The sequence below is a fragment of the Corvus kubaryi genome, unplaced genomic scaffold, assembly GCF_017639235.1.
Source record: "Corvus kubaryi isolate FWS band 111438036 unplaced genomic scaffold, C.kubaryi_AGA036_p1.0 37392, whole genome shotgun sequence".
Lineage (NCBI taxonomy): Eukaryota > Metazoa > Chordata > Aves > Passeriformes > Corvidae > Corvus > Corvus kubaryi.
The window spans coordinates 7,765,729-8,028,440 of NW_024581131.1; the positions used below are offsets into that span (position 1 = coordinate 7,765,729).

At 42.5% G+C, this 262,712-nt stretch overlaps 3 protein-coding genes and 1 long non-coding RNA gene across 17 annotated transcripts in view; all 4 read left to right on the forward strand.

Annotated features, from left to right (window-relative positions):
• The first annotated feature begins 37,697 nt into the window (after positions 1 to 37,697).
• CUNH11orf24 (chromosome unknown C11orf24 homolog) lies at positions 37,698 to 61,811 on the forward strand. Of its 4 annotated transcripts, none has more exons than XM_042038569.1 (6): positions 37,698 to 37,805; positions 38,997 to 39,119; positions 42,495 to 42,591; positions 55,794 to 56,032; positions 58,736 to 58,852; positions 60,003 to 61,811. In XM_042038569.1, the coding sequence occupies exons 4-6, from the start codon at positions 55,876 to 55,878 to the stop codon at positions 61,154 to 61,156; spliced, it is 1,428 nt and encodes a 475-aa protein (XP_041894503.1). In that variant the 5' UTR covers positions 37,698 to 37,805; positions 38,997 to 39,119; positions 42,495 to 42,591; positions 55,794 to 55,875; the 3' UTR covers positions 61,157 to 61,811. The 4 variants fall into 4 exon arrangements, with proteins under 4 accessions (XP_041894503.1, XP_041894502.1, XP_041894501.1 ...); XM_042038568.1 differs by lacking the exon at positions 37,698 to 37,805 and adding an exon at positions 38,048 to 38,199; XM_042038567.1 differs by lacking the exon at positions 37,698 to 37,805 and adding an exon at positions 38,233 to 38,419.
• A 968-nt stretch (positions 61,812 to 62,779) lies between these two features.
• LOC121669514 lies at positions 62,780 to 93,865 on the forward strand. Its single transcript, XR_006017788.1, has 3 exons — positions 62,780 to 63,144; positions 81,084 to 81,330; positions 81,692 to 93,865. It is a non-coding gene; the product is annotated as an uncharacterized LOC121669514 (long non-coding RNA).
• A 7,837-nt stretch (positions 93,866 to 101,702) lies between these two features.
• Positions 101,703 to 243,580, forward strand: LRP5 (LDL receptor related protein 5). Of its 3 annotated transcripts, XM_042038298.1 has the most exons (23): positions 101,703 to 101,964; positions 133,936 to 134,332; positions 149,073 to 149,270; positions 152,840 to 153,036; positions 154,729 to 154,860; positions 170,418 to 170,814; positions 171,284 to 171,455; positions 207,875 to 208,091; positions 209,646 to 209,935; positions 211,942 to 212,168; positions 212,505 to 212,689; positions 214,916 to 215,239; positions 216,112 to 216,314; positions 216,612 to 216,823; positions 218,700 to 218,890; positions 222,286 to 222,495; positions 224,827 to 224,952; positions 227,956 to 228,192; positions 228,756 to 228,866; positions 231,517 to 231,753; positions 233,018 to 233,157; positions 236,069 to 236,166; positions 236,668 to 243,580. In XM_042038298.1, exons 1-23 carry the CDS (start codon positions 101,871 to 101,873, stop codon positions 236,927 to 236,929), a joined length of 4,857 nt encoding a protein of 1,618 aa, XP_041894232.1. In that variant the 5' UTR covers positions 101,703 to 101,870; the 3' UTR covers positions 236,930 to 243,580. The 3 variants fall into 3 exon arrangements, with proteins under 3 accessions (XP_041894232.1, XP_041894233.1, XP_041894234.1); XM_042038299.1 differs by lacking the exon at positions 101,703 to 101,964 and having other exon boundaries at positions 133,944 to 134,087; XM_042038300.1 differs by lacking the exons at positions 101,703 to 101,964; positions 133,936 to 134,332; positions 149,073 to 149,270; ... (2 more) ...; positions 170,418 to 170,814; positions 171,284 to 171,455 and adding an exon at positions 187,910 to 187,987.
• An 18,870-nt stretch (positions 243,581 to 262,450) lies between these two features.
• Positions 262,451 to 262,712, forward strand: part of PPP6R3 (protein phosphatase 6 regulatory subunit 3) — a 51,012-nt gene continuing 50,750 nt past the window's right edge. For 8 of the 9 annotated variants that reach the window (XR_006017822.1, XM_042038791.1, XM_042038792.1 and 5 more), the window contains exon 1: positions 262,452 to 262,575. The gene's annotated coding sequence lies outside the window, so the exon portion shown is untranslated. Of the gene's footprint in view, positions 262,576 to 262,712 lie in introns of all 9 variants that reach the window. The other variant, XM_042038798.1, reaches the window with a different exon arrangement.

Genomic DNA, 262,712 nt, shown 5'->3' on the forward strand with positions numbered 1-262,712 from the left:
AATGAGAGGATATGGACCTTGTGTTCATGTATGTGCATATACATCACAGAATCACAGAATATATCAAGTTGGAAGGGAACCACAAGGATCATCAAGTCCAACTCCTGGCCCTGCACAGAACACGTGAAGAGTCCCACCATGTGACCGAGAGCATTGTCCAAATGCTTCTTGAGCTCTGTCACGCTTGGTGCTGTGATCACTTCCCTGGGGAGCCTGTTCCAGTGCCCAGCCACCCTCTGGGTGAAGAACCTTTCTCTAATATCCAACCTTAACTTCCCCTGACACAGCTTCAGGCCATTCCCTCAGGTCCTGTCACTGTCACCAGAGTGAAGAGATCAGTGTCTGTCCCTCCTCTTCCCCTCACAAGGAAGCTGTAACTGCAATGAGGTCTCCCCTCGGTCTCCTCTTCTCCAGGCTGAACAGACCAAGTGCCCTCAGCCCCTCCTCACGTGGCTTCCCCTCAAGGCCCTTCACCATCCTCATGGCCTTCCTTTGGACACTCTCTAACTCCTTTATATCATTTTTATATTGTGGCACCCAAAACTGCCCCAGCACTCGAGGTGAGGCCGCCCCAGTGCAGAGCAGAGCAGGACAATCCCCTCCCTTGCCCGGCTGGCCATGCTGTGCCTGATGTACCCCGGGGCACGGGTGGCCCTCCTGGCTGCCAGGGCACTGCTGACTCAGATTCAACTTGCCAGTGAGCAGGACCCCCAGGTCCCTTTCTACAGTGCTGCTTTCCAGCATCTCATTCCCCAGTCTGTCTGTGCATCCAGGATTGCTCATATATATATGTGTGTGTATATATAAGAAGCGTTAAATTTAGATCTTATTTGCCACAGACTGATCTAGAAGCATTTTGGAAATTGGAAGTGCTCCACCCCGCCTTCCTCCTACACACATATTTACATATGCCCTGGCAATGGTGTTCTTTGGACCCTCAGTGTTACACACAGGTTTGTAAATGGGGAATTGAAGATGCCAAAGCAGGAGAGACAGTAGGAAATAGAAGCCAGCCTCTAGAGGGGGACTGATCACAACCCAGGGACAATCCTCTCCACTTCTAAGGGTGGCATGAGATCTCCAGTAACCCCACAGTTCATCCAGTTCAGCATGACTAAAAGATTGGCCTCATTATTGTTTAACTTGGTGTCATTTGGGTTGAAGCCACATGGAGAGTGAAGTTCACAGGGTATGGAAACATAGGCTGAGCCCAAAAAATAACCTGTTGCCACAAAACCCGTCTGGCCCCTCAGCAGTTAAGTTTTGTGTAAGTTAGCACCCCTGCTACCCCTCCTAAGGACACAGGATTCTGTGTGACCAGAGCACTGCCAGCAGTAGCACGGCTGCAGGCCAGGAGTGAGGGGAGGAAGGCTAGTTCTTCAGCTCTGAGCTTGGTTGACACAGGCTTGTATTTTACCAAGACTGGTGTTCGGACACTAACAGGCTAAAGGAGAGGCAGGGCTGGTTTGACAGATCCACACTTGTGTTACAATGAAATTCCTGGAGCAGTGAAAATTTTCAGCCATGCGGAAATCTTTTGATGTTGCAAACTGTGTTCAGAATGGCAGCGCTTCTTCCTGGAGCACTTCATCATGAATATGTGGATATTGACTTTAAGCAGAGACAGGATGGCACTGGGTGAAGGTTTTATGCATGGAACACTCTGACACACAGACCTATTTGATACAACAAAGGTAGGGAAAAGTCTCAAAGCTGGAAGATTTTTTTCTTCTCTCTTGTGTATAAGGGGTGCATAGTCAATGGATGTGTCACTGAGTGAAGTCAGATTCATATCAAAGAGATGAACTAGCTGAGCACAATATTGCAAGGGCCAGTCCCAATAGCCAATCTGAAAAGGTAGAATTGCTGTCATTTAATAATAACTGTTTCTTCAAGTGTGAACTATCAGTTCAGAATTTCATTATCAAGTACTGCTGAAAAATGCATATGTTTTTATTTGGTTATACAGCAATCTGGAGCTACATGAGGAGAGCAGAATTACAGTGGCATATACATTATGAAGCTACAAGTGTTATTCCATTACTGGAAATCTCTAATGTCACACAAGTTTGGATTACTGTACTTAATCTTAAATCCTGTAAGATTCAGATTGGAATTGAGCTTTTGGGGTCAAATTGGGGTGAATCCAAGCAAAACTTTCAAATTTTTCATTACTTACACCTGAAGTTACCACTCCAGTCAAGCCAAAAGCTTCTGAAAGTGAGCAGGTTTCAGATAATCCAGTGAAACAGTGTTTGCACTGAAACCTGAAACTTAATGAGATGCACATGTTTGATGACAAGTTCTGCAGAGATCCAGCTGTGGTATATGAGTAGGCTTCAAGTGTGTCTCTCAGCACACCAGGCTGCTAAATGTCAAACAAAAGAGCACAGGGACAGAGCATGGTGACAGCCCATATCAAGGGAAGAGCAGATTAAAAAAAAAGTCTTATTCCACGCATTATTTTCATTTGTCATGAAGGATTTATTGTGAAACCTGTCTTGCTCATCAAGAAAACAGCAAGACAAAATGTGAGAGACCTGGAAAGAGAGGTAATATTGAAAGGTGCTCTTGAGCTTGAGCAGCCTAGAGAATCATGGGACACACAAAAGATGTGTGGTTGTGTCAAATGGAAACTAAAAATTTCTGGGAGAATGATCTGGAGGATCATTGAGCAGAAAGACTGCTCAACAGTGCAGACCCAGGTGTGTGACATGAGACCATCATGCTGTGTGGAGTGTGGGAGTAAGGCAGGACATTTTGTGAAAAGTCTGGAAGGGCTAAAGTATTCTTGCCAAAAGGAAAAAAACAAAGTCATTTACTGTGGAAGAGCTGAAGGTGACAGCAAAGGGAAAACAATACAGAGTTGTTCAGGACTTAGAGGTTATTTCTATCATTAAGGGATATTAAAAAGTTTACTGACCAGATAGATGCTAGATGCTCTGTCTTTCCTAAAAGTGTTGAAATAGCTCATAGCTGTCTTTATTAGAAAAAAGTTAACAGAATGAAACTTGATGGAGGGCAGAAATGTGAGAAGCAGAAAACAGTATCAGTGGTGTGGCAATCAGCGCAAATGATGCAAGAAATATGTGGAACTTGTAACAGACCCAGGTCACTGTTAAAACATTTACAAAATGCAGGAAAGCTGTACATAGAGAGCAAGGAAAGAGATTCCTATGTAATGAAAGATGATTTTAGGATTGTAACACGGTGCATCAAACTGGAAAAGGGTTTTTCAATTAAGAGTCGCAAACGCTCCATCACTGGCAATATCACGGTCAATGTGAGGTGTATGTCCAAATGGAAAGGTTAAAAACACAGCTGCAATGAACTGCTGTTTGGAAGAACAGTGCCTGAGCTGGCAGAGCATGCCCTGACAAAGGGAAAAGGTTAGAAAGTTAAGATGTAAGTCATCTAGTGTGGTGATGTAAGTCACCTAACTATGCATGACAGTACATGCTCCATCTGTCAATACACAATCCTGTTGTCTGGATCAGACATTTCACATCCATGATAAGGCCACTGTATCTCTGTTCCTCTGGCCATATGGGTCTGGAGTGTGAATCAGGTAGAAAAAAATGGCTGCAGGCTTGCTCCAGGTTAAGGAAGGACACAAAGCTTTACTCCTTAATCTTTCATTTTTCTACTGTAAAAATGAGGTCTCACTGAGAGGCTTTTGACAGGTGCACAAACCCTCAAGGAAGGCCAAGGGGCACTGATCCTGCTTTCCCCATTCATGTTCAGAGACTGTTCCTCTGCCTAATTGCTGAGATCGAGCACAACACTAAACTGGCAGCCAAAATATCCTGTGATAGCCCTGATTGCTCTGGTCATGTGATGAGAAATTTCTGGACTGAACAGCAGAAGAGCAGTGACTACATCCAGAAGGAAGAACAGAGAAGTTCTGTTTTAGACATAGATCAATGAAGGCACAACACAAATGCAAGAAAAGGAGTCAAGCATGGACTAGCCCAGAGGAGCAGAGATGGTCAGGAAAAAGGACTGAGATTGCTCAGTGAACAATTTTCAATTTCAGGGAGAAAGATAGAATTCAAATATTTTGTGAGGATGTGACCAAGCTGTGGCTGTATCTTGTGAAAGGCCGTGGGATGGGACTGGAGTGGATGACACTTGACTGATGGAGGAGATGTAGGAGATGTTGAGACGGCTATCACCAGGTCAGCCAGGAGTAGGTGTGTCAGAACCTATCTTCCTGAGACAACCTATGTGCCCGGCCTATCCCTAGCAGTCACATCCAATACTGGAAATGATAGATACTGTCAACAGACATATGGATATCAGCTGGCTGATGTGGCTCCTTGCATCTTGCTCAGTCATAAAAAAGGTGAATACATGAACTCTACACAATATGAGTGCATGCCCAGGACAAGGAAATTGAGATCAGAATCAGAAGTTGGAAATTATTCACAGAATTATTTTGTTGTTAGTTCCAAAGCTGAACAATCTGTTGCTAGTATGGATTTATCTAAAAAAAGTTACATAACAGCAGATTAGTAAGACTGACTGAAATTCCAGAAAGTGCCATCCTTACCATGATTTTCAAGCAACCTGAAGGCTTATGGTATTTTGTCTGTTACAGGTTGCTATCTTTACAGGTTTTTAAGTAAGAAAGGAAATTTGAAATGGGTTCTAAAAAGTGGTATGGTTTGATACAGAACAGTAGTTCTTAATCTGTTGTCTATGAGACATCAGGAGGTAGGCTGCAAAGCATTATCAGCTTATTTTCTTTGAAACCCACGCACACATTCCCACTTATTCGGACTGGGAAAACCACCTAGAATTTAGAAACATCCTACAATATAGCTCAAGGACTCATTTATTTTAGAAGAAAGCACTGTGCCTATAATAGCCCATTCAACTATTTTTGTAACAATTACACCCACTGTACTTAAAATTACTTTGTTTTCATATGACCTGGCACAATGACAAAAACCGATGACACAGGAGCACAATGGCAAGTGCTTGTCCCAAGAACCTCAAGTATTGTGTTATACACCTCAAGGGTAGGTGGGGAATCTGATTTGAGGGAGGAGGTTTTGCATACTGACAGGACAGCGTGGGATTGAAAATCTGGTAAAACCTGGTTGCTGGCAAGGGAAGACTGGGAAGGTACAGAACACATTTCAAGTTTTAAGTACAAAATTGGTGGAAGTTTTTGTTAGTTTATTTTGTACGCAATTTCCATTTTTAGTTAAAGGTTCATCTGAGATCAGTCTTGTCTATCAAGCAAACACCACTTGTGACATTTCAGTGTCACAATGTTGGGGTCTGTGCACCATGAAATACAGTGCTAATGACATTAAAAGAGCCTGGCAGGACTCACTTGGCTCTCTGTGGTGAAATTCTCTGCATTTTCATGTTCTCTGCTTGGTACACTGGCCCACTGAGCAGTTGAATGATGTCAGATTTCCTGTGTAGGACTTTACCTTTGTAAAGTTTTGTGTTGTTATGGCTGTAACATACCAAGCTGCAGAAAAACAATGCTTCTCATCCAAAGAGCTGAATTAAGGGTCCTTGAACTCATGACTCTTGAGCAGCTGAATGATTTTTGGTTATATCTTTATACCTTGTGAACAGCAGAGTGGAAGTTAACAGGATGAAGTTAACTTGCTTTCTGGTTCTCAGGGGAGCCAGGGTGTGAGACACACTTCACTGCTACTGGTAAAACTTGCACAGATTTTTTTCATAAAAAGAATTGCAGAAGCAATAGCAACATGGCCATTACACACATATTTTGCATTGTTCAGAAAAAACAGGGGGCTTCTGTACTAAATAAGAGAACCTAATTATGAAGTACCAATAGTAAATATTAAAAGATAAAGACTTGATCATGTAAATAGGGTATGTGTGTGTGTGTTTGAATTTCTGTGAAGATTGCTGGAAGAAAATTATTATACATCCCTAAATCAGGATCCTTTAGGCCTATCTCATCTCAGATCAGTGAGCCATAAGCCTGCTGAACAGTGTGTCTTCCTCTGTCTGCTCTGTGCATCCCTGTATGCTTCTGAAACAAAAAAGTGTGCCTCTTTTTGGCCAAAGCTTGGAGTTAGCAGCACCAGATGTGGGTCATTTCTCTGTCTAAGGGCAGGAGGAGCTACAAGGGGGGGTTGAGACAGATTCAGGGGGCAGGAATCCACACTAGACACAAGAAGCATCTTGTTTAGTGCTTTGTTACAGAAAAAACTCTGGCATGAGAGATGCATGGGTGGAGTTGCAAGCCCTTCCTCTGCTGGAAACAGCATCTGGTCATATCTCTAACACACCCTTCCTCCTGCCCTCGGTGCCCGGCAGTGTGGGGACACAAGGGGGCTGCCGCTGCAGGAGAGAGCAGTCTCTTAATGGTGTTTCTGCAGGGAGTTTTCCCTCAAAGGGGAGCCCGTGCTTGTCTTTGCTGGGTGTTTTAGGGATTTCTTTGCGTAGACTTAACAAACATGAGCGTGTGATTTGGTTCTGCCAGGGTGGGCAAAGTTGCCCAGGACTGTGTCAGGAAAATGAATTGTGTGCTAACAGTGGGCAGGGTGTCCTGCAGCTTTCCCTGGAGCCTCTGGGCCTGGCCTTGGTGGTGAGGAGACTCTGGCCAGCCAGATATGGGGTAGGGGAGGTGCTACAGACTTGGCTGAGTTGCTCTTGAGTTGACAGTTCCTACTGCTCCTGTTTAAACAGGCATGCTTTAGAAATTGCAGTGCTGTTACCTGGCTTGTGAATCTCCTAAAAGGGAAACAAGCTTGATAGCAAATGGGACCAAGAAATAAATGGACTTGTACTGTGTGATTTCATGTGGTGACCAGTGACAGGACCAAAGGGAATGGCATGAAGTGTCAGGGGAGGGTTAGGTTGGATATTAGAGAAAAGTTCTTCACCCAGAGGGTGTTTGGGCACTGGAACAGGCTCCCCAGGGAAGTGGTCACAGCACCAGCCTGATAGAGTTCAAGAAGTGTTTGGACAATGCTCTCGGGCACAAGGTGTGACTCTCGGGGATGGGGCTGTGCAGGGATGGGAGTTGGACTTGATGATCCTTGTGGGTCCCTTCTGACTCAGAATATTCTGTGATTCTGTAATTCATAAGTCAACAAGACAGGGAAAGGAGAGAAGGTGGAGGAGAAAAAACCACAGCAACTCACAGCTTCATTTCAGACATATTTCTCTCTCTGCTTCAGTGATACAGGTTCCTACTTAAATCAGGGCACTCCCATTTTTCATTCTGAATGAATCACTGCAATTCTAAACCAGAAACAATAAAGTAAGGTCTGTCTATGCCACCCAAATCATTATGACAGCACTGCTGTGGCTAATGATTGCCAGCAGCATTTGCCTTTTGCCCAACCAGGAATCTTTATCTGCCTCTGTAGGAAGTGGCGTGACTCGCTTTTTTTCTTCAGACAGAAACATTCCAGTCCTCAGCATAAGAGGATTCTTGATCCCTGGGCAGTTATTTCTAAGGATGCAGGATGCAAAGAGCTATACACAGTTCTGTGAAGGCACACCCCCCACACTCTACTCCCCCTTCCAAGAAGGATTAATTCAGGCTGTAATGAGTATTCACAAGAAAAGGTTACTGAGATGATCAAGGAGTGAAGATGCTATCTTAAGTGCAGAAATCAGAAAGGCTGTGGCTGTTCAGCCAGGTAATCAGGAGTGGAGGAGGAGAGATGATTCCTGTCTGTAAATCCTGCATCTGTGTACACATTAGCTGAGAAGAGAGAAAGTAATGACACATGTTGGCACAAAATCTAACACATTTATTTGGGATATATAGGAGTATGTCTAAATTTAAGCAAGAAGTTAGAAGGCTTTTAGCTGTTTCAAGGACGTCTCAGCTGCTGGGCAGCTTTAGAATAAATGCCTTTGCTTTTCTTCCCAAAGTCTACAACAAAGGCATTATTTGTCTTTCCCTGAGAAGGGAGAGCACATGTCCTAAAACATTTCCAGCAAAGACATGCACTGGAGCAATTTGTGTTCTCTGACTTCTATTTCTACAAAGTTTCATCTTAGACTGATGGAACAATTTCATAAATGAAGAAACTTGGTTTTAATCTAGTTTGTTTTCTTCTTGCCTTTTTTCCCCCCAGACTTTCCATTTCTATACAAGTGCTACAGGTCTCTCTTGAGCTTGCAGGGGTGGAGAGTAATTTCTGCCCTTGCTAAATTGCTGTGGCATCAAACAAAGCAGAGGAAAGGAGACCAGAGGAGCTTTTCTGCAGCATCCCTATCATAACTGCTCGGTCATATCACAGGCAATGTGGTTTTATGGACTACAGAGTGAGTGTAGCATTTCTCCCTGCTTTTGTGTAGTTTAAATGAAGCCTAATGGGAGCATGGATGGGTGTGATGGATTTGCCTGGGAAACTGGGGACAGTGCTTGCAAGCCCAAGCAGTGTCTTCTGTTCTTATGTCCCTTTTCATTCAATGCTGAACAAACTGGTGTCTGAAGAAAGTGCTGTCCTGCTTTTTGGATGGGATGCAGAATGTGAGTAAGGACTCTGTGGTTGCTGAAGTGGTAGAGCTGTGCTGGGAGGGGAAGGGGCACCCATTACTACTGGCTGATATCAGTAGCCTGGGGGTGTTTTAACAGAGGATGAAAATGCTGCTGGCATTAGGCTTTGTGGAGGCACATCTTCCATTCATTTTCTGGAATAGGGATAAAGATAGCAGCCCAAATGAAGCCACACGTGGGTAAAGGTGCATTTGCCCAGGAGTAGAAGCTCCTCTGAAAACTGTTTTACCCTGAAAGCCACAATCATGACATAGATTTCAAAAACATCAAGAATCATCTGTGAAGCCTGGGTTGACACACTGTACAGCCCACCTGCCCTGCTAGAGCAGTGCCCACCAGAGACCTCCTGCGTGCTCCCAGCTGTCGTCCATGTGGCAGTGTGGCAGACAGCGAGCAGACTCCTGGGCACAGAAACGTCTTTGGTGGACCTGTCCATTCTGCCTATGATGTGACTCAGTGTCCCAACAAACTTGGTGAGCAGCTGGTTTGTGGTGAAGCCCTTTTCTCATAGGGACAATGCTTCTGTACCCATCTCCTTCAGAGAGATGACAACAATGCCAGATAAATTTTGCTCAGGTTATCATTCCTCATTTTTCAACAGCTGAGAGGCAGATAAGCTCAGCTATTGTTTTTTAAAAAATTTTGGTTAGAAAAAGGAGGGTTGAAAAGGGAAATATTTCTTTTTTTTAACCAGGTCTAAAAGAATTAATGATGCTGATGATGACCTGCTGACATCTCAGCTGTAAATAACAGCTATAGTATTTGTTAGCAAAGTCAAATCTTATGAGGAGCATCTGAGGGAGCTGAGGTTCTTTGGCCTGGAGAAAAGGAGGCTGGGGGGGAACTCATCACTCTCTACAGCTGCCTGAAAGGAGGGTGTAGCTGGGTGAGGGTCAGTCTCTTCTTCCTGGTAACAAGTGATAACACAAGAGTAAATCCAGCCTCGAGTTGTGCCAGGGGTGGTTTAGATTGGATATTAGGAAAAAATACTTCACTGGAAGGCTTATCAAGCATTGGAACAGGCTGCCCAGGGAAGTTGTGGAGTCACCATTCCTGGAGGTATTTGAAAGACATGTACTTGTGGCACTTAGGGACATGGTTTAGTGGTGGACTTGGCAGCATCAGCTTTGAACTTGGTGATCCTAAGGGTCTTTTCCAACCTACACGATTCTATGATTCTGTGTTTACTGAGATTTAAAATTAACTAGGAGACATCTCTCACAAGGTTGTTAAAGCCTGTGACAACTTTCTGGGAACAGAGAAGTTCCATTTCTAGCATTTCCTCTTTCTAAAATTTATTTTCTTTTTTTGGGGAGCTTTATTCTTTACTGCCAGGGTGGTACTGGTTTAACTACTCTACTTTCCCCCTGGTCCTAACTTTGCCCCCTCCCTCCCCACCTCAGCATCATGGCACTCTGTTGTATTGTGATGTCCCCTTATCCACTTCTGCTGTCCCATTCTGTCACATGAATGGGCTGTTGTGCCACTGCCAAAAGTAAATGCTGTGCTGGCTTTTCCTAAATATGTACGGACTCAGCTGGGTCTCCAAGACTTTTTATAGCCCTCCAGCGCTGTCCTATCTTTGGTAGCATCAGCATTTCCATAGCAACTAACTGTGATGTCAAAGCAACTTGGGTTTTTTTGGTGAGAACAAGCAGGAAGCAATGAACCCTTGATAAGCAAAGATCCAATTTTAATTCAAGCGTCTCTCATAGTGTCTGCCACCACCGCTGTTTATGGTTCTAATCCTAATTATCTCCCTGTTACCTTGCTGTCCCCCATCTGTCACACCCACCTGCTGCATGTTCTTTGGTTAGGTCCTGCAGTGTGCCCTTCCTTGCAGCAGTGTGTGTGTATTGTTGAGGAGGAAGGTGTGCTCCATGCAAAGCAAGGAGAAGCACTGACAGGAATGGGAGAGATACAGCAGCAGCATTTATATACCAGCATTTTCTTTTTTCTAAACCAAAACTTAACGTCATTGGTCAACACCAGCCTTCTCCAGCCTTTTCCAGTGGTGGACATATTTCCAATGAAATGGGTAGGTTGTAGTGATGTGAACTGAGAATTCTGACTACACTTTCCAGGACCTCTTACAGTCAGTATCCAGGGGGAAGAATCATGCATTGATGCATTACACTGACAGCTTATAAGGGAACAAAGGGAACAAATGAGCTTCTGAGTCCCAAAGACTGCTTGCTAACCCTATCTTAAAAGAACCCTCAAGACCACCGATTCTGCCTCAGCCTTGTCCACTTGCAGTACTGCCACTTTGCATGTCCTCTACCCAGAGCACAACAGTGAACGGTGGGGGATTTAACTTTTAATAGGATCTCTCTGTCTTTATCTGCAGTACTGCATATTCCTTGGACCAAAGATTCACGTGATGGTGACTGCCTTGTGGTATTAAGGATTAAGCCTGGAAGAATTTTGATTTGTAGGGCAGACTTCCCCCCCTGCTGAGGGTGGGAGAAACAACACCTTGTGACTTAATGCTGCCAAGAGTAGAATTTATCTACTCAGAGCTTTCCTAGATGTCATCTGTTTTGTGGGACTGATTGTGTTTTTACAGTTTAAGTGAAGATATAAGAGTGATTTTTCTATCCACAGGAGTGAATGTGGTTTACCCAATTCTGCTTTGGGCAAGGAAGAGTCAGTGTACTCCTCCCTGCCCAACCTGAATCAACAAATAAATGAGTTTACCTCCTCTTTAATTACAGGTAAGTCACTGGCTCATTGGCAGCAGAAAATACACTGTGGTTTCTCCTGCTTTTAATTCTAGAACATTATTAAACAAATACATACATATAAAACAGAGCTGAGGGAGAAAAATGAACTGCTGAGTCCCTGGCCCTGCAGAGGAGACAAGTTCACACAAAACCTCGTCTGCCTTTACTACATGGGAAGACATAGGCAGGGCTCTTACTCATCTACAAATTACCTTGCAGACTTGCTTCTCCCCCCTCTCACAGGCACTGGCTGGTGCCCTGCATCCTCTGGGATCATGTTGTGACCATGGGAGCGCTGGGCCTGGGGCTCCTTGGCCCAGGTGAGGCACAGCGCAGCTCTGTGCAGAAAAGGGACATCTCATCACTCGGTGTCCCGAGGGCAGAAGTGCCTCCTACCCTCTGTACCCATCACAGGGTGACAAGAACATCTGCAGCTCCCACCTCATCCCTGTCTGCTGTGCAGATGAGCTGTTTGCTGTGCTGAGCTGGCTGCTGGCTCCTGGCAAGGCACTGCTGCACACAGCACTGTCCCACCTCACGCCCCCAACCTCCACTCGTTCACCTTGGTGCAGCCATTAATCCTGAAACCTAATGATGGCCACAAACCTGGCAGGTATTCAACTAATCATTTAAAAATAATTGCATATAAACTCAGTACCATGATAGTTCCTCCCATAATATAGCCATCCCTGGTTGCAAAATGCTACGGCTACAGTTGCTCATTCCAGACATACTGCAATTTACTTCAGTTTTGTCACCATTTTTCAAACATTCCATCTGTGGCAAAGCTTTTCAACCAGTATGATGACAATAATAATTATTTTAGGGAAAATCAAGCAAGTCAAAACAACAAATACATACTGATACATGTTTTATGACAAAAAATCCTAGCAATATATACATAATACATCGTGGCTTTAAAAGTTTTGCTGATGGGGTCTTGTCTCGAGACCTTGCTGCCCACCCACTTCCATGCCAACAGAGCTGAATAAGCATTTGCTATTTCTCAAAATAACACCCAAATGCATTCATCAGAGGACATGTATTTTGCTTTTCTTTTTTTCCTTCTTGTCTGTAATGCTTCCCAGAATCTGAACTGCAAAGGTCAATCAGCTCAGATAGCAGTGTCTCCTCAGGGAAGATAGCCAGGTAGCTCTTCAGTGGGATTTAGAAGAGAAAACACCTGTTGGCACTCAAGCAGCTTTTATTAAACTCCAGCCTGATCTCACCCACTGTGCTGATCTTCTTCACCTGCAACACTACCAACAAGATGAGGTAAATCAATGCCCGAGAAACCTTTATTTCTTCCTGTCTCTAGGTTTGGCATTTCAATGCCAGTAAGAATATTGTTAGAAAGTTGGGGTTTCTTTCTATCATCACAGTGTGATTTCGTGCACTCACCAGCACACTCAGGTTTATGAACTTTGTGCAGAACCTGGTCTTTAGCAGCCCCTCCACATTTTGCTCTTTCAGTTAAAAACTTTGAATTAAATATTGACAGTCTTAAGCAATGAGGAAGAGTTAAAAGCTACAGAAATAACCAAGACCTAAGCAAAATCACCTGCTCCTGCTTTTTTGGTTGCACTGTGGTTTTTGCAACTGCTCTGCATTTCATTTTCTGCATGGAGTTTTCTTAGCAGCAGTGTTAACAATTGGCCCAGGTCTAGATTAACTCATGTTTTGGTTCATATGCAGTGCCAAAAAAGGGGGGAAAATAATCTGCTTATTGGTAAACCAAGATAAAAGAATGCTGAGATTTAATATGCCTAAACTTTACAGTTCTTCCTCTACAAGGATCAGCTGAACCTGACCAATGCTACCAAGTGAACAACCTCCTATTTGTATCATGCTAGGAGTATAATATGGCATTGTTGCATGACCTGCATCTGGCTGATGAGTAGCTGGTTGTTTTGTGACTGGCTACAAATAATCCTGTCCCCTATATTTGTAGAGATACTGGAATTTAATTATTTACTCAGCAAAATTTTAGTCACTTGTTCAGTTAGCAAAACTGATTACAGTTATAAGATTTGATGGCTGTACTGGGTAAAGGCTCCAAGCTTCAGTCCTGAATGTTTGGAAACCTGGAGAGAAAAAGGGGAAAAACATCAATTTGGAAAATGATCCTACCTCTGAGGCCATCTCCATGTAAAAGGGAAGGCCACATTTACTTCTAGTGGCAGCAGAAAGGCAAGTTACAAAGGTAATATAGGTAAAAGAAGAGAGCTGGTGGTGCCCTGGAGGCTACTAGCAAGAGAGGTATCTATGGCTGCTGCACTTGTTACAGGAAGCTGACTGGGAGAAGGAGGGAGTTAGAACGAATATCTCTAACATCTTCAAGTATGTGCCATTTGATGTTACTGCTATCACCCCTTTTCTCAGCTTGTGCCTAAATGTCTGTACAACACAGAACCCAGACACCATTTTTCTATCCTTTCCCTTGGAAATGCTCAGTGCTGCACAGACAGTTGTTCCAAAGAAGCAGTGTAACAAGCACATCTCCCTCTGCATACCCTGCACCTGGAGGGAAACCAAGCCAGACTCTGTGCAGGATGTGTCTGGCACCTGGTTCCTGTGTCCACATTTCCCCTCTGTGGGCTTACAGACACTAACACAAGATGTCTGGGTGTACAAGCGTAGTCGTGCTTCTGTGTCTTGCCTGAGCTGGGGGAAACAAAGGCAGTGAGTTGGCAGTAGCCTTGCTCTTTGTCACTCAGTTTGTTCTTCCTGAGGTGGCAGGGACCCTCTTAGACCCTGCTGAGGTGAGGGACAGGGAAGTAAACAGAGCATGTGGAAGAGCTGAGTTTCCACATGTAAGGTGAAGGTGGAAGGTGTGTCTCTCCTCTCGTTTGTAATCCATGAGGGTCCTGTCTTGATAGCACTGCCTTTTTTGGAGGAGGTGAGGCCCTTTATGAAACCTCTTCTGAGAAACTGCTCTCCCCATCTGTGAGGGGACAGTGTCAGCCTTGCAGTGAGGAACAAGGTACCTCAGTCACAGAGAGCTGATGTGTGACACCAGAGTGTTTATATGCTGCTCATGAAGCGAGAAGGTTCATCTGCTTTTGGAGCTGCTTTGTTGCTTTGTTTATTTTAGGGAAACTCAACTTTTTAGTTATAAGAAGCAGCAGGGGAGGACATACTGTCCTCTGCTTACAACCCTTTTCCAGATGCCAGGATGCCCCAAGGGGCTGAGACACCCAGGAGAACAGGTTCTTCCAGCAAGCTGGGAGAAAAGCATCTTCCTGGTGATTCCAAATGTTAGCATTCAGAAACTGGTCCTGATCTCCCTGCAAGCTCTTTGTGCATGTGCTGTGGGGAGGACTTTCCCTGCTGCCTTCCAGCTTTATAATCCCCTGCCCCTGTTAATAAAAATAAGCCACAAGACAGGCAGTTGTTGTACTGAAACACAGCAAAAAAGTTCCCCAAAAGACAATATTTATCCAAGGCAATAAGGAGGAGCTTCCTTATTTTGCAGAGCTATCAGTTTTGCACCTCTCCATCTTTTACATTTATTTCCAGGCAGGCTGCACAAGCCAGTGTGACCTGTCATTGTTTGCTTAGAGGGATTGTTTTGCCTTCCAGCAAAAATACCAGTTATTGCTAATTCTCTTTTACTGCTAAAGAGAGAGCTCTGCTTGAGGGAAGCCTGATATTGAAAGCTGTGAGGCTCTCCCATCTCTCTGAGGAGCTTCCTCCACACAGCTGTATAGATACACCATCCTCCTCTTTCCCTGGCTTCCTTTTCTCTGACCCAGAGACTGTTTTATATCCCAAAGAACAGTGGGATGTCACCCATAGATAGGATGTTACCCTACAGATGGGATGTCCTTATAAACCCCCTCCAGACCAGTCTTAGCCCAGGTTTTCCTGCTAAGGTGACCACGGCCTTTGCCCTGGCCTCTCTGCATGAGTAGCACTGTGGTTGACAGGTTTTGGGGTGAGTTTTTCCACCACCCCTGAAATAACCCAGTGATCACGTGCTGGAGAATGACAGCGGAATGGCAGTGATGGCAAGACTGATCATGCTGGGTTGGATACAAACACAAGCTGACAGTCCAGCCACAGGATCAGGGCAGGAAGACATGATGGCTGTGGATTTGAGCACTTTGAGGTGTGTGAAAGGCATGAAAGAAAATGGTTACTGACTAGCAATGAGCTAGAAGCTCTGAGTGAGGCCTCCATCTATGTATTACCTACTTTTATTATGGAAGTGCCTGCAGAATTCAACATTTTTTTGTGGGAGTGGAACCAAATAAGGAATCCCACTGTTCCTTCTGGAGCAGTTCAGAGGTCTTTCCTCAGCAATCCATCCTTGGCCATTCATGAAACCTAGGACGAGCCTGTCTTTCATCTTATTTATGCCAGGGTTCCCTTAGGATAAAGACAGTTACTGCATTTTCTCACCTTCTAAAGGCATTTCTGTGTATGGGAGAACAAGGGAGGAATCTGCCAGTCTGCATCCACAAGGCTGGGCAAAGGGAGGTACAAGACCTTTTCTTGTTGTCCACTGACTGGGAAGGAAAACCCCAGGGAAATCTCTTCCAGCTGCTTTTGCTCACTCGTGGCTTCTAAGCAAGATATTTTGTTGCTCAGGGCACAAGGGAGGTTGGGTATATTCTCCTTGGAGCCCAACCCCACATCAAGCACAAGGAAGGTATTTCCCGATACCGTCTTCCTCTTCACGGCTGAATTCAAGGGCAGATCCAGGGCTTTTCTTCAGCCACTGAGGATGTGGCAGGCTGCCTGCTTAGTAAGCCACAAGGTCTCAGGCTGGCTGTCCCTGCTCCAAGCTCTATGGAGCTGCTGACATCCCTGCCTTTCAGATTTTGGAATTAACAGCTCCAATCCACAGATTGTGAATGACTCAATTGCTCTTCATCAGCAGTTGTTGAATCTTTCTCTTTTACTTCCCAGGAAGGGGGGAGAGACTGATTTATTCACTTTGCTGGGGTGGCAGAGGACAGAAACAAACTGTAAAAAGGAACAGCATATTCCAACATTATTCAAATCCTGAGGTTTACTGCATGCAATCTGCCCTTCCAGGATTTCAGCCCTCTCATGAGTGGTATCTTAATTTGCATCCAATTACAAATAAAGTGTGCACCATTTAACTTTCTAAGGGAACTCTGACAAACTGACATGTGAGCTGCTCCTCACAGCTTAACCTGGTTGCAGAAAGCTACTGCAACTGTGTGTGCGTGTGTGGTTGCATCATTGCTTTTCAGAGAGCTCAGACTGCTCATCTTTGTCACATGTTCCACGCTGCAAACTTCTCAGGGAGATTTTTGTTTTGTTGGAGAGAGAAAAAAGGGGAAAGGAGAGAGCGAGAAGTCCATTTTTTTAAAGGAATGTCATGCAAACCCCCCTCACTGTGGTGCTGAAGTCCTGAGCAAAGGATTAGTTTTTAGTTTCCTTTTACTACGATGATGATTAGAGGTATCAACGATTTTACTGGGCATGGTGCAAACATTATAAATCGCCTCTCCCAGCCTCTCAAATTACCAATAATCTAACAGTCTGATGTCAGCAAATCTGAAACCATCAAGTGGCTGGGAATTTATTACCCCAGAGAGAAAGACACAGACCACTAATCACCTCCCCCCACATGCTCAAGCCTTTCACTCAGTCCCCTATGCAGTGTCTTCTTTTTCCTTTAAGAAAACAGAGCAAACCAAAGGTTTATGCCATGACCCAGGATTCTCTAGGTTCTGAGACTCCAGGGATTGCTGGTAGGGAGCTGAGCCTGGTCTGTGGAAGACTTGCAGCAAGTGGTATTTTGCATCCAGGCAGCCTTCATTTCTGGGTGGGTGCATCTGTCCAGAGCTGTGTATCCTGCCAGCCCAGCCTTTTTAAAGCCTTTACTAAACAAATTCCAAAGGGATGCTGCCAGGACACCACAATCAGCACTGCTAAGATTTTTTAAAAATCACTCCACTTCCATTGTTTGAAGGGTATTTTCTATTTCTGCTATTCTTTTTGCTGAGAGGTGGTGACAGCCATGGAGAGATGCATTTGTAAACATGTATAATTCACCCCTGGCTAAGGCCAAGACAATACCCTTTCCTTATCTCAAACAGCAGTTGAATTAATGGTGATGTCAGTCAATGGACTCTCGACTTTGTTGATTCCTCTCCAGCTCAGTCACCAGCCACCAAGGAGGATATGGGCTTCAAGCTGGTCATGTGGCCAATAGTTTGTACAAAATTTTAGTGAGTCATGCTGATATGATTGGCTTTTGCAAACAGCCAATTTCCCAGTCCTCCAGTAAAAACCCACACAAGTCTCAGTTCTTTCCCTGCCTTAGATAATCCAAATTTTAGCCTCTGGGGAGCTGGTAGGCCCAAATTCTGGAGTGAATGCTAATTATAACAGCTGTGTTTCAGCCACACAGGACTGGCAACAAAAGGCAACAGCTGTATGAAAATTTTTCCCCCTTCAGTGCTGGTGAGCTGAGCAAAACTTATTGCATCCCCTGTTCTTTCCCTCGTGCAGGTAGTTTGCACCATGTGGGCCTTGGGTTTTGACCATGTTGGAGCACAACAAGTGAGGGGGACTGAACCTACCCTTCTGCCAAACAAGAAAAGGTGCATCCTCCTCAAACAGCTCTATCCCCCTCCTGAGAGGTCAGCTCCCCCTGGAAAAAGGGGATGTGCTCTTTTGGGTGATGGGGAAGGCTTAAATCAGTTGAGAAAAGGGGGCCTGAAATCTTGTCCTTTTTGGGGGGGAATGAGAAATTAAGTATTCTCAGCTTGGTCTTTTTTCATTACCAATAAAGCCAAGTACCACCTGGCTTTTCCTCTGAAGTTATGCAGAAATGAGTGAGTTAATACCATTGTAACATCACAGATGCCAAGAGAATTCATTTGAAGGGGACTGATGAGAAAAAAACCCCACTTAAAGTATTTTCTTTTGTCAACACTTAATTCATATTTTTGACAAAGAGCTGGGAGAATAGACTCTGAAAAGAGGTCACAAGCCATCCAGAACCATGGGGGATCTCCCACCACTCTTGCTGTGCCTGTAAGATCCATGTGCCTTGCTTACTTTGTCATTTTATCTGGCTGTTGCAGCTGGAGCATCTCAGAGAGGTCTGAGGCTGTCACCCTCAAGGATGCCCTAGTGAAGCTAGAGGAGTCAGTTCAAACACCCGCTGGCATTTCTAGCAGCCTATTTGAGTGCAGCAGATACTTTTAGCAAGATTAGAGGCTCTGAGGTCAGTCTAAGACATGCAGGGACCTTCTAACAAAACAGCATCTGTAGATGCAGCTGACACCTCAACTCAAAACAAAAAAGCAGTTTTCAGCTTCTGGTAAACACCATCCCTATAGGAGAAAGGCAATTTCATCCTCCTGCCTGGCTGAATGACCTAAGTAAAGCAATCCAGCTCTTGTGAAGTGTCCCTTACCAATACAGAAGTGCCCAGTCCTTCTCCCATAGCGTCCCATTTCTGACTGACAGACAAATCTTGCTGTAGTTTCAGCTGCAGGGCTCTCCTCCCCCCCAGGGGCCTGTTGCCCTCATAAACTACCCTGGCTTTGCTCTTGTGTCCTGGGCTTTCTGGCGTGAGATGAAAACATAAATGGGGCTCCTGGATCCATGGGCAGAGGTTGTGTGGGGGGGTTGGTTGGATCAATTAATGGATGTCACTCTCTACAGCTACCTGAAAGGAGGTTGTAGGGAGCTGGGGGTCAGTCTCTTCTCCCTGGTAACCAGCAACAGGATGAGAGGAAATGGCCTCGAGTTGTGCAGGGGAGGTTTAAATTAGGTATTAGGAAAAATTTCTTCACTGAAAGGGTGGTCAGGTGTTGAAAGAGACTGCCCAGGGAAGACTTGGAATCATCATCCCTGGAAGTGTTCAAAAGGCACGTGGATGTGGCAACTGGGGATATGTGGTGATTAGTGGAGAACATGGCAGGTGCTGGGTGAATGGCTGGACTTTACAGTCTTAGATGTCTTCTCCACCCTTACTGCTTCTGTGTCCTCCAGGCCCTGACACAGCTGCAAATTGAGTCTTGGGAGTCTTGGGTACAGTGAGAGCCTCCAAGTCATCTGTGTCTGGCAATGGGCAATTGCAGACACATAAAGAAGAGCCTAAGAACAGATCAAGCCCAGAGTGTGAGGGTTTTCACAGCCTCCACCAGTGTATGGTTTCTGTATTTTATGGTGGCTTTGTCTGCCCTGAATCTGTCCAGCATCCAACACATCCTGCTGTGGGCAGTTCTGCAGTGTCACTACACATCATGGGAAAAGCTCCTGTTCCCCCTGAACATTATGAATTGCTGTCTCTTGCCTTCATTGGAGTTCTCTGAGTTTTTTTAATCAGAGGAGGCAGAAGTTAGTTATCTTTGCTAATTTCTTCCATGCCATCTGAACTAATGATTTCATGTCAATGGGCACAGAATGGCTGAAGGCTGCAAACTCTGTGTGTTCTAACATGTCAGCAAACATGCAGTGGATTGGTAGCAGACTCTGTGTCTTCTCTCTGCCTTTGAACAAGCTGATTTTAGCAACTTGATGGCATAGAGGGAAAGGGATGGAGGTACCCAGGCAGGTGCTTCTCCCTAGTCTTGCAACTACTAGACTCTTTCAAGACCTAACAGTACTGTGAAACCATGGCCTCTCTTGCCTTATCCCAGTCTGGCTGGTTGCCAGGCCAGCTAGGCAGATGAAATTTCATTGCCTCTCATTGCTTGCTGTGACCTGATGCTGAAAAATGCACTTTTCCTGTCCATGTTCTTGTGTGCCACCCATCTCCTGAGCCACCCTATGGAAATTCAGTTTGAGACAGGGAGTGACATTCAGCTGTGCTAATATCTTCTCCACAAAACCAAGTATTTCTTTACATGTTTTCTTTTTTTAAAAGTCAGGACCTCGTAAAACAATCTGTCCTGTCCCAAAAATACTGGGATATACAAACACTGAGACCTTGGCCTCAGTGTTAAAGGTCACTGGAATAAGCTGCACCTCTCTGCTCTCTCTCCAACTGCTTATTCTTTCAATTCTACCCTTCAACTCTGAATGTGTCCCTGGATATTATTCCTTCAGACAGCCAGTCCCCAGCAGCTTAGAGCATACTCCTGCCTGCACAAGAGCAGCTGGATCTCCTCTGCATGCCTGCAAGGCTAAAACCCGCTGATTATTTCATGGGAGAAGATGGGAGGGAGAGACCCGAATAGCCAGAGCAGAATAGCTTAACTCCTACACTGCTGGATCTCCTACCCACTGTTGTGCTGGTGGTCTGGCAGAGTGTGTGCAGGTTGGACACACCCAGGTGCTGCCTGGATGCCCTCACTTTTGAAAGAATGGTTGGCAGGAGGAAAGAAGGTGAGGTGGTACAAAGCAGCAGGGAGAGAAATTCAGTGTCAAAATAACACAGCACCTGCAGGTTTCCAGGAGAGACAGCAGAGAGGAGCAGGGAGATGCTGCTGCATTTCTTGATGAGGGGAAGCAACACCAGGGCTGGGTATCCTTTCTGAAACAGTCATGTTGTAGTCACGCCAGGCTTTTTCTCACCTGGAATAATCTTCTACTTTCAGAGGCAGCAACATCATTGCTCTTAAAGGGTCAGGCTGGTATTGAGAGTGAGCCAAAGAAGCCCTCCTTTGAGGAGGGCCCCTGGGTGCCCTGCAGATGGTGAGTACAACCAGTAGCCTGCAGTGAGTGAGGAGAAGTGGGCAGGTGGTGGCACAGTTCCTTAGAAGAAAAGCCCCTCTGTTCTCTCCCTCAAAGCCTCTTCCAGTAGCTGGAACCTTCAGTCCTCTCCAGAGCTCTGCCTGATCCAGAGGCCTTTGCCGGGCCTGCCTTGCTTTGGTGAGCAGGAAAATCCCTCGGGGAGAATTTGCTCTTTTACTCCTTCAGCTTGGCTGTCTGCTGGGCTTTGTTCCATCTTCAGCCCCAGCCACTATGCAGCTCCAAGTTGGACCCCATTCCTTCCTTCCCCACCCCTTGCAGCACTACCCTCCAGCTGTGCCTTTGCCAGAGTGAGAATGTAGGCTCTCAAAAATGGCCCTGATGCTTTGCAAGGAGACTCAGGGATTATTTGCAGTGCCCTCCCTGTCCAGATCACTCTGGTTCTTGCTCCCAAATACTCCCATTTGCTGCTGTTCACCACCACTTGAGAGCAGCTAGTGCGTGGTGAGGCATGTGAGCTCTTTAGTGTACCCCAAGTAAGGAAAAGAGTCCTACACCCTGTTTGCAAATGGGGACCCCTGTGCTTCTGTCCCTCCCCAGGGACAGCCCTACTGCTCCTCCCATATGCCGAGGGAAAGCTGCCTTGCTGGGCACAGCCACGACGCTGCAGGACAGGGGAGGATGAGCTGCAGATCCCTCAGCAGCGTTCCCTCCTCCTTCCCTGCCTGTAGTGCTGGGGAGCAGCATCAGCCTGACGGAGCTTTGAGCCGAGCTGTCACAATGTGAGTGGGAAGTGGCAGCACAAAGGGACTCTCAGTCCGTATGGATCTGCCCACCCTTCTGCCTCCTCGCTCCCTTCATGCCCGGGCTGTGGCTTGCTTCCTGCAGCCATTGGCAGGAGGAAGGTGGAGAGAGAGGGATGCAGAGGGCGCAGTGCCCCACAGCGTGTGTTGGGTGACCCCCACACCCCAAGAGCCTCAGAGCCCCAGCTCCTCCGTGCTGCATGGACTACGAGCATGTTTTATGTGATGGCTCTGGATTGAAGCCAGCTTGGTATTGGGGTGTGCATGAGGAGAAAGATGTCCTTGGGATAACACCCCACAACGGATGTTACAACGCCACTTGCCCCTCCTAGAAGAGAAGTTTCAGCATGTCTCACTCAGATCTCTCTGCCGTCCACTTCATCCCGAGTTCGCTGCACTTGGTGGAAGCAGTTCAGTCAGCTTTGCATTGGATCTGTGTCAGCAGGGAACAGCAAAGCCTGCCAGCTGAAGTGGGAGATGCCAGCAAACCAGTGGCGCCCTCTCCTGCCTTATCCTTCCTTTTCTGTTTGTAGCCAAGTCCTTCCTGTCTTTCCAGGGTTCTGTGGGATAAAATACCGCTGTTTCTCCCCTGCTCCGGGAAAGCAAAACTTAGCGCATCCTCCTAGAGACTTCTTTCACAGCAGTTTGCAAGCCACCACTCTTACGTACGGTTTGGCATCTTTCCCCCTTCTGCCTCTCATTTCCATCTAACAGTCTTTAAAATCGTGCAGACTCATTTATTTCCTTTGTCGTGTGTTCCTGACGAGAGATTTCCTGGCTCCTAGTTTGGATTGAGGTCTGAGCAGATCCTGCGCTCACCTATCCTGCCCCAGCAGTCCTGATGGTGGCAGCTGGGCTCTTTCTACCTGCAGCACACCCTGGGCTTTGTTTGCAGCTGCTACCTGGAGCTGTACAAATCCACACTGGTGTGCAGTGGAAAGGGAGAGGTCTAATTCCTTTGGTACCGGGCTTGCAATTCCACCAGTGGGGTCCTGCAGCAATGAATCAGCCTCAGACTGACACAAATGGACCCTGCCCTGCAAAGTCAGGTGTAAGAAGTGAGTTTTCAAGGTGATTTTTAATCTATATAAACACCATTTAAGACTGTATTAATTATTTCACAGCAAGTTATTACATTTAAAGGGGAGAGAAGACATTTTGTCATTGACTGTAGTAGTTATAAAATGAGAATATGATGCAGGTTGGGAGGCTGAGGTTGTTTTATAGGGGCTGGGGAGCTACCTTTCCATCCAGATCTCATGTATGAATACAGAATGCTCTGCAGTGAAAAAACATGCACGTTACTCTGCATATGATTCCCCTGTAAGGTGCCTCTCTGTTTAGGCAGAGTTTTCAGTTGTCAGTTGTCCTTCATAACCTGAGCAGTCAGTTGTCCTTCATAACCTGAGAAGCTAATGCTGCAACCCAAGATGCCCAGAAAGTTGTCTCCTATTGTGGCTATTTGCCATTAATGAAAACTTCCAGCTTAAGAGGGGGTGTCAGTATCTGTAACATGGTACTAAAGGCAGTGGTTCCAGTAGCAAATGATGAAGCCTAAGAAAACTCTGCAGGCTTGAGATCATGGGAAATACAGGAATCTCTGACCTTGTATAGTCTGCACACTTTTTGACAGTGCTGTTGGAGACCTTCAAGCCGTTCTGTTTTCCTTTGACAGCCACTGCAGTCCAGCCCTGAGGGAGGACCTTGCTAGCTGATTTGGAATGTGGTTTTATTGCATTGATGCTGACTCAGATGGTTTACAAGGGTAAATTCTGAACCTCATCTACCTGCTACTGTTTCCTTAGATGTCTGGGGAGTCAGAGCATGGAAACAGACCATCTGTCATCCCCAAATCAAAAGAAATATCTGAAAACTTCACTGGAAATAGAAATGTTCATAGGCTAGGGGTCAAATGTGGGACTCTCTTACACTTGAATAACCCCATATGGAATGGTATTGGCAGGAGCCAGCACCCTCTAGGGCATACAGACATGCTGCATTGCACATCTGAAATGCATGGCTGTGCATGAAGACTGCCAGAGTCAGGAAGAAACAGCTGCAAAAGAAGCACCAGATTTTGATGTAATATGTACTGCCTTCCATTGGATCAGAAACAAAACCCGTGGGGAAGAGGGAGAGCTGTCCATTCAGGCAACCTAGCTTTCTGTGGTAAAATGGTCACTCCTCCTGCCGGTCTTCAGCAAGGGATTAGATATCCTCAGCTAGATGACAACCCCACAACCTGCACCCCAGGGGCACCCACCCAGGACACAAGCTGCAAGGACATAGGATAATTTGGAAATCCCTGTTGGATTTGGGGCTTTTAGCCCTGCTATGTCACTGTGAGCTCAGGCATTGCCAAAGAGTGCCAATATTTTCTAATATAAGTTGTGGATGACCAAGAGGGGGTTAATTACATATCAATTCACTCTGTTCTGCTCGACCATTGAAAGTTGTTGGATACAGAAAGAGCAATAAAAGGCTGAGCTCAGCTGTCACTCAGTGGTGAAGAAGGGCTGGTGCCCTTTGGCAATGGTAGTGGAACAAATAGGTTGGGAGGAGATGTTCTATTTGCCCAGTGAGAATCTGGCTGGAGATTCAAGAAGTGGCTTTAAGGTTCAGATTCCTCAAGGGAGAGTAAGGCTGGGGGATGGAGAGAGTGACCATAAGCATAATATACGCTAGTTCAACGTTAAACATCTTGAAATACTATGGGTTTGTTTTTTCCTAAAAACAGCACTCTGCTGGTTACTGTAGGCTACAAGGTGTGCTTGTTCTGAGGCTTTTTCTTTGATCCTAAGAATTATAAATCTGTATTATTGCTAGTGGATGAAAGCTCAGGTATCTAAATCATTATTATGAAACTGGAAATACACAACCTGAAAGCCCTATTTCATGACTGCAAAATAGCCAGAGTTGGCAATGCTGCAGATAACTCAGGTCCAAAGCATCTGAGTTAATTTCCAAAGGTTCCTCTCCTGTATTTCCTCCTCCTAAAGGCTCCTGACTGCTCTGATGAGGGTGATCTTGATTAATAATGCAGAGGTGTGTGAGAAGGCAAAAGCAGCATCAATCCCTAGAGGCAGTTCAATAAAGCAACAAATGATTTTCTTGTGAGGCGTGTATTTATCCTGATAGTGCTGTGATGAGACAGATGGAAAGCTAGGTAGGAAGGCTGGTTCTGGTGACTCCTGGAGCAACAGGCATCTTGTATGGCTCCCTTCTGCCTCATGACAGATTATAGGCTTTGTGTCTCCTCTTCCTCAGCAGAAGTACTGATGATATCCTGGCTCCTTACAGTCTCAGCTCCTCAGAACTCAGCAACAGAGCACACAAGCTTTCTGTCCCATGGGCCCCAGCTATTCCTCAGAGTACAACTTTAAACTTCACTTCAAGGGGGAGCCAGAGCAGCAAATATGTAGTTGAGCATTAAAAAGACGTGCTTGGAATGGGAACCTCTTCTGCGTCAGTTCTGTGGTTGCTTTACCAGAGTGGCACAATGTGCATGGAGAGGCCTGGGCTTAGCAGACACGGTCTAAATGCTCTTGCTATGGTAATTTATATAAGATGCACAATATCCTATGGGATTAAATGATGCCCTGATTAGCTCACTCCCCTGTTTTCTCTTCACATTGCTCAGATGTGTTTCAGTGCTGGTAGAGGCAGTGGTGCTGTAATACAGGTTCTCAGTATGGATGAAATGGCAGTGCTCCATTCCCTTCAGAAAATCAGCCCATCTTCACACACAGGTCTAGACTAGGATTCTCCTATTCTCTCCTGTCCTGAACAAACCCTTGAACCACTGCCAATGTAACTCTGCTCTGTCTTCCTGCCTCTTACTGGCAGGAGCTGGTCCAAATAGCCACCATTCAACACCCTCCTGACACACTTGTACAGACAGTGCTGCTGCTCTTGGCTCCTCAAAACCATGCCAGGAGCTCATTATTCCAAGGCCTTTTTGACTCTGGGCTCTACCACCAGCTTTAAGATTGCAGCCCACCGCCAGGGCTGGGAATAAATGTTTGTCAGTACTGGGTATGTGGCCTGCAGCAATGCACACAAGCAAAATGGAAATATGTGAGAAGCAACATTAGCAGAACATCCAGAGGGACAGACTCTGATGGCATACCTGCACCTCCACACCCAGACAAGTACCCTCATGCATGCAATGACAACTAGCTCAAATGAAACTTAATGTGAACCAAAAGGAAAAAAGCAGCTCGACAACTCAAACCGGTGGCAAAATGAAACCAATGTGAAAGCATATCTTCAAAAAATATGGCAAATTAACAACCTTACTCATTAACAAATTCTCTTGTGATGAGTAATGTCTGCTGGCACCTAGCAAGCAGTCAACTTCAAGCTAGCAGAAGTCAGGAAGGATGTTGAATAATCCTGTTTTTTGCAGAGGCATCATCAGGTGATCATTCTGGAGGCACGTGTCTACCCTGGCTCTTTTAGAGACTCTAGCCTTTTCAAAGGGAAGGCTGCAAGCTGTGGTTGCAACCCATGGATATGATCCCTGAAATGTAGTTATTTCTTTCAAGTGTGCTGGCCCTCTTTTGCAGGAACTCCAGTTTTCACTTCCCCTTCTGCTCTCTAACCTATTAAACCAGAGACAGTATGTTGCTGTAGGTAAGTTAAGAAACGACTAAAAGTGGTTTGTGATCTGCTAAAAACTTAGGAAGTTTTTTCTTAGGAAGCCTTTTGGGTAACTGTGAACTGCCCAAAGTATTGCCTAGCTTGCTTGGGCTGCTGAAGGTTTGATGTGGCTTTGGTGATGTAGGGAAAAACAATGGCTGCGTGCAGCCATTAACGAATGGAGGGCCACAGACCTCACTCATTCACCTCGGGGGCCAGCAATGGCAGATTTTTTCACTGTGTTATGTTGTTGCTCAATGAGTTGTGCAACCACTCAGGGTTTAGAAGGACTGCACCCATTACCTTATTAATTCAAATAGCATGCTTCCAGCCTCAGATAAAGGGGAACTAACAACCTCCTGCAGTGTCAGGGGTTTGTTTGCATTGTTTTCTATGCCAACAACTGTGAACATTTTCCCTGGAGTGAAGAAACTTCCTCTAGTTGGGTTCTTTCTGATGACCATACAAGTGGAGGAGTGGCATGTGGCCATATTGCTTCATACTGATAGACAAAAAAAGGCCTCTAAGGGCTTTTCTTTTCTGATGTAATTATGCTTTTTTTCCCCTATGCTTTTGCAATATCAGGGATGTTGAGTCCTCTCTTTCTCACTTTTGATGGAATACTTGTAAACTACAGAAGAGGTGCCTAGCACAGAGATATGACTCATGACTTTGCATCTGATTGCCAGTTGCCAGCCCTGAATAATTCCCAGGTTCCTTTTCCTGTGCTCCTCCTATAAACAGCTCTCCAGGGTACACAGATCTTTGATATGAGCTCCCGAGCCACCTGCTCTCTCCTCACCTGCTGTTCTTTTTCTCTTGGCATGAAATGTCTGGCTAAGGTTTCTGTCCCAAAGGACCTAACAGCTGCTGAACTGGGTTATTATCCACAGAGAAAGGAGCTAGGGAAGCAAAGAGACAAATAACTTAGCTCCAATTTTTTCCTCTCCAAGCGAGGAACATTTGTGAGAGTAAAAGGCAAGAAAAGAAGCTTTGTTTGAATTGTCAGCTTTGTGTTGTGTCTCCCCTTCCCTGAAGAGTGATCAATCTACATGGCTTCTGCCAGCCCAAAACTAATTCTTAGTGCCCAACAAAACAGAGTTTTCCCCCTGCGCCAACAGAGTCAACTCACCCCGAAAGTGTATTAGCTAGTTGCACTAAGTCTTTTGCAAGGCACCATATATCTGTATTCAGCCTGTGAATATTCACCATGTCCCTATCCAAGATGCAGTCTGTGCTTTTCTCTCCTCTACAACACCTCTTGTCAGCTTGGGATGAAACTCTTACTTCTTGGAGTTTGTCATGGTTTAGCATAGTTTGGGTTTTTAGTTAAAGAGGGCTCCATCAGCCACAGAAGTGATTCTTTGCAAAGAGGTGCTTATGGCTTCTTCTAGACCTGACAGAACCAATCAACTGGCTAGTTTGAATATTGGCAACTTTTTAAAGCCACTTAAGAAGCTTGACACATCTCTGTGATCCACAGTTAAGAATGAACAAACCCCGGGAAAGCTCTCTCACTTCTGGCTTTCGGACAGGTAACTGGGGGCCCGTGGCGCAGCCCAGCGGGGCTGGGCCGGGCCCTGCTCGGCGCGGCCCGGCCGGGTCGGCCTTGGCGCGGCTTGGCTGAGATCTCAGCCGCTTCTGCTCGCTGGACACCCGGCACAGCCCCTCAGTGCCGGCTGGCCGGGACACAGCCACCCTGGAGCCGCTTGGCCCTGTTCCATCCACGGCCCTGCTCCGTGCAGGCGGCCCCGTGGCTCGGCCAGCCCCTCCCAGTGCGGCTGCTGACATAAAATGCTGCACCGAAATGAGCTCCGGCCGCCACCCGGCAGAAATTAGGTGACCAACAGCAAAAGGCAAATTCCAGCTGCAAGGCCTGGGTCAGATTAAACCTCTTAGTGCTGTAAGATTCCCCAGAACAGATGAAGCCTGCAGACATCAATCCTCTCCCAAGTCGGAGGAAAAGGAAAGGTGAAGGCACGTGAACAAAACACCGTAAAGACACCAAAGTCAGTGAAGAAGGAAGAGCTGAAACCCCGAGAGAGGAGAAAGAGGAGATGCCTCAAACCTAGAAGCTGAAATTCTGTTGTAAAGCTATGGTGGTGATGGACTATGATATATCAGAGTACCCGTTGTAATTTCATACATGCAATGGGGGGTGGAGTGTTCAAACTGCAACTGTGAGCAAAAGTACCTGTGCTGAAACAAGCAAATGTTGAAGTAGCTGTGATCTGGTGAGAAGCTTGAACAGAGAGAGATGAAAGTGATGAAGACCTTTGCTCCCAGGGAAGAAGACCTCTGTTCCTAGGGATGAAAATGCTCCCAGAGATAAGAGAACCTTTGCTTCTGAACAGCTCATCATTAAAATGGTACCCCATTAGCTAAAAATCGAACCCTCGAAAGCAGTTGTGGGGAAAGCTGTAAGATGAGGGAAGGGACTTTCACATTTGAGCAGAGAACCATCCTGGGCAGCTGTCTTGCTGTGACATTGAAGCCACGAGAGAACTGTTTCTTGTGGCAATGTCTCCATAGCATGAGCAAGAGAGACTCTTCTCCCTAACTGAACTGAACAAGGTTATTATAGAGGTGGTAAACTGACTGAAAATCTCAAGGGTTGTCTTTTTACGTTGTCAGTGGGAGAAGGGAGAAAGGTGGGGGGAAGTGTTCTGAAAGTTTAGTCTGACTTTTTTTCCTTTCTTTTAGGTCTTTTAATAAACTTCTTTATATTCTTTTAAGTTTCGTGCCTGCTTTGCTTTCTCCTAGTTCTTATCTCACAAAAAGAAAATAAGTAAGTAATAGGTATTTCGAACCAAACCACTACACCTTCCACGTTCTTGTACTAAAAAGTACTCGGACTGAATAGGCCTATGGCCAAGTGATCCAGCCCATGCCATATGACTGATGGTGGTAGATACTCCTCTGGAGCCTGTAAGGAGTTGTGCAGAGTTAAACCACCTGGAAGTATTGTGCTGCCCTTAGGCACAGCTGTCAGTGTGATTTTTTCGGTTATTGGTATCCTTTTCTTCCCTCTCTATCCTCTTTCTTCTTACAAGAACACCAGATTTAGTCTGACTGCCACAATGCACCCATTGCAATGAGACCTGGTGGAATTTGGTGTAAGGCTATTTCTCAGGGAGCCATTCAAGAGCTCCTGCTTAAACTCTCTTTTTCCCTCCCCTTCCATAATAGAACACCCTTACTTCTCCTTGTAGTGGCTTCCCTCTCTCATCTAGCAAATACCCTTTCAGCCAATTTGCATCGCTGGAGAGCAAGCCTGAACCACATGAGTTTCCACACTTCTGATTTGGGAAATAGAGATTACAAAAGGGGTCAGCCCAGAGCAACAAGCAGGAAAGTTCAGCTGTTGACTAGATCAGTGGCCTCCCAAGTGGGGTGCATGCACTCCATGGGGTGCACAAGACTATTCAAAACTGTTTTTACCGATAGTGGTATGCAAAATCAAAAAAATCTGGAGTTCATGGATCTACATTTACCACAACACACCTCCCCTTCCATGCTGTTCTGTCTGGAGGGTCTTAGCTCTACATTTATGCCCAAGGAGCCTATAGGATCAGCCTTTGCAAGGGCACTTTAAACTTGGCTATGAACAGAAAGACCTCAGAGACAGGACAGCCACATGAAAAAGAGATGACCAGGGAGAGATCTCTGGTGACTGGGTTTCTACATACACACAAGACAGAGGCAGTTATCTGCCCTGTGGGCAAGCAGATCTCCAAGGGCTGGCATGAGTCAGTGTTTGCCAAGTGGTTGTTTTCTGTTTTCAAGGTGACTCTCTGAAGACCTGAACATGAATGCTGACAGATGGTGATCTCTGGTAGAGTGAATGTGAGTGTTTTTCAGTATAGGAACACACATTTTAGTATCATTTAGTAAGCAATGCTTATGCTTATAAAGGGCAACAGACATTTTGCCCCATTAATATGGACATTTGCATATTTGTGGTTTGCTGTTGTGTTAGGCAGTACCACATTCTGCATTCACATCAAGTCTGTCATCTTAATGAAAGTAAAAGATGTGAAGCCAGAGAAGACATGTATCTGTCCACTGATTATTTAGGGACATGGGTGTGTACTTTAGTGTGTATATTTTTTGGAAACATTTCTATTTTTTCTACCATTATCAGGTGTGTGCTTTCAGGGTAAGAAAATAGTAGTATCTTTTCAGATTTGAGCAGCTGGGTGCCACCTCTAAACAACAGACATTTTGAAATGATTATCACTAGGTTTCAGAGTTAAATGACCAAGTTGTAAGGATGGAGGCAGTGCATACCTCCTGTCAGTTTGAGAGAAGCAGAAGAGACACTGCTATGACCAGAGATTGTAGTGCAGCTGCAAGATCAAGCACTTGGAAGTCCATTGAAAAGCACTTTGCTAGTTCTGAAGGCATCACTATGGAGCAAAGGGGCAGAAGGACACACCAAGCTGAAGGAAAGGCAACAGAAGCAGTAGCTGGTGACAGTGTCTTGTTCTGCACTGTTTGTATGAAGTGGTTTTGGGAGTGTAGGTATGAATGGAGGCCCATTTTCTGCTGTCTCCAGCAGCCTGGGGAACCTCGCAAGCAGCACAGGTTGAAATCTGAAACACAGCTTGTTTCAGAACAGTTGCAGAGTGGTGGTGGGACAGGCACAAAACATCCCATTTTGCCTCAGAAATGTGCAACAGTTGGTGGGGCACTGAGCAAGGCTCCCCTGCCAGCCTGCTCCCACATTACCCTGCCCCCTTGGACAGCCTCCAAGTATTTATTAGCAACCGCTCTGCTGAGATGTGCAGGAGATCTGGTGCAGCAGGAGGAGATGGTCTGTTACCAAAGTGGCATGAGGGTGGGCTTCTATCAAAGACATTTATTTTGGCTGACAGGATGGCAATAGGTTAATCAAGCAGAAAAAGCAGTGAGCAGAAGATGCTTTAACCCTTTTCTGCTTCCTTGCAGGCTCTGGAAAGGGGAATCAGTCCTTAAGCTACCCTCGGATGTGTGCATGCACCTCCTTGTCTAGCCTGCTTTCCAGGCTTTTAGTCCAGTGCCCCACTAGTGTTCAGGCTATCTCTGCTATCTCCTTCCACCACCCTACTCCTTCTTTGAGACTTCTTGGTAGTTCTGGGTCATGGCTGGGAAAGCCACAGTGTCCTGGGCAGGCCAGGGAGGAAACCCTCATAGGGCACCATTAGTGGTCAGCTCTCAGCCCACCAAAGAGATGATTATTTAGGAAACTAAGCACCAGAAAGTATGCTAATGCTTAACTGCCCTCTCTTGCCCTGTCTGTACCTAATCTCAGGAGGAGACTGGCACCATGCATTGCTGTCCTCCAGCCCCTGTGGACACTACATGGACGCCTGTTTAAAAAGGTGTGGGTGTTCATGCACGTGCTGTATCATTAGAGCAGCTCCCCTGTTCTTGCATCAGAGTTTCTACTATTCTGACTGTTATGTGGTTTGTTTGGGGTGATTTTTCTTTTTTTAATAAAATCTACAGGCACAGACTGTGATGGCTGGGTAATAATACAGTGCCTCTTTCTATGGAGGGATGCCTCAGAATTTGTCTGAATCCAGTCAAAAGGCTTTATCTTTAAATAACTGGCTTTTTTCTTTTGTAGCACAACAAACCAAAGCCACATCTGCTCCACACTGAGTTCCTTTGTGCAGGCTCCTGATCACCTCACATTTTAATATTGCAGCTATAAACCCTGGAGTGGAAAGGTGGTGCCATCAGACATAAGACTGACTGCAACACTGTGAGGCATTGCTTTAATGATCTTTGTTTCTTTGAGTTATTCAAATAGCTACAGCCTCTTCCTTCTGTGCCTGTCTAAGGCCAGAAGGCTGGTGGCTCAATGGAGGCTGCTGTTAAAGTGGTGAGTAGAGAGAAGATGATGGAAAATTCATTGGCAAATCCATTGCTTGCACACACACAAGCTGAAAATAAAGCAAAAAAACATCAACAGCAACATTTGCCAAGCATTCAGCCAGTTCTGGCTTCACCTGTACATAATCTTCAGAGGTACTTGGCATCGGATCAAGATCCTGGTTTGCGGTGTGAGGAGGGAGGGAGGGAGGGAGGAGGGAGAAGACTGAAGCAGCAGCTCCTGTGTTTGACTTAAATACATTGCACTCAGAATCAGGTGTGGTGCAGTTTGCCATCTATTTGATTGGGAAAGTAGCATTTGAGCTTGACTCTTTCTTATTGATGATCTTTTCAAGCAAGAAAACCCCTGCTTTCAGCATAAAGGATATAGGCTCAACTTCCAGGTTATTATTTTTATGCACTCCTAATCCTTCAAGTTAAAAATCCTCCTGGCATAGCTCTAGGCAAAGATGGGATTTGATAACTACTGTCTTTTTTTTTTTTTCTTCTCAGAATGGTGGTTCCCTGTTCTCTGCCATCCCACCCAAACCCCCACTTTTCCCACTGTGTGTATTCTTGCTTATGTTGCTTTTCCAGCATTATTGTCTGAAGGGGTCACTTCTTGTTTCCAGATACATTCTTTGCACCAGCTTGGGCTGTTCTGCGAAAAAGGAAGCAGCCAGTGCAGAGCATTCTAGCATGAGTCAGAAATCCTTATGGATGAGCTAAAGAGAGTGGAGCAGAAACCAGGTCAACAGCAGCTCTCATGGGAATTTAGCTATATCCCTGGAGTGGCCATTCTGATCTGTCCTCCCAGCCCTTCTACTTTCCTGTACAGTCACACCTATGCCAGGAGGGGCGTGCATAAAATCTTTGTGTGGACAAGGCAGGCTGTACTGACCGGCCACAGCATATTTCACTTTTCCTTAGGAAAAATCCATCAGTTAACTTACTGGAAGTGGTTTCCACCCCCATTAGGGAAGACAAAGCCTGTCTGCTTTCCTTCAGAATGGTGTTTTGCATGTGAGGACCAGCTCTAGCGTGTGTGTCTGTACAATAAGCACCAGACAAGTCCCACATCTCTCTCAACGCGAACATTACAAACCAGAAGCAGAACACACCACATTCTCCCCCTTGTGGTGATGCTGGAGTCTCTGCGTCACAAGAAATCCAAATGCTAGGACAGCCAACAAGCCTGGATTCGGATGCTTGGGAATTGGAATTAATTCATCTGGCAAGATCCAGTTCTGGCTTTTTATATAACTCTACAGGATTAGTGTGGGTAAAGGAAGGCAGCACTGCCTGCCGAAGTGTGTACTAGGCCACATAGATGGAGCACAGCTGCCAACTGCAGCCCAGAGGTGAGCTACAACAGCACTCCCATCCAGACTTTGCAACATCTTCCACGGATGAAGCACGCATTTGTGCTTGGCTAAGAGATTTTCCTGGCTGCACTGTGTTGGCAGGGCAAAACGGTAGGGCTAGAAACTTCTCAAGAGCTGCTTTCTGCCTTGTGCCATGACCCCAAAGCAATTTTAACAGTTTTCTGACACCCCCTTTCTGCCCTACCTCTTGCGCAGTTTGCAGCTCTCTGTGGTCCCAGGTTCCCTCCATTTTCAGCCAGACTTAGTTAAAGGATGGAAGGGACAGAAAGAGAGCTAAGTAAAGATAGCGAATGCAGGATGTTGCAACACATTGCCCCACGATGTCAGGTACAACACACATCTGACAACACACTGCTAGAAATATCTTTCAGGCTGCTTCTGTGAAGAGGTAATGTATATTTAACCCATGCTTCAGAGATTCCCATGGCTTCCGAGAGGAAGGATTTCTGGCAGAGTGTGATATGCATTTTTCATGGCAAAGTTGCAGTAACATGATGCCAGTGGCACAGCTCTAGGAGTTTGAACATAAACAGGAGCATCCTGATGGGTCCCAAGTAATGTTATATCTGTGGTTGTAATGCTCTGTGGATGCACAGAGAAGATCATTTGTAGCTGTTTGCATGCATTTAGTGCTTTACAGTAATTAAAAATCCAGTCAATTTGATGGTCTCCCCTTGTGACTTTACTGTGGTGTATATTGTTAAAATTAAATTACATGAGAACCTTGGCTTTAAAATAAGTTTTAAAAGAGCATTTGGGATTTAATTATGAAATTTAACTTTTAAGTGACTACTATCGGTGGATGGGAGCCCCTTCTCTGCTCAAATATGAGGAGCTAATCTCAGTGAAATTTAGGTAAGTTTATCCACATTATCACTTTTAAGGGCACTTATTTCACACTTCCATCTGTTTTCTCACATACTCCAAAGCTGATTTAAAATGATAGTCAAGATTTGTAAGCAGTATCTTGCTTGAGGAAGCTAGAATGCTCTGAAAACACTCAGAAATTACAAGATCTGGCCAGACTCATGATTTGGTGGGACTGAATTCAGGGCTGGGAAAGATGCAGGATCAGAAAGAAATCCAAATCCCTTTAAGATTGTCATACCAAAGCAAGCCATTGTACATTTGGCTGCTGGAGAACAAGGCCTCTCTTTCCCCAACTAAAATGTCTCTTCTGACAGCCAGCGCTCCTGCTGTCTCTGCTGCCTCAGTTGCACAGAGCAATAGTGCCTATTCCAGCATTGATATCTTGCAGAGAATGTAATTCCCAAGGAATGTATTTCCGTATCACACCACTGTCTTAAAAAATAAAAGCTCCAAAGAATCATCATGGAATTTTTTTTTCACAATGTGATTTTCATTAGTAATTTATTCAGTCTAGCAGATGCCAGCATGCAAACTATGCAAAGAGCAAATCTCTTCCTCCAAGTGTAAATATTTATAGATCATATTAAATGGTATTTAGTACTGTGCAAACATATTGTCAACAGTTCTAGCCAGATTCTTCCCTAATCACAGCCTGAGAGTTGGCACAGGCATGTCCTCCATGAGAAGATGGTTATCAGAAAAAGTAATAGCAGGCTACATAGATTCTTGGCTTAATTAAGACTGGAGTTTATACCAGAGGTGAATCTGGCCCACACCAAGTTAAAACTCTGTTATAGCAGCTTGGATGTACCACACACAGAGCTGGAAAGATGATGCTTCCCTGGGGGGACAGCTTTCCAAGCAGGCTGGGAACCTCTCTTGGCACTGGACAAAATGGGCTATTACAATGCAGGGCAGGGAGTTTCAACCTTTTACATGTTTTAATGTAGTTCCACATTTTCTCAGACATAATAGATGTATGACTATTCTTTAATTTGTATCAACTAGCTACATTTATTTGAATAGTCCAGAAGAGCAAATACTCCCCATTCGAGTCACCATCTGTTCTTAAAACAGAAATGTGTTTTTCCTTAAACACAGATCTGCCTTTTGGTCTCCAACTCAGCCAGTGCAAAGTCCCTGAATGGGTTAATGTCTGGGACATAGCTTGACTATACTGAAGCCATTCATGTTTAAACTAATATCCTAAAATCTCCTTTCCTGCACCTCCAGCCCAAAACCCTTTGACAGCATTTTGTTATATCCCATAATCTCTACTCTCCTGACAATCTGGAATAAATGCAAACCAACTGAAAGCTCATTTATATTCTCCGAAAACCTGTTATTGCAAGCATGTCTTAGCACCCTGGCTTTTCACATGAGACATGTAAAGTTGCAAAGATCTCGAAACATTTCAAGATTGTCCTCTGGGTGTCTCAAATGAAACAGCCCCACTGACTTTCTCCATGCATCGTAGGGAAACAGGCGAGCGAGGGCACAGTCATGACATCCCATTCTCTTTGACTGCATGATCACAGATTTTTTTCAGTGCCTGTACTTTCCCACTGCACATCTGGACTTCTCTATGGGCTTTTTTTTTTTTTTTTTCTCCTGGGACTGTTCTTCCCAGAAACGTGCTTGTTTTCCACTACACCAACCCTAAGGGCCACATGCCCTCCTGCTTTGCTCAAGAGCTTCACAATATTTCCTTCACCATTGTGCTTGGTCCTGACAGATAATCTGTTCTACCGCAGACAGTCCCCCTCCCCCCTTCAACTGTCTCTTCTAATTCTCTTACATTGCAGAGCTTCCTTCTCCCTTCCTCCTCCTCTGGAAAGGAGGGGAGGGAATATTTCAGTAAATGCTGGTATCCTACATGAATGATGGACTGATATATCTATACTATGTATACAGACAGACATGCTTTAAATGGAGTACTTAATGTAGAGTGCTGGCCAGCTTTGCATTTTGTCTATTTTTAATTAACTGATGGACCATGGTTTCAGCTCCTCCGCCTCCTCCTCCTCACTGCTCATTTTGAAAAGCAAATTTTTGTGTTCTAAAATTACATTGAGATATGTGAATGATTTTGGCATCACTTTCATCTACAGCCAGATTAGCAGTAGCAGACAAATCCATACATGATTTGAGGGAACAAGGATTCCTTCCTCACCTCTTTAATGGTACAGTTACTATGTGAAGCACCTCACAGTCTGGACTGTGTCTGTGTGTGCACAAGGCTGGTTTCTGCACCTTTTTTTTGATAGCTCTTTTTTCATAGCATCACAGAATGGTTTCAGTTGGAAGCGATCTTAAAGAACATCCAGTTCTAATCCCCCTGCCATGGACATGGACACCTTCCACTAGACCAGGCTGCTCAGGGCTCCATCCAGCCTGGCCTTGAACACTTCCAGGGATGAGATATCCACAGCTTCTCTGGGAGAACTGATTCAGTGCCTCACCACCCTCACAGTAAAGAATTTCTTCCAGTGTCTAATGTCTCTCTTCTTTGGGCGATCTGGAAATAACCCAAAGGAGCTGAATTCAGGAGACAAGTGTGCTTGCTCAGAAATGGGCACGTATGGTTTCTTGGAAGTCCTGCACCTGATGCCATTTCATGGAACCAGCTCCATGCTTCAGAGTGCAGCTCAGATATTTATATCATGTATGTGTCTGTACATACAAGAGCAATACATGGTACATAAAAGATTCAAAGCTCCGTTGCTGGTAGGGTTTGCCCCAAGCGGCTGGGGGTTGCTGCTGTGCAAACTTTTGCCATAGACAGCAGCACTAGAAACAGCAAAACAATTGTCAAAGAGCTGATTTCTGGTCTTTGATTTAGAATTTACTTCAGCAGCATTCTCTGTTTAAACAATACTGTGGCTAGTGGACTGGCATGTCCAGTAAAGCAGAGACTTACACAATGGAGGGGTTATATGAGAAGAGTTATGTCTGGATTATGGTGGAATGTGTGTTTCCCACAGTCCAGGATAGCAAGACGCTGTTAGCCAATACATTTTTCTATTTTGTTTCCTGCTGGAAAGTGATTATGTACCATAGAATGGTTTGGGTTGGAAGGGGCTTTAAAGCTCACGCAGTTCCAGGCCCCTGCCATGGACAGGGACACCTCCCACAGACCAGGCTGCTCAGAGCCGCGTCCAGCCCGGCGCTGGAAACACGCGCAAAACGGGCCGGCATCAACGGGAGCTTTGCAAAGCCGCTCCTGCTGCTGTGCCACAACCCGCAGGCGGAGACGCCGGAGTTCACGGCGCGGAAAACCCGGGAGGAGAAGGAAAACAGCCTCGCGTGAGCACAGCTTCTCGCTGCTGTGCCCTAGACAGAACTCCAAAGACACCCCACCAATGTTAAGCGGCGGGTAACTCGCACACACCACTCCCGCGCCCCGGGAGCCGCGGTCCCCGTCACTTCCGCGGGCAGCGCCCGCCCTCTGCCCCCGGCGCCTTCCCGGCGCCTTCCCGGGGCCTTTCCGGGGCCTTTCCGGGGCGACCGCCGAGGGGCGGGGCGGGGGCGGGGGCGGGGCCGGTGCGGGCGGGGCCGGGCCGCGGGCGGGCGGGCCAATGGGGCGTGGAGGGGGCGCGGGCGGGGCGGGGCCTGGCCGCGGCATGTGGCGGGGCCGCGGGGCTCTGGCTTTCTTCCCTTCCCTTCGCTGGGCTCTTCCCTGCCTTTCCCTGCCCGCGGGGGCCGCGCCAGCGCCGGCCAAGTGCCTCTCCCGCCCCGGGGCCGCGTCCTCCGCCGGGCTCTGCCACGTCGTGAGTTGCGGGCGGGCGGTGACTCGTCCTGGGCCTGAGGGAGCGCGGGCGGGAGGGACGCGGTGGCCGTGCCGGGGTCTCCGGGGGCGCGGAGCCCGCGCGGGTTCGGCGGACGAGGAGCCGCGGCCCGCGAGGGGAGAGCGGCGGCTCGGCAGCCGTTCCCGTGAACTGCCCCAGAAGTTGAGCACATATGTGGCACGAGTTGCGAATAAATTCTGCAGTAAGTTGCAGCCCTCTCCCCGTAGCAGCGGAGGGAGCGGTGGTTCTGTTCCCCTGCAGTCTGTGAACGCTTGTAGATGGTTTTGGTAGTGGGGAGGCGGGAGCGAGGAGAACTGGGTTTCATTGCGGGGAAGAGGTGATTGACTCAGCAAGTAACTCACAGCCGGAGTGTAACATTTTTAGGCCCTATGGACCACCTCAAAGATCCGGTGTCTATAGGAGTCGCCACCCTTAGGCACGGCATCACCGATATGTAAATATATCGTGTGTCCGAATAAATAATGTTGAGTGTGTGCAATTAAGGTTACGGTTGGCAGTGCGGTCCTGTGGTATCGCACTGAAATCTTTTTCAATTTATCCTACCTTAAGTAAAGGTTTTCAGAAGGTTTAACTGTACCCTGGGCAATGTTAGCAAGGTGTCAGCTGGAGTTCAGGAAATGGCAGGAAGAATAAACACTGTTCTTTGACAGCTCTCAAATATGGCATTCTGTGGGGATATCCTATTGCAGTGAATCTTCTTCTGGTGGATTCAGCAAATCCTTTAACTTTCCCCTCTGTCCCCAAACTTTGTTTTCTAGGATTGGCAAAGAAAACTCCTGTCGCAGGATCGTGTTGAGTAATGTGCCTTGATGTCCTACATGTTTGTTGACTGAATCCCTGCCAGACTTGGTCATGCAACACCGCTGCTGTTTCCTGATAAAGTGAGTTATCTGACTGCTTACTGGAAGGACAATAAATCCTCCCCACCTTAAGATGGATTGCAATGCAGTTTTGATGAACAATTTAAACTTGCTGATAGTGAACATTTGGTGCCCTTTAGTCCTCAGAGGGTTTGTGACTGAACAGTAACTTTGAAAACTATTCTATAGGATGCAGGTTGATGCAGTGTTTCTGTCTCAAAAGTGCATGTATTTTTATATTAATCGAATCTATCTACCATAACCACTATTATGTATGTTAATGCAGTCCATTATGTGGCAATGGATAGTTTAGAAGGAATCCATCCATTTTTATTAGCTTTCATGTCTGTAGTGGATTTGTGTGTGTGCTGTGCATGTCTGCTGCTTGGTTCTGGCTTTTATGTATACATAATTCAGGCATACGCACGTATTGTTTTAGCACTTTTTTGGGAGAAATTCCAGGCTGCATGCCTCTTAACATGTCGGTGAGGACATCTTTATTTTTTGTTTTAATTGCAAATTCCCTGCTGGATTTGTAAACCCACCTGCTAGAAAACAGACTTTGCATCTGTTTATCTGTTTTTGAAATTCTTATTGGCACACCCATACAACCTGAAGCCTCTGCCTTCTAAGGGAACTGTCCTGGCACAGGCTTTTCGAAGGCTATGGGAGTAATTTGCAAGCAAAATGTCAAGCTTTGGTGATGAAAAACTTCAATGCTGAAGACCTGGTGGTGTATTTAAAATGTCTGGATGCATATCCTGGATTACAGGAAATGTACTAGCAGACTTTTCGCTTGTATGTTACTGGCTAAATTTTCAAGGGAAAATGTTGCAGGGACATGAAGGAATGGAGATGTTTGTGCACGGGAAAGCTGGAGGAAAAGGCAATCACTTCATCAGGACTTGCAGGTAGTTCCTTAGCTGCTGTGCCTTGGTAGAACTCCCTTGCAGGGCAATGACAATCCACACCAGCTGGCTATTTGTCCTTTTAGATGTTTCAATTGGGATGGGATGCTTTTCTGAAGGAGGTGTTCTCTACCTATGTACTCAGCTGGTTCAAAGTTCATTTGTGAGGTACATGAGATACCCTTCCCACCCCTGTCCAACACAGTAATTGTTGGATGAAACTCCATGGGTTGTGCTGAAACAGCAGCCAGACAAGACGGTCTTTGTGACTTCTTTTTTCCTCTGGCCCTTAAAAGGACTGGGAGGGCAATATCCCTGCCTTGTGTGCTGTTGCTGGATGCCATCTGACGCTGTGTGCTCTGGCTCAGCAAGGTTGGTTCCCTTCCCAGCTTCCAGCCTGTTCTGCAGGTGTAATCCTTTGTCATACCCCACATATCAGTGATACCCAGCCTGTCTGGGTGTGGAAAGGGCTCCCCGAGGGCTGTTGACTTTGTTGATAGCAAAGCCAAGAAGTCCTGTGAAATAAACTGCCATTGAACTTTTTCTTGCTTGATGGTAGCAAGCATGTGATGTGTTCAGTCCTCCAATCATTTCTGTTTCCCTTCCTGTAGCTTAGACTGGGAGGAGTTGTGAGTTGGCAGCTGGGGTCTAAGGATGCTTCTGGCACTGCAGGGACAGTGACAGTGCTGAAAATAAGTGCGGGGAGGTTGTGCATTTTGGGTTCACAGCTCCTCCAGCTTTTGACTGCTTGCAATCCAAGAGAGTCAACTTGCAGGTAAGGTGCCCAGGGTGCTTATGGTGCAGCAATTAATTTGGGAAAGGACAGCTTATCTCTGCCATGGTATGGAGACCCCCTTCTTGAAGGAATGTCTGCATGGACATTTCTGCATGTTCCTGTGAACAACTTATCCGATGCAAGTAAGTAGCAAGATCTGTAGAAGTGGACTCTAATGCTCAGTGGAACCACATGATTGTCTTGCTGGTGTGTAAAGTAGCACTTGGCTGCTTGCTGTTTTGCTGTCTGGATTGCTCATTGCTGTAGTTCTGTAGGGTTTAGCTGAGGGCTCTGCTTTGCTGTTACTGTGATTTCACTGGAATGAGGTTTCCTCATGGCAGTTTTGAGTGTCCATCACCATAGGTGCCAAAACGTCTGACAGTCTTCCATTTCCTTTGCTGGCTTTATTTCTCTTTGTTGTTCTGGGCATGGCCTCCTCAAGGCTCAGATCTGGTGCTGACAGGTGGGTGTCCTGCTGCACTGGCACCAAGGTGGTGTTGTGCAGTGCCATCAGGATGGGACTGAAACCCTGTCCCCAGTGGCGGCATTGCCGTGGTAGGAAGGCTGGTCTTTAAACATCCTTTGCAGAGTGTGAGGTCTCTGGAATGAGTGTGTGGGTCTGGGTTCTCCATGATGTCCTTTCCTCCTGTTTCACATGATAACTTGTCAACCATTTGGAAAGCACACTGGGTGCTTGTTTGGTTGGTTGTTTTCTTGCAGGACAATGTGCTGTGAAGAAAGGAATAGTGGGCACAGAGCCAGGGATATGGGTGCTTGTTTATTTGCAGCCAGCTGGACTGTCCCCCAGGGTGGCAGGACCCACAGTCTGTTTGTGCATCTTGCACCTGCTTGAGGGACCAGCTGGTCCCCCATCCAAGCAGGAAGTTCAGCCTGTGCTGGCAGTGCGGGTTGCAGGGGTGCGCCTGGATTGTCTCTGTACATCACCACAGCTCCTGGCACCTTTGCTATGGGAGTCTCAGTTGGGCTGTGTCCCCTAAAGGACAATTAAGTTGTGTTCTGCAAATATGGTTGTGGGGTGTACAAGCCCCCATAGCTACCTCTGTTATTCCCTAAGTACACAGAGAGGGAAGGAGAGGTGGTCTGTGTACAAGAGCCTTTTTATTAACTTATTGAAAAATTCAGCAAGTCCCCTTCACTGCTTCTGCTAACAATGACTGCCCAGGAGGGCATTGGGATTGCCTTCCCTGGCTCCACCTGACTCTGACTTGGTGCCAAGCCCAGAGAGCTACTTATGCAATAGTCCAGCAAAACATGTCAGCATGTATTTCTCATGTGTCCCAGTTTCAGATTTATTTAAAAAAAAAGAAAAAAAAAAAAAAGGGGTGAAGCAGAGTGGCTGATAAAATTTGTCTTGAATTTTACATGTATGTTTGTGTTGGATTTATATTTGTTTGGCTTGGGGAGACTTTGCAGCACTTTAACTAAATCTGGTTTTAAATCCACTTAAGTTAAACTCCTACTACAACTAGTGTGTGGAGACCAGGATGAAATCTCATTAATTTTAATAGGATTAAGCATGTTCTTTTGCTGAGTCTTCTTCTCTTTTTTTTTTTTTTGACTTCTCTGTATAAAAAGCAGGATAAACCTTTTCACTCTTCCACCTCTTTGTGAAAATGCTTTGCCAGTCTCACGGAAATGTCTCTCTGGTTGCATACAATAACATTTTACACATTTTTTTCCCTATGCTTTCAGCTGTAGTCCTACTGTATCCGGGCTTTTATTGGCTTTTGCTTTCCCTAAAGGCGCAATAATTCCTGACAGCAAGAAAACAGTTGCAAGTGTTTGCATGGTAAGTTTCTACACTCAAAATCATTGTTTTTGCTTTTGGTCTCTCTGGATAGATTTGCAACTGCTGTAAAATAAGTCAATTAGTAGAGAGAAACTCTGTAGAAGTCAGCAGGAACTGAACATGTGCAGATGGGTGTGGGCAAAATTAATCCCTGTTCATGAACCAGGAAGAAACTGAAGAACAGGAAATAAAGGTAGAAGTGATCTGAATGCAAACTGGTTGAAGGGAAGTATTTGGGGTCTGTCTAAGATTAAGCAAACCATTAACTGGAGAGGAGGCTGCTTCATGCATTTGTGCTACCTCTTTACTACTCCACGTTTCTTGATGTACATCATGCCCTGAATATCAGTATTGATACAGGAATTTGATTTGTATGTGATTTATGTTATGGGAACACTCCTCTTCCCTCTTTCCATCTAAAAAGAGAAATCCCACAGCAGGTATTTCTGGATGTTCCTGAGGTGCTCCTAATGACACACTGACTACGTATATGCTTTCATAGGAGAAGCTGTCTGTCTTGTAGCTGTGTACTGAGCTGGATTTCAAGAGACTTGATTTTCATTTTCAGTTCCAGCTCTGACCAGTTCCTCCTATAGCTATACACAAATGACTCAGTCTTTTCACACCCCTTTTCCCATCCTGTGAGATAAGGGAGGGTTGGTCTACCTTGCCTCTGCTCTGCCCTTTTGAACTGATGCCCTGTTGTGCTGTGGACTAACCCATGCTGCAAAGGTTGGGCTGGTGTTTGTGTCAGCAAAACTCCTCTATACCATCAATCCTTTTGAGGAAACTTTACATCATCAGTGTGTTGTGTTGCTGGCAGTAGCATCTAGATTTAAACTCCTCTAATTAAAAAAGGAGAACATGATGGGAAAAAAAGCTTTCTGGGTTTTTTTTCCATAAGATAAACAGAGATTGGCTTATTAAGGGGGTTAAGGATGGGGAATTCTGACAGGTGAGAGATGCCCAGTGATATCTTGAAATTCTCCATGTGCAAGCCAAGAGCATTTATTCCCATCATAAAAGGGTTAGGCTTGGAAGGTACCTTAAATATCATCTGGTTCCAAACCCCCCTGCCATGGGCAGAGATGATCAGGTTGCTCAGGGCTCCTTCCAACCTGACCTTGAACAATTTCAGGGAAGGGGTATCTACACCTTCTCTGAGCAACCTGTGCCAGTGCCTCACCGCCCTCACAGTGAAGAACTTATTCCTAGCATCTAATCTAAATCTCTCCTTGTCCTGTCACTGTCTTCCCTGTCACTCTCCCTCTTTCTTATATGCTCCCTTTAAGTACTGAAAGACCACAGTGAGGTCTCCCCTGAGTCTTCTCCAGGCTGAACAACCCTGACTGTCTCAGCCTGTTGTCATAGGAGAGGTGCTGGATGCACCTCTCCAGATGGGGTCTCACCAGAGCAGAGAGGCAGAATTCACTCCCTTGACCTGCTGTCCATGCTGCTTTTGATGCAGCCCGGGCTTTCTGGATTGCAGGCATGCATTGCTAAGACATAAATTATATCTTCATCTATGATGATGTTTTTTAAAGTGATTGCCAGCAGTTTATATTTGCATTGTGGAAGAGGCAGGACCCATGTGTTCTGGCTGTAATGGCCATCTCTGAGGTGGCTGGAGTAGGTATGTGCTGTGGCTGAAATGCGTCACTGACAATGTCTGGGGTATACCTGACTCCAATGGGCACATTTTGGGTGGTGAAGCCAGCAAGGGAACGCAATGTCATGAGCCTGGCAGTGGCTACATGACTCAGTTTTATGCAGGTCCTGGGTTCCACAGGTTCTGTTAGATTTATTCTCACCTGTAAAGTTAAATACGGGCTTTGTGTGTTTGAAGAATTACTGCCTCAGACAGATATGCTGATGTGGAAACAGCTGATAGCATTCTTCAGGGACACTTGCTTGAGTTTGAGAAGCATGTGGCCTGGACTGAGCTCTGATGCAAATGCCTTTGTTACCAGCTGACTTGGTAAGTGAAAGCAGGAGTTGTGTTTGTTTGCTATTTAGCAAATACCTTTTGACTGAATCCCATGTATTCATAGATTCCTGTTTGTTGCTTTTCTGTCCATTGCAAAGGGAGCAAGAATTTCTAGAGTTTGAAAATCTTGTAAGGTATAGAAGCTGGATATATGTTGATGCAGTGAAATATATTAGTGAATTAACAGCTGTAGCAGAAGTGGGTTTCCAGTGCTGATGATCCATCCTCTTAAGGAATATCTGAAAGAGCCTAAAAATAAAATATAAACAGAATATTCTGGTGAGTTGGGGGGTTTTGGTTGCCTTTTTTTTTTTTCTGCAGATTTTGGCAATATTAGTAAGCAGTTCTTTCTGGGTGGTATGTTCTGCACTTGGTCTTTGACCCCTCTGAAAGTGGAAACAGATGTAATGCAAACTATTGAGTAGGCAACCTGTCCCCTGGGAGCTGACTGAAAACAAACCCCTCTACTGAATGAGCTCTTAAGTTATTGCATGTCTTGGGACAAATTTGTTTGCAGTAAATCAGTAAGATAACACCTGCAGAGGTCCCTTCTGGAGTTAAAATACTTGCTCCAAAATTATGATACACAGCTGACTCAGGCATTCACATTTAAAGTTGCTTCTGAGCAAGATGCAGTGAATGCCATCCAGTGAACATAGGGCTGTGATGCAGTATTTCATACAGAGGTTCATCTTCATAAAAGATATGGGGAGTAAGAAGAGAATTTGTAATAAAATACATGGACAAATTTATTTCAGTATTTTTCTCTCGTCTCCAGTAATGTTACTGCTGGAGGGAAGTGCTTTAAAAAGCAAAGACTGAAATGGTGGGCATGCAGTTTAAATGGTTAGAGATTGTTTGATTTCGTAGGTGTTAATGTGCATCCACATAGGTAGAGAGTTTTCTGTCTTGGCCTATAGGTGCTAGAGGGTTTGCTAAGCAAGATCCTCTTCAGATGGCTGTCAGGAAAAAAAGGCAAACAAATAAACCCAAAACTAACCCCAAAAACTCAGCACATGATCCTCACTGCAGTACAATTTTTCTGCTCCACTGTCTGCTTGGCCAGATTTACCTCATGATACAATTCCAGGCAACTGAAGTGAAAGTGCCCTTCTCCATCACATCCTGAGAAGATCCTGGTTCTAAACTGCCCAAAATAGAGAGGGAACCTGAAGAGAAGACTTTTGGTCCTCTGACCCATTGCTATCACTTAAACTTAAACTGGAGTTTTCTCTGATCTCTTTTGGAAACTTACAGATTTCTGGATGATTTTAAGAAGCAAACACACTTCTCAGTAGTTGACAGTTGTGATGCCAAACATGTGGTGTGTCACTCTGAGATTCCTGTCATTCTGTGGGGACAACTCTGCTGCTTATGGGGCAGTTCTTGGTTTACTGCCAACTGCAGCTTTTGAGGAAAGCAGCACTGGTGCCGCTTTACCTTGTGTTCTGAGGCAGTTTACTGGTGGGATTTAAGCCCTCTGCTTCGGTACAGTTGAACAGGAGCAAGAGCAGCTGAGAGGGCAGGGTTTAAGGTCCCTACAACCAGCTGATGGGACTCTTCAGCCTTCAGGTTGGATTTGTGAGTCTGGTGTCTAGTTCTGAGGATCCTAAACTTTGTTTAAGGGATGAGGCTGAAGAAGTGTTGTACCTCAGTGCTGGCTGCCTGGGTTCTCACTCTTCTACATTTCTAGCCATTTCTCATTCCAGTCTTGCAGAGTCACTAGCAGCAAACAATTTGAAACAAAAGCTGTTGTTTGATAGGCAGAAGTGCATTTTAATTCAAGTGTGAATTATTTAGTTCTTGGCATGTCTCTTGTTTTGTATCTGATTTCATTCAGTCACAGTCTGTTCCACCTGTTGTTTCCTGACCTGTTGCAGTGTTCTGCTATCTGATGATACTGGACAGGTTTGTACTGGAGTACACTGGAGCTGAAGTCTTCGGAACACTAGTCAAAAGCAAGCAGTAAGAGTTACTGTTTGTGGTGTGGTTTTTCACATGCTTGTCCTTTCCCCTATTTTTGTTGTTTGAGCTTGGACAACCTTTCCCAGGCAGAGACCTGGATAATTAGTGTATGGTGAGCTCCTCTTTGAATGAGGGTGGATTGATCTTGTTAGTAGTTTGGCTTTTCTAGTTCACTGTTCCCCTCATTACAGGATCGGAGCATCTTCGGCATAAAATCAGTAGCCAGAAGTTTCTAATAGGTTCAGTCTTCCTGCTTCTTTTAGGTCACAGCTTCTGGAGGAGTAAGAATAACCTCTTGGTTTTGTTACAAGTTCAGGTGTCACAATTTGTGAGAGAGGTTTCAGCTTTGGAGTTTTTTCTGTGTTTGTTGCTGTACTGCTGAGCAAAAATTAAAGAGTGAGATAAACATGGAGGCATCTGAGACGGCTTCCGAAAAGATCTGTGTTTGTGACCCCATCTGTCCAGTCAAATACAGAACGCTTTTCACATTCGTGTCTTTGGTACAAGTTAAACTGATGTTTGTGGTAGTTGTAATCTCTCTTGGTGAGAGATTACAGGTGCTCTGCTGACTTTCTGTAGATGCCCATGACATTCAGGTGATCCTCTGAAATAGCTTTGGAGTTCTTGTTAGCCACATCAGCAGCAGACAGACAGATAGACAGACCTTCTGTGTCAAGCTCAGAAAGATTCCTAAGAACCTGCTGCTGCCTGTACAGTCCCTCCTCCATGAATGAGGGGCTCTTTGCTACTGGGAGAGCTTTGAGGAGCTCAAACCAAGCTTATTTTACTTTGATTTAATAATCATTTTTTGAGTATCAAGACTCAAAACTGTAATGAGTTCCTCTGAAATGGAAAAGAGGGAACCTAGAACGAGGTAGGAGAGCACAGCTGCTGCCCTGTTGGTGTGTAGGAGATGAGACCCAAGAGCTGGGCTGAAGCACTTCTGCAGATGCTGCCTTGGCAGCCCTGGACATCCATGGGAGTAAGGAGAGGGAAGGATGTTTTTCCTTGAGGTTCTGATAATGGATGGGTTTAAATTCAGGTTGGTGCATGACCTGAAGACTTGCTGGCTGTGAGGAACCTGCCACAGGGAAGACCAGCAAGGATGAGGAGAGCTGCTACTGCATTTGATTCTTTCTTTCTTTGGATAAAAATAGATTTGGCTAAGATTTCCCACCCACCCTGCCCTGTGATTTCCACACCTTTCAAGCTGTCAAAATCACAAAGCAGGGAGGCATGTGCCAACAAGCTTTATTTGGTATTGCTATAAATGTATTCCTGGCTTGGAGACTTTAGGAAGAATCTCTTCTTCGTGCTAACATATATATGGTGGAAACCTCCCCAGTGTCATATTGCATTGAGATAAGCTGGAGTGTCTTTTTGCTGCATCTCACCTGGGAGATCTTCCATATGAAACTACCTTTGTTTTTTAACCTGAGTCATTTGCTTAAATAGAGGAAACCTCTTATAACCTAGGAGCTTTCATGTTGTTTGTGAGGATAAGTGGAGGTGGAGGAACATATCTTTGGAATTTTTTTAAAAATTTGTGTTTATTCTTCCTATTTCAGGATATGCACAAAGATCTTACTTCCTTGAAGAAAGGAGAAATAGCCAAAAATGTTTTCCTCTTTTCCAGTTGTTTTAGGGCTGAGCAGACGTTCCCTTTCAGTCATTGCACTGGGATTGTGTTTTGGCTGTTTCTAGGCTCTCTGAACTTTTTCTGAGTTTCTGAGCTCCCACAGTATTGCCTGATGCTTTTGTAACATAAGGTGCCATTTCTGTGGTGTGTAACCCTGCTGAAAACCACGCACAGGCTTAATTCCTGAGCAAAGTTGCAGAACCTTGTGTTCCTGATAGAGATATGTCCTGTGTTTCCATGGGCCTAAAATCAGTATTTCAGCTACATGAACCTATAGAGGAGCATAATGATTTCTCAGAAATATCTGGAGTGGAAGGTAGCATTTCAGTGAAACTTAACTTGATCTGAATTGCCAGGAATTTGCTGACTGTGGTAAAATTCTTTAGGGCAGGAGGTGGGTGGGTGACCAGACTTGAACACACTGGCACTTGGCTCCAGAAGTAACACTTGGTTATTTGTACCTTCAGGCTGAAGTCGCTGCTTGTTAAGTCTCTGTTAGCTCCACACTTGTCAGTTTTGAATTCAAAAGCACCTCAGGCACAGTTTATTCCTGTGCATGTGGAACGTGCTGGTTCTGGCTTCTAATGGCATCCCTCAGCAAGCATGAAGCACCTGTACTGCAGAGTACCTGCTTCTACAGGCACTTAGAGAAACCAAAATCAGGAGTTGGCCTTTTACCCTTCTTGATGAACTTTGTTTTGTGTTAGTTCAAGGGCTGCAGAGTTCTTGTGGGAGCCCACTGGGATGGTTCCTTTGAGGGTCTTGTTGAAATCTGGTTAATTTGAAACACATGGTGTGAAATGCCCTGCATATGATCTCCAGTTCCCACGAGACAACAACATGTCTGAAAAGTTCTATCTGCTTCGGGTGCAGACCAGACTAGGGAAGGTTGCATCTCAGCCATAGTACACATTTTTACTGCTTAGAGGTATTTTTGTTGACAGATTTATTGTTCAGTCACAGCTTTATGCAGTTAGCCCTTGGCAGCTCGCTTTTCTGTATATTGAAATTAGATTGTTTCAGATATTTCAAAACAAAGCACATTTTCATAAATCAAATAGCTGTATGATCATTTTTCACAGGAAAAATGTTTTGCTGAGTAGTACTTCTCAGCATCAGAACTGCAGCACATGATACTAATATGGGTGAGAAAGGATGATGGATGGGTGGTGCTGGTTTGGGAGTTTTAGGCATTAACATTTGTTTCTTCAGAGGCAAAGTGTGATGGCCATGAAGCCTCAACAGTGACAGTGTGGACTGTTCTCAACTGTATAAGATGTCTGCCTTGTGCCCTGAGAGAGAAACCAAGGAACAGAGAGATGGAGATGGGTAAAGCTGGTAATATTTGAAACAAAACTAACCAAAAAAAAAAAAAAAAAAAAAAAAAAAAAAAAACCCCAAAAAAACCAAACCCACCAATAAACCCCACTGCAGCTAAATGTGCCTGTTGTGGTTTAACCTGAGCTGGCAACTCAGCCCCGCAGAGCTGCTCACTCAGTCCCACCTGGTGGAATGGGAGAGATAAAGTGAAAAAACTTTTGGGTTGAGATAGAGTTTAGCAGGAAAAACAAAAGTCACATGTTTAAGGAGAGCAAACCGAGGAATTCCTTCAGCACTTCTCATGGGCAGGCAGGTGTTCAGCCATTCCCAAGAAAGCAGGGCTGTGTCACATGTAACGGTGACTTGGGCAGACAGAGGCCATCACTCCAAACATCCTGCCCTTCCTTCCTTCTTCCCCCAGCTTTATATGCTGAGCACAATGCCATATGGGAAGGAATATCCCTTGGGGTCAACTGGCCTGGCTTCGTGTGCACCCCCAGCCTCATTGCTGGTGGGGTGGGGTGAGAAGTGGGAATTTTTAAAATCTTTTTTTGTGGCCATGTACTGGCAGAAACATCAGGAAAGGCAGCAGCAGACCAAACCTGTGACCATCCAATACCCTGTTCTGCCTGCTGCAGTGAGGAGTGTGCTGCTAATGTGGAGCAATGTGCCAGCTCTTCTCTGCCATGTGGCCATCTGTGTTACACTCTGAAGAACTGTGTGGCAGGAGAAGGAATATAAGTGATGTACTTCTGGATCTGAGCTGGCAGTATTTTTTCTCTGAATTGCATTTCAGAGCATATGTAACTTGCATCCTACTGTTGCAGCAGATCAGCCTCTAGTGCTCTGCTGCCCTCATGTCAGCCCAAGCTGTTTATCAGATTCAGCTGGTTGGTCAATCCAGCCTGGCTGATGTATCCATGAGATGAGACTCTTGATTTCTAGGCACATTTTCCTTCAAAACTCCTTCTGAAAGTATGGAACTGTGCAGGTTTCACCTCAGTCATTTTACTACAAGGAGCAGTTTCTTAGTGGTGGAAATGGTAGGTGCACAGAGACCCAGTACTGGGGCAACAAATGGACCTTTGATTATTGTATCCTGGTTTTCTGAGGCAGTGGGAATGCTTCATACTGTGTGGACATCTTGGGAATCAAGGAGCTGTGTCCAGACCAGGGACCTAATAATATATTTCCTCCTCTGTAATCTGTAGTGCTTTTCTGCTTTACAATCTGTTCATTCTTCGTTGTTGATAGCATCTCACATGTTGTAGAAGCAGCTTTGCAGCTTGTCAGAACTTTCTTGGGAAGCCAAAGGAATTAATGGCTCTAAAGCTGCTGTTCAGAGAATCATATAACTTCATCTGGTCATACTCAGCTAACATTGGGCCAGCCTCATGTGCCTTGGTGTTGCCCCTTCTGTCTCCAAACTGATCTACATGTGCGTCTTCAGTCTTGGAGAGAAGCTTGGGAAGTAAAATGCATCTGAGAATTGCAGAGCAGATTCCCTGTCTCCTGTATTCTTGCCTCGATTTACAAAATGAGATGTGCTTGTCTTGCCTTAGCAAAATCTGGTTTAATTCTCTTTTTCTAAAGAGAGAAATGTTGCACTTGTTTAGAGAGCTGACAACACATCAAATGTTTATCAGCAAATGCAAGTGGGAAACAGGCCTTATGCCTTCTCAGTTTGATGGGAGAGTAGCATTGTTGTCTGCAAAAGGTATTCCACCCTTGTTTTCCCTGATTTGTTATTATACTGAAGATAAAACATTTCTTTGCAACTCTGACCTTATTTCATACCTAGTCCACGCACACTTGTGAGTATGAATTTTGAGGCAGTGTCTACTGGCTCTTCAATGACAGCTCAAAGGAGCATGTGCTGTCCTAAATTATTTGCTTTGCACTCTTTGTACCTGTGATGTCTTAACACCCACATTTCCTCTTTTTTGGTCTAGTTCTGTATCTTTCTTTTCACCCTGGTGCAGTCACTGCATGCACCTTGCAGCTGCTTAAGCAGGAACAACTGAGGCTGATGTGGCGGGACATAGAGGCAAGGGGTTTATATTCCAAGGGCCTCCCTCTGCTCTTGCAACATCATCCCAATCATTGTTCTTTGAAATAATGAATTTTTTTTATTTGTATAAATTCCTTGGCTTAAGCACTGTGAGATCAGCAAGAAGCAAGGAACTCTTCTGAAACCCAGCAGGCATTGCCCTCTGGATATGTGTGTACATTGCAAAGTCATCAGTCATTCAGTTGTTGACTCAAAGTTATTCTGGTTTGCCAGCATGCTTGTTCCCTGCTGAGTTACAGCCACAGATAACAAAAGCGAACTTTGTATTTTTCAGAGTGTAGTCTTTTCCGAGATTTTATTTGTGGCTGTCTTTTGTGGTTTGATTTGGCTTTGAATTTCCTTGGGGATGCTCTATAGGTGGAGACAGTAGTGCTTGAAGAGTGAATTTTGCCCCAATTTCTCAAGATTACTTCTGATGGGAACAGTAGAATTCATCTCTTCCATTGTGTTGTCCAGACAGGAATCAACATGGATTGGAGAAGAAGGTTTAGTTAGTGCTGTTCTGGGATGTAGGTGAGGGGGGTGGGTGGTCAGAGGGGTCTCTGAGTACAAATGGAGCCGTGTGGGACGGGCTAGAAGTGTGGCAGGAAGTCAGAAATGCAGCTTATTGCTTGTGGTTACAAACGGCAGTTGTTAAGTTGGGAAAAGTGATCTCCAAGTAATTGTAACTCCTGTTCTGGGTAAATGGGATTGGCTAAGGTAGGAGAGGCCAAAAACCACACCTCTGTCTAGAGTTTCTGATATTTGATACAGCATCCCAAGCCCCATCTGTACTGCATTAAGATATGACTGCAACTGGTTATCCTCTCACTGGTCTTGGAAAGGAGCGGTTTGCTTGTCTGATAGACTCGTAGTCTGTGCATTGTGTTTGCCTGCTTCACACACTCACTCTGCAGTCTGCAAAGGGATTTTCATGATTGGCCAAAGAACCTTGAAAAGTGTTTTGAGATTGTAATTTTGTATTGAGTGCCTTAGGGGATGTATGGTCAGTTGGGGCCTGAGGAGACCATGTTTAGTGAGAGGGTAAGGGGGGGACAAATCTCTTGTGCATGAGCTTGGCATGTCGCCCTAAACCAGTGCTGGCCTAATTCAGAAAGGCTGCCAGGCACTTTGGAAGAGGTGAGAGTTATTTTCTGGGGTTTTATTTTCCTCTGCAGTTGTTGCAGTCAAGTGGAACCAGAGTCAGCAGTGATGGGAAGGACTTCTAGTGAGTTGATGTGGTTGGGGATACAAAACATCTCTTTGCAAAGGGGATGCATGTTAATGCAACAGCTTCTAGGTACTGGTGTGATCATTTGACCTTGCAAATTTATGTAGTTGTTGCGCTGGTTGAGGTTAATATTAATATTTTATTTGTCCTAAAACACTGAGATTTTAACTATAATAATAATGAAAGTATTTCTTTTTAGCTATAATGCTGTTATATCCTCAATTTCAAAATGCAATGGAGGATTCTTAGAGAGTGGTTATTGTAATTGCAAAATTGATACTAAAGGTAGGAAAAAAGCTTCTATAATAAATGTTTAGTGTTTGTATTCGTTGCTGTTATTCCTTACTAGTTTATTTAAAACAGTATATGCATACACTATTGCGTGGGTAATTCATTCTCAGGGTCACTTCTTAGGCTGTAAAATAATGCTTCTTATAAACCCTGGACCTTGAAAAGGGACAGCAGACATAAGCTGCACTCTTTAAAATGTGAAATACATTAATGATGGTTTTTTCCCCTTTCCTTTTGTGGGTTAAGTAATGCTTTCTGAATCTCTGCCTCTGACCTGTGAACTTCACAAAAAATGCACTTTGGCACCATGTGGTGGGAGTGCAGGTTGCCAAACAGTGCTCTGAGGTGAGGTACCTGTAGTGTCTTTGAGGGAACCCAATTTGCTTGCTTTAAGTTGAAGGATGTGGGGTTTAAAGGAAGTCCTTGCTGTCTGCTCTAGGAAAGTCTCTTGTGGGCAGAGTATTTAATGTTTTCCCTTGCTTTCCGCCTTGCTCTCAGTCTTACCAACTGCAGCTTTCAGTGCTTTATCTACAGCATATGTGAAGAGTGATGTTAAGAGTGTGATAAAGGCTGAGACAAATTTGTAGAAGTGCCTTGAAATTTGGGACAGTGGGAAAAGCATTGGTAGTTGCCTTGGCTGAACAACACAAATTAATATTGCCAATTCCCTGAGGGGAATGTGGGGCTGCTTTCCTGAGCAGCCAGTGCTGTTGTAGCCTCTTGCAAAGGCTGTGCTGGTACAGCACAGGTCGTCTCCTCTCCTGTCCTGATTCTTTCAAGTTTGCTTGGAAGAAGACAAAGTGATAAGGAAAGAGCAAAGTCAGTCTGTGCTGTGCATGCATAGTGTGAAATGGGAGAGAGGCCCCGGCAGAGCTGGTGCTGGCTGGACACTGGGCGTAGTCACTGGTACATAGGACTAGATGGGGCTGCTGAGCTGGCCTTCCCTGCCAAGACTTCTGTTGTCAGGCCAGATTTAGAAGTATTTCCAGCCGCCAGGTGAGATGACACAGGCTTGAACTTCTGGCTGCACTGAGAAACTTGCTCACACAAAATGAGCGTGATGCTGGGCACGCTTGCTCCAGGGAGAAAGCTGCAGGGGGTGCATGAGCTGAGGTCAGCAGTGCAAGGGCCCTACAGTCATTTCAGGCTTCCTATCTCTCTGGGAGAGCAAAAGATGCTCCATCCATTTTTAACAGGTAAAATAACTCTTTTTACTAGAATAAATAGGTAGGAAGGAGACCCTGAGTTCCTCAGGGAACTTGAAGGTTGACTAGGAAGACTGAATTTGAGGCACTGCATTTTAGTATCAAGTTTTGTTGCCATCTTTGGCTCTTTGACAGTACAGTGTGGACCTTTATATTGTGTGTCCTCTGAGAAGCTTGGGGTAGCTGTTTATATATCACCCTTTTTCAGATAGGATGTTTTTGAAGCTAAAACTCCATTGCCCTGTTTGGGGCTTTAGGATATAGCAGAAGGAAAAATTGGAAACAAAAATTTAATGGTACAAAGCATCAAAATGCTGCAATCTGAGTCAAAGCTAACAAACATTATTTGGGGCTTTCTTGCAGGAGAAACAGCTCTTAGATTCTTAAATTCCACAAGCATGGTTGAAACTGGAGTCAAGAGCTCAGGCTGAGACTTCTTGCATGCATGGCTAAATCAGGGTCTTATGCACATTACTGAGGACTGCTAGATGTTCTTCACTGTGGTATTTATACCATTCACACATGCTGCTCATTCTGTGTTGTGAACTGCCTTTGCAGTTATCACATCCATCTTGGAGATGTCACACAAAGCTGAATCTCAACACTCTTTGATGGCTGTCACATTTCTCTTCATAACTTCAGGATGGTGACTAAGGCTTGCTTCAGTGATGAGGAAGAGGGCTGCCCTTCAAAATTACTTAGGGAAGAGGCTTACAGTAGGTCTGGTTCAGACTGAACTGTTTGGAAGCTCATACAAAGCTCTAAAAGCCTCAGAACCAAGAGGGTAAATCCAGATAGAAGCTACTAATCTGCTCTGATGTCAGTGAGAGCTGTTTCAGTGTCTTCAGTGATGAAAGCTGCTCCATTGGGTCAGAGTCACGTGTGCATTAGTAAGGAAGGAAAGACATTATCTATCATTTTATGTGGGAAAATGAAGGCTTACTGTGCGTATGAATCTTCTTCACTAACAGCTGTGTCTGTGTAATGTCTTGGAAGCCCTGAAATAGTGGTTTTTGCTTGTTTTTAATCAAAGTTTCTTTTAGCTTTTTGTAATGAGCAGGAAAATCAAAGCAGAAATCAACCTTGGTTACTTGGTTTTGACTGACTCGGTGTAAAGGCAGGGCCAGGACTATAGTTCCCCTTATTATCAGTGTGCTCAAACTGGTGAAAACCCTTCTGCTGAGCCTGGGAACAATATTAGGGGTCCCAGAAGGAGTCCAAAGGCATCATATCTGTGCTGCCACGTGCTTCTGGGCTTTGAGATTGACTTTGTACACATGGCTTTTGACTTAAGATGTTCTCCATTGGGACCTGAGGGAAGGAGAGTGAAGTACCTTTTCCAAAGAAAGGGCCTCTCTGGGAAGTTGGGAATGGTCTTTACTCCTCCTGCCTCTGAGCTCTTGCTTGTGATGTGTAATGATGCTTGCCTGCTTTGTACAGTTTTTTTTTCCCCATTCCTGCTCATTGGGATATAAATTGTTCTTTTTCTTTTCTTTTTTTTTTTTTTTTAATAGGTATATTGCAGTGGATCTGAAGTTGATATAAGAGAGAATTTCTTCTGGGAAGAGAAGCTTCCCTGTGAGGCCAACCCTGAAGATGTGGACTGCCATTGTGTTCTTCCTGCTGATTTCCATCTGTATATGTGAACACCAGTTTTCTGTCCTGAAAGGGGGAGGAGTCCATGTAGTGCAAATAAACAGGCTTACAAGTGAAGAGCAATGCAGGCAGGCTTGTCAGAGCCCAGGTGCTTCAGGTGAGGTTCTTGTCCCTTGGATGGAATTCCAGCTACCTTTTCTGTCCCCTGAAGGTCTCTGCTGCTCCTTTGATGACTTTCTTTTTTAATTCCAGTTGTTTACAGGCATTTACAGTTATGGCTTCTCTGTGCAGTGCTGTGGTGCTAAGTAACTTCTGATAGCTTTGGTTAAATTGAATGCAGGACAACTGTTTCCCAGGGCTCTTCTAGCTTACATAAGAGACAGCATGTGCTGTTGGTGTGCACTGATAGCGTGCAAACAGTGTTAGGTCACTTGAATTGAAGAATGATTATTCCCTGCTGCCAGATGTTTGCAAGTGAGCAGTGCTGCTGTAGACAGCTGCATTAGAATGAGTAATCTTTGCTCCCTGGAATGTGTGTGTTTTCTGCCTTAGAAGAAACCACTTTGTCCTGCAACCAAGCACAGGGTTAAATCTGTTGAGATGAAAGCCTCCTCACTACCTCTGAGATGTCTTTATAAAGCATAAAACTTCTAGAAGAGTCTTTGAGTTGTCCTTATGGAGGTTCCAATCCTGTCTAGCCAGATGAGAAAGCTTGTAGCACCTACAAGAAGTTGGTGATGCTGTGGTGAAGATGAGACCTTGACTCAGGTGGATGAGTATCTGACATTCAGATGGTTAGGAACATAATAAAGATGCTGGTTTTAATGGCCAGTGGTTTCAAACCTTTAGTTTAAACATGACATATTTCTTCATAGTGGGGAAAAAAGTACCTTTATAAATTTTTTTATTTAGGAGGTAAAATAAGAGTGAGCCTGTCTTGCAGGCACCAGAGCAGTGAAAACTTCAAGGTGGTAAACTCCAGAAGCTGACATGTTCACACTGACTGTGCTGACACTTAGGGTCTGTAGCATGTCATGCTTGTCTGTCCCACCTGAGAATCTCTAAACACTGTGCACATGTCATCTTAGCCTTCTTGCATCTCAGTAAGGGTAGAAAAGGTGTCATCAGCTGCCTTTTCCACAAGAGAAACATAAAGAATTTAGTTAGTCTGCGATCAGGGCTAGAACATGATTAGGCTGCATGGCTGCCCCTGTTGCTGACTTTAACCACTTTTTTTATGCCCTTCACTTTGTTCTCTCCTGACATGTTTGTACAAAACAAGTCCAGTTGAGTGTTAGCTTTCTTGAGCAAAGGGGGTTGAACCTCTAGAATTAGATGACCCATTCCATCTTCAGAAAACCACGCAAAACTAAACCCAAAAGCATAAACTTTTCCAGGTTTTAAATTCTGTACTAAACCTACTGAAGCAATTTCATCTCTGTTTGTTACTTGATGGCCAGTCTGTTGCACTACGTGATGTTAAGGGAGGTGGAAAAGATAGAAACTCTTGACATAAATATATAGCCATGTGCAGAGAGATCATCTGGGAGGAAGGACCTGAAAAGTCTTTTTTTATTATTAGCTTTAGGTTTTAAGATCAGCTTTACTGATTTCATTCTCCATTCCCATCTTTCCCAACAGTATATCTTTTTGTGCTTTCAGTCATTGCAGACATAAGGCCTGAGGCTTAGATGTCAGAATTGTAACACATATGTAACTGTCAATAAAGAAGCTGTGGTTGTTATTTTTTAAGGTATTATAGTGTGAAATTGCAGGCCAAGGTTGCAGAGGGAGATGTCTTCATAGCTACATTACTTGGAGAAGCAGAAAAATACTATTTCTAGCTGGTAAGGTACTTTTCTGTAGATGTAGTTTGCACCTTTGCTGACACGACATCAGTTACTTAGAGAAGTAATGCAGCTGCCACCGGAAGGGGTCTTTTGAAGTACTCTGGTCCAAACCCAACTTTGATCTGTCTATTCAAGACCTGACAGAGAGAGCATCACCTCTCTGGCCCCCAGTCCAGTGTCTGAGTGCCCTTGTGGTGGAAACTAGTTTTTTCCCTTGATGTTGAGTCGGGATTTCCTGTGAATGATCTGTTTCAGCCCTTCAGACATGTAGTAGTCTCCCTTGGATTCACTCCAGGATTTCAATACCACCCACATATGCAAGGGTCCCCAAAACTTGATACACTGTTTAAAATGTTTCCTCAGCATTGGTTGGAGGAGGTTCATTCCTTCCCCGGAAGCTTGATTTTGTGTATGTGGACACGTCCAGAAAGAAGTGAGTGAGTTCAAAGGGATGCTTGAAGGAGCTTAAAGGAAAGAGAGTTCTTCCTGTGATGACTTTATTTAGCTTGTGTTGGGATTTGACTTACTAAAAGACAATTTCCGTGATGGCTCTCATGGCTAATGGTGTCATTGCTCAATGAATGGCGAGTAAATTTCTGTGCAATTCCTAGCACTGAGATGGGACCTGTCTCCCATGAGTGATGTCTTCTCAGTTTTGGCTTGCTTCTTTTTTTCCTCGTTAAGACACCTAGATGAATTTACATGGGTCCTTACTGTAGTGCACTTTATTTGTCCCTGTTTGAGTGAATTGCTGTTGTCAGGAGATGCTGGTACCAGAAGACAAGCAGGTGGGTAGGCTGCATTGGCTATATTGGTTTCATTGGCTTTCTTTGGTTATTTTCACTAAGGCTGAGTCAGGATTCTTTAAGGCCAGACCTTCTAGATATTGCGTGGTTTGGGTTTCTTTTTGGTTGCGGGGGTTTTTTTTTTTTTCAATTCTATAATTAGAGGCACGAAGCAGCAGGTTTGGTATCCTGTGTGCAGCAATCCATTTTCTCTGCTGTTGTCAGGGAGCCATCACTGTAATTGGTCTGTGCCCTACCAGAATCACTGCCTCCTCCTCCAGTGTCACCAGCTGAGCATGTGCCAGAATGCTGGAGAACAAGACATCAAAGATCTTCTTGCAGGTAAAGCCATGTTTCAGGCTTCTGGGAAATCCAGGATCCTGGCTCTTTTGCTTTAAATGCCTGTGTTTAACCCTTGATAGGCTTTCGGCTGAGGAGGATGGGTTGTGAAATGCCTGCAGGGTGATTCTGTAGGTACAGTTCACTGGAATAACTTTCACTTTGTCCTAGGGACTCTGGCACTTGCATGAGTGCATGATGTCTTTGAATAGCACTTTTGTAACACTTACTGAGTAACAGTTTGTCTCCATGTTGAAGACATCATTCATTCAAACCATTTGCACGCCACACGCTGTCCTAGCAAAAATAAAGGCATAACAGATGTATTCGTTTTTTTTCAGAGAAAGGAAAATGTCCTGGCATTGTTTTTCTCTGAGATTGCCAGGATTTTGTTCCAGAGTCAACAGACTGCTTCTTTAATCAGAGCAGCAATTGCTCATGGTGACTTTCCAGTGCCAGGGTACTCAGTTTTAATAAAGTGACACAATAACAAAATGGAGCCTATTTATAATTGGGAAATCAATCTTCTCAAGTTTGTTTCAGGAGTTCACTGTGCCCAAGTTTAAAAAAAGAATTTGTGCATGGTTCTTTTTGATTGGCAAAGGTTTCTCTGTAATGTAACAACCAGACTTGAGATAAGCAGGTGGGATTTATGTCACTATAGATCTAGCTCACTAGTTGTGAAGGAAATTATCCTGAGGTATGAAGGTGTAAGTAGAAATTTCTGCTCAGCTTTGACAAGTGAAAATTATGAATCTAAGCACAAAGGCTTTGTTGATGATGTGTAACTTTGAAAGCATGAGTCTTCTCAGGAACTGACATTTGTAAGACTGCTCCTGTTGATAATGTGCTTCTGCATTGTAGCTCTCTACTTCATTACTCCCCTTTTGTGAAATTAACTCCCTAGTTGGGCAAATACTAGAGGTCTGTGGCAGAAAAAAACAAACCAAAAAAACCTCAAAGGGATTATGTGCAATAAAGGAAGGGGGTCTTGTGTTTTCATGTTCTTGCTGAATTCAGGACTGATTTATTCCACTTGTACTGTGTGTACTGCAGAATATGTGTTCTGGTTTGCATGTTAGGGGGTTGAAGTTAGATTTGAGCTTGAGAGATTTTTATTCTTAAAAAACTCATTTGTTTTGTCTTTTGGAAGAAATTGTCAGCAGCAAATGGGAAACAGCCCTGTTTCAGCACCAGAGCCATCCACAGAAAACAGAGAGGGTGCTGAATGCACAGATTGACCGACACAGTGTGGAAAACACGTTTTCCTCAACTGCTCAGACTCACAGGATTCTTTTGAGGCATTTGGCTCAGGTTGAGGAGGAAAATGTCCCAACAAGTACCGCAAAACCAACTGCAAGCCATGCTACCACCACTGCCCCTGCCATAACAACAAACATTACAAATGCATCTTTCTCTGTTGCTATGACCACTTATGAAACAACTGCCAGAGCCTCGAACACCTCTGGAGGTTCTGATACCTTTATTAAAGCCAAGTCAGCCTCTACCTCTTCTCCCTTTCATGGTAACATCTCTGCTCCCACTTCCAGCCATGTCACCCAGATGGTGACCACCAGCCAAAATTCAGGACATAATAGCTCTGTCTCAGTATTGTCCCCCACTTCTGGTCCCCTCAGTGTTACTTCTGAAGCAGGTACCCAAGCACAGCAGCCTAGCCCGGGTACCACCAGCACCAGTGCTCCTCACGCTGACAGCCCCACCTCTGCTGGAGCTGACCTGAAGGCACCGACCACAACACTGACCACCCCCATCCCGCAGGATGCAGTAACATCTTCCACTGCTTCCGCGCGTGCCACGACACCCATCCCCATGGAGAGTTCTCACTCTGCAAACCCAGTGCATGCCAGCACATTGCCAGACCTGAAGCCAGAAACAAATACAGCCACAGCATCCTTGAGTGAATCAACTTCTCCTCTGGGCTCTACTAGAAGTGCCGTGGTTTTAACTACAGCCTCTACAGTAGCAACTACGACTGAATATGGGATGAAATCAACATCTGATGTCTTTTCAACAACCATGGCTCCAACAGATGCAGCCAAAACAACAGCTTTGGGCCTCACAGAAACTCAGGACACAGACAATGAGTATCTTCTCATTGCTGCTGAGCCCCTGACTCAGTACTTAGTGGATAAAAGTTCACTTCTTGCAGTGCTTTTAGTTGGTACGTTCTTTTTCATAACTGTTATAGTTCTTTTCCTCATGCAGGCCTATGAAAGCTACAAGAAGAAAGATTACACACAAGTGGATTACCTGATCAATGGAATGTATGTGGACTCAGAGATGTGAAGAGGTGGGGATAAACAGTAGGCAAGAGAGGAAGGGAGATTGAAAGTCTGCCTGACTTGTTTTTCCTTTCTATCTGCCTATGACACAAACTGAAAGTGCTTCCAAATTTACTTCTAGTGCAATTGAGGAGAAATGCCATGTACTGTATTAAGAAAAAAATAATAATTTTTTATTCAACTGTGCAACAGGTTGCTGTAAAACCATAAAAAAAAAGAATCATTTTTAACATTTTCATAATGCACAGTAGCTTTGGCCATTATATTTCATTGCAAAACAAATCTAACAAGGTGTAAGTTGCCATCCTCTGAAAATGGTGTAGCACTTTTCAGCTGTTTACAGTGCAGGCTGTGTTTCATTTGTTTCACATGTGCTCCTCTGAAAACAGAGCAAAGGATGCTGTCACCTTTTGTGAAGTGCTCCCAAATAGCCAGATGAGAAGTGTGGAGTACTGTTGCAACAGGGGAGTTTTAATCCAGTGTGTCATATTTCAGTATGCTTCTTGCTTATGAAGACATCTGTTTACAAGGTATTGTAAACTCTGTTTACTGCTAACCCAAGGTATCTTCACCATGGAGTGGATTACTGTGCCTCTGCACTTAAATGATCTTATTTTTATATTCAGTTAATAAATGGGGCCCTGGAAGGGCAGATCTTCTTGTGTTTCTCATTTCATTCCTGTCCCTGCCAGTTCAGAAGCAAGCAAATGGGCTTTTGGGGCTGAAGTAAATTAGCTCCACTTCAGTATTACAGGTATGGGGGCTTTGAAAACCTCGCTGAAAGCATGGACACGTCACAGAAGTTACTGATCATCTTCCAGAGTACTGCTTCTATAATTTAAGACCATTATGCTGCCAGTCTCCCAGGTATGCAGACCCACTTAATGCTTATTATCTTTCATGCTTAGAGCATCAGCCTCTGTTTTGGTTTTTCTTTTGCGTTTAGGACCAGCACAGAGTTGTTAGTATTTTGGAAGGTTTAATTGCACATGCAGTTGCAACTTGCCTCCCAAGATCTGCACCTGAGAGAATGAGTAGAAAGCACTTGATTTTTAGGCAAGTATTCTTCAGTGATTAATGCATCCTATTTGGATGACACATATATACCAATAGCAAAGTGCTGGATTGAGGTGTGTTGGGGTCTTTTTAACCATATTGATAGCTTGTCTCTCACTTTGAATTAGTTGGCCCTTCTTAAATCAACCTTGCATGTAATCTTGAGTGAGAGTGATAATAAGCAAACCTCAGAATTTGAAACTGCTGAGTTTCAGCTTGATTATTTATCCAAAAATCTTGGGCTGTTTAGAGTTTGGAGGGAGCCTTTACCCTGGAAGAGGCTACTTTGTAGACGACTTCATCATCAGCTGAGAGTGCTGTGAAAGTGGCTGCAGAGAGCACAAGCAGCAGCACAGCCAAGGGGTTGTTTGAACAAAATAGACTGGAGAGATTTTTCTGAGTCAACACAAATTTTGAGGGCAAAACTTCAGCAAGTATTGAGGAAAGAGATGGTAACTTGGTTTTCAGCATCAGGGTGCATTTAGCAGTACTTTTGCATGGACCTCATCTGCATGCCAGCAGGCAATAGGTTAGAGCACCTATCAGGGTAAAGGGGTAGTGTCGTTTGGGGAATCTACCTCCTTGGAAAATTTGAAGTATAAGCCACAAAATTTACACCATGTTTCCCAGAGAAGGGGGGGGAAAAGTTTTGAGGGTCTCAGTTTTATTGTATTCTAAGATTACTATTAACTGGTTTGCCCTGAGCAGAAGAGAACTGAATGCTGATTTCTCCATCTTCCAGGAGCCACCTGTGCAGAGCATCTGTGCAAAGAAGGTGCTGGGAACATCCCCCAGCACAGCTGGGGACTTGCACCCTGTTGAGATGCTTGGGACTGTGTTGAGCTGTTAGCAGATGTCTGGCAGATGCTGCTCTACATCCACAAAGTCCAGAGATTTATCTTTACATAGGGATCTCAGGTTTCACCTTAATTGCAGGTGAGTCACTAACCACAGCCCTAAGCATGTGGTCTTGAGCTCTGCTCCAGATACTGAGATAAGAGCTGTCTGCTGGCTCCCTGCCATCTCCCAAGTAGGGAGATGAGCTTTACCTCAGACTCAGCTCACTTCTTTTCCTCCTTGTTTAGGCAGCTTGGATAAATGCGTTATGATGGGATGAATCCAGGCAATAGTGCTCTTCCTTTTAACTTATCCCAGTCTATGTGGTGAATTCCTGCCTTTAGGAAGTGCCTTCCTACATAAAGGGTCAGTGTTGCAGCTGTTCTGCTGGTTCTCCACAGTAGTTTTTTTTTATTCTAAGTGGCCTGAGCCATTTCCACAAACACAAGCTATGATCATCAGACTTGTAATTGCTTACCCTGGAAATGGGGAAATTTCTGATTAACTTTGCACTCACAGTGGCCTTTTATCCTTTGGTCGCTGTGGATCTGTTCAAAGAGCTGAAGTTGGACACCAGGTTCTGTGGAGTGGAAATTTGTGAAGTTGCATTCATCTTTGTTTTCCTCTTTGAAGAGGTATTTGACTCCTGTACTGATTTCTTGGAGAAACTAGAAATGGAAGGGAGAGGAAAGTGACATTAATTAGAAGAAATTCTTGAGTTTTCTTTTCTAGAAACTTAAAGATTGGTATATTAAAAACAAATAAAACCCTTCAGGGATAATTTACATGGGTATGATATAATTGCAGGAGTTGGAATTGGGTTACAACTCTATTTACAAGAGTCTTGGGGAGTTTCTCATGGACATAGTGAGAATATTACAACTACATCATGGCTAAATGAAACCACCACTATAAAAATCTTTGTGGCTTTTTAGCAGGTCCCTACAGGAAGGTGAGTACTCATCAAATCTTGATGCAGTTCCCACAGCCTGGTACGTTTACATCCAGGTCTCCTCATTAGATACTGGTACAGCCTGTCTTTGTTGTTCTTATTTGAGTTACTGCACTTCCAGGTGTGAATTACTTTCTCAACAGAAACTGAGCCTTTTGGTGTAAGGCTGAGCACCAGAATGAGTCTTACCTCTGCATTTCTGTGTACAAGGTGGAGATCTTTGTTTGCCACGGAATTGTAGAATGGTTTGGGTTAGAAGGAACCTTTAAAGGTTTTCTAGTTTTAACCCCCCTGCTATGGCAGGGATGTCTTCAACTAGACCAGGTTATTCAGAGCCCTGTCTAACCTGACCATGAAGGTTTCCAGGGATGGGGCAACCACCACCTTTCTGAGCAACCTGTTCAAGTATTTTACTACCCTCATAATGAAAAATGTCTTTGTTCTATCTAGTCTGGATTTACCATTTTTAGTTTAAAACCATTACCGCTTGTCCTATCTCAATGGAGCTCAAATTGCAGTAGCAGCTGAAGTAGATTTTTCTTTGCACCCCAATGGTCTCATATCAGCTCAGTTTAGGCATGTAAAAACAAACAAAAAGCCCCAAAACATAAAAACCTGGGCTGGAGCCTTGGCTCTGAAAGTGTAGGTGTGTTTTCTGGCTTGTACACTGAGACCCAGTTGTAAAGATTTGGCAGCTTTGATGTTTTGTGTCTAGCTGCTTGTAAGCCTTGAAGAAAGAGCAGTGGGACTGTGAAAGGTGGGTTGCATGTGCAGTTTTCTAAAGGGTTCTTCTGTAGTGGTGACTTGATCTGCAGGTCTAAAGCAATTAGGATTTCTTCCCTTCTGGCTCTTTGAGCTGGAGGTCAGCAGCAGCAAACATCCACTTGGTTGTTTCTACTCCCAATCCATTGTTTCTCTTTTGGCTAAAATCATGCTCCTGGAATGGCTTCCCTTGTTTTGCTTTTCAGGCCACAAATGGGGGCACATCCCCTGCGCTTCATGATGTAGTGTTGAAATAGTTAACAATATGTTAAGGGAGAAAATGCAACACCTTTGGAAGTTTGCTTGCAGAATTCACAATATAACAATAGATAGGGTCCTACCAAGTTATCTAGAAGATATCTGCCAAGAAAGTGCCAAGAATGACATTCTGCTGCTGTGAAGCATATCTGAGGCATACCGGGATTCAACCTGTTGCATGGCCTAAAACAGGAACATCCTGGAATTAAATTTATATTGGATTAATTCTAAATGCCACCTCCCTTTTGTTTAATGACCTGTATTAGAAGGACATTGCTCTAGACAGAAGAGAAGAAAGGAAATAATGGAATATTAAAACATTAGTAAGAATTAAGAGCTTTTCAATTGCAAATTTGAGTTTGCAGTATGCCATGTGGTGTCCAGAGAATGAAAGAGCACATGCAGAACTCTTAAGCAGGACCTTTAAAGCAGCTAATGCATGTAGTTGGAAAATGCTCAGGAAGGTCTGGAAATGGAGGTATCGTGGAGTTGGTTTCTCTGGATTTGTCTGGTGGCTGCTCATTTTTGGCATCAAAAAAGGAAACCTGAGCCCTTAGCTGCTGAAGCATTTCTGAGGGCTTTTTCCACTGTGGGTTCTCTGGTATGCAGTAAAGGCAAGTGTTCTTATTTCAGCTGGGGGAGAGTTAATTTTCCTTTTAGTAACTGGTACAGTGCCGTGTTTTCGATCTAGTATGACAAAAACCTGGATGATACCCTTATATTTTAGTTGTTGCAAGCCGCCAGCTGTTCGGTACTTAGTTGCCAGCTGGGGTTAAGCTGCGACAGCAAGTTCAGATTGCAACATCTCCCCGACCAGGGCAACTCCAGCTGCCTCCCTTCCATGGCCTCTAAGTCTCATGAAACTTAATTTCCTTTGTTGTGCTTGGCTGAAGTTGGCCCGTGGGTTCAAAAGCAAATGCTTTCATCTTGCACGAAGTATGGGCTCGTACGATTGTGCTTTTCTAGAAGAAACCAGGCTGAAGAGCAGCAGAGCCTAGCGCTGTATTGATTCCTGTCTGCTGGAAGGACTAGGTGGTTCAGGGTTAGGGATTGCTTTGAGGTTTTGGTCTTGCTGGATAGCTAGTTATTGCGGGGAGAGCTGGTCTTCGCTCTACAGCGTTTGGGGTCAATGTCCTTGTAGTTTCTACGTCCTTGGATCTTGTTTTTCTGTGCTGCTGCTGGGCTGGGTGATGTATTTAGAGCAGCCCTGCCTTGGCTGAGAAATGCCAGCAGGTTGTGCTGCGGGGCTCCACAAGAGCTTGCCTGTTCAGCCTCCCTCTGGCAGGGAAACCCCAAAGGATCTGGGAAAAGTCTCCGCCTGATCTGGGGCTTCCTGGTTAGCCCTGGGTGATGTTCAGCTTGTGCTTTGGCTGGAGTTATGTTTGTATTACGATGTTTGAAGGAGAGGTCCTTTGCAAGCACGCAGAACTTGCCCAACATCCTGCTGGTCGAAATTAAAAGGACTAAAGCTGTTTGGACTGGATTGTACAATCCGTTTGAAAAAGCAAACAAATAACTTGTCTTCATGAAAAGTGGCTAAATTATTTTAACTCTTTCAAGCCGGGACAGGTGAAACCAATTCCACTGGTTTTGAGGGTCATGGACTTAAGCAACTTGTTCCTGTTCTTTACTGCATGCAGATGATGTAGCCAAAGCTTGCAAGTGTGAATACTGTTACATCTTTCACATAACTCTTATAACATTGAGGTATGGAAAAGAAAGGAGGAAGGATTTCTGGAAGGTGGAAAGAGCTGGAAAAAGCTCACGTTTAGAAGTGACTACCATGGCTAATTAAAACAAAAACAACCAATCAAGATTTAACAACATTCTAAAGTTTAAATTAATCTCTGCTCTCAAATCTTGAGATTACAGCCACTGCTTCAGATTAAAAAGTGGGAATTTTCAAAAGTATCTATGTTGTGATTTCTCACAAGTGCTGCACCCACTATTGGCATTTTCCTGAGCAACTTTGCTCATCCTTGGCCCTTGGTGCAGTTAAGCTGAAGTCAGAAGCTGACTAATGACCGATGTGGGCTGTACCACAGGGCAGAAGTTCCCCTGCTCTTGGGAAACTGAAATCTTTTACTGCAGTAGAGGAGTGGGGATGTGCACAGTGGCTGCCAGCTGGTCCTGCACCCTTGTGGCATCAGGCAGTGACAAGAATATTCTTAGTCTGGTGTGGTACCCCGTGTGTTCCAGGTGATGCCAGTGAGCAGATGAGCCTGTAAAGTACCAGAAAAGAGAGTTTGCTCAGCGAGGAAGCTTTGCTGATATTGGTGCACAGGGCAGGACTGTCAGGGAGCAGCTGAAATCCCTGCTGATGGCTTCTATCAGAACTAGGTGAAGCCTGTTATGTAGGTAGGTGCTAATATGGCTGTTCAAGGGACAGAGGGTAAATGGAAGCGACTTCTGTATGAATGTGCTGTGTACTTCTGACCAGCTCAGCTATGGGCACTTGTTGCTGGTAGAAGACAGCTCTAAACTGATTCCTCCTGCATGCATCCTGCTGAGTATTCCCAACAGTGAAAGAGCAGCAGCAGTGCTCTGTGTGCTACAGTCAGTGCCTACAAGTTCCAGGCAAAAAGCTGTCTGATCTGCAGAAAAAAGCCAGCTGTCCTATCTCATTCTCCTGGTTGCTGGGTCAAAGTGTACTGCAGAGATGTTGTAAGAGTTCAAGGCAAGTTGTTTTCAGCTTTTTTTCCACTTTATTGATTTTTACGTATACCTACATGTCTTCAGTATTTAGACTGAAGTAGTATTGGGTTAAAGATCTTCAGAAGACCACAAGCTTCCCTGCTAATGGAACCCTGGAGTGGGTCAATTTTCAATGGAGCTTTCCCCAGGGGTTTAAGTCCCCAGCATCTTGCAGAGGGTCAGGCATGTTCCTGTGGTCCAGAACTGCCTTGGGAATTTTTGTGGAAAGTTTTATACACTTTTCATCCCACTTCAGTCTGCAAGGAGAAGTAGAGAGACTCTTCTGCAGGAAAGAGCAATCTCATACCCCAGCAGTTTGTGACATGCAGTGAGCATCCCATTTGGAAGGAAATGGTGAGCCTCATGAACATGGCCTCCATGCCTCTCCCAAATCACACGCAGACCTGGGGCCTGCTTATAGCCAAACATAAAACTTTTTCAAAAGATGATCTCACCCATTGAAAATCACATCCATGTGAACCAAAGCAGGAAGGAGAGCAGTGGCTGAAAGGGACGGAGGGGGATCCATGTGGGCAGCAGATGCACATGGCTTGCAGTAGGACAGCCCGTGTGGTTTTTTCCAGCTGTGAACCTTGGTTCTGCAATCAGTGTGTGTGAGGCTTGGTAGAGTGTACTTTTTGTTGAATGTTTGCAGTTTTGTTAGACAGTGGGAAATGCTGGAAAATGTTAGTGAGAGCTGTCAAACCCTGTAATGATCTCCCAAGGAAAGGAGTAGCATCCCCACAGGAGTACAAATCTTTGCAGCACAGGAAAAATCCTGGCAATGGAAGGATGACCTGAGAGCTCTTCTGTGGAGAAGTAATGAATGATACGAGCTGGACAGAATTGTGTGCATGCTAAAGGTAAAGGAAGATCAGGCATTTCCATGAAGAACAGTCCTTCCATAACTGGACTGGGCTATTAGTCTTCATGCTTCCGGGTGTACAGGATTGCTGGCCAGGTAAAAGCAAAATATACCTTTGTACAGAACTGTCTGCAGAGGGAATTAGAAGTCAGAACAGAAACGTTCTTTGAGGTACATGATGTTTGTGCTCAAGTCAATTGTCTCCCCATTGAGTTGCTGGCTGAAAACACTAGGCTGAGCAGATCCGTGTGGCGGAGTCACAGAGACAAGTTTTGGCCACAGGACTGGGTAAAGGTTTGCTACTTTACCTTTTCTTAACTTAGCTTTAAAGCTGTTCTGATGCCTGTAACTAAGGAGAGAGCACTGCAGCAGTGAGGTGAGGTTGCCTCATGTCCCCACTATGGTGAGTGGATGCCCACTGCAGCTGCTCCTTCCCTCCCTCAACATGTGTGTTCATGTGGGCATGTCTTGGTCTAGGAATTGTCCCACAACAGCTTTGAAGTATATATACTTCACCTATTGCCAACACAGATGTCATGGCTCTTTTCAAAGGAAAATGCAAGATCTCTCCTGTTTAAAAAAAAAAAAAAAAAAAAAAAAGGCATGTCTGAGATATCTCCTCCACATCTCTGAATCTGGCTCCAGCCCTGAACTGTGAGGTTTAATATTCCTTCATGTCTTGCCATTTCCTGCCAAAAATGACCAGCAAGGTGCCACAGGGAGGCTAAGTCTTATTCTGAGATTTATTACACTACAAATCCCCCTATAGCACTGCAAATTAAGTCTAAGCTCCACTTACCAAATGACCATGTACCTTTTTGCAGGACTGCCATGTGGTATCTGTTCTCTCTCCCTGGGTTTCCTGGTCATTCCAGTGGGTTGAGGAGGTCATAATGTAGTTGAGACTAATAATAAACCTGCACTAAAAGCAGCTGCATTGTGGAGGAACTTTAAGCCCCAAAGCAAAGCAGGCTGGGACAGTTTTAACCACAAAGTGCTCTTTAATTGAAACCTGGGCTGGAGCTGACCTGCCTGCCTTGTGATACTGTGTGGGCTGGGTGGGGATGCAGCCTGTGTTGTTAACCTACTGCTGTAATATTTACACAGATAATTTTAGCCTCTGACATTGAGAAAATGATTTTCTGTACAACTCTTTGGCTTGGGCCACCTGTGTACTTCGGGAGAGAGGAGATTGCAGGAGTGCTGGCATGGGTTCTTTTGCAAATTTCCCATGCTCCTGACAGGTAAATAGTCACTGGGTAGGAGGCAGGAGTACCTCTGGGGAAAGTGCATTTTAAATCACTTTGCCTTGTCTTTGGCACATCCCCTAGCTAGATCAGCCTTGTTAAAACCTTTTTCCCAGTGCAGATTCCTCTTGCTGGGTGCTTATGTAGGCTTCACAAGAGACCCTCATCTTTAGCAGCTGGCTTTGAATTGCACTGCTGGAGCTGAGCAAGGGTGTGGGACATCCAGGGACATCCAGAGCAACCTGTGCTGCAAGCTGGGGTGGGGCTGAGGTGCCAAGGTCACTGGAAGGCTGAGACAGCCTTTTTTTTTTTTTTTAGCTACAGCTGTCACTTATTGGGAAGTGCTGGGGCGTCACCTCTTTGAGCCAGCAGAACTCAGATAGAAAGGCATGTCTTCCGAGAAAGGCCCTGCTAGTAAGGTCTCCGGGCTGATTTGCTGAAACAGCTCAGGCAGATGAAGACTTTGGGTGCTGACTTCATTGGGACCTCCTGAGGCGCCTCCTTATTCGTTGGATCTGGACCACAAGTTAAAGCAGAAGGTTTCTGGAGCACAGCTGCTGCTCAGCCCCCAGCAGGGGTGAGCAGTGGCAGCCCTACCCAAAGTACAGCTGTTTTGTGTTACTGGGGCCTGATAACTTCCTCTTCCCTGTGTGTGTGCTGGTGGCCTGGCACTTGTGGGGCCAGAGCTACTGGCAGTCCTTGGCACTGCTCTCTGGGTGATGTGTGTGGGCAGGCAGCAGAAGGGAGGCCACTGATATTCCAGCTTTGGTGTCAGGGCAGGCTTCCTCCTGTTGGGAGAAGAGAAGGGGCTAGGAGAACTGAAAATGACCTGAGGGGTGGCTGTTCTTGCTCTGTGGCGCTCATAGCTTTAGTCACCAGAGTGAGGGAGTGTTGGGGTCACTGAGCCAGCTGGTGGGCCAGAGATCCCCGAAACAGCAAAGGCCTGCTGGTGGAAAAACTCAGATATTTGAGATATCATTATTAGCTCTGTAAAGTAAAGCCTCTCCCACAATTCCTTGCGGATGAAATGTAACCTTACACACCCCCCAGACCCCGGGTTGGAGAAAACTACCTCTCCCAGCAGCCTGTGCGGCCGCATGCCCGCCCGGTCACGGCTCCGCCCGGTCCCCGCTCCGCCCCTCCCCTCCGCTCATTGGTTCCGCTCCCGGGTCCCGCCGTGCGCCGCCCCCGTGCCCTCAGACCGCTGTGGCCCTGTGTGCGGCTGGGCCGGAGCGTGCTGCGTGTCCTTCGCCAGGGAGGGCAGAAAGGGAGTGTTCGGCAAGCTGTGTAGAACAAGCTAGGGTAGAAGTAGGGAGCAGAAGGAAGAGGAGGCAGGTCCTTGAAGTTTTGTATCAAGCACCCCATGTGTTGAATTTTGGCTGCCTGCTCAGAAAGAGCGGTCCTTGTGTGGACAGGCTGGTGAAGAGGAGCAGGTTCCCTGGCTTGTGAGACTGGCTGGAGATGTGGGCCTGAACAGCTGGCAAAGCAGCAGCTGTGGGATGGGTGAGAGCATGGAGGGATGAGTGGCTGTACCTTGTTCCTCCCAGAGACAGGGATCTGAAAATGGATTCAAATGGCACGAGCCAGCCTTGCTGCTCATGCTCTGAAACACCTTACTGGTGAGGTCTGTCCTCCATCCTTCTGCAGCTGTCACACAAATGCCAGAGGTATTTTAGATGTGGGGACAAAGGAGTAAGAGATGTTTCCTTAATGTTGCACTTCCCAGATTAGCTGGCACAGAAGTGTGCTACAAAGCATTTACCCTTTAAGCACGTAAAAAGAAGAAAAGCTGACCAGCCCCTCCTATACAAAATGGAGTTTGTTATTTAATGTTTAATTATTTAAAATATTTTAGCCATGCTCCCCATTGAATTAGGCTGGAAGCATACATATACTGAGATGCTGCCATGGCTTAAAGAGCTCATGACCGGTACAGCTTTGGGGTACAAAAGAGAGCAAATGCAGAGAAGTGGCAACTAATTTAGGGAGAAAGAGGAGGAGAGTGGTGAAAGCAAGAGAAGTGGTTGGGCCTCTTGTTTCCAGTTTCCTGCTTCCCATCCCATCCCTGACAATACAACTTCCCCTGTTTTAACACAAGAAGGATCTGTTGTAAGGGGGGAAGGAAACAGAAGCTGTCCTGCTCCAGAGGTAGTGTCAGTCCTGCATTGCAGCTTTCCACAAGGCACTGCCTCCCTGTCAGAGATACCAACTCCAAACAGAGCTGTTCAGGAGGTTTCCTCAGTGTGCTGTGCCACGGCAGTCTGTGTTGGCTGTAAAGCTGAATAGACCGCTCAGGGTGGCTTGGAAACAAACTGCCTGCCAGGAAACACACCTTTATTTATTGCCAGGCGAAAATGTGTACAGGGCCTCAGTTGTTTTGCATGTAAGAAACACTGGGTATTTCACATTGCAGGAGAGAAAACATGGCACCAAGGCGCAGTGTACCTTGAAAGGACAAGAGATGGTCTGCTGAGTACAAAGACCTAAAATCCATGGATTTTCATAAAGACCCATTTCTAACCTTGTCTGGAGTGGGGGTAGTAGCCATGGCAAAACCAGGGCACTTTTCATCATCTGATATCCCCTCTCCTTCTGCTAGCTGGATAAGAGTCCTGTGATGAACCTGTGGCTTCATGATGCTGTTCTCTCAGCTACAGGCCCTGGTTGAGGTGTCACCTCATCAGGTGTTTGTTTCCCAGGGGTTACTGCCTCATCTGCAGTGCACTGATTCAGCTGTTTCTGCTGCTCTGCTCTGTCCTGAATTAACAGCAGGATTTGTTGGGGGTAGGTGCTGATTGCTTCTCTACTTTTTCAAACAAAAATCAGGAACAGGTTTTTTCCAGCATCATCTTTCCCTCTTCAGGAGTCGGATGCAATATTTCCTTCAAATGACCTTCCTTTGACCTCAAGGACAGGCTCTGAAAAATGACTTTTCTAGCATTCAAGGGCCATGACCTCTATCACCATTGCCACTATGGAGTGGTTATTGCCTAAGACACTCATCTCTGGATTTGTTCCTGGATTTTAAGTAGAAGATTCTGGGAACGTTAGCTCAGTAGGCATTGATGTGAGTCAGCTAATTTGAGATGTGTTTTCACTGGAAAACTAACCAGTGTACGTCTGAGCCAACTTTAAGGTTCCCTTTTCTTGGTGAAGTGAGGGATTGCTCAAGACAAGGTGACAGAACATTTATTTTAACTTCTAAATCATGGCAACAGTTGTATTTTCCCCCACCTACTCACTGTCTTAAAATTAAAAAACAGCTGAACCAAACTTTCCAGAAAGTTTTCTGGCAGAAACCAGAAGGGCAAAATTCCACCTGAAAAGGTTGAAGTTGCTTACAACTGAAAAGAGTCACTTGGGAATAGAAGTGTATGTGCTTCTCTTCTAATATTAACAGTAATAAGAGTCCTAGATGGCCAAGGAGTGCTTTATAGGTACTTCGAGTACCTAAGAAGATGCCAAAACTCTGTCAGGTTGACAGGCCTTAACAGTACATGACAGCATTGCACAACAGCTCTTCAGAAGTGGCGAAAACTGGTTTCTGGTGAAAATTGAATTAAAGAAAGGGAACTGTAGTTACTGCAGCTGGAATATGGTCTGGCCAGTAAGAGTTTGCTTGCTGTGAGCTCTGTCAAAAGTGGTCTATTCTCTACTTTGCATGTCACACAGAAAAGAAACCTCTGAGAGCAAAGATTAGCTGGCACTGTGCAAAGGTACAGAGTTCAACCTGGGAAGGGAATCATCAAGTAAAATTCAAATGCCACCTTTTGCAGCACAAGGTATTTTATTGGCAGCTGTTTATTCAAGTGTTGACTCAGCCTAGCTTTTGAGATCTAACAAGATTGAGAGCCCTAAGGGCTTATGGCCATGGGCATTAATAAAGCAATCTAATTAAGAGATAATTAAGTCCCATTTATTAAATTCCTAATTAAGCAGCCAACTGTAAATTTGTTAAGTAAGGAATGCTCGGTTGGGATTATTCACTTTCCACACCCTAGCAAAAGGTTAAAATGGGGGGAAAAGAACTCCAAAAAAAAAATCCTCCCCCGTCTGAAATATGATTTATATTTTAGATGTGGTGCTTGTGGAGGAAGCAAAGACTAAACACCTCTGCCCTGCTGAAGAGGAGGGAGAGCATTTCCAGAAAGTTTCCCTCCTCCTAGCAGTACTAGCACAGTGGGAATGAATGTATCTGCATAGGTGCTGCTCCTCAGGAAGAAGAGAAATGCAAATCTGAAGATGGGAAGGGATCTCTCTTTGCCTTCCTTGGTGCTGGCATTAAACTCAGCTCTACTGTGAACTCGTGGCCTCAAGTCTTAACTAAGACAACAACCAGACCTGAACTTCTCTAGGATATAGTATCTGACCAGAAAAAAAAGGATGTAGAGAAATAAGAGATTTTGCTACTCCTCTCTCACAGATGAGGAAAAATAGGATGTAAGAAGAACTGATGACATACCTAAGATGACTTTGGGAGACCATAATTGAACACTCAGCTGAAGGCCTCTGAGCAGCCTCTGTTAAACAGCATGTGCTGTGAAGCTTGGCTTGTCCTCTGTATGTGACAGTTCTCTGCTCTTGCTTTCCACTAGCTTCAGCTCTTCTTAGCAGGAATCCCAAACAGGCCAATTTTTCTCTGCTTAAATTCAACAACAACAACAAAAAAGCCTGCTAAATTGGTATTTATGGACTTGGGAACATGGGAATCCAGAAGAAGAATGTGCCAGTATTATCTCAGGGCTTTTTGTTTGCTGATGTAGAGAGGCAGATGACAGGAGAGGACTCCAGCAGTGCCCATGAACCTTGCACAGAGCTGGCGAGGGCGCGACGGTACCGCTGGGTTTGGCCACACCTTGGGGAGTGGATGGGAGGCAGCAGCGTTTGGCCTGGGGCTCTGGGGCAGGCTTCTAGGTGGAGCCTCATTACCTTCCTTTCCTGCTTCTCCTAGCTACTGACAGCAGTCTTGGGAGCTGTTCTAGGTTACTAATTTGCCTCCCAAACTGTGCTTCTTTCCTGAAGACTTTTTTGGACCCTATCACTAAGATAAATGTCTTGCCACAGGGTTTAGCTTCCCTCTCTCTAGTTTATATTTGAAGGGGTGGATGCACTCATAGCTGTAGACAGCTGGTGTGTTTGGACTGATCATAGGCATCTCTGAGATTTAGTTTCTCTTGTTCTTCTGTCTGGTTCAAGCTCCTCAGTTTTCCAGAAGAAGATGACAAAAATGCTGATGGAGTTACAGGAATGGTTAATCGTCTAGGGCACTGGCAGATGTCCAAGTTTACCAACTGCTAAACTGTGGCTTCAGGGCAGTAAATTCCAGTTCCAAGCTATTTAAACACCTGGCCTGTCTGGGAGTTGTTTCTTTCAGCAGTCAGAGTCAGGAATATGAGATTTCCAGATCAAATGAGGATTATTTTCCTTTCTTGCAGGAAACCATGGCTGAAGATCATATCCCAGGCTAGCATAGATCAAAATAAATAGTGACTGAAGGATAAAAGTGTTAGGCGTGTATGCACACAGCAATAACCAGTTTATGAATAGTTTGTACTCCTGTTTTGTCCCTTCTGCCTTTCTCGGTGCCTCTGTCTTTGCCTCCTACTGTGGTATGGATTCCTCAGTCTGTAACAGGACCTATAGCTTTAATGATATTTTCAGGCAGAGCTGAGTCTGCTTTTTGCTGTCCCGAGTCCAATAAACTACAGTCATCAAGTTTCAGGCTTTCTTTGGCTTGCCTAATTTTGAGAGGCCCCTTGCTTCTCACAGGCTGGGGTTTAGGGACAGCAGTAACCTCAAGGTGCTCCGAGGCTCTCAAACCCTTAACAGCCCACAGCAGAGAGCCAGTGCTGTGGATGGGCTTGTGCAAAGCAGGCTGAGCTCACCAGCGTAGGGATTTAGACTATGTTTCCAGTTAGCTTTATAATTTTCAGTATCTTCAGCCCTTCGCCATTATAGAGCATACTGGTCAAAGGGAGCTTTCTTTTTCCTTGCCCAGCTTGGGCAGTCTCATAGAAGATCTGGGTTACAAGGTGAGTTGTGAAGGTGATGGTTGGACTCAATGATTTTAAAGGTCTTTTCCAAACTGAACAATTCTATCGTTCTATGATTAAATCCTGATGATGGAACAAAAGCACTATGGTGTGGACACAGTTTTTGCTGCTTCATCTAGTGCTGCCTTAATTTATGCTGTTGCATCTTGACACTGAACCGTGCCGTAAATCAAGTCCCTCCGGATGGGAGAGAATTTGCCGAAAGTCCTTGCAACGAGTTTCAAAGATAAACTGAGACTTTCCCCTGAGCTCCAATGCTTCCAGATAGCTGTTCACCAAGTCTCATCAGAGGAACAGAGCCACAAGTGCGACTCAGGTACAGCATAGAGCACAGAAAAGCAGGAGTGAGGCCTCTCTATCAAGATTTCCGCAGTTCCTAGTCATGTTACTGAATAATTGGTAGGAAAGTGAAAATAATGTACGTTTTTAGTAACTATTGGTTAAAATATCTTTAAAAGGCTGTGTAATTCTCTATCCAATCATTCCAAACTACTTTTACTGCAGAACATGGAGTAGTAGAAGAAGGAGAAGACGGTTTAGAGAACAACAACAATCCTCCATTTTGATATTTTTTACTCTTATCTATTTACTAAAAAAAGAAGCCCAAAACCTCTAAATTTTTCACCCTGTGACAATGTTACAGAATAGTCTATCACCTAATTCACACCACTGTATTTTCTAGTTCTTGTCTGACTATTGGTAATTTTTTCCAAGGTTTGAGGCTAAAACAGTGTTGTTCAGGGGGGTAAGAACCCTTAAAAACAGGCAGAGAAATATTCTCAGCACTCTGGGTTCCTACACATCTAGTCCACCTCTGGATTCACCTTCAGACCTTCTCTAAGGAAAGCAAGTCTGGTCAGATGAGCTGGGTGAGGGACAGAGCAGGAATTAGGGACTGAGACTACAAGGTGGATGAATTAGACAAGGAGGATGTTTTCTTTTGTCCTGTCCTTTTCCCCTTTCAAGTAGCAGGATGGTCACTCAGAGCAGTATTTTCTTGAGTGTATTTGTGTCCAGGACCTATTATTGCCCCCAGTACCTGTTTTGATTTCAGCCATGCAGGAAGGTGTCTAGGCTAGAGGTGAGATTTCAGATCTGACAGCTGCTCAGAGCTAGAAGTTATGAGGATATGAAGTGCCTGCAAAATGATCTGTCAGTCTTGCCTCTGTTGAGCTAGGTCCATGATTTTGGAGGAAGGGATGGTCTTGGGCAGCAGGCAGGGCTGTCTTTGAAACACCAGGAATACTATCCAGCGCTGAAGCCTTCTTTCATATGAACTTGTATTTGCTGATGTGAATTTGCACTTGCAGAAGCTGAGGGTTGCTTGTCACTTTTGTAGATTTATATTCACAATCACCCTAAGCACATGTTCCCCCATTCCCCCTCCCCCCTGCTTTTTTTTTTCCCCTTTCTCTTAGCTTTGCTTTCTCCATATGAATTCTGGTTTCTAATGAATTTCTTTCTGATTGTTAAGACTCTTTTTCTCTACACCCTTCCTCATGCCTCTTTCGTAGTCTAAGCCAAAAATATTTGTCTACCACAACTGATCAATGCCAGATTTGTTGTGTGGGCAGGATTAACAGTGAGGGATAACAAAATAGAAGCAAATTGATGCGGCACTAAAAATAGACCTGCTGCAGAAGGTAGAAACTATTTCCTCATGTTGACGCTAAGGGATAATTAGTAGAGCAATTGGGTTGAATTTGGGAAATGATTCTTGGTGAACCACATCCTTCCTGCACTCAGTAAGGAGGCAGGGGATGGTACAGATTTGAAGCAAGCACAGCAGTGGTTAGAGGGTCAGTGTTTGCAGCCATTAATAACTAAAGCTGCCTGTCGTTTGACTTTGTTGTAAGTGGCTAGAGCACTATTGCCCAGGGTGATGCTGGCAATTTTTGATATCTTCCTTTCTGGATGAGCAGGAATCTGTATGGACCTCAGTCTCAAGTGGAGATGGCAGATTTTGCAGAGAGGGGGCTATGACAAGGTTTCTTGCTTGCTTGCTTGTCTGTTTTACATTCAGTGTTTTGCATTCTGAATTAAGCCCTGAGACTTAATCCAGCCTATTTAATTGCACATAATTTAATCTGTTGTCCTGTAAATCATGTTCTCTCCTGTAAACTGTCTGACCAAAATGATGTTTTCATCCTTTTAATACAAAAGATTATAGCAGCCAATTCCCAAGGCAGCACCTGCTGCTTAATTATAGCTAATAGATTATTACCTACAAGCACCACTGTTGCCAATACAGGGAAGAAATATGTGCCAGAAATGAGACATTTCTGATGCTAAGAAATTGGAAGTGGCTGGAGGACAGGGAGAATGTCCAGCTGAGTCTGGTGCATACTTCTTTGAAGGCAATTTGCAGTGAGAGCAAGGGAGAAATGATCATATAAAAAGTTCTGGGATAAAGTTAAAAATGTGTACTCCTTTGCTAGTCAAGTTACTGAATCAGGATATGGCATCTGGGGCCCCCAGCATATGACACGCATGCTGGAGTGGGTCCCAAGGAGGGCCACTGGAATGGCTGGAGGGCCACAAAAATAACCGGAAGGCTGGAGCACCTCTCCTGTGAGGGAAGGCCGAGAGAGCTGGGGTTGTTCAGCCTGGAGAAGGCTCCAGGGAGACCTTATTGTGTCTTTTCAATGTTAAAAGGGGGCTTATAAGAGAGATGGGGACAGACTGTTTGGTAGGGTCTGTTGCAATAGGACAAGGAGTGGTTTTAAGCTAAAAGAGAGTAGGTTTAGAGTAGATATTAGGAAAAAATTCTTTACTCTAATGGTGGTGAGACACTGGAGAAGGTTGCTCAGAGCAGCCCCATCCCAGGCAGTGTTCAAGGCCAGGTTGGATGTGGCTTTGAGCAACCTGGTGTAGCAGAAGATGTCCCTGCACATGACAGAGGTGTTCAAACTAGGTGATTTTGAAGGTCCTTTCCCACCCAAACCATTCTATGATTTTAGTATATGACAACTTGTGTTTATTATATCTTCGTCCAGTGATGCCCACTGATGGCGAATTAGGCAGAGGACTTGTAACAAGGGTAGTAGTTGAGTGTCTATAAATTCAGTGAAGCTCCTGGGTGGGCAGAAGAGAGGAGCACAGGTTTGTGTCCTGACCAGGGATGAGACTGGCAGGACTCAGCTGTCACACTGTCCCAGGATCTGTTTTGCCAAAGAAACATGGTGTGGGCTGGCCAGCCTAGTACATGTGCTGGACAGATGATCAGCCTACACACAAATCTCAGCTAGCAGCAAAGCTGTATTATTTTGCCTGGTGGGCATGAAACAGGGGAGGTAAAGGGTTTTTAACTGTGCAAGTCTCACAATGAACACTGGACACAGATTGCTGGAAAGACCATTGTATCAATTCTGCTTTTATCAGAGCAGCTTATCATCATCAGTGCAGATTTCCCTCCTCTCCTACTGCTGAGTCTTTACCAAATGGGATCTAGCAATTCTTTTCAACATTCTCAAAAGGCTTTAGAAATGCCAATGTGATAAAAGGTATCATTTTCTAAGGGCAACTCCGACTTCTCTTGTGTATTGCCTTGTCTATATTTTGCATTCTTTAGTCTTTGCTAATTTCGTTCTTCACATCTTGAATCCATGGGAGTCCTAGACATGTAGGCTGGAAAAGACTTGATAAATCATGCACTCCTTCCTACAAACAGAGGTAAGATCAGCATACCTGGACCACCCTGTTGACCTTATCAAGACATCTTGACAATGATTTGTCTACGCCTGTTCCTGAAGATCCTACATGAAGAGGATTCTACTGGAGGATCTGTTTCTACTATAATGCTTAACTGGCTTTATAATCAAGGAATTTTATTAGAATTATTAACTGAAGTCCTGATTATTATAAATGTAGTTTTATATTCTTATCCAGGCAGGGAACAACTTGAACAATGTAATTCAGTTTTAAAAGTTTATTGTTAAGGTGTTTTACCATATAGTCCTAGCTTTCTTCCTGTGAGGCAAAACAAGTGTGTTCTTTCTAACTTCTTTTAGTCATAATTCCTAAACTATCAATATTGTTCATTTTCCTCTAAGTAGATCACATTTTGGGTGAGAGAGATTTGAAAGAGGTTAAAACTCTGCTAAAGTAGAGATCTAGAAATAGTAGAAAGACACCAGCTTGGACAAAACAATAGTGGGTGTCTCATATGTCCAGTAATGAATAGGGAAAATTTAAATTTGGGATATGCTTCCTTCATAAGGCACACTCAGCTTTCAGCAATCAATGGTTTAAAAACTTCCTGAACTGGAGGTTGCATTTCTATCATCACATTTAATAGACCCTGATGGGCTAATTCAATTAACTGAAAAAGAGATTAGACAAATTTTATGGTTAATCTTCAAAGCATCTGGTGACATTGAGTTCCTCAATTTACGTGCTATCCACATGAAAAACATATTTCCCACAGCTTGTCTCAGACATGTTTGCCTGGCAGCTTAACCACTGCTCCCACCCCTTTTATCCCCCATCAGTTCTTGCATTCTGAGAAGTAGCAAGTGTCCTCCATATCATTCATGTTTGCATGGACCAGTGGCAGCAGTGGCTTTTTTCCAGAACTCAAAGTATATCACTCCAGAAGTCCTACAGTAAAGTGGACTGTCTCTAGACAAACTGTGATAATTGGTCAGCACTCCTGGCTCTCCTCTCACAAGACATGCACCCAAAAGTTTGCTTTGGTGTTGTCCACTTCTGCTTGGAGTTGTCCTGTATCTTTGGCAGAGCAGAAGCAGCAGCCTGTCTTCACTAAGGATCTAAACTGACTCATTTTGTCTGTGGCAGGGAATGGGAGCTCGCTTGTGGACAGTTACTGCACATTCCTGTCACATGGGCCATGAACTTTGAGAAATTATTACTGGCTCTACAAAGCTAGACCAAGAGCCTTTTCCATCCACTTTGTTTCATGTCTCTACAAGAGAAAGTAAATATTAAATGCTGGTCCATGGCCAAATTAGTCTGCCAATTCTTCACCTTAACAGTTCCATCCAGCTAAACAAAGAAGATGATCACTTAAGGACCCAAGCTTTTATCTGAAAATTTAAGGATGAGTAGATGTGCTAGGAAATATGACCCATAACAACAATTAAAACAATCATGGGAAATTTTTGATTTTTTGAAAGCTTAGGGAGGAGGTAATGCAAAAATTCGATTTTTAGTATTGCACTGTAAATCACTTAAATCCTTCTTTGCAGGGCCTCACTACCAGAACTCAATGACTGCTTGGCACACAGGCTGTTGGGTTCCAGCAGCTGGCTGGGAGTTGGATGATAATCTGTCTCCTGGTAGCACCCTCAGCCTTGCTGTCTCTGTGCTATGCTGTGCCACCAGAGGAAGATGGAGGACAAGTTTCTTGGTGGATCTCATCTGGGCTCTCCTGCTTGTCTGCAAGCTTTCCAGGGTACTGCATGCTGCTCCAAAGATGGATTGGCTCTGCTGCAGGTATTGTGTGTGTGTGTGTGTGTGTGTGTGTATTTGTACACATCAAGTTATCAAACTAGATGGCCTAAAACTATTACAGCTCCACGAAGTCCTCAGCAAAGGTTAGCATAATCTCTTGCCTCTCTTCCAATCGTGACCTGGCTTAATGGCTTTGGGTGTGACCATATAACCTCTAGCACTTTATAAAAGGGAGTTCTTGCATCTCAACAAAGCAGCATTGGCAGTCAGTCAGAGAAATGTAGTAACTCTACTTCTTTTCCCCTTTCTGTCCTGAAAATAGTGGGTCTTTCCTGTTCTTTATGTGTATTTCATCATTCACTCTTACTTGCATGTATTTAATACACACATTTTTCCAAAACAGCAGGATGGCAAGATCTGGTCCAAATGCTAGCAGGGATGGCTCTGCAGGATCGTGGCTGGACTGACGTGACCTGCAGGTTTAATGCTGCTCTGGAGGACTGAAGTGCTACAGTATTCTGTGCCAGGACAAGTCCTGCTTCATTGATTGTTTTTGGAAAAGCACAGTAAATGTATTTTACGGTTTTTTACGAAGTTTTAGAAAAGAGGTTGCACATTTTTTAATTTATGACGGTAATGAAAGATCAAGAAGCATATTATGATTATGGTTTGAAATTACCAAAGCTGGTTTTTTTTTCCTGTCTTGACTATTCCTTGACCCAATCTAAAACTTCTTTCCTGCACAGAAGTGTCCCACACGCTTTCCTCCCAAAAGAGATCCACCCTGATCATTGTGCTTCAGTAAAGTTACAGGTCTGATTCAGTGAGAAAGGAATTGCTGTACAGATGTCTCTATAGATATAATGAAAATGTTTTTCTTCTCTTCCTTTTCCTACTTATTCTCCATAGCCTATCTCAGGAAAAGTATGAGGAATCTTCCAGAGAGCGCAGCTGGGTGCTGGAGCTGGTAAGTAAGTGTTGGGCAGTGTAGAAATCATACAGTGGCCCTGCATCTATGCTAAAGGGTAATAAAGTTGTGTGTAAGGCAGGAAATCATAGACCAAATATTGGCAACCACATCCTATGTAGATTTTGCCGAGATTGGCTTTGATTGCCAACTGGTGGCCAGAAGCTGTCTCTGATTCAGTTCTTCCCTAAGGCCACCCACCTGGTGGCTCAGAGGCACTGGAACACCCAGACTGGTTGTAGCCACAGCAATGCTCTAGCCAAAGGTTAAGTGAGCATCTCCTGCCAACACAGAATGGGCTTATTCCTTCTTATTGGTAGATTTGTATTAGGTGAGAAATTAGGAATGCTCTGTGTACTGCTGTACTAAAGAGTTGGATGTATTCATTTACCTCCTTCTTCTGGAGGAGTGCAGGTATCGGGGTTTGCCAGTAGTTTGTGAAAATCTGTTGTGAGGGTGGGTAGGAGGAAGTGTTTCCAAACCATCCCTCTGGGGACTTCTGCTAACAGACTCATCAACTCACTGCAGTAAATTGGCCAAGGACTTTGTTGGGAGGTGGAATTTGAGGTGGTTGTGGATGTGGCTGGGACTGCCCTACTTAACAAAAATACAGCTGCAGGTACAAGCTCTAGAGAGTCCCATGAAAGCTGGTGTTTGCTACTCATGGCCTTTAGGTACTCTGGTGAAACTGAGCTTCCTGGGATATCTGAGTGATTTTCTGATCATCTGGAGCAAGGAGGAGGTGGTAGGGGAATGATCTCTCTGTAGTATGGGATCTATCATGCTGCGTATGTAGCAAAGTATCTGGACTGAGAAGGAGAACCAGGTAAGAGTTAAGAGGCAGGAAAACTTGCTTTTTGGCTCCCAGGCTGACAGAAGACTTTCCTTTCTAAGTCTCAAGAATTCCAGTGCTGTGGCAATTGTTGCCTGAAGATAGCTCAAAGGAGGGCAAGCCTTGAGGTGGTAGTCTTAATCCATCCTGGCTATTCAAGAAATAATGTTCCTAAAGGTCTGAAGGGAGAAGAGGGTGCTTTTTGACCTTTCTCTGCTTGGCTTTGATTTCAGACTTGCCCTCACTTGTTTGTATAACATTGGAGCAAACTTTGATAACTTAAATTGCTGGTCTGGCGCTCAAACAACTGGCAAAAATGGACAGGAAAGAAAGTGCAGTTCTTCTGCTTTCCCCTGGCTGGTGACCACTCCTTCCCCTTATCACTGACGCCGTTGGTAGCTCAGATTGCCCTTGTTCTTGTAACAAAGATTGCTGGGTAGGAGGAGAATTGAGCAGCAAAAGGCAGACAAGACCTCAGCTTTGCAGGAGCATGTATTAAAGCTCAGTCTAGACTAAGGGGTGAGCACAGCCTGCATAGAAAACCTTCTCCACAAAAGACTACACAGATCTTAGCAATATGCATCCCTGTGCTTCCCTCACCATTTCCAGACTGCAGTCTGTGACTGGTGGAGTTGGTTCCTGCTCATGAGAGGCTTTTGCTCAGCTCCATCACCAACCTCATCCTTGGCAGTGACTGAGAAGAGCTGGAGGGGAGGAGGAGGAGCAGAATGGTGATGTGGGTACCAGTCATCATCTATGGAAAGATACCCTACTGGGTGTCCTAGGACCTGTGTGAAATCCCTGTGTGGTAGCTGAGGGACTTGATCTAGTTCACTCTGAGATCACTCTAGTACTTAAATCCACTTCATTACAACAGCGCACATTGACAGGTACTGCTGGTGCCTGAACTCATCCTGTATGTCTTGGCTAAGTCAGTAGCTTGCATGTGGTGTTTTTTTCCTCTTGTGAGTAGCAAGATTTACAGATGATCATTCAGATGATCACAGAGTGGTTCAGATCCTTGCATGTTTGTCCTCGTGTTTCTCAGAGTGCAATCTACAAAAATCAATTTAATTGCTCTTGTGCGTGCAAAGGCCGAGTTCAAGACCTGGCTTTTCACAGTCAAGCAGAAAGGGTAAAATGTTTATTGGTTCACAGTAGGCACCTATCCTTTTTCTTTGTATTGGAACCTAAGCTGAATTACCCAGACTGCTTCAATTTGCAGAACCGGACCTGAAATATCCAGAGTCCAGGCTTTCCCTCTGAATTTTGCCATACTAGTTTCTGGGAAAAGCTATCAGAAAGCAGAATACAAAGTAAAACATAGGAGAGGAGAGGTGTTCACCACCTGCCAGTTTTTAAACAGGCATCCACCTGCTGAGAAGGTCTAGTACAGTTCAGAGGGATTCTTGCTGTGTCACAGTGATTTTCCTATCTCTACTTCAAACCACCCTCTGCAGTCTTTTTCAGAGAAGGGAGAATGTGCTACTGTGCTCCACAGAAGCTACTTATAGCAATGTTCATGGTGCTGGAGAGCTGTCAGCTTTGCTAAGTGGTGAGGCAGGGGGGAAGCAGAGACTCGAGATAAGAATAGTAAGTGAAATCTTAAATTTGACAGGCCTGTCAAGGAGGAAATTACAGCTTGGAGGAGGAAAAGTGGTTGTGTTTTGAATTTTCTGTAGTAAATATAAAGTCTGGGGGTTTTGGCGGTGAGGAGGCAGTTCCACCAGGAATGTGTAAAGCTTTGTTTTGGACATGCCTGCCACAGCTGTTTTTCATTATAAGAGAGCAAGAGAAGGACTTGGTGACAAGGAAACCTTGTATACTATGGTAGAGCTGGTGTAGAAGATGCCAGAAGGCAGGCGGAGATGAGTGTGGAGGGAGCCTGGAGGATGCTGGAAATCTCTTAAACAGTCCAGGTGGCACCTGAATGAATTTGGCATAAGGTTACCCTTTCTTCCCCATCTCCACTGAAACAACAAGTTGCTGACCTTACCTGGCAGTAACTGTGTGCAGTGCAGTTCCCAGCTGTGCCAGGGGCCAGGCACTTGTTTTTTCTTGGGCTGTGTTTAAGAATGTGATGCTTGCTTTTTAAATTTTATTCTAAATTTTGCTCCCAGGCCAGCTTGAACTTGTACTGTGGAAGAAGTGCTAGTATTTATGGCTGCTCTTCTGGGTTTCTGTCAAGATTTCTGCCAGAGGGAGTGGAGGGTAAAAGGGGAGGTGAGGGATGTGCAGAAGAGCTCTGTGAATCCAATCTGGAAAAGTGCCAGCACACAGGCACGCACCATCACCTGCTGCTCTCAAGAGGCAGAAGGGTAAAATAATGTGTCCAGGGCCAGGTGACAAGCTGCAGTCAAAGCATGAGCAGTGCAGCACGTCTCAGCCGCTCCTGTTGGACTCTGCACTGCTCTGGATAAGCTGTCCTACTCATTCTGGGCTCCTCCATGTGGAGCATCAGCTTCTTTTTCTGCAGGATGTGTTCCTGCAAACTGAATGCAATTTCTAATGAAAATAGAAGAGAGATACACCTTCATCCTTTTCTTTCCCACAAGGCTCCTGAGAAGGTTTGGTGCTGTACCAGTAATACCAGTGGTGAGTTTGGTGAAGGGAGGGTCTGTGGCACCAGAAATGAGAGTACTGCAGTCACAGGATGTTCTGGCCTCACTTTTGAGGCAAACTCTCAGTGCATTGTCCTAGTGTTGGAACAAAGCTGTCCAGCAGGACTGACAGAGACATTCTCTAATGGTGTGCTGTGCTGTGCAGTTTCCCCTGGATGGCACCTCTTGGATAGGCTCCTGGGCAGCTGCTTCACTGGATTTCACTAGTGACCCAGATGTGAGCCATCCTCACCTCAGCAGGCCTAGGCTGCTTAGGCTGTTGGAAGGACCTTCCCCAGGGGAAAAGGGTACACTTCCCTGTGCATGAGTTAGTGGAGTGGGATCAGCTATCCTGATGTTATGAACCCAAAACAGCAGGGCTTGTGTTTCTCCAGTGTGACCCCTAGACCCAATCTGTCCATACTTAGTGCACTCAGATGTTTAAGATATTCAAGCCCTTTATTTTGATGCTTCTCTGACTGCCAGTCCAATTTAAATACCTGTTCTCAAGAAGTGAATGCTGAAGCACTTATGAACATTGCTTGTTCAACAAGCCACTCTTAGCTCGTGGTTTGTAAGAGATTTAGCATGTAGCTGCCTGGGCAGATGTCAGAATGAATCTGCTCTCCTGTGGATCTTTTACAGCTGGAGCCTTCAATGCTTAAGAGAGAAGATCTGATTTGAAAAATTACCTAGACATGGGAGTCCAGTAAATGGTCTTGACCTGTAGAGATTCTCTAGTGTCTAAGAAGAGTTTAGGTCCTGCATCTCCCTTCCTCTTTATGGGAATACTAGGCATCTATTTCTATGAACTCATGCAAATCTGGTATCTCTGAGCTCTCACTTCTTCTGTCAAGAATGACAAACAGTTTTAAACTATTTCAGGAGGAAAAAGAAAATTATGGGTAGCAGACAGGCACAGGTAGAGCCCTGCTATGTAAATCGAACATACAGTTCTGGTTCTGAGCCCTTATGGCCATTTAAGAAGGCCATGATGGTCCTGGAATTGTTTGTAATAAGCTATCAGGATGTTTCACTTTTCCTAATTGTCCTCCTAGTTAGACAGAGGGGGTGAATGACTTTTGCCACTTCTTGAGGTGAAACTCTTAGCAGTGACAATATCCCAGCATACAGGGATATCATGTTATTGATGAGCTCGGACTTGAATACAAAGCTGTTTGCTCCCACCTCTTCCCGAATGGATTGTGCCCACAAAGTTTCTCTCTGCCCAAATCCTTTTGGGTGCTTTCTTACTTCTACAGAGCAAATAAAGGAGAGTTCCTAGTGCAGACATCAGGGAAATAAGGTCAGAGCCAAAAGCTGTTCTGCTCCCTGTGGACACACACGCTGGTGTGATAAAGGGGAGCAGGGTAGCCAATGGCTAAGCCAGGGCAGTGCCAGAAAATCAGCCTGGTCTTCTACCAAGGGTCTGGTGTTGGATTCTTATGGTGCTATCACGGTGCCAAGAGCCTGGGTCAGGGGAGTCATGGAGCCAAAGTAAATATTTTAGCAAAGGCTGATGAGAAGAGACTGCCTCTCTAACATCATGGGTTTCTCAGAAATTTGACTGCTAAGACCTTTAGCTTTTTTCGTTTCTGCCATAACAAAAAAGTCTGCTCAGGTGACCACCTCCTTTCCTGTCTCTTTTCCCCCATCCCTCTTCTTTCAACTTTTTTTTTCCTCCTCGGTCCCAAATCACCATTATTAATCACTTTAAAGGGCTGAAAATAAAGGTGAGAAATTGGAACAAGTATTCTACTTCTCACATTCAGATTCAGTTTGGGCTGGAGCACAAGGTATGCAACGGGCTTTGTGTCCTTGCTCTTGGCAAAGACAGTGCAGAGAAGATGTGCCAGCCATGGTGGCAGAGGAGAAGGTGGTGATAAAGCACTGCTCAGTTGAGCCTGGGTGTTGCTTCTCTAGATCTCTCTTCCTTTAGCTCCACAAACAGTCGGCGATACTTGTGAGGAAGGGTAGGTCTGGCTTCTGCTTCCCAGTCAGCTGAAATGCCACAGGATGTGGCTTCTCGTTTTTTTCCTCTCTAGTCCTCTGGAAACAAAACCTTCATGTTCCAAATACAGCCACTTCAGAGGGGAGGTACAGGCAGATTTCCCCATACTTGCCTCTCTGTTTTCCCCCTTTGACCCAGCAGCACTGCACTGAGTTCTTTCCACAGCTTCTTGCTTAAGTTAACTGCTACAGATCTACCTATCACTTGCCTTCTTTTCGTTTCAAATTATTCACAGACTAAGAAGTACCTTTTAGTTCAAACCCCAGGAGTCCTCATATTTTATAGTAAGCAGACACATGGTAATATTTCAGCTTGCAGTTTTTAGAGGTCTGGAAATAAACATTTGGCTTTTCTCAGTGCCAAGCTACTTAATAACCTGTTACAGCCTACACCTACTAATGCTCTCAGACACAAAGGTGTTGCCTCTTTATAGATGCTTTTTTCCCTGGCATGCCTTTTTGAGGTTGATTTTTTTTTTTTTCAGTCTTGGCAGATAAAGTGCAAGCTCTTTTTTTGCAAGTAGCCACTTTAAACTTTCCACTTCAGCTTGTTATTGCCCAATTGCTAAGAATCTTATTTCCTGTTGTGTTTTCTCTTTATTTCCATTTGGTTTTGGGTAGTTCCTGAGTTATGGTGTCTTCTCACAACAACAGCAGATGTCAGCATGGTTTGTCTTGTGGCATAGATTGTATAGAGCAAACCAGTATTGCCCACTGTGCCCATTCCTATGAGCTGGCAGTGCATCATGAAATTCCTTTAGTGCATAAAAGGTAAAGACAGACTGATTTTCATATGAAGAACTGATGGAACCACTGTGTGACTGTTAGTTAGTGGACTTTACTGGTGGAATTGAGTGTGTTTCAGAGATTGCAGCAAGATTAATTCCCACCCTTTTATAGGTGGGAAAACCAAAGCACGTGTAAAAGTTATTCTGCATATCAGGTGCTGAACTGAGAATACAACCAGAATTTGTCTTCAGCCTCTCAGACCTGTGGCTTCTCCCTTCCCTGTGTGGAGAGGGTTTATGCACAAGTGTGATTGAAAATGCCAAAAAACTATGCCTTGACTAGGTTATTTCATGGCAGCTAATGTTGACATCTGTTGATTTTTTTCCAAGGCTCACACAGAAAATGGAGAGAAAATAGAAAGGATTGGAATGTGTTTACAAAGTTATAGCAGTGATGATGAATCAGGGCAACACAAGTAGAAATCTTTCTGAAGGGGGCAGAATGCTTAAGAGTTGCTCTGACGGGAGACTGTGATGAATTGTTCAAGAGGTTGCATGAAAAGGCAGAGGGTAGGAGATCTGTCATAGAAAAAGAAGAAATGCTGGGGAGATCCGTGGATCATGGGGAACCCTATGATATGTCCCAGCTTCAGGACAGAAATGACTCTCTACCATCAGTCTGAGAAGTGTTTGTCATACTTGACTTCCTAAAACCTCTGGCAGAGCTGATTTCTCAATCTCCTTTAGTTTCTATTCCAGCAATCCATAACACTGTAATGTTATTCCATATATATACCCCAGACCCCCATCTTGCTGTGATTTGATGCCTGTACTTGAGCTATTTACCAAGGGCATGGAGGGTAGGTTATTCTTTTCCTCTTTACAGGAGCTAATACTGTTCTCACCTCTCCTCTCTGTCCTCCTTCCTTTAGGCTACCAATGCTGATGAACATTGCGGCTACTAATGCAATTTTTATAATGAATATCCCAGTTGCTCTGTAGCATTTTCATCCAGACCATATTTTTCCTAGCTGTTTTTTGCCAAGGTCACATGAAACACTGTTGAAGCCCTCACCAGTCAGTGTATGTGGTTTTATGTGCTTGTCTGATCTCTCTATGAGGTCTTTGTCATAGAAAGAAATACACTTCATTGGATGTGTTTGTGACAGATGTTGGTGGGAATTTACCTACCTCCCAAATACTGGGTAGAGGCTCCCACGTGGTTTGTTAGTTTTGTTTTCTCACAGAGTTGAAGTTTAATGAAGCAAGCCATAATTCTGCCTCCTCCCTTCCCCCTTTTCTAAGATGGACATTGTCTTTACAACTCTTCTGGAAGCATCCTAGTTCTGCACAAGCTGTCAGATACCACTTCTGATGGCTCTGAGGGTTGTTCTAAATTCCTCTGGATTAATTTCATCCAACTAAAAACTATACATCTTATCTATTTTTTTCTTTATGAATTCTAACCTGAAGTTATCCCTGATATTACTGGTATTAATTTTGTTGACTGCTTGATCTGTAGTGGTTTTTAATAGACACTGAAGCAAAAAAATGCATTAAACACTTCCTTGCTTAGTGATTTTTAATAGGAACTCTCAATGTCTCTAAATAGATCTGTTCATCACTTGTTTTCCTTTTATGAATATTGTACAAATGCAGGCTTTAACATGGTTTTTTCTCTGTTAGTTGTATGTTACTTTCTGCCATGGCCTCTCTGATTTACATCTCTATATATCTGTACCATCATTGCTTGTAATTTGTATCTCTTTTTCCAGAATCTACATGCTTCCCTCTCTGTGGAAGAGGTTGCTGAAGAACCATAAGATTTAGTCTCTTTCTCCATGCCATTTCTGCATGAGGACAGTGTGTGAGTTAGGTATGCTTCGTTTAAGGATTGGAGGTGCCTATGAACTTTTTTCCTCATTGGATCTGAATTCTGTTCATTTCATTCTGTGTTCAACAACTTATTTTGCTCTTCTCCCTTTTCCTTCTCCTGAGACTCTGAGACTTTATAGTTTTCTCCTTCTCCATCAGTTTCCTTCCCTGCTTTTCTGTTTCAGTGCATTTCACTACTGTCAGCATCAAATACTCCTCTGAGTGATTTCAGAGACTTTGCATCTACAGTATTTCTTCTTGCATATGGCTGAACAACCTGTGGAGCAGCCTGTGCTCTTGTCTCAGCTCATTCCTTGCTTCCCCTGATTACTACAGGTAACCACTGTCATGTTTCAGTTTGGCTTAAGTTTCATAATTTGGTTTCTAAATTGTTTTCTTATGGCCTGGATTTACCCCAACCATCTCTGCCCTCTCCGTCAGATCTTACTCCAATTTGCCAGCCACACTGAGGAGTTAAAATGCTTGTTTTACAAAATCCCTCAGGGAAGACAGCAGCAAAGAAAAGTTAGAAATGCTGGATGTGTGTGTGGTGGAGGGTTGTGAAAATGAGTACAGCAAAGTTAACTTCAAGGCTAGCCTGTTTATGAAGTGAAGTCACTATACTGAAGATAGAGCTGATAGAATTTTCTTGTAAAGACCCCATTTTGCTCTTGAGTGAAGAGGATGAAGACATTAACTCAGTCACATCCTCCTTGGCAGCAGAGTGTTCTGCTGCACTGGCTGAAACCATTGTTTTCATCTCGTAGAAGTCCAACAAGTAATGAAACCTTAATCCTTCTGTTTCCTAAGCAGAACATCATGTGTTCTCTATTTTAATTGGATTGAGACCATGCTGATACTTCATTAGTACAACTATGAGCCTTACATAAATTCTTGTGTGTGAATTCTGATCTCCTGGATGGTGTTTCAGCTTCATGTTCCTGTGCCTGTGTGTGCTTGCTGTATTACTCTGTCAAAACTCCTGTCTAATATGTATTTGTGTTGTGCAAATATTGTATTTTTGATGTGTACTTTTATTATCAGACAAAGATGGGTGGAGGAAAACTGTGAAGTCCAGAAATGCCCAGTATCTGATCATAGAATTATTTGGATTGGAAGGGACAATTTAAAGATCATATAGTCCAATATGATCTTTGAGCAGGTGCATCTTCATCTACATCAGTTTGCTCCAAGCCCTAGCAGGATTTGTTCTGCGATCTTCCCAGGCACAGAGGTAAGGCTGGCAGGTCAGTAGTTTACAGGATCTCCCTTTCTACCCTTTGTTAAGAGAGGTGCAATGTTTCCCTTTTTCACCTGGGACTTCACCTGACTGCCATGACTTTTCAAATATCATGGAGAGTGGCTTGGCAACTACATGAACCAAATCCCTCATGACTTTGGTAGGCATCTTGTCCCATAGACTTATATATGTTTCAGGTGTTTCCTCAGCTGGTCTCAAACCTGATCTTCTCTTCCAGTGGGAGGGACTTTGCTCACTCAGTCCCTGCCCTGCCTCACTCAAGGGGTGTGGGAAGAGTGGAGAGACAAAAAATGGACTACCTTGTCTGTTGTTCCCAGTTTGCTGGGCATATTTATCAGAAGTAGTACATTTTTTTACATTCTTTTCTGACAGATATACCTATAGAAGACCATCTTAGTATTCTTAACATCCCTTGCCAAGTTCAGCTCCAGCCACACCTTGGCCTTCCTGACCCCATCTCTACACATACAAAGAATATCCCTATATTCTTCCCAGGATACCTCTCCTTGATTCCACTGCCTGTGCATTTCCTTCTTGCCCTTTTATTTTGGCCAGCAGGTCTTGACTCATCCATGGTGGTCTCTTGCCATCCTTTCCTGATTTCTCATGTGTGGGGATTGAGAATTCTTGTGCTCTGTGGAAAGTGAGATCCTTGAAGATCTGCCAGCTCTGCTCTGCTCCCTTGTCCCTGAGGGTGGTTTCCAGGGGGTCTTATTGACTTGAACTTAGGAAGCAAAACTTAGGAATTTTGCTTCCCTAAAATTCAGTGGCCTGACTTTACTCAGCCTGACCCATATTCCCCAGGATTATCAACTCCAGCAATGCAGGATCACTGGAGCCCAGGTTGACTTCAATCTTGATGTCACCAATTAGTTCACTTGTGCTGGGGAGTGACAGGTCTGGTATCACATCTCCTTTGGCAGGGATGTCTATTACCTGACTGAAGAATTTGCCCTCGATGCATTCCAGGAGTTTCCTGCATCACCCACAGCTTGCTCTGCTACTTTTGCAGGATATTGAAGCAGGATGATAGCCCTAATCATGACTTTAAGCTTCTCTTCTGAACGCTATAGGTTTGTAAGGTGCAAACTATGTGAAGAACTAAACAGATGCAGAAAATCCAGCCCCAAAACCAGTTTACAAGAATTAATGGTTAGAGGACAGAGAAGCTCACAGAAATAGTGGTGTTGTGTTTGCTTATCACTGTGGATACAGTTCAACATGTTCAGTTCCCCCATGCTGTTTACAATATAATTTCAACAGCCACCTGCTGGCACATGAGAGTTTGAAAGTCAAATTAACTCTGAAGCGAGAACAGGTTTTGTAGTTCTGTGTGACCAAAAGTTTGTTAGTTTTATAATTAATATTGGACTGTCAGTAAAAGAAAATGAATATTCTTTAAATAGTGTTGGCAGACCAATAGGAGCTCAGGTTTTGCATCACTAGACTCCTAACTTACCTTGAATTAGGACTCTTCCAGGAGTAGCAGCAATCCTTATTATAGCTGAATACTGCCCATTGCAGTGAGTCCCTCACCACTGTCCAGAGTTCCCTCGAGCTGCTGACACAGCTCTGATTCGGTTCAATGTGCTTTGTCCAACAGGGATAAGAGAGGAAAAACTAATAATTTAAAAATAAAAACCCGTGAAAAGTAGCGTAATGGCGAAACCCGCTCTGTGTTCCACATCGAGAAGTGCTACAAGCACTCGCTCTGAAATCGTAGGTGCCAGCTCGGCTCTGCGAGGCTGCGCTTCCAGGAGCGCCGCTCCCCGAGGCTGCCATCTGCAGGCTCTCCAGCTCCGCGCCGGCCCTTCAGGAACACGTCACGCTGCGGCACGACCGCGGAAAGAACTTCATTTGGCTGTACACGCAGAGTTTCAGCCGTCTGATTTGCCACACAGCAAGCTCAGGATAGGCAATGTGCACTCGCAGCCCAGAAAGCCAAATCCTGGGCTGCATCCTGAGCAGCGTGAGCAGCAGGGCGGTGGAGGGGATTCTGCCTCTCTGCTCTGCTCTGCTCTTGTGAGACCTCACCTGCAGTGCTGCATCCAGCTCGGGGGTCCCAGAACAGATAGGACATCAGCCTGTCGGAGCGAGTCCAGAGGAGGATCACCAAGTTGATCAGAGGGATGGAGCACCTTTCCTATGAGGAAAGGCTGGGAGAATTGGGGTTTTTCAGCCTGGAGAAGAGAAGGCTCTGCAGTGACCTAATTCTGGCCTTCCAGTACTGGAGGGGAGCCTACAGGAAAGAGGGAGAGGGACTTTTTATGAGAGCATGTAGTGACAGGACAAGGGGCAATGGCTCCAAACTAAAAGAGAGTAGGTTTAGATTAGATATTAGGAAAAAAATTTACTGTGAGGGTGGTGAGGCCCTGGAACAGATTGCCCAGAGAAGCTGTGGATGCCCCATCCCTGTCAGTGTTCAAGGCCAGGCTGGACGGGGCTCTGAGGAACCTGATCTAGTGGAAGGTGTCCCTGCCTGTGGCAGGGGGTTGGTACTAATTGATTTTTAAGTTCTCTTCCAACCGACACCATATTATGATTCTATATACCTTTATTCTTTACAAAGTGCAGACCAGGTACTGTTCAAGAGAATGTTAAATGCAATTAATTTTTGTGTGTATTGACATCTAGAAACACATAAATCTTGTAGGAAACTTTATCAGGGCTTTTTTTCCCCCCTAGTTACACTAGTCTGCAACTTTCCCACACAGGTCACTTTCCTTTTTTTTCCCTCCCATAACTTCTACTTTGTTTGGCAGCCACCAGGAGCATGCAGTGTAATCCCAGCAAGAACTGCTCCCAGCATTCTCAGTGAGTAGACGGCAGGTAGAATTGATGTAACTGCATTCAGGGCTGGTTTCAACATCCACCATTTTAATATCTAAATAGTCATGGCACTGAGCCATATCATAAGGGCATTTCCCACTGCATATTTCCATCTTGCTGGGACAGAGCAAGTCTTGCCTGGCATCTTAACCACCCACAAAAATTATTCAGATGGTAACTAGTCAAGCATGGCTTTACCCCTGCTTATAACATTTTTTGTGTTTCAAAAAATGAAAGAGCAGCTTTCAAAAGCAAAAGAAACATCTAATGCTGAAAATGTCAAAAAACCTACCTCTGTCTGTGACCTTGTCAGTGATGTATTTAGGGGGGCACATAACCACCAGGTTGTTCTGATACTCTTTCTTCATCTTCCAATTCTAGTTGGTTGATGCTTTTAATGGTGGAAGTGAGCTTTGTCGCTGAAAGTATGAATGAATATGACAGTCATGTATTCATGTCATGTACTACTATTTTACATGTGTGTACCAACAGCAGTTGGTTGGGGTGTAAAGTGAGGCAGAACCTGGCAGATGTATGAGTACAAATTGTGTTCATTCTTCCTTCAAAACAACCGCTTGTTGCTCTCTTCAGTACCCAGACACCTGTGCAGTGCAGAGATGTTTGGAGCAGTGCAAGGGCATGTAAACATGCTACCCTAAATCATGTCAGTTTTCCATGGCCCATTCAGCATCTGTTCTTATATCCTCAGGGCAGTTCTGTCTGGTGAATACTGCATTTGGAGAAGGCTCCTCATGCTACCCTTCTCCCTGTGCTGTGGTGAGGCTCCACCTGGGGTACTGCATCCAGCTCTGCGGTCCCAAGCACAGGAAAGGGTGTCAGACTTGCTGGAGTGACTCCAGAGGAGGGCTGCAAAGATTATTAAAGGGCTGAAGCACCTCTGCTGTGAGGAAAGGCTGAGAGAATTGGGGTTGTTCAGCCTGGAGAATAGAAGACTGGGGAGACCTTGTTGCAGCCTTTCGATATTAAAGGGGTCTTCTAAGAGGGATGGGGCCAGACTGTTTACCAGGACCTGCTGCAATAGGACAAGGGGTAATGGTTTTAAACTAACAGAGGATAGATTCAGACTAGATATGTGTCCTGGTTTCAGCTGGCATAGAGTTCATTTTTGTCCTAGTAGCTGGTACAGTGCTGTGCTTTGGACTTAGTATGAGAACAGTGTGATGCCACTGGTATTTTAGTTGCTGCTAAACAGTGTGACTTTAACTCAAGGACTTGCTGGTTTTCTATGCTCTGCCAGTGAGGAGGTACACAAGAAGGGAGGGAGTATGGCAAGGACAGCTGATCCAAACTGGCCAGAGGGATGTTTTGTATCATAAAATGTCAGGCTCAGTATAGAAACTGGGGGAAGTTGGCTTGGAGCCACCAGTCACTGCTGGAGGATGGGCTGGGCATTGGTCAGCAGGTGGTGAGCAGTTGTATTTTGCATCACCTGTGTTTCTTGGGGTTTACTCCTCTCTCTCCTTTTAATTGATATTTTTACTGTTGCTATTGTTGTTATCATTGTTATTATTACAATATTTTGTTTTAATTCAATTATTAAACTCTTCTTATTTCAATCCATAAGTTTTATTTGTTCTTTGATTCTCCTTCCCACGGTGTGGTGGAAGGGAGGGAGCAAGCAACTGCGTGGTACTTAGCTGCGGGCTGGGGTTAAACCACCACAATATAAGGAAGAAATGTTTTACATTGAGAGTAATAAAACATTGGAACAGGTTGCTCAGGGAAGTGGTGGATGCCCAGTCCCTGGAAACGTTCAAGGTCAGGTTGGATGGGGCTCTGAGCAACCTGGTCTAGTTGAAGGTATCCCTGCTCATTGCAGGGGTATCAGACTAGATGATTTTTAAAAGATCCCTTCCAACCCAAATGATTCATATAGGGATTTTTTTAGTGTTTCTTCAGTATTTATCTCTGTGATGACTTCTTTAATTTTTGCTATTGCTTTTGCTACAGAAATATTGATGTTGATTGTAATAAAAGATGGTCCTTCACAACTTTGCCTTTACAGGGCAGAGAAGAGGACTCCTACTTTGAGACACTGAAGATGGTCATCTTCTCCCTCCCCTGCAAATGAATTTCCATGCCCCTTCACAATATTTCCTCTTTTTGATACAGAACTTTGATGACTGATGGTTGATTTTGCAAGCAGCTTTGCAAATGTAGCTCTCATGGATGTTTTAAAGAAAAACTTTAGCTCATACAGTGCAGGGAAATGTGGTGACTGCTGTTCTGGTAGCTGTAGCAGGGAGTGTAGTTGTAACCAGAAAAGCATTCAGAGTCCAAGAATCACCACTAAAAAAACCCACTGAACTATTTTTATGTTTTCAGAACTTTTTATGGTGACATGTTTCTCAAGCAGTGTCAGCCCCTCTGTTCCTGACATTGCTAGCCAGCAGGAGGCTTTGGGAACAGGCTCTTTACACTCACTGTCTCACTTAAATGTTGTTTCAAATGAGCTAGCAGTGGGACATCTGTCAGACTTTTTTTAATATTCGTTTTCCTCTTGCAAACCTATGTGAGCCATCTCTCTCCTTAAACTCATTTCTGCCAGGGAGCCTCTGTCCTGCAGCACTCTGATCCCTCGGCTTGCAGTGTCTCCTGATTTCCCTGTATTTGAGTTCCTGGCATGTGTGTCCCATTTATCCCTCTTGGAGCAGAAACTGTTGGCAGATGGGCCATGGGCATTGCGGGAAATCTCAAGCACTGGCAAATGCTGAAAGATTGCCATTCTCTGTCTTGGTCTCTTTCTGTGGTCCCAGAAGGTGGTCTGCAGCACTGTCTTCCCTTGAAATATGCCATAACTATTTGACAAAACAATTTTTTTTTGTGATTTCCCAGTTCTGTTTGTGAGTCCATAACCAACCTCGCTGGGGTCACCACTCTGGAAATGCTGGGGCTGCAATTTCAGGTGTGGCACTGGAGCCCTCTCTATGCAGGAGAGTTCTCTAGCTTGTATGTAATACGATGTAAGATAATCATGTGCCTAATGCTCTCCAGTTATACCTATAATGCACCTGTGCTCTTTCACATGGCTGCCTGAAAAGAGTAGTTTCCTTCAATATTTAACCTTACACTGAGCATCCTAAGTTTTCAAGCTTTTTCAATCCTTAAAGATTTCCCAATAGGCATAAAGAGTTCTGTATGGAGATTTTAAATGCACTAAAGTTTGACTTCCTTTTCATTGTTTCTTTTAGGACTGCCTTAAAAGGACCTTACAAACCACAGGCTGAAAGAGCATTGATTTTAATGTGTCTGCATGGCAGACTGTGGTGGTTTAACTGTTCAGTTCATGTCAGAGTTGATCTGGGAAGGAGCAGAAGGAAGGGGAAGAAAACTGCCACACAAAGTTGGGCTGCTGAGATGTTTTGGGGAATAATTAGTTTGAAAAAAATTAGGCTGTTATCCTTGTGCAATACCGGGGAAAAGCTGCATGATATAAACAAAGGTATTACTTTTCTTACTGTCATTTTCTTTATGGATAAGAAGGTGGTGATGGTGACACTTTCCCACCCTTTCAGGCAGGTTTAAATACTAAGTATTATTTGGCACCTAAAACCCCACCTTTTTCAAAGCAACACCTAAGTGCCCCATGCAGCCTCAAAACTAAACCCACCCCTTACCAAGATTTCTTCAGATTTCTGCTCAGGAGGGATAGTCTTAAATATGGATGAATGTGTATATATGTTTTTCTCAGTGTGTCTATTTTTTTGAGGAGATGAGGGAACTTGTATCCAGATAATACTTTCTGCTGTAATTTCTGACTTGTTCTAGATTGCCTGTAAATGTTTTCTCTTCTGATAGAGGGTGATAAAGAATAGAGGTCCCTACACATAATTAGGTGGGCACTGCTTTCTAGATGGAAGCTGGGAGCAAAAGGGTGAAGAAGTGTTTGAGACATGGGTAGAGGAAAATTATTTTGTCATATGGCCTTAGAAGAAGGAAAATGTTTTGATGGTGTCTTTGTTTTTTACTGATCATGTTACCTTTCCTTTGCAAAGCACCAAAGAGCAGCCTCAGTCTATTCTGGTCTAGTGACTTCATCTTGACTGAACTGCACTGCCCCAGAGGAATAAAGATGTGTGTCTTGGTACTGATATTCACCATGAAATAAACCTGGGTGTCAGTTGTAAAACAGTAAATTCACTTTAGGGCCTTCTGCAGTTGTCATGAAATGTTAGCTCCACAGGAGCTGAGACAGCTCTGGCAGCTGGGAAAGAAGGATACTGTCAACTAGGGTGGGAAGGAGAAATCCAGGAGGAGTAAATGTGTAGAAACATCTGGAGCATTTCAGTCAAACCAAGTTTCCCAGCTATGGCAGAATGGCTACATTATCCTGGAGGACATCTCTGGGTGCTCAGACACAGCTCTTTGTTTTCCCTGCTATATCTCTGCATGTCCCTCCTTTCTCTATCTGGGATGGCAATGGAAGAATGCAGGAACTGATCTGCTTTTACACCTTGGCAGGGGATTGGGCCCCCAGTCTGGATTTCCTCCCTTTCCTGCTTCCTACAGTTAGGCTCCAAACTTGCTGCAGTTTACGTCAAACTATAAACAGAAATTATGAAAGTTAGGCAAATTATTCCCTCTGCTCTTTTATTGTAGGAAGAGAAACTGAGGAGATGTTAGACTGTGATGTGCTCAGAATTAAACAAGAAATATTAGATGAAATAGGGTATTGGCTTTTTTTTTTTTGCATTCTTGGGCACTGCGAGATGCAGCAGTATGAAAAGAGATCCCTCTTTCTTCAGTTAAAAGGAAGGATAGAACTATGCTTTCGCTATCCTGGTAAGTGTTTTTTTGTTTATTTTCACATTGTTTTTTACTTTCTTGCAAAAATACGTACATCAGACTTTCAGGAATGTCACGGCTTTGCCTCCCCTAGTTTTGCTGGAGGACTTTTTGCAGGGCTGGAAAAAAGGTGGAAGGCAGTTTTCTCAGCTCATGACTTCAGACTTGCACAGCTTTAACTCCCTCCAAATTCCCCTTACAAGATATTAACTGAGTTTAAGATGGCATCTTCTGGCTTGGAGAAAGACTGTGTTCGTGGCTGCTACTGCATCTGCCAGTGCTTTAGATGAATGTCTTTAATGTTTTTTTAGCAGAGGTGTCATGGTCAAAGCCCCAAAGGTGTGTCCTGGTAAGATTCTCTTCCCTAGTTGCCTGCCTCCATGGTCTGATCTCCTCATTTTGTTTTAGCCTGAGTTGGCCTATTACCCAATCTGCTAATTGCTCACGTGCTGCTATCTCTCTCTTTTGGTATAAACTGCTGCCATTCCTAACTTGACCATGCAGTTTGACAGGGTCAGATAGGGGGATAAGCAACTCTTGGATGGAGCAAGGATAGCAGCAGGCATATCCCAGTATGGGACCTTAGGACCCAAGTTACCAAGTGCTGGGAGCACCTGCAAACTGGAAGAGAAGTTGCTGCTGCCCTCCAGCAGCCTGTGGGCAGACTCACCCCCTCCACATGGCTTGGTGCTGGCATTGGAGTGAGGGACAAGTCATCTCAGCAGCTGATTCCTGATCCTGTTCGGGTGAGGGGCAGGAAGGGCAGGGAAGCCAATTGCCCTGGTGCCATGGAGGCCATCACAGGACAGCCCGGCTCTCCCTGCAGGCACACAAGCCAGTTTTGTATATGGCCCCCAAGCTGATTGGGGTTTGGGATGGCATACGTACACCACTGTTCCCCACTGCCTGCTGCAAGTACAACTGCTTCATGTGCCCTTTCTCTGCCTCTAATTAACCCCAGCTACTGTGATGCCAGGACTGCTGGGTAATTTCCATGATGCAGGAGGTCAGACCCATCAAAAGTAAAGTCCAATCACTGTCTTCAACAAAGAAATCTTTCTTCCAGTTATTTATCTGGTGTTGGGCAATTTCTTTAAGCAGATGCAAAACAAACCCCTTATTCAGTTGGTGTTCACACAAAGTTTTTGCATTAATGATTTACAGCAGCCTAGATTTTGGTTCCAGTTTATTACAGATCTATCACCAAAGACCAACTTCTGCTTTTCCTGCCTTCAAGAAGTTGAGATTTTTCCAGGTTTTAAATGCTGCCTAAAATGAGCCCTCTTTAAAATAAATGTTATCTGTATGTTAAACCAGAAGCGAGAGAGAGAACAAAATCTTTCTCCCTTTTAGGTGATCTTTAATGTCACACTATAAGCCTTTTGTAACTCCTTGAATTTTTAAACTGCTTTCTGAGCTAACTTGAATATCGCTGACTTTAGAAACAAACCAAATCAAAACACTTGGCCTTTTCCCTTGCAGGGGACGTTGGCAATGGAGTAACCAACAGGACCTAAACCAACCCTTGAATATTTGATCCTGGTATTTGAGTTGTACAGGGGTTCATGGGGCACCAAGAAGAAATCTCAGCTGCTGCTGTAGCATCTACAGCAAGGCAGATAAGTTAGTACATGGCACGGGGAAACCTGGAAGTCACTCAACTCTGAAATGTAACAAAACTATTAAATATAACATCCATTTGCTAAGTGCTCGCTTGTGATTTATGGCTACTGCTCTGAGACTTGCAAAAATCGCTTAAAGGGGATGCCAGGTGGACCCTTGTGATTTCCACCTCTATACAACGCCATCTAACAATCCTTCTTCTTAGTACCAAATCAGTGACAGCACAAAGGAAAATAGACACTTAAATGAAAATTCTTGACTTATGCCGTTTGTTTTTATCCCTGTGAGGGATACGGGGGGCAGTAGCTGGCCTGTGAAAGGTGCGGGATGTTCCAGTGTGAGCCGGGTGCTACTCAGCCCTCTGTACCCGGCCCGGCACTACACAAGCCCCATATCACTGGGAAGTTTCTGCCTCTTTCCTGGTGGTAGTGTGTTTACGGGAGCAGGTGGCATGTTTAACACGGAGGGGGGGAAGGCAACAAAAGACTGTTGTTGAATGCATTTTCTTTGAAAACTGGTGTTCTGTAGAAGAGTGACTTAATAAAATGTTTGTTTTGGTGGGAGGAGAAAGGCAAACCCGACCTCCAGTCGGGAAGAAAACAACCACCCTTTTTCCTGGAGACAGAAAAAGGGGCGGGCGTCCCCGCTCTTAACTTCCAAATTCACCACCGAAACGTTGCTTTTTGAACACGCAGCGAGCCATCTTCTCCAGCCTTCCCGGCTGGTTCTGGAGTAATCGCTCCTGAAGGAACGAGTTAACAAGATAAAGAAGAAAGCCCCGGAGCCCCACCCCCTCCCCGCGCGGCCAGGTGTTCCCACGCGTGGGACGCGCCGCGGCGGGACGGTGCGCCCCCGCCCGCTCCCGGGATGCGGTGCGAGCCGGGATCCTCCATCCCAGCCCCCTCCCTGGCGGCGGCGTGAGGAGGAGGAGGAGGGTCGGCTCCAGCGCCTTCCCCCTTCCCCGCCTCCCTCCTCGCCGAGCGCAGCGCCCCGAGCATGGAGCCTGCCTGAGACGCTCGGTGCGCTCCGGCAGCTGCTGCGGCGGCACAACATGGAGGCGGCGGCGGCCCCGCCGCTCCCGCTGCTGCTGCTGCTGCGGCTCCTCGCCGCCTCGGTGCTGCGCTGCGAGCCGGGCTCGGCCGGGGGTAAGCTCGCCGGAGTGTCGCGGGGCCCGGGCGGACGGGGAGGCGAGCGCCGCTGTCCCTTTTGTTGTCGGACTTGGGCAAACTTTCCCCTCGCTCCGCCGGGAGTGCGGCGGGGAGGGGGCGGGAGCGGGGCCAGGCTCCCGCGGAGGGAGAGGACGCGCACATGGACGAGACGGGGCGGGAGAAGGACGGGAGGCTGCCTGCGTCGGCCCCCCCCCCCAACTATTGCTCCTTGCCCCTCTTTTCTGCAAAAAGGGTGCGCAGGAAAAGGAGGCCTCTCCTCCCTGTTCCCTCGGGACATATCCCGCTGGGGGGACGAGGTTGGAGGGGCGAGGAGGCTTTCCCTCAGGGGTGGCTCAGGTAAATGCGCACAGTTGCAAAAAGAGAGACAAAAGTCGCCCGCCCCCCTCGACGCCCCCCGCTCCCGTCCTTCCGAGGTCCCGGGCAGGGATTTCTGTGGAGTTTGGAGGGGTCGGTGTCGGGTGTCGCTCAAACTCTTGGCCGGGCCGGGGAGGGGGTGGGGGGAAGGCGAGTTTGGTGTGTGTCCCCTGTGTTTTCCCCCCTCGCCCCAGCTCCGATGTGAGGCCGTAGGTGGGCGGCGGGGGTGGCGCTGCGGCGGAGGGCCCGGCGGGAGGCGGCGGGCGGGGGTCCGGCCCGGCCGGGGCGCGGGGGTCCGGCCGCCCCAGCCCCGCGGGCGATGACCGAGCTGCAGCCCGGGTGCCCCGTCCCGGGCACGGAGCCTGCCCTCCTCTTTCCCTTGGCCATCCCGTTTTTAAGTGAGTGTGGTAATCCTTTTAAATCGCAAATAAACGGATGCGGTGCTCTGCCTGCAGCATCCGTAGGGAGCGGGCCGGTGTCCGTTCCTCCTCCGTTTCTCCTGCGTGCGGCTTCGCTCCCGACTTTGTCTCGCCCAAGACGGGGAGTTCGGGCTGCATGTGCAAGACTTCTGTCTTTTTGCTGCTGCATGTGGTCTGCCTGAATACATCAAGCCGGTGCTTGAGCAAGCCGAAGCCTAGTTGTTGCGATTTCCTAGGTAGTTTAGAAAACTCGGCAGTGTGGCCAAGGCTGTCAGAACATCACCTCAGGGCCTCTTTTTATTAGGCCACCCACCTTTTCAAACCTCCTGCAATTATTAGAACTGCCATTTAGAGCAAGAGAACCTACCATTTTCTGCTGGCATCATCATTCTATATTTTTAGTTGGAGCTCTGTGTGGGTGTGTATTATGTATTGCTTATTCTGTCTGCATTGTATCAAAAAGATACCCTTCATATCTCAGGGTCCACCTTCTCCATACACCTTGCCACAATCTTTTAAAAATGTTTCTGAAAACCGGAAATGTGGTTCATTCATTTCTGAACATTTATGTTTGTGTAAAGATGTTCATATTCCTGCTTGACTGAATGAAGCTAATGTAGCTTTGAGGGGGGGGAAGGGGGGAATCAACTTCTAGGAGTCCTAAACGAAGGCTCCTTAAAGGATCCCCTTACATTAACTTAGCAGGCTATAATGGAAAGGGATATTTTCAAAAAGGGACAACTTTGCATTTGGAATTCTTAGGAAAGTAAGAGTTCATGACAAAACTAAGGAATAAGTTCTAACTTGGAGTTTGGTTTTCATTCACCTCGTTTGAGAGACAGTGATTCTTTTTATATATTGTATGTTTGGTATGAATAGTTGCCTTCCTTAATGTGCGTGGAAGAACTCTGCTACAGGTGTACCATTTTTAATAATTAGTTAAGGAGTCTTGGTTACAGATCTTAATAGCATTGCCTTTGTTCCGCCTCCTTAGTAGGAAGGTTTTGTTGTGTTGATCTGGACAGTACTTTTAATGACAGTTCATCTGTCCTTTTTGAGGGAGCATGGATGTACTATGAGAGGCTCTCCGTGGATTTAGTTCCCTTTCTGAGAATCCCTACTCTGTAAGGAGATGCCTGACTTTTAGCTATTAAAAGTATTTTGATGTGCTTATCTTACAAATATGTAAATGCATCTCTGCACGATTGGGGATCTGCTGGAGCTTCTGCAGTACTAAAGCTTCACTGAGGTTTGGCATGTTATAATAGATCTTGAATACTTTGGCTGTGAAATAATTTTGCTGTAGAGCTAAGTTCTTGCTCTGTATGTGGTGGTGTCAGGAGTGGTTTTATTTATGTGGCCTGAAATAATGATAAACCTGTTTTAGATATGGCTTGTACTTGACTCTCATTTCACTGTGAAAAGACAAAATAATCATTGCATTCGGTGTTTCCTCAAAGGGGGGAATCTCTTGCTCATGCGAAGTACTCAATGTTTTTTCATTTTCATGAAAATATTGTAAGTTTTGGATTCTTAATAATACACAGTGGGTATTTCATGTGGGGGCCTTAAAACATTCAAGTAAGTTGAGATAATTCTTGCTTAAGAACTATCTCAAGCAAGAATTATTTTTACTTAAACTTGCAAATGCTTGCTCAACTGTGTCTTGTCATGCGCTTGAATGTTTCCCAAAATTGTGAGATTGTATCTTAGTTTTCTTTAATGTAACAGCTATTTGCCTGATACTAATGAACACAGGATACAGAAAGGGGAAGAGAGAAGCCTGACACAAGGAAGTGTGATGGTTACAAATCTTTGAAACTAGGGATGCAGCATGAAACAAAAAATGCATTAGAGCACAACCCTTAAGTGGCTTTTAATCCATACTGTTTTCCTGAGATAACCTAAAGCTAGTGAAACCTGTCGCTGTGGTTATATGAAGAATGTAGCAGGAAAAAAATCACTTACTAATTTTATGACAGGGAAATGTGCTGTGTAGGAGTCTTCAAGCACATTTCAGTGCCATTTCAGTCAGTCTGTCATTGATTTAGGGGGCTGTTTTCCTAGTAACTACTGCTAGCATGATGTGAGGGTCTGTCACAAATTATGGTCATAAATCCTCTTGAAATAGTGAGGAAATACTGAAAGTTCAGCTTGACTCTGAAGTTTAAGTTGATACTTTGAAAGCACTGAGTCTTCTCTCTCCAGGGAAAGTTAAATGGGTTTAACTGTCTTAAGCTATGGTATGTGAACTAATTTGTTACTATTTCATTTTAAATGAAATTATTTAAATTTATTTTAAAGTACACAGAGATGCTTTAAAATCACTCATACTGTAGATGTCTGAAATATGTGGATCAGCATGATACACAAAGTCAGTAGTTTAGAAGAACGTGAATGCATCTCATTGTTACCCCAGCGTAAGTTCCACCATTGCCTCTTGCTGCTTTAGCTTAAGAATTTTTTTTTCAGTTGTTTATAATGTAGTTGTTAATAAAGTAGGCCATGGGTTTTGTTCCAGCTGTGAATTTTCTCGGCCCTGCATGTTTCTTGAATAAGGCAAGCCAAGGTAACTTTTTAGCAAACAGAGATTGTTTCTGGGAACGTGTTATCCTTTAGTGTTAGGGTAAGATTTGGCAGCGTAACAAGAAACAAAGGTTACAAAACCTCTCCTGGAATACAGACACACCAGACTTACTATATAAGAGAGTCTACTGTAACTGTGCTTCTAGTTAAAAATTAACCAGTAGTGTACATTTCAAAGCAATTCTCTCTCTTTTTGTCAAAGCAGAAATAAATTTCACTTGGTGAATTTCAATTGGTGGTGCTCAGAAGCAGCTATAAAGATAAGGCTTAGTTTCATGTTAGATCAGTATTTCTTGTGAACTTACTGTGTTGTACCAAAGCAGCCTACCATCTGGAGACTGAGGACAATAACTACGTTTAAATTCCTTCTTAGAAGGAAGAGAAATAAAGTTACATACAATACCTTCTTTCTAAGAAGTCCTCTCATTTTTTTCCTTACATGTTTAACACAAGGGCTATTAAACATTCAAAGTGTTTGGCTTTTGTAAGTTCAGAATTTCTCTTGGGAGTTGATGTGACTAAAAAAAACACAATACAGCTCTGAGAACACTTGAAAGAAATTATATTTATTATATAATATTTTCTGCTCAAGGCCTTTGTGGAAAGCTCAAATAGGTACCAACCTGAGCTTTGGGGGAAGAATGACAGTAGAACAATTATCCCCCCAAGTTTGTGGCACAGGCAAGCAACAATGCAGCTCTACTATGCACAGTGGAAAACAGCATTTTTCTTAGATTTTGAGTCATGTGAATTGTTCTTCTTTTTTTCCTATTCTTTCTGACAGGGCATGTCCAACAGCACTGCAAGTGCGCTTAGGGCAGGAGCAAATAATTAAGATGATGGCTACGGATGCTGGCTAGCCAAACCCATGTGCTGTTTGGACACTGAGGCCTTCCTGAAGAAGGTAAAGATGTGCCATCTCCTAGTAGCTCACATCTGGGGCTACTAAACTGGAAAAAGTACTTCTGGAGAGTCCTACTGCTGCTAAGTTAGGCTATGGAAAAGCTTATGATAGAGTCAAAGGATATTTTTAGCAATTCTTGAGATTTTGTGTGATGAAACAGTTGTGGTGAGAGCAGGAAAGAAAATGGGAACTATGTCCCACAAAGTATTGTTCAGTGCAGTTGTTTGTTAGGAGCTTATGGGCCAACAATTCTTCTGGTTTCTTCTCTCTCAGAAAAATCGGAATGTGGAACTTAGCAGTGTCTCATCTTTGTGGTTTCTGTTTACTAAAGATTGAAAATACCTGTTAAGCCACACAGTTCGACTGAGAAGCTCCAAAGAGTGTAAGTAATGGCTGATGGGCTGGTAAGGGTGTTGAGGGTCTATGTAATAAACAGGATTTTTAATTTAGCTGTTCTTTCCTTTATTCTTGCTTGACTCATGCTCTGCCTGCCAGCACAGACAGATGTCAGGTGTCATTTTGTATTGATGTTAAATCCATGGGCGACTTTTGCAAGGATGCCAATAAATCGACACATGCTTTATTTAAATTGGTGTGTTTGCTCTGGATGATAAAAGTGTAAAAGCAATTGAAACTGCCTTTAAACCAAAAACTTAAGTTGTGGTGTGTTAGATTAACTTAATGGAAACAGCCTACTGGGAAAAGAGATTTCTTGACTGTAAATCAGCTACAGAATTGTCTTCATTTCACAGTATGAAGGCTTTTTGCCATAGCAATAAACAGCACTGACAGCAGACGCAGTAGTAAGTTCCTAGTGAGATTGTCAGTGGTCTGAGAAGCTCAAATGTTGGCATGTGTGTTTAAAAATGTGCCTGGTTAATTATATAATAATTGTTGAATTCTGTTTGGCAGTTTTACTTTCTGAAATGCTGTATGTATTTTAGCTAATTCTGAATGTTCTGCAAGGATGGCATCTATTATTTATCTATTATACATAGGGAAATTGAGTTTACCCAGTTAAAGTTCACTTACTAGAAACAGTAACAAAAGCTGTCTTTGTGGCAGGCAGAATTTTTGAACTCTGGTCTTCCTGTTGAGACTATAGACATGAGGCAGGTAATTGTTCGATAAATCAAGTGTGCTGTTCCTGAGCTATGGTGAAAGATGATGCAACTAAAGAAATGAAGTTGCAAGTGTGTTAGGGTGTAACTCTCCCCTCTACTATGGAAAGTAGAAAGAAATTGTATTGCTGGTTTTTATTTGGTTACACAGAGGTCTTGATTTTCATTTTTTCCTCATGGATACTTGTTAAAGGGCATATGGTGTTCTGTGAAAGTGTATGCTTTTAATTTGGTGGTTCTGTCCCTACAGGACACCTATGTGCTTGAGTTTTATCTGAGAGGGAGATAAATGGCTGAGTTACTTAGCTTGGCATCTCTTCGTGGCTCAGAATTTGATAATATTTTGTGATGGCGATTTCAGAGGTTCTCTCTTGCCCTTTCTTTAATTGCCATGACTGTATATTTAGTTTATTTCACCATGTTGTTGCATTGAATGTGATGCATTATACATTTATTAATACAGATTTTTGGAAGTGACTTGTAACACATCATTGCTAAGATGATAGATTAGCCCTGGGGCATTCTTGATCCTCGGCCTTCAAGAATTAGACTGGAGGCAGGAGGGGGCAGTCAGTAGAGACAGAAGCTTGACCTCTTCTTTCTGCAGTGTTTTTAAGAGTAAAGCAAGGCCAGAGAGTGTGAGCAAGTGTTGTCTGCTTTGTGTTTCTGCACCTCTGGGCAGATGAGGAGTAACAGTGGATTGAGTGAACTTGCTTAGTGAATTTCTTGGCTTTGGGATTTGGGAATCAAATAGTGTTACTATAATGTTTGCAGATGTTCTTTTTCTGCCATTTGGTGCTGGTTTTAACTAAATCAGAAGGAAAAGGAGTAGGGAATCTGAGAAGACTCAGATGATGAAAGTGTACAGTGCTGCTATAATCTATGGGTTGTTGATACGTCATTTGAGAACTTCTATGGAATTCTGTATGTACTTATGTCTTAAGCCATATACTCCAGGGTTTGAATTAGGCACAGATTACGCCTAACAGCAGTAATGCACTTAAATCCTTGTCAATAACGTCAGCAAGCCTTCTGTGGAAATTGTGATTCCAGTTTCATGGATGCTTTTTCCAGTCCCTGTACTATTTTTCATTAATTTTGCAAAAACACGTTATTTTCTGTTCTTCCAGATTGAACTTGTACTACCTGGGCTTGAGAAGGGGAAAAGAAATCTTCAGAACACAAGAAATGTAATTAAATGATGCCGTTTGGTTTTGGTTGGTTTTATTTTTGTTATCACACAATGTCACACTGTAGAGTATGGCTATCAAGAAGGTCAAGTTGATTCCTTTCGGCCTTGCTGTAAGAGATGAAATGCTTTTTTAGTGCACTTTCTGTGACAGTGGGGATCAGAAGTACCTTGTTTGTACTTAGTATGTGCTCCTGAAGTGAACAGCTGGCCTGTGCATGGGATAGGTAAAGGTTTTGCAGGGTTCCCACCGTGACTCACCTCTGGGGGCTTTCTGGCTTGTGCCACCTGAATCTTGATTTCTCTGTAGCTAAGATTTTTTTTTTTCGTGTTTCTCAGACTTCCTAAATAACACATCCTTTAAATCTGTTCCTTCAGGTAAGACTGAAGGGTATTTTTTGTGGCATTGAGTGAGTGATCTGCCAGCTACCTTATTGTTATGAAGTTTTGCTCATCCTTGCACCCAGTGGAGTGATTGGGCACTTTGTCATGTTGTTTTCCTTCAGCCCATCATTTCTAGGGTGTTGTGAAAGCTGTGGCATATTTCTGTGTAACTAGACTTTGTCTGAAGAGGCTGTTGAGTGTTGAAATCTCAGTGTGTCAAATTTTAGAAAGTCTCCTAAGCTGATTCCTCTAGTTTTAGTTCTAGAAGTGGAACATACATGATACTTGAGGCAATGTGAAAGGCCTTATGTCTTTACTGTTTTTATTATTGTTCAAGGATTATTTTCAAATAATTAATAAAGCACAGTTTCTACAAGTTTTTGTGCAGATACAAAAGTAAGATTTTTGGGGCAAAAAAGGATTGCTTTAGAAGGACAATCACAAAGCTGTGGCATTTGGAAATGTTTCTGCTGCGCATTTGTCTTCACAATCCTGTTTTTAGTTGTGTGGTGGTTTGACCTTGGCTAGATGCCAGATACTCACCAAAGCTGCTCTATCACTCCCCTTTTTGACTAGACAGAGCAGAGAAAGTTTAGGGGAAGGCTCGCGGGTCAAGGTAAAGACAGGCAGAGATCACTCACCAATTACTGTCATGGGCAAAACAAACTCAGCTTGGGGAAATTAGTTGAATTTATTACCAATCAAATCAGAGTAGGATAGTGAGAACTAAAACAAAATCTTAAAAATACCTTCCCCTCACCCCTGCTTTCCTCCTGGGCTTAATTTTATTCCAAATTTTCTCCCTCCTCCCCATCAGCAGTGCAGGGGGACAAGGAAAGGGGGCTGCAGTCAGTTCATCACACGTTGTTATCTACACAATAACTTTTTTTCCTTGTTAAGTATGTTAACCCTGGCACACTCCCACCATCACTGATGGGCTCAGCCTTGGGCAGCAGTGGGTCTGTCCTGGAGCTGCCTGGCATTGGCTCTATGGGACATGGGGGAACCTTCCAGCACCTTCTCACAGAAACTACCCCTGTAGTCCCATCAGTTACTAAAACATTGCCACACCAACCCAGTACAGGTTCAGTCACTTAGACCTGTGTCTTGCTGATGCCAGGAAAATATATTCTAAAATAGACCTTTTTATCTGTTTTACATTTTGTTATAGAGGAAGAGAAAAAGCAAGAATTTGCCTCTTGGATAACAACCTGTCTCTGCTGATGACAATGAATGATTCAAGGAAGAGAGACTGGGAGGTTATGAGATTTATTCTCTGTTGTATAACTAGGGAATGTCTATATGACATACTTTGTGTTCCTTCTTAGCACTTGAAGCTTGATACAAAAGTCAGTATGCTGTTTCTTGAACTTCTCAAAGCAGCAGAACTTAAAAACCAAAACCCTAATCCTTTGTTTTGTAGAAAGTTTCACCTTTGACCACTGAATCATAAATTACCCAGTGTTAGATGTATATTGGTCCCTACTTACATTGTGCATATTGTTCCAAGAGCTTTGGAGGCTTTGTGTAACTAGTTATTTCAAATAAAGTGTCACTTACGAATTCTGTCCCCTTTAAGGAAGTTTACTCATGGCCACCAAATTTCCTATTTTCTCTGTTCTGTCACCTTTTGCTTTCTTTTCAGTTGTTGAAAATTTTCTGGTTTTAGAAAAAGCTCAGAATAGAGTTGCCTGCCCTATAGGAATGAATTTTGACATAAAATATGATATAAATGATACAAATAGTTTTATTCTTGCTTTAGATTTTTTTCTGATTGCTTCCCCTGCTTGAGATTCAGCAGCTTGAAGTATGATGTGTTTAAGCATCAATGTTTTTTTTTTTCCAAAGGGAAAATGTTTTAGCCTCAGAAATCTGTATTGCTGACTTACCTGGATGTGGCTATCCCAAAAAATATAAAAGCAAGTTAAACTGCAGAGTTATTTGTGTTCCCAGGTGAGAGCTAAGAGGATGAAAATGCATATGGGTGGCATTTTCTACTCAGAAAGTCTGCCCAGCTGTGGATGATTAAAAAAAAGTCTATACATTATCTGCATCTTCAAAAGCCGAGTTAAAGAAATATGTAGTTAGGGGGAATTTTTGTCTGCCTGGGTTTTAACAGTATGTTTTTTACTGTCTGAATACAGTAGATTATTACTTATGTTTTAAATCTCAAGTTTGCAGGTGTTCAGTGATAGAAAGGGCATACTCAGAGTTACACATCTGGACTTACTTAGGCAAGCTGCATAGTGAGAGTTAGTAGATCGGGTGTGACTAATGCAGGCAAAATTATAGTGGAGCCTCAATAAATTGCAATTGAATCATTTGCAATCTTTCTCTGCCCCTGAAACCTGTATGAACCTGGATTCTCATCTCATCTGATCTATCTTCAACAGCCATCCCATCCTGAGCCACAAAACCCCCTGACTCGATGTCAGCTGTGACTTTGGAATCTGTGCACAGGAGGAGAAGGTTTTTTTATGATGCCATTAAAAAGGTGCACTTTCCAATTGCAAAAGCCAGGTATGGTGACTAACAGAAGGAACCATGCATCCCCTAAGGAGTGGGGAAATATTCCTTGAGACTTTTTGAGTAGTGTAACTGAATTCTTACGGGTTCTCTTAACATAGTTTCTGTAGCTAATGGTGAAATTTGGAGAAATTCACAGACACCAGGAAAAATGTGAGTGTTGGATATACTTGCAGTGAATAAACCATGATCTGCAGGTGTTCTGTAAGAGTTGCAGACAGCTCAAGTGAGCTCTGTAGCTTGTGTGTAGCTACCAGTCCATTCGGTTTTTCCTTGAGCAGAGACAGAGTTGCTCCTAGTTCAGAGAAGTGCTGATCTAGGCAGAAGTAATCTCTTGCAAGGTCCTGGCTAGTTTGTGGTGAAGTATTTACACAGGGAAAGGTGTGAGACTTTGGGGGGATGGGGTGGTGGTGGGGAGGTTTTCCTCATATGTCTACCATAAATATCTATGTTCTCACGTGCTTACACACTTGGTTAACCAGTTTCTCCTGCTCTGTTTTTTTCCCTTTCATTCTAATGGTTGTGTTATTGAATAACCTCCTGTTTCTGAAAAAAACCCCTCCATAAGCCAAAAAACCACAACCTTGCTTTTTTATGTAGACTTTAACTCCTAATATTAGGTGTCGATGCAGAATTTTAAGGAGGAGAGTTCCACAGTCACCAGGCATGGGACTGGAATTCAGTATACCTGGATTTGTTTTTGGCATTGTTACCAAAGCACGCCCTGAAGTCTGTGAACTCTCAGCATTTCCTCTGAGAACAGGTGACAGTGATACATAAATGGTCTCTGAATGCATCTTGGAGTGTTTTACGCAAGAAGCCCCTCAGAGCTATCTTCTTCTGTGCACACGGTTTTTAAATAACCATGTAGTAGTAAACCTGCTTTGTTTGACTCCATTGCATTATTCTCTTAACGACTGTTGTTCCATTAGAGAGAAATGAAGCCTCGAACTAACAGGATGGTAGGTAAGTTATTCCTTAAAATGCAGGGCAATGAGTATTCTATTCATCAAAATTGTATGCCTGATCAGTGTTCTGCACCTAAATACTTGACCTTGCATAACCACTTTCCATACCTTTTGCGGTCTTTGTTTTACAATTTCTGCATGCTGTGTCACTCTCCTGTATTGGTAGTATTTCTTCTTAGCTTGAAAGCTCTTCTAGGCAGGGATCTTGTATATTGTTTTTAAAACTTTTACCTGCTTCCTTTGAGTTGTTTCCCCCTCTCCCCTGACTGAAGAGCCAAGGTTGCTAAAGGCTGAAATGTCTGTAGGTGGGTAATTTTTATTACCCAGTGGTCAAGAGAGCTCTTGGAAACTTCTTGGGTTACTTCCCTAAGTAGGATGATGAGGCAGCATCATTGAATGAAAGGCAGAAACCCAAACCCTAAACAAAACAAAAAAGCAGCCCTAAACCACCCTTCTATTTCTGGCAGTTTGGAAAAGCTGCCCGCTGTCCCTTTAGCACGTGGTTCCACTAACATTGTCTGCCCATGACAGAATTGGTAAAACTGAAGAAGCTGCAACTGAGCGTGTGTTTGAGAATTGCTGCTTTCCATTCAGCGTAGTGCACAATGGAGAGAACATGAGCAGGTGGAAATATTTTGCTTGTGACCTCTGTTGATTTTATCTCTCAACTTGCACGGTCCAAATGAAGGTTTTCATTGTTACCTGCAGAAGATGTAAGTGATCTAGGATTCATTTACCTTGGGCATTAACCACCTCGACACATCTGGTCCTTCACCATCTTGTGACAGCAATTAATTCATGGAAAATAACTCTGGTTGCTGATTCCCAGGTTGTGGAACTCCTGGCACCTGGAGATAGAGCACATCTGGCGCTGGTCCTCAGAGGCAGAAGAATACAGCCAGCCCAAAGCTTATTGCATGTGGGGAATGATGCAAGTGACTTGTTTTCTCTGAACAATGGCTATGGGATCTTTGTAAGTGTTGGCCTCTTGCCTGGTTGAGTTGTTTTTTTTTTTTTTTCCTGAGGAAGTCTGTGCAATGAGGGAGGATGTGGAGTCCTGTAAGTTCTTGGTGCAGCTGACTTGGTCCTCCAAGCAGTCTTTGCTTCATGACGATGGTGCTCTTATATTTGCAAAATGCCTGTTTAAAAGCCACTGTAGAAGACACTTGGTAGATACAGGTAAAGATTCTGGTGTCCTGTCTTTTGTGCTTTTCTAACTCCTAGGATTTTGTACAGTCATAGAAGACCATAGGGCCATAGAAGAAAGTTTTCTTTCTAAAGGAGACGTACTGAAGTGCTCAACTTTGAGGAACTTACTTGGGGCCTGTTAGAATCTCCTTCCTTGTAGAGATGATAAGGCTTTTTCAGGGTAACAAAACTTGCTTTGTTTGAGGTAGAATAAGAATTGAAAAGCTAACAGCTATTCCACAATTACTTCCCCTGGGGTGCTTGTATTTTGGAATGGTTTCCCTGCAAAGATTAGTTCTGGAATACTTTATTGTAGTCCTTTATTCATCTTGGTCTTGGAACTCGTTTCACACTGTGGGGATTGAGAGGGAGTTACAGGCTCATGTTACTGAATCTGAGCGTCTTCTGGTCACATCTTGATGTAAACTTTCATTATCATGGTTGTTTATAACATGTCACATTTCCATATGCTTGCTGATAGCCTCTTAGGACCCTTTTGTCCACAAATAGTCGTTCCTGAGGGCGGATGCTTTCCTAGAGTCTGTGGGAACATTTTGGGTCACATGGCAAGAGTGTTTTTCAGACACATTTGGCCCCTGATGGGCAATGAGGCAGAAGGGGGTGGGAGGACTTGTTCTGATGGACAACAAGAAAAATACCGATTTGCTTGGGAGGCCATGGTGTAGGACAGGTACACTCAACTCGTGTGTACTAGTGTGGGGTAGGAATTAGTTCTTTTACTTGTAAATTCTGCTCTTCTGGTTTTTAATTACTGTTCAATTCTCCGGGTGTTTAGATCCCTGACCATTAGTTGTGAAGAAGCTGCTGCTTTACACATTCTTTAATGCTTATTTTGAAACTGTAGCAGCAGGTTTGTTTGGTTTTCTGTTGTGTGGGTTGGTTTTGGTGTTTTTTTTTTGTTTGTTTGTTTTGTTTTGTTGGGGTTTTTTTTTTTTACTTATTTAAATTTTATGAATAAAACCTTGGTCTCTGTTGGAAACTAAAATGGCTCCAGGGATCTCTTTACTGATGCACAAGTGTCATTGCTGTTGCAAACCGCTGTGTTGGCAGGCACTGATCAATGGGTCAGCAAAGCTTCCCAGCACTTGAGAGACGATGTACCATTACTAATGAAAAGCCTTTGCATGGTTTGTCAAGGCTTGGGCATCAACTGGAGATTGTGGAGAGGTTGCAGAGATAAAAATATAACTTGTCAGCTGCTGTACTCTGAATTACAGCTGCATGCAGTGCTTTCTCCTGTGTAACTTGTCTTCTGCTTTATTGTGAGGCAGAAGCAGTCCACCAAATTCTACAAAAACCTCCCATTTTCTCCAGGAACTAATTTTGATAATTTTTTTTTCTTTTTAAATGGAAATGTTTTGTACGCAAGAGTAGAGCAGTCAAGCACAGTGGGGGATGTTTAAACATTGTGTGCACACACTTAAAACTGCAAAAAGAAATTTTAGCACCAGTTTGTTATTATAAAGGCTGAACTAATGTTGGCTGTTTATAAAAGGGAATGGACTTCACAGGGTTATTTTCGTATTTAAACTTCAGCAGGACACTGGCAACAGATTACTGTGAGTATTTGAGTAACTTCTGTTTGCTTAGTGTGCTTGGCAACATTTCTTCTAATAAAAGTTTAGCTTTTAAGCTGTTCAAATTCAATTCCAAAACTTTGGCCTTCACCAGGAAGGTAAGATGACTAAAAAAAAAAAAAAATCAGTGTGGTTTTTTCCCCCTTTGTTTGTTTGTTTGGGGTTTTTTGGCATTTTTTGCAGTTATTGATGTGTTTGATGTCAGTTGTCAGATCTCTGTTGTGTATGTGGCCAGAAGTGACCGTGTTTTATTATCTTTATTCAGAAAGACTTAGAAACATGGAATGGTAGTTTATTCAGAGCCTTGTCATAAATATTGCTTAATCCTAAGAGGAAAATTTTTGCTGGGATGATCCCAAAACATTAACAAATACATCAGTCTACAGCAGATAGGCAGGCACAGAATGCTTTCTCCCACGTGTGGCTGAGCATGTGCCAAATGTATGATCAGACTCTGCTGGATACTACAGATCTCCCAACTTCAGCTCCACCTGTTGCACTGGCTAAGCAGAAGTGGTTTCAAAATTCTTCCCAGTGTCTGAAATGGCACAAAACTTTCTAGTTCTGACAGCTGCAAGTTCATGTTAAAAAAACAAGGTTTCCTGAAACTTGTCTATTGGCTACCTCAAAGCACATCTTGTTATACAGTTGTAAGATTAGCACTAGAGAAAAGGTACTAATTTGGTTTATTTGCAGTTTATTGTTTATGTTTTAGTTATTTTTTTTACTCTTCCCCAGAGGCTGATTTGACACATAGACAGAACTCAACAACTGGTTCTCTTACTGCTTCCTAAATCCTGGAGAATGGTTGTGTGGGGGGTTTTTTTGGTGGTTTGTTTTTTTTTCCCCCCTAATACAATATATAGGCAGAGATCATGCAAATTAAGTTGTGACAATGTAATGCCATCCAGTGAATTTACCAATTTTATATTTTTTAGAGTCTACAGGGAACTTTTCATAACTAATGGTGTTACATTAAGCCAGGAGGAGCTTGTTGGCAACACCTGGTGTAGATCAGGACAAGACTGTTTCAAATGCAGTGTCTTGTCAGGTGGTTTTAGTTGAAGCAGCATTCTGCTGCAATACCATCTCCTTCCATGACAGCCCGAAAATGCGTGGCCATGTAGTAAACCAGGGCTGAAAGTAAGCTGCTTAGTTGTCTTTTTGTGGGATATCTTATCCTTAGCATTTAAAAAAAAAATTATTTTATTGCTTGAACTTCCTTCTGTTCTCCCTTCATCACTCTAACCCCTCCATCAAACGTATTACTAATAAATACCTGCATCAGAGAGGAGAAGGAGGGAGACTGCTCAATGACATAGGCTAAAACATGACTTAAATCAATTTTTCTCTAGTCTAATAAAACTGTGATACTGAAAGATCAAGGATTTGATGGGTCTAACATATTCAGCTTTGAAGGAAGGATAATGCCACATGTTTCTATGCAATTCACATGTTGCACAGCCTGTGACGTGATGGTTTTCTGTGTTGGGTTGGTTTTTTTTTTAATAAAAAAATCTAAGCTCTGTGTGTTATTTTTGCAAGTCTTTAATTGTTTATGCTGCACCTCATTAGTGACAAGAATAGCATCTTGGAGAATCTTCTGAGCAATGCAGAAATGGAGCATGTGTTCACATTTATAGTGTGATGTGATGTGAAGGAGGGTTAATTGTATGGATTAACTGTTCTCTGGAGTAGAGAGATGTTTTCTCCTTTGATGTTGTGGTGTCCTTGGACAACTAATGCATGAGCTGAAGTTTTTGGTTTGAAAGTTTCAGCTTAAGTAGCCTTTAGAAGTGTTTGGTGTCATTTGATGTCAAGTCTTATTACCTCATTAAGCATGTATATATGTGTGTATATCAATATAAAAATGTATTCTGCATTCTGAGGTTTTATAAAGGAAACAAATTAATGCTATTATCAGTGGAACACACTCTTGAGAGGTTTTAGATGCCCTAACTTCCTCCAGGTAAGACTTAAGAAAGCTGATGTTTCTCATACGTTGACAATAACATTGGGGAAATAAAGCGTCTTCTCCTTTCAGAGCTTCTTGATGTACAACAGTGAATGGGTGATAATGAATTGTAGTTACTGGCCCATTGGTGGTTTTTATGAAGTGAGTTGGTGGTTTTGAATCTCCTTCCTGCTGAGGTGATAGCGTATGGCACAGGGCTGCTCTGCACTGCAAGTACTGGTCAAAGCAAAGGAGACAAAAACCTCTGAACTATCCTCAAAAGTGGGTTACTTCCTTCACCCAAGAGAAGTCTGTTGCTATCAAGGGTGACCCATATTGCCCATGATAATTAACAGAAGCCTGACATAAGTAAGGAGTTCTGGATTTTAGGTCCCCTTTTCAAAGGAGAAAAAGTTTTAATTTTCATTTGCATCTTAGTAAATTTCTTCACCAGATGAGCTTGATAAGGGACTTTCCTATTTCCAGTTTGTACTACTGTTGTTGCAAAATTACAGTATTTTCTGTAAGGACAAGGTGAAGGCTGCCTTAACTCTGAGCAATTATTTAGTTACAGGAGCTGCCTAAGTGTAGTGTAGAAGTGAAGGGCTTTTGTTAACTGTGCTTCAAGTTAGTGCTTGTTTGGTGTGGCTTGGGCTGTTTTTGTTGTTGTTGGTTTTGTTGGTAGGTGCTTTTTTTGCTGTTTTTGAGGAGGAAGCTGTTTTTCATAAAAAGTGAATGTTTTGTGGTCTAGTTTACATCTAGTTTTTAGAGAGGGTAGGTTTTTCCTCTAGTTTAACAATACTCTGGCTGTTCAGCCTTATTTTTCAGACAGTGCATCAAAGGTTAGGTGGATGCAGACAACATGTTCAATTTTCTTGTATTTCACAAATGAAATGTCTTCTGTTTGCTTTTGAAATTACTCACATAAGGCTTACATTTGGGCCATAATATATTTTTAAGCAAGTCTTCCATCTCCAGTATGTAGGAAAAAAAGCCCTTCCCTTTGCATGTAAATCCATCAGTTAAATTAGGTTCATAAGCCCCTATTGTATAGAGGGCAGATGTTTGTTTTGTATTTAGTCATTGTCATTCATACCTGGAGGGAGTTACTTAAATGCAAATGCTTATTTCTTGCATGTATTTCATGTTTATTAACAGTCTGCTGCACAGTCTTGGTTATAAAAAGTTAAAATGCAGTTGGTACTTGACAATGTGCTAGTGTCTGACATGTTGATTGTGTGTCTAGGTTTGAAAGACGGGTGTCTGCTAAGGAAGGCAGAAGCCTCCCTTGGAATGGCAGATGCAACCCCCTTCCCTCCGAGTTATTATAATTTTGAAATCAAGGGGCTTTTAGGCAAAGATGTGGGAAATAGGAATAACAGTTCTTTACTATTATATATCTATATGTTTATAACCAGTCAAACAAACAGCAATAACTCTGGCAGTAACAGCGAACAATCACAAACCCAGTGCCAGCCTTCTCGGCTGTCGGGCCCTTTCCCCTCGGGTGCAGTTCCGCTCGCAGCCGGCAGGGGCGCTGGCGGCTCCCGGTGAGCAGGGCAGGTGCGATGGTTCCCCCGCGGCTGCAGGGGGCGCTCCGGAGCGAGCTCGGGGAGCACGCGGCACTGGTGCCCCGGGATCCCGGGAAGGGATGGAACAAAGGCTTCACAAACACCTGGGCAGCCGATCCCGGTGTCCAGCTGGACCCGGGAACAGCAGGCTGGAACGGCAGGGACGAGCGCAACTCCTGGGTGGCAGACGCGATGTATCCAAACGGGGAAACCCCCTGGAGGTGTGGGCAGGTCGAGCAGGGCTACAACGCAGCGAAGGCTCGAAGCAACGGCGGGGCAGGGCGGCCACAGCCCAGCTCCCAGCGGGGCAGGGAAGGCGGCCTTGGGATCCCGGGCCTTCTCCGGTAGAAAGGAAAAGCAGCCGAAGAAAGCAGCCTCCCTCTCTGTCCTAACTCTGAGACCAACTGCCCACACACCCAGGTGAAACAAAAAGAGCAGCCAGGTCTTTTGTTTTTCTTAACTATCTGGCCATTTGTTCCCCTAGCAACATGTATGGGGGGGCAGGGGGGAAATTCCTTTAACAGAAAAAAAAAACCCAAAAAAACCAGGAGAGCTCCTAAAACCCCAACACTGTGCCATCTTTGTCACATTTCTGGATTGGAAACCTGATTTTAGGCTGTGGGTCATCCATAGCTTTTTGTATTAACAGTTGTATTTTGCAGTGTTTTTAGTAAGTAAAAGGATATGCACATGTTTAATAGGGAGGGTGGGATCCAGGGCATTTAAACTCTGAAACAGTCTGCAACAGATGGAAATAGAAGAGGTGTAAAAACGGGTTGTAATAAGCTTTCTGTGCTAAAAGGCTTTCACCAGAGAGCAGACACACATGGCACTGATCCTTAGTCCAGCTGTGAGGGTGTTCAGTGCTGGGCAGAGCACTGCAGTGGTGAGCGTGTTACGTGTGCTCTGCCTCAGACTCCCAGTCTGGTGTCTGAAGGACAGCAGAATTTAAATTTTTCTCAAATGCTGTGTGAGATTGAAATAGTTGTTTGGAATATCATTCATCTGAAGTGCCCTGGATGTTTTCCAGGCACCGAGAGAGAAAGGTTCCTGCTGCGAAAGTCCTGGGTCATGTCTTCATTGCTGAAACAGGTGTAATTACTACAGTGATACTGCAATCTTGACGTAAAATTCCTGATAGAGTCAGTGCAATTCCGTGCAGCTGATGAAATCTTGGGTGAGGAGTGAAGTAATGACACTGACTTTTTATTTGATGTAAAATTTCCAGTTCACGTCTGGCACCTTTACATTAAAATAGCTATCTCAATGGAAAATTTACATCTTTCTCTTTAGCAGTGAAGGCACAGCCAAATAGTGCAAATGAAGGGTGGAGAAAGGTGATATGGTGCATAAAACAGGATGATCAGATCACTCATGGCCACACATTGCTTGAGTTAGTTTTGTTATAGTAAAAACAAATGCACTTTGTTCTGCCCTCCATGATACTGCTTCCTTGTCTAATGCTAATGGGCTTGTACCCTTCCTTCTGCAGAAATAAAGGATAGGATTTGAACACAAAGCACTTGGTTACACTTCTCTAGATGTGTTGTTTATCAGAAATCCTGTTTCTTATTTGCAGTACGCCTTGTCTAGGCTGCCAAAGGAACGGGAGATTTGGGGTGGCTGAGATCATCCCGAAACGGTTCATCATAGTAAAATCTACGCCTTTTTTAAGAAAAAAATTGTAAGGTAGCTTGAGGCATGAAAAGGATGTAAGTTACTCTCTCTGGAAAGAAACACTGGCTATGGCTCTACTGTGGTCCTGATTAGAGCACTGGGCTCTTGCCTTGCTTGTGCCATGGACTGCATGAGCCTTGATGCTGGTCCTCTGTGGGTTTCCGTTCATTCTTTCCCTTGTGTTTCTAGACAGCAAGTTTTCCAGCTGTGACAGTCCTTCCCAGTGTGTCCACACTGAGTCTTTCAGGGTGCAGATCACATGTCTGGTTTGTAGGTGTCTCCATAGTATGAGTGACCACAGTTCATGTTGTGTAAAGTTTGTTGTTTTCTTTTTTCCCCCCCACCTTGTTTCTCTGCAGGGACAAAATTGGCTTTCTTCTGATTTCCCCCCCGCCCCCCACTTTTATAATGAACTTCAGGTTTTTTTAGACATTCATTTCCTTTCTTATTTGGGAAAGGCAGAAATGTGTTGGGTTAAAACAATAATTAGGCTTGGCTGTTTATACAGGTGGGGAAACCACGTGTAGAAGGAAAAGGAAGAGTTAAGTCTTGGCGTGACCTGGGAAGAAAAAAGTAATTGTGGTTCTTTTCCTTCAACCTGCTGTCAAAGTTGAGGTGCACCATATTTTTCTAGTACCCCATCTCGTTTATGTTTCTGTATTAAGAGAGTATTTGACAACCTTGTGGCAGCTTTTCTTGCCTATGCAGTGCAGACAGTTAATTTCTTATGCCAGTAAGATGTTATTGGGACTCACATGAAAATTTCAGGAGGCAAATAAGGCTAACTTGAAAAATAGCTAATAATTTGTCATAGCTCTACATGGACATATTTCAAAATCTTTGTTTTGGGAGTTTGTGCATGGCTAAGTTTATGCCTAAAGCGTAAGACTACAGCAGACCTGTGTGTACCAACGTATTATTTTTTTTAAGCACAAAACCTCTTCTAAAGTTCCTTTCCCTGAGCACTGTGTGGACACGACAGAGCAGCACAAGAGAAGGTGCACTGCAGCTCTGCAACTGGACAACATTCTGTCTGCAGCTGAGCTGGGCAAAGAAGTTGCCTTACTGCCTTTTATAAATTCTATATGCCTTTTAAAACCCAGATCCTTTTGACAGGATCAGCTCAAGGAAAGCAATCATGTGAGCAGCCAAATGGGCAGATTTCAGGACACCAAAACATCTGTGGTGTAGCAGGAGACTGGGGGATGGGGAGTGACATGTCACTGGGGAAGGGTAGGAATGGGTGGCCAATTCAATCAGACAGCAGAACAAAACCCATCTGACCCAGCCCAATACAAAGGGCATATTTAAATCAAGATCCCTCCTAATGCGGTGTAGCTGCAGTTCGATTTGCACAGTTTCTGGTTTGGCCTGGAATGCTGCATTTGTCAGGGTTGTGTGTACTACACCCTGAACTGCCCTGGGTGTTTGGGGAACCCCTCCAGCTGCTCCTCATTTTGCAGTTTTACAGCCTTCCCTTGGTGCACCACGCCACCACTTCTTTAATACTGTTTTTAGTATCCTTTTTGGGTTCTTTATCCTTGATTTTATACCACACTATCAATAGATGCACGTCACACAATTCTGCAAACACCAGAATTCAACAGACACCAAGGAGAGTGACCAATTAATAATCTTGAGATGATACAGAGCAGTAAGTAACTGTCAAAACAACAAAACAAAAATGTTAAACAGCTCCTGTGTAACTTACCTTTTAGAGCCCCAAATTTCCAGTGCCTCTCAGACTTTCTTAATTTTTCAATAATTGTCTAGACTCGAAACCTTTTCCAAAAAGGAAATGAGGCATTCTGGGGCTGTATTCCAAAACATGTTTCCCTTCTTGCACACACAACCTACCAGTCTATAAATTTAGCTACAGAACTAATACAATCTGCTTTCTTTTGAATATTACCAACACTTCTCCAAATGTGGAGACTCTTTTATTCTGGAGGATTTGAGCTGACAACTGTGTTTTCTGGAAATGTCCTTAAACTCTGCATTATGGAGAGACAAATAACATAGATGATTATTTTATGTTTCTTCAGCTAAGCTGGCAGATGATGTTCCTTTTTGTAGTTCCATCAGTACAAACACTCCAGATAACTTGCATGACAAATACTGACGTTACAAAGACAAAAGGAGCCATAAGGAATTGATTTGGTTGCATCAATCTTCTTGGCTAAAGCAGAATCGTCTTCTGCAAGGAGTGATTTGCAAAGTTTGGAACAGGTTGTTCTGTTTATTTGCTGCCTTAGAGGTGGTAAATTAAGTTTTAGCAGTGATAAAAGTACAAGCACAAGGTTACAGATTTCATTATCTGAAATAACCTTTTTCACCTCATCCTCTATTTTTCCTCCTTCCTAATGAGCTCTCACAAAAACTAAATCTGGAATATTTGACTGGAACATAGTCTGCACAGAAAACAGAAGTCGTGTCTACAACTTGGCACTGAAAACTTCTCTTAACTTTACACCCTCTAAAGCTCAGTATCATGTAGCAGGTTCCATTTAACAAGTTGGTTTTATTTGGGAATATTCTTAACTGTTAGAAGAAAACCACAAGTTGTGGAACCTACATTTGAGACTGCACTTTGTTCCAATGAGTAACATTTGTCAGCAGCTGAATCCAGCACTTGCTATTTCTGAGTCTCTTTTTCTGCAATTTGCAAATACAGTACGTATTGTACCTTTGGTGGAAATAGAAGTAAAATATCTTTTTTTCAGCTTTCTTAAGATTTGTGTTTTTTGGAGTTAATATAACATCTGGAACTGGAACTAAAAATTGGAAACAATTCAGATCAGAAACAAGCATACCTTTGTCAAGCCTGTATTTGTTCAAGTCCTGGATAAAATTTGCAAGCCAGATTTTCCAAATTATGTAGAACCACTATTTTATCCATTAAAAGTTTGGAACTTTCATCACTGTGTAATCTACTATTATTGGCCAGACAGCTGTCTGCCAAACCAAGGAGGCATACTGAAAAAGAAAAAAACAACAGAAAAGAACCTTGCTCCCGTTGACATCCAGGATCTAAAAAGGGGACACTGCAGGGTTTTTTTCCACTCATGGATTGACCTGAACTGTTATTCCCAGAAAAAGCAATGTTTAGATTTTCAAGGAAGTCACCCTTTTGTCTGCGTTCTTCTAAACCAGTTTCTGCAGAAGTAGGACAAATCTTCAGTTTCCTCTGCAGTTTTAAAATTGTTGAGCGTATCATGGGGGTGGGGGGAAATCCACGCCTATTGCATTTAGAATAACAACAGGAAAATTGTTGCCATGTACTCTGCATCACAGAATGTGAAACATCCAAGTATATTTTTTTCCTGTCACATCCCCCAACCCTATTTTTAAGCACTGCCTTCTGCACTTACCCATTTTGGCAAAGCCCAACAGCACTATCATATAAGAGACTACTTCAGTGCCACTTCTGCTTATTCTAAAATCAGAAAATGCCAGAAATCTCAATGGACAGGCTGTTTCTCACTTTTGTCGGTACAAGCAGAGTGCCATATTAATTCTCACAAAGAAAACAGTCGTGAGCCACCTGACAGTTCCAGTGTGAAATATGGTAAACACTGTTACAGAATTGGAGCTATTCTTGGTGAAGCTAATGGTTTTAGACAAAATGCAGGTTTGTACTTTAAAGAATCCTTAATCAAAATATGAAACCTACTGACAAAGCAATGAACCTGCTGTTGAAGTGAATGTGCTTGCAATAAGAATCTCTGTTTCTGTGACGATACCTTCCCAGTGACTTGCCTCAGAACACGGTCCTCAGAGACTTCTGAACTGAGCTTCTGGCAGAGGTAGGGGTACTATGGGCTTTTGCATGAAAAACACTGTAAAGCAATACTCTTCTTCCTTCAGTGCAAGTAATTAGTCATTACAGGTTACCCATACCATTAGTTTTCTTGGCCCAGGGCTATAAGCTGTGAGTGCTTAGAGCATCTTTCACTCTTAGGGGGGCAGCAGCACACAGACCATAGCTTTGTACAGTTGGAGGAGGTGAGCATCCTGTGCAGTAACCTGTGATGGGTCTGGAGAAGTTGCTTGGTACGTCTTGAAATAGCAGGTGGTGTGTGGGATCTGTGACAGCCTTCCTTGTGTCACACTGTTTCTAATTTAGCACAGAGGAGGATTGGAGGCTGGCTGTGGTGCCAGTGGATCACCCATGTGTGTGTGATGGGTCTGTACTTTCCAATTCCTCTGTTTCGGCACCGTGTTGGACTCAAACATCCCAGTGCAGACCTGTGCAGATCTGCTGCCTACTTGTTCTTAGAGAAGGGGAGTTTTCACCTTTCTTGTGGAGTTTACTGTCTTCATTTAGACTGGGGTTTTCAGTGTACCTTGGGAGCTCTGACCATCATCATTGACGTCTGATGGAAATTGTCAGTTTAAGCTCCCTTGGAGTTCAGTGCAGGTTCTAATCTCCAACCAGCACCAAACTCAAAAGCTGACTTGTAAGACTGGAGGATGCTTAGTTTAGCAGCCGTTTTCAAAGTACTGGTTTCCAGAGCTTGTCGGTGGTGTCTGTCTGAAGCCAGCTCCCTAATCCCCAATAGATGGTATATTTGTATTTAAGCTGTCATGTGCATTGTGGTTCTTGAATAGCAAGTTGCAGCAGAAGCCTCAGAAGAACAAACAAATGGTTGTGAACAGTATACTGCTTTTGGGAAAATTCCGTGTATATTTTAACCTCTGTAAAAAGCTCGGGTGAGAACCTTCCTGAGGTCAGGAAGATGTGGAGGTTCAGACTGCAGAGATTTTATCTGCTTAACATTAGCTAGTCAGGATTGCATGAGGTTGCAATCCTCAAAACTGTTTGGCTGAACACCAGTTGTGCATTGCACAGAGAGAGATTGCCAAGAACCAGTTTTGCAATAATGTTTAGAAATTTCCTCTAATGATACAGACCAAATAAAAATTGCTTTGTGCTCCAGTGAATCACGTTCTTCTCTAAAAAAAATGTTTAAAGTGCTTGCAAGTCTTATCTGATGAGTATCTCATCATAAGTTGATGTGTCCCCAAATCACAGCTGATATTTTGGGTTTTGTTTAATTTTTCAGCGGATCTTTAAATATGTTTTGTATGCTGCTTGGTGGTCCTTGTAGTGTTGTCAGCTCACATGGGCTTGGCTGTCGTCCTTTCCAGCTGCTAAAGCTGTGCTAGAAGATGAAATATGCTGTTCTATGTAACCAGTTTCAGTATTTGCTACAGCAGTATTAATGCAATCTGAGAGACCTGTTGCCTGGTGCACCAGGAGAGGCATTTGTGTGGTGTGCTTAATGGGTGGTCTTGGGAAAAGAGAGAAAAGTTTGAGAAACCCTCCTTTAAAATAATGTGTCCACATAAAAGTGGTCTTGAACACATGTAGCTTGCTTCCAGGATCTGCAGAGATGGAAGTGCGCTGAATTATGCACACTGAATCCAATAACTCAGCTTTTTTCACGTGTGACTTTTTTTTACTTAAAGTAGGTAATATAACTAGAAACATGACAGAAGAATAATGAATAAGTTCAGAGCATATTGTTGGAGATTTTAAAAATATTTAGTTGCCACCCAGCTAAATAGAACAAATCCTAAATTTCATAATTTGTGTAAAGCACCTTTGCTGGACTTCTTCAGTGCATGCTCTTCAGAGAAATACTTTGGCATCTCTTGACCAAGGGAAATGAACTAATTTAGGCCAGTGGAGATGAAATGGTATATAATCAGTGCTGTATTTTGTTGTTACTGCTAACATTATTATTTAAAAACTAGGTTGCCAAACAAAACCAGTGGTCTGAAGTAGCTCTCGTTCTCCTAAAACCCTGTCATTTTTGTGTGTGTGGGAACCCTATGCAATGCGAAAAATATAATAAGATCTTCAAAAGACTTGCTGCTTGTTTATTTAAAAAACAAAACAAAAGTAGCTTGAAGTTTATTTAACAATATTTTAACATTGCTATTTGATAAAGCTGCTAAATTTGTTTGGGGGGGGCAACACAAACACTGATGTGGGTTACCGTGAAGTTCGAAACTATTTTGCGTAAAACCTGACATAAACAAAATCAATCCCAGACCCCGTTAATCAAGATTTTCAGTGAAGCAGCGTGGAGAGTTCAGTCCACTGAGCTCTTTTTCTTTTAATTAGTTTTTGATTTCAAGACTTAGAAACTCCTTTCTTGAGGCAGGACTTAACTGTACAAAAACCGTACCTGGGGAATGGCTATCCAACTGCTATTAAAAGTCACCTTTCACAAGCAATTTTGTAGCTTCTGTAGCATGCTCCAGTATCTTCAGAGCACGTTCCTCTCTGCATTGTGTCTGCATTCTCTTCCCCATCAATGAAAGCCACAAAGCCTAACCTGATCTAGTTTCTTCAGTGTGTCCTGTCTCCACTGGCTAAGAAAAACTGAACTTCAGCTTCTCATAAAAGTGTTTGCTGATTGGTCTGTTGTTTTACTATATTTTTTTTTATCTCACAGCCTTCCCAGCTCCTCTTCTTGATGAGAAGAACAAGCTTCATATGTTTTCTAACCCACTTAAACCTTTTTTTATATACTCTCTGTGGACCCTTTCCAGCTTGCTGCTGCTAAACCAGATGTCCTTTAAACTTGCATAATTTATTTACATAACCCATGTCCAGATGTATTTGTGGCTAAAGCCGTGTCATTTCTTGCAGGTACATTGATGGATGAACCAGCCTTGCTTTTACCGTAGCCTGATAGCAAATAGATCATTGAGATCCTGTCTGTCTTCTGGTATTCTGCAGTGATACTCAAGACAATACCTAGCATATATAAACAGAACCTTTACCAAATACATTTTATAATAGGGGATACTAGTGTGGATTGGATTACTGCACACTGGTGTATGCCTGGTGCGACCATATAAATAATTTAAAATATAGACTGGTGAAGAGGAAAGTTTACAAAAATTGCTTGCTGTACACAATGTGTGTAAATGTATGGTGTTCTTAGTGGTCCCATCCTGAATTTCAGACCTTGATTCTAAATAAAATCAGATAAAATGGAAATGAATCCTCCTTATTTGTTAACCAGAACTCCTCATGGTTTGGAAAGCAAAATTCCTATCAAATGGATTGAACAGGAGGGTTAGAGGAGTGGGATGTAATTTGGAGAAGGAGTGTATTTTCCTCTTCAAGTAGTGCTATAAACCAGCTGTCACTGACATGATCAGCTCACAGAGAGGAGAAGTCTTAGCCATGTCAGGAATGAAAAGCTGAGTGCATCACTGAGCCTTTTGTTGGAGTATCTTCAAGTGCTTTACTCAAGCAGGAGTGGCTTCACTGCAGCCCTTTGAGGTAATTAATAGCAGAAGGAAGGGTATGTTTGTAGCAGGAGGAATGATTTTTACAAGTTGTTGGGCCAAGGTTCCTGCTCAAGTTCTTTGCTAAGGGAGAAGAAATGCGTGGGAGTGAAACCAAGGAGTCCTGACTTTTTTTAGTCTTGTGCCCTAAAACTGCTATCACCTACCTCTGTGTTGGAACAAGAATATTCTGTAATTTAGTTATTACACTGGGAATTCACTTCATTTTCAATAATGTGTTTTGAGGATGGTAGCCACAGCCCTCTATTCTTCAGAGGGCTCTACCTGGCAAGCTGAAACTCAGGTTGAGTATGTGCAGTTAGTACTGGAAGATCAACATTCAATCTTGTCTTCTGATACTGTTGGTTTCCCAGCACAGGAAGGACATTGACCTGTTGGAGATTCCAGAGGAGGGCACCATGATTAGTGGGGTGGAGAACCTCTCCTACAAGGAGAGGCAGTGAGAGTTGGGGTTGTTCAACATGGAGAAAAGAAGGCATTGAGTTGACCTAGTTGTACCTGAAGGGGCCTACAAGCAAGATGGAGAGAGACTTTTTTCAAGAACATGTAGTGACAGGACAAAAAGGAATGGCTTCTAACTGAGAGTGGGTTTAGATTCAATATTAAGCAGACATTTCTTTGCTGTGAGAGTGGTGGGGCACTGGAACAGGTTGCCCAGAGAAGCTGTAGGTACTCCATCCCTGGATGTGTTCAAGGCCAGGTTGGCTTTGAGTGACCTATTCAAAGGTCTCCATGCCCATGGCAGGGGGAATTGGACCTTAAAGATCATTTTAAGGTCCCTTCCAACCCAAACCATTATGTGATTCTATGACATTAAAGGTGTAAGCCTCCATGTGCTCCAGAGAGTTAGGGCTGGACAAGAGGTATCACTTTGTGTTGTAGAGGTGGTTTCTCCAATTAATTTATGGCTGTTAGGACCCTACTTACACAGTCTTGTTCCTGCGTAGGAGCTATTTTTAAGTGTTCAGAGCTGATGCATGCTTGCTCCATATCCTGCCTTAGAGTTTCCATAACATGGTGCAGCCTTGGGTGCAAACGTTTTGACATGTTTGTTTTTTACCATCTTGCATGCCTGTGGTCGGGGTGTGGGGGGGTTTTTTGCTCTTTGGTAATAAATGTTTTTGTGGTTTGGGACATTGACTGCTGCAAGAATTATGCTATTCTCTCTGTCCAGCCATACAGATGGCTTAGCCGCAGAGGTCTCCATTGCAATTGTCCTGTTAAGGATTGAAATAATATTTAAAATATAAGTTGGTGCACATGCTGTAATTTTGGATGGCTATTTTCGCTTGTATGCTTATTAAAATGAGATCCTCATTTTATGTTGTGTGCCAGCTTCCCAAGATCCTCAGTCACTTGTCTTAAAAGCACAGTTAACTAGGCTAAAGTTCATGGAAAGGTTTAACTGGTTTAAGAACTGGTAAGTTAGGCTTTTCTCCTGTGCTGTACATAGGATTTGTGTTTGTTCTGTGCTTCTGGTGCTTTCAAGGGTAGAAATCATGCACGTGCCTCAGTATTCTCATGTCTTTCTATTTTGGCTTTAAGGAGAAGGACACAAAATGTAGGCATGTCAACAAGTATGAAGCAGTAGTATAAATATAACTTTTTAAAACTCTTGCTCAACTTGTCTTAGAACTGTTGCAGCTTTGCAAAAAACCATCAACTGATGACAAATGTGCTGTTGATTATTATTCATGATCATCTTAGTCTAAATATGTATGTTGAGCCCTGTCAAACTGGTTTTTAGGAAGCTATTACTGAAACTAACAGCAAAGACCATATAGTGCACTATTTAGTTGTTTGTTTCATGTCACTTTGCTGGGGCTGATGGGTACCCCTGAAGCACTTACTAAAATTCAAATGCTCTAAATGTGATTGGTACAATTAAAACAAAGGAAGTTAACAACTGAATTCAGAAACTGATACTGTTTATGGTGGTCAACCAAATGAATTATACAAAAGTGTACAAATCCTCCCGTCTTAAGTTATGTCTGCACAAAACAACTTTCCTGATTCAGGTAAAATAATTAAAATTTAGTAATTAGCCACCGACAAGGAATGAGCATTTAAAGGATCAAAGGCAAAGCTGGAAATTGAACCCTTGCTTGATTCCTACCCTGCCTGATCAGAAATGTTTCCTTTTCTGCAGTTAATAGACTGATGAGAAGCTCTGTTTTCACACAGTTGTACAAATAGGTCTCTGTGTAGATAGCTCACTACATTGTCAGGTCAAGGGTGTGTTTTCCAGTTAGCAGAAAACCACAGGAAAATTGGTGGGTTTTTGCACAGAAATAATACGTCTTTCTAGAATGAAGTGGTTTTGATCAAGTACTGCACGATCCAAGTAAGATTGTAGAATTGCTGCAAGAAGAAATTCTGTAACTTTGTATAGTTCAGGCTGTTATCTGTTTAGAGTTTATTTGAAAATTTGTGAGATTTCAGGTTCTTTTTTTGTTTTGTCCAAAGACTGTGAGCTGCAGCTATGTACAGACGTTTTAAATACTGCCTATTATGGAAAAATATGAGCTGTTCTAATTTTACTGAAAAAGAATACATTTTTTTTGTGACTACATTAAAATGTCATTTCAATTGGGTGGTAATAGACTGGATATAAACAGTTTATCCTCCACATTCAGCATTCATCCTTTCACTGTTTATTCTTCTATTTTTTCAAAATAGAAACTAGTGTTTCCTTTTTCAAGCAATTTGCAGTTGTCAAGAGTATTGCTGATCAAAATAGAGCGTAACACTGAGTGTTTGAGTCTCTTAATCTTCAAACCATGGAATAACTTCTCAAGCAAGGGATATTTCCGCCTGTGAAACAAATAAGCTCATTTGAAAGTTAATGGTAGTCAGTTACTGCTGGTTTTTTTTGGGTCTCCCCCACCCCTCTCCTCAGAAACTCCTGTTAACTGGCCTTCCAGTTTACCTTGTCAAGACTTGTGCGGTAAAGAATTAAATGCATCAAGGATAAGCATGTTCTGTGGACCATCAAGCCCAGTTCAGGACTGAGAAGACAGCATGATTTGGAAGGAGATGGGTCTTCATGTTCTTGGGAATGAAGTTTTGATTCTATTTTCACGTGGGATTCAAAATAAACTTGCACCATGTATGGGTGGGATGACCTTGTACCTCTAGCATGGTTTATTGATAGCACAGCAAATCAAACTTTTGGTCAATGCCATTTGTTTTGATGCTTTTTGAGCTTTGATTCTCATTCTAATGCCTTAAAAACCCTGTTGGTTGTCATTGTGTAGAGTATGAATGTATCTTTTGAATTGCTAAACTGTTTAGTTTAGTAATTTTATGAAACTAAATGCTTTGCGTCTATCTTTCTAGAAACACATTTCCTGTCTTGGTTGCCTCTTTCAGATTTACTGCTTACTAACTGAGAGTGTTGAAAATTTGAAAAGTTCTGTGAACTTTTCTTGGGACATCTTGGAAGTTGTATTTAGTGGAAGCTGTAGAGTTACCAGAACTAACTTTGCCTGCTCGTGAGCCATCACATTCTGATCTGAAGTTATAAATACAAGATGGTGGAAGCAGAGTACTTAATTGCTTTACTGACTTTTGCTTTACTTCTTTTATTTATATGACAGACATGAGGTTTCTTCAGCAGCATTCCAGGCAAGAATTAGTGTAGAGAAGCAGTTCTTTTGATCACTGTTTTTTGTTAGAGTTTTTTTTCTTTTCCTTGTTTGTTTGTTTGTTTTTCCAACCAGTATTGCTCTAAAAGGGCTCTGTAACCATTTTTTAAAAAAATTTGGAATCAAAAAATAGGCTGGTGGGGAGGAGCAGAGAAGTGAACACAGTTTTCAGAATCAGAGTTCTGCCTTCTCTTTTTGCCTTTTTCTAAAGGAAGTGGAATACTTCCTCATTCTTAAAGGGGATGAAGCCTGGCCATCTTCAATCATCAATCAGTTTGCAGTGAAGTTCTAACACAGTTGCAAGCAGGGCCATGTGATTTCCCTGCTGGGTGCTCATGGCCAGCACAATGCGGCTGCACTTCAATCAGGATGACTCTGAGGCACAGAAGTGACAGAGAACACGGTGGTTAATGTGTTATCTGCATGCTGCTGCCCTACTGTGTACATCAGTGGGGAAGAAATCCGTTGAAAGGGATGGGGAGCTGGGATAATGTTGATACTGATTGGATTAGACATTTTTCATGTCTGATCTTTAGTTAAGAAGCTGTTGAGTTCCTCTGCTGTTGATGGGACTTGATATTTCAAGTTCATTTTTCCTTTGTAGTAGCATTATTAATGCCTTCAGCATGGAAATGTCTTGATGAAAATACATCTATTCATGTTGCTCTAAACATGTTTTTTGGACAATATTTTTTTAAAATTTCTACATAGGCTTTTTACAGCTTTATTCTTTGACTGGATGTGGGGCTGGTTTTGTGAGGCAGTGTGCATAACTTGAGGAGGTCTTTGCCCGAAATTTGTGACTTAGAGCTTGCTAACATGAAACTTCCCAAGTGTTCAAATGGTTTGATGCAGTGCCACTTAAAACAGACGTGGCTATGGGGAGCCAATGAGTTGCAGAGAAGAAAACAAGCACTTTGGTATTCTAGACATTTTTTTGTCTGTTTGCAATAACTAACCTGTCGGGCTTTCCTGATACTATTCCTAGTGTTTTTGAAGATGACTGAGAGGAGGACTTGGCAAGCTAGGAAATGAAATAGGAGGGATGCTGAAACTTTGTTTCTTCAAAAGTAATTCTCCTCAAGCTGTATAAACTTTCTTGAGTTAAATATTATAGAGAACAAAGATACTATATTTTCAGTGAAACATTAATGATAACAATTGCTTCTCTTTGCTCTCCAAGACCCTCACTAAAATAACCAGGTGATGTAAATTTTTCTTATTACATCAGCATACTATTCCTTCAAAAAGGAAAATAAAGCAATCTCTTTCCTGACTTGGGGGGAAAAAAAAGACCGTGGAGAATAACAATAAAAACTCCGAATTTTTATGCATATTTTTGAGGTCATCTGAAGTTGACTTGTATATTCTGACTGAGGTTTTTGGCCTGCATGTAAACATGTTAGCAGTTGTCAAGGATGTGCAGTGGCACACACTCTTCAGTAAGAGTGTGCCCACAGCCAGAATTCACGAGAAAGGCAATAGCATCTGACAGGGCTGCCAGCATTGCAGACCTGCAGTTCAGACACTGTGTAAACTGTCTTCTTTTTTAAAAAACTGCAGGAGGAATTGAATCTGAAAGACAATATCAAGAAGCAACTCTTACATGTTGCATACAGTAACATGAATTTAAAACTAAAGGTGTTTATATGGCAGGCTGGAAGCCACAGGAGATGTAATATATGCTGCTCTATTCTGTGTGTTGTTCCTTGAGTTGAGTGGCAAATGATTGGACCTTTGCTGACTGTACATTGGAGGCAGCACGTCAGGGGAAATGATTGCACATGAAGCTGGAAGTCAGGGGGTGACTGGTATAGACCTACAGCAGCTACTGCTTGAGTTAGAAAAATTGGGTAGATTGGGGAAGCTGGGAAACCTTTGTCTTTTGGCTCTGGCTGCCTCTTTCAGCTAACATCAATCTCCACAAACTTCCACAATCTACATCATGTCTGCCTTCAAACTCTGTCTTGAATTTCTCTTTTGCTATTGTGTGGGAGAGAAGACGGTAGTTCTGAAACTCTGTCACAAGTGTTTGCTGTTTGGGAGGGTGCTTGGTAGGAGCATTTCAGGGTGTTGTATCTGGTGCTACTAGCCTGCTACTAAAAGGCATCAGGGCTTGCTTTCTGTGTGTTGTTACTAACTCAACTGGTTGAACCCAGCTTTTAAACCATGAAGACTTTAATTTGTTCTAATTTGTCTGTTGTTAGAACAACAGGCAGAAGGTGTTGTTGAAAGTGTTATTGAAAGGTCTTGGTTTGAACTCTTAACTATGTGGAAGATGCTATTCATATTCCATAGACAAAGAATTGGTCCTGCTCTTCCATCTCTCTTTTACACCTCTGTCTGACATAGGGAAGGAAGAGATTTTTGGACACTGCGCATTTTTCTCCTATGTGACACTTCTTCGGTACTCCCTGCCCTGCTGGTCTGGGAAAAGAAATCCTCCTGTGCCACCCGCATACATAGTCAGCTCTTTAACATCTGTAGATGCCTGTAATGCTAACATGTTTTCATTTTTTTCTCCTGTAGCATCTCCCTTTCTGCTCTTTGCCAACCGGCGGGATGTCCGGCTCGTGGACGCTGGAGGCACGAAGCTGGAGTCCACTGTGGTGGTCAGTGGTTTAGAGGATGCTGCTGCGGTTGACTTCCAGTATTCACAAGGCATCGTTTTCTGGACAGATGTGAGTGAAGAAGCCATCAAGCAAACTTACATTAACCAAACTGGGAATGTGGTGCAGAATGTCATCATTTCTGGTCTGGTTTCCCCGGATGGCCTGGCATGTGATTGGATTGGGAAAAAACTTTATTGGACAGATTCAGAAACCAATAGGATAGAAGTAGCTAATCTCAATGGAACATCTAGAAAAGTCCTCTTCTGGCAAGACCTTGATCAGCCCAGGGCAATAGCTTTGGATCCGGCTCACGGGTAAATATTAATTTGGCTTAAATGGACATGGTGGTGATTTACGTTGAGATTTTAGTTCTGAAAAGAAAAAGAACACATAGCCTTTTGTTTCATTTTACATTTTCCCGAGGTACTTTTCTAAAGATCTGTAACTGAACATATGTTTGAGCTTAAATATTTTTTGGCAAGAAATGGCAGCCCAGACCTTGAGCCAAAAAGAACAATACAGCTGTTCTTAGGTGCCAAGCCAAATATTCAACCAGTATAATTACCTGGCTTATCCCATTGCACTTTGGAAAAGTAATTAATTTTCCAAGCATTTTATTATTATTATTATTATGATTTTCTCAATTATCTTGTCTGGTAAGTTAACTTTGCTTTTATATGTGATGTCTAATGTAGACAGCAACATATGCAAATCTGCATGCATTGAAACAGGAATTCTCACTTGCTATGCTGTGGTAAACAAAATCAGGATATTTTTAAGTGATGATGTTGAATAATAATGTTTGTGCCAGCAAGGAAAAGAATCCAGGTGAAACTGTGGATTCTCAGTGGTGTAAGGTGACATGTTAGGAAGTAATAAGAGTACAGGCTGAATGTGTCACTTCTAGTGCTCTTGAAAATGCTTGCATATGTGTATGGTTCCTCCCTCCCTCTTCAGTCCTCCCCACTGTTTCACGTGTGCTGTTTGCTCTCTCTGTGCACAAGCAGTGCTGGTGTTGTGTCCTTTGGGCCTGGCATTCATTGCAGTGATGACTAAATATATTCTGTGTTAGATGGACCCCTGTGAAAATGAGGAAAGAGAACTGAGGTGCATTTCTCTTGTGTGCACAGATCCACTGTGCCACTGATGTGCCATTTTCACACTTTCTCAGAGATCACTTTACCTTTCTCTAGGGTATATTTGGGTAGGTTTCTCACCTGTAGGAAAATGTCATTGACTGATATTTTCACTGAGTCTGGCCTCTTTGTAAAGTGATGCTGAGTTAATGCAAGAGCTTAGTATAAACCATAAAAATAAAGTGTTTGGTGGCTTATCCTGCTCTGAGAGATGGACAGTTTCTTGAGAAACTACCTGCTTCAGGTGTATGAGAAGCAGAAATGGAAACTAAGCAACAGAGGGCAACTTAAGATCACAGTGTGAGCACCTTCCATGCCACAGACTGGAACTTTGTCCAGTTATTTTTGCAGTGTTTCCTGCATAAGGCTTCCCAGATGAACATGAGGAGTTACAGGTACATTTATGATTAATACATAAAGGGTGTACAAATGCTAAATGAAACCCTCAGTTTTATTGACATACCAAATGCTGCAGCTGCCTGTACCCTTCAGGTAATGTTTGGAAAGGTACAGCCATTACCAATAAAAGGGGAAGTGGAGTGACTTTGGGCCAAAGGACTTTTCCAGAGGCATCCTTATCCTCTTAATCCTGCCTTCCCAGATGCCTTTAGGTGAAAGGAATTCTTCCCACAGCAAATTGTTGTGTAGAGGTGTTTTAAATAAGTTAACAGGTATGCTGTTATATCCTGACAGCAAGTAATCTATGCAGAATTAATTAATGTTGGTTAATTAGATGTAGAGAGAATATGATGTTAAATTGAGTATTTCACGGTGAGATGGATTACAGAGAGTAGTATGGCACTTTGCATGAAATGCCAATGCCACTGACTTCTCCTAAGTGGATGCAGTTCCTTGCCTTTTGACTGTTTCTTTAAGTGTTGAATCAAAGACAGGGTTGCCCAAATAACTAATATATTAAACTTAAAAGAAAATTTAAAGAATCAGGCATCACATATATTTGTGGAATAAAACATTCAGGTTTGCTTTTACAACCCCTTAATTTCACCTGGTAGTTCTGAAATATTTCCTGGGTGCATCTGTGAAATAGTGATCATGATATTTGATTTTGGCACAGCAGGCTCTGGGGTTGAGCTCCCATAGAACCAGTTGTTCCTTGTTCCAGGTATTCTCAGGGGAAGAAAAGTGGGGGACAGTAGGAGAAAAGAACCACTTAATACCTTTCTATTTGCCTTTTTTTTAATAAGTTTTTAAAATCAGGTGGCTAATACAGTTACTACAGCTATCAGAAGGGTAAGAATTTGTGCTAAAATTAGATTAGATCAGAGCACCTAAGTAAGTTTATGGGGTTTTTTTCTGGATCATGAGATCTGATGAGTCTCATACTAGGATTCTTAAAACTGGTTGAGGCAATCTGTCAGTGGCTAGTCATTTGCTTTCAGTTTGGAAGAATTCCCATAGATGTGATTTTGTCCTTTTAGCAGCTTCTACTAGAGAAGTGTGGGTGGGAAGCTTGGAAAACGAGGAAGAAAACTTCATTAATCAGCTTCAGTTTCCAGAAGCAAAATGGGACAAATAAGCAGTTTGCAAACGCTTAGCTGATACTATTAGTACCCAAACATGGGTTTGTCTAGAATGCTCCAAGTCAAGCATATCTAATTTCCTTCTGTTGAGGAAATAACATGTCGCTGTGCCGAATGGTGACACCTTCTCTCGTCTTTCAGCTTTAGTAAGGCTGTTCTGCAGATGCGGGTGGAGGACTTTGTGTGGTGGTGTTTGCAGTGGGGTGTTATGCCCAGAGTGGTGTTTGCTTAATGAGTAGGTTTTATTCCATTTTGAGTGCAATTCTTCAAGACATACACTAATTTGAGAGAATAGAGAGCATATTGAGTATACAGTGATCATCTGTCAGGAACATCAGAAGTGTAATGACCAAGCCTTAGGACATGGGCTAGTTGATGTCTGGAGTTTCCTTTTGAAGCCTGTTTTTCTGTGATTTCCAGCTGACATTCAGGAGTATGATTTTTCAGATGTTCTGATGGGCTTCCTAAGCAGTAAGTCAGATGATGGTGGTTTAGTGACATTTTTAAAGAGAGCCTCATCTTTTGCACACTCAGCCTATCTTCCTTCTTCAGTCTCAAGGTTATGACTCAAAAAGAGAGATCCCTCTCCCCAAATGATCATTCAGTGCATTCCTAAAATTTCACTTTTCTAAGGCAAGCTGTGAGACACTTAAAGCTTATCTGTGGGTCTCTCTTCTTCCCAGAGCTAGTGAAAATCATTAATTGTACAGGGTCTTCTGATGCTCTGAAAGAGTATCCTAATTAACAGGAGTCAGCTTGATATGTAATATCATTCTTTCCCATACACACTAAGACTTTTTTGCTGTACCCACTGTATATTCTAGGAATTAAATGAAGCAGAATATGTGATAATCCAATTATTCTTCCCTGAAATGAAGAATAAACTAAGAAGACAGAGGAGTGTACAAAATATTTTTCTGTAAATTTGCTGATGCTTTGTTTTGAACATTTAGATCCCAGTCCTGCTGTGGGTCATGTGAAGCTGAATTTATAGTAGTGGTGGACATTAGGCTAAAATTCTTGGTATTGTTTCAGAGAACATTAGCATTTATATACGTTCTTGATAGGTAGATGGCTGATGGGGGATTCAATAGTGTTGGTGTTATTAACTTTGAATTTGCAGCCTTTGTGTATGTATTTCCATGTTTTCAGGATAGTGACTTCTAACAAAACTGAATTTTTTGTATGTAAAGATTTTACTTGAGCCCAGATAAAAGAGGTAGCTCAAATTCCCTGCAATGCAGAAAACTTAAGTATCATGGACATTGTCTGAAGAAGGAGGAATGTATTTGAAAAACAAGTTTTTATCACATGTCATGGCAAGCAAACTTCAGTTTCCTGAAAAGAAATTTTCAGAAGAATGCATGAATGAGTAGCCAAAACAAATGAGTTAATTCTCAGTCCTGTAGGGAAAGTCTTAGATCTGAACACCCTAGAATGTGTGTTGACAAGGGTCATTAGGTCTACAACATAAAAATCTTAAGGCTTGCTACCTTCTCCATGTAACACAGGGCTCTGGTTCTGAGCATCTGTAGCATATCCATAATCCTCATATCTGATTTTCACTAAGTGCTTAAGTTCACATTATTAAAGTCTACAATGTATTAGGGATATTGACTTTGGTTAATATAAATCTTCAGTTTGTTCCTGCTTGTGTGATGGCTGCTGTGTTACCTTCTGGAGTGAGCTTACTGTCCAAGTTCAGGCTGTATTTTCTATAGCTTGGCTTGTTCAGCAGACAATAATGCTTGAGAAATTTCTGCCCCCTCCATTTGCTGAAGCACAAAGAGGTAAATGAGACATCTGTGAAATGTCTGTGAAATGATTATTTCAAGGAAAGATAAAAATTGCTTACCTTAATAAAAGTTGTGCTGTCTTTTGGGTTTTTTGGTGCGGGTATAACTGCAGTCATCACTTGGTGTGGTCCCTGAGGTTGTTGAATTTGCCATACCTGAGCTGGCCTGCTAACTCCGGTGGGGTCTGTAGAAATGGTGCTTGTGAAAGAGGATAAGGACCTTTGAACTGGTTTGACTGACTGAAGGAAAGCTGTAAACCTCTCTCTACACTCCCTCCCTCATTCTAGTTCTTGAAAATGGCGTGGTGTGGGTCTGTTGGGCAGAGGCAGTGCCAGTACCAGTGGACCACCACAGAAGCTGACTTCGTTTATGGAGCAATCTTCCCCTTTTGGAATTGCAAAGGCTTCCGGGGAAGGAAATAAGATACAAATTAGAATACAGCAATAATAAAAAAATTATGGAGTACTAAAAATAAATCATCTGTTTTGGCATTCCTCAGAATGGCTATTAGTTTAGAGATTAAAACAAGTCTAATCATGTTGTCAACAGCATTAAGGGAGTGTGTGCCATAGCCCAGCTTAGCCATTGCCTCAGGTTGCTTATGGTAAATCAGCCAAAATCTGCAAGCAGTGGTTGTCATTCACCTAAAGTATATTTGGCACTGAAGAAAGGATTAGATGACAAATGCCCCAAATGGGATATTAAAAAATGGGTATAGAAGGAACAGCTATCACAATTAGAAAGCTTTCAGTTTAGAGTCTAAAATTAAAAGCCTCAGACATGCTTAGTTGTTAATCCAGTGTTTTCTCAGCATCAGAGCAGAACCGTGAAGCAGAGCTGTAGCTGTTCTAACTCACAGCTGTGTTTGTATCAGCACTTAAAACTGCAGTGGTGTTTACTGATGATTCACCTGGACCTTGGTCCCTCACAGCAGCGTGGCAGGTACTTAAGGTTACACATATTGGCCTGCTGTCTTGAAATTATTGGGATCTGTATGAGCTGCAGTAGACTGAGCCTTTTGGTAGAAATAAGCATGAATGATGACATCTTTTAAACAGTGTATCTTCTGGTCTAATCTCCTTTGGAACAGTTGAGAGGGAATACTGAAGAAAAACTTGTGGCTGTTGGAAGTGGTGGGGAAAAAAAGCAAGAAATGTCCTTTGAGTAAAGACTGCTTTTTGGAGACTCTAACTCATGGCTACTTGCTTAAAATGCAGAAGATGCTCGGGTTTTGAGTGAAACATGCTTGTTGCTGCCTGAAAGCTAGAGATTAGTTTATATCCTGTGTGCTTCTAGTTAGTTATTAATTGCAAGTATAAAATTATTTTGAAGCTTTTGGTTAGTTATTTGAAACTCTGTAATATATGAGTAGCACAATTATTATCTTAAAAAGAAAGAGAAGTACTCAACTGTAAAATTGGTTCAGAGTCATATCCAGTATCTTGATATGGCTGTAATTTCTGGGACTTGGAAAGCTTTTGATATGTTGTCAGTCCAAATAGCTGTATATTTGCAGCAATAGCTGCAAATAGTCTCATGCATAAGAAACTTGAAGCTTTTGTGGGAATTGTTATTTATTCTCATTTTCAGATGAGTGTCCTTGATGGTGATAGCCTTTCTTTAAATAGGTCATTAGTGTCTTTTGCTTATTTCTCCCTTTTCCTGCTCATAGATATGACTGAAGATCATATTGTTCAAAGACCTTCTGCTTCATTTGAGAGGAGACCTGCCTGTTCAGAGATGATGGGAAAAGTGATTTATTTCTCCCCTACCCCCCAAAATTGCATGGGAAAGGGGTGGAAATGTGTAAACTTCCTTAATAAGCCCATTTAGCTCCCTCCCCAGTTAGCACTCTTCTTTTGCTGCAGATTCTGTGATTCCTCCTATCCTGAGCCCTGGAGACTGATACTTTTTTGCCCTGTACACATTTAGTCTTATTAAGTAGTTTGGGAATTGTATTCTTATCTTCTAAATTCCTGCACCATTTCTTGAGGGAACAGAAGGAACAGCAGGATGGCTTTAGTTGTCACAGTGCCAGTGTGTGTTGCAGTGGTTTCTTGAGTGAAGTCAGGAATGCTCTGGGACCAAAGAGGTGATGGAAGCTCTTTGATTAGATGACTTAATGGGTGCATTTTATAGCTGCACAAAGTGGAGATTATGGCATATACAGTGTGTTGGTCTGGCTGGACTGGCACAGTTCTGTTTGTCGTGAATGGGTATCTTTGGTTTAACTCAAAACATGTTTCTATTTTTTTTTTTTTTAGTATAAAATTAAACATTAGTATAAGCTGAAATAAGAATTTTTCCACCTGCTGAAGGTGTTCATAGGGTTTTGTTTGTTATTGAGTTTAAAATTGCAAGCATGCAAATGAACGTGCTTAGGTTGCGTGCCTTGACAAACTCGTGTCTGTAGTTGGAGTGTACTTTTCCCCAAACATTGAGTTAAAGCACATCAGCACAGTGAAACATAAAATGTGTTGGTTTGAGCGAAATGTTAAGAGCAGCTGTGAGATCTGTGCATAACAGAGCACCTGACTTGCACAGTTGGATTACTCTTGTTCAATACGTTTGCTGCACCCCTCTTCCATTAAGTCAGTACAATGTGTAGATACAATTTTTTGGACTGTCCTGATACGTTGTAATGCAGTGTTCCTTATGGAGAGAGAAAGGAAATCTAGCTTTAACTTCAGGTAGGTGTAGTTAAGTCATGTTCACAAGCTGATGGAAAGTTTCAGCAGTTCATTCTGCACTTTTTGATACGAGGATACCCTGAATTTTGAGTGTCTGCAGTGTGTCTTAAAATGGGTTGAACGTAGTGAGATTTGAACTGTTTTTCCCTTTCCTAAAATAACTCACATTTTGTGAAAGAAGAAGGGGACCTGGGGTCAATGGACTGAATATGAGGCAGCAATATGCCCTTGCTGTCAAGAAAGCCAACAGCACTCCTGGGCTTCATCAGGAGGAATGCTGCCATCAGATCAAGAACCTCCCTCTCTACTGAGTGCTGGTGAAACGACCCTTGAAGTGCTGTGCCCAACTCTGGGCTCCTCAGCACGAGAGAGACATGGACATGCTGGTGTGAGCCGATCCAAGGGCCACAGAGATCATTAAGGGACCAGATCATCCATCATAGAAGACAAGGCCAATTGAGTTGGGATTGTTCGCCCTGGACAACAGAAGGCTCAGGGGATCTTGTCAGTGTGTCTGAAGGAGTAAAGATGGAGCTGGACTCTTCTCAGTGGTATCCAGGGAAAGGACTAGAGGCAACAAGCACAAACTAAAGTAGAGAAAATTCTGCTTAAATGAAAAAAACCCCCAACTTCTGGTGAGGGTGATGAATCACAGGAACAGGTGGCCCAGAGAGGTTGTGGAGTCTCCAGCCTCAGAGATACTCAGAACCTGGCCGTGTGAGTTTTCTGTTTTCTGTAGCTTTTGCATACAAATGTGCTAGAATGTGCTTTTAGAGGGGAAAGTGCATAACCTGCAAAGCATGTGAACACCCCCCAGTAGTGTTGCAAGTGTCTCCTTACTGCTGCCCCCCTTTAGCAGGTGAATGTTTTTGGAAATCTTGAGTCCTTTCCTCCAAGGATTTTTCAGCTTCACACTGTCTTGTAACCTTTTTAAGGGGCTCTTGAAACTGTATTGAATGTCAGCTTGTTTAGCTTTGAGAGATCACTAGGATGTTGTACTCCTTTTCCATATGGGTGAGCAGGTAAAGATGAGGGCTTTTCTTGCAAGCACTTCAATAATACTTGAGCATCCATTAGTTGACAGGCAGTTGTCTTTCTTCTTTGTTCTCAGTTGCCAATAGTATACTATACTATATGTCTGTAATATATATATTTTAAAATAATAAATTAGAATAAAATACCTTGTAGGAAAACTGTAGTGGAGAAGGCTGGTTCTCAAGGGTTCTGTTTGCTTTGTACACATCTTTGAATACAATGTGATTAGTTGTAATGATTACCTGCTGTGGCATATTTTTGGGTTTGATGTAATGATTTTGTCGAGAACATCCAGGTCTCAAAATTCAGTGCTTGAAAAAAGGGGGGGAAAAAGGTAATTTGAGTAAGTAATTTGCAGCTTAATGCTCTGCGAGATAGACATTCTTTTCTTCTGTAAACAGTTGGGGCTATTTAATTTCACAGTGGAGTTTTTGTAGCTTTAAAGGTGGGATGGGGGAAGTAAATTTTAAATGTGCAGGAATCTAAACTTCATAGCAATTTCCTGTAAACTCCTGTTTTGTGCCATGGGCTTGTATAAGTTTGAGAACGTTGTTGAAATTGGAGAGGTTTGAACTGATTTATATCATCTGTACAACTGGCCCCTTTTGTGTAAGCAGGTTATGTAAGGTTTGGCAACTGTACTGCATTTTGGGAGATGGAAAAAGTGTTTGGGCAGCATTGGCTGCTTTTTATTATGTCTGTGATACCTTCCAGCTCACATGGCTGATTGGCTGCTCTTGGAGGGCACAGCCCTGATTTCTAATCTTTGCAAAAATGATGACGAGAGACATGAAGCATCAGGAAATAAGAAATGACCTGCAGCTCTAAAACTGAGGGGAAATATGGTCTTCATCCTGGTTTTGCTTCTGCACCTGGAATTTTAAAATGAGTTAAGCAGGGGAAAGAAAGCAAACCAACCAACCAACCAACCAAAAAAAACCCCAAAACAAAACCCCAAAAACAAAGCCAACAAAAAGCCCCACTGGGATGCAGTTTGCCAACTTCAAAATCTGTTTATTTTTGAAAGGTGGTTTTCAGTCCTATTCTGATAGACAGGAAGCACCATTTAAGCCCTGATTCAATGTGGTAATTTATATGCCAAAACCCAGTGACTTGTTGACTGCAGTTGAATTGCATTTAATTAAGTTCTGACTAGAAAGCTTGGTAGCGAAGTTTGCAGCTGCTGTGCTTACATACAGAGCAGGAACTGAATTTTATGTGCCCTCTTGGGTCTGGTACTTCTGGCTATTGGACTGGATGGACTGATAGTGGCTGTGTGTTCAGAAGGAAGTGTAGATTTACATCCTATCTTTGGTGGAGCTTTGGCTTTTGTTCTGCTTTGTTCCAGCCGGTTTCTTTGGTGTAGCAAGGTGCAGTTCAGTTTAGGGACAGAATTGGTGCAAGTGCTGTGAAATTATTATTTGATAGTCTCTTTTTCACCTTGCCCCTACTTCCTTTCTGCCTTGAAAGCCTGGAGTTAGGGTTAAAAACCAGTAATGGGGGAAGACACTTAAGCATCTCTGAAGAACTAAATCAAGTCACCCACAAGTTTGTCCAAGGTCTGCTTTTTGTTCAGAGCTTCTGTAGTGCTGCTTGGTTACATTATTTTAAAGAGTGTTGATTTGTGATAGCTGCTTAGCAATGAATTTTGCTCACAAGGGCTTTTTTTTTTCTTTCATTAGCTCTTTAGGAAGTCATGTTTTCATTTTCTTTTACAGCCTCAGTGCTGTTAGACTTTTATTGACCTATTGCAGTGCAAGCAGGATATAAAACTCCTCAGATACCAGATCTCAGTCCTGAAATGTGATTGATCTAAGGTGTACAAAGATACTGGTTTTGATATTTTTAGTTTCTTACAATTCTTATGGTGTGCCCTGGCTCAGGGATATTTTAAACTCTGTAATTTACATTTAAAAACACCACCACCAACAACAAAATCAACCAAACAACTACCCAAATGCTTGCCTTAGGATCTTCATTATCATTCAATGTGCATCATTTCAACGGGCTTCAAAAACTGGGAGGCATAATAACACAGGTAGTACCAGCCTGAGATTCTTTGCTTAGTCTACTTATTTTTCTGAAATGTTATCTGGGCTAAATACCCATTTTTTTTTAAATGGTGAAATGAAAATGATAGGGATTGTTAATGTGTTGGGCAGCAGCAAAATAGGTTCTATTTGAAAAACAAAAAGGCCAGTCCTGAACTGTCATTTGTCCCAGAAACACTGGTGATGTCTTGACTGTTTGAAAGTGCTTATTTTTTTTGTTGAGGCCAATAAGAGATGTGGACTCTTGAGCATTCTTTAAAAAATAAATTTAGGAGAGCCCTTTTTTATTTCCATCTCCAGAAATGATATGTCAGTTATCACTCCAGGCTCCTGAATTACAGTTAATTTAAATCAGGATTAATCAAATCAGTTCCTTCATATAAACTGATAAACTGTTAAGACATGCAGACTGATTTCTTTCTCTGAGAAGCCACTTGGAGCTTTTTGCCATGTTCTCCCCCTGTCCTTAAAGCTCCAATCAAGAGTGTCTGTTTTTTGTGTAAGAATTGATCCTGTATACTGGAGGCATTTGGAAGAAGCAAGCCGTGAAGCATAATGGTGACGTCAGGACATTATTAAAATCTTTAATTTCTCCACTGTTTTTTCCTGTATTGCTCTTTCTCTGATGAACCAGCTAGTGCAAGCAGATTTCAGAAATTTTGACAGGAGACTAATATTTTTAACAAGATCTATGGGTTATTTCATGGGTAGTTAGCCTTTGTTTTTCTCTTCATCATAAATCATATCAAGGAAGCTTTCCCCTTGCCCCAAAATTTTCTCTTGTTACTGTTCCAGTTAAGTTTGCAGTGCTGGTTTAGCTAAGCTTGTGCCATTCTTTCCGTAATAACCACGGATGTTTCTTTTCTCTAGGATTTATAACTTGTGCAAAAAAATTTCTGTCTTCAGGTGACTCTGTGTTTCAGCCAGGACACTGTATTTTTAACTTGGTTTGAGCTAGCTTTGTCACTCAAAATAGAAGAGGGCAAAAAACCCAGGAAGACTTGACACTATGCATTCTTGAAAATCCCTCTCAGGCATTGCAATTAAAACATGACATTTTATGACCTGTTACAATCTCATGTCCAGTGCTGTGTTGTGCCTTGTGCTGCCAAAAAAATGTCAAAAGAGCCTAGATGTTAGGCTAGAGAAGGGTGGAAGAAGAGGGCTGAGAAGGACTGCCCTAGCTAATTGCAGAGTCAAAGGTGAGAGACTGAAACTTGCCTAGGGGGAGTTGATGAGAAATGCCTCTTTCTCTGGGCAAGTTTCACAGGCAGCTTCCGCTGGCTGGTTGCTGCCTGTATTTGCCTCCTCTGTTTAAGCACCACTGGTGGGGGAACATTGCTCAGGCAAATCATTTGCTAAGGTAACTGAAAGGTTTTGGGTTTTTTAATTTTGTTTCCTTGTAGAATGCTAACATCAGCACCAAGGGTGGGCACCAGAGAAGAAGTGCTGCATTTGGCAGTGGTATGGTTTTAAATGGGCTCGCTTAGACCAGAGAAGAGCAGTCCTGCTGCAGAAGCAGCTGATCTCTTCGTACATTGATTTCCAGACTCCCCATTCACAGTCTTGATGTGCTGAGAGATCCCCAAACCAGAGCAAATTTCCTAGAATTCATGGCAATTCAGCACCTGCTGCCTGATGAAAGGATGGAAGCATCTTTGGAAAGGAGAGGGGGTTAAATGGGGGCAAAAATTGTATTTGCCTTTCCATGGCTTGGCATGCACTCCCATGGTGGACCACGGGGATTCTGTGCAGCACACAGAGGGAAGGAAACTTTTACCTCTTTAGGTGTTTGATTAATGCAGAGACTCAGTACACTCTGAAAAGTTCACCGGGAAGATCAGCTTTATGATACTTGTGAGATGGCAGAGACACCCTGTAGTCAGGACAAGGTGGTGACAGGGTATGTTGCTTTAAAAAAGTCCAGCTGAGAGAGAAGTGCTTTGAAAGAAGGCTGCTGCATTTAGAGTGTTCTCCATGTTGTCTAAGTGCATCTTCATCCTGCTAACCCTTCATTTTTGGTGCAGTTACTTTGCTAATACCACGTAGTGTTAAACCTTTGAATAATATTGAGCTTAGTGCCTGGTAATGAGCTGAAATGTAGAGATGTAATTTTCCTGTGACAAATTTGTGTGTGAATTTGAAAGTACTACTTTTGTACAGAAGTCTCTGTGAGGCCACGAGTAAATACACATCACCTATGAAATCAAACAACAGTATTTTTTGGGAAAAGGGCTCTTTACCTGGAGCTCCTTTAATATCATAGAAAAGCCATGAGGGCCCTTTGGTTTACAAATTTATATTTTTTTCCCCTTCATCTGAATGCATTGAGCTTCAGTGCAGGCTGCAATTTTAATGGGAGGCTTGAGGAGAGGAATTTTGTTCCATGATATTTTAGGGGATGTTTGTTCATCCTTTTAACCTGCTTTAAAGGTTTAATAGGACTTAGCTGGTTTTGTCTCCATTGTTTTTTCTTTTAGGTAACTTAAATGGGATTTTTCATTTTGGTCTAAGCTCCTTTTTAGTCTGCACTTATACATTTCAATGGCCACATGATATGGCCCAAAGTCACTTCTAATAGCCATGTTTTTCTTCATTCAACAGTTCATCTTTTGTCTGTCTTTATTTGTGTAGAGTTGGATGCAGGTGGTGCAAGCTAGTGCGGATGAGCTGGATCAAAGAACTGATTTGACCTGACCAAAAATGAGTATTTGGCCATATCAGTGTCACAGTGTGATTCAGCAACTGGTTGTGCAGGCAGGTTTTTTTTTTTTGCCTGCTTTTCTCTGTCTTTAGTTGTTTGTCAATAGCTGCTTCCCTACACAGTCTGAGTTGCCACAAATTACAGCCTGACTTGTTAAGGAAAACCAAAATGAGTGGCAATTTACATTCATAGGTTGTCCTGTGAACTGGGGCAGCTCTCAGCTACTGCTGCTGCTTCTTCAGGAGCAGTCTGTCCTGGTTGCTGGAGCTGAGGAAGCTTTGGGAAGGCATCTGGGGACATGATTCTGCCTCAGCCACTCTAATGTGAGCTGTCTCAGAAACCTGAAGACTCACCTGCATGGAAGCTTTTTTATTTCAACTAGAAAACTTGTTTTACCCTCACACTCAGGTGTGTGTGTGTTGTGATACAAGTGAGCAATTTCTGTCTGTCTCTCTCTCTATCTCTATGGTTATCTATATTCCCCTCTTCAGTGGGGTAAACTGCTCATGATTATAGATGCTGCTATGATCAGAGTGGTCTAAGTAGGTGCTGTGACTGCCCTGGAACTGCCTCTGGGAACACAGGCCCCTGGAACAGCACTTTAGATCCGCTTAAATTGGGGTGTAGGATGTACCTGGAGATCAGAGCATTTTAAGGTTAAGTGTGTTGTGAGGGACACTTGCTGGGGATAACTGTAGAGTTGCCTGTTCCTCCTTGGCTGAAATGATGGTTCCAGCTGCAGGTAAAGCAGCTACAGAGCCTCTGCAGTTTGTAGGAGGATCTTGGGCAGCGAAGGGAGACTGCCCTGCAGAGAAACATGACAGCAATTACAAATGTAGTCCCCACATCATCCCTGAAGTGGACAGCATTCTCTTTCATAAAATAAAGCATGAAGCTTTTGTGTATAAGTGTGTTTTCACAGTCCACACTCATTTACTTCCTTCGTGGTTTCTCCTGTGATTGCATAGCGAGTGCTGTCTTCTTCAGGGGAGCTGAGGGTCTGGGATAATCCAGGTTATGAAACATCTGGCTAAGCATTGTGCAAGACTGAATAGATGTCTCTTTACCATGTTTTTCTGGAGCTCCAGTGCTAGGAGGACTCAGCTTTGATGCAGCTCAGTGTGCTTGCCCAGCTGATGCCCATCTGATGCTCCTGTTGATCTAATACAGCTCAGGGAACCTGGGGAGGTGATGGGTCCAGTGCACAGATACCTGGTTTTCTTTGAGGCCTTACTCAGGGCAAAGGCTTCCTGATATAGACCCACGCCCCAAATGGCTGTGAAGGCACTGGGAAACAGTATCACTTCTCTGACTGGCCTGGGGCAGCTGTGCTAGGGATTGGCTGTGTTGTGTTTGCATGTGGAACTTGCAAGCTGGGTATGTGATGCTGGGCAATGTTTACCAGCTGTGGACTGGCTGTCCTCTTCCAACCAGACCATTTCTCTTGTAACTGCACAGTCTCAGCTTTTCATGAAAATGTTGTGTGATTTGCCACACTTTGACCTGGTCCTTTCCAGTTGATGCATGCTGTTAATGTCTGTTCTGGCTACTTAAATTGCCTATAGGTGGAGTGACAGGGAAACTGGGACATGGATGAGAATGGGGAAACACATCCAAAAATTTAATGTCTTTCTAAGTCTTCATGGAGTCATGATTTATTTACTGACAGAAGCAAACTTCAGGACACTGGATTTTATTCATTTTTTTCTCTCTAGATTTGCAAAAGGATGTTAAGCTGTGGCCATTGCCTGCTTGGATAGGTAATTAGTTGCTTCAGAATGTGATTTAGGATATTAACTATAATAACTGGCCACACAAGGATGGTACTCAGTTGTAAATGCTTATGACAATCACATACTGCCCAGCATTGGAAAAGAACGGTAAATACATTATGCAGAGGCAAAACTTGTGAGATGATTTAATGAAGGACTTCTTTTGTGCCCTGTGGGCCTGGGGTTTGATTTGCTTTAATAAGTATGCTAAAGTTTTGGGAGTAAACACTGGTGTCTGTACACTGCTGTATGTTTGTACCACTACAGGCTTTGCAAAGAGCTGCTATCCCGGCGTGTCTTGTGGCTTAATTTGTGTATGTCTCTTTCAGATACATGTACTGGACTGACTGGGGTGAAACACCCCGAATAGAACGGGCAGGGATGGACAGCAGCATGCGGAAGATAATTGTTGATTCTGATATTTATTGGCCAAATGGACTCACGATAGATCTCGACGAGCAGAAACTTTACTGGGCTGACGCAAAACTGAGTTTCATTCATAGGGCAAATCTGGATGGTTCCTTTAGGTAAGTTTCCTTTTGTCTATAATAAGGTGTAAGTTATTCCTCACTTTCTGTGTTCATTTTGAAATGAGGCTTTTTTTTCCCCAGTAGTCTAGAATAATGCAAATATCTTATGGGTTTTTTAAATGCAGTTCTTAACAACCTTGCAAAAAATAGCCTCACATACTATAAAACTGGTTTTAAGACTATTTGTATCAGTATTTCACATAGACTATTCACAGCCTTCTTGTACAGCAGGATTTTTCATTTTTAGGCTCTTACTTTTCTTGAAAATAGTTGGAGATGCTTATTTTTGACCCTAGGCAATATAACATTTAACTAGTCTAGTGATTGGGATTTTACAGTAGTGTTAATATTTTTTTTACCAACAGGAAATACACATTGAGAGACACTTGTCTGTGGCCCCATCCAAAGATGTCCTTTATGTCATGCCTATTAATTAACCAAATTCAGGTTGATTCAGACAACAGGCAGTTAGGAAGCAGATTTTCCTAAAGCTTGCTGGAAAGCGCAGTATGGAAATTCTGTTTGGTGGCTCCTTTCCAAGTGAGCTGTTGAGTTTTGGCTTTTGTAGACATGGAGAAGTGACACTTGAGGCAGGGCAGACAGGCATTCGAGATTGCATCTTCAATTGTGTGCAGTGTTCAATGGGAAGGCTGTGTTGGTCCTGAAGGGTGAGTATCATATGCAGTAAAATGTCCTGCCCGAGTAATCTCTGCCTTGGTGTCTGGCTTTGGTCTTCAGGTAGTTTTAAATGACATTTTCATTTTCATGATTTCATAACATTTTAAATGCCTGTGTCAGTAAAAGTGTTTTGCCTTGGTGAAAAGTTGGAGGAGTTCTATTTTACATATTTCTGTGTAATAGAATAATATGCCTTCCCAAAAAACCCCCCCCATTTTCCATGGTGTTTTTCAATTTTATGTTTTTTTACTGAGAAGCACTCTGTGCCTGATTTTCACAGTCGTAAAAGACCAATAGCAATATTGACATGCTTTATAAAACACCCTGAAGTTCCTTTGAGAGCACTGTGTAAGAGCTGGATAATGGGGGCATTGTAGTAAGTGACAAGTAGTGACTGACAGTCCAAAGTGTTGACAAGGGAAAAGGCCTTTGCAGAAAGCAGTGGCAGCTCAAAGTCTGGCTGCAGGTTTGTAGACAGAAAGAAAGATTTTCGTATAATACAACAGGAATGCGTTTGTTTTATCTGGGGACGAGTGGCACAGGGTGAGATTTCCAGGTCGTTTCTGCAGTTTTCATGCACATACTACCTGTGTAGACTTTACTTACACGTGTGTGTAAACCTTGAGATTATAATGGGCAAGTAAAATCTGTTCTGCTCATTTTAAGGTAGAGAAGGGCCACCTGAAAGGGAGCAAGCCTTTGAATACACTAATTCCAGCAATCTGTCAAATTACTCTGTGATAGATCAATGCCCCACCTCCCAAACAGATTTCTGTTGAACCATAAATCAAACAGTGTTTTAGGAAAAAATAATGTATTTTGCATTAAGAAAAAATTGGCTCACTCTTGCATATTTTACTCAGCTGCTAGAGCATGTAAATGCATGCTTGAGGTCAGAATATTCCTGTACAATGTACAGTCTGGAAGTTCCTGATGTCTAACTGCACGTGAACTTTCAGGTATTGTCCAACGTAATAACTCCTGAAGTGTTAAGTATATTCATAAAATGCCATGAAGATTGATATTAATCATAATTCCTTTTAAATGAACTTTTTAGTTATTCCCTTTTCCATTCCCCTGATCAGTGTTGAAACAGAAGTCTGTGAAGTTGGGACTCCTAGATTCTGGTGTCAGGGTGGACCTTCAGTAAGAGTTCAGACTAGATGGTAACTTCAGAAGTTGTTTCTGCTCCTTAAACATGGAGCAAACAAGTTTCACTCATACATGACAATAAAGAAATCTGTGATGTTTCAAATGCTTCCGCCCCTCCCATCCTAGAATCCATTCAGGATTATCTCAAAATTCAAATAAAAAGGAAATTTGCGTTTTGTGTGGTGGATTAATGGTACTGAAGCAATCTGCCTCTTAGCAAGCTTCAATTTGCAACCACATTTTCTGGAACTATTTCAAGGGATGTAATTACAGAAGAAAGGGAGACTTGATATCTAAGAATGATGGAAATAGGGGCAATACATAGTGGAAAACAGCTGTTATGATATTAGGACACAGCCACTGCTGTTATTAGTTAAGGAGAAAGAGCAGTGGTGAGAGTGGAAAGAGAAAGTGAAATTAGTATTTGTACTTATTCTGTTGTGTTTTATGGTAAGAGAAGTAGTGGTAATTAGAAAGACAGAATTTTTAGAACAGTTTCAATTTTATCTCTGGAAGAGAAAGATTATTAATCATTTTGTTTTCTCATGTATATGCCAGAGCTCATTTGCATGTGTCAGTCTGTTTTAAGCTTGTCCATGTCTGAATATATATCAAGAATTTTGGGGGTACTTATTCCCCCCGACCCTGGAAAATGCAAATAAGTACCTATGCTGCTCAAAATGAAAGAGAATTCTTTCCCTGCCAAATTTTAACTGTTTTTTGTTTTTCCTTGAATATCTTCAGTGGAAAAAAAAAAAAAAAAAAGAATGCAGATTGAATATAGGTATAAGAAAATTAAGTTCCTCCTTTTCCTTCAGGATGGCACTGAGACTTCAGCTATCTCAAAGTTGTATGATGAAAAATTTTGAATAATGGTTTGCTGTGTCATAACACTGATTTGAAAGGTGTGTGCATACCTTTGTGTATACCTAAAATGCATGAATTTTGTGGAAACCGAGTACCTAGTGTTTTGACTGAGGAATTGTCAGGCATTTTTCCTCCAACTTAATAAATATCTTCAAAACTACTGAATCGAAATGATATACATTTATTGCAACAGGTATAAATTTTGGGATCCTGTGAAAACATGTTAGAAGTGTCATGTGTTTTGTGGCTTTCAGTTCAGCTAATTCTCGGAAGTGTGGCTATATGTCATTGAAAAAAATCTGAAATGTTTCTGATTTGTATTAATTATAAATATTTAGTTTTAGGAAAAGTACAACTGACCTTTGCTCTACATTAAAAATTAATCTGAAAAATACTTGTTTCTGCTGCAGACAAAGTTAAGAGGGGTTGTTTAATGAGACTCATAGGTCATTTCTTCTTTTTTCTGCTAGAAGAATGAGTGCAGCTGAAGTTCTGGGCAAAGATGTCATATAATACTTTAATCTGAGGACCACTCTTTGGACCTAAGTTTCCTTGAAAAGTCACTTGTGTTTGGGTATTTGCACAGCTCCTGAAGTTAAGGAACTTCAGGGGTCAGTGTAGAGCCCGAATCAGATACTTTGATGCTCTGAAACCCAATATATTTGTGTCCTTATGCTATGAAGGGATAAAACCTTATTTTACATTTTTTCAGTCTGATTGTCACTTTTATCAGCAGGTGAATCTCTTGGTCCCATGAATTTGTTGAAAGATGACAGTTCCTCTATGAGTTTTTACAAAGCCAGGTTTTTTAATGTGTGGTAACAAGTGGAAGCAATCCCTTTTTAATCCTTACTCTTTCTCCCAAAAAGGCAAAAAGTTGTTGAAGGTAGCCTTACTCATCCCTTTGCTCTGACGTTGTCTGGGGACACTCTGTACTGGACGGACTGGCAGACGCGCTCCATCCACGCCTGTAACAAAAGGACGGGAGAGAAAAGGAGAGAGATCTTGTCTGCCCTGTACTCGCCCATGGACATCCAGGTCCTGAGTCCGGACCGGCAGCCGTACTGTATGTCCTGCTTTCCCTCAAACCCTCTGCATGACTGCTACTTATCTGTCAGGGAAAACCTTAGTCAGAAAAATGAGTCGTGTGCAGTTTCAAAGTTTTGCATGCTTGTCAAGGGATTGGTTGCTAAAGGTAGAAGTGCTTGAATCCTGTACCTTCTTTTGAATATTCCTGCCTGAATTGGTGTAAGCTCACTCACTGTCCCATTTGGTAGCAAAATCCAAAATCCAGTGCGGTACTTCAGTGAATTCTTTTGGTTTGGAATATTTGAACAAGAACGGTACCAACTCACCTGACATCTTTTTAATGCCATTACTTTAAAGACAACTGTAAGAAATGCTTATGATAACCTTTTTTAAAATAAGTAGAATTGACATGAAATATATAATGTTCATGTTGTACTTGTAAGGCAGTTTTTGCAGTCCAGACTTGATCATGGTTATCTTCAATACGTATCAAATCGTTTGTGAATATCTTAGTATGGAAGGGATTTAGTTTTGAGCTTTTATATGAACACACATGTGCCTCTATTTTTCTTTATATCCTATGGTGCTGCGTCATAGGAAGGCACATGTAGAGTATTCAGAATCGCGTAGAGCTGCATATATTTTGTATGTGCATGTGATATCATGTGGCAGTTGGTCTAGGTCTTGGGGTTTTTTAGGATTGTGAGAATGGGACTTAAAAGCAATGTTGTAGAAATGTATGTAATTGAGTAGCTCTGGGAAGAATCAACTCGTGTCTAGAGGAAGTACTCTTGCTGTTTGGACTGGCTTCTTTATTTATGCCAACTGTAAAATCTGCTTCCCTAAAGATAACATTTGTTATTCCAATGAAGTTTATAAGAGGTGAGTAAACAGGCCTGAAAGTAAGCAACAGGAGTTTGGAGATCACCTTGGGGATGGAACATGTGCAAGTTTTCACTGAGGTTGCTGGATATGCACAGCACCCTGGTCTATCTCACAGCTCCAGATAAGAGTTTGTCTGTGCTGAATTCCTGTCATTGCTTTTAGCTCCAGGAATGTCCCAGCCTTGGGTCATAGTATTTCTGAGTCAGTCACAAAGAAAATACAGCACATAGGGAAAGAGCATATGCTGAAAATAGCTCAGATGCCATTGACTTCATTAAGATCAGGCTTGGATTCCTTCCTCACCATTTTTTTTTGCTCTGTGAGTGTCAGTGGAAGTAATATGTCAAATTAGCCAGACATTTTGTGCTTTCATATGAAAGTAGTTCAGGTGATGATTCAAACTATAGTTTTGCAGGAATCTTGCAAAAGTTGCAAGTATTTTTTATAAGTGGCAATATTTATCCATAATTACTTATTAATACGGTTTTATGTCTTGCTGCCATTTTTTTCCCATCTAAAGGAGAAAGGAGTGTTCAGTTGTCCTATGTCCATCCCTGTCCTGTGCATGCAACACTACTGTAATGGAGGAATTGTACAAATTGTTATGTTTTCTTTTCTTTCATAGAACTGGTTGTCCCATCAGTTGCGTACATCTCAATTTAGGTGCCCCTGGAGTTAGATACTGGGGAGGGGGGGGAATCAAGCATTTTATATTGTGATTCCTCTGTCTTTTAGCACTAAAGCTTATGCCAGTCATTTGGGAACTATAATTTCTTCCTCATGGAGAAAACAGGGCTTTAGGGCTTCTAGAAAAATTAGAATAAATCTCTTTTGTTTCTTGAAGTTCACACTCCATGTGAAGAAAACAATGGTGGTTGCTCCCATCTGTGCCTGCTGTCTCCAAGGGACCCCTTCTACAGCTGTGCCTGTCCCACTGGTGTGCAGCTGGAAGACGATGGCAGGACGTGCAAAGCAGGTAGGAACTTGGCTTTTCTCTACAGTCACAGTGTTGGTGTCATTTGGGTTCACTGCTTCAGAGCTGATCCTTGAAGGAGTGAGTGGAGAGGAGCTGCCTGATACTCTGAAATGTCATTTTGCATCCAAACCTCCCATCAAGCTACCAAAGAGGGTGATTTTTATGAACTAAAGTAATCCATTGTAGTAGAAATCGGAGAATTTTGTCTGTATTTAGTGTTGCCAGTTCCGTGTAGGAATGAAGTAGTATGTGGAACCCATTGCTGAAGGATTTTATTAAAAGTAACTCAATGTAGGACATCTTTCCATTTGGACAGTGGCCAAACTTCTTCTCCCTCCCATTCATTGTGCAGAAGAGGTCAAGGATAAAGTAGTGGTGGCTGAGTTGTTGGGATAACTGAGAAAATACTGTTCTAGGTGAGTTGTCCGTGTCCCTGAGCAGTAGGAGAGGGTTGTGTATCACCAATAAAAAGCTGTTGAGGGAATAACAGCTAGAGTATATGCTGTAATTAGAAAGTGTAACTAGATGCATGTTTTGTATCCACAGGTTGAATGAGCCTTGTGGTGTCCTTTGAAAGCTCGGTTTTTCCATTGACTGGGAAGTCTCTTTTAAAGACGCATCTTACAAAAGCAGGCAGCTAACACTGTGGTAGAGCACTAGGAAGCAAGGATTTGGAGAGTGTTCTGCTGACTCTGCTGCCTATCTCCAGTGCATTTTCGAGGCTAGTCAAATAGTATAATCATTTTCTGATGTGGCTTGATTCCTCTGGGTACTAGAGCAAGCATAAGGGATGCCTTTCATTTATGAACTAGAAGCACAATTTAAACACTGAATCTCCAGGGTTTAAGGGCCGGCTTTATTAGCTCATCCTGCTGTAATTGAAAGGCTTATAAGGTAGTTTTGCAGCTGCTGAGAGACTTTTCCCTTTCCTCCTTCCAGCTTTGGAAAGCTTCCCTTTCACAGCTTTAAAAAAAACCTCTCTGAATGCTCGGGACAACCTTTTTAGACGTTCATATTGACCTCATGTTTCTGCCAGTGGGAATGAAGGTCAGCCTGCTTTTGGCATTTTGGCAGATAGCACAAGCAGGAGCAACTGCTTATACTGTGCTTTCACCTTTCCATTGTCAGGCCAGACAATCTGCCAAGGGTTTTCTGTCAAAGGAGGGCAGAAAAGTGGGATGAGAACAGGAAATCTGGTTTTGCATAAGAATGTGGCTTTTTGGTTCAGTTTTATGGATTATTTCTTTCCCAAGCTCCACATCTTTTGTTGCCCTGTCTGCCTTATGCCAACATCCATGTGCTTCTCTTTCCCATCTTACTATTAACTCCTTGGTTGCAAGGAACTGACTTTTTGTTCTCCACACGAGCCCTTTGTAGTGATGTTGTAGCGGGATCCAAGGGTGTTGACCACCTCTTCATTTTGTTCCCTGTTGGCTTGGGCAGAGGTGCAAAAGTACAGAGTGACTTGGGCATATGAGCTTCTTTGCCTTCAGGCTGTTAAATGAATTACACAAAAGCTGCTGCGGGTTTATCTGCAGAAGTAAAAAGCATTCTGTTCTCAAAATCCCTGTCCACATGGGGAGTTTACTGGTGCAAATATAACTGTATAATGTTACTGTATATATCTGTTGGAAAGAATTCTTGAGCAGAAAAGCTGTGGGGCTCTTAGGTGATTTCAGCTCTCTTGAATATTGAAGAATACATACATTGGTAATGTTCGGGTGAGAGCACTCCATAGCTCTTTACAAGTGGTAAAGGGCCTAGGTAATTAACAAAAAATATGAATTCAAGGACAGGCTGTGCCAGTATTTGCCTTGCTGAGTTACATCTGTGTGTAATGAAACTCTGGAATTTTATACTTCGACTAAACTAACTGTTGATATGCAGGAAGCCTAAGTATTGTGCCTGTTTAAAAACAATAGCTCGTTTTCCTGTAGTTTTAGCTTTTGGTGTTGATTCATTCTTGCTTTCTCTCTGATTCTAAAGACTTGCCCTGAATAAAAAAAAAAATTAGCTTTACAGTAAATATCCATCACTAATAATGGATATCAGATAGATGGATAGCAACTGGCATCAAGTATATGTTCTTCTCTGGGAATGTGTACTTGTTTTGTGAAGGTAAATGTATTGTTTTGCAGACCCATGGTGCTAAGTCTGTTTTCCTCTATTGGCTTGAAAATGTTCTGCACTTCCTTGAAGTTCCCATATCAACAAGCAAAGGGGTTATAAGTTTGGAAAGTAAGTCAGCTGCTCCTGACCATGTACTCTTAATGAAGTGAACATTCAAGCTCTGGTCTTTGAAATTACTTAGGAGGTTGCACTGGACCACTGGTGTCTTGTTGCATGTGTCAAATACATTATTTTAGAGAGATATCTGAACCTAATCTTGCTGGCACAGAAGGTAATGAAGTCACAGTTTGTAAAGCCCATCAGAGTCTGATGATTCTAATTGTGCCTGTGGAGAGTGGCCTACTCAGTAGTAACTGGTAACACCTTGTATGTAACTTTGAAGAATAACTGACTAGTGAAATTTCATGTCTCTAAATGGATCTTCAATTCTTAGACCAGGTAGTTTTCTTGATTTGTGTTTTGTTTGGGTTTTTTGTTTGTTTTGTTTGTTTGTTTGAAAGCCTTTCCTAAGCTAACTTGAGGAATTGCATGAATATTTGAGAAAGGAACCAAACTTTGGTTGCAGTCACTTAGAAGGGATGTATAATTGTACCAGCAAATAGGCCAGCTGAAAGCAGAGCAAAAGGGTGGAAGTTTCACAGGCTTGGGGACCTTCTTATAGTAATTTTGCTGATTTAGGACTATCCTGAAGTTTTTCTTTCTTTCATTGTTTAAGGTTCACATTTACTTTCTTTATGAACAGAATTATTTTGATTCATGAATCTTCTGTTCATGCGCAATGTCTCCTTTCAAGAAGCTGTTCCTTCTCCTGTCCTGGGGTTCCTGTCCTAGGATTTAGTGAGTTCTGTTGTTGGGCCAGTAGTAGGTTGAAGTGTTTTGAGAAAGACAGATGTATTAATGGCTATGTCTCGTCTCCAATTTTTACCTTGCAGAGTAGAGTCTTCAAGTGATACCTGTCACCTCTTATGAGCAGATTCACCTTCCTCATTCTTCTTGCTTTCCACAGTGTGCAGTGAATGACATGAATTATCTGTTTCTCACTCCAGCTCTGGTGCACCTTTGGTATAATTTGTACCACTTGAAGTGAATGTTTCCAGATGAAATGGAGCCTGATCTTTGCACCCTGTTCTGCTTTCGTGGAGCAGGTTTGTTTTGCTTTGCTGGGCAAAGCTGCAGTCTCAAAATATTGGATGACTCTCCCTGCTTTTTCCTTCCTTCTGTGACTTGACCATGTGGTTCAGTTTAATCACATTCAGGCACCTCTAGATGTTTTTTGTGTCTCTTGCCAGCTAACTGTGATTAAACCCTGATCCCAGGCTCTTGTACAGCAGCTATGTGTCTACATCCTTCCAAGACTGAGCTGGTTTTTGTAAACAGCATTCAGCAACATGTTTCTCTTATGTTTCTGGAACATATATAATTTCTTTCTGCTGCATGCAGTGTTGCTGGCATACAGCTATCATTGCAGGCCTTCTAAAGGAATGTTAAAAGCCTCATCTTTTTTCTAAGTGGATATATTTCCTGTAAGCAGTCGCTCTGACTTCCTAAATTCCCTCTGCCTGTCCGTGTTGCCTTCCCAAAGGTTCTTACTGTCATTGCACATAATTTTCTGATATCACAGTATCAAGTTAGTCAATTGTATATGAACTAAAATTAATTGGATAGCATTTTAGAACCTATTATCCAGGGCTGATGCCTGCAAAATATTTTTAATATTCAGTACCTTGCTCTCCCAGGTCTCTACTAGCTTGGCTCTATGGCTGTGCAGCTGTAATAAGTAGGATAAACTGGGACTTCAGCTAATGTTCTTTTTTATTCTATATTTTTAACTTCAGCAAGGACACAGAGCTACACAATGTCAGAACTAGTCCAGATCCATGCAGCTTCTGGAACCTGGGTACCCCTAGTTTTAAAATAAATATTTTTCAGGATTTTGTTTTGCTTCTCATTAAATGTGTAGTGCTTGCTGCAGTATATAGATAAAATATTTCAGTAAATGCTACAGAATTTTACTTTACTCATTATGCAAATTCATTGCAGCAATTTCATATGGTCTGGGTATCATTAACTCTTGATCCATTTTACATAGCTAAATTCCTCTCTAACCAAATTTAGGTCTCTATTAAGAGGAACCTTTTTTTACTTGCTTCCACATAGAAACACAAACCAAAACAAGCCAAGCCTTTCTGTGACACTGGAATCTCTTGGAGATTTAATTTTACTCTGATTTATTGTCTTTCCATTTGTGTTGGGAAAGGTCATGATTCTGTTCCCTTTCTTGTGTTTGAAAGCAATGTGAGAGACCTCTTGGTAAAAAGGCATAAGGGTGGTTGAGGTATAGATGTATTTGCATGCCATGCAAGGAGTACATGACAAATGTGACATCCAAGTTTGCCATAGTTTTGGAGAAATGCTTCTGATGTTTTAAAGCTTGCACAAAGGAGGGATGCCTGGAAGTAAGGGCAGTACCAACTAAAGTAGGTTCCTTTAATACACTAGGCATTGGCTCAGTACAGATCTAAGCCAGGGGGTGTCTGGACACTGTTCTTGGTCATAGGGTTTAGTTTTAGGTGGTCCTGCAAAGAACAGTGAGTTGGCCTCAATAGTCCTTTACAATTTGAGATATTCTATGATTCTAAGTAGACTGAGCAAAACTGTCTCCAGGAAGGGCTATAAAAACATAAATGATCCTCTGCCATAGCAGAAGACAAAGAATTTGGCTGCAAAAGCAACCATATTGTAATGGTACTTTAGCTGCTGCTTACCCTGGTATTATTACTGAACTCAGAAAAAGCAAATGCCCATGTACTGTGGACAGATTTGTGAGCTGATGCTATCTGTGCCATGCTTGGTAATGGATTGCTCCTAGAAGGGGTCTCTTCCTAAGGCTGTGCAAAAAAATATGTTGAGGATAAATATCCAAGATTGCATCGACTCCTGCTAGTGACTTGCCTTAATGCTGAGGTAGCTGGCAGATTTGACAGTGAGGCAGGTACTTGAATTCACAATTATCTTGGTGGCTTCTTTACCACAGCAAATCTACCCTTACAGAAAGGAGGGTTTACACTGCTTGAGATGTGGAAATTAAACTCTTGCTGTGCATCAGCATGAGTGTTCCTTAAAGCCAGCATGAGAACTGCTGCTGTATATTGAGCTTTAAGCATAACATGACTCAAACTAAAAAAGTTACTCATTTTTAGAACCTTTTATTTATTCAGTAGAGGGAGTTTGGTTGTTTTAAAGTGATAACAAGGAGAATTTCTTCCCTCTTCTGTTCTTCCTCCTCAAATGTAGCTCAGTTGATAGGTACTTCCCAGAAATCTGGCTCCTTATAGTTTCTTTTGTCTCAGTCTAGATGTTGTAACTAGCCAGCTGCTTTTTGCAATAATATTGTCCCAGCTATGTCAGAATGTAAGTGGCCATTTGAGACGTGGCACGTTGACCTCAACTCACCAGAGGTATTTCTCCAGTTGAAGACAACTGTTCTTTGCTTGAAAATAGGAGAGTTTGGCTGTGAGTTAGTCTTGTGTGGTGACAGAAGTTGTAGGGTTTCTGCCAGGAAGGTGTGACAGCTGCAGTTTCTCAAATAAATGAGGAAATTCTGTTTTCCCAAATGAAAACCAGAAAAAAGCCCCCACGTTTTCATAACTGGAGAAGAAAGTGCTTGCTTCAGGTGTTTGAAGAGTCAGCTTCCCTTATCTATCCTTGATCCTGTTGCTGAAGCAGTTGATCAGGGTTGGCTACTATCCCCAGTGTCTTATTTCTCCTTGCCATTCTGCACATTGCAAAATAAAAAACAGTGGGTTTGGAACCTGCTGGCTAATACTGCAGGGCATATAGTGGTTTTTTTTATATGCAGGAGATAGGAGATTATTGAAGGAAGAAATGCTAAGGCACTTTCCTCTCATCTCCTGTGTATTTCTTGGTGCACATCATACATTTTAAATGTTTTGTCTGTGGTTCCTTGGTGAGCAATCATGAGCTGATTACAGCAACTAAGCCTCCAAGCAAGACAATCAGGCAGACAAATACCTTCCTTCATTGTGAAGTACTTACCCCGTACCATTTAGCCACCTGGAAAGGCTTCTTCGCTAGCATGTCTTCCTCATAAATAAAGAGGAACAGTATGGATTAATCCAGACTTTCTCATTAAGTCGATCAACCACTAATTGGAGATCAGCCTTTTTGAGAAAGAGAAGGGTCAGGGAGATATTTGTTATTTGGGATAACTGCTGTAGAATCAATTCATTCAAGTACCTGATAAAGTTTCTGCTGGCATTGTGTGAATAACTGTCTGCAGTCTTCTAGCACTTGGAAGATGCTGGAAGAGAAACCTGGTGTATCAATAGATAAACTCTGATAATATTCTAGAAGTGATTTGGAGCTGTATTGGGAAGCAGCCCTCATGTCCTAATCTGTTTGTCAGGAGATAAAAAAATAAAAGAAAACTGTGTTTTGCCTTATTTCCTAGAACTTTGACAGCTGACTGGATACCTGTCTCTCCCTGTTGACAGCTCTGTGATTGAAATGCAACTGTGGAAAACCATGGTCTTTTGGTTGCAAGATGCTTTGATTTCTTAGGTGTCTTCTGTCCTGTGCCTGGAGTTTGACTACCATAGGGAGATATTATCCAGAAGCTGGAGGACTTTTTCTTCACTCCCTCTCTCCCTATTGCACTCCCAAAGGTGCATTGTACTTCCTTTGCTTATTGAGGACTTGTTGAAACTGCAAGTTCGTAAGTAGAAACTGTCCAGTAATGGGTACCTGAGAGTCTGGGAAATCTAGAGGCTCCCTCTTCTTGTTCTACTCCATTTCACAAAAATTTCATGAGTGTTTTTTTTCCCTTTCATTCATGTGTAGATCTTGTTTGAGTCTGTTTTCCCTTTGCTTTATTTATTTTATTTATTTCCCTTTTGCTTTATTGAATTTTATTTATTTAGTTGTGTTGATGGTTTTATTTGATTTCTATGAAAAGACTATTATTTTCTGTTCATAGCAAGTTTCACGCTTATAAATGGGAACTACTTTGTCTAGTGACAAAATTAAATAGCCTCATATGGAAATGGCCTTATTTATAATTTCATTGGATAAAAGCCATTAGAAACATGCCATAAGGAACAAACCTGGAGGGAGTGAGGAGCATTCTTGAAGGTCTGCCACATCATCTAGTTCTGTTGTTGTCGGTGGTTTTCCTGTGCTATGGTGAATGAAACTTTCTTTTCAAGCTTTGTTGGTGCATGTTTCAAATTGATGACTACTTTCCAGGACTCTGAAACACTGTCTAGTTAGAGCTTATTTTTGTGGTTAGAGATTTTTGTTTCCTTTTTTTGGGTGGGGTTTTTAGTTTTTTTTTTTTTTTTTTTTTTTGGTGTGTGTATGTATAAAGGAAATAGCACCACTCTCCCTTTTCAGCACTGTTGAATCTCTGGATTGAATCTGGTTTTATGCTGCAAAAGAACCACACCCTGGGTCTGCACTGAAAAGGTTTACGTGTAAACTTTGTTATCTTGCATTCACTATGTGCTGGGAGCTAACACAGGCAGCATCACCAAGACACAGTGATAACTACCTAAGCTGCTGTAGCTTGGCTGCCTCTTCCAGCATTGGGTGGCTGAGCTCTGTTTTACTGCGTCAATGTAGCAACAGTGAGATTGAGACTCTCCCTAGATTCACAAACCCTAATTTGCAGCTGTTGGTGTCTTCTTTGTTTCATTTTCTTTTGCTGTTTTGGTTTTTTCTTGATTGTGTCATCTCAGAATTGAATTTTCTGGGGCTCCATCAAACTTGGCACATAATAAATAATGCTTTAATTTCAAAGCATTATACAGTTTTCAGCCTCAGAGAGGGTTTGTGGGGTGTAAAGTATTTATTTCTGTTTGTGTAAAGGATGACAACAGTGCAGAGAAACTTAATATGTTCAAGGTCTCTTGCTGAATAGGAAACATCTGCAATTAAAAGTCAACAGAAGTGGGATTGTAGAAAACCTACTGTATTTCTGTTCATTTTTTTATATATATAAATTATGTATCTTGTTGAGTTGTAATGAATTTTTGATTCTTGTCTCTGCGCATTTGAGGTGTTAGTACCAAAACTCTCTTTAACAGAAAGCACGTGGTAAAATGGATGTCAGTTCTAAAGTCAGTGACTCCTTACTCAGTGGAATTGTGTCTCCAGCAGAGAGTAGGTACATGTAAACTTTAAAACTGTGCTTTGCAAGGGAACACCACAATCCAAAGCCCACCCTTTTTCCAGCAGTAGGGATTTCTGACAGACTTTTTCTTGGCCCATCCTTTTTCCTATGGCTTGCAATGAACTGTTATTAAGAATTCCGTGCAAAGGGATGTTAATTTTTTTTCCTTAATAAAGAGTAGAAGCTGGGAGTATGATATCCATAAGGGAACAGTCAGATTTACCGCTTAACATTTCCAACTTTCCTCTCCTCTCCTCTCCTCTCCTCTCCTCTCCTCTCCTCTCCTCTCCTCTCCTCTCCCTTTAAAGCACACAGAGCATAGACAGACCCAAGGGCAGGGTAAGACTTAGTTGTTCAAGTGCTTCGAGGTCTTTGGATGAAACCTGTGTGTAAGGGCAGCTTCTTTGCTTGGTAAAGCAGTAGCCAGATGGCTGTGCTGACCTTTGGTTCTGGTTACTGCCAGTGCAGTTGTGATTGTTTTGAGTAAATCTTCCTAAGAGTTTTCTTCTCCTCTGTCAGTAGTAACTTTGCAAAGCTGTGTGCTCACAAGTGTAATACTGGGTATATACACACTGAACGTGTCTCACAGAAGCTCCATCCTAAACTAGAACAGGGTAACTGTGTTTTCTGTGTTGCAACAGCTTTTTCTGGAAGAAGCATTACTTTTGTCCTAGTCAGCTGCTTTGTGCTAATGATCTTATCAGCTGTGCAGTTTAACTAATATTCCATTTGTGGGATTTCATTTTGGTGGCTGTGTGAATGTGTCAAAACTCTGATTTGTAGGTGTTTTTTCTGGTTCAGGGAAACTTAGAAGTCTGCTACTGTGATAATGGAAGAAACAGTAGACAATAGCTTTTCACTGTAACATGCAGACAGATATGATGTAATTTATGAGTTACGTAAGTGCTCTGGTATTTCCTTTCTTTGTCACAATTGTTAGTTTTCCTTATGCCTACTTACCTTTCAATTAAATCAAGTCCTGCCTGAATGTGGCCACTCAAAACATTCTTGCAAAGAAACCTTTCCTGTTTCTATTTTGCTGGTTGCACACTCCCACTGCACAGTCCTTGGTTTTAAATTGCATGTGCAGTGTCCAGTTGGAGAGTACATGGCCAGCCTTTCACAGCCCACCACTGTCACACAGTCAGAAGCAGCAGTGGTGTCTTCCTCTCAGACTGGAAGATAAATAAAGGCCTGAACTGGAATGCATAGTGCTGTTCGTGTTGCAACTGGCTCTAGTAAGGTAACCAAGGAGAAAGTATAAAAAAATTTCCATGTATTTCTAGGTACTGCTAAAGTTTGTTTCAACTCCTTAAATATTACTGTTTTCTGGGGGAGGTTGAGGACCACAAAGGGGGTTTTACAGAGTTTTGCTGATTTAAATCTGTTGGTTTCATTACATCATTTTTCTTTTGGTGTGAAGAGTGACTGAAGTTAAACCCTTGTGCAAGATGTTGTTGATGTTTTGAATATTGGAAAGCTTATTAAACAGCATGGCAGCGTAACCAATTTTCATACACTCCATGTTTTCTCCCAGAACCGTACTCTGGCCCCCTTTCGCCATATACTGAAACTTTGCCAGGTAATTCACTGTATGGCAGCAACCAACAAGATCCCTTGCTTTTTTGATAAATCTTTTTAGTTTATCAAGAGTGCTGAGGTAGCTGTGCTCAAACAGCTTGTAAAGGAGTTGCCTGCAGTCAAAGTATTTCTAGCTCACTCGCTTCAAAAAGCACTTACCATTTTGTTCTTTGGAGCAGAGCTAAAATCTTTCCTGTTTTTACAGTGTATCTGATTTTCTCCCCACAAGTATAGAGATTTCCAGAGTTGTTTGTAATGAGACTGAGTCTGTACATGCAGGTGCATGCTCATGCATATACATAAAACTGGGGGATGAGTCCTACAATAGGTCGTTGTTCTAGCCTAATTAGCAGACAGACAAATGGGAAAGGAATAGCATGGCCTTTTCTGGCAAAGAGGCAGCCACTGCAGTCCACATGTTTAGGTTGGGTGAATAAATTGGAGCATTTGTTACTGTGTTACAGGTGTCTTGTTACTTGTCAAATGTGAAGTGGGCCAAAGGAAGAATAAAAAAAGCTCTTGTCAAGCTGGTGAGATGGCCTGCTTTTGCTGCTGTCAGCTCTGATCGCAGTTAATTTTGCAAATAGAATACAGTTGCCATTTCCAGCAATGAAGCATGAATTTTTAATAACAAAAGCCCAAACCAACCAAATCAAAGCAAGCATGATATCCTAGCACAGATATTAAAATACTGATTTCTGGGTATGGCAGGAAAGCACCTTGTATAAGAGCAAAAAGGAAAAAAGGTCTCCTAACCTCTTTCTCTAGGATTTATTAATTGCAAATAGAGTATATAGTCTTCTTATTTGGTTTTTTGGTAAAGTCAGATACTGTTCTGGTGCCCCATCCTGGGAAGAGTTCGAGGCCAGGTTGGGTGGGACCCTGAGCAACCTGATCTAGTGGGTGGCATCCCTGCCTATGACAGAGGGGTCAGAATGAGATGATCTTCAAGGTCCCTTCCAACCCAAACCTTTCTGTGATTGTATGTTAACTAGAACAGCTCATCAGCTCTTGTGGTTATTAGATCTGCTGAAAATTTCTATTGAAGGTCTGCAGAAAGCTTGTGCTGAATAGAGTAGAAAAAAAATAAGCAGTTCAAAATTTAAACCAGTTGAAAAAATCATACAATTTGAATTTGGGTGTTTTAAAATACTTTCAAAATGGAAACTTTAGATTGAACTAGTTCCTCTTGGATCTCTATTTATGGTTTGCATAGAAAAGTTTTCATTAACTTTTGCTGAAGTGTTTGGTTGCTGCAGTTGTGATGTTGGAATATCTTGCATTTCCCACTCACCCTCCCCCAAAAAGGCTTTTGTTCGCTGTGTGGTGTTATAAATGACCATGTTGTAACAGTTAGCAATTCTGTCGGGAATCTCTTATTTATGTGGTTAGAAAAGTGACTGCAGTGAGAGAGGTTTTTGAAGATTAAGTTAATTAAATATATGCTATAGCACTTTAGCACTGGGTAAATAGCTGCCTGTAATGTGTTAGGCAGGTTCCAGGGTATCTAGGATAATGCTGGGCAAGTCACAGCACAACACTTCTGTAGCCTTGAAAACATTCCTACCAATATTAATAATCAAAATACCTCCATGATACAGATAAAACTAATGAGCCAGACAAGCATGTTTGTCCAGGTTTTTAGAGAGAACCAGTGTCAAGTTCTCATCTCTTGGTGATGTGCTTAGAGCCTGCTGCCAACTCTTTCTCTCTAGCAGAAGTTTGCTAATGGAGTCAAATACAATTATAACCAACTAATTTTAAACTGCCTTGTAATAAAAGACAGGATTTTTTGCACCTATCAAAAGTAACCCACGATAACAATCTATTACCAGCTTTCAAGTGGGGGGTGTAACATAGCGCTACATGCTGTGGCAACATTTTCTCCGATTGTGTGTTTTTTAATGTTCAAGGATGTAGGTGCATGTCTGTCAAGAGTCTTTTTGCATAATATTTCACTTAATTTTAAGCATCCCGACAGAATTGGCTATGTAGCTCATTCCCCTTGTTGTTTCTTTTGACCCACAAGCCTCAGTTAGAGGTATGTTAGAAGAAATTACCAAGAGGGATCCCATTCAACTACCGATAAAATGTCCCAATTGTCAGCTGAAGATTTTCTTTTTCTTTGCTAGATCAGCAGAGAGAAGTTTTCTTCTTCCTGTTTATTTTTAGCTTTAGTATATGTCCATGGGACAGAACTGAGGTTGGGAATAGATCTACAGTAGTGTTTGCTTGCAGAAAAACTCAGAGCAGCTAAATATGTCAGATACAAATAGTTTCCTTCAGTTTGCAAGAAGATTCTAGTAATGTAGTTCCTTCGAGGTGTCTGGGCTGTCCTGTAGCTGGTCAAAAGAATATTTTGCGTGCAAATAAATGTGCGGTCTTGTGCAGAGGTGAACGTATCACAGAGCTGGATGAGAGAAATCTAATTATTACTGCTGTGAGGAAGTGAAGGCTGTTTTGGTACTACTTGTGAATTTTAGGGGATGTTAACTGTCTTTCAGCCTGTTGTCTAGTCAGCATTTCTAGACATAATCCAGGCATTGGACTGACTGTTCCTTCCTCTGTCTCTGAACATGTTCACAGTGAACCAAGGTGAACCTGTAATCCGTTGTGTGAAGAGGCAAAACGCATGCATTTGATTCTTATCTGTTTGTTCCCATGCAACGAGGCTTGTAATGTTGGTTGTCCTAGAAATGCATGTAATATTAGTAATTGCTGTGTTGTCATTTGCTAGGCATGTATTTGATGGTCCTCTGCTTCACACTACTTGTACTTCAATATTATGATTGCATTAATACAGTAGAAATTTGGAAGTTAAGGTCGGCATAGACTTGAGTGCTGTCAGTGTCTGAACAGCTTCTGTGCTGTTCCCTGAGTATTAACGACATCTCTTGGACCCCTCTTCCCTCTAGGGTATGTTCCCATGAGATTCTTTCAAGAAGATCACTGAAGAGATCAGTTGTCTCTTTAGGACTTTACTCAGGACCCTGCTTCTTCATTGCAGGATCCTATGCTGCACCATCTCATGGTCACTGCAGCCAAGGCTGCCCCCAACATTCATATCCCCAGTCAGTTCTTTGTTGTTAGTACGAGGTCCAGCAGCACATCTTTCCTCGCTGGCCTCTCTGCCGCTTGTGTTAGAAAGTTGTCATCGGTGCTCTGCAGGAGCCTCCTGCACTGTGCTGTTCCTCCAGCAGAGATCGGGGTGGCTGAAGTCACCCATAAGAAACAGGGACTGTGACTGTGAGGCTCCTTCCAGCTATCTGTAAAAGACTTCATCCGCTTGCTCCTTCTGATCTGGTGTCCTGTAACAAACACAGAGGTTCACCCTTGCTGGTCTGTTCTTTAATCCCAACCCATAAACTCTTGACTCGCTCATCATCCTCCCTGAGACAGAGTGCCATGCCTTCCAGGTGTTCTCTTCAGTAAAAAGCAAATCCAACAGCTCACCTGCCTCACCTGTCTTTTTAAATGTATAATTTAAAACCCTTCTGTGTTTGTGGAGCACGTAGATGACCAGATACATCCCCCTTTCCATTCTGAGTTTTGAGGCCTGAATTTTTACTTAACTTTCACTAAACAGTTTTTATTTTGACTCCCATAATGAAATATTTCAGAAGCATAGGAGCTAGACATAAAACCTTGTTACATGAGGTATTTGGTTCTGCTGCAGTTGCTGTGTTGTGATAATTTAAAATATCAAAATCTGGTTTATGTATCCTATTGTTTTTATTTAGTAAAGGTGCTAAAATCCAAGATATTCATAAAGCTTTTGAAAATGAATACTTTTGCTAGCAGTGCCTTCTACTGATTGCTGAGGCATGATGTTCCCTCAGCAGAAAGGTTACTAGTTTTGCTATGTCCAGAGAAGAGAGCAGAAGTTTCAAGCGTAAGGAACAGTCTTTCTGAAACCTTTGAAGTTAGAAAATCTATTGTGGATGTGTGATGGTAGATGTCTCTCTTGCTTTGCTGTCATGAATGAGTGGGCTTTCACTCCTCCCTTTTCTCCAGGGGGGTTTTGAGCTCCAAGTTGTTGTTTCTCTCCTTCTACCCAAGCCTTCCCTCAAAGTGGTGCTGTCCTTATCAAACCCGGCCAGCTGATGCTGACTGGGAGAAGTGTTCTTGCTGGAGCCCCTCCCTGTGCCCACACAAATGTTTGTGGAGCTGTGCAGGTCTGGTTGTTAACTTAGGCTGATGACTTTATTTCTATGGAGTTAGTTTTTGTTTGGATTAGCTCTTTGGTGTGGTTTGCAACACGCAGCCATAGTACAAAGTCATGCTGTGCTTGTGTGTGAGAAGGGGCGATACAGAAGTAAGAACAAGCAGCCCATGGCAAGGAGGAGAGCAGCACTGCTTTGTCCAGGAGCTGCAATGACTTGAGGTAGTTCAAAGTGTTTAAATTATGTTAAAATACTGCTCTTTTAATCTTTTTAGTTTCTGTCATTATACCCTTGTGTCCTGAGCATTATTTCTTTTCAGAGCTTCTAAGATATTATGCAGAGGCTAAACCCTGACTTCCAAACCCAAAAGTAAATCCAGCACCCATAGTGAATGTGAATTTAGTTTTGTTGTACAATAAATTCAACCTCTGAGTCTCCAGAACTCCATAAGCGTGTCTGGGTGTGAAATATTTCTAGAAGAATATTCTCATGAGGATTTGAATTTCTGTTATTCTTAGTGGGCTCAAAAGATATGTCCCCATGTTGGCCATTTTCATTCAGTCTGAGCTGTTGGGGGGAACTGGAAATTGACACCTCCTACTGATGTTTGCTGGTCTGAATGAAATACAACAAATGACTTTTATTCAGGTTTCCCGTTTTGGAGTATTGCTAAACAATAAAATTTCCTTGTCAGTTTTCAAAATACACAGCATCAACTTGGTAACAGAAGTAGGAAAAAAACCCTCATACTTCTCTTTTTGTACTGAAGCATGCATGGGTGGATGTAGGGAAACTTTATTAAGCAACTGCACATTCTGCTGTCTGTCCTTTTTTTTCACTAATAAAAGAAGCTGCCACTTCAGTGTCAGACAGCACTAAAGATGCCATTTGTCCTTGAAATATACTCCAAATTGTTCTTTGGCACCCCTTCCACAAGCAGGGAAACTTTGTGGTGGGGAGGAAGAATAAAGGAGAGAAAAGAGCACCAATCCTGTTACCTTAGAATTAGTTTGGCGTCCACTTTGGCCAAATGATAAGTACTTGCTGTGGCTGTGACTTGTTTTCTTGTTGGACTGTCTGGAGCAAATCATTAATGGAGTTTGTTTACAAAATACTCCAGTCTTCTGTTAGCCCCTGTCATTTATTGCGTAGGGCATGTGTGAAAACTTGTTTAGTGCACTGATAGAGCTAGTGAGACATTTGGCTGAGCAAGTCTCTATAATGTGATGAAATATTTGGACCTGCACCCACCAAATTATTTTTTTTTTTAGATTCTAGAGACAGATTGCTATGGTCTGTACTAGTATAGAAGGCTAGGAGAAATTGTCATCTAAAATATAACCAAGTCTATATTTTCATGAAAGTTTGATGTCCTTATTTAAGGAAATCTCTTCTTGTTACAGCAACAGTAGCAGTTCACAGCCTGCTGTGCTCTACTGAAATCTTCACGTCAGTAGCAATGGGAATGATGCCGTGAATGCTTTTCTCCCCAGGTGCTGAGGAAGTCTTGCTGCTCGCTAGAAGAACTGACTTGAGGAGGATTTCCCTGGACATGCCGGATTTCACTGACATTATTCTGCAGATAGACAACATCAGACATGCAATTGCCATAGACTATGACCCTGTGGAAGGCTACATCTACTGGACTGATGACGATGTCCGGGCAATTCGTCGGGCCTATCTTGATGGCGCTGGAGCCCAGACTCTGGTGACCACGGAAATCAACCATCCAGATGGCATTGCTGTGGATTGGGTGGCCAGGAACCTGTACTGGACTGATACTGGCACAGACCGCATTGAAGTGACCCGGCTGAATGGGACGTCAAGGAAGATACTTATCTCAGAAAACCTAGATGAGCCTCGAGCCATAGTGCTCAATCCTGTAATGGGGTAAGTTTTGTGTTTAGTGGTAGCCCTGTGGTAGCTCTTTGGATCCAGCTTGTGGTCTCCTGAAACTGAGAAAGTGCAAATTGCAGGATGATGTGTGTACTGTTTGTCAGATATTCAGAAAATGGCTGCTTTTCCCTTGCTTCATCCCTTTTATAACTGTGTACACAAAAGGTGACTTATAAATATAGTGTTCTTCAAGGAACCTATACTCTGGGTGTTTGGTTGAATTTTCTTTTCTCTGCATCTTCAGTGTTATCCTAACTATGAAAGAATTGGGCCACTGCATATTTTCAATAGTTTAATTTATTTACTGCTCAAACTTAATATTGTCTTCACTGATTACAGTTTGAGTTGGCTTGTTTGCTGCTGTTGGGGAAGCAGAAAGCAGCACAGATCTTAACACTTTACTTGTTTTGCCTGTTGCATACGTTAACTGTTCCCCCTCTTTTTTTTTTTTTTTTTTTTACAGCTACATGTATTGGACAGACTGGGGTGAAAGTCCAAAGATAGAATGTGCTTATTTGGATGGCTCAGAAAGGCGAGTTCTGGTGAATACATCCCTTGGGTGGCCTAATGGCTTGGCACTGGATCTTGAAAAAAACAAGCTTTACTGGGGAGATGCAAAAACAGATAAAATCGAGGTGAGTAATAGAGCCATACTCGGGTGCATTTGTAGAAAACAAGTGCAGTTCTCATCTGCAGCCTTGTCTTGGGTACATGTACCCATTTTTGAAGGAGTCTGTTGTTTCATTAATATTAAAATATTTAGCATAACAAGACATTTTTGAGAAAAAAGGAAGTACATTCATATGGTTCAGAAAACTTCTGCAAGAAATGTTGTGTTTGTTATGTCTACATTGCTCCAAGTGTAATTTAACTGCATGAAATCTCAGGTTTTACCTGAGGCTTTTGCAACAAATTGGGACACTCAGGTAAAATTTGTTTAAAAGATGTTTTGGCTTGTCTGTGGTGCTTGGAACTGCTATCTAAAATTGCTGTATGCAGAAGGCTTAATGTGAGGTTCATGTACAGGAGCCAGTGGATGGAGGCTCTGGAAAGCCATATTTCAGGATGTTAATGATTATGTGGTGTCCAGATTTGTGGACAGGAAGTAATTTTTAATGTACCTATGGCTTTGAAAACCATGTAGGCAGTCTGCACCTGAATTTGAGGAGGAAATTTTCTACTTTGGCCTGTGAAATCAATTGAGTTTTAATGTTGTTTGGGGCAGTAGCATATGCAGCATTTTTTGATAAATAATTTAGATAAATAAATTTTGAGGAATGACTGCTTTCTAAAGATTTTGCCCTAAGGAAGAGAGGAAACTAGACTGTCTGCTAGCTCCAGAAATTTAACTTCAGTGTTTGGCAATAGCTAATACTGAGTTTGACTACCAGAGAGATCCTGTCTCCCCTTACCTTTCAGCTTGCAGGACAAGGAACATTCCAGATGCCACCTTTTATAGCTGGGGCCAAAGTTGTGCCTTGTGTTTTATGGAGTTAAGCAATCTGTTCAGTCTGTCTCGCTTCACTGTCAGGCAGCAAATCCAGCGATACTGTTTGGTTTGACATCAAAGTCTAGGAAAACCAGAGAAACCAATGTAAGGGCTTTTTATTAACTCAGATTTTCTTTTGTGCAACTCTACTGGCCCTAATATGCACAAAACCTCACTGTATGGTGTTTGAGGTGGGGCATTTCCAGTTTCACTTGCTGCTGAAGTCATTCAGCACAAACTCATTTTCCCATGCTTGTGTTTTGTTGCCAAGAACATGCCACTGTAGCAGCAGCCAGTGTCTCAGTGATCTGTTCTGTAAGCATATGTAGGTATCCACAGCTTGTCAGAAACAAAAATCAGCAGATTTCAAGTTGAAGATACATATGTATATCTTATACTATAGTTGACCCAGCTGGGTACTGGGATTTTTCTTTTTTCCCAGTAGGCACCTAACACTACCTTGAAGTTTGTTACTGGATAAATTTCGTTTCTGTTAGCACCTAAGACCAGCATAAATGAGATGGTAGATAGTAAGCTCCAACTATTTTGTAGCTCATTAGGTAGCAATAGGAAAAAAAAGAAAAAAACCTAATGTTTTGGGTGGTTTACTCTCTTGTTACACTGCAAGGAGGGAGTTCTTGCTTCACCTAAAATGACATTCAGATTTATGCTGAGTGCTCCTGAAGAAGGAAGTCTTCAACCAAGTGTTTTGCCCCTACACAGTTCAGAAAGTTGCACTCTGCAGCTGCACTCTGCTGCAGAAAGCAAAGAAGGTGCTGCCTTGTCTATGCTGAAGGTGGGATCCCAAATCACTGTTAGATGGTAATTGACAATTGCTTTCATCACATGGCATGCCTTCAACTGCTTTCCACATAGAAAAAAACACAAGAGTGAATATAGGTTGTGCATATTTGTGTGTATCTCTGCTTGGTATTCTGCTCTGGTTTCTGGTATTTTAGATCTGCAGGGAGTCATCTTATTCTCACTGGGAAGGCCTGTTCGAATTTAAAGTTCCTAAACAGTGAATGAACTTTGTACAGCTTGGAAAGTTGATAGGCTGAAGGCATCTGTCCTGTTTTTCCTGGACCTCGGGTTTGAAATGTGCTATGAATGCCTCTGGATGGGTTGGCTGGTTTGTTTCAGGGGTGGATTTGTTCGGTTCTGGTAACACACTGCGACTTTACTTTTGGGTGCGCTCTTGCACAATTAGAAAATAATCTCTGCAGAGCTGTTGAGCCTACACCAAGCACTGTCCTGTACCAGGAGACTGTGTTTTATTTGTGCACAGAGAACTTCACAGGGTGAAAACAGCAGTTACCCTTTCCTGTCAAAACCCCTTTTCTAACCTTCCCATCTGCAGCATTCAACTGCGATACAAAGGGCCCAGTCACTTAGCAAGCAGTTTGCATCCTGAAGAAACCACTTGGCAAGGCTTGTCAAAATTTTGCGTGACAGGAGCCTACAGGGCTTTCGCTGCAAATTTGGCACCCTGTGGTAACATTGTTCCCAGGTTTTAAGTTTATTTTTTTTAATTACTTTGACAAAGTGTACGGCAAATAGAAAATAGATAGCAAATTTTGAGTCGTGTCTGTCAAAATCATGTGTCTGTGCACACAGCTTCAGCTACAAGTAAGGGGCATGGATTAATCCAACTGAATTTTGGATTTTACTGACAGAGAAAAGTTACTTTCCAGGAACAAACAGCAGATTAATAAGGATTACAGGGTTCCAGCAGAGAGAGAAGCAAAAGCCCACGTGTATAGTTTCCTAATTCTCCTTTCAAAACATTTGTGGTAAGCCAGGTTTTCCCATGTATTATTTCTTCAGTATTTGCTTAAAGTGCCTAAGGTATAGTTGCATAATGAGCAATTACGAAATTTTCAGGTGCCTGTTATTACGTATGCATTTTAGCTGAGCTTGTGCAATATTCTTGAAATAAGTATTTGGTGGACTATCCCTTCTGTCAGCTTCCCCTCATCCCCCTCTTCCCTTTCCCTTCTGTTGACAAATGTCCTTCATTTGTTTTTTTTTGTGGGAGATTCATAATCACATAACTGTCATGTACACAATAACACATCACATACAGTAGTTCTTTGCAAGTTTATAAGGTGTTTTAAGTTTAAAGTGTAAGTCAGCACCAGATGACAATCAGGGAGCTCATTGAAATTTCTTTCCAAGATGCAGTTATGTGCTCTGTCCTTGAAATTTCAGGAAACAATCTTTATAATTAGTGTGTTGTTGATCACATTCTGCATAAATAATGTAAAAGGATATTTGTAAGAGTTTGTAACTTAAATATAGGGGTAGGATTTGTGGAAGTCAGTTGTACTGGGGAGAAAAAATAATCATTAACTTATGGCTGCGTTTTCTAAACAAGTCCAAGTATACTTCATGTCTTACACTTTATTTTCCAATCATTTGACCTAAAAGATGCAGTGTTTACTTTATACTTGAGACATTTTCTCATAACTGATACATTTTTGTGTGTGGTTTCTCTGCATTGGCATTTTTCACCAAAGGATTAAAAAAACCTATGTAGTGTAATAAACTACTTGGAAGATACTCTGACTGGTTTATTGAAACAGGCAAATCTCATAGGGAGATCAACTAATTTAAACTTATTGCCACACGCTAATTAGCTATAAAAATCTCAAAGCAGTGTTTTTCTATAAATATAAATGTGTTTCAGAAGACCTATTTATACTTATTTAATGTAAATAATCCTCACACCACATATTTATATTAATATATGAGAACAGAAAAGTTAAATAGATCTAGAAGTAAGGAATGCAGTATCCCCTTAATTGAAAGAGCAGATCTACAATCTCAGATCAGTCTAAATAGGCAGGTGCATTAATAAAATCACTTTGATTTGTAATTGTGAGGGAGCCTTAATTTCAGTGGGATTTTTTTTGGAACTTCTTAGTGACATTTGATCCAATTCAATTTAAAACTGTGGCAAAGAAATGTTATTAATTGAAGCTTACACTGTGATCCTTAGATGAATTAGGTATATATGCATCTCCTGTATTTTTTACTACATCCTATGCTTTTTACTCCTGATAAATTTGTAAATTACATTGTTTCCCGCTGCAAGTGCTACATATCTGAAGTGATACGCATCACATGATGTTGACATACAATATGTTCATGTTGAATAGCACATGTCAGAATTGGGCTGGCAAACCATGTGTTCACCCCTGCTGTTGATACAGCTCTGTTCAGCAATGTATTCCTGCAGCCTGGGCTGCTCCTTTGGATGCTGCCACTTTTCGTTTCTCTGTTTGCAGTGCACTACTCTCCTGACTGGCATTAAGCTGTGTTGTTGTTGGAGTGACATGTGTGCATGTTTATGGCCACTGGGTATGTTTTTTGTTGGAGATTGTCTGTGTGGTTTGTGAGTGTTATATACCACTGTGTTCTTATTAAGCTGAGGTAGCTGTTAGGCCTCTGTATTGCCCTGTGTTTAGCTTGAAGCACCAGCAAGCATGAATGCTGTTGTAGGAGGACGGGGATTTTTTTGTTTCACTTGAAAGGAGCTGCTTAGCAAACTTTATCACATGAGAGCTCTGTTTGTAGCAGTGTCCAAAAACCTGGTGTATAACGAACTGTCTTTTAAGCTTCTGGAGGGGAATAATCTGTACTAGTGAGCTTGGGACCAGATTTTTACCAGGAGCCACATAGCCATTGTAGAATGGACAGGAAGAGTCATTTGGAGGAAGGATACCTTAAAATGTTGTTACAGGGTTCTGACAGTTCTTAGACTTTGTTACTACTGATGACAAATCAGTTCTATTTGCTTTTCCCAGAGGGACTTTGCTGGGATGGAACACAGACTTTCTGGGAGGGAAGAGAGCTGTATCTTTGACAAAAAGAAATTCTAATTCTACGAGATTATATGAGGTCTCACAGGGGCGTGCACTTGCAGGAAGAAGAAGGAAACTTGGCAGCCAGGGGAAGAGGGTCTTTTATTCTCTCTTATTTAGGAATCCCCACTCTCTCATCTGCCTGTTGGCTGTGTTCTGCTTGCAACATCAGCCTCATCACCAGATTTGGGGTCAGGAGTAAGCACCTCAGTTCAGACTCCCAGGGATGTTAATGGAGTCTCAACTTCCTCTGCAATTAAGAGTTTTCTGCTCATGCATATTTGGAATGATCTTTCTTGACTGATTTGCTATCATAGAAATGATGCTGCAGTTTGTCCAGCCTTGTACACACCAGCCCGTAGTGGGGAACAGACTGCTGAGATGACATACAATGGTCTGTAATACTCAACAGGTCAGACTGATGAGTGATTTCAGATCTTAATGGCTTTTAGTGAATTTAAACTCTTCTGAGTGTGTTACATGTTTCTAAACCCTGAATTGTGGTTCAGGATTTCCTGATGTGATACTACCTCTTTCTGGAAAACAGAAATATAGCCAGCCTCTACCTGCCAACAAACAATGCACATATCCTGTTCAGGAGCATAGAGCCTTCTAGCTCCACTCTTCTAATTACAAGATCAGTTTGTCTGTGTTTTGCTTACTGCTTAGTTAGGCATTTCAATATGTTATTTTATACCTTGCACCACATGAGCTTTGTTTACTTCTAAGAGGACTTTTGCCAAGTGTGGGAGCTGTTGAAAGTCAGATCCAGTTTCACAGAATGAGATGCTTTATCAGAACAGAAGGGTCACACCTTTCTGCTCTAAGCTAAGTAGAAAGGAAGTGTTCACAGAGCAGAAAGACTCATTTGACCGAAGGGAAGAAGATAAACCTAACGGAGGTGCATTTCCTCCTGTCCCCTTTCAGTGTTAGCTGCCAGGTGAACTTGTATCTGAGCCCTGAGCAAGTGAAAGGTATGACAGTGTTGAAGAAGAAAGTGTCTGTTATAAGGAACATATCCTAGCTGTGGCTGGTTCCATCCTGTGTTCAGTAGTGCTCTTGGAGACATATAAAACTTTCCATTCTTCAGCAGTCTTGAGAAAATTTTTTTCTGCTGTTCTGGGTGGGATGGGATGGGATGGGGAGTGCCTCTGCAGGTGAATGATGACCTAGCCTCAGTTAGTCTGGTCTTTATCACCTTTTGGCTGAAGTGCAGCAGCCCTGTCTACAGGGGGTGTGGAGGCTTCAGTCCTCAAGGTAGGTACTGTGTCTCCTTGGCAGCATGAGGTGCCATGAGCACATTCTTAATTCTTTAAGCTGAGATTTCCCAGGTAACTAACTACAAATCAAATTCAAGGTGCCAGTTCTTTTCCTCACAGCCTAGGCCGTACGTATGGAAAAGGCAGTTACATGTCTGAAGTGAAGACTGTTGTCTGGACTACTGTTGAGCATAAATGGATTTTCTACAATAAAGGCGAATCTCTTCTGTAGTAAAGAGAATTTTTTCTTAGGGGTTGTGCTGAGTACTGGATTAGCCTTCTCTCTTTCCCCCTTGCCCAATTTTCATGAACTGAAAAACATCAAGGAGTTCTGTTTCTCTGTTCCAAGTGCAAGGTTCATATTAGTTGACCTTGTCTTCAGCATCATAAGTAACCAGAAATTCTCATCTGTAAAGAAGTAGAGCAAAACCAGGCTTGCAGCAAAACCCCATTGTGTAGAAGCATTTGTAGCAGGGACTTCTCGTCTCACCTAGATGATACAGGAGATGATGTGGCCTGTGTTAGTCACATCACTTAATGCACTAGTAGAAAACTCAAATAATGGTTTGATTGAATGAGATCCCTCCATAGGATGGTTTGATCAGGGATTCTCCTAAACTTTTATATGCCCTGCTTGGTACTGTATCCAATAGCTTCAAAGTGAAAAAATACACAGATATTGGCTGCTGCCAGTTTAAATACTCCTTTGAGTCTTTCCAAACTCAAATTTGTACCGGTATGAACTTATATTGATCTATAACTATTTGTGATTTATTAGAGCTGCTGCATTGCCATAAAAACCTCTAAATCTTGTGGATTTATCCAGGAACTCTTTTGTTTTGTACTACTCTTTTAAAGGGACAACTTAAAAAAGAAGCAACTGACAGGCAGCTTCTAAATTTGGTCTTTGTGGAGTGCTCAGGAATTACTTCTGTATGTGCAGCTTTTGCTGTATTTATAGAGGAAATCCTGAGGATGTATTAAACTACAAAGTTGAAGAATTATTTGAGTTTTACATTTTTGGGGCTCTCCTTTCTCCCTGAAGAATTATTTTAGGCTATCTGATATCAAATCACCCTTTTCCTCTTGCTAGGGAGAGAATTCTGCTTTATTTCCATGGCTGGGATCAGCTTCCTGTATTTAAAAGAGGGATTTTGTATGTAGTGGTACAAAGGCTTCTGTACCTATGAAGTGTGGAAATGAGCCCCCTTTAAGAGAACCTGATGTATATTCTGGCACAGAGTAAGCGTGTCTTTTTCCAATTGCTGAGAAAAAGTTGGCTTCTGTGGAAGTTGGAGTAACTTTGAGTTTGTCAGACTAGCAGCTAGGATACTTGAGAGGTTTTAACTTGGTAACCTTCTCGAAGTTGCTTGCTGTATTGTTTGCCAATAGCTATGAGTGATTTCCTTTGAATACCTTGTTACCTTTTATGATTTAATTTTCCTACTTTCTTCTGTATTTTCCTAAGAATAATGGTGAATTTGCCTTACACAGCTTGCCTCTAACCTAGAGGGAAGGTGATTTTTGCTGCCCAGCAGTTGTGATCCCATGAATACTGTCTTACAGCAGTGTTGAAGGACACTTGTTTCTCTGTGTTTTGGAGATAGTGGTGCCAATATGCAGAGTTTGCCCTATTGGGTAGGTTGGTTTGTCACCGTATTTTGCGAACTAACTTTTTGCTGGGAAAAAGTCCTCCCCCTGCTCTTGTGTGAACCCGTCCTTGGCGTTTAGTGACCTTAGGTGTGAGCTTTTCAAATGAAGACTACAGAGTTTTGTGCCACAAACACAAATTCCAGCCTCCTATTTCAGCTTTGTTGGGTCATTTTTTTTAAGGCATCTGCATTGGTGATGGTATTTCCCAGCACCGCAGAGCATCATATTGGACTGTTCCATCTGGATTGTCTTGAGCAGTGCTGGGAGGGCAGGTGATGGTACCACAGGTGCCTATCAGCACGAATTCCTGCAATTTTTGGTTATGAAACATGTGAAACCTGGATGCTGTAAGAAACAGGAAACTTGGCGTGCCGGGCTGGCCTGGTGAGGTTCCCATGCTTCTGAAGAACTCACACTACAAATAAAGGTGTGGAACTTGCTTTTCATGCCACATCTTACTACTGAAATTTTGAAAGCTGGCAGTACCGTTTTTAGACTCATATCATCCAGGCCTAACGAGAGAGAAATCTAACAGACATACATGACAGCCACCACCAGCCTACCCCAGTTCTCCCAAGATTGCCTGCAGTGGTGGGAAATTTTTCTGATAAATGTCGGTAGTGTGGATGAGACCAAAGGTTTTTGTGTCTATTTATCCTTTCTAAAAATTCTTCAGTGCACTGATGGGATAGCAGTCACTCAAAGGAAGACTTCCTTTGCTTGGCTTGATTGACCAGAGTCATTCTGTGGGAAAGGATGCTAACTTATTCTAAACTGAAGGTGAACCTTGCCTTTTTGTGAGCAATAAAGACATAATAGAGGCCCAGTTAGGGTTCAGCGGAACCCCCACAGCCATCTGCACACTTCATTGGCAGAAGTGGCTTTCACTTGAACTTGCATTTGACAAGTGTTTTCTGTCTTTCTCATTCAGAAGGGTCCTTCAAAGCCAAGTAATTGAAATGCTTTCACCCCTCACTCCTTTTTCTCCTTCCCCCAGACTTGCTTAAATTGCAGGGCAACTGGCATTCAGTGTTAAATGAGTAAAAATGCATCCACTTTCAAAGCTCGCACTTTCTTTCCCTTCCCATAGGGAAGTTTCTAAATAAAAACCCACCCTCTTTTCCACACTCTCCAGCACCAGCTTCATAAAGGACAAGTTGGGGGGAAAAAGTGTTTCTGTTGCAGGACGCGTTGCCGTTTTTCTCCCTCCCTCCCTCCCCCCCCCCCCCCTTTTTTTTTTTTTTTTTTTTTTCCCCCTCCTCATCAGGCTGGACTTTTTGAAATGAAACACAAATCAGGTCTCTGGAATAAAAGGTTGTGAGTATGCCTTGTGGCATTTGGAATGAGGCTATTCACTGCCTGAATGACTATAAATAGAAAGCAAGGAGCTGCGTATTTCTCAGTTCAGACTCCCTGCAAAGAAGCGCCCTTCCCAGTTAAAGGGTGACTTTTTGAAAGAAGCCTTGTTCCTTGAGCTGAATTGAATTGCTCCAGGAATTCTTCTCCTTGCAGCTTGCATAAAAGGCGTTAATCTCTAATTTATTTCTCCTTTTAAAAGGCAGTGTACTCCATCATAAATGTATATTCTTAGCCATGTTGCCAGATATGCCTGTCTTGTCTGTACAGAGTTGCATGTAAAAAAATTCTGAGCGCAGAACATTGTTCTCGGCAATTTTTGTGCCTGAAAGCTTTCTTTTTGGCTCTGGGCCAGCTGTCGGCTCCCTTTTTATCTGGTATTCATTCTTTAGTGAGAAGGCTAAATTAGCAGCACTCAGGTTTTTGTGGCTTTTTTTTTTTTTTTTTTTTTTTTTAAGGGATCGAGGAACAGAATGGGAATTCTGATTGATTTTTATAATAAAAGATTTGATTCTCCCAACACACTTGTGATGTTGCCGATGGTAAGAGCTCCAATAGGTTACTGTTGCAGTTCTGCAGACAATTTGTTTGGCTGATTTGGCTGTTAAAAAATGCTGATAAATCTCCCTTGTTGTGCAGTTATGTAAATTTAGTGCAATCATTTTTCTTCTGCCTCCCCTTTTCAGAAGGACTGTAGTATTGAAGAAAGAAACATAGTAGATGGGAGGAAAATGTTTGACAGGTTTGTGAGTTGGCAGTGTTAAAGATCCTAGCACTCAAGCTATTGGATTGGCTTTTTTTCTCTTTTTCACCCCTTTTTTGTTTTATTTTACTCTTTTTTTTTTCTTTTTCTCCTCACCCTTTTTCTTCCACCCCTTCCCCTTTTTTTTCTCCTAACACAGTGGTGTTTTGTGTGGTGTTATTTTGAAAGCTGCTTCTTATATTCTCCTCAGACCTTTTGTTCCACAGTTTTTTCTACCTTCAAAAAACTAGCAAGGGCAGCCTTTTTCATAGTCTTCTTTTCCCTGTTCATAGTTTTTAAAGAATGGGTCTATAGATTCTTTGCATTGCTCTTTCCATTACTTATGGAAACCTAGTTGTGTGAGTGGTTTTTCTGTTCCTTTGATTAACAGAGGAATTAAAAGGCTGACAAATAGGGTTATTTTTTTAAAGCCTAGCCTGTGCATGGTTTGCAGTGGTTTTTGCATAAGTGCTAATGTAAAAATGAGAGCAACAGTGGACAGGCAGGAAATAAGGGGAGCAGTATGTCAGTGCTGTTCCCATTTCTAGTAGAAGGGAGGAGAAGCAGAAAAAGAAATGTGCTCTTCAGCAAGACAACGAAAACAGTTTTTAAGAGGTCACCAAGCAGACTAAGGAGATAAGAGATTCTGTAATATTTAATTTATTTGTAGTTTTCTAAATGGTAAACTTCTTAGCTTAAAACTGATGGTCAGTGTCACTCAATGGGGTTCTTCATAGGTGGACAAATGAATAGCTAACTTTGTAGAGAAATCTATTCCAGCTGTTCATTTCCTTCTCTTGATTCCGACTATTGGGACACCTTGATCATGGTGATTTCATTATTGTCATTTTACATCTTGTCTGTGTTCTGGCTTCTGTCTGGGGTGCTGTGTGTTTCCCTTGTCACCTTTATTGTCTGACTGACTTCACCTGTGATGGCCTCTAATGTCCTCTTGCATTTGCAGGTGGCGTAGGTATTTCTGTCACCTTGCTTTGCTTCAGGAGCCTCTTGTGAGCCATTGTAAGAACACACGGGGCTCTTTTTCATCTTTCCCTGCCTCTAGTGACTTCAGTATAACATTTAAGGCCACTTGTAGATGTCACCTACCATCCACTCACAGCTGTAAAATTTGCCTGATGCTATTCCCATCCTAGATTTTATTTTTACTGTAAATTTTCTTCTGCTTCTTAATTTGAACTGACTTTGTTTCATTTTTACCTTTATAAATCCCCTTGAGAAGAGCTCTTAGTTTAGAAAGACAAGGGATTGCTCAGATTATATTTTGCCATTTTTTCATCTGAGTTGCCTTTGAGTTCTTCACTGGACTTAAAATTACTTTCTAGCTGAAAAAAAGGTGCATTTTTTCTTAGATCAAATATTGCGTTGGTTTATTTTTAGTTATGTTGCCCGCTGGTTCATGATTATATGATACTTTGGATCATGTGCTTTTTAAATTTATTGGTGAGATGATTTTATGTGTTTAAAAGTAAAACATCATGATTTGTAAAATGGGTGGCAAAGACAGAGTGCATTTTTCTCCTAGCTATGGATCTGGTTTTATTCCTTGTTAAAATATCAAACTTTTTTTGGAAAATTTCCGGCAAGAAGGAACTTTCCAGGAAGCACATCATTAGAACCTAGGTAATTGCATCTAATGTAAAACTGGCCTCCTTTTTGTCATATATATTAATATTTTAGTCTTATTTTGAAAACCCTATTGCTCTCACGTAGCAGGTGAAGCACTGGAGAGGCCCCAGGCACAAAAGCTGCGTCCTTGGAGAGAAGTCACGTGAGATCTGTCTTTAGGAGAGCAGATCTGGTTTTTGTTCCTCTTCCCTGGGGTTTCTCCTTATCAGGCTGGTTCAAGCCTTGAGGCTGTGGGCCCAGCTACCCTGCTGTCACCTTCCATTCCTATAGCCAGTCCATCTGTTTAAGGCCCAGCAGTTAATACAGATCTACCGGAGCAAGGTCCCCACTCAAACCCCATGCCTCTTGAAAACATCTCAGAATGCATCTTTGTTTTATCAGATAATCAGAGTTAACAAACTCCATGCAGCAATTTTGGCAGTGTCTGTGGTGAAAGATCTGGTTTGGTTTCAGGTCTCGCTTCCCTTAGACAGCACTTAAAGTGTTTTACAATTGTGCTCAAACAGGGTGGATGGTCAGTCCTCTAATTTACCTTCTGGTCCTCACTGCTCTTGTCATGTGAGTGTTTCCTAATGCAGAAACAATGGCTGTTTGTCTCATCCAAATTCTGTGCTACCTGTGACCAATTCAAGTGATGTAATTGCCTTCTCCAGTGAGGTGAGATATAAATAAAAATGTTTCTTTAATTTTAACACTGTTTTTAATGAATCCTTCTGCGTTCCTTTGTTTTTTCTTGGCTTTACTTTTCTTCACTCTGGCCCTGTGAGGTAGCAGTGATGTTAACTCTCATGGCTCCAGCTGCATGCCTACAGAAGTCAGGTTTCTGTGTCTTGTGTGTAAACAAGAAGACCTACTCACCTTGGCCACATCTGGAGGCATGGCACTGAATCATTGTCTGAGGTGATACAGAAAATCCTTTCTTAGGAGGTACTTGATGTGCCTTGCGTGTGTATGCAGATCTGGGGTTAGGAAGGAATATTCCCTATAATTTGCTATCCAGCCTTGACATATGGTCCTGTTCCTGTTAGCACTGTATAGAAGTGGGAGCTGTGCATCTTTGTGGCAGTGTAGATGTCATCCACTTTGCCTGTGGCATGTGGATGGGTGACATCCAGTGCCGCTAGAGGGACTTCAGTGTGGAGCAGTATATGAATTTACCTGGACCCTGTGTTCTTAAATGGTTTTGAGATGAACATCTGTGAACCAGTTAATGAATTGGTAATTTGGCAGGTGTCAGGCTTCTTTGTTGGAAGGCAAAGCAGTTGTGTTTCCTTTTTTGAAAAACAGTTCTGTGCTTTCCACTGATAAATGGTGTTGTCATACAGCAGCATAGGATACTCGACATATTCCCTGTTCTCTCCCGATGTATCTGTTTCTGAACTCTCGGTTTTCTGGTGCAGATTCATCCTCACTGGAAATAATAGAACGCCACAAGTCTGTTGTCAGATCAGAATATTAATGGGTGGCATATTATTAAATCAAATCAGTAAAAATGCTTAAAAGAGAAGCTGCAACCAGCAGCTGAGTGTAGAGCCACTACTCCCTGCATGTAGCAACATGAAGCAGGACCTGGACTGGAAGCACAGAAATGTGTCTTTGATAAAATGCAAGTGAAATATTTGTCATGAGCATTAAAAAGAGAATTGTTTGGGTTTGTTTGCACAGCTCCCACAAAAATAGTGTCAGCTTAAGCAAATTTTTAATGCCCAGCTTATCACTGCCTCGACAGCTTGTCTAGAAACGACTGCAGCTGGGGAATCTTGTGCCTGTGAATTTATGCTTAGATTGGAAGTTACTCTTAAAAGCTGTGCTGTGCTTTGGAAATTTCTACTAGTCCAAACTAGAAAAAAAGTACAAGAAATGTACATTGCCCTGCTGAATTCCTACTTAAAAATGGCAAAGACGAGCCGAAGGTGTGATGTTACCTTAGTGATTCAGAAATGTTGGGTGCAGAAGAATGAGCAATTAATGCCAGATTCCCTGGGGAATCTTGGAGGTGACAGAGGTCAGAACCAGAACTTTCTGAAGATTGTCCCAGAGGAGTAATTGCAAAACTCCTGGGTTTGGGGGTTTTGGTTTGGTGGGGATTTTTTTTGTTTGTTTGGTTTTGGGTGGGTTTTTTGGGGGGGTTTTGTTTTGTTTTGTTGTTTTTTTTCTCATAGGATGGTTGTATTTAGCAGGGTTTTAATAAGGTCCAGCCTTGAATTGTCTCCCCTAGGGTGACGCTGTATTTTGCATCAACTTTCTAGAGGATCTTGTGAAGCAGTAAAACATAAGTACTTTCCCTGTAGAGAAGGATTAAAGTTTGCACCACCCAGTTCTACAAAGTTGAAGAGCTCTTGTGAAGGGCAGTGTTGTTCCCTGCTTAGCTTTACAGATTATTAAATTGAGACATTAGGTGAACTGCTGGGAGATGGTCAGATGTGGGGCTCAGGCCAGGTCTAGGAGTTGGGAGGGTTGGGAGTGTGGAAGAAGTCGTGTCCCTCAGCCCGTGCGAGGGCCAGGAAGGTCATTTGCTCAGAGCACTTGTGTAACCCTGAGAGCACCATCACTCTTCCTTCCTTCAGTATGAGGTGTTCCTCTGCTAGTGGGTGTTTCTGGCACAGCTGCACTGGGGAAATCTTCCAGCATAAAGTAGATCCCCAGGGGACAAAAGTAGGTGGTGCTTGTACTGACTTGCTGCGAGACCTTTGGCTGAGTGTTTCAGCATCTTGTGCCCCTGCAGTGGAAGAGGGTTAGTGTTTTCCAGCTTGTTAAAGCCTTACTAATTTAAGGTTTATGAAATGCTGCATAAATGCAAACTTACCATTGCCAGCAAATGAGATTTAAGGCATCTTTGCAGAGTGCCACAGGCTCTCCTTTGGCCTCTGCTCTTTCTTCTGCGTGGTTTGACTTACACTTTTAATGTTCTGATCTTGTGAATCCACCTTTGAGGATTCAGCAGCAGACCAAATGTCAAAATTTTTCTTGGTACAAACATTTGCCTTTTGTCTTGTTCTGTCAACAGGCTTTCTGGCATGGCCATACAGGCAGCAAAAGCAACATTGTCTTCTCCTTGTCTTTGGCATTTGTAGCCATGCCATTATGGGATGTGGGTCTGTGGACTTTGTGTGGTGCTTATGCATGAACAGGGTTTCCTTTTGGTGTTAACGTAACACCCTTGTGACAGTTCTACCTTGTGTGTCACCTATTTGTTCCCACTATGGAGACAGTTCACAGGGAGGAGGAATCCCATTTGTTCCACAGAACCAGCACACCTGATATCATCCCTGTGTAGTCAAGAGCTTCTCATCCATGGTTTTTGTCCTCTTCTACTTCTGAGATCTACAAGGCAACTGTCCTTTTATTTCCTCCCTTCATTTTCATAGTTACCAATAACCTGTTGATTGTGCTGCAATGTATGAAAATCGATGCTAGCTGTTACCATTTTTAAGAACACAGTAAAGGTCGTATCAGTCTGTGCCTTCATTATCTGTTTCCTGGCTTTTGAAAGTTTGGATTTGTGATTATAATATGGCACAGGATTGTAGTAGCACAGGACAGCTTTGTCAGTACAAAGTTAAAGTTGGTTTTGTTGGCGAATATCCTATGCTGACAAAGAAGTGGAAAACATGTAACAAATGATTCTCAAAAGAGAAAAGATTTCCAGTGAGCTTTGGGAGGGGGAAGATGGCTGAGGTCAAAGATAATTCGCTGCTGCAGATTGATAATAAAACACAAATCATTTCGTGATGGAGCAGCAGACAGACTTCTTAAACATGTCAGATCAGTCTTGTCTCCAAAGTGGAATGGGATACCTTATGCTATGGGTTAATTTCTTTTTCTCCAGATTAAACTTGGTACAAATGCACATTTTTCTATGCCGAAACAAGCATTTGTGCGAGAGGATGAGGAGGCCCTTTTATCTATTCACTGTTAACATCTGACAGGTTTATGCCAGAACATGAGACTCAAACAATTTATTCTGATAACACCTGGGTCCTTGCTCATCTTTTAGTTCTTGAGCAACAAATCCATTGGTGAATCAACTTGAGTACCGCTGTCTTTTTCAGCCTTGGTGCTTTAAAATAAATGGACTCGAGCTTCTCCATTAGAGACCCCAGCAAAGAGTGAAATGAAATTCATTTCATTAAGTTCTCAGATATTTTCTGCTTTGGAGAGGTGAGTACTAGACAAGCCAAAAGCATCTCGCTTGTCAACTTCTCACACTGGTATCTTTCCAAATAAGTGAGTTAAAGTTTTCACCCTAGCTTTTTGCAATTCCTTTTATGTTCATGTTGCAGCTTCTTTTGACAGCTCCTTAGAGAACCAATGGAGTAGGCAGCGCCAGCTGTTCATGGTCAGGGGGTAAAAAAAGTCTCATGTGTTGAATATAGAGTTGGAACTCTGACATAGACATTAAGATACAGGCAATGGAAGGTCATGGGAAGTCTCCTATTTATGATCAAACCAGCTTCAGCTTCCTTTTTGAGAGGAATTTCCTTTAAGTATCTAATAGTTTACTGTATAACAGCTGCATAGTCCAGGCATTCCCAAAAGTTGAAATATTTTTTGTGTGGAAATGGGCAATTCTTTTATAAAAAGAATTGGGGTTGGATGTACTGAACAAATTCACCGCAGGCAGTCTTTGAGTAAATTAGTTGATTTTTTACTCACAATTGACATGAAATTGGCAAATATAAACACTGTGATCCAACTCAGGAAACTGTCTTATCCTTAATATAAACAAACAAATCAACCTTCCTTATATCCAGAGAAACTTCTCAGACGATAAGCCATCAAGTCTAAATACAGTCCCAGATTTAAACAGGAAACTGATATTTTTGTAGTCACAGTGGCTGCCTCCTCCCATGTCCTCGTGCTCAAAAACCCCATACATTTCCAATAGATGCATGGGATGGTTGTTAAAAATGCTGTTCTTTTAAGTCAACTTGGTATCTAGGGGTAAAAATTTCATTATTTTGGTCTGTTTCGATGCTCTCTCTTGTTTTCAGCCTTGTTTAATAAAACCAGGGGAAGAGGTCCTCCATGAGTCTGTGCCTCTGCTGACACACAGGGTTCTCTGCAGCATCCCTGTGACCTGGCTTGTCATCCTTGCTGCCAGTGAGCTGGGAACTGAGGCTCAGACATGGCCTTAAGCCATTTTCTGCAGCAGGTAAGACCCGATGTGCTCAGCTGGGGCTGTTGCAGTGCCAGGCACACAGGGCTGGGGGGTGTCCGTCTGTCCTTACCCTCTGCTGCAGAGAGGCGCTGTGCCACTTTACCTTGGTCACTTGGGTCGTGGGAGAATGATACAGTTGAGTCCTGTCACCCAGAAGTGCTGTCAGGTTTTATTCAGGTGGCATTTGCATTCCCTAAATAAATGAGCAATTACAGGAGCTTTCCTAATGAGTGATTAGAAAGTGTGCTGCTCTCTGCATCAGAGGAAAAGGCTGGCTTTCTCACACAGCTGGGAGTGCAGAGCACAGTTCTGGCACCCAAGGGCATCCAGGTTCTCCACGTATTGTCTATGAGCCCTCTTCCTTCCGTAGTTCTGTCGTGTCTGACTGTGTCTACTGAGAGGTCTGTAAAAGTGCCTTTTCTACCAGATCTGGAGTGTTGTCACACCACTGGTCTCTCTTCCCTCTACTTTCACCCTCATAATTTCTTTCCACCAGAATACTGTAATCATAAGTAACTAAATTGGTCAAAACTTAGTGTTGAATAAATATGAAGAGACAAAGATATACCCCAAGTAGAAGATCTGTTCTGAAAAGGAAGTTCTAGAGAGTCCACAGAGTATTTTAAAAAGGTCTTCTCCCATTGTAAGTGGCAGATACTGTAATTTTAAAAGCAAATGTTTAAATGATGCTAAGAGGAATTTGTGAAGCTAAAATGATAAAAGCCCCTGCAGCTGGGAAGCAAAACTCAGTTTAGCAAGACAGATTTATTTTCCAGGCTTTTGTACAGTAAAACCTGGTACATAGTTAGGCTTAAATTTACATGAAGTGAGCTGTGTCAGAAACTTCATTTAATGGCGAGTTTGTTTTTATTTTCCAGAACAGTTATCTCTGTCTTGGGTACTAAGTACTTGACCCTGGAGATTAGCAGTAGATATAATTTTTCTATATTGTGGAGATGCAGTTTCCTTTTTGCCTCCGGCACAAATGCCTAATTTCAAGATTAAATAATTGCAATAATTTGTACATTGACTTTGAGCTTCTGAAGGGAGAAAATAGTAGTGCTGTAGTTTTGTGGTCTCACCATTTGGAATTAGGAGGAGTAACAGGAGCCATACATATTCCCTTGGTTAAATTTTTTGTATTCCTTTAAAAAAAACACGTTCAGCCAACCCTTCCCTTCAACTTCATCCTTTCTACCCTCTTATCCACTGTCTGTCAAGGACATAAAACCTACATCCTTATTTTTGGTAGTTCCTTTGTGGTTTTTTCAAAATGTGTGTGTGGCAGTGCCAATCTGGAGTCAGCAGTGGGTCCTGTGACTTCACTAATGCTGCACTAACCATCCATGTGACTTACAGCAGTGTGTGGTGGTGTCCTGACTGTTCCCTTGCCTGCAACGTGGGGATAGCTGATAGCTTTCTGTACAAAGTGTTTGGATCCATGGATGGAAAGAACTGAGAGAGAGGCTGAGCACTGTAGTTCATGAGTGGAAAATTGACCTCTAGTTAGCCTCCCCCTTCTTCTAAGTATACACTGTGTTTTGTTTGATATTGGAAATCTAATCCTTTGGGAAGCACAAATTCCTATAACAGCTCTGATATGTATAAATAAACCCATATTCCTCATTACAAACAACATCAAAGCAATCACAGTATGGATTAAAATACACAACCCACCCTCCTCCATACTAATATGCAGCAATGCCGAGTTCAAATGAAGCCATTAGCAGTATCTCCAAGTATTTGGCAAAAGCAACCACACTTGTGTAGCTACAGGCAATGAAAGTCCCTACTACAAAAAGGGAGGGACAGGGGGAGTAGCCGGCATTGATCTAATTAGTCAATGAAGCACAAAGAATGTAAAATCTCATTACATATCACCAGGAAAATTTGGCTTGAGAAGTAAAGAATATGTAACTGATTTGTCCATGGGTGGGTTATTCATGTCTTTGAATCTTCCAACAGGAAATGGGATTTCTGAAAACATATTAGAAACACGCACATGCACATACATGCACACACAGAGAAATATAAATATGTGTATGTTTGTGTGGATACATATACACATGCAGACATACAGCCAGATCCTGAAACTTCTCAGCCCCTTACTCAAGGTGTCTTTTCATGAGAAAGTTCCAGACAGGGGAAATTGAAGATTTTTTTTTTTAATTTTGGATTGCTGATGCCAGTCAAAGCCTGAAAACACGGTGTGTGGGTGTTCCAGTGTTACTAAACCCAGACCCGGGGTTTGTCCCATTGCCCCAGGCAGGGCAGCTCATGCATGTAACAGCTCTTCTTCCTAAAGATCTGCTTAAAAGTGGGGACTTAAAATGACTTTTTGTAACTTGTTTTTTGCCTTTATCTTTGAAGCCTTTCAGGGATTCATGTTACATTTTTTGAATTTCTCTGAAACCCAGAGTACTTAAAACATTTCTATTTCAATTTAGGCCAAGTTTTCCTCCCAGTCAGTGTCTCTCAAGAGCTGAAGATAGAAGTAAAGTGCCAAATAAAAATTACAACACATCCCCCCCTCACCAAAAATTTAAAAACCAGCAAAAACAACCCCAAAAAACCACAAACCAAGCACAACACCCAAGCAGCCACCCACAAAGCCCCGAAGCTAAATAGCTAAACAGACAAAACAAAAGGGGAGAGGAAGAGACAGAAGCACTGAAATGAAGAGACTAGTTCAGTCTTGCAGGTGGCCAGTAGCAGGAACAAAGGAAGAAGTCATCCCACTTCTTCCACACAGAGAGCAAAACAGAAGGTTTGTGAGCCTCCAGAAGTTTGTAGAATTAGGAGGGATGACATTTGGAGAAAATATGGTGTTAACACTGCAGGTGCAATTAGTGACTTCGCTCTTGATTGCTTATTTTTTAATAACTATTTAATGTTGGCTGTGTTCCAGCTGCATTCTGCTCTGCCCCAACCAGACCAGCAGGCTCATTTTTGTTGACCACTTTGGCCTCTGTCACCCTGGTTCTGCTTTGCTTCTTTCCCTTGAGCTCTGCTGAAACAAAAGTCCTTTACCAAACTCAACTTTTACTCTGGCTGAGGGTGTAATGTGGATTGTGGCCATATCGGCAGCAACTTGACGAAGAGGAGAAAGATCTTGTGACCCTCAGAAGTCAAGGTGATCCACAGTTCTGACTGGGTGTTGCATGCAGTAAACTGGCAAAAGGACCTTCACTTCTGCCCAAAACAAGAAGCACGTATCTGCTGGTCCCTCTCGGAGACTGTGAACCATCCAGGTCCCATCTTGAGCTATTTCTGAGCAGTGACCACAACTTGCCATGTTAGAATAGAGCCTGAAAAACAGCAAAACTATTTAAGTCCAGATCCGCACAAAGAAAAAATGTGCATCTGCACCACTGACAGTGGCACTGAACTACCCCGGGGTTATTGGTAATTCTCTGCTCTGTGGGGAAAGACACATGGGATCACAGAGCAGCTGTAGCAAGGTATTTTCTGTTTTCTGGAACTAAATCCCTGGTCCTCTGTTGCCTTGGGCCTATGCACAGATCATTTGTTTCTGAACATACAAGTCTGCTTCCTCTTTCCAAAAGTCAGGCGATTGGAATTAACAGTGCTGGTTTTTCAGTCTGTGTCACAGTAGAACTCTGTTAGGTGGTCTTTGCCTTGCAGCTCCCCATTGGCATTGTTCTGTTGGCAATGGTGAAGGCACTGGGAGTGCTTCAGTGGAAGATACTGAACAAGGGAGACTGATGGATTGGTGTATAGAAGTTAATGACTTTCACCAAATTATAAATAAATAAAAATAAAAAATGACCAGACTGAAAAGGACCAGGTTTTTGATGAGGCCAGTCTCATCCCTTTCATTCTGTGCTTTCCAGTGAATGGGACAGGAGCCATAAAGCCAGGAGTGCTGTGCAAGGTATGAGATTAAAAGGATAGCTGGAGCTAAAGCAGGAATGCTGAGCCGTTTTTGGAACAGGAGTAGAATGCTTCACAAGTGTGGGGACCCTGCCCTTTGAGCTGAAGTCTAAATCTAACTTTAAAAAAGAAGTTGAGTATTTGTGTCCATTTGCAGGCCTGCAAACTTGGAGATTATCGTGAAAATAAAAAACATTGGCAATTTCTGAGTTTGCTAAATGAGAAATTACTTAAATATCATGCAGGGTTGGCAGAGATCTCTGGCAGAGGGTAGAGGGGGTGTCTCCACAGCCCAGTAATGTTTCAGCTGGTACCAGGAGCTTAATACCTAGAGCCCTGCAGGTGGCATGCTTTCCAAGACATGGACCTCAGCCATCCTTCTCTGGAGCTAGACTTGACCCTTGACTGAGAGGCAGGAGGGAATGATTTATACTCATGAACTATGAATGCAGCTCAGTGTCTCATTCTGAGTATCTGCTGTGCTTTTGCAGCAAACTTCTTAAATGAAAAGGCAGAAGGTAGCTAAAACAGACTGTCTAGCCTTTTTATGAGCTGCTTTGTTTTAAAGTTGGCTGTAGGAGTGAGTGGAATATTAGCTGTGGTATGTTGAGGTAGACTGCGTCTTGACCACACAGCTGAAAAAGGGTGCTCGAATACATAGTACAGTATGTAAAAAGAGGACAGTGACTGCAACACTTCTACTGATATTTCAAAAGCTGGGTCTGAAACTATGATCACAAGGGTTTCCTGAACCCACATAGTACTGAGAGAAATAGCTTTGTTTTTCTCTTTGTTTACAGTCTGTTGTTGTCAAGAGGTTTTTTCATTACTATGTCAAAATGACTTTTAGATCCAGGACATCCTTAGTGTGAAGTCTCCTGCTAGTCAGACATGTGGCATGCAGGTTTGCCCAACTATAATAATTCCTCAGATTTCTCTAATGTGTTACAGTGAGGTTTTTTAATTTAATGAAACCACATAGATATGAAAAAAAGTCTTCTGTAGATCTGGGATGATACTGCAGATGCTCTTCCTCTTCTACTACTAAATATCTTGTCAAGTGTATGAAAAGGTATGGGGGCCAGGGGGAGAAACAAGATTTTGAGAGTCGGTTGTCACCTATATTTGCTTCAGAATATGCTTACAAAGACCATCTAGAAAGATGCAGCTTTAGGCTGCATGAGGGTGACTTTACACCTATGGGATGGTGATTACCTCTAGATAGCAAAACCAGACAGAAATTTTACATCGTTAACTATACTTAAGTTTTAAACAATGCCTGGAAATATATCTGAAACCTAAGTTTACCTTGTAAGACTGTTTTGAAGTACTTTTTTTTTAATCTAGAAAAGAAATTAGAAGTTCTGTAACTTGCCACGGTGCAGCTTTTTTTTTTCCCTTAATCAAATTATATCAATCTGAACAAAAAGAAAGTGCAGATTTTTTTTTTTTTTCCTGTTAGGGTTATGTTTGAGACTTACTTACATAATCATGCCAAAAGGGGGGTTGAAGTTTCTTGTTTTATAACAGCGCCGCTGTTTTCAGAGCTGGCAGATTGTCTGTTCACAATGGATTCCATATGTGCTGGAGACCACAATATGAAGGGATTTACAGAGTACAAGTTGGAGTGCAAGTAGTGGAGGTGGGAAGCACTCATCTCCTTGTTTTTTAGATTAAAAGGGCTTTATTACACATCAGTCACACAGAATCCCAGAATGGCTGATGCAGAAAGGGACCTCTGGAGGTCATGTCCAGCCCCCACACTCAAGCATGGCCACCTAGAACTGGTTGCCCAGACCACATGACTTCTGAGTATCTCCAAGGATGGAGACTCCGCAGCCTCCCTGGGCAACCTGTGCTGTGGCTTGGTCAGTCTCACAGTGCAAAAGTATTTCCTGATGTTCAGAGACTGTGTTTTAGTCTGAGTTCATTGCCTCTGGTGCTGTCACTGGGTACCACTGAAAAGAGCCTGGCTCTGCATTTGTTTCTCCTTTCCTGCAGGTATTTACATACATTCATGAGATTTCCCCCTGAGCCTTCTCCAGGCTAAACAGACCCATCTCCTCCAGCTTTTTTTTTTTCATAAGAAAGATGTTCCAGTCCCTTCATCATCTTTGCAGCCTTTTTCTGTACTCACACCAGCATGTCCACATCTTTATGTGCTGAGGAGCGTGGAACTGGACACAGTATTCCAGAGGAAACCTCATCGGTGCTGAGTAGAGGAGGATTGCCTCCCTTGACCTGCTGGCAGTGCTCCTGCTGATGCAGCCCAGATTACCATCACCTTCCTTGCAGCAAGGGCACGTGTTCAACTTGGTCTCCACCAGGACCCCAGGTCCTTCTCTGCCAAGCTGCTTTACAGCTGAGTGGCCCCCAGCATGTGCAGGTGCCTTGGGATTGCTCCTCCCCCAGTGCAGGATATTTTGGTACATTCTGTGTAGATTGTTGTTGACCTTGCCACAGAGAAGGCTAAAAGAAAAAGTAGTGTTATGTGGGCCTCAAGTTCTGTGTGAATGCTTTGTCCAAGGGCAATCAAGCTACCTATATTCATAAGATGTAGTGTGCACTACACCCACAAAAATAAATGAGTGACCAATAGATGTAGTTCTTTACTGCATTTCTGTCATTTTAAGCAGTTTACACCATTCAATCATTTTGGAAGTCTGAAACTGGAATGCAGGAGAAGAATGTGCCACTCTTGTGTCTCAGAGTGGCTCAGTCTTAGGTTGCCTTGCTTCACCTGGACCTTAATCTCAGAGCACTATAGCTGAGAGAGGACAGGACAAGTTTCAGGTTTTACATTGAATCAAATTCTTAGTCTGTCTGGCTGTACAGCCGCAGAAAGGCATGTGCTGGCAAAAAGGCAAATGAGAACGAGCTGCAAAGTCTGATGTGTAGGAAAGGTTCTTGAACTATCTCTTCCAGTGGCTGAAAATGATCATGAAGTTGTTGGGCTATTGTGTAATAAATTTATAACCTCAGCTGTGTTGAGAGGCAAACAAGTATCTTAAACCTTTACTGCTGGCTTCAGTTTTCTCAAGTGGAGCCAAGTATTCACCTGGGGAAAAGAAGACTTAGCTCTTCTTGTAGATACCTGTGGAACAATGCTGGCTTTTGTAACTTTTAATCCAAAGCAAGAGGAGAATCAAATGTAAGAACTTTTTCCTAGGCATATCAAATGGTGTTGCACTAGTAGCAACAAGGCCCAGGACAACCAGGTTGTTGTCTTCACATCCCCCTTCAGGAAGCAAGCAGAGAGAACTGGAGTCTTCAAACACATTTCTAGAGGTACTAACTTCAGAAGAAATAATACTGTTTGAATTACCATACCTCAGTTTTTCTTGGCTGAAAAATGCTAAGAATCCTTTTTCTTTTTGCACAAAAATATTTTCAGGAAACATTCTTTGGTTATGTAACTGTTTCCACAGAAACAGCTTTTAAATTAGTTTTCTAGTAGAATATGATTTCTAATATTGGATCTCTGATTCCTGAGCAGACTACTGTGCATACCCTTGCAACATCTTTCGTTTCTGCCATTGGCCGTTTCTAAGCTGAGAATAGACTTGTCTCTAATTCCTTGTTTAAGAAATGAGAAAAAACGTTTGCATTGCTTTCATTCTGTGTTACTGAGATAAATTGCTGCTTTTTTTTTTTTTTTTTAAGCCTTTGTTCAGTATTTCAGGTATTTCATGCAGAATTCTAGATTTTTTGTGTGTTCTCATAGGCAGCTTACCAGTGATTCCTTTAAGTTTTTTTATTGTTGTCAGAAGGTCCATCAGTTTTAAATAAAGCTTAAGCATGTGTTTCTGATTAATTGAGTTTTCTGTATGAGTGTTGGAAAGTAGACTGAAACATGACTGCAAATAATTTCGTTAATTTAGCATACCTGATTTTATGCTGCTTAAAAAAAAAAAAAAAAGAAGCAGTGTTATGCCATGTACTCCTGAAGATGAACAAGTGCAGTGGTAGGGTTATGTCTTTATGTTCCAGCCCTTAACATTCTATATTCTGTGTTACTCTAGCAGATGGAAATTGCATCCAGGCTGGATGCTGTTGTGCTCACTGCTGCATATGGATATCGTGTTTGGTGGAGTTCCACCAAAGCCTGGAGTATTGGTCAAAGGCTTGTCCTTTTCACCTCTTATTTCTCTATCTATTGAAAGTGTTATGAACTAGAAATGTCATGTCCAGTCTAGATGCAGACTGTGTCTGCTACTACTGAGAGACAGGGTTTTGGATTGGCATTAATCACTTCAAGCTGTCTCTCCTTTTGTACTTGAGAGCTGTATTTTTTGAAGAGACATTGTAAGATGTTGGCAAGGAGCAGTGGGTGCAGCTGGTGATCTCCTGTGATCCCTCACTTTCCTTTAAGAGCCTGAGTACTGCTAAAATCATACTTGACCTCAGGGGCCTTGAAGATTCCAATCTGGAGATTCTTCCCCTCCTAATTAATATCAGAAAGTAGGAAATACTTTCCTCAGATGATCATTTCTAGCCTTCCTTTCCAAGTCAGCTTTACTTCTTGTTCCTTTCAGGACTTTCTATTAAATTATTGAGTTAGAACTTTAAAACGGGCATGTGGGCTGAGGCCAAAGTCCTTCTGGTACTCATTTCTAACTCCAACAGTGAACCAGACCAGGTATCTATGGAAGAGGAAAAGCTGGGTGTGCATATGCTGTTTACCTGAATAGCTCTCTCATCTTTCAATTATTTTTAAGCTCAGGGGCTTTCCCTTGACATGGCAGGACAACAATTGATCCATATAGTTTGGGTTCCTGGGAGATAGGAGTTGAGAGATCAGCATTTCTGCCTTTACCCTCTACCTATACTAAAATGTACTGTTAGAGGAGTGTGTTTGTGGCTCACACCAAATGCTTTATTTTTTTCGTCTACTGCTCCATCGCTGTTGCTCTAGCCTGAGCAGCTGCTTGTCTGCTACAGAAAGAACTACTTGAGAAATAACCATCCTTGAAAAAACAAGCCCTCCAATCCAAAACTGTGAAAATGTAGTTACTGGTGTTTCATTGTCCTTGTCTTGTAAATCCAGTCTTCAGTAGGTTTTCAGTTGTGCTGTCCTTCAGGGAGTGAAATATTGCCATTAATTAATTACTTTAAAATGTAGATTTCCCATCCCCACCTCTTTAAAACTGAATCCCAGTTTTCTGCTGAACCCTCTAGACTTGGAAGCATCATGTTACAATCTCTGATGAAATGAGGTTTTACCCCAATCCAGTGTTTGCACAGTCAGGGGAATTGAGGGCAGAAAGACAAATCTTGGAGGGCAAGAAGGTAGAATCGTTGTCTGCTCTGCAAGTTCAGGGTGAAAAAGCTGTGCTCTTCTCCCCATCACTAGGCTCCTCACCTTTCATACATAATAAATAGAAAGCAAGTTTGGAGCTTTGGATTTTAGTTATTTAGGGAGAAAGTCATTAGCTGGCAGATTACAGATGAAATTGGTGTTGGGTCAGTTTTCGCTGCTTGGCTTTGCAGATGTACCCCATGGGTGACTCAGTCACACGCACAGATTGTATTTTGTCCCTTTTACCTGGGATTGAGTGTCTTCAAATAATGCTGATTTCACGTTAAATATGAGCTTTTGGGACATTTGCATAGGATTAAGAGAGCACAAGCTTTATGATTTGTTTCTAATTTAATGCCAGCCCTCTAAGGTAAGATTGTCAACTATATATCATGTAAGTCATCAATTATTTATGGTTTTATTGTTACACAAGTTCTTCACATCAGTACCTGAAGGCAGTCCCAGCCCTTCCTCGCTCATAGTGTGTTCCTGCTCTGTCCTGGCTGGCATAGCAGTGTGTGCAGCCATGTGGAAAAATAGAGCAGGGAACTCATCCAGCTGAAAAATAACTAGCCAAAAAGGTTTTTTTTATTTTTTAGTCTCACACATTTTCTGCCACACAAGTAGCTGTGCTAGCATGGCAAGAAGGTGTCGATATGAACAGGAGAGTGAGGGGCCAGAGGCGGAGTGGCATTTGCTTGAACTGCTCTGAGCAGCACTGCCTGCCAAATTTTAAACTGTGCTCTGAAAGACATGTTATCTTGTCTCCTTTCTTTGGTATTGAGAAGCTGTTTGAACAGACAAGGCAGGGTTCAGAAAAGAGGAAAAAAAATTATCTGTTTCATGCATGTGTAGAAATAATGTTTGGAGAGACAGGGTGCCTTACTTGAGCGTACAGGCTGGGATCCATCTTTGTCCAATATTTGAGCTGTGAAACCAAATCATCTTCTTGATACCTGAGTTGATTGCTTACCTTCAAATAGAAGGGACTCTTAGGTACTTTTCTTTTGGAGTAGAGCTCTTAACTGTGACCTTAGACCAGACTGATAAAGGCAGAGAAGCAGCTTGCAAGTTGCAGTTGACTGTAGCTGACGGCCTGAAGATGTGTATGTCTGCTGTTCTCTTACCAAGAGAAGCTAAACACACCTCTTTTATTTGCTTTTGTAGGGGTGCAGGGAATCACGCCCTAAAAATCTGTCTTGTAAGCTAAAAGGACATCCTAAATTTCAACTAAACTTTTGACTCCACTGTTTCATATTGGTTTGATCTGGGAAGCTCTTGATGAACAACCTTACTTGGATTTACTCTCAGGAGCCTCAGGGTGTTTAAGAACTGGGGTGGGACAGTTAGATCATACAACTGTGCGAGCTACATGAAAAATGTAACATTCTGGGTAATTTATGTGATGGTCTGACCTCCAGAGAGGGCTGATGAAGAGAGAGAGAGAGCAATGTAATGAAGCATCTTCCTGTGTTCCATTTACCCCACGAGAGACGTTCGCCTTTTGGCTGCAGGAGTAGTGGCACCCTCCCTATGTGACACCACGGCACACATTCTGTACCACAATCATCAGAGACAGGGCCTTCAGCTGTGCAGGACTTGGTTTCCTGTGGGGAGCCTTGTGGGCTGAGCTTCAGGCTGTCCTCTAGGGGTCTGTCTTGCCAGGCTTGGCAATAAGGAAGATAGCTCTCATTTGAAAACAGATCAAGATTGTTCTGGCTAAAAGTTAAGTGCTTTGCCTTTTTAACCGTTTGCAGGGACTGGAGACCATCTGGTAACTACATTTTTCCAATAAACTCTCTGAATGCTGCTTTGCATAACTTACTAATATTAATAGTCTCAAATAAATGTGATTAATAGTGTTGTTTATCCCAAGTGACAGTGGAGTGCAGGCTCTTATCAAAGCAGAAGGCCTTGTCAGTATCTGTTCTTTCAGGAGACACATTTCAGCTGTTAGAGGGCTTGTGTGTGTCAGGGGCACCTGGCCTAGTTCTGCAGGAGGTGACAGTGAAGTTGTGTTAGCACAGTGTCATAGCCTGGCCTCTGTGCAGCTGTGGAGACTCCAGCTAACTGTGGACAACCTGGTTTAGGTTTCTTTGCATGGCTTTTAGTTATGCTTTGTTGACATACACCCCACATGGTGGTATGTAAGACTGGATTTACTGGATTAGTCTATAAATGGTACAAATGGAAGGGAATCATGATCAGCATTTGTTGTTTACTTGTGCCAGGAGGCTTCATGAGATGAGGAATGGAATGAATGTTTGTAAATACATACAGGAGTCCTTAGACTTTCACTGCCTCCCTCCAAGGTGGCATTGCATGCCCACTGCCTTTAGTTGTGTTTGTATTGGATTAATATTTCATATTTCCCTTGATAGAAATATTTAATGAGAGAATTTTGATTCAGCTTCTGAGGAATAATGAAGGAAGGTACATGAGACTGGCTGATAGGTTGTTAAATGAGGATAAAAGCATCCATTCTTGAAGTGCCGTAAATGGACGTGTCAGCTAATCTAGGGTCTATTCTTTAACCTTTGACTTCCAGTGGAATTTCTGTGCATGACACTTGTGGTGACTTAGAGCATAAGGGGTTCATTACTGGGCTCTTTGAAGTGCTGTACGTGCCTAGCACGGTATGAAGAGGGTGTGAAGAGCTACAAGTGACTTCAGATAATTGCACTGTGGTGAGGCTGAGAAAAAGAATATGTTATGATTCTCCAGGGCAATGCTAAGAAGTTGAATTCTGAGCAAGAGGTCCCACTGTGCTGGACAAAACACCAGTAGCTGAATCTCAGTTTGCTGTGGACGGACCTTGCATTGTAAGGCCTCGGGAGGGGGGCATGGCTCAACCAGTGTTTCTCAATCAATTGTTCAGTGACTTAAAAGATTATTTTCAAAAAAACCGACTAAAATCCATGTATTTTGGGATAAGGAAACAAAAAGGATTAAAATAGCAGTAGTACATACTACGTTTATCTTAATTTTTATTCCGTTACAAGTTAACGTTAAGCATGGTTACATTGGACAGGAGACAGGTTTTTTCTTTGGAAAGATTGTTGGTGCCACTTTCTGCTTCGAGATCTATTGTAGCTGCTGTTTTTGGCATCCTTTTGACTTTTTAAGAAATTCTATTTGGCTGCTGAAATTGCTGATTTGTTTTTTGGACTCAAAAGTTTACCACAAATTTTTTCTCGTATCAAGCTCATTCTGTTTTTTCTCTTGTCTTTCCTGCATGTGGTACATATACATTATAAATGTTCTTGCAGTCCCAATATCACCAGCAGAAGAACAACATGGTAAATATTTACATGACGTGCTATTTCCACAGACTTTTAGTGGTCTGTTGAATTGAGAAGATGTTTGAATTTGGAAAGGAGAGGGTAAAGACCTTATGGTATTATTCCAGTCCCTTTGAAGAAATGGGAAATCAGGAGAGAAGTGAGAAAAATTAAAATACATTAGTTTTAAAAATATTCCTGTGAAAAGTCTAAATTCTTCTTCACCTTTCCCAGACTAGTTACCTAGAAGTTGGAAAGGCATATTGTTTTCATAATGGGTGTTAGCTAAATTTCTGAGTCGTTGCATGCCTCCTTAAACTCAGTGGTCAGAATTTGAGAATGAAAAAGTATTTACAGAAGGTAAAATTTCCCTCAGGTGCATTAAATAAGCAACTTCTACCTAAAAATAAAACTGGAATACCAATTCAGTAGCTTCTTCACGCTTTAGGGTCTAGCCACCACTTGCCATAAATTTTTTTTGTGTTTAACTTTTTCCCCTTTTAAGTAGTTTTGAAGTATGTGATCGTGTTCCTGCTTATGAGAGGTAAGTTACAGAATTGACCAGCTGCACCTTTAATCCTCTGATATCCTGTAAGCAGAAAAATGTTCTGGAAATGTCAGGCTGGTGTAACTCATGGAGAACATTAGCTACTCCTAGATGAGGCTTATAAAACATAAGCAGGGTCAGAACTGCAGTCATGTTAACACAGCCTTTCCAACAAGAAGTAGTTCATCCATCTATCAGTGTCTGCTTGAGCCTATTTCATGTGCTTGTATTTTGAAAAGTCGGTCTGAAAATGCAATACTCTGTGAAACTAAAAAGATTTTGTGAAGTCTCAAGAGAACACTAGGTGTGATGGTGATTTGATATGGAGAAATATGAACAGATCAACACTGTGAATAAATAACTGCTTCACATGGTGATAATATGAGCACAAGGATAAGAATAAGTTTTGTTTATATTATTCCCAGAGAAAATGGGGGATCACTATAAATGACTATTTTTTATCATGTAAATTTATGTTCTGTTGCATTTGTCAACTTTGTAGGTGGTCAGGTTGGTTTGTGGGTTTTTAACAAGTTACTACTTAACTGCCTTACATTCCTTTGTAAGTGTAGATTTTATTTTGCATGTGACAGAACAAAGTGACAAAGAAAATATGTTGGAGTCGTTGCCTTTGGAACAAAGTTTTAGAGTATTCTGTCAAGAAGCAGACATTGCTAGATTGTAGAGAATTTTGTTTGTAAGACTGTCAGAGAAACGTTTGAGTGTGAGCTCTTTTACCAATGGCTATAATTTGGTATTTTACACCACCTACTTTGCCTTGCCTGTCTGAGAACTGGCACATCTGCCCTGCCAGCCATGGCAGGCCACCACCACAGCTTCAAGAGAGAGCCAAGCACCAGGGATGTTTTGCCACCACTGCTGTGCTTTCGCTCTAGGAGCCTGCAAAGATACTTCTGAAGGGACATTGTCAAAAAAAAAAAGAGTATTGACATTCAATAATCCTCTGGAATTTTCTTTCTTGAGTATCTCAAAGTAGCTTTTGTATTATGAGTAAAAATACAGCCCATCTGTGTAGCCATACAAAGTATGTTGTGATGCTGTGTCTTCAGCAAGGTAAAATGACATGTCCTTCAGTGAGAAGTGAGAAAATGTCTTTTAAAGAAAGGAAAAGAATATGAGAGAAAAGGATGGTGATGTGTCACTACATGTATTTGCAAATGACAAATGGTTGTTCACAGGTCAACAGGGGTGTTGCACTCACAGTATTGTATGGATTGATTCTCTGTGTTCTCTTGGTTCATGGCTTGCTCTGAATGCAGGTGGGTGATGATGGTTTGCAACTGGAACCAACCAAGCAATGTAAGAATTCATAAAATAATAATATAAATGTATGTCATTATCAAACCTTGTCTGAAAGAAGAGCCACAATAGTACATGTAGGACGAATCCATGAAATGTAGTAGCGGTAGAAACCTGATGATTGTTATTTATGAGGCAGCTTTTACCAGGTAGCCAAAGTGTTGTCAAGGGGGACAGAACTATTGACAACAATGAGGAACAGCTTCACAAATTCTTGAGTCTTACTCAAGTGTTTGAGGCAAGAGTTTGTTAAGAGACTCATGCAGTCTGTATTTGTGGAAAATGACCAGATGTGTCTGTTGTCCATCCATCTTTTCCTTTTTGATATATGGGTTCTGGTACTGTTGGTTTAATGTTATTCCCTTTTCTGCTTGCCAGTATCTGCCAATACATGCCTGACATTAAGCCCCTTCAGACATTAAAAAAAAAAAAGTGTTCATTTTATCCCAAAGCATCGATGAAAGGTGGCTGTGTTTCAGCTGTTGGAAATATTAATGAATGGCTTATACTCAGCTGAATATAGACTGTGGTATAGACTTCTCACAGCTGCTTCAGTCTTCTCTTTTTGGGGCAGGCTTCTTTACCCATAGGAGTTTTCTGTGTCATTCTGGGTTTTGTTGTCTTTCTCTCCCTGCTTACTTCCCTGTTTTCTTTTCTATGCCACCCACCTGATCTGTCTCACAAGGTCTTTCTCAAGCCAGAGAAGGCTGGGCATGTTCACTTGAGGTGCCATTTCAGTCTGCTGGTGAGAATCCTTAGAAGCCCTTCAGAGAAAGGCTGAGGTTGGAAGGGACCTCTGGAGCTCAGTTGGTCCAAACCCCTGCTCAAGCAGGGCCACCTGGAGATGGGTGCTCGGGGCCATGACCAGATCACTTTTGAATAGCTTCAAGGATGGACACTCCCCAGCCTCCTTGAGCAACCTGTTCCAGTTCTCAGTCACCCTCACAGCAAAATTGTAGCTTCCCACAAGACTCACAGAGCCACAAGCCCACCATGAGTCTCCTGAATATGTCAAATGTGTCATTTTACTGTTGCCAACCTGCTATGTCTGCTCACATAGTGATTTAGCTCAGCCCAAGAATTGATTTCCACTTGACTACAGCTTTGTCTGTAGCAATCGAATAAATTTTGTTTTATCCTGGTGACTGAAAAATAGGAGTAAGGTCTTAGAGGTCTCTTTGTTGTTCTTGTCAAAAGATGTCCTGTATCTACACTGAATAGCTGTTTTTTTTCACAGATGCACCTGAAATACAGCTTGACTACATGAATCATGCTGATGTGTGGAATTTAATTGCATTCTTTTACTTTAATCTTCTTCAAAGAGCCAAGAGCTTTTGAGTGTTATATTTAGAAATATTTGTAAAATCATTTTGCATACATTGCAGCAGCATCTAAAAAAAAAAATCACACCTTATCACCTTCTCGTGTTTTTTGTGTAATTCAGTTCATTAAGGCGTTTGATGTTGATTTCACTTTGCCCACAACAGATTTTAGCTGAGCTTGGCAATGCCTCATTAGGAGATTTGTCATTGAAGTCTTGAGACTAATCAGGGGCTTTCAGTGTTTCGTGTGTAAAGCACAACACATTTAGTGTTTCATTTATCCTTTGAGATCCATTTATCACTTGCACAGAGAGAAAGAAAACCCTGAGTGGAATACAGCCTATTCTAGTCAATTTGTGCTAAATTATAAGGATTGCACCTTAAAGTCTTGCCTTTTGTCTGCAGCCAGCAGATGTTAATTGTCAAATATTAAAAGATGAGTTCATATGGTATTTTATTATCTTTTCTTGTCTTTCCTGCATGTTGTACATATATATTATAAATGTTCTTGCAGTCCCAATATCACCAGCAGAAGAACAACATGGTAAATATTTACATGATGTGCTATTTCCACAGACTTTTAGTGGTCTGTTGAGTTGAGAAGATGTTTGAATTTGGGAAGGAGAGGGTAAAGATCTTACGGTATTATTCCAGTCCCTTTGAAGAAATGGGAAGTGCTGACTTAATAACAGGAGTTATGCCTTTGGCCATAGTGTGAGGCCTGTTTGTAGATTTTTAGTTTGAATCCTCCTGGTTTCATCTGATATACTAGAGTGGAGCTGTATCTCTGGGAAGGTGGATGGCAGCAAAATTTGAAGTAAAGACTGTGTACATGTACCTGTATTGACCTGCATGTGACACCTCCCTGTTCAAGCTTTGCCCTGGCTCCTACTATAAGATCACCTCAGGTAGAGAGTTAGCATTTCCTGCTTGTTGCCATGAAGTAACTATCACTTAGAGGGCTCGACTGCTCACAGCACAGAAAGATCCTCCAAGTCAGAGCTGTTCTTACTGCATGCAAGGGAAGCCTGCTTGGATTTGTAGGTGTTCTGCCCATAGTATTGGGGAGGAATGTTTGGGAGACAGCAAGCATTTATTCCATCATTTTCTTAGCCAAAATATAAGCTATTAAACATTTTATTGCTGTCTGATTCCACATTTTGGACCTATGTTGAACAGCCTTATAATCTGAGAGTGCCGCAGTAAGGTCTCACCAGAGCCTTCTCTTCCCTCAGCCTTTCTTCACAGCAGAAGTCTTCCAGCCTCCTGATGATTTTTGTGGCCCTCCTCTGAATCAGCTCTCAGTCTCTCTTGTACTGGGACCCCAGAACTGGATGCAGTACTCCAGGTGGGGTCTCCCCAGAGCAGAGTAGAGGGGGAGAATCACCTCTCTCTACTTCTGGCTGTGCTGCTTTGGATCCGGCTCAGGATATGAGTGACTTTCCGGGCTGGGAGCACACATGGCTGGCCTGGAGATTCTTTCACCCACCAGAACGCCCATGTCCTCAGCAGGGCTGCTTTCAATCCCATCGTACCCCAGCCTGTATCAATACCAGGGTTTACCCTGACCCAGGTGCAGCATCTTGCACTTGGTCTTGTTGAACTTCATGAGATTCCTGAAGTTCAACAGCTTGGTGTTGTCTGCAACATCCACAGATGTGCATGGATTTAAATAAATATGTCTGCATCCTTGGATTCAATCTTCACTTATACATTTTAGTCAGCAGCTCTAGTATTTGAATTATACTTTTACTGTCCATTTCTGTAAAAGTAGATGGAAATGTGGAAGTTTCATCCTCATCCTGCCGATGCACTGTTGTAAGGGAAATGGTGTCCTGTTTACTTAGTGTGGCACCAGTTTGTCTCCGGCACCTGAGTATGCGTGACAAACTTTTGAACCTGCAGTATTGCCTGTGGGACTAATAGTGTTCTAAATAAGTGAGCATTTGGGGTTTGCCTGGACATGATGTAATGACATAATTGCAGAACCATTTGGCTTTTAACCACAGATATGGCTTTTTTTTTTTTTTTAAATGTACTCTATTTAGCTTAACAAAATGAAAAGATATTAATCTTCAGTCTCTGCTACTCCATCAAGTAGTAGAAGAATCCTAAGTTGATGGGCTGATACAAAGCTCCCTTGAAACTTAGTTTACAGGAATGCCAGTGTTATTTTTAACTGTCTCCAGCAGGAGGCTTTTTGTCCGGAAGGAATCCAGAGGTGTACATTGTAGCTTCTGTTCAAATTCACATCTGCTATGGCAATGATTTTTGTGCACAGCATAGGTAGGTACAGTTGTAACAGTAGCTGACTGCTCACCTCTGCTGTTTGGTTGGTGGTAGCTGGAAAATCCAGTGCATGTCCCTCGTGTGTGGTGGGTTGGCTTTGGCTGGATGCCAGCTGCCCACCAAAGCAGCTCTGTCGCTCCACTCCCCAGCAGAACAGGGGAGAGAAAGTGCAATGAAAGGCTCATGGATCAAGATAAGGACAGGGAGAGATCTCTCAGCAATTACTGTCATGGGCAAAACAGGCTCAGCTTGGGGAAATTACTTTCATTTATGGCCAATCAAATCAAAATGCGTATTGTTTTCACAAATTTATAGAGTATTATAAGGTATTAAAGTGGAGATTTCATTTTAAAATTTATTTGGATATCTACTGTGTGTGCATGAACATAGTGAAATTCACATGCTAGTTTAGAAGGATGTGGTAATTGTTATTGGTCATGTTAAAAAAATTAATTTTAGGTGCTTCTGCTGTTAATTGTATATGAACAGAGCCTTACAACTCTATTAAATTGTGATAAAAGTGATGGTTGATTCTGACTGCCCACATTTAGGCACTTAATGGTTTAATATTAAACTGCAATAAAGTTATAGGTATTTGTAATAAAAAATAAACATTGCTCAAACACTTAGAAATTTAAAAGTTAGGTCCTTAAATCAGAAGACAATAGAAGCACTGCATGGTGAAAGCAGCTTAATCACCTGGTAACAAGGTACAGGTTTAATATGAGTCTGAATAAACAAATAATTTCCAAATAGTAACAAGAGGAGACTATTTAAAATCTCAATCACAGATAATGATAGCCTAAACTAGAGCAGAGCAGTTGTCCATCTGTAAAGCATTTCAAGCAAAAAATGGAGATTTGACTGGATCATGTTGGAAAATAAATTGTCTTAAGTTGTGGTTTTTTTGTTTTGGTTTTACTATGAACTTGGTGCCACTCACAGTACAAATTTTCAAACAGCACCTTAGAAATAAAGTAGATACATTGCAGCTACCAACTGCAATAAGGAGAGGAATCCAGGGGTTTGTCAGATAAATATTTTGTCCTGGTCCTATAAATACACATTCATTGCTGTGGGTAAGAGATGTCTGGGTGATTGAAAAGATTATTGCAGTTTGTGTAGTAGATGGAGGTGACTTTAGGAATGTGGCACATGGACATTTTAATTTCCTGTCTTACCCAGTGATTGCTGAACAGGGTCAGACTATATGAATCCCTTTCCTTCTGCCAAAGTAGAGTCATAGCACAAGGTCATTGTAGTAATTGATTATGAAATCATTAACCAGTAGCACGTATATATGTATATATGTACGTTTGTGGGGCTTATTCCATCTCCAAAATTATTTTTCCTTCTCTGCAGCTTCAGTAAAAAAATTTTTTATAAGGCAATACTTATTCCATATCTGAGTGGGGAAAATGTAACTCTGTTATGGTATAAAAACCCCAAAATTTCAGAAAGCAAAGATTTTACATGGCCTTGTTATGCTCTGAAGGAATTTTGATGGCCTCTGTTCCCCATGATTGAGGACTGAAGTTCACTCCAGCAATCCCTTGTTTCTGTGGAGAGGGTTCTGTAGTGAGACCAAGACATAAATGGAGGTTAAAAATCCCTTGAATCTCACTCCCATCCCAAAAACCACTCCCTCTGCAGCAGTCTTTGCAGGTTTGAACTGATGCAAGTTAAATTCAAGTTGCTTGGATTTTTCAGTGGAGAAGGGGTGACGTAAGCCACTTTCAGTCTTGCCATTCAGTATATTTAATTTTCGACAATCCTAGAGGTATGTTCTTTTGAAAGGACATGCTGGGAATTCCAGGAGGTTCTTGCATAGCAGTAATTGTTCAAAATCCAATTGATATTGCCATTTGAATTGTACCCACATCAAAGATTATTTTTTCCTTTTCCTTTTTTTTTTTGGGCATCCCACAGGTCATAAATGTTGACGGAACAATGAGGAAAACCCTCCTAGAAGACAAGCTTCCACATATATTTGGGTTCACACTGCTGGGAGATTACATCTACTGGACTGACTGGCAGAGACGAAGCATTGAAAGAGTTCACAAGATAAAGGCCAGCAGAGACATCATTATTGATCAGCTGCCAGATTTAATGGGCCTTAAGGCAACGAGTGTTACCAAAGTGTTTGGTAAGCATGGGCAACATAGCATGGGTCTGTGGGAGTCTCTCGATGGGCTTGCTTTCATTACGCAGCTGTTGATCACTTGTAATGAGAGTAACTGTGATCTGATGGGTTTGAAAGGAAAATGAGCCTATTGTTTCTAAAGTTGGGAAAATGCAGTGTTGCAAAAGAAGTAGCTTCCAGTTTTTAGTGACATAAGTCTTCCACAGCTTTCACTACACTCTTTGAATTTTTAAGATAATTTTATTCCTCTATGCCATAGGAATCATTATTCTCACAGAAATGCTCTATTTCCTGCTGCTCTTTTCTTCCAGTGCAAGGTCCCGTGATGTCCAGTTAGCAGAGTGCTTTTCACTGTTGGGTGGTATAGGCACAGTCAGTCACCATTAAAACGTTGCCTCTAAGTATGTGGCACTTATATAGTAACTCTTAACACCTCAGTTGTACCTAAATCTTAACTAAAACTTGCCCTTAGCATGGGATCAGCGGCTGGATCTCCATGTCCTTCCATTGCATCTCTGAAAGGTACAGCCAGTGCTTTAGGTCTTCTGCTGGCACTCTGCAGCAAGTATGTCACAGGAGCTCCGGGCTTCAGTGCACCACAGATTTTCCAGCTACCTGGAACACCCAAATTCGGGTATAGCAGTAAACAGATTCATTAGTCAGCTGTTAGAATTAGTGAGAAGAGTCGCAATGGAATCACATTAAGTATGTTAAATCATACCCTGACAGCATGTGGATTTCCAGCCTTCTCTACTTGAAAAATAATGAAGTCCTCAAGCTGCAGGTTATGGCATCAGTCTGAAATATATATGCCCTAAAAAGGGAAAATGAAAAGAACACTGGTTGAGACTGATCTTTGAGAACTCTTTTTTTTCTGTGTGTGTGGTAACATTCTTTAAATACCTACATCCTTGGTTCCAGCAGATGGAGAAAGGCACTCATTTATCTGTTGGTCCTTACTTTCCCCTACACCTTTCGTCCTCATCACATGAAAAAATAAGTGTGAGATTTTGGTGATCTTGTTGGAACTGCTTCTGCTAATGAATCTTCTCAGCTTTAAATTAAACAGGTGGGAGAGGACTGTGATTATCCAGCTCTTTTCTCACCCTTTTGTATCACTGAACATTTGTAAAAACTGGTGGTTTCAAGGAGATACAAAGATGGAGTACTTGGTCAAAAATAGCTAATTCATTATCTGCCTTCAGTGAACAAATTTAATCTTTGGGGAGACAAGAAAGAGGTGTTTGTAGATGGTATTTGTACAATAGGAGGGACAGGTCCAGCTCCATAATCCTGGGTAGATGGAAAGAATCCACTTGGAGTGTTTTTTATTTTTTTTAGAATTCCCTGCTGACAGCCCATAGTGTTAAGTTATTTTGGAAAATTATACTGTGTTTTTGCTCAACCTCCCGTGCTCCCCTTTCCCCGTTACCTTCACAATGCACTAATACCTGTTTTGTTTTGGTTGTTGGTTTTTTTGGAATTTTTTTAAGGAACTAATTCAATGCATTAATATCTGTTTTGGTTTGTTGTTTTGTTTATTTATTTTTTTTTAAGGCACTAATTCATGCGCAGAGAACAATGGAGGCTGCAGCCATCTGTGTTTCTTTACACCCCAGGAGGCCAGGTGTGCCTGTCCCATTGGCCTTGAGCTGTTGAGTGACATGAAGACTTGCATCATTCCTGAAGCCTTCTTAGTTTTCACAAGCAGAGCAGCAATTCATAGGATTTCCCTTGAAACCAATAATAATGATGTCGCTATTCCTCTTACTGGAGTCAAGGAAGCATCTGCTCTGGATTTTGATGTCTCTGATAACAGAATCTATTGGACTGATGTTAGTTTGAAGGTATTACTGATGTGTGAATTCCTTGAATATAAAGCCATAGAGCAGTTACTTTGATCTAACAAAGGTCTCTGTTACATGATCTGTCCTGCAGTTGCCAGTGTTGTCATTGAATTGCATCCAAGGAGACCCTTGGAGATGAAGACAGTTGCACTGCTGAATGCACAGTAGGGTGACAGGCATCTTCCTGCTTCAAATAAAGATCCAAAGTGGTGTCTGCTTGTACCGAATGCCCAAGTCTTGGATGCGGGATGTGTTGCATCCATATATGTATCTGCTGTAAAAAAGCTGGTTTTATGTCACAGAGTAGAGTAATTTGAACACTGAGCTCAGCAACCCCCCCGACCTTTCTATCCTCTTCCAGTTTTGACTTGAAAGACAATTGTACTCAATATTAACATCTGACAAGTGAACTTAGGATTGTTTGCTGCTAGTCTGTGGCTCCAGATTGGCACAGAAAAAGCCAAGGGGACTTGTCCAGTCTCCTCCACACTGTGTTAATGGCCCACCTGCCCCCAGTTCTATCTCAGTGTGTTCCCCAGAAGTTTGACATTTCCTGTGATGTTTGGTTCACATCCAAGTGTGTGCTAAGGTGAGGGTTGTGCTCTTCATCAGTGTTACTTGGCCTTTTGAAGTGAACTAAGTATATGGTAGAAAATGACAGATTCACTTCACTGTAACTAAATTATTCTATTTAGACTCTTAATAGGTTTTCCAAGAGCAATCAGAGTTTCCTTGCCAGTGTGCCCAAGCCACAATATGGCAAATCTCACTTGTGGAGCCTGCAGGGCTCGTGCAGTTTCCATAGCTTCTCTGTGAAGACTAATGAGGACTGTGCTTCGGTGGTAACAGTGCTGCTTGTGGTGTGGATACCATTCCTTCAGGAAGAGTGCCAATGTAATAAATTAGTGTAGTGTAGACACAGTTACTAAATAAATCTCGCACAAGCGCTTGGAGAGCAGGAGTTATGGACATCTTAACCATTTGTACTGGAAACCACATTACTCCAGCTGCATCAGTGAGTAGATCTCAGTCTCACTCTGTGCAGGACTGGAAAACATTTTACTTGTTTGTTGCCTCCTGAATTTTCCAGCATACTGTATTTTTGTATACACACCAGGTATCTTCCAGCACCTCTGTGTTCTCATTCCCCTTGTCCCCCACATCCAGCTGCTTAGCAGCAGATATTGTAACTTCAGAGCTTATAGTCATCTCCCTTTCCTTTGGTGACCACCACTTCCCTGATCTCCTCCTGCCTTTGGTTATAGGAGGATGCATTTTCAAAAACTACACTATGTGATTTCTGGGTTTGGCATTTACCTTTAAAAATATAAAATCTCTCTGACCCTTACACATTCATGTATCAAATTATTAAGAAATCAATAGCTGAAATACTGGCAGGCATGTAGACTGATTGCTCAGCAGTTGATAAGCAAGGGTGGGTAATTGGTCCTGGAAGTTACTATTTACCTGGGGTTTGTTCCAGTGCTGTCAGGAGTGACTTATTTGTATGTGTGCAGTCCTTGCCCTATGCCTTATTTTGATGAGTGTGCATAACCAAAATGTAGATGGGAGCAGTAAACGTGCTCCAGGTGACTGTTTATGAGAAACAATTGAATTTAGATGCCACTGAGATGTGTTTCTGAGACTTAAAAACATTACAGTGAATTAAATAATTTTTAAAAACAGCTTCTTGTGTGCAGATAGAAGAGGGGGAGAGGGGTAAAGGAAGAATCTGCAGCTATATACTGCTTTCTGAAAATCATGTCCTTTTCAGATGTCTTGGTCTGGCCATCAGAAACCACTAGTTTTCTGAAAATTCAGGTGTTTTTCTCCTGAGAATTTCTGTGTCTTTTTTGACAACAGAAATTAATTTTTTAAAATGTAACAATGGCTGGGTTTTTTTGTACTAAGTTCTTTTTGTACACCAAACTTCATGATAATTATTCCCTTTTATTTCACTGGGGTATCCATAAACACTGTCATATTTTTACACAATTGTTTTCCAGACCATAAGCCGAGCTTTCATGAATGGGAGCTCTGTTGAACATGTGATTGAGTTTGGGCTAGATTATCCTGAGGGAATGGCTGTAGACTGGATGGGAAAGAACCTCTACTGGGCAGATACTGGAACCAATCGCATCGAAGTAGCCCGCCTGGATGGACAGTATAGGCAGGTCCTTGTGTGGAAGGACTTGGACAACCCAAGGTCTCTGGCTCTTGATCCCACCAAAGGGTAAGGGGACTCTTGTTTTTCAAAGCTTTGCGTGAGTGTTCCTGTATGTGGCAAGTTATTTGGCAGGTTACACAGCTCTGTTTCTTCAGAGTCTTTGAAAAAGCTATAAACCTTACACAATCCTATGGGTTACAATGAAAAATTAATAATTGTCAAAAATACTATTCTGCCTTTGTGTAAAAAAAAGGAGTATTGTGATGCTGCACATAACCACGTGGGTTATTCTTGGTTGTTTTTTTTTTCAAGTGCTGCAAAGAAATTTAGAAAAGTCAAAGCATCCAGCTAAACACCATCATACCTGGCTGATGTCCTGTTTTTGTTGCATTCTCATTGCAGGTACATGTATTGGACTGAGTGGGGAGGTAAACCCAGGATTGTTCGAGCCTACATGGATGGGACAAACAGCATCACTTTGGTGGACAAAGTGGGGCGTGCCAATGACCTCACTATTGATTATGTGGACCAAAGGCTCTACTGGACTGACTTAGACACAAGCATGATTGAGTCATCAAATATGCTGGGTAATCTAGTGTTATATTACACCAGCCAGTACAGAAATATACACTGGCCATAGTAAAGTAATTGAATAATATGAAATTTGAATAATATAACTGGTAGTAAATCTGTGTGTATATTTTCTTATGAAAGGAAATGGAGAGCTAAGTGTTTAGAATATTAAAAAAACCTTCATAAATTAATAAGCGTATGGTGATTTCTAATGGTGGTGAGATAAGATGTCATTTCTCTCTATTGGTGTGAAACTGTCTGTGTTGTTCCAAAGCAGAGATGGCCTCTGAGTTCTCAAAGTGAGGACAACTACAGATTCAGTGTACATCATACCTGACATTTCAGCCTGGACACTAATATTCTGTTGAAGTATTATCTCTTATTTCTGTCTTCAGATCAGTTGTATTAGTTCTAAACCAAAATACTTCTTGCATTTCTGAGAAGCTGAAAAGGTTGTGCAGCTACTTCTGCAGTGTATGTTTCAGATACAACTTTACACATGTTCATGTTTTCCATTGGGATTTCATTTACACATACGAGGGGTGTGCTCTGACTGACAATATACATAATTTCACTGCAACTAGGTTTTTTGTTTGGTTGGTTTTTAATCTGTGAAAAGATATTTTTAGAGTGAGATTTTTTTTTAAGCTGTCATTGTGTGTGCTTATCTTTGGAATTCTGAGATTCTGAAGTCACTCCATCGTAGAAGGCCACCAGGGTGGTCAGGCTCAATTTGTCCTTAGTGAAGCTGGGCTGCCTGTGTCATATCACCCCTCTGTCTTGCATGTGCCTTAGCATTGCCTCCAGGAGGATCTGTTCCATGATCTTCCCAGGCACGGAGGTGAGGCTTACTGGTCTGTAGTTCCCTGGGTCCTTCTTTCTACCCTTTTAAAAATGTTTCCTTTTTTTCTAGTCACTGTCAACTTCATGGCTTTTCAAATACCATGGACAGAGGCTTGCCAACCTCATCAGCCAGTTGCCTCAGGAGCTGTGTCTCATCAGGCCCCATAAACTTGTGCCCATTCACTTTTCTCATGTTGTACAATGTCCTTTTAGTCAGCAGATTATAAAGACTCAGGTAGTCTTGCAGCAAGTGGGCTCATCAGTTGAGGGATGAATAAAGCACTCTGAAGTGGATGAGTGGATGCTGTTCCAGCTTAATCTTGGGCATTATAAACAGCAGGGGAAAAAAAATCACACTTTTTGGAGATTTTCCTCCATCTACTATGAAAATTCAATTATACAGCTTATCTGCTTCCTTCAAAAGAGCCTTTCTCCTGAATTCATCACTGCAGACCAGAATTGCTCTAAGAAGTCCCTGAGAGCATGCAGGATATCCGTACCCCTAACTTGGAGAATTTAGATGCCTGAAAGTTACATGGGAAGGTTGCCTCTATATTTATGTCTGGTGGTTTATAAGGAAATGGCCTCATGTTCTGGTTTATGGTTATTTTATTCTTTCTCAAGTCTTGGTGAAAGTAGGGCAGAGGAAGAAAAGTGAGGTGTTCCGTAGAGTCTGGCATTAGACGTTTGAGACAGGAGGAGACGGTGCTGATAAAGGCTACATCTTCATTTGATGGCAGAGATTCATAGAGGCTTATGCTTGAAAATGTTCAGGAAGGTGGTTTGCAGTAAGACTTTATCTACTTCAGTAATGCATCTCTGTCAGAGGCCATGCTCTAGAAGGTGTTAAATCTGTTGTGAATATTGCTAACTGAGCCACTGAGTGTGGGAGTACTGAGACTTCTGCCCAACAAATGGTTTCCTAAATTCTTGGGATAGCTGTATGTTATACTGAACTGCAAAAGATTTGTTTCTTGAGTGAAGCACCATAATTTCTCATAGCAGTTTCTCTGTGAATCTCAAGCTTGTTGTTCCTTTCATGCGTATTAGTTGGCTTTTTTATTGGCCTAAGTGATTACCAGAGCTGGTGGTATTTTTGCACATGTTTTTCATGTCTATTTGGGTTGATAAGCATGAGACATGAAGTAGTATTTATTTAAATTACAGTACACTGGCATCATTTCAAATTGTTCTGTAGGCAAGAGGGTATCAGGGTAAGGGTTTTGAATGCCACTGGTTGCGTTATCTCTTGAGCAGATACTACTTAATAAAGAATCCCATTATGCTGATTTGGAAAATGAGGTTTTATTTTAAAAAAGATTTTTCTGAATGCCAGTCACAGTCTTCGTTTTATGCCATGGGAATTGTCCTTCAGTTGGTTATCCTTGTTTTTGTAGGACAAGAACGAGAAATCATAGCAGATGATCTACCTCATCCATTTGGATTAACCCAGTACAGTGACTACATCTACTGGACAGACTGGAATCTTCACAGCATAGAAAGAGCAGACAAGACCAGTGGGAAGAACAGGACACTTATTCAGGGCCATCTGGATTTTGTCATGGATATATTGGTCTTCCATTCCTCTCGTCAGGATGGCTTGAATGATTGTGTGCAAAATAATGGCCATTGTGGTCACTTGTGCCTTGCCATCCCAAATGGATTTAGGTGTGGCTGTGCTGCTCATTACACCTTGGATCCCAACAGCAGGAACTGTAGTTGTAAGCCTTTTTATTTGCTACTATATTCTTCAGTGCTTGTGGCTCCCAGGTGCTTAAAGGAAAGGGATCCCAAGTGGGTTTCAAAGGCTCTGGCTTTAAAGGTGGTCTTTGAATATGAGGACAGAGTATGGAATTTCATATCCACTTTTGTGATGTGTACTAAGCACGAAGATTTGTATTTCAAGTCTTAGAAATGACAGTGGTATCAAGTCTGGTCTTTCTTGTTTTACCAGAAGTGCTTTCTAAGTGATTCAGCTGTGTGAGTGAAGCTTTCCCACTCCTTACCTAAGTGTGTAGGTGGGTGGAAAAGAAATTACGAACAAAAAATGTCTTTTTTCTCTTACATGTTTAATAAAGTCAGCTAAAATAACATTCAGTTAAGTAGTCTAACTTCTAAGTAGTTAGTCTAACTCCTAAGTATTCTGCACAACTTGCAGATGCCCTTGAAATACATGTAAGTTTGTTTTCTCCCTGTATGTGATATTACGAGCCTGCCAGTTGACTGGCTGTCCAATAGGAACTTAAGTTTCTAGTAAAAATAACACATGAATAGAAAATGGGCTGTTGATTTAAAAAAGCACAAAACCCCAAAGCTTCGAGCATCCTGCATAGTAGCATATAAGGAAATTTTAACTGAATGAAAGGATGAGTTTTTGAAAGGTAAGTCCTGCAGACTTAACCTGATCTCCTTCTATAACTATAGGAAGAAACATTTCAGCTTAATAGCAAAAACCTCCAATTATAAATTACTTAATTTTCATTGTGAATATTAGTGTCTCTCTGGGATTTGGTTCTAAATATTCTTTTCCTTCTGTGGGGATATATTTTGGGGAATTTTACTTTCTCATGCATTCTGTTTTGGCTTGTTTCAGCCCCTGCCAGTTTCCTGCTATTTAGCCAGAAATCTGCCATCAGCAGGATGATACCTGATGATCAGCAAAGCCCAGATATCATCCTACCCATGCACGGTCTGAGGAATGTCAAGGCTATTGATTATGATCCCTTAGATAAATTGATCTACTGGGTGGATGGACGCCAGAATATTATAAAAAGAGCCAAAGATGATGGCACCCAGGCAAGTGTACATCTTGTATATAGTTTTATGTCAGTCTTTTTGTGTGCTTTTACTTTATGCTTGACCCCTTCTATCCTCTTCTATCTGCTGCATCAAGGGATCGTCACTGTCAACTGCTCTTGTCAGCACTTACTCATGGATATTCTATTTATATATGAGAACTATTGAACGTTTTTAGGATTGTGGATTTAGGTGTTTCTAAACCATCAGGCAGGTAAACCATGCTTTCTGTGCAGTGTTCTTCAGTCAATCATCAGAATAATGACTGAAAATCATTGCCCATGTGTTGTCTTGCAGCCTTTCACTGTAATGAGTACTCCAAACCAAAGTCAGAACCCAGAGAAGCAGCCACATGACCTCAGCATTGATATATACAGCCACACCTTGTACTGGACCTGTGAGGCCACGAATTCCGTCAATGTGCACCGGCTGAACGGCGAATCCATTGGGATGGTGCTGCGAGGGGATCACGACAGGCCCAGAGCCATCGTAGTGAACGCAGAGCGAGGGTGAGCTTCCTTCCTGTACCTTGTACAGAGCACTCTTGGGATGTGTGTCAGCTCTGTGTGTGGGAATCTTGAGCTGCATCTGCCTGTTTTTAGAAAGAGAAGTTTTGACTATTGTTCGGGGTGTAGGTGACTGCTTGTCCAGTTCTGGCTTCTGAAGGTATCCGGCTTTCTCTTCCTGTTCCCTCCTTTGCCTCTGTTCACACAGCCATGTGGGAGGAACTAACCCAGGTGGTGACAGCAAAGTAAAACCACCTTGTCCTGTTCTCTGTGTAGATGCACAGCCCTGCCACCTAATAGGAAAAACAAATCTGGGAATCTGGCTAATAAAAGTTTAATCATCATTAAACAAATATTTCCAGGGGTAAAAAAAGGAGCCTCTAATTTGATGCAACTGTTCCTGCTAATGTAGTAGAAGAAAGCTTAAACACTTAAACCCCTTATATTCTGTACATTTTTCAGTTATTTCTGCTGTGATGTGTATCTTAAAAACCTCTGAAATGAATTGAAGCAGGTAGGATGCGCTAGAGTGATTTCCCATGGGACGAAAATATGTTGTTTTGCTGCAAACCAGTTTTGGTTAGATTCAACAGACACTACCTCTGCTTCTGGTAGTTAGTAGCTTCCTTCTTAGATGTCAAAGATGGTCCCTCACTCTTCTCTTTAATAAGTTAGATGCTTAAATCCCAGTTTACTACTAAATGGCTTACCATGTGCTTGACAGATGTTGAATGACAGTATTTCACAACTGTGTGGATGCAGTAGTACCCAGAGAGACTGTCTGGAGCGTTTATAGGACTGGTGTTTTATACCAGTGTACTCTGCACAGTTCAAAAGCTGTTGTGGGGAGAGGGGGATTAGAGGAAAGATTCTAATCTTATTGGGACTAAGTCACTTGGATATAGTTTGTAGTTACAAAAGCTTATCTGCTTTCTCCATTAAAATGGGAGTTTGGGTTTGTTGATCTCTACAACTCTTAACTTTTCTGGTCAGGTCTTCAAGTGATTTAAATGCTAAATCTGTTTATAAATTAAAGGAGGAAAAATGAGGAAGACACCATGTTAAACACTGTGACTGTCTGGGCGAGCTGAATGAGTGATCTTCAACAGCTTCTGCCATGGTTACAGAAATCCTTTCCTCCCCCTCTCCCTTGGCTGCATGTTCTGACTGCTGCCTCCCCTCCTTGTGCCATAAGGAAAGGCTGTGCAGCAATGCAGCCCATGCTGTTGGAGAGTTTGCTCATATTACTCACCACTGAAAAAATAGTGGACTTTTCCTTTAAAGAGTTCTCAGTTCATCGTGGGAGGGGTGCACAAACCCTGTTTTCTCTATGCATGAGGAGGGCAGAGACTGCTTTTGTTTGCAGCTGAACTGGCTTAGACATATATAAAGAATTCATGGAAGCAAGATGTCAGGAATATGCCATCCTCAGTTATTCTGTAATCTTTTCTCAAGTTTGGTAGGAAATTTTACTTGCTAAGAAGGAAAGGTAACCTAGAAGGAGAGGAGGTGGTGGTTAATGTCTTTTTTGTCAGAAAGAACTTTTGGACTTAGATTTGCAAGTGGGGACAGCTTTACCCAGGGAGAATTGCAGAAAATCTGTGCTAGTCTCTTACAACCCCCAGCTCCGTGCAGGAGCAGTGCTGCTGGTGAAGCAGTGCTGAGGCATTTTATGGCCTGGAGATAAATCCTATTAATTTTAGGCTGAGTGTGTCAGTTAGCAGATGTTTGGTTCTGGATCTTTGCACCTGGGAGCAGTCACCCCAGCCACGCCTGTGAAACCATTCCCACTTACAATGCGGGTTACAAGACCATGCGTGCAAAGGGGAATTGGCTCTCCCTGGAGCTCCCAATTCAGTGGTGCTCTCTCTGCTTTCAGGTACATGTACTTCACCAACATGCAGGAGAGAGCTCCCAGGATTGAGCGTGCAGCCCTGGATGGCACAGAGAGAGAAGTGCTTTTTACAACTGGCTTGATCCGACCAGTAGCACTGGTGGTTGACAACAAACTTGGAAAGCTTTTCTGGGTGGATGCAGATCTGAAGCGCATCGAAAGCTGTGACCTGTCAGGTATGTGGTATGAAGTGAAACATTTGCAGCACAGTGTTAGCATGTACAGGACATCATTCCCTCTTTGATGCTGACCCTGCTGACTTTCATCTCCACTGTTGCCAGTTCTGTGTAGGCAGTCACAGACAGCAATTGCTGGTGGGTTCCCATCTTTGATGTGATTAGAATAAACATGACTGTAATGACTGACACCCTCCAAGACAGCCATTTGACTTTTGATATATTCTGAAAGTGTTGTTAGTCATGAAACCCCTAAATCACCTCCCCTGAGCCCCTTTTCTTTTCTTAGTGGTTTGGAAAGTGCATATTTTTCAATTTTTCTTTCTCTGGAGCTTACAGGTTAGTAAATCAAGGTAGCTTGAAAAAAACAAACAGAAGAAAGGGCAATGTTCTCTTTTCTAATCTGGGTGATAAGACAGATCACCTGAAATAGCACTGTTGCAAGACAGGGGAGAGATGCCAACTCATCACAGTTTTCCCACATTAGTAAGATAAAGCATTGCTCCATATCCAGTGTAATAGCAGCACCTCATGGATCTTAGAGAGCATGGTTCATCATTGACTTTCAAAAGCACTTGATAGGGCTGAAGAAGTGGAGAAATTGGCTCTGGTAGGCAGTATAGAACAGAGGATGCAATGGTCCTACTTTCTGACTCATGACTTGTTCTCTCATTATCATCCATGTATCAAGAAATGAAACCCGTAAAGGAAGTGCAGAGAGAAGGGAATAAGTGTGAGGGAATGGAAGCTGGGCTGTTATAGTGATTGGTACATGCCACAAAGGGCTGAAACCCCAATTTTGGTGACTCTTCTTGCCACGTAGTCACATCCTTCCCTTGTGTTGCAGTGAAGCAATGAACTAAAACAGGAGAAAGTTGTTCACCTTTTTACAAGGGTAGTTTGCTTTTGAGCACCTAAAACTGACTCAAGGCGAGACTATTCCAAAGAGGGGATAAAAACAACAAAGCTACAGATGGAAAGGTAGAGCAGCCCATGTCTTTCATCAGTTACCAAGCTGAATAGGAGAGTAGTGTCAAACTGCCTGAGCAGCCACAAAATGTTCAATCCAAGATAGGCATCAGAGAACCTACAAAAATTTGTAGGAGAAAAGAAAGTAAGAGGAAGACAAACTACATTTGAGAAGAAAAGGTGACAGAGTGGGACACATAACACAAAATGCACCAGAGATACTGAGGGGGCTTCTCTAGTGATAAAAGAAGTGCTGTAGGAGGACATTTAAAAGTAAAATGACAAGATGGCAAGGCTTCATGTTATGCAGGTATGCTGAAGTGATACCCAAGAGAGATGGAAGAGGCACCAGATAATATTATATAGAAATCATATCCAGTCACAGACAAAGAATCAAAGCTTATAGGTAATACAAAAGCAGGGGGAAGCTACAGGATTAGAAGAAAACAATGTTTATGAACTAGAGACAGATGTATCCTCAGCCAGAAAACTATAGTTGTATTTGATCCAGCTGAGCTCACTGTAATTTGACTCATTGAGATGTTGATTTTTTTAATGGGTTAGCAGCATATTTTTATTTTAAAATGCTTTTCAGGCTTGCATCACAACTTCAAAAGAAATTTGAGAGCCAAAGTGATGTTGATTTGAATTACTTCCTCTAAATATTATTTTCTGAGCAAAATACTTTAAAATGGGCATATGTTAGGAAAAGCTTTTTAGCATAAACTAAAGCTGCTGAATAAATGGGACCAAAATTGTGTATAGCATCCTTCATGCCAATTAAACTGGTCTAGACACCCTTATTCTGCTGTAGACTTACAGAGGTGATATGGTTATGGGGGTTCCTGAAGTTTGCGCTGCACCCTGATTAACAGCATCCTGCTAAATCAGGGAATAACCTCAGATGTCCAGTGCTTAACTTTCAGAGAGGGATGAAAGAACTATAAACCCATCTAACAGTATTCTTTACACGGTTCTGGAATTTTTCAGTTTGAGTTAGACCAAAAGTTGGTTTTAAACTCCTTTAGTTTAAAAGCATTCCCCCTTGTCCTATGACTATCTGCCCACGTAAAAAGTCACTCTCTCTTTTTTTTATGAGCTCCCTTTAAGTATCATGAAAGGCTCCTTTAAGGTCTCCCCAGAGCCTTCTCTTCTCCAGGCTGAACAACCCCAGCTTTCTCAGCCTGTTCTCATAGGAGAGGTGTTCCAGCCTTCTGGTCATCTTTGCGTTCCTCCTCTGGAGCTGTTCTAACCATATGCAAAACTAATAGAACCTGTTAATGTTACATTGTCGTGCTTGGCTGAGCTCTAGATAATTTATGCAGCAGATTAGTTGAATCCAGTTCTCATAGCATTTTAATTATGTAGATTCTCTAATCTCATTTTGTGTAGATACTAAAAACTTACATTTTTTAAATACAAGCAGACATAAGGTCTTAGTTTCGAAATTAATTATGAGGGCAGAAGCAGCACCAAGTTATGATTTTGTTATAAATTTTAATTTTTTAAATCAAATATATCCAGTTACATAGGCATACACAGGGTCAGAAGGGTTTTGGTGAATTAATAGAATAATTTTGAATATCTTTTTCACTGTATAAAAGAATAATAAAAGCAATAATTAAATGCCTCTAAGTGTAGGGCAGTACGCAGTAGAAGACTGCAAGTAATTAAAGTGAAAACTGATAATAAATGCATTTTTACTTGACCTCCTTGGTTTAAAGCAGATTTTTACACGTTTTTATAAAGCAGGGAGCCCGAGCATTTGATAGTGTTCCTATTTAGGAGCATACTGAGTCACTTAGAGTTTGGGTGTTATGGTGTGTTACTAAATAAAAAAGTTGGGGGTTTTTTTAAGAGCTGTTCTTTTCTGATCATGTATCTGTGGTTGTCAGATAGGCCGTGACAAGGTTTGGTACTTGCCTCTTGTTTTGTGTGATAAATGTGTTTAATTGAGTAACAGCAGTGAAACTAAATTGGTTGTATTTCACTCTTGCTTATAGATTCCAGAAAAAATGTACTGCTCCGTGTGTGAGTGCACTGTAAAACTTTTGGCCCAAGAGCTGAGTCTGTATCAGCTTTTGGGAGCACTCACAATTGCACATAACAGTGTGAGGCTGAGCATGCCTGACGGACCAGCCAGGCTGTGCAGGGATGAGCTGGGTTTCACACTGCATCTGCTTGCCCTCAGGACATGGCACCTGGTATTTCACCATCATTTACCTGAGATGAGAGTGAACTTTACCTGAGCAGAGTCTTGGTCTGCATAGACTGATGAAGCCAGTGACCTTGTAGCTCACTCTCTCCAAGGTTTCATTTGGTTTGGTTTTAGATGGGATGTTGCTTTGTGATGTTGTTTTAGGGAATAACTTAGAAGTCAACTGGTGTAAAACTAGTCTTCAGTTTTCGGTTTTTCTTGGTCTCAGGTGCCAACCGTGTGACCTTGGAGGACTCCAACATTCTTCAGCCCACGGGACTCACTGTGCTGGGGAATCACTTGTATTGGATTGATCGTCAGCAGCAAATGATTGAGAGAGTGGAGAAGGTGAATGGGTACAAAAGGACTAGAATTCAAGGCCGGATTGCTCACCTGACAGGCATTCATGCTGTGGAAGAGCTTGATATGGAAGAGTTCTGTGAGTTTATTTCAATACCTGATGTATCTTACTCTTGGTCATTGTATCTCAAAGTCCTCATCCAGCTGAATATTGTAATAATGTTGCCCATTGGCTTCAAGTAAGCCATGGAATGCTTTCAACTTGGCCAGTCGGGATGGCAGGAGAGCAGGAGAAACAAATTCCTCATTCTTGTCGAGGAGACTATTGCTGCACAGATAGAACATGTGACATCATGGCACTGAGTTACCTGCTTTGTACAAGCTCACATGACACTGAATTCAGTCTAAAAGATACTAATAATTCTAGTTGTTCATTTTCTAAGTACAGTCAAGTAATAAGTCTTGGGAAAACCTCTAATAAGAACCAAAAGGACTGTACTTGCCTTTTCTCCAGGGGTTTCAGACTCCTGTGTAAAGTATGACTGGTTTGACTCGGCACAGTGGATGATGTAAAAGCCTGCAGCGAGGGAGGCAAAATGGGGATGAAGCTCCGACAATGAGTTGTACTGTGGATGTGGAATTTCTCTCCCAGTAGAGGTGGAGCATTTTAGGTGCTCACATCTGAAAGGAATCATTCATGCAGGATGTTCTTTTTCTGGACTAGCGGTCCAAATTATTGTGGTTTGGTGGAGAGTGCAGAAACCTCTTACAGTAGTCACTCCTCAAAGTGACAACCTACAGTTCCTCCTGCTTAACAGGATTATAAAAGAGAGTACGAAATCACAAAGAAATTGTGGGCAACAGAGATCTCTTTGTTGCCTGTAATGAGTTGTCTTATATAGGGAGGGTACATTGGTGTACAATGCATTAATTTTCAGAAGAAATTATTCCCCTTCACAACAAACATACAAACAAACAGTGTCACATACATTAGTGTCTGTGATGGCTGAAACTGTTTTTGAGCTTGCATATGCGGTAAGCTATTAATAATAAGGTGATGTAAGTATTTAAACTGTAGTAGATTCTATGTGCTAATCATGACCCAGAGGTTCTTTTTTTCTTTCACAATACCCTGCTTTTCTTCTTCTGTGCTATTTCTCATATATTTTTGCATATTTCAAAGGTAATACTGAATGAAGCAAAAAGACTTTTTTCTTTAAGTTTCAACGGTGTTAAAAAAAAGGTTTGCTTTTACCCCATGTGTTTATTTAAAAGGAGGATTTTTGGTTTTGTTTTGGGCTTTTTTAATGGCAAGAATACTGTTCCTTTAAGTCACACTGAAAGAAATCCTCTTTTGCAGCTGAAAAGTTTTCTATATAGGTGATTTCTGTTACAACAGGGGAGGAAATATACCTATGCACATGCAGGTATATGTGCATGCACTTCTGTGAACAACTCATGCTTCAAACACTGTATTAAACTAATAAATTTGTTGAAGGTAGAAAGCAGGTTGCTGAGAAGCCTGGACAGATGGAAAACAACTTTGGCAGAGAAATTATGTTATCTATACAATTTCTTCCCCATGGAAATTCTTGGTCCTTAGCAGTAGTATGCACTGTTCAGCAGCATCACAAATAACACAGGCTGTACCCCACAAATTGCTGCAGCAGATGCTCAGCTGTCAGCCTGAATAAGCAGGCAAGAGACTGGGTCTCTTCTGACTCTGTTGGGCTGGGGTCATCAGACAGTGACCTCCCTTCTCTCTGCCCATTTCTTATCCACCTAATGTTCGATAAAAATCATTCTATTAGGACCTCTCAGAGCTTCTGGGTAACTGATTGGGAACCCAAACATGTAGCTTCCTACCTTTAGAAAAAAACCCAAAAATATACGTGCCTCTATTGCAGTTTTGTGAGGAACATAGAAGTTGAGGCACTAGATATTAAGAGCTCTTTAAGGGAGAAATCCTGAGGGTTTTGCAGGTTGGCATTCTGCAGTGACATATATTATTTCTTGATACCTATCCTAGAAATGCAGGTGGGATGTCTAGGTATGATGTAAATATAGCCTTCTCAAATCTGCCTTTTCATTTCCCTTCACCTCAGCTCCCAAATTCTTTTTAGAAATCCTTTAAAGGTGTCCGTATGATAGAATCATAGAATGGTTTGGGTTGGAAGAAACCTTTTAAAGGTCATCCAGTTCCAACCCCCTGCAATGGGCAGGGACATCTTCAGTTCAATCAGGTTGCACTGTTACTGTGACTGGGAGAAATTTAATCCTTATGAAGTTAATAAATCAGCTTTCAAGCATTGAACTGAAAAATCCTGCATTTATCTTCCTAATAATTTGTAGCAAATTCTTGGTTACTCAGACAGAAGTGTTTTGTGAGTAGTTTTTGATTTTGTCCTAGTGAGGAATAGTTATCATTTCTTTTATGCTATGTAATACTCTTTTCTCTGTGTTTCACCAGCTGTGCATCCATGCTCCCGTGACAATGGTGGGTGTTCACACATCTGCATTGCCAAAGGGGATGGAACTCCAAGATGTTCATGCCCCGAGCACCTTGTGCTTCTACAGAATCTCTTAACATGTGGAGGTGAGTTATGTTTCACACTACTGCTAATCAATTTGTAACGAAACGTGACTGAGGTTGCATTCCAGTCCAAAATGTTTGCATTCCAGTCCAATTTTTCTGTGCATGATGTGCTGCATCATGTGTTAAATTAGTCTTTGGTAGTTCTACCACCTGTTTTCTGCTTGAGGTTTTGGGCACATGTGACTTCTCATTCTGAGCAGAATATTCTTCTTTGACCTTAAAATTCTTGAATCTTCTACTGAGATTTTTATAATTGTATGGTGTGACAGGTTTGTGCTTTAAACAGTGTGTAAAGTGTTTATAAGATGATGTTGCATCAACCTGTGATGACCTAGCAGCAGAAATTGTGCATATGATTCCCACAGTATGAGACTCCAGTCTTTGAAATTAATTTGGCCTCATAATGTGAAACACTATACTGGCTACTTATCAAATGTAGCCTCCATTGCAATTCTTTTAATTAAGGTATCTCTCCTCTTTCCATATGGTAGACTTTTCCTTTAGCCTTCCCTTTTACCATTCTAGGATATTTAAAAACTGTTAACATTACTCTTGCAGAGGGGATTCAAAACAAAACAAAACATTGTTTCTTTTTGGGACGCATTATATCTTTCGTCGTTTGGCTCTGTTGGTCCTTTTTGACTTTTTTTCATGTATTTATTTTGCTGTGGATTTCACTTTCTGGCTGAACTCTGAACTCCCATGGGACAGTCATTTCCATGATAAACTGTTTTCTTTCCCATGACCACAACACGTTGTGTGGCTTTAGAGTAGTGGTGGTTACATGGGGAGGGCAGGGTGGATCAATCTAATTATACTTCTTGCTGTAGTGTTGTTGCACAACGTGGACAGTGAGAGAGGTTCACATTCCACTCCTTTGGATCTGCAGCTATAAATCTAAAAATTCAGGGGCCTCTGTTTCTGTCTTATTTTTTTTAATTCTAATCTTTCACTAAGCCTGCACCAACTTTAACCTATCTTGTCTGCCCTAGTAACAGCCACTACCCAGTGTTTCAAAATAGCTTAGCTGGCTGGAGAACATTTGTCCATGTTCTGGACATCCTTACAAATGCTTTTGTCAAGTTTTTTAATGCAAGCTTGTGCTTGCCAAGTGCAACCATAGTGCAACATTGAATGTGCCTTTAAATGCAGAAGTAGTGATCTGTTGAATTATCCAAACAGCACACATGTATCAAAATCTAATTCAAGAATTATCTTAATGCATGCATCTGGCATCTTTATCTTACCTACAGCTGTCAGGTCACTGGCTACATTTGTAATTCTCATATTGCTTCTCCAAATAATCATAAATGAGGAACTTAAAATCATAATTTTTACAAAATGCAAACATGTTTTGATATTTATTTGCATTTTGTTTTTCAAGCTCTTGATTATAGTTTTGTCTCGTTCTTGAACTTTTCTCCCTAATGAAGAAAGGACAACAGCACTTTGAAAACTGTTTGCATGCAATTGCATAATTCTAGAATTTTTAACACCACCCTCAGGAGAAAAAATGCTCATTCAAACATCTTGCCATTGGTTACAGCTAAGAAACTTTCCTTATGCTGGGTTCTTCATGAAGTCCATTCCTGAGCCTGAATCTTAAAAGCCCACTGGGTTTCCAGAGGAGTGTTACCATCCGGTGCCAGAGCACACCTGTAGCTTGACCATAGTGTTGTTGTAGGCCAGGTGTGATGTGGTACTCTGTTAATCCAGGTGGTAAAGCATCTACTCAGAGCACTACTGGGCAACAGCAGCTGTGGGGATGAGTGACTGCCTCTGCTAAATGACTTAACTATGTCACAGGGTTTTGACCCAGCAACTTTTCAAATCATGTATGTGATTGCTGCAGGGGTGTTTTGAGATGGCCCCCTCATTTTGACCCTAACTAATTGCTACTGATAGCAGCTGAATGGACTTGCACATTGTCTGTTTCTGACATTGACAACAATGGTGGAAAATTGTGTGCTAACTTGCTGTATGTAAGAATTTGGAACATTTTTTGCAACATATTCTTGATCTGGATTGTGTTTGTATTCTGACATTCTGAAGAAAGCAACTATGGATGCCTTATAACAGCATAATTGTTGCATCTCTATGTGGGGTTGTAGCTGCTGCCTAATGCTATCAGTGTGTCACTGCAACTTGGACAACAGTATGGATATGAAAAGGAGTGATGACAGAATCTTGACATCCATGAAAAGTCAAACTTGAAGGAAGTCCCAGCTTTTTTAGGTCCAACAAACATAAAAATGGCTGTGCACAAGTTAAAGTATTCTTAACTTTAAGTCTCTGTAGTGAGAGAATATAAGATTAGGGCAGGTCTGCAGTGCTCCTTAGACTGCTCTCTGAACCTTCACTGACCTGCAGCCCAGAGACTTTCCAGCAAGAGGACTTAGCTTAATGTTTACCAGTCCTATACAGATATTTTTTTCTCCATTCCTATTTTTCAATTCATATCTGACTCAGAAATTTGTTTGTGGAAAAAACACTGGAAAAATAATGAAACAGATACTGTAGAAGTTATGCTATATGTTTCAGATATATTCATTGCCACTTAACCCGATGTGTCAGGTTTTTAATGAAGAATTGGTCCAGGCTAATATAACTGCAGGGTTTAGAATTGTTTGAAATGTGGTTTGCAATCAGAAATTATGTATTCTTTTGAATTTATATATATGACAGTGTCTTCCAAAAGGTGGCTGTTAGAGACAAAGCAAGTATTTGTAGAGTAAGTATTTGTAGCTCCTTTTCTTAGTTCGGTGCTTGACTGCTAAAGCAAACTTCTTTAATCAGCATGCATCCAATTTTTGTTACGAAGTTGGTAAAATTTCATTCCCTATGCAAAATCATGTTTTCCTTGTTGCTGGAATCTTAGCGTAGTCATGGAAGAACTCCAGGAAGGAGTAAGTGTGCTTTTCTTGAACAATGCTCTCATACTTCTACTCTGTTGAAAGGGATAAAATTGAGTATACAACTCTGGTCTGTTTTTTCTTTCTCCAGAACCTCCAACTTGTTCCCCAGACCAGTTTACCTGTGCAACTGGCGAGATTGACTGTATCCCAATGGCATGGCGGTGTGATGGGTTTCCTGAGTGTGATGACCAGAGTGATGAAGATAGTTGCCCCATATGCTCTGCATCCCAGTTCCAGTGTGAGAAGGGACAGTGCATTGATGCACACTTGCGGTGTAATGGAGAAATCGACTGTCAAGATAAATCTGATGAAGCAGACTGTGATAGTAAGATCAGTTTTCCTGAACTCAGGGCTCTAACACAAGCATCCATTTGGGATTCTAACTGTTCTTGGAATGTATAGATACAAGTCCTTTTTGTTGAGACAGAAGTTCCTGAATATAGATAAGAAATTTAGCAGTTACTTAGCAAGGATATATTATACATAATATATCTATTATGTATACATAATATAGGTATGGAGTACATAAGGTTTTATAATATGCCACGTTACTACATTTTGTTAACAGGTCAGATGATCAGCTACGCTTTGTTAGTTATTGTAAGAGATTCTTGCTGATCTGATCGCAGTTTTGCCTCAGCAGGACTGATTTGAGAAAGCATCGGGAGTTACTTGGACCAGAATTTTATTTTAGCTCCACTGAGTAGGGTGTATAACAACAAGCAGGAAGAACCAGAGATGAGCAGGCTTGCAATTTACCCACAGCAGCAAAGCAGGTGTTCTGGTGCCTACCTGATCATAATATGAAACCCGCTTCTTTCAGTTTTCTTAAGAGGCTCAAATGCTCCCGTGCTGTCAGTATTTGATCTTTCCTTTCTTTCTCTGCAGCAATTTGTCTGCCCAACCAGTTCCGATGTGCGAGTGGCCAGTGCATCCCCCTGAAGCAGCAGTGTGACTCCTTTCCGGATTGCATTGACGGTTCTGATGAGCTTATGTGTGGTGAGATGTCTTTTCTTGAGATTCAGGTGCTGTGTTCAGGCATGTTCTACAGCCCTGTGCAGAGCCCTGGTCTTTGCAGAGCAATATTCTTTGAGGGAAGAATACTTCAGAAGGGCCTTCAGAACTATCCCTAGGGAAACCTGATTTTACTATGCTCAGTACCTTGGAACTTGCAGATCTGATGCTAAGCCTGGAGTGGCTTTTAAAAATGCACAGCCCTATCCACTGCAATAACAGGGCCAAACTGGAGGCTAATTATGTGGAGGAACTAACATGCAATGAGCAAGTGTCCACAAGAGACCACAGACCGGTCTCCTGAAGTGCAGGTGTGAAAAGAATATATGGAGACACGTTGATTTTTCTGGGAAAAATGTAACTTTGAATTCCCATGGCAGTAGGTATATGCAAGTTACAGACATGCTGATGGCAGCTGCTGTGTTTGTCGTTAGAGAGTCTGTTACTTTGCAGTCCAAAGTGGACAGTAAAAATCCACTTACTTTTGCTCTTCTTGCAATTTCTGTTGTATTGCACTGTTGGGATGACTAGAGCATGGAGTATTCAGGCATTGGGGTAGATAGAGGGAGCATTTAGAATCACACAAGCGGTTTAGCAAAATAGCTGAAAAATAGCGTTTTAGAATAAAAGCAAATAGATGTGCTGGTCTGACTTCATTCTGAACAAATACCTTGCACTGTGTTTGTGTAGAGAAATGCTGCACTTACTTTGCCTACGGGACCAACCTTAGCAGATTGTGAAGTTTTTAATATCTTAGATCTTGTCATTTTTTGAAGCACCAGTTGTCAGAAGCTGTGCCACTGCTGGGATGAGAGGAGGGTTCAGCAGATTTGGTCCAAGGTAACCTTGTTTCTTCCTTCCATCTTCATGGTGGATACTGCAAGGAAAAGTATATTCATGAGTAAGAATGGTGAAAGGAGCCCTAGCTGTGAATAGAAAAAAAGGCTAAAAGAATGGAGACAGAAACTCTTGGAAATTTCAGACTGAACATGCTTCTTCCACATCTTCTGTTTATCTCTTTAGCTTTCATCCAGTTCCCTCAATTCCCTGGATAATATAAGGCCACTTCTTCCTCTCTTTTTTTTTTTTTTTTTCAGTTTCTTTGTGCACTTGGCGAGCTTTCATGCTGCCAAGTTAATGCAGCTGTTTCCTGTTTGCACTTTGGGTCCAGTCCTGCAATTAGGTCCTAACTGATTTAAATGTGTCTTTATGTAGACATAGGATTGTCTCCTTTGGACATCTTTGTGGAACAGAGCATTCTGTGGTTTCCCACTTGACTGAGGGAAAAAACTCAAGTAGGGAATAAAAATGATTGCTACCTTCTAGATAAGGATCTTGCATTTAAAAGAAGCTAGGTTTAACCAAAATGAGAATTGTGTGTTTTAAAATAGCTGATTTGGGAACATGTTTTAATTTTGGCTTTGCTTTTTTTCTGGTACCATAGCTGAATTAATCTATTTGAAAGTTAAGATCTTAGCTGACATAAAAGTTGTCATGCACTAATAAGTATGAGAAAAACATAAAGACTTTAAGACAGAAATGAGTTCTTGATGCTGAGCTGCTAAGAGTTTGTTGCTAGATCTTTGTATTTCCTTTATCTTCCTTCTCAAATTTCAGTTGTTTTTCATTCCCTTCCACTGAAGTGGAAACCAGAATCACTGGAGAAACATTTTATGAAGTGAAGGCCTGAATCTTATATGAACCCTTTTACTTCTTGCAACTTCATTAAGGGGGAAGGGGTGTATAGTTAGAACTGAGCGTGTAAAATTTGGACAAGTTTATTTTGAGTTTTTCACTTTTTGACTATATCTATTTGTGTATGTTAAAGAATAAAATTAGAAGTGCGTGAATCAGATGGAAATTAATTGCTTTCCATGAAGAACATTGCATATGTGAAAAACAGAGAAGTGTCAGGTTTATATGGCAAGAATTTTGAATGTGTTATGCATAATCAGGGAGAGATGTGAAGTTTAGCTCATCTCAAATACTGCAGCACTTTTCGTTATTTAACTTTTGGCTACGTAAGGGGAAAAACAATGAGTAGAAAGTATTTGAGATATTTTGGATTGTGTTTTCCTTCCAATTTGTAAGGTGGAGTTTCTTTGAAAGCAAGTCATATTTTAGGAAGCAAAAGTATTCTGTTTTAAGACCTGTATTGGCTAGGAAGACATCCACTGCTTAGTATGTATGGTAGCTTCCTTACTGGTAAGTTTTCTTGATTTTTCGTGTTATTGCTAGCCCAAATGGCTTTTGAGAGAGCAATCCCTTCTGATTAAGGACTTGATATTTATAAGTATCTTCGGCCCATAGACTTTGAAGGGCAGGGAAGAAAAGGAAACTTTCCAGATTGTTGTTCTATCAAGATGATAAGTAATCCCGTTACAAGATAAATTGCTAGACAAAAGGAGAGTACTTTGCTCATACTGCTTTATGGAGGGGAAGAGGGAGCATGAAGTCTTGTGTATTGAATCAGAATATCTGGAGTTGGAGATGCCTGAGTGTGATGCAGATGCTTTTAAAGCACTGTGTGAATGACTGTGCGCTGACTGATTTGCTGCATGAGCTCCAGGACAGCAGCATATTCACTGCTCCATGTTTAATGACCATGTTTAATTTTCTTCTCCTCTCTTTCCAGAAAAATCAAAGCCAGCCTCAGATGAGTCCCAGCCACACAGCAGTGCCATCGGTCCCGTCATTGGGATAATACTGTCCCTTTTTGTCATGGGAGGAATGTACTTTGTTTGCCAGCGCGTGGTGTGTCAGCGCTATGCCGGGCCCAATAGTCCTTTTCCACATGAGTATGTCAGTGGTACCCCTCATGTCCCTCTTAATTTTATTGCTCCAGGAAGTTCTCAACATGGCACTTTTACTGGTAAGGGTGCTAAGGACCTTGCATCTAATCAGTACCATTACATTGTCTGGATTTTGAGTTTTACACGTTATTAAGGGTGCTGGATGTGGAGTTTTCAAAGAGCAAAAATTTGATGTTGAAGATCTGCTCAGTGGTTTTGGAATAAATCTGTCATTTGAATCAGATATGTAAAATCTATTAGCTTTTCTTGCACTTTAATGGCTATGGTCAGCTATTCCTGCGTAAGTTATATTACTATGGTTATCAAGAGGTTTTTGTGGTAGGAAATTAGACAATGAAATAATTGCAGGCGAAATCTTCGCAGGGGTGTTTTAAATTGGACTTCACACTAAAGCTTTTTTAATTAAAGCAAGTATCAGTGGCTTTCATCTGTACTTCTGTAGGTGCTAAACCAAGCTGTCATTCTGATTCTCATCCATAGTTGTTAGTTTTTTCTAATCCATATTGCTGTGACAAGATACAACAGCTGAAAATATTACTATTTATGTTAATTCTAAGGAAAATACATAGGTTTCTAATACCATGGCATTTCCAAGAAGGATATATAGTCATGAATGATGATTACAAATACTTACTCTGCTTGTAATAAATATTTCCTGCATTTGAAAATAAAAGTTCTGAAAAGTTCCCAGACTTAACTCTTACATTGGCACTGAATAGTGTCACAGGAAGAAGCTGAAAATGAATTGTCTGGATTAAGAGTATCTTGCAGTAAAACAGATTGGAGAATGATGTCTTCCATTTTCCTCTAACTCAGGTTTCCTGCCTTTTGTCTCCACTGATTTTCAATTTTAGCTGTGATTATTTTCAATAAAAGTAATTGGGTTTTGCAGTTATTCATGTACTTGCAATTAATTTCTTGGGATGGAAATCGAAACTTTGGAGGCCTCTAGCTTGTTTTTCTTGGGCATTGTATATTGCTTTTTTTGCAAATGCCTAAGTTTGTTTAATTGGAAAATTTCTTAGTTAATTTGGGTGAACAGTTTGGGTCAGCTGTTGTGAAGATTCCTTTCTCAGCAGTTGATAGTAGGTTGTGAGGAGTTCAGTGCTGCAGTGAGACAATAGGTGGTCTGAGGGTGAGATGTTTTCATTACAAAAAGTGCTGTTCCTTGTAATCCTGAAGTTTTTACATAAAGCACTCTTCCTAAAGTGTGACAACCATTATCGCTGCATGGGTTTGCAAAGGTAGGGATCTGGTTTCTCTTTGGCATTGATGGATAACATTGTGGTTTATCTAACCTTGTTTTCCTCTGTTTCAATGCAGGCATCTCTTGTGGAAAGTCCATGATTAGCTCCATGAGTCTCATGGGAGGAAGCAGTGGTGCCCCATTGTATGACAGAAACCATGTTACTGGAGCATCTTCAAGTAGCTCATCCAGCACTAAAGCCACTTTCTACCCACAGGTACGTCTTGAAAATACACCAGTGAGTTAGGTATCTCCTGCTTCTGAAGAAAAGAAGGGTGAAACTTTGTGCTTACTTAAGTAGGTGTTAACAACTGTTAACAGCTCTTGGGTGTTACTGTTTATGATATGCAGGCCCATTTTGACACTCACTGAACTTCACAAAGAGGCTTTGTTGTAGTCCATCAGGATGATACAGTGCTCCATGATGTCCAAAATGTTTTGTTACCAGAGTGGTACTCATCTGGCTTGTTCTTGGCTACTTCCGTTCTTCCCTTGGAGATGCCACCTCCTTTGTTCTGTGTAAACTCTGATGGCAGTGGCCCGGTGACATTTTGCACTGCCTAATGCTGCAGGCACACATGGAATAATTAGGCAAACAAGATGAAACAGGACTGGAATGCAAACGTGTATGAAATCAGCTTGACTTGCTGTTTAGATGAAGTGTCGATTGGGGGAAAAACACTGGTACAGCAGGGTGAGGCAGAGGTTACTTTGGTTGCATTTTTTCAGCTATAATTTAGCTCCATTTCTGACTTTCAAGTGTGGAAACTGACAGAATTCTGGTCCCCATGTCACAGTTCCACAAATTACAAGATGAATATTCTGAATGGAAAGAGTCCTCTCTGGATACGCAGGAGAGACGCACGAAGGTTCCTGTTTGCCAGCATATTTTGTCATGACTAAGCACTCAGTTTTTTTCCATCATGCTTCTGAGCACACAGTTTTCTTCCATCATGCTTCTGAGCAATATATCCATTGGCCCTTAGGTACACACTACAAGCTGCCAGAGTTGATCTGCCAGCTGCAGAGGGGGTTTTTGTGCAGTATTGAATCAGGAGCCCACATGCTGTGTGGGTTTACATGCATTTGTGTTTACATGTAAGCTGTTATGCTCTGTGTGGGCATTTTGATTCATAGTGTTTTGGCCAGTGGCAAAGGTGCTTTCTCTCCCTTTAAGAAGGGCAAAAATGGAAAAGAGAGGCTTGTGAGCTTATCTCTTGGTAAGGTAAAATTGGGTACTTACTTCTTGCATTGCCTTCTCTGTGAAGCCGTCAAGAAGCAGATGTTTGGAACTCAGCAGCCCTCCTAATTTAGCTTGTCTCCTGCTTCACCAGTGTCTCTGTAGTGTGCTGAACAATTTCATGCTAGACCTGATTGATGTGTCAGTACCACACTAAAAAGGATGAACAGAAAAAACACTTACTTAAATAAAGCTTGAAAGAGAAAAGAAGCCCAAGAGCTGATCTGCCTGTGTGATTCTATGGGATCTATGTCAGCCAAAAGATCAACTCTTCCGTTTGACTTCTGGCCTAAGTTAATCTGACTGTTGCTGGGAATTATTTTTTCCACACTTTGTGTCAGCCAGGGCCTGCAGGGATGATACCAGCATTTCCTTCATGAAAGGCATGATGGGTTCTTAGAAGGAAGCTGTTGCAAGGGCTTTGTTACATTAAAGTTACTGCTTAATCCCAATGTTCTGGTGAGTTCTGCCTGGTAGCTAATTACCCAGCTTTATATTAATAATCAAAAGGACAGATCTGAGCATCTAAGTTGTCTTGGCTTTTTTGGTTTGTGTAACACATCTTAGTGGTACTGAGAGATGCTCCAGTGAATAGAGACTGGGAAAGAATCAGTGTCAATGAAGTTATGCCAGTTTATATACCTGAGAACCTGGCCAGAGGCATCCTGGCTGACACTGTTTGCTGTATTTAATCTCAACATGAAGTCATATTGATGCAGCTCAGGGCATCAGTAGGAGTGAATCCACAAGTAGCATACAGTGCTCATCCGAGGAAGAAGACTTCTGGGAGATCCTCTTGGGGAGGTTACTCATCATTCCCTACAGCTGGCAAAGGGGGGTATTCAAGCATGTCTCCCTTCACACAATTTTGGGTACAGGGCTTGTCAGCATTAGTAATAGTAAGCTCAACTCAGTGGCCAGGAATCGCTTTGCTGGACGCTGCACAGTGAAGAGCCAAACAATGATCTCCACTCCACTGATTTTAGAGTGTTTTTGTGGGAGAAGAGCAGAGACAGAGGAAGGATGGTCAATGGGGCAGGACCATGAACTGGCTGAATGCCCAGGGCAGGCAGTGTACAAGATGCTCACATCAGTAGCAAGGCTCAATCAACAGCAATGGTGTAATTTTCCACACTGGAAGAGATTAAATGCTCTTCTTGGGTTTAGGCCAATGTCCTGCTGGCTGTGTCAGAGGTTCAGCTTCCTGCTAGGGGAAGAATCCTGAATAATTTTGAAACACGCTAAGCTTTTTTCCTTGTGTGAAGGCTACCAGCAACTGTGTATAAGCACTTATAGCTGAGCCATATGTGTGTATGCTGTCTATATGCACACATAGGCAGGCTATAAATATTTTTTAGCTCATAGGCTTTTTGCATTGTGAACTGTGCCAAAATGATATGTTTATAGAATAAGAGTGAAATGAAGCATTCAGGGAAGGATGGGGTTGTATTAGTAAAGAACCTGGCTTCCTGACCCTACTAATGACTGGGGATGTGTTTAGGGTCTGGGAGTGGAACATACTTTATTTCCCATTAGCATCTGCTGAGGATGCTATCAGTCCTTATGTCCAAGGAAGTGCACTCAGATTCAGCCAAACTGGGTCTCATTTCCAGCTTTATTCCAGCCTTCCAGCATAATAACAGGTGTGGCAAGGAAGAAAATTCCCTGTACTGAGAACTTTGAAGGCCTGCACAATACCTAAGTCCAAAGTAAAATCTTGTAATGAACATCTGTGATCTTTAAAAATGCATTAACACATCCAAGCAGCCAGGAGAGGAAACTAGAATAAGGATGAATGACAGGGTGAAGCCATAAATACTGTTTTTAAACTAAGTAAAGTTGGATAATTAACCCAAAATTTCACACTTCTTTTTCCTGTTGTTTCTAGATTTTGAATCCACCTCCTTCCCCAGCTACCGATCGCTCCTTATACAACGCAGAGATGTTTTATTCCTCAAACATTCCTTCAAACACAAGATCTTACAGGTACAGTTCAGATAAAAAGGCTTGCCAAGTCTTCTATTAATCTGCCTTTAGTTTTGGATCTTGTACAGACTTCATTTAAAAAATGTTTTGCTCTCTTAATAAATGACCGTTCCAATTATGTACATTATATTTCTATGTAACAGTCCCTGAGCATCCTGTGTAGAGGAGGTTGGTGTTTTCTGTTAATTTCTTTAAGCTTATCTTAAAGGAGTCAACCTATTTGTTAGTGACTGGGCTAAATGGTCATAGTGGTCTCCTCTGGTAGGTTAGGGGCTGGAAGAGTGTGCTGCTGGCTAAGGATAGTTGTGCCATTCAAATGTATCACAGTTCAGGTACTTCTTGTTGGATTTCTCTGAGAGCCTGCATTAAGGCTCGTGTAGTATTAATGAGCAGGTATCTTGTCTGACCACACAGAGCTGTTCAATCTCTTTCTTTTTTCTTTCTTTTTCCCCAGATTGCAACTAATGCATGTGCTTTTTCTTTTTTATTGTTTTTGTGCAGGCCATACCTTATACGAGGGATAGCTCCACCCACAACCCCATGCAGCACAGATGTCTGTGACAGTGACTATACCACGAGTCGATGGAAGGCCAACAAATACTATATAGATTTAAATTCAGACTCAGACCCTTATCCCCCTCCACCCACACCTCGCAGTCAGTACATGTCGGCAGAAGAAAGTTGCCCTCCGTCTCCTGCCACTGAACGAAGCTATTTTCACCTCTACCCCCCTCCACCCTCTCCTTGTACAGACTCTTCATGACCTCAACAGAAGGAACTTTTCCTGTAAATATTTTAAAATATGAACAGATTTAAAATATATATTTTATGATTTAAAAATAAATTTGGGTGGGAATTAAACAAAACTAAATGTGAATAAAAATGGGTGGGAGGGGTGGGGCTGTGAAAAATTGTACAGAGGAAGAATATTTATAAAATTGATTTTTTTAACTTAATTTCCATTCTTTTGTGCCATATTTGCCTTTTTGAAGTCATGTAACTGACTCAGTCTCCAAAGGATTTGGAGAGGGAATGTTGAAACTTTCTGCATTTTTAAGTCACCTTTTTACATGCAAGAAGTGAAGTTCTTTTTATTAATGTGAGACAAGAAAACTAAGTGGCTTGTGGGAAGGGGAGTCATCTAAAGAAAGATGCAGGCTTATTCCTAGAGAAGAAAAACACATTTAAATACAATTGTCAGTATCATCCCTTCACCACCACTGGAAGAAAACGTGCATGATCACAACCCTTAGATGCTCCAGTTTGTAAGTGAGCTGAATGCTTCCCAGCAGAACTTGAGTGCCAAAACCCGAATTTCAAACCTTCCTCTCCATCTGCTTAGCACTGAACTGAAAGAACACTTCTTTTGGCCAAGCCTTCCAGCTTAACTAAACCCACAGGCATCATGTCCTACCTCATGTTAGTGCCACTCTGCACATGGCCAATTCTGTAACTGATTCAGGCTAAATAAGATCAGTCCTAAAAAGCCTGGTTTAGTTCCAACCAGTTCCCCACCTGACTGGGTGAATGGTAGCAGAGGCAGTTGTACTGACCTGTGGGTGAGAGCAAGGGTCAAGTTTAAAGTGGTATTTAAGCTAAGAGAAATGCCCAACAAACTGCAGATTTGGTCAGACTCACCACATTTTAATAGTGATGCAGCCAAGCTCCTTCATCCTTCCTTGTGAAGCTTTGGTGACTGGGACAAAGCTGTAACTAGCCAATGCTAGTTTTCTTTTTCTCAAAAGTCCTGTAATCACTGTGCCTGGTTTCTGAGATGTTCACCCATGTTGACTTGATCAGAGAATTGCTTCATCTTTTAATATTCATTTTCCAAAGCAGAATGAAGTGGTCACTTGTATTCAAATGAGGAAAGTTGTTTGAGTTTTAACTGGAGTTTGTAGAAAAATGGTATCTGCATAGCTCAAATCAAAAATCAGTTTAGTCATATCTCATAAAAATTTGCCACATAATTCAGATTTAGAAATAGATAGAAGAAAGAACACAGGAGGAAGAAAAGACAAATACTTTTTTTTTCTAGGCATGTTGATATAGAAATGATTAACTCTCATACAAACTGCTGTAACCTCAGGACATCAAGATCAGCAAAGTGCTCGTATTCCCAACTCCTACCAAAAGAACCTTTGGGGAATGGGGGAGCTAGAATCAGTTCCTTTCAAATTCAGAAGACAAATTTTTGCTTTCATTGCTCTTTGTAGCAAAAAGGATTGGGTATTGTATGGCACTTTATAAATTCAGCACTGATGATGATAATGGGAGGGCCTGCTTGGGACATCTGAGGGAAGTTCTGAATATGTAAACTTGCACCTGTTTCTGCAGCTGCTCGATAACAGATGTGTTGGGCCTTCAACAGCTTTAATATTGATGGCAACAATGTAAACTTTTTTCTTGTTTGAACTAAAATTGTACTTGGCTTTGGGTCTTTTTAGCAAGTTATTTGAGAGCACGTCAGAGGAACCTTACAGCTTCAGGAGAGAGGTGTTGGTTGTGGCGGTGGAAGTGCTGGGACCATGGTGTTCTGATCCCCTTGGTGTTTTCAGATTTATCAGTCCAGATCTGTTCTTCTGGTCTGCATAGTTCAAGGGCTGTGCTGTCACTGGTGTGTTACTAAAACTCCTAAAGTAGCTTTTACTACCTTCATGTCTAAATTTTCACTTGAGAAATTAAGCACAAAGAATATGATTTTTCACAGAGAAAAGTACAGAAGTGGAATTTAAGAATGGGTTCTTTCCTCATCCCCTATGAACATTAGCAATTTTGTAATATGCTGTGATGGGCAAGGTCATAGTTTGTTACTCTTGGAGTTACTTAGCCAATCTCTGAACTGATGGTTTGGTGAAAGAAAGCAATTCTCATGTGATCATGTTTCGAGTAACTAAATTAGGAATATACAGCCACAGGATATTTCATGTGCCACATGAGTCATATAAAAGAGTATTTGTTCTGCATTACAGCAGTTGGTAGTCCAATTTCATATCATATGTAATTTTCTGCTTGATAACTATTCACTGTTTATAATGAATTCATTAGTTGTTTCATGTCACAGTTCTAGCTTAGAGACATACCACATTAATTTTCCTGTATTCCTGTGATGACACTGGATGCAGAATTGCTTACTGTTTTTCATTAAACCACTGACCTTTTTTAAGAGCCACAACTATAAGAATCCTGACCACTTCATTTGAAGATTTGTATCCTATTACAAACATTGGAATTGAGTCCAAGAAAATTATCATTTTTACTGAACTATCTTAAGAATCACATTCTTTTGGAGCTTGGGTTTTCAGAAGGAAGGAAGCACTTGCTGAATGGGCTGAATTAAGTGTACATTTTTATTTCAGTTGAATATTCATAGCCTCTTGCTGTTGATGTTTGCTGAGGAATTGCCTTCTCTGAGGCACTGGAAGTTTGGTGATGAGAATCAAAGCCCCACACTGCTCCATACTACTGACATTAAAAGCCTTTTCCAAAAACAGATTGAAACCAAATTTGGCATCTTAACCTTTAAATACTAAATATTACTTTTTTTATTACTGTAGGCTATATACTTGAAAAGGATTACTGCACTCCTGGTGTTAGCAAAGACCAGGAAGAAAATCTGAGCAACAAGAACTACTTCTTTCCAGAATATCCCCACTGTTTTCTTAGTGGTTTCCATCCTGTGAACTTTCAGGCTAAAACGCAGAAAATCCATATTTTCTTCTAGGTAAGGATGAGAGAAAGAGTTGCAGGGAATTAGTGAATGCATATGAGCAATTCTGGCAGTTCAGGGATGAATAGGAGATGTGTGGGGGAAAGTTGCATTTTGGTGAGGCTTAAGCATAGTTTTAATAATGCAGAAGTCTTCTGTGAGAAAGCTGACTGAAACATTTTAAGAGTTCTACCCTAAGAACTGCAGAGGGGTACATGTGATTCAGCTACCTGTGTGAGCTTATGAGTACTTGAATCAGTGTTTTCAACCATTATTTTCCAAGCCCATTGTGACTGCATATTAGCACTTGAAACAACTCAGGGTGGAACAAGGAGTGGTGTCTGGACAGTAGCCAGTAATGGGCAAATGATATGGTTGATTCTGTGTTAGATTTAAAGGACAGATGTCCCAGCAGAGAGCAGCTTACCTGTCCTGCAGTGCTGTCATGAAAGCAGCCACTTGGGTCTTCCCTTCTGTGGAATTTGTCCCATCTGCAGGGCGGATGTAGCAGCAGTGTGAGGCTGTAAGGTAAATGGACAAGTAATCATCTTCGACAGTCAAGGATTCTTCCATTTCAAGGAACAGTTTTGTACAAATTACAGTTTGACTTCAGCTAGACTGGTCAATAGCCACTGCACCTTTAAATTTGCAGTAGAGGTAGTGAATTTGTTCTGGATGAGTCTGAGGAAACTTCATGAGCACTATCCCAGCTGTCTTACTTAGATTTCTTACTCAGATTTCTTCTGTCTGGACAGATCACTAGAGAGCACTTAGGCTAAGATTAAGCTAAATCTGTATGTATGACAAATAATAATTTCTTCAGGATAGTGTTATAGTACAAAATGCTGTGTCTAAAAATGAGCTAATGCCATTATCAACATATTTTAAAGAGGAAGGCAGAAGTGAGTGGGGAAAAAAATTCTTTTGGAATAATGAAATTGATTTTCAGTAATAAGCCTTCATTTCTGTAGTTTGCAAAGGTACAGGCACTTCCCTAAAAGTTCTGATTCTTTTCAAAGTAACAACAAAACGGTCTGTTCCCTCAATACCTGTTTTACACACCTAGGATGGGCTTTCTGGAATTCTCCAGGCTTGTTTACCCCAGATCTATTTTCCACGGGGTATCTAGAACATCATGTGCACGGTCTAGGACTCATGTTCTCCCCATTTTTATGCCAACTGGTGCCTCTTGGATTCTGGGGCTTTTGACATTCTGATGCTCTGTGCACAGCGGTGAAAAAGGATTTGGAAGCGGGAGCACTCACGTAAGAGCTGGTGATGTCCTTCCTCCATTGCCTGCAGGGTCAGATCCCTTTGCTGGGGAGGACTCTTGTGCTGCCCTTTCTCAGAGCCTCTCCAGCATGTTGTGCTACTTCACAAGTGTGCTCAGTTAAACATCACAATAGTTGTGTGTCCTGTTGGCTTCAAGCATTTTTGGAAGGAGATCTCTTCAGTCATTTTGTTGGGGTTTGTGTTGAGTCAGTCCAAATGAGTAGCTGTGCTTACGATTGTACTACAGACGATATCCATTAATGTCAGGAAATGAAAACAGAAGGCAGGCATGTTCCCAATAATTAATAACACACACGACTGCCTGGCACAGAGCCCTGAATTAGAGGTAATGTATTTGCTGTTACAGTGCCGAAGGACATTTTATAAATGTCCATGCATGGACAGAGCCTTAGACAAGCCACAGTCAAAGATAACTGTTTACAGCTCAGTCATTTGGTGGTTGTTGTGTGTTGTGACTCAGTTATGAATTATGACTACAGCCCTCCTTGTAAATTTGGCTTGTCTATAAGAGATTCATAGAAGACTGAATCCAAAACTCTGAGAGGTGTCTGCTGTTTCTGCTGCTGTTCCCTTAGGTACTGCAATACTTTCTGATCATCATTATATATAAAACCCCCTTTCTACAGCAGCTGTAAGTTTAGCTAAACAGCTTAAGGTATTTAATACACATTAAAAGAAATACTTAATACGCATAGATATTTTCAATCCTGTTAGGTCTTCTACCTCTCCTTCCTGAGAACACTTACTCTAGATTTTCTAAAGGGTGTTTTTCTTTGTTTATTTTGAGGTTGGCCAGCTATGCTGTGGGCTTTTTCATGTAGAATCATACTCCCTTTAAGAAAACAAAAAAAAGAAGGAAAAATTAATTTTAAATCAATGTTAAGCCTGCTGATAGGAATGATGGAAACCAGTCTGATATGTCTTCTGTATTCCACAACAAAATCCTTCAAAATTCCATGTCCTGACATGCTGACAGTGCTCCCAGCCACCTGTGACAAGCTGCCACATGCTGGCCGTTCCCAGCATGAACCACAGCCCTTGTTGCTGCCCACCTCTGGAGTCAGGGCTAGGTCCTCACCAGCCAGCACAGAATCCTGGTGGATAGAAGATCACCATGGCAATTCCTAAACAGGTTGGTTTATATTTACAAAATACATGCAGAGAATGTGCTTAGAAGGACTTGTCAGAGGAGAAAAGCAAGTTTGACGGCTCCAGTGACAGACTAATTCAGCAACACTGACACCTCTGGAAAGCGAGTGCTCCCACTGATGCACCTTTCTGTAAATAAGAATGAGGCCACTCTTAGTGACAGCACTCCTGGGGTGGCTGCATTTGACAAAGGGAGTGGTATTCCCGTTTGATTTGTACAGAGACCCTGCAGCCTGTAAATAGTTGTACATGGAATTCATCAGCCTGTGGAGGTAAAACAAAAGCTGTTGAAAGTGGGAGGATGGCTGTGTGAAGTTTGGGGGGTATCATAAACACAACTCTAACCCAGACCACTTTCCTACTCACCTACTTTATCGCAATTGCTGCTATTGTAAATGTACAGGAATATACAAAGAGTACCAAGAATTTTTATGGTATAACCCACACATAATCTTTTTATATTTATATTAAATTGTGTATTCTGCAAACAGCCTAATAATTACAGCTTTATATGTGTATCATTTTGTAGTATTTGTTACCTCAAAAGACAACCAAACCCAATACTTCAGTGCCTTGTGTATTTTAAACAGATTAACATATAAACTGGGGGGGAAAAATGTAGATTTTACTCCGCTGGTTTTAACAATGCTTTGTATTATTGTTAGGGTTCTCTTCAGTTAAAATACATACAGCCACAAGTTGTGGAACTAACTGAAAGCATACAATTTTGGAGGTTTTTTAGAGCATGCATGTTTTGAAGTTGTAATATATTGGAGTTTCTCTCAAATGCATTCTTTCAAGTTAACTTTGATTTATATATTCATATCTATTTCAACAGACATCCCGATCCCTGTCAAAAATACGTAGCATTAAAAAAAAAAAAAAAGCCAGTAACTGATACTTACATGTTTGGGGATTAAATGAGTGCTGTTTTCAGCACGTCACAATTTTCATTAGAGCCACAAAATCTTTATTGTGTTACAGAAAGTCTTGATCAATTATTTTTCCAAGCATGGCCTTCTAGCACATAAATGACTTGGTAATACTGTTGTAAAAAAATCTTCTTTGGGGCTGTCATCACTTCAGACCATTGCACGTTAACAATTTTCTGGTCATGAAACTGCAATGTTTCTTTACGTTAACAAAACCAAAGGCTTGTTTGAAGTAACTGGTATTTTGTATAAATATTTGTACAGATAACAGACTCTGCTTTTGTACTATAGATTATGTGGATTTTGGTTTATAATAAATGCTTTAAAAAGATTTGCTTAGCAGCCATTTTATGAGCAAAGCTGTTTCATCACCTTCAGTAGAGACAACCAGCCAGTATCACAACTGTTGTAGATACTATTTAAGATAAGGATAGTACTGTCTCCTTGGTTTTAATTTTAAAATGTACAACAACAGCGAGAGCTGGAAAGCCAATCATCTTTAGAATTAGAGTTGTTAGCTATAGAACTTACCACAAGTTTGTCAGCTTCATGACCTTACAAAAATTGTTACACTCCATAGGAACTATCTCAAGTGTTTTGACTAGGCCAGATCTGATCTGTATTTCTTTTTTAATTGTATGATGTCTTTTAAATGGATGCCATAGGATGTCAAAGTAAATTTTTTAAATACTGGCTTCTTCTTTTTGTGGTGAACATACTTGAAAACTAGTTCCATTGAGTCTAGTTTTGTCTTGATTTGTGCAGTCAATATTGGTGGTTTCTGATTTGTGAGATTTAACCTAGAAGTCAAAAATTATTTTTAGTGGAGATATCCTTTCTCCGGCTTGCTGGTGAGATGAGACTCAGACTGAAGCCTTCCTGAGCAGTCATCAGCAGACCTGGTGAAGTCCAGTTCTGTTTCTTCTGATTATTCAAGGTTAGAGAAAAAATAGAACATACACATTCAGAGACCTGCTTGTTTCCTACAAAGTTCTTCCAGGTTTTGTATTATACTGAACCAGAAAATGTCAAAAGATTTTTTCCTCTTAGCCACATTATCCTTGCTAATAATGCTTAACATAAATGGACCCTGGAGAGGCCATATGATGACTGCCTAGACCTAGTGATTTATACCATCACTGTGATTAGGATGGATTTGTATCTTGAAGGAAAATGATGAATCTGAACTTCTGGTGCTGTGCTCAACCTGGAACAGGCCTTCCATTATCCTATTGTCTTAGAAAAGTTGGACCGAATTATCCAGAAGTACAGAAAGATTTTTGGGATTACATATGGCATGAAGCAGAACAGCCCCACTCTTCTTTCTGGAGCTCCTGGCTATAGCTAGGCTTTCTCTCCTGAGAAGATGCACAAGGTCCTCTTGGAGTGGACTCTGTCTGACACAGGCTGGTTGCAGGGAGGTGTCTGATATATGTATCCCACATAAGAACACAGATTTCTGCACAGCATACTTAGCATTCCTACTCCTCCAGTTGCCTTAATCCCAGATGTTTTTTGAAACCAGAGGACACAGTATTTTCTTTTTGCTCCAGAAAAGCTTGCTCAGCTGTCTGGATCTTTGTAGCCTTACACTCCCACAGCTTACAGATTTCTTAATGTGTTAATTGGGAAGTAAAGCTCCGATACGTCATTTGTCTGAATGGAATCTGAATACATTCCCAGGACGGAACCTGTGGTCACAGGGAAGGGTGCCTAATTCCAAATCCACTGGTCCTGATCTTTTATGAAATTGCCCCAGCTGTTACTCTCCGTGGCAGGGCAGAGCAAGGTGTTTGGCTGATTTTGTGCAGCATCACTGAGGATTGAACTGAATAACTGTGTCCGGATGTGCTAGGAAGTGGCTAAAGTGGTTGAAATGCATTCTGCCACAGCATGGGTGGCTCACAGCTGCGCTCAAGAACAGCCTGGACCTAACCTATTCAGCTCTATGGACCTCCTTCCATGCTTTATGCCAGCCTCAAAGCTTATGTACACATGGTGGCTGTTCCAAAAGAAAAAATATCATAAATAACTAATGTCCTTCCTTTCTCCTCCTTTCTCCTAGCTTTTATTGCTGAGCAGACATCATATCACATGGAATATATCCCTTTGGTCAGTGTGGGGGGATGCCCCCTCCCAAGACCCTGCCCACCCCCCGACTTACTGCTGAGGGGTTAATGCTGGAGAGACAGCAGTGGTGCTGTGGGAGTGCTCCTCAGCAGTAGCCAAAACACCGGGGTGTTACCAACAGTGCAAAGCACAGCACCATGAGAGCTGATCTGGGGAAAATTAACTCCATGTCAGGCAGACCCAATACAGTGAACTAACTGTGCCCACACGCTGCCCAAAAGCCCACATGGAGTTATGGGGAGGAGTTCACGTGAAACTAACGCATTTTAGGACAGGTATTGCCTAGATATGTTTGCTTTTCACCCACTTGTGCTCTGAGGGGTTCAGTACAGGTTGTCCTTTCAGTGAATGGCCAGGGAATGGTGGGGCAGTCCTTGAGGCTTGTACTATGCTTGTGCTGTGGAGAGCAGGGTGGAGGGAAGGCAGTGCATGCTCTGTGGTTTCTGTAGGAGCAGCAGTGCAGCAGGCTGCTCACATCCCTGCTGACAGCACAGAGCTACACACAACCTTCCACTGAGGAGGGCCGGTGGTTGCTGGAATCTGTTTAGAAAGCACCGATAAGAAAGAGGGTTGGTGTGCACAGGAACCAATGCTGTTGTGGTTTTAGGCATCACAAAAAGGCACCTGTCTATAATTAAGACTGAGACAAAGGCAGCATTTGAGAAATGGAGGCTTGATCAGCCAGGCTAATTGCTGGACCCCGAATATATTGCAGAAATGAGGCAAGGATTGTAACTGCAAGGGGTATTGCCAGATCAGCTGGCTAAGATCATAGCTACAGTGAAGATTAGGACAAGAAATTTGCTTGAGTCTGCCCAGTTTGGGTTTTGATGGATTCCTCACAGAACACAACAGCTGGAAGAGGCACAGCAAGGGCAGGATAAGGTCTTGAATTTCCTCTTGCGATTAGAGACTGGTCTCTTGTCTGTAATTAACAGGAATACTAAGTAGACTTGAAACTCGGGTGGTTTTGGGGATAGAAAAATATCAACAGTTTACATATATTCTGGACAGCCTGCAAAGACAGGATCTGGGCTTGCCCTAATTGAGGTTAATGCCTTCTGTTACAGTTTCCCAAAGGCAGAGCTACTTTGGCAATAAATCTGATTTAAGGGATGGCAACAGCTTTGACAATCTATTACTTAGGGAGTGATGTTTGTTACTGAACTTTGCACGGCCTAGAAGGTATAAGAAAGACTTGTGAGAACAGGGGCAACGCTTTCCATTGTATTTTAATTTGGCTTATCAGGCTATTGTTACAGGTTTAACTAGGACTTAATTCTTAGACAATTTCTCTCATAGCAATCTGAATTCCTTCTAGGTTGTAAGGAAACAGATTTAGTGCTTATGCTCATTTTACTGTAGGCATTGTACATAGGCAGTCACTAAAAAGGAGAATAGAATTTGGGCATCAGGCTTCAAAAGTTTGACAATTCCCACACTATCCAATGCCTGCAGCATTGGGAAGGGTCAATCTCCTTAATTCTCTTTCCTATTGTAGGTTGTTGTACCAAAAGCCCAGGTACTGGGAACAATAGAGTGGCAAGTGTTCAGTAGTTAGATTCCCTGGATCCAGAGTAGACAGAAATGCTCAGGTAGGTGAGAGCTCATGAACTGAGGTGCTGTCCTTGTTTGGAAATGGTACAATTCAGTGCTCCCACCAAGACAGCAACAATACCAGTAACAAAAGTGTACAAAAGTGTACAAAGAGAGGGTGATTTACATGCACAATGCTCGCCAAGCCTGAGATAGTGACAACCAATGGTGGAAGGCTTCCCTCTGCCTGCCACACTTCTCCCTGACTGGAAAAGAAACCCTTTATTCTTAGAAGTGAGGGAAAAGTCCCTTTTCCCCATCCCTGGCTATGACTTAAGGTGGAATTTGGGTCTTGGCTATGCCCCCTCTCACTGATCTGGGCTGGGACCAGGACAGGTGCCCTTGGCTTCCCTTGCACAGCAGCTGCCTATCCTTTGCCTATAAATCCAGGGAAATGATAAGGTTTCGAGACTGAAATGTGAAACCTATTGCTTGATTCGGTAGGATCCTGGAGCCAGGAAGAGTGCTGGCTGATAGTGGCAAGCATCTGGTCTCTCAAAACTTTCGTTTCCCTGGTCTTATACTTACTTAAATGCTGAGAACTGATCTTAACAAAAAAAAAAAAAACCAAAAAAACCCCACCCCCCCCCCCCCAAAAAAAAAAAAAAGCAAGCACCAAAAAAAGGTGCTTCCCATGCAGTTCCCAGTCTTTTTTGTTAACTCCTGATATGCTACAGGACCCAGCAATAAACTGAAGCCCCAGTGTTTTACATTTCTCAACCTGAATATTAAGCCTAACCCTTACAGGAAAATTAATAAGGAATCCTGGCAGGCTGGCAGGTATGTGAGTATTTCATGGGTTTTAGTCCTCATTCTTACCCCTTTCCTCTGCAGATGTGGCTGGTGTATCCGTGAAATACTGAAGTCTGAAGTTAGGCAAGGTAAGCAAGTGGTCAGAGGACCTGTTTGTTACACCCAGTTCCTGGGGAACAGTGTTACCTGGGGGATGAATGCTGTATGTGAACAAACTCAGGAAGAATTAAACAGGGTTCAGGGAAGTTTGAAGTTTGAGAATCTAAAATGTAGGAAGCTGACTGCTGTATCTGTACAGGATGAAGTAGCACATTTAAACTGAAAGCTAGGCTGAATGGCAGCCCACTTGCCTTTACTTGCTTGGAGGACCAGACCTGAAAAATTAGGAATTGATGATGAATGAGATTGAGGAATATGTGCATCCTGTCCTAAATTGGGCCTTGTGAAAGATACTGTATTTTGTCTCATTTTATAAGTTGGTGTTTTGCTTCCATCTAGAACTAAGGATTTTGTGAATTGAGCACCTGAAGAGTCTAGTTTATTTCCAGATCCTGCTGGATTTCTAGAGATGCAGTCAACAAGGAAACGTTTAGAATCCCATCTTCAATTTTGTTCCAGAAGTACTTCTCAGAGATTAGGCCTTGTAAACACAGTAGCAGGTATAGGGACAAAACCTCCTCAGTCTTACAACAGACAATTGGATTTCATTGCTGTGACTGCAGTTAAGGTTGGGGAAGAAAGACCTGAAGAGGCATAGGATGGCTTTTTAGCTTGCTCACAAAAAAAAAGGGAAAGGGCAGATGTCAAAGGAACAGTATCTTTTCTTCCAAATTTGCTAAAAGGTTATTTTTTCTTCTGGCTAGAACAGTAAATGACAGTAATTTTCAAAGGAATTTTCACTTCCTTCATATGTTCTGGGTCATTTGAGGTTGTTTCAAACACTTTGAATTACATCTTTTGAAGATGGATTAGTGATTTTCTTTTTCCTAAACTGGAGTGGCATGTTCTACCCGCACATTTTCATGTCAACCACTTCTGGTTTTTGGAACCTGTCAATTTATATGCAGCTTCCCCAGTACCCAATACAGGGGGACAATCACTGCCCTGGTTGTCCTGGTCACATCTGACACTTATGGGGAGATATCCATGTTAAAATACACATAAATACTTTAGAGCTTAGTACTAAGCAAAGCCACAAGGTGGCACAGTCATCTGCTCTGAACAGTTGCTCACCAAACTTCATTTCCCAAAGGAAACACAGCTCCAGAGCTTCCCTTTTCAAGGGGGAATTAACCCTGTCTCTCTCCACCCCTGCATTCGATTTCACAGAGGAAACACTGATGGTGGGTGTAGCTTTCCTAAAAGTGAGATTTTTAAAATATAATAAAGCCCTACTATGGAAATATTTACATGGCAATAAATATTTTGCTGCTACTGCTAATTTTTCTCAGCCCTAGAAAATCTGTAACAGTAAACCCCCTTTTTTGCTGGTGGAAGCATCATCTCTGCTAGGCAACAGTTTGTTTGGTGCCTGATTTCAGCATTAATATCATGAAACTTACGCAGGTTTTCCGAACAAGTTAATCAATCTATCTATCCCCTCATTTTCTTCTACGGAGGGAAACATGGAAGGTATGGAAATCCTGAGATGAGAATCTGGAAAAGGTAAATGCCCAGAGGCAACAAATGATCTTTTGGGGGGGGGGGGGGGGGGAAAGAGAGAGAATGTCCTTACAGCACTTGTTTGCAGAGACACCTGCATGTGTCAAGGGCATAGGGATGATTTAGCATCACCAGGAAGAAGCAGTGCAGTAAAGGGAATCATCAGCATGTCCGTATTTTCCTCTTTTCTTCTTGCCTACCACAGAGTAAGTGCAGACACTTGGAGCTACTTCTGTTTGCTGACTGAGTGCTGTGCGACAGCAGGTAGAAATAATTTCTCTCATGTAGACTGTTTTGCTTGTCTCTAACAAGAAATATGCCAGTGCCCAACCTGCCCACAGACGTCCTGGTCCTTTGGGCTAGAAGAGAGCGTTTTGCTGTTTACTTCTAAAAAGAAGGACATCCAGCCATTGCCTCTCTGGCTTGGTGTTGAAAAGTTCTGACAACTGAGCCTTTTGGTGTTGTTGAAAATAGATAGTTATCTGTCTATACACATATATATACACATTTTCTTCCCTGTCCCTCACTTCTGTACTGTCCCTTTTTGGAGGTTATATATAAAAAATTGCTATGTGTATTATATCTCTCTAGATACAGATTTATAATTTCTACGTGTGCTTGGGAATCCTGAGGAATTAACTAACTATCCTTGACTCTGTCGAATTGAAATCAACCCCTACATATATCCCAAGTCAAGCCAGACTTCCCATATAGAAAACTTAGATTTATTCCCCTGTTCATCACTTCTGTACTGTCGCTTCTTTGAGCTTTGCTCCATGCCACAGGCTTAAATGGATCTTTTTGGTGGCAGCTTTAAGTTAAGATGAAAAATTAGTGAAAGGGCATCTCTACTGCATTATTTTTTTCCAATCACTGTGCATCTCCCCCTGCCCCCCAGAGTGTGAGACAGAGCAATTATATTCTTGATCAAAACATGCCACCTGCTGTTTGCCAGAAGGGAGACATGTATAGTCAATAAAGCCAGTGCATATACTAACCAAACTGGAAATATATTTGCATTGGAAAACCAGTCAAAAGTCCTGGGTACCACAGGTTAGAAGCTGCTCTTGGCCACAGTACAAAAATCACCTGGCAACACTGCACTCTTAGAATCATAGAACCATTAAGGCTGGAAATGACCTACGAGTAACAGACTCTAACCATTAGCAGAGAACCACTGTGCTCACAACTAAACCTTATCCCAAATTGCTGCATCCACATGCCTTCTGACCACTTCCAGGGATGGCGATTCCAGCACTTGCCTGGGCAGCTTGTTCCAATGCCTGACAACTCTTTCAGTGAAGAAATTTTTCCCAACATTCAGCCTAAACCTTCCCTGTTGCAACTTGAAGCAATTTCCTCTTGTCCTGTTACTTGGGAGAAGACATCAACTCCCACCTTGTGACAATCTCTCTAGATTGATATGATGCCCCTGAGCCTCCTTTTCTCCAGTCTGAACAACCCCATCCCCCTCAGCTGCTCCTCGTAAGACTTGTGTTCCAGATGCCTCTCCAGCTCTGTTGCCCTTCTCTGGACTCACTCCAGCACCTCAATGTTTTTCTTGGAGTGAGGGGCCCGGAACTGAACTCAGGATTCAAGGGGTGACCTCACCAGTGCCAAACACAGAAACACAGATCCTTTCTGTAAGTCCTGCCAGGATGTCATTGGCCTTCTTGGCCACCTGAGCACTGCTGGCTCATGCTCAGCTGCTGTCAACCAGCACCCCCAGGTGCTTTTCTACCTGACAGCTTTTCAGCCACTTTCCCCCCAGCCTGTAGCATTACATGGGTTTATTATGACCCAAGGGCAGGACCTGACACTTCACTTTGAACCTCATACCATTGGCTTTGTCCCATCCATCCAGCCTGTCCAGATTCCTCTGCAGAGCCTTCCTACCTTCTAGGAGATCAGTGCTCCCACCCAGCTTGGTGTCATCTGTGGACTGACTGAGGGTACCTGATCCCTTCATCTGGCTCATTGATAAAGACATTAAACAGGACTGGCCCCAACACTGAGCCTTGGGGAACACCACCTCTGAACAGCCACCATCTGGATTTAACTCCAGGCACCACCATGTCTGGGCCCAGCCATCCAGCAAATTTTCTACTGAGCAAAGAGTGCATACATCCAAGCCTTGAGCACCCAGTTTCTCCAGGACAATGCTGTGGAAAACACTGTCAAAGGCTTTACTAAAGTCCAGGCAGACAACATCCATAGCCTTTCCCTCATCCACTAAGTGGGTCACCTGGTCATAGAAGGAGATCAGGTTGGTCAAGCAGCAGATGCCTTTCCCAAACCCATCCTGGCTGGGCCTGATCCCCTGGTTGTCCAGTATGTGCCACATGCTGGCACTCAAGACAATCTGCTCTGTGACCTTCCCTGGCAGCAAGGTCAGGACAGGTCTGTAGTTCCTGGGATCCTCCTTCCAACCCTTCCTGTAGATGGGCATTATAATTGCTGACTTCAGTCAGCTGGGACCTCCCTGGTTCACCAGGACAGCCGACAAATAATTGGAAGTGGCTTGGAAAACTCTTCCACCAGCTCCCTCGGTGCCCTTGGGTGGATCCTATAGACATGTGTACGTCTAGATGTGTAGCAGGTCACTGACCATTTTCTCCTGGATTATGGGGTTTTGTTTTGCTCCCCATCTCTGTCTTCCAGCTCAGAGGGTTGGGTACCTGGAGAGCAACTGTCTTGCTATTAAAGACTGAGGCAAAGAAGGCATTAAGTAGCACAGTCTTTTTCACATCCTTTGTCACTATTGACCTGCAAATCTGCAAATGCTGTGGTCCAGCAAGGCCAGAACCTGGACAACCTTGCAGATTACCATCTACCATCCAGAGCCAAAGCATGCAACTGGCACTGCCTAAAAAAGCCACAGAGCAAGCAAACACCCCTACTGCCTCTAGCTGAAAGTTCCTAAGACAGGGCAAGGAAAGGTCTAGCCAGGACAGCACAAACAGCTGTTGAAGCAGATTACAAGGCAACACCCAATATCTGCTTCATAAGAACAGTGATAACAGAGGAGGCCTCTGGGAGGAAGCACTGCCTCTGTCAAAGGGAAAATTCTGAATGGAGAGATCATAACATGCTATAACTTTTGGTAAGCCCTGAAATGGTTGGGTGGCTGTGAGAAGGAGGTGAGGTGTCCTGGGACTTTTCCGCTGGTACCTGGGCGTGGATGGCTTTTGGGATGCTATTGACATGACATTCTGTAGCACAGAGGCAGAACTCCAACCCTCTTTGATGCCGTGTGTGCAGTCCTGCTACAGCTGTGCCTCCTAGATTTTCTGCCTGTTGCTGCAGAGCAGTCCCCGCGGTCCTAAAGGAGTCTGCAGGACAGCCACAGGTCCCTGGAAGGGCTGGGAGACACCACGTGCTCTGCAGAAAGGGAAGGAGGAAAGAAAGGGTTAAACGACAGAGGGAGGGACGGCTACATTAGCAGATGTCCAGGCCTGAAAAGTAGGTCACCTATTTCTGCCTCGGGGGGCGATTTGAAAATCGACGCTACATCAATGCACAAACAAAGCCAAGTAATACAGCAAGGAATGAGCCTTAGAAGCCTGACAGAAATCCTCCAAGTACACACACAGCTCTTCTAACACACCATACAGTGATTTTAATTACGACTAATTAAAAAATATATTTTTACCTGCATAAACGTATATACAATCACATAAGAGGAGGGGCTAATGAGAAAGAAAAAATTGAAATAAAAATACCCAATAAAAGCAGAATTTCTCTTATTACCCATGTGCAAGGCTTGGACAGGTGTTCCAGGTTTTTGTCAGCAGCCTTATGCACATTATTTAGGCCTAGACTCTCAAGGATAAGTACTAACTCCTGTTGATGCCTTTGTGAGTCCTTGGAAGACGGACACTTTCAAATACCTCGGAGGTTGGGATCCTCAGTGTTCCTGTGTCTGTCTTAACATGAGAAGTTTGCACAGCTTCACTGAAGCAGGTCAGGTGGTCTCTGCAAGGCATTCCCTACCTCAGATGGTGAAATTACGTGAAGATTTAATTGCAGTCACCTACGCTTTTCAGGAATCTAATCCCATGCTATGGGGGCAAGAAGGTCAGGACAGATAGGATAAGAAGGAGATGAGATACAGGAAATTAGGTGGATTTCTTCAGCCAGGTCAGGTTAGAGTAATTCAGTATTTATAGCCTCTAATTTATTCAGAAAAGAATAAAATTGAGGACAAATTCTGATAGACATAAAAGCAGCAAATATAATGATCACTCCTGACTCCACATTATCCCCAAAGGATGAAAGCTAGTGGACTCACTGTAACACAAAACATCTTTCAGGTAGGAAAAAACAATGGACTCATTACTTTGCATAATTTGTTCAGAAAACAGAATATTTCTTAACTTTCATAGGTTTTTAAAAGCTTTAATGAGAAACTTCTGAAATACTTTGAATGCTGCAGAAAACATATGGGTGTGGGGTTTATCTGTTTTGGGATATCACAGAAAAGTTACCAGGTACTCTTCAGAGCTCTCTGGTAAGGGTTGTTCCAAGCACAGTTTAAAAAGTCTTATTCATTCATGTCTTATTTCTTTTACACCAACAGTGAAATTATTCTTTGGAGAGAAGCTGTCAGTTGGAATCCTCAAACATAAGGAATTAAATCAGCTGCCTAAAATCCAGACTTGGAGGGGGACTGAGGGCATGTTACGTATTTGCTACAGTCAAGTCCTTAGTGAGATCTATTGAGTTTGGAGATACTTGGTCTCAAGCAGGGCCTGGAGAACTACCCTTGCATTGTGGCATCTGTCTTAACCAATCCTAGAGTTAGCTCAAGCTCTGTTCAGCCTGGATATGGCATCCTTAGTGTGCCTGTGCCACTTTCCTCATTTAAAAAGGGTTAAATAGCATTGCCAAGTGGGTCATGAGGTCTCTGCAAGGCGTTTCCTATCTTAGAGATGGGAACTGCCTGCAGAGTTAATTGCAGTCACTTAGATTTTTTGGAGCCTAATCCCTTTGATAGGCACTCCTCATCTTTGCATACATGTTCCATACCATGAGGGCAGCAGGTCAGGACAGATAGGAAGAGGATGGGACCGAGATAAAGCATCTTCATTTTCCTTGAAGTACTGAGAAGGTAATTTCTCCACCTTGTTTTTTCTTTGCTCATTCAGTCATTTTAGTTCTCAAATGATGGACCAACTGATCATAGTGGTCCTTTCTGGCACTGAGACAGGGAAATGTCTTCCTTTGCTCCTTCCTACCCGGTGGAACAATAGGTTAAAACCAAGAGTTTGGGTCTGTATTTCAAAGTTGCAGTACTTAAACTATGTACCAGTTTTCATCTTCATCAGTTTGGGGGAATGACACACCCTTTTCTGTGGTGGAGTTGAAGGGGAAGAAAGAGAAGAGAAAGGAAAAGCTTAAAGCAAAAATAACCTGCAACTGCTGCTTATGACATGCACCTGATTAAATGACTTTCACAAGTTTGCCTGGGTAATCCAGCCTGTTTCTATCATCTCTTTTGGTCCCCTGCTACCATTTCACAGAAACTCAGTAGTTACTAGGCAGCCGTATCATGGCCAGTTGGGAAATGACACAATATATGCACTTTGCACGCTTGAAAAGCACCTTAATTTTCCTAGGAGAAGTACCATGAAGGTAAATTCTCTAACTTGTTTTTCCTCAGTGCTAGTTTAATCGGTTTAGCTATTAAAAGATAACATGGGTTTAGGACTATCATTAGACCAGAGTGGTCATGTGGTTATGCTGGTAATTAGCACTGCTGCTGAACAGTGTTACATTTTTTTAATAGGTAACTACGTAACAAAACCAGTACCCAGTGCACATCTAATGAAGCAAAAGAAAAATGAACACTCTCTCTCCCAGGATCTGTATTCAACCACTTGTGTAGCAGCTTGCTTCTCTCTTTTCTCCTCGGTCATACTAGTATCTATATCAAAAGCATTTAATTGCTTGAAATAGGATTAAGACACTGAAGTCTAAAATTGCAATCCTGCAATCCTCCTGCTCAGCTGCTCTGTAAACTTTAAGGTATTAAAAAATCCCTGGGAGGGCTCTGAGAGGGCCAAACAGGTGACATCTGAATCATGGTGCAGAAGCTGTGTAATATTTGGCCTGAGTCCCCAGGGAGTTCAGTTCAGTCAGCATTCCAAATCCTAGGCCTACTTCCCAGGTACTGTACTCTTTCACAACTCAAGAGTCTTTGGGTATGTTTTCCTCTGAAGCACAGCCAGAGGGGAAAGAAATGGAGATGGGTGTTCCTTTTATACAACAGCTTAATGAGACTGTGGTGTAGCTCCCATTCCCTTCTTTTGCCATGGAAATGTCAACCTGCACCTCTCAAATGTACCTATAATCACCAGATTACTCCTGAGGTGGGAATGTGTTGCCAGGCTCCTGTCAGGCCAGTTAGGACTGGAGAAGGATGAGCAGTGCTGTACACCAGTCATCGAAGGCAACTTCTCTGTACCTGAACTGGGTGCTGCAAGTGTATTTTGTTTAATGGATATTAAATTAAGTTCTGCTCACCTTTATCCCTAGACTTGGGTTTTAGCCTCAGATGCTTGTTGGAAACTATACATTATTTCTTCTGCTTACAGTACACAACCTGTTTTATTACTAGAGCGTAATTTGCTTCTGATGTTAATAATTGATGTAACCAGGTCTTCCCCTGTTCCCCATGATTCCTAAGTGTTATGTTTGGATGGGAGATAAACTGTAAGCCTCCAACCCTTTTATCTGGACAAAGTAACCCAAAAGCTCAAGGGAAACCACACTGCATATATATGGGGACAGTGGTAGCACCAGGACCTAATGTTTAGGATCATTAGGCTTCCATTTCTGCACCCATTTCCCCATGTAATAAACTATATGGAGTTTCCAACAAATTATGTCAAATTGCCTTTTGACCATGCCCTCACCAGTATGTCACTGCTTCCTCTGCTCTTTTGGAAAATGGATGAGAAGAAATTGGTGCTTTGCCCGTACTGCTGGCACACCTTGCCAGCCTTCAGCATCCTCTCAGAAAGAGAGAGGATCCATCCCAAGAGGGATGGGGTTGGTTACTCAGGACAGCTTTTCTGTGCAGCCATCCAGCAGGCTCCCACACCTGCATGCTGGGCCCACACTGTGCACTTCGCTGGCAGGTCACCAAAGCTAACAAGTTCTGTCTACTTGTTGCTCCAGGTGATATGACATGATTGCTAGTGCTGGGCAGGTGGGAGAAAAGGATGACCAATATTGATATAAGCCCTCCCATGGAAATGGAAGGGGCATGGCCAAAGCACTCAAGTGAAAGCAAAATGGGTTGTTGCCAAAAATTCCCTCCGTGCCTGTGTTCTTTCCAGCAGGGCCACAAGCATGGTATGGAGGTCCTATCCTACTCCCCAGCAGCTTTGCCTTAGAAATGCTAATAGGATCAATGCTTGAAATGAGATTAGAAAACTGAAGTTGGACATTTTGTTTCAACTAAATGGATTAACTTGTGGGTCTGGTGCAGTCAAACATGCATGGTCACCCTCAGGAGCATAACCATGATGTTATTGTTCAGAAATGCTCCTTCTCTCTTCTTAAAGCTACTTAGTTTTTGCAATTTTAGTAAGATGTTGAGCTAAACATTAAATCATTAAAATTCTTTAATAGGCTTTATTCTCTCCTGAACTATAAGAGGAACAATGGATTTTCTAAGAGCTATGTTTAAACCAGAGGTGTTTTTGTCTTGGCTGCCCTTACTCTACAAATACCCATTCAGTGTTAACAGAGATGGGGACTCTGGTGCAAGGCACCCAATTGTCCCACTTTGTCTGTTTCCTACATGTAACTTGTCAGTGCTTTGAAGAGTGAACCTCAAACAGATTAAAAGAGGTTAGGCTATGACTTCATTTTATGCCTGAGTTGATTGAACAGCCAGATATCACCAGTGGGGAGGTTCAGCTCCAGATCTGTGTGCAGGTACTCCCATTGCCTTGCAGGCACTGGTGCTTCCCTGTGCCTGTGGGAAACCCAAGTCTGCAAGGTGGGTAAACTGGAAATGAATAACCCCTCATAGGGTCCCTCAGCTGCCTTGGAGGGACAAAGGGAAGACAACATTTGGTAGGGACAGGATTGTGGTCGTCTTGGCAGAGCTCAAGCAGAAACACATTTCACGTGCTCATAGTCTGACATTATGGCTCCGTAAGAGCAGCAGCAGCTAATGGTGAAATGCTGCTGAAAGGCTACAGTCCTGCCTGCCCTTCTCGGCTGTCACATCCAGCAATTGCAGAGCCACGGGACAAGCTGGCTTGGCAGGCTGTGCCACTGCTTGGGAAGACAAGTTTGTTGTTCAAGGTGTGGCAGAGCTGGGGAGTCACAGCAAGCCCTAGGAAATGCTTCCCCTGGCGCCTGCAGGGAGGCCACCAGAGCCCACCAGCTTCTGAAGGGAGCATAGCGATGGCTGAGGGGTTAATGGTGCACACTGAGGAAACACGCTCAGCATTCTTTGGTGGGGTGACAGTGATGAGCAGGCTGATTATTTGTAACTTTTTTATTTGCCTATCACTTTATGCTGAGGAAATGGCTTCCATGAGGGAGTAGAGGAATCCATCAGAAGTGCTCTCTCTCAAAGTGCCACAGGCAGCAGCCATTGCCAAGTTAAGATACTGACACTTGAAACACTAGCCAGAACTCATTTACTAAAACGCCATCAAGCTTCAGGTCCGTTGCCTAAAAGTTGGAGTTTCCCTGCCAGCAACAAAATACTACAGTCACCTGAAGCAGGCTAGGTTTTTGTTTCTGATTTGCCTGTAATCACAGGCACAGGAATGGTGTCGAGATCTTCAGATTTGCACGTAAGTTCCAGGGATAAAGGACAGGGATTTCACTCTTTTGCCTCTGGTTCAGCGTACTGTGTGATGTTGGGCAAGCCACGTAACCTCCTCATTTCCCCCAGCTGTTCAGTAGTGTTTTGAGATCTTCCTTGTGGACGTGAAGTGTTTCTGCCTTGAGGTAGTAGTGCCCTGGTATTAGCAACTTATACGGTAATGGTAGTTTCATCTGGACAGATGTAGTTTTAAAAAATAATTTCACAAAATCAAGATTTAGAAATATATTGACAGGAAATCTCTAAGATAAAAACAGGGCCTATGAAGTCCCAGACTTTTCTGGAATTGTCATGGTGGTGATAGAACCCTTGAAAACCAGATATGTGCCAGTGCAAATATTATCCTACCTCTTCTGAGCTAAGATGCATCTCTTGCTGCCAGGGCACATTTGCTCAAGATACAGGATGTGTCCACAGCGGCACAATTTAACAGTTAGTTATTTGTGAGGACACTTAATATTTACAGGAACTATACCAGGTACCTAAATATTTTACTGTTGTAGCTGTTCTACACTCAAGCTATTAATCCCCTCTCCAGATACCCCTTCTGGTGCTTGCTATATTATATTTATATGTATATATATATACGTATTTTCTAATCTCATTATCCTTTTAACAGGATACCTGCTTGTCCTGGGGATGCCATTTAACATGGTACACTCATCTATCCATTCTTTAGATCCATTCTTTCCTGTTAACTCTCTGCTCACAATTTCCAGTGTCTTTCCTACAGACTGTCATTGACAACACAACCAGCACTGCCCCGACACAGTTTATATTGTAAAATCTCCATTTGTTGTAGGTAGTGCAGGTGCTCAATGCTGGAACTTGCAAGTGGCATGACATAAACAAAACCACCCCACAAAAAAACAGACACAGTGAAAGGAAAGAAAACAAAAAGAAGACAGCTAAAATAAAAGTGGAACAAATACATTCTAAAGAGCTTTCTGGACTGTCCACCAGCTGAAATAATGAATAAAGAAACAATGTCCCATTTCATGTTGATCGTTTTGAGGATAAACTTTTTTTTTTTCGTTTGGTACATTTCACTAAATAAATCTGCTTGCATGAAAAAGAGCAAAAACCGGGCTGACACTCAGAGATCTGTGTAAATCTGTGAAGTAGATCTCAGCAAATACATTTCATGCTGCTGAGTTTTTACCGTGTGTTTGTGACACATTAAGATCACATGGATCCATAATTGCTGCAGCTCCACCAACTTACTCAGGCAGAACAAGATGATCATGTGTTTGCACTGGCAGCCAACAAGCTCCTTTTAACAGAAGCAGCCCACCAGGCTCAGAGCTTGGGGAGGGCTTCTGTTCCGAGGTTTTGTGAAACAGGGATGTGCCATCATATACTGAAGGGGAACAAGCACAAGGATAGCTCTTAATAGGTTAATGTGCACTGCAACTCAATCTTTGGGAGAACCAGTAATGCCGACAGAGAGCACAGGAGCCAAAGCTTAGTCAACTGGTAGGAAAGACATAGGAACACAAAGAAAGCTGACACTGGCGCACTTTTTATGCAATAAGCATTATGAAACCAAGCACCTGAGCAGCTGGCAAGAATTCCCGGACAAAGCACAAAGGCCAGGCCATGTTAGCCTGTTTGCAGCTATTGTAAATCTAACAGCTACCTTTTGCTTAGAAGCAAGTGTCTTAACCTATTTTTCTGTAGAGAAACCCCAAGCAGCCTGTATCCTATTTTGAAATTCTTCAACAGAACTCAAGAAATTCTTGAACATTGTGAAGGAGAAGATGTGGAGTCCCTCTGATCTGAAAAGGACCCACACAGAAAGGTAAGCAAACAGCTTTACTTATTATACTGTCCCTTTGTCCAAACCCCAAGATGTTTTACGTAGAGACAGGCTCCCATTAGCACCTTGTTTTTGTAGACCAAGATTTGAACCCATTTCTAGCTTGGATCATTGTTTCTCTCCTGAAAAAGATGCTGCTTTCTCCAGCACCACCCTCAATATTTATGTCTCTTTGTAATATCACTACTTTGTCTTAATGGGAGCAGACCTGCTGATTGATTTTCAGTAAGATGTAAGTACAGCTGTACTGAGCTTAACTTTGTCAGATGAGCATGTGAAAGATGTGAAGATACATTATTCACAGTGGAGTTGCTTTATCCTAGACTGCTGATTCATAATGAAGTTAAAGAAATATATTGTTTTCCTCTCCCTTGAGTACATGAAATAAATACAGTGCCACCCTTCAGTTTTCATGTCCTCTACATGAAGGTTCCGCAAGAAATACCCTAATGCTAAACTATCATTTCAGCTCTGTTGTTTCTTTGCCCATTGTAAATAAATGAATTAATGAGTCCTTGCCTTAATCAGCCCATGCCCTCTTAACAGGAAACTGGTCAAAACCACATTGAAACCTGACAAAATCCCATTGAAGCTAGGCAAAAGCCCACCAAAACCAGACAAAACCTGTGGACACCAGGCAAGGCAGGTACCTGATGGTAACCTGCTGCCCACAGGCGATGTGCTGCTGACCACGGTGGCATGGTCTCCTGCAGGGACATGGATATCATCCTGACAGTGACATTCTGAAGCCAACGAGGCTGCCCTGAGAGGCCAAGGGGCTGCAGCCGGAGGGGTCATCACCTTTTTGGGCAGAGGTGATTCAGGAGGCTTTGTGAGGGAAAGCCAAAAGCATCCTGTCTGGCCAGAACTTGTTCATGCCTTTAAGACACAGGGCGCTCAGCGTGCACCGTGGGTGTCCTGTGCCAGCTGTGGGGCTGTTCAAGCGTGTCACTTGAGCTTTCCAGCAGAGGCCCTTGCCCGACGTGCTCAGCCAAGCGGGGCTGCAGTGCAGCAGCCACAGCCCGCAGCTCCGCAGGTGACAGCCAGGGAGCTTTGCCAAGGCTGAGGCACAGCACCCGCCCTGGGTCTCACACACGGTCATTCCGGAGCACTTCGGGCTGTATCGGGAATAGCGTGGCCACAGGACCAGGGCGGTGATTGCCCCCCTGTACTGGGCACTGGTCAGGCCACCCCTTGAGTGCTGTGTCCAGTTCTGGGCCCCTCACTACAGGAAAGACACTGAGGTGCTGGAGTGTGTCCAGAGAAGGGCAGTGGAGCTGGGGAAGGGTCTGGAGCACAAGTCTTGTGAGGAGCAGCTGAGGGAACTGGGGGTGTTTAACATGGAGAGAAGGAGGCTCAGGGGAGACCGTATCACTCTCAACAACTGCCTGAAAGGAGGCTGTAACCAGGTGGGGGTTGGCCTCTTCTCCCAGCTAACAAGTGACAGGATAGGAGGACATGGCCTGAAGATGCGTCAGGAGAAGTTTAGATTGGATATTAGGAAAAATGTCTTCACTGAAAAAATTGTCATGAATTAGAACAGGCTTCCCAGGGAAGTGGTGGAATCAACATCCCTAAAAACGTTCAAAAGGCAGTTTTGGGGACTGCAGGTGGAACCTGGGGACATGGTTTAGTGGTAAGCAAGGTGATGTTGCTGGTTGACGGCTGGACTTGACGACCTTAAAGGTCATTGCCAACCTTAACGATCCTATGGTTTTATAAAACACACACTGCCGGATCTTAAGAGCGCTGGGTACATGCACGGGCACCTGCACGGAGGCAGGCTCAGAAAAACGCAAGACCCGCTAGTGGAGAAGGCGGGCACCGATCTCTCTACCTCGCGCACCCCAGGCGGGCACTCTGCCACCGGACCCACCTCACCTCCCCCACCCCCCCGGTGCCCCTCCGCGCGCCGCCGCCCTGTTGTCAGGCAGTTTGGCGCCCGCGCGCGTCCCGGGGGCGTGGCCCTGTGCACTGGCCAATGGCGAGGCGCGGCGGGTGAAGCTGCGGGACGGACGGCACCGCTGGCTCCCGCCCCCCCGCCGCGGCCTCTGAGAACCTCGGCTCCAGATTGGACAGAACGGGTTTATTTTTAAAAGGAATCTGCCTTCTCTATTGGTCAAAGGAGACGCCTGTCAGCGTGACGTTACCTTGTTGCTAGGCCGGGAAGGTGGGAATCGAGGTGCACCCGCCCCATGCGCTGACTGGCCAACGAGAAGCCGAGAGCCCGCCCCCATGCGCGTCCCACCCTGTCGGAGGCGCGTAGCCGAGTGACTGACATTGGCCAGGCGGCCAGTGAGAGGCCGAACTCCGCACAGCGCCCAATAGGAAGGCGCGAACCGGGGCGGAGGGCGGTGCCGGGGCGAAGTGATTGGCAGGTGGGCGGAGGCAGAGGAGGGCTCGCCGGAGCTGCCATGTCCGCCATCTTGGAGCGTCGGTGATGGTGGCGAGCGGAGGCTTTCCCGCCTGAGTGGAGGCACCTGGAGCCTGTGGCGGGGGACGCGCTGCCGAGGTATGGCCGGGACGGCGCCGCGATCTCCCCTCCGCCGCTTCCAGCGGAGCAGCGTCCCGGTGGCGGCTCCTCCGCGGCGGCGCGGGCCTGGCGCCCGCTCACCGCCGTGCGGGGGCTCCGGGCGCTGCTCGGGCGGC

What these genes read in the sequence shown, in the direction of transcription:
- CUNH11orf24 (XM_042038569.1), top strand. Translation starts at nt 55,876, where the DNA reads ATGTGGACTGCCATTGTGTTCTTCCTGCTGATTTCCATCTGTATATGT. An exon ending in TCAGAGCCCAGGTGCTTCAG is followed by an intron (nt 56,033 to 58,735) that starts GTGAGGTTCTTG and finishes TGCTGTTGTCAG; the next exon opens with GGAGCCATCACTGTAATTGG. An exon ending in CATCAAAGATCTTCTTGCAG is followed by an intron (nt 58,853 to 60,002) that starts GTAAAGCCATGT and finishes GTCTTTTGGAAG; the next exon opens with AAATTGTCAGCAGCAAATGG.
- LRP5 (XM_042038298.1), top strand. Translation starts at nt 101,871, where the DNA reads ATGGAGGCGGCGGCGGCCCCGCCGCTCCCGCTGCTGCTGCTGCTGCGG. An exon ending in GCTCTTGATCCCACCAAAGG is followed by an intron (nt 212,169 to 212,504) that starts GTAAGGGGACTC and finishes TTCTCATTGCAG; the next exon opens with GTACATGTATTGGACTGAGT. An exon ending in AAGCCACTTTCTACCCACAG is followed by an intron (nt 233,158 to 236,068) that starts GTACGTCTTGAA and finishes TGTTGTTTCTAG; the next exon opens with ATTTTGAATCCACCTCCTTC.